Source organism: Dasypus novemcinctus, chromosome 3, assembly GCF_030445035.2.
Source record: "Dasypus novemcinctus isolate mDasNov1 chromosome 3, mDasNov1.1.hap2, whole genome shotgun sequence".
Classification (NCBI taxonomy): domain Eukaryota; kingdom Metazoa; phylum Chordata; class Mammalia; order Cingulata; family Dasypodidae; genus Dasypus; species Dasypus novemcinctus.
Window position 1 is genome coordinate 9656963 of NC_080675.1, and position 288358 is coordinate 9945320.

Genomic DNA, 288358 nt, shown 5'->3' on the forward strand with positions numbered 1-288358 from the left:
CAATGCTACAATTTCTTCCATTACTAGTCACAATAGTTTTATAGGAGAATATCAGTAAGTCCACTCTTATCCATATTTTATTCCTCCATCCTGTGGACCCTGGGATGGTGATGTCCTCTCCACCTCTAGATCAAGAGGGGGCTTAGATTACACACGGGTGATGGATGCAATTCCTCTGCTTCCAGTTGTAGGCACTCTTGATTCCCTGGTGTGGTGGATGACTGTCTTCACCTCCCTATTAGCTGATCTGGGTAAGTCCAATGAACCAGAAAGTAGGAGTTGCCACTCTGCTGAGGCTCAGGGCCCAGCTGGCACATGGGCGGTCCAGAGATTCAAGTCTCCTGAGTATACACCATCCCTAGCACCAACCACAGGTTCAGTAAAAGTGACAAGAAAAGCCACTCTTATTTGAAGCCAATAAGTGGGGCTCTATGATCTGATTTGGTGCTGATAGAATTATAAGGATGGGAGGATGGGCATTTGGTAATCATACAGTCACTCAAAGGTGAAATAAATAAATGGCAATGGCCGTGGTGTTGAAACTTGAGGGGTTGATTGTGTGGCCTTAATCCAATTAATAATTCAAAACAGCTTAACATATCCAAAATAAAAGCATGATTGAGGTCAATAAACCTAAAGAGAAGCTCAATACCGCTGCTAATTTGCTGGGTTGGCTTGGAAAAAATCTTATCACTTCTCTGGTTCTCAGTTTCCTCATTTGAAACAAGCATGTAATGATCGTGAGATTTAAGTAAATTATTGACAAGACTATTGCTTTGTGAGGTTTCCAGCAACCTATCAGAGAAAAGACTAGTTGTCACTAGAGTTGGGGTGGTCCTTAGGTGTTTTGTGAGACAAGTTAATGTTCATGTCTCTAGAGCCCTAGAAGTTAGGGCGGGGGGCAGGAGGAGGGAGTCGGTGCTAGCTAACATGACCCCAAGCAGAAGGGGGTAAGAGAAGACCCTGCTGGAAATCCTCGCAGATCATGTAGAGGACGAAGGTGGGATTAGGGAAAATGGAGGGCTTGGACGCATACCAGGAGAGGCTCTGAGGGCCTCTGGTAAACCATGACCTACTGTTTGAGGGAATTGGGATGAAGAGGTGAGGTTGGTGTGAAATTGCCATTCTCAGTCTTAAAACTCCTTCACAAGTATCCGTCAGCCCATGAATGGATAAGCAAAATGTGGTCTGTTCACACAATGGAGCATCATTCAGCTGTTAGAAGGAATGGAATTCTGGTACATGTGACAACATGGATGAACCCTGAAGACTTCCTGTTGAGTGAAATAAGGCAGACGCAACAGGACAAAGATTGTAGGAGCTCGCTGATATGAAATAATTAGAACAAGAAAAGTCGTAGTGTCAGAAACCAGAATACAGCTTACCAGTGGCCAGGTGGGGGTAAGAAATGGGGCGTTAATGTTTAAGTAGTAGAGAGTTCCTGTTCAGAGTGATGGAAAAATTTTGGTAATGGGTGGTGGTGATGGTAGCACAACATTGTGACTGTAATTAACAGCACTGAATTATATATGTGAATATGGTTAAGGGGAAATTTTACATTGTATGTATGTTACTAGAATAAAAATTTTAAAAGACAAAACTACAGGACTGGATAACATAAACAATGAACCCTAATGTCAGCCACCAACTATAGATATTAGTGCAATTCTAATAATTTTCTTTTATCAACTGTAACAAATGCAAAGTTGTTAAGAGTAGGAGGCATGTATGGGAACTCTGTATTTTCTGCATGATTTTTCTGTTAGCCCACAACTGCTGTAATAAACAAATTTTTTAAATGTTACAAACCTCCTTCCAAGTACCAAAATTGGCATTTGGGGACTGCTTTGGGACTACCAATCAAGCTCTGTGTATGGGAAGGAGCATTAGCAGGTCTTAGAAGCCCAGAATTGGAAGGAAACACAACTGCCCAAAGGAGCTCAGTGCCAATCATTCGATGCCGTCAGCCCATGAAGGCCCAGCAGGGCTTGCCAACTGCTCCGCGTCACATCACTGTGCACAGCGATGGCTGAACTCAAGAGTTCTTCTCCTCTAGCCTTGCTGGGTCATTGACTTTCTGAACGGGAAGGCAGCTCCACATATGTCTTTGGACTTGCTAGTCAAAAGGTCCCAGCCCCAGTCGTTAATTCGGTATTAATTAAGTTCAATTAATTAATTACACTGGGGGACATAGCCCTCTGAAGGGGACGTGAAATGATTTTAGGTGGCTCACAGGCAGGCTAAAAAACCCTGAATTGCATGCTGATTATCTTTCAGCTTTTCTGATCACATCCATGAGTGCTGATAGCACCTCAATACTTTTCTAAAGCCTGCAAATCCCAACTCAACAAAAAGAGGTTTTTCTCCTAAACCCCAGTAGACAACTGTATATAACGTGAATGCAATGCCATTGTTGTATTTTCATTGTACTTGCTACAGTTACCTTCTATTTATGGCACGGAATCTTGATTTCCCATCTATGAGACTGATATAAAAGGTCTATTTTAAGTAAATCTATTTAAATTTAAGATGTGTTAAAGAAAATTGTTGAGTAAATAAAAATACAAGTGCTACCTGACTGGGGCAAAGAAGGGTGATGACTGAAGTCTGATAAACCAAAAGTTAAAAAGCACAGCCCAATAAAGGCGAGGCAGATAGGGGAGAGGGAAGGAAACTGCTGGCATTACAGAGTGCCTATGTTGTGCTAGGGCTTGGTTAGCTTGCTGCTTATTCCATTGATAGAAATAGTGAATTTCTAGAGGCAATACAGCAAAGTAGTTTTAGAGTACTGAAACCCCTTAGGAGCTGTGTGCCCTTGGGTATGTGACCAAACCTCTCTAGGCCTTAGCTTAGAGTTCCTAGATCAGCAAATTAAAACATTGGATGCCCAGGTAAATTCAAACTTCCAGATAAACAAAGAAGAAGAAAAAAAAAAATAGTGTAAGTATGTCCCATGCAATCTATGGGATATACTTACACTAAAAAAATTTTTGTTGCTTATCCCAATTCAAATTTAACTGGGCATTCTTTGTTTAATTTGGCAAGCCTTCCTCAGTTTTCTCCTCTGTAAAATGAGGATAATAACTGTCCCTACCTCATAGGGCTGTTGTGCAAACACTATAAGTTGCTAAACATAAAGTGCTTAGGGGATACAGTAAATGCCTAAGTGTTTCGTTATCCTTTTTTTTTTTTTGCTTTTTGATATTTATTTATGAAGTTGTGAATGTACAGAATAATAGAACAATGATGCATAAAATACAGGATTCCCCTACACCACCCTATAATTAATATCTTGCATTGGTGTGAACATTTGTTACAATTAATGAAAGCACATATTTAAATTGTACTATTACTGTACTACCCACAGTTCTACTTAAGGGTTACTATTGGTATAATATTGTCGCTAGGATTTTAAAAAAATTATTATGTTACCATATAAGCAATCTACCATTTCCCCTTTCAATCACATTCAAGTATGTGCTTTAGTGTTTGCAACTCCGCTCACCACGCAGTGCAGCCATCACCACCATCCGCTACCGGAACATTTCCATCACTCCAAAGAGGACCCCTGTGCATTTTTGTTTATTTATTTATTTTAAAGAAAATCGTAACAAATGTGCCACAGCAACGAAGGGTGCTGTGAATGCCATCATTATCTTTTTAATCCTCCCAGGAGGTGACCATTAAAGGGATGCCCCTGAGGTGCCTCCGTGGACCCAGGGCCACGTGGCACCCAGCTCAGGAACCGCCCATCTCAACCCCGTCCCTACCGTGAGCAAACCAATGGAACAAGCGGAGAGGGGCCTGCTTTCCTCACCAGTCCACCCCCTAGAGGACAGGGACTGGCCACGGTGGAAGCTCCAGTTACTGTGTACAGAGTAAGCTTTAAAAAGCCACCTTGCAAATGAAAAAGGCCAAACGAGGGGAAGCCTGGGTAGCTGTGGCCAGCCTGGTGCGGGACCCACGGATAAATACACAGTCGTAATGAGCTCATAGTACGGCTACCAAGATGAGCTAAGTCCTGCAAAGTTCCAGCCAACGACAGAGGACAGCAGACAAAAGGGGCCCCCTTGCTGTGGTCCTTCTGGAGCCTGCAAGAGCAGGGTGGCTTTATCTGGGGCTAATCCTCGTCCTGTGTTGGGAGACGGTCCTGACACTCCTGCCGTTCACGCGTCCTATTGAATTCTCTGGGCCAGCAAGTGCTGATTTAGCACCTACCAGGAAATCAGCCCTGGGCAAGGCACAGGGGTATCAAGAAGCGTGCAAGCCCGAATGTGGGACACATGGTCTGGCTATGAACCCTCCAGAAAACGAGACAGAGTATGAAGTTGAATTGAGGAGGAAAAAGTAGATGTGTTCTATCTGACCACAGGTCCAGTGGGGAGAGATGACGAGCAGGCCTATTTGAAAGTGATTTAGAATGACCTAAAGACAGAGGGGACTGCAATGGGAAGTAGTGAGTACCCTGTCCCTGGAGGTATGCAAGGAAAGTGTGGGCACCTCCTTCGTGGGAATACAAATAAAGGAGTCAACAAACAGAAGCTGCCTTTGTGCTTACCTTTGTGGTTCCTCCAAATCCAGAAGCTCCCTTGGTCTGTCATTGGGAGGAGACCTAACTGAAATGAGATGCGACGAGATGGAGTTGCATCCTCTCCGACGGTTGTCCGCACAGCCCTAGGGCCAGGCCCACCTCCGGGTACGCTAATGTGCCTGGCAGCTGAGTGCAGGGTCCCTCTTGGTGGGCTGGGTTTGGGCTCACATGCACCGCACTTCCTGTACCTGCTGGAGTGGGGGGTGCCAGGGGAATGAGATGTCCTGGCCGGCAGGAAGGCGACAGCTCTCCCCCACGCTCTGGACTAGGGCCACAGGCTAAGGAGCTCTCCCAGCAGAGCTACGCGTTCAGCAAACCTCACCACTGCTAGGAGTTGTTTTCCATCCGAATTGCAACTAGATTGAATAAATCTTTTTTTTTTTTTCCCACCATTAGATTATATTATCTGGGTTACACCAGGACCATCTGGGAAGGCAGGAAGGCAGCAAGGCACGGGGCCTGCAGCCTCTGCTTGGCTCAGCAGGCCCTGCGGCGGCGAAGGAAACCCAGCCCAAGGGCCAGCGCCGAGCCTCCCGATACCTGGTCCCGCGTGCAGCCGCATCACAGACACAGATCAGAGAGGGGCTCTGCCCTCCCCCCGGCCCTTCTCCAAACTCCACCCAGGAGAGAGAGAACGCCTGCGTGGATTCCGGCAGTTGGGTTTTTTCCCTTTCTTTTAAGAACCTCGAAACGCTTTGGTGCTGAATTCGTGGGTAGGAGAAACTTGGGTGGCTAGAACACAACCTCATCTCTTTTTCTGTTTCAGCGTGCCTTCTGCCACCCCCACCCTCTCCGTTCACCACGCGCATCGCTGCCACCGATTGGCGGAGGCAGGTACAGGGCCCTCTGAGGGCCAGGCAGCGAGGTGCGACCACAGGCCTGAGTCTCCTTCCCTGGGCGAGGCTGCAAATGCAAGCATTGGCAGAGTTTTGTTCTGTTTTTTTTTTTTCCTTTAAGAGAAAAAATTACATATGCCTTGTTTGTGAATGACAAAGAAAAGGAGAAGATGAAATACCTGGAAAATATATATTTACCAAAAAAAAAAAACACAAAAAACAGATGCTGGTGATTCTTTTTAATTGGGTTGGAAGGGGTTACTTCATTATGCAGCAAATTAGAAAATTCATAATTTATCATTGCACCCAGTCGAAATGCCACCCAACTGAGTCGCACCCCTGTGAAAACCATCACATAGTAGCAAACTGTCAAGCCTGCTGCAGCCGACGGGCAAAATTAATATGCAAATGTATGCAAGAAATTAAAAAGCAGAATTACCCAGGCAAATGAGGTAGCTATACTTGAATTGTTAGAATTATGAATAATTACTGCGAATTTTCTGCTCCTAATATAACTTGTTTTTTGATAAACAAAGACTTAATTATCGAGATGCGCTGGAGAATTTCCGTGGCGCTCATTAATCTTGCAAAAAAAACAAGTCCCTGGTGCCCAAGCCGTAATGAAGAGCGCGTGCCCTGAATCTTCAGAAAGATCACAGGCACCAGGGTGCCAGGGCTGGAGAAAAAAAATGACAGTGCCAATGTCCCCTCCTGTACCCTGGAGTGTCATAACGTCTTCCACTAACTATCAAAGGGACTTATTTATGCCAGCAGCTGAGCTATAAGTCCAATTTACGAGGCCTTGAGCAGTGGTGAAATGATCTGTTGATGTGCGCTGGAAATGCCAGTGGCGTGCGCCCGGCCCGGTGACACCGACGCAGCGAGGGCCCGCGCCCGCCGCTAATGGCTGCCGCGTGACAGCCGTAATCCGCGAGAGGGACCATCTTTTAGGACCGGTCTCGATGGGTCTCCATTAATCTTGGTGGCGCGGCTCACTGGTGTCCATGGGAACAAGGGCATTATCATAAACACCGGTTTTAAATTGTCCCATTAAGAGCGGCACCGCCGAGGGGGCGGCGCGGGCGGCGACGGGGCAGGGGCGCACGTGGCCTGCGCGGTCGCCGGGGCCCAGGGCCCGGGGCCCGGAGCCGGCGGGTGGCTCGGGGGGCGCGGTCCTTCCTGCGGGTGGGGGCCCGGGAGGCAGAGGCAGCCGGTGGGGGCCGCGCGGCCTGGCGGGAGCGGGGCTGCTTTACCAGCAGGCCGCCGAGGGGCGGGCGCCCCGGCTTCTCCGGGCACACGGCCGCCGCTGCCTGCGGGGCGCGCGGTATTACTTAAAACCTGGCACCAAGCGGGAGCGCCTGAGTTCCCGTCATCATTAGGCCGATTACCGCCATGACAAACCCTCGCCGATCACAAGGCCGAGTGACAAAACATCACTTCTGGAGCTCGGAGGCGACGGGGGTGGGGGAAGGCAGCTGCCTGCGTTCCCAAGCGAGTCCTTCCTGAATCCAGGTCCCCACATACCCTGGTGTCTTGACAAAACCAGCTCACTGTGTAGGCAGATTGTCACCTTTCACACCTGGGCATCTGTCATTTTTATCCTCTGGGCGGCCTCGCGTCCCTACTCACCAGCTCGCCCCCACTCCCGTTTCAGAGCCAACCCCCTGCGATCCCAGCGCCCAAAGGGGACCTGGGCTCTGGACTTACACAAAAGGAAGAAACCGGCTGCAAATCAGATGGAGGCGATTTATGCCCAGCATCCTTCATCCCCAGATTTTATTTTCATGCAGAACTTGGAGCGACTCGCCTGGCATGCTCTCACCTTCCCCGAGATTAATTCTCACCATGGGCTGGTGATGGTGTCGTGAGGGTGAGAAGACATCAAGCTCAACAAAAAACAAAAGGCAACTCAGCAACTCCACCTGCAGCCGTGCAGATGGGCTCCTGGGGGCTGCTGCACCACAGCCACTGTCCACCTCCAAGAGGGGGGCTCCCCAGAAAGAGAGGAGGGGAGGTCCTCCGCCCTCTGTACAGTCCTCATCCTTGGGTGGATGCTTCATCAGCAAGCAAAATCGAGCAGCCAGGCAGAGCCCAGCCCAGGGAGGGAGCCAGTGGGACGTGTCTGACCCGAGAGGCAGACCTGAGCCTCATGTCAAACTCTGCCCCGTGCAAAGCTGAATTGCTTCATTTCTCTGAGCCTCAACGCCCTCACCTGCAAAATGGGGGCAGAGTTGTAGCAGGAATTGAATATCAAGTCGCACCGCATGGATTATAGGCCATGCAGTGCAGCCGTGCTCCAAGATGTATTCACCAGGTGCCATGAATGTGCCACGATGATGAAGGAGGTTTTTGAGGTGGGAGGAGTGGGGGGGTGGGGGGTAGGTGGGAACCTCTTATATTTTTTGATGTAACATTTTTTGGGATCTACATATCTTATAAAAAAAGCAATTCAGTAAAAAACATTTTTTTAAAACGTCAAGCTGCCAATCACATGATGGGTCATTGGCATTTTCATTATTGAGAATGCCTAACCATCAGGAAGGAAAGAGTCCAGGCTGAAGGGCTGGGGGAGAGGTGGACAGGGGGCCAGGGCCAACCCGGGGGATATGTGGATTAATTAGCAGATGATCCTGAGCCAAGATGGGTAGCCCTCCTTCAGGTGCAAGGGCCAGCGGGGATGGGAGAAGTCAGGGAAGGTGTGACCGACGTCAAGCTATTGTCTCTCGCCACCCTGGCCCCCCACGGACTCACCACTTCCTGCTTGCTCCCAGTTCCTCCGGGTGTCACCCCAGTGTTTGCAGCAGCAGCTCCTTCCCACAGCAGCAGGTGAATCCAGTTCGCGCTTTTCTCAATGCTCGCCGAGCCAGCTCCCCGGTCCCCACGCAAGGGTGGCCAAGTTCTAGAACTGAAAGTCCCACTCCCCAGACACCCCACGGCCCCCAGCAAACCAGGACGGGGGCAGCCTGTCGCTCGGCGGGCAGCCTGGCAGGGCCCTGCCTGGGCCCTTCCTCTAAGCTTCTCAGGGCTAAGAAGCCCCCTCTTCCTTGGTCCGCAGCCTTCCTGCTTCCAGGCTATTTCTTCAGGGCCGAATCAGCCACCTGAGAGACAGTCACCCTGCTTTAGGCTGTCTGCTCTGTTGAAACAGCAGGTGTGGCCGGGGGCTCCTGTTGAACCACGAATGGAAGAGAAGGTTTCAAGGGGCAGCATTGGAGGAGGAGGCTCGAGGAGGGCAGTGGAAGGGAGGCCCCTGGGCCAGGGGGCACAGGGCAGGACCGAGAAGGCAGGGGGTCCCCAGGTGGAGTGGGACGAGCATGGGGAAGTGACTCAGTGGGGGACTGGGTTCTGTTCTCTCAGGTCCCTGGAGCTGGAGGAGATGTCCTCCAACCGTAACCCAGCAGCACGTGCTGGCCAGCCCCCCGCTGGGTGCCCAGGAGGGGACCCAGAGCACCTGTAAAGGAGCAAGCAACCCCCCCAACAGAGGAGAAGACTAAGGCCCGGGCGGGGCAGGGGCCGAAGCCCTCAGAGAAGTCCGCCGCCCGCAGCCCTGGCCTTGGCCCCCCTCCTGCTCACCACCCGCAGTGTTGGGGGGCGGGAACCTCCTTTTCCTTCCTAGACCCAAAAACTGTGATAAAAACAATAGTCAACTTTGACCAAGCATTCGGCATGAACCGGGCCACGGCATTTCTTCAGCACGGCCCAGGGTGCGTCCCACCACGGCTCCCATTTTCCAGATGAGGAAGCCGAGATTTCCGAAGGTCCAGCCAACTGCCCTGGAGAGCGGCAGCCCGACTGCAAAGCCCGCACGAGAGGGGGAGGCCCGGGAGCCCGGATCCGAGACGCCGCAGCTGCGGGTCCATGGAGCGCTGCTGGGCAGCAGAGAGGTGGAAGCTGAGAGCTCCCCAGCAGCAGCTGGCATCTGGGATTTGACTCGATTCTTCTGGGTGGAAGGCAGTGGCGGTCAATGGGGGAGACCAAGAGGGCTAGGGCAGAGCAGGCCTGTCGAAAGCCCTGACCCAGGCTAGTGGTTTTTTTAGGAGTTAATAGGATTGAATCCAGGCCCTCTTATATGGGAAGCAGGCACTAACCACTGAGCTCACCTGCTCCCCAATGAGAGGTGGTTTTTTTCATTCGTTTGTTTCAAGGAGGTACCGGGATCGAACCTCGTACACGGGAAGCAGGTGCTCAGCCCCTAGAGCTACATCAGCTGCTGTCTTACTTTTTCTGCCTGTATTTATGATTTGTTGACGAAGGTGGCGCCTTCCCCAGCTCTTCTCGTGGCGGTGGGGAGGCGAGCACACAGAGCCCGCCCTGTGCCGACCCCCACACCTGCCTCCGCCCCGTGGGGGCTCTGCCAGTGGACCATGGCCCCAGGCCACACCCCCACGGCACTGGGCCCCACCAGCTCAGCCGGCCCGTCGCCAGCCCTGGGAAAGGGTTGGCCCTCCAAGAGCAGCAGGTGCACAAGGCGCCCTGAGCGGAGGCCGCGGCGCTGCAGCCCAGCTCCCCTCTCTGCCTCAGGCCTGCCCTGGCTTTTTAAACGAGGGGTCCCTCCCAGAATCCAGCTAGACTTCCGCCCAGCAGAACATACTTGCAGGGGGACAGGATTTGGGCACCCCCGCAGCCCATAGCGGGAAGCCTCGGGGTCCCAGGCCCCAGGTTAAGGCCCTCTGGACTCCACTCCAAGCTTCTTAGAGACGGGAAAGTCCCTTAATCACTGACGAATCCCCAACACCCAGCAAAAGGCTGCCGTGTCGTAGGCACCCCACGGATGAAATGCACACCAGGTGCGAGCCTCATGCCCATTTTGCAGATGAGGAAACTGAGGTTCCGAGAGGATAAGCAGTTTATGCAAGGCCGCGGTCAGACACCGCAGCCCAGTCCCCCCCCCGCACCGTCCCCCTGCGCCTCCAGCAGGGTCCTCGGGCCTCATATCCAGCAGCGCGCCCCAGACCAGCTCCTCTCTGGGCGCCCACGGAGGAGACCTGGGAATCCTCTAGAGAGGCAAGCAGCCCCCCCAGGCAGAGCAGACTGAGGCCTGAGGAGGGAGAAGGCAGGTCGTAAGAGAGACCAGCGTTTACTGAGCACCTAAGCGGGCCAAGCACACACACGCATGGTCTTGCTCAGCCCCTGGAATGACCTCAACAACACCTTCATGCCCATTTTACAGCCGAGGACACTGAGGCACAGAGGGTTAGGCAGCCGGCCTGAGCCGGCAGAGCAGGGATGTGAGCCCGGCCGGCAGCCTCCAGGGCCCAAGCGCCCGCCCACAGGGCTACCCCAACTCCCCCCAGCAGGTAGTGGTGGTGTGGGACAGTGGGAACATTCTGGATTCGCTGCTCTGTGGAAGGGGCCTTGGAGGGGCAGCGTGGTGTGGAGTGGGGGGCCGGGCCCCGAAGCCCGGCTCCAGCACCCACCTCGGGGCCAGGCTTCCTCATTGGGGCGGGGGGGACATGTAAAAGCTCCTACTCTGCTGTGTGAGGGCTGCTCACCCAGTCACTGTGACCTGGAGAAAGCCGCAAAGAGTGGGCGTCCCTGAGGACAGCCTATTACTGTTACTGTTATCGTTATTATTGACGCCGATGGCCGCCCCACCTGCGCAATCCTGGAGAACTGACCTGGCAGGGAGGCGGCAGCTGGGCGGCCCTGCGGGGAGAGCTGTCAGCAAGCCTGGGGCCTCCTGCCCCGGCCCGCTGACCCGGGGCAGGGTCTCTCAACCTCTCGGCGGCCATGCATGCCCCTCCCGCCCTCCCACCCAGGGTCTAGGGGTAGCAGTAAGAGTTGCCCCCCCCCCACGGTGTTGCTGCAGGTGCTGCGTGAGCTGGGCGCAGAGAGGACGTAGCGCGGCGCCTGCGCTGCACGCGCGGGCGCTAAATGTCACCTGCCTGAACTTGCAGCCTCCTGAGAAACACCTTGGCCGGTCAAGCCCGTGTCCTTGACTCCGGGCAGCTGGGACGGGCCCCAGGCTGGACGTGGAGGGATTCAGGGGAAAACGAGGCCCAGGGCCCAGGCTGTGGAATCCCAAGGTCCAGTGTGGACAAAGGCCGCCCAGCTGTTCTTGCGGAACGGTGCTCGGAAGCTGGCCCAGGGCCGAGGGACGCGAGGTCGTCACCACTCAGCCTGGAAAGGGCGTAAGGGACAAGAGCCCGACTTCAAAGAGGAATGAGGACAAAACAGTAGGGAAGGGCCTTCCAGGAGAAGGAGCACACAGGCCCTGGAACTGGATGGCCACAGGCCGCCACTAGCACCTCTGGAAACAGAAATTTGGCAGAAATTGCCCCTGTCCCCCGGAGCAGGCGTCCCCAGCCAGGCACGCGGCCCGGTGAGCGGGGGCTTTGGGTGACGTGTCAGGCCCTGCTCAGCCCTTGGCCCAGAGCCCTTGTGCCATAAACAACCTGCCCAAGTACAAGCAGCAGCCCTGGGTGTGCACAAAAATGGAGACACCTTCGGTGCTGCTGGAATGGGAAGTCCACGGAAGGAGGGCTCAAAGAAAAGTCAAGTCGGAAAGACCAGACAGGGCCTGCCCCCAGAGCAGGGACGGCAGACCGGGTTGAGCTTGGAGGGCCTCCTGGAGTAGGAGGTGGAATGGGGAGAAAGCCTCAGGCCCAGCACCTGCTCATCAGAAAAAGGGTCACGGCCCAGAGTCCGCAACAGCCACGGCCGCGGGCAGGGAGGAGCTGCGGCAACACCAAGGGATGTTGCTCTCCCTGACTTCAAAGGGGTGGCAAGTGAAAGGGTCCCACTTTATTCTGAGGGTGTTGCCAGGAGAATTTTCCTCACAAAAGTTTGTTGTTGCAGGTCTGAGCTGGGCCACAGCTCCACGGGCCTCTGTTCTCCCTCAACTGGCAATCCTTTCTCAAATGAGCAAACCAAAAGGAACTTTGCTGTGCATTTTCCAAAATGTCTGTGCTGAGTACGTGTTATTTGGGAAACCCAAAGGAAAAAAATAAATAAATTGGAAAATAAAAATAAATGAAAATGAAAAAAAAAAAGGAAAATGAGGGAAAAAATCCGCCAACTTTGCTGCATTGGCTGCGCCAAGCCGGGCTCGCCTCAGCCTCGTGTCGACAGCCGAAGTGTCCCTGTCCTTTTAGACGATGGCCCCCTGCACTGCCCAGCACAGAAGCCCTGGCAGCCCATGCCCCGCCAGCCCTCAAAACACGGCCAGGCCCACAGCCAGGCGTGTGCGCCACACCCACCAGGTTCGAAGACCTGGTACAAAAAGAGAACGTCAGAGACCTCATTAGCACTTTTCTGTATGATGATTCTATGCTGTAACAATCTTAGTTTGGATAACCGGGGTAAAGAGAACACGTCATGTCTGTTTCACTTTACTGCACCTGTGGCTGGCATCATGTTTTGACCGGACAGCGCCGGGCCGAGCTGTCTGCGGGCAGCCGGTCATGGAGATTGGACTCTGGTGGGGGTCCAGCCCTCAGCTGGGTGCCCCTCCCCGCAGCTCAAGATTTCCCACCCAGAATCCCCACGGAGCGCCCTCGGGGTCCCCTTGCACCAGCTCACCTCTCACCCTGCTGGAGTGACAAAGCACAGCTTGGCCGTGTGAGCCGAGCCGGGCGTCCAGGGCACTGGCGCACTGACGTCAGGCGTGCTGGCTGCCGTGCTGTGCCCCTCCTCAAGGGTCCTGTGCTCAGAGCGCCCAAGGGCCGGGGGCACAGAGGAGCCTGGGAGGCTGGGTGCAGGAATGTTGTGTAGCCACCTGCTACCTCCAAACCGAGCTGGAGACACCACTGTTCAAAACTTGTCATTTTTTATCAAAAAAAAAATATATATAGTATGAAGACTAACTGCCATCTGATTAAAAAATGACAATACAGTATTGATTCTATCCTCTAAAAAAAAACTGCTTGCTGATTCTATCGCTTTTTGAACAACAAAAAAAGTGTAGAGAAAAGCCATATCTGTGACATCATTTTTAACGTACGTGGTGAGCTCATCAGAGCATGTCAGCCGTGTTATATTGCCTGGTGCTTCTCTGCAAGGTAAAAACGTATACCCTTCATTTCAACTCTACTCTCTGCAAATGGTAAAAGAATAAAAGTTAGAAAAAACAGGTTTAAAAAAATTTGCTCCCTCCAAACCGAACTGGAGACGCAGGATTCGCTGAACGACCAAGCTCAGAGGGGGGATGGTGAACCCCAGCCAAGTGGCAGGCGACCCCCTCATGTTCTTAACCCACTCCACCCTGAACTCTGGAGTCTGAATCATCAACCTGGATTTTCAACTCAGAGCAGCTATGCCACCTGACCAAGAACACACAGCAAGCGAATGGCAGAGTTGAGTTTGGAGGCTAGGAAGCCTGCCCCCCAGGCCGTACCTGTCCCCTGCACTATGGCCTGTGCCCCCCACCCCAGGAGAAGGGCCCTCGGGACCTGCCCTCTTTGGGAAGTAACATCTACATCGTCTGGGCGACGTGCCCCAAAGTCCCATCCTAAGAGCTTGTCACAGGTGTAATTTCATGCGCATATGGGTTCTGTCTACTGTCTCGTACCTCCAGTGCCTAGGACAGTGCCTGTCACTGGGTGCAGAGCAGCCAAGCACTCGGGTGGGGCCCTTCATCCATCCTGGGGCCTTAGGGAGGGCTTCCTGGAGGAGGTGGTGTGCAAGCTGGGTCTCGAGGCTGAGGAAGAACAAGAGGAGGTGAGGGCTAGGAATCCACAGCAGAAAGAGGCAGGGACCAGATGAGCAGAGTGGGCAAGCAGGCAGGGAGCAGCTGAGGCAGGGGGCCAGGAGCAGTCTTGGAGGCCATGGGAGGGTCCCAGAATTGTCTCTACAGGTTCCAGGGTGCGGCTTCCAAAGAGAATGCCATGTGTGTATGTGCAGAAGGAGGAGACCGCGTCTCCTGGAGAGGCAGTGGACTACAGAAGGGACAGCATGCTCCAGCCTGAACTGTGCCCCTCAAAAGATCAGTGCAAGATATACCCCGTCCTGAAAATGTGCCCTTATTTGAAGAGGGTCTTTGAAGAAGTAAGAGTAAAGAGGAGGCCCAAGTGGATTAGACTGGGCCCAGATCCAGCGTGATGTGTGTCGTGCAAGAGGAGACCCAGGGAGAAGGTGCCCTGAGACGGCGAGGTGGAGCTTGCAGCGATGCGGACGCGAGCCAAGGAGTGCTGACAGCCTGCCGCCAAGCCCCAGGAGCTGGGAAGAGGCCCAAGGATTCTCCCTCCAGGTTTCAGAGGGCATGGGGTCCTGCAACACCGTGATCTCAGTCTTCTGAACACTCCATTGTTTCAACCACCCAGCCAGCGGTGCGGCGTTCTGTCAGCCGCAGGAAACTGAGTCACGGCGCGGAGGCGCGCCATAGAGCGTTCACGGTGGAGCCCCTGGGCCTCTGTCTCCTGGGCTTGGGGCCGGCACTGCGACCTCCCCTCCAGCAAAACCCATCACCCTTCAAACCTGGTGCTCCCCTGTCCCCTGTCGTATGGGAGGGGCTTTGGGGAAGGAGAGGCAAATTCCCACCCGCACGGGGCCGGGCACGCGGGGAGCGCCTGGTAAACGGTGGCTAGTGTCGTTATCCACCTAGCCCGGACTGGAGGTTTTTCTTAAAGAAGCTGGAAAACCCACCCTCGGGAGGCATTGAAAGGGTTTTAAGCAGGACACTGATGGGATCCGATGTGCAATTAGAAAGATGACTCTGGCTGCAGGGAAGATGGATTAGGGGAGGGGAGAGGGGACCCAGAGAGGCCAGGGAGGCGGCCATGGCCGTCATCAGGTGAGAAACGGCCAGGCAGGCCTTGGCCGCGAGCTGGGGGGAGGCCAAAAGGAGGCATCTCGAGGCAGGGCGCTCGGCAGGCCCGGCTGATGGATGGGTCTGGAGCCAAAAGACGGGTGGAGCTGAGCGCGCCCTCGGAGTGTCAGTCGAGAGCGCCAGAGCAGGAGCCGTTTTCAGGCAAACGGCGGCGCAGCACTGATGGGGAAGGACCACGGCCGCCGAGCCCGTCCCTGTCAGTGAGCGAGTCTGGCAAGACCACGGCGGTGCCAGGTCTCGTCTCCTGGGGCCTGCTCTTTGGAGTAGCCTCCAAAAACGCCACGCTCCTTAGTTTTTAGTTCTCGACCCGTTGGCTCCAAAAAGTCCCACAATCGTAATAGCTCTTAGGACTGGCAACACGGATGGCAAATTTTAAGTTGTCACGAAGCATTTGGAGTGCCTTCTGTTTGGGGCTGGGGAAAAGCTCATTCGGTGGCACTTGTCTGAACTGTCAGGTCCCAGCGTTATTTGCGGAACACCATGGCTCCATTTGCAGAAACAGAGTGCAGTATCGGGTTCTGAAAAGCCCTCTGGTGCGTGCCTTCGCTGCTTTCCGTGGCACCTTGATCACTCCCAGCTTGTGGCACGGCTTGAAGCTGTTTGTACCCCAGAAAAGTATGCTCTTAAGGTCAATCCGTTCCTGTTTAAGTAGAATCTTTGGGTGAGTGGGCTCTTAAGATGTGACCCACCTCATTCAGGATGGGTTTTAATCCTCTCCCTGGGGTCCTTTGTAAGAGAATGAAATTCAGACAGAGAGAGAGAAAGCCACGGAAGCAAGAAGCTGGAAGCAATGAAGCCCGGCAAGGAAGGGCGAGACCAGCGGATGCCGCCATGTGACAGAGGAGCCCAGTTTTGCCAGCAGCTCGTCTTCAGGAAGAAGGTATCCTCCCGGAGGTGCCTTGATTTGGGACATTTTCATGGCCTCAGAAACTGTAGCCTTGTAAGCTAATAAATTCCCATTGAAAAAGCCAACCCATCTCTAGTATATTGCATTTGGCCGCCTAACTAGCACACCTTGCCCGGGGCGGGGCACATCGATCCAGAATGGCCATCTCCCTCCCTGGCTTTATTTAGCACCTTGTTTTTTGTTGTGCTTTTAATTCACATCGGTAATTACACTTTCCTTTGGCATTTCTTGTTCTCTCCCTGCTCTCTGCATTTAGCCATTCTTCTCTTTACTTAAGCGAAGCGGCCTCAACATTCCCTGTAATCAAACTTAATATTCTGCAAATTAATAGCTGTTCTTTCACAATTAGTCTTTCCCTTTTTTTTTTTTTTTTTGCTCTCTCATTGCCTCTCCCAGTTCTGTGCATACCACATACAAGGTATGCTCACTGAATTTAAGATCCAAGTTCATAAAACTACAACGTGCAGAAAAAAAACACGTCAGTGACAGCAAAACAAGGTCCCTCAAGCCCTGTAGCTCAAGGCTCAGTAACAGATGAGAGCACAAAATATCTTCAGGATAGAGTATTTACAAAACTACTTTAAAAGAATTGCATGTCATTAATCACAAGTTCTTCAAAATCAGTCTTCTCTTATTTGTTCTATTCTAACTAAATGGCCCTGGAAATACAGCCCGTGGTGTGCTCGATAAAAGCAAGTTGAAAATCATAATGTTCTCATCCAATTTCCAACTCATACATCGCGTTATGGATTTTTCTTTTTTTTCTGCGAGCATTTCTCCAGTCCACTAAATATTCCAGACATACGGGAGTCTTCATTTGATTCATTCTAATAACTTTTTTCATCAATATGACTTTTGAGAATGCATTGGTATAGCAAATTAAATATTATTTATGACTTTAATTTGTGTCCTATTTGGATTTTACATTCACAGGGCCAACTTGGCTATCATCATTATCATATTGTTTTAGACTACTCCTAAAATTAAAATCCACTCTTGTCTTTGCATGTTTTATTGTGCTTGTCTTTCTTGTTTTGTGCCGCACCGAATATGATTAATTCTGTTAGCCAAGTGCATATGGCCTGCCTGGCCACCATCCATTATCTTCATCGTGGCTGCCTGCAAATGAGCACTTTATTATCACTTTTTTCATCTTTTCAATTACCAGATGTGCTTTCCCAATTCCCGGGGTTTTTGCACTGTCCAAGTCCCAGCCCCTGGCTGTGATTTTTGAGGCCCCGTGTGACCCTGTCCCTGCCTTCAGCCTCATGCTTGCCCCACTCCCACTCATTTGCGAGGCCAGCCTCCCAAGCTCTTGGTCAATTGCTGGAAGATACCGAGCTCTTCCCTGCCTCTGGGCATCCCATGTGCCATTCCCTCTGCCTGGGGTGCTCTTCCTCCACTCGTCCCTTGAGTAGCTCCTTCTCACTCTTTGAGTCTCCTCCTCCCATAGGCCTTCTTGGGTCCTTCTCTAATTAAGCCTTATCTCCACGGCCGCCACCCTTTTCTGCATCACGGAACCCACTCTTTCCCCTCATGGCAGGCATCTCTATTTGTTATACGTGTTTGCTGATCACTGTGCATTGTCTGTCTCCACCCCTGCAATGTCAGCTGTCTCGGGCAAAAACCTTGTCTGTCTTGCTCATGGCTGTGCCCCAAAAACTAGCTCAGCACCCGATAAGTGACACCCTGTGGAAAGGAGGGAAGAAGGAACTGACAGCAAGACCTCCCTCACCAGAGGACGCTGTGGCCCCAGTCAGGGCCAGACGTCCTCCAGGAATCCACTCTCCCTCTTCTCATTCCCATCTAGAATGTCTAGGGTCTCACTGGGTGGCTCAAGGAGAGAAGGACACACATTGCTCACACCCTCCTGTGGGTCCTGAAGTGAAGAAATAAGTACCAACTGCGAGCAGGAGAATCTCATCCATCAACCATGTGGGATCTAAGCCCCCTCTCAATTTACAGGTGGGGTGGACATCACCACCCCAGGATCCACACGATGGAGGACAAAATATGGATTAGAGTGGACTTGCTGGTATTCTACTACTATAGAACTATTGTGACTCTAGCAATGAAAGAAGTTATACCACTGATGTGGAGACAGTGACCACGAGACTTGCTGAGGGCAGGGAAAGGGAAGAAGAGGTGTGATATGGCGGCATTTTCAGGACATGGAGTTGTTCTGAATGATACTGCAAGGACAGATGCTGGACATTATATATCCTGACATAACCCACTGAATGGACCGGGGGAGAGTGTAAACTATAATCCATGCCGTGTAGCAGTGCTCCAAAATGTACTCATCAAGTGCAATGAATGTGCCACACTTACAAAAGAGGTTGTTGATGTGAGAGGAGTCGGGGGAGTGGAGTATATGGGAATCTCTTGTATTTTTTAATGTAACATTTTGTGTGATCTATGTATCTTTTTCAAAAAGACAATAAAAATAAATATTTTTTTAAAAAATTAAATGATAAATAAAAGGAAAAGAAGTAAGTACCAGGGAGATTAAAGCATCCTTGAGGTTTAAATAACACTGCACTGATGATTGTCAACATCGGAAAGAGTTGTGGTCTCTTCTTTTCTGTGACGTATTTAGAAATATGCTGAGGGGCCTTAGAAGCAATGATATGACAAAAGCAATAAACAGACATAGCACTCAATTCTTGGCTTCTAAATAAAATTTTTCATGAAAAGGAAACAAAGCTCCTTAGAGAAACAGCTGATCTCAGGGCTTAGGCAAGGAAAATATAAGATGACCCTGGAACTTCTTATTGTGCTAGAAAGTAAGATAGTACTTGAAGAGTGATAGCAACATGTCAGAAGGACTCAGGGACTCATTTGGAAAAGTTCTCACTGGCCAAAGCCAAAACTGGACATTTGAGCAGTGAAATAAATAATGATAGTAAAGCATCATAACCCATTGAACAAAATAAAATTCACAGGTCCATCCTGACATACAAACAAATTAATACATTTTTAAAAATAGACTAGAAGGTAAAGGCAAAATTTCCTTGGGATCAGAAAGCCAGGCACGCTTACATTTATTTCTTTTTTAAGATTTATTTATTTATTTATTTCCCTCCCCTTCCCTCCCGTCCCTGCCCTGGCTGTCTGTTCTCTGTGTCCATTTGCTGCATCGTCTTCTTTGTCTGCTTCTGTTGTTGTCAGCGGCATGGGAATCTGTGTTTCTTTTTGTTGCGTCATCTTGCTATGTCAGCTTTCCGTGTGGGCGGTGCCATTCTTAGGCAGGCTGCACTTTCTTTTGCACTGGGCGGCTCTCCTTATGGGGCGCACTCCTTGCACATGGGGCTCCCCTATGCAGGGGACACCCCTGCATGGCACAGCACTCCTTGCACGCATCAGCACTGCGCATGGGCCAGCTCCACACGGGTCAAGGAGGCCCGGGTTTGAACCCTGGACCTCCCATGTGGTAGACGGACACCCTAACCACTGGGCCAAGTCCGCTTCCCCACTCTTGCATTTAAATTCCAGTTTTGCCTGGTAGTGGAAAATTGCTTTAGACTCATAGCACTTGTCTTTGTGGAGAATTGCTTAGCCTCATAGCACTTCTCTTTACCCATCTATAAACCGGGGATAGCATTTGTTTCTACCTCATAGGGCCGTGGTGAGACGGGAATGAGGGGACCAAAGTGTTTGAGGCACTAAGCATAGTGTCTACCCCAGAGTAAATACATATGACCTTGTTATTTTCGCCATTATCACTGTCATCATTATTACTGACCTGGACACTGGTCCCAGAAGTGTACTGACAAAATGACTTCTCAAAGTAGCTCCCAGCCTTGGGATTCTGAGAGAATCTACAATCTCTCTCTGCCTGAATTTTTACATACCTCCTTACAGTGTAAGGCATTGACAGCCCAGTGCCAAGAAGATTGTTTTATTACCTGTACAAGTTCTTTCCTCCCAAACTGGTCTCTCTCAGGCTCTGCATAAAAAAAGCCTCATCACTGTTAAACAAGACAAGGACAGAGCTAAGCCCTAAAGTCCCACACAGTCCCTCAAGTAGCAGCAACTCCTAGCCACAGCATGGTATGTTAATCTTTCAAAAACTGTCTACCCTTAGTTTTGTTTACTTTCCTTGAAAGAGGAAGTGCAGGAACTGCATCCTAATCACAGATGAGGAAACTGTCAGGAGCCATAGGAACTAAGGATTCCATGATTGCCCAAAGTCACACAGCAGGCCCACAATGAGCTCAGCTTCCCTGTTAGAAAAGCTCATCTTGAATTTTATTAAATGTCCCTAGCAACCTTAAGTGGCAAGGATGATTGTTGGGTCCAATGGATAGAGCGCTGGGGTCATGTGAAGAGTAAGTGGCAGCCCCAGCTGGGGTCCACTATGCATGCAGACTAGCCCAGAGAGGACTTCAAAGAGGAGAATGGGATTCATTTGTCAGTGTGTCTATCCTTGTGCCAATACCATACCATTTTCACAACTGTAGCTTTGTAGTATGTTTTGAAGTCAGGTAGTGTGATTCCTCCAATTTCATTTTTCTTTTTCAATATGTCTCTGGCTATTTAGGGCCTCTTTCCTTTCCAAATAAATTTGAAGAAAGTGGCCAATGTAGTTGCTGAGGGCAGAGAGAGGGAAGAAGAGATGTGATGTGAGGGTATTTTGGGGACTTGAGGTTGTCCTAAATGATATTGCAGGGACAGATGCTGGACATTATATATCCTGCCATAATCCACTTAATATACTGGAGGAGAGTGTAAACTGCAATGTGAAGTATAATCCACCATATGGTGCAGTAGTGCTCCAAGCTGATTTCACCAAATGCAGTAGATATGTTGCAATGATGAAGGAGGTTGTTGATGTGGGAGGAGTGGGGGGTGGGGGTTGGGGTATGTGGGAACCTCTTACATTTTTTAACGTAACATTTTTTATGATCTATGTATCTTCAAAAAATACAATAAAAATAAATAATGTTCATTTTTTTAAAAAGAGGAGAATGGCAATAATGGCAATGTCATATGTGTTTACTCTGTACTAGGCACTATGCTTAGTGCTTCAAACACATCGATCCACTCTTTCCCTTCTCACCATGGTCCTAGATGGAGGAAAACCCAGGATATTAGCTTCCTGAGATGAGTGTCAGGTGGGGAAAGAGAAGGCAAGGAAGGTAACTGAGCAGGCTGCATGGGAGACAGGACATTTGGCCAAACTAAAGAGAAAACTAATGTATTCTATATTGCTTATTTATTACATTGTAACATGTTGGAAATCAAGATGCATCCTACAGTTGATATGTTCTTACAATTAAGTGGTAGCATTTTTTTCTTTCATGATTTAGTTCATAAAACCAATGCATATCTAATAATTAATTGATGACATCTTAGATATGAAATACAGTAATGACTTTTAAAAAATTGTCAGTGTTTTATATGTGCCAGGCAACATGCTAAATGTTTAATGGGCATTATCTAATTTAATTCTCAACACAATTTTATGCGATAAATTCTATAACAACCACTTATCAATGAAGAAACTAGAACCTAAAGTGATACTTAGTTTGCCAAAGGGCTACCAATGCAAAAGTACCAGAAATGTGTTGTCTTTTACAAAAAAAGGGATTTATATGGGGTAAGAGATTCCATTTCTGAGGCAATGAAATGTCCAAATCAAGGTATCATCAGAGAAGCTTTCGCACCAAAGTCAGCTACTATTGATCCTGGTGTGTTGCCACATGGTGAATCAAGATGGTGGTAAATCTCTGCTGAGGTCTCTGCCTTCCCCTCCAGAACCTACTGTCTCCTGGAGCTCAGCTGTGTGCAGACAGGCATAGGGCTTTTCTCTTTCTGGGCCTCCTCTCTCAGTCTCTCTCAGTTTCTTGCCTTTCTGCAACCATAGGCAAACCTGGAGTCCTCCCTTTCACATGGCCAGATCAAAAGGGTACCTTCCTTTTCCTGTGTCTGCCTCTCTCTGTGTCTCTGTTTATATCAGACCTACCAAGAGAGTGGAGATTCAACCTGAGTCACACCTCACTGATGTAGTCCAATCAAAAGCCCTAAAGTGATCTTATCAAGTAATCTAATCAAAGTCCCCTCAGCTGAATTTTATGCAATCAAGGGAACCACACCTACAGGAATAGGTTAGTTTCAGAGCATAATCTTTTTCTTTTGGGATTCATAAATAACTTCAAACTATCACAGTGATTAAGTAGCTTATACAAAGTCACATACCTAATAAATGGCTCTTGGAATTTGTCACACTGAATCCTGTGATCTTCCTCATTTGAACCTCATCTTCTTGACTTGGAAACCAAGTCAAAATGGGTAGGCTAATGTGTCATCTTGGCCAGGTGATTGTGTCCAGTTTTTTGTCAAGCAAGAACTGGGCTAATTTTAATACATGGACATTTATGGACTTTAGTCACCAGTGAGTTTATTGCATAGATGACTGATAACATCTACAATTAACCAAGGAGGTTGCTGAAGCAATGTGTGATGTTTTATCCAATCAGTTAAATACCTTAAAAGGGGAAGTGATTTCAGCATTCAGAGAGAGTTTTTCACCTTGACTTTGGACAGCCAACATCTCCTGGAAACTCATCAATGACCTTCATCGGAGCCCCTAGTTTGCAGCCTGCCTGCAGAATTTGGACTTGTGCATTCCCATGGGCACACGAGAGAATCTTATAAAATCTTGTACTATTTACCGATATCTCCTATTGATTCTGTTTCCCTAGAAAACCCTGACTAATACCCCAAGCAAAACCATTTTTTGTCCATGAGTTTTGTTGAAGCTAGTACTATTAGCCAGTGTTTCTGATTCTCCTTCAGGGATTTGCACTCCCCCATCTCCGGATGTTAGGTATGGCCATGTAACAGGTTTGGGCTCAATAAGATGCAATCAGAAGTAAAGTGTCAGTTCTTAGCAGGTCACTTAGCTGGTGTGCAATTAACCAATTAACTGCCACAGATACCAGGAATATTTCAGATGGAAATCCCATCACCCTGATGCTCAAGTAAAGATGCCTTGGACCAGAGTCACCAAAGATAGGCACATGGCATGAGTGAGAAATAATCTTTGTGTTGTAAAGCATGAGACCTGGGGGTTATTTATTACTATAGAATAGCATACCCCATCCTGGCCAAAATACATTTCTAAGTGGCAACATCAGGAAATCTAGCATGGAGTGGTGTTTTAGTCAACTAGGCTACTGAAAACAATATACCAGACATGGATTGGCTTTTATGATGGGGATTTATTAGTTCACAAGCTTACAGTTTCAAAACTGAGAGAAATGTCCAAGTCAAAGCCTCATCAGGCAATGCTTTCTTCCCCAAGCCTGGCTGCTGGCAATTTTGGCTCCTCTGCCACATGGAAAGGCACACGGCAGGGTCTGCTGGTCTTTCCTTTCTCTCCCAGATTTCATTGCCTCCAGCCTCCTGCTTCCCTGGCTTGCTTTCTCCCTCTCACCGTATTTATTCTGTTTCTAAGGACTCAGTAAGAGGATTAAGACCCACCCTGTGCCACACCTTTAATGAAATAACTTAATCAAAAGGACTTTAGGGAAACGGACTTTGGCCCAGTGGTTAGGGCGTCCGTCTACCACATGGGAGGTCCGCGGTTCAAGCCCCGGGCCTCCTTGACCCGTGTGCAGCTGGCCCATGCACAGTGCTGATGCGCACAAGGAGTGCCCTGCCACGCAGGGATGTCTCCCGCGTAGGGGAGCCCCACGTGCAAGGAGTGCGCCCATAAGGAGAGCCGCCCAGCGCGAAGGAGGGAGCAGCCTGCCCAGGAATGGCGCCGCCCACACTTCCCGTGCCGCTGATGACAACAGAAGCGGACAAAGAAACAAGACGCAGCAAAAAGACACAGACAACCGGGGGAGGGGAGGGGAATTAAATAAATAAAAATACATCTTAAAAAAAAAAAAAGGACTTTAACTGAAACAGCCTAATCAAAAGGTCCTCCTTGCAATAGGCTTACACCCACAGGAATGGATTAGATTTAAGAGTACATATTTTCTGGGATCATAAAGCTTCAAACCATCACAAAGGGCATGCAGAAAAGAACGTGATCCCTTCTCCCAAGCGCTCAGGGCCCAGCAGGTACATAGGAAATCAGGAAAGAAATCCCAGCAAGATTTCTGGCTAACCACAGCAGATTGAATGTATGCATTTATTTCTAGTTCCTCCCAAATCTACACCAAAAGATATAAAGATATTTTAAGGTAAAAGCACACAAGAATAAAGAAAATAGGAAAGAAGACAACGCATATTATGGGTGACAATAAAATTTTTGAAGCTGAAAAGTAAATAGATGAGAGTTAACTGACTTAATAGAAAGGAGGTAAAAATTAATTGTTTACTGTAGCCAGAAGTTAACAATAAGCAAATGAGTTTGTGGCATAGAACCTCAGAAGAGGCGGTATCTGTGCCTCAGTACTTCTGATCTGGGGCTGTCTCAGGCCACATCTCTGGGAAGACAAAAGTCACAGCAGGGATTATGTAAAAGGTGAGCTCAGGCACAACTCCAGACTATAATTTGAATGTTCCGGAAGTTGCACAACCCAGCGATTTACAGGTAATTTACAGGAAATTTTTGCTGAAAAATCTCATGGCTGTGAAAGCCCAAGCTTCAGTAGCTTCCTAAGATGCTTAAATGTTTGAAAACAACGTATCTACCCTCAGACTAGATTGATGGTACAGTTATGTAGAAAATTCTGTATTGGAACTCATTTTCCCCAGAATTTTCTACCATTGTCTGGTAGAAGAGACAAATGTTTCTTCTGCCTCTCTTCCACCTTCCAGCTCTTGCTCGAGTGCTCTTATTGTGGCCTCTACACTGGAAAATTGCTGGAAAGGGACTGGGAAATGCAGTTCCCAGGCTTCCAGCTGTGCTAGACAGAAGGAACTAGAAGGGGGAAGGAGAATGATGATGGGTGTCCAACCCATGATCCAGCTCAGAGACAAAAGACAGGAAAAAAAAATAAGGGATCAGTCCAGGAGATCAAATATCTGATCAACAGGAGTTTCCATAAAGAACAGGAAAGAAAATTATCAGAGATACAGGAAATGTTCCCAGAAATGGAGGACATGAGTTTTCATTTTGAAATGATTCAGTGAATACCCAGGATGATGATGGGAGAAAAAAACACATAAAATCTACATCAGAGCACATTGTCATAAAATTCAAAATACTATGGTATAAGAAAAGATCCTTAATTTTTTCAGAGAGAAAAATAAGCCAAAAAAGAGAGAAATGGAATCAAAATGACATCATACTTCTCAACATCTACACTGCAGGCTTAAAGACAATGGACTGATGCTTTCAAAACCCTAAGGAAAAAGAGTTCCAATATAGAATTCTCAAACCAGCCGTTTCATCAATCCAGGATGAGAATAGTTATGTTCAGATATCCATGCTTCCTTTCTCAAGAAACTACTGGATACTTTTCCCCAACAAATCAAGAAAGTACACCAAGGAAAGATACTATATTACTCAGCTGTGACTAATATTTACATCTTCATAATAATGTAGACTCTGAATAGTGCTGTAATAAAAGTAATTGTTATAATTAAATTTGGAAGATGGGGAGGGGTGTATAAGAGAGCTAAATCTCATTCTCCTAAGTTAGAAGTCAGTAGATTCGTAAAACGGAAAAATCCAAAAATAGGCATGCTAGCATGTTTTTAGAAATACAGTGGTAAATATCAAAAGAAGTTAATCAAAGAGTAAGAAATGGTGGTCCTGGGAAGCAGGGATCTAGAGTGGGAAAGTGGAACAGGGGACTGTTGATTTTCATTATGAACCATATAGAATGATCTGGTTTTAAATGAAATACATGTAAAACAAGGATAAAAATTAAATTAGGGAGGAAGGGAGGAAGGGAAGAAGGGAGGGAGGGAGGGAGAGGAAGGAAGGAAGGAAGGAAGGAAGGAAGGAAGGAAGGAAGGAAGGAAGGAAGGAAGGAAGGAAGGAAGGAAGGAAGGAAGGAAGGAAGGAAGGAAGGAAGGAAGGAAGGAAGGAAGGAAGGAAGGAAGGAAGGAAGGAAGGAAGGAAGGAAGGAAGGAAGGAAGGAAGGAAGGAAGGAAGGAAGGAAGGAAGGAAGGAAGGAAGGAAGGAAGGAAGGAAGGAAGGAAGGAAGGAAGGAGAAATTAAATTTCCAGCAGCATGATCATCTGTGGGACAGATCACCAGTCTATGTGCTAGAACTTTGACTGCACATTTTCTTTGCTTCACTTCCATAAGTTTCTTCAATGTTAGTGCCTCCATTTTCCCATCTGGAAAATAAGGATAGCAAAGGGACCTGGGATGCCAAGAAAGTTGACCTGTTCAATAAATACTTTATGCTCTTTCTCTTCTTTATAAGACCCTCGTTGTATTAATAATAAGAACCATTGTCCCTAATCAGAGATGAAGGATTTGGGGACTTGGAATTGTCCTAAATGATATTGCAGGGACAGATGCTGGACATTTATATCCTGCCATAACCCACTAAATGTAGTGGGCGAGAGTGTAAACTATAATGTAAACTATTATCCATGTGGTGCAGCAGTGCTCCAGAATGTATTCACCAAATGCAATCAGTGTGCCACAATGATGAAAGAGGTTGTTGATGTGGGAGGATTGGGGAGGTGGGGAGTGGGGTGTATGGGAACTTTTAATATTTTTTAATGTAACATTTTTTTGTGAAATCTGTATCTTCAAAAAAACAATAAAAAAATTAAAAAACAAAAAAGACCAAGCCTTCATCAAGCCCGCCCAGCTGGGCCTAAACAGTCTATTCAACAAATGGTGCTGAGAGAACTGGATATCCATAGCCAAAAGCAAGAAAGAGGACCTCTGTCTCACACTTGATATAAACATTAACCCAAAGTGCATCAAGGACCTAAATATAGAAGAGACAACCATAAAACTCCTGGAAGAAAATGTAGGGAAATGTCTTCAAGATCTTGTGGTAGGCAATAGTTTCTTTTTTTTTTTTTTTTTTTAGTTCTAATCACTTTTTTTTTTGTCTTTATTTTTTTAATGTTACATTCAAAAAATATGAGGTCCCCATATATCCCCCCCCCCTCACCCCACTCCTCCCCCCATAACAACAACCTCCTCCATCATCATGAGACATTCATTGCGTTTGGGGAATACATCTCTAAGCACTGCTGCACCTCACGGTCAGTGGTCTTAAACCTTACACCCAAAGCATAAACTACAAAAGGAAAAGTAGATAAACAGGACCTCCTCAAAATTAAACATGTTTGCACCACAAAGGACTTTGTCAAAAGGGTGAAAAGGCAGCATACTCAATGGGAAAAAATACTTGGGAATCACATGTTCCATAAGCATTTAATATCCATGATATATAAAAAGACACTACAACTGAAATATAAAAAGACAAACTACTTGGTTAAACATTGGGCAAAAGACTTGGATAAGACAATTGTCCAAAGAAGAAATCCAAATGGTGAAAAAAACACATGAAAAAATGTTCAGCATCACTAGCGATGAGGAAAAAGCAAAAAACTATGATGAGATATCATTTCACACCTGTTAGAATGGCCACTATTAAAAAGACAGGCACCTACAGGTGTTAGAGAGGATGTGGAGAGATAGGAATGCTTATTCACTGTTGGTTGGAATGTAGAAAGGTACCACCACTGTGGAGGACTGTTTGGCAGTTCCCAAGGAAGTTGAATATAGACCTGCCATAGGACCCAGCAATACTGCTACCAGGTATATGCCCTGAAGAACTGAGAGCAGTGACACAAAAGACATCTGAACATTGGTGTTCATAGGGCATTAGTCACAATTGCCAAAAGATGGAAACAGGTTTCCTTCAGTGGATGAATGGATGAACAAACTGTGGTATATCCACATGATGGAATAGTAGCAGCTGTAAGAAGAAATGAATTTGTGAAGCATGTAACAATAGGGAAGAACTTGGAGGACACTATGTCCAGACACAAAAGGACAAATACTGTATGATTGTGCTATTATGAACTAAATATATTGTGTAAACTCATGGATATATCTAGAATATAGGTCATCAGAAAACAGAATGAGAGTAGAGAATGGAAAGCTGAGGGCTAATCTGTACAGAATTGGTAAAAAAAAAAAAAGTTTTTAAATATTTGGCAATGATGGAAATAGTGAGAGCACATCGTGGTGTTTGTGACTAGCACAGCTATTGTATGGGTATGGCAGTGGTCCAAAAGGAAAGTCTAAGGACATGTATATTACTAGAAGGAAAGCTAAAAAATGTAATGTGGGACTCTATAATATATGAAACCTCTTGTGAAACATGAACATGGGTAATTTGGCATATTTAAGACCTTTGTACAAACTATGAACACAAAGGAAAGAGAAGGAAACCGGATAACAGCTGTGTGTGTCAGAGGAAGCATAGAGAGATTGAGAGGTGATGAGTGTTTTTGTCTGTTCATTGTTCTTTATTGTTACCATTGGAATAATCAAAATGCTCTACTAATGATTAAAATAACAAATGCACAACTATGTGATTATACCTGATGCCAATGATTGTCCACTTTGGGTGGATTTTTGCTTTATTAATATAATTATATTGAATATTTAATAATATCAATAAAATTGATTTGTTAAAAAGACGACCAGGTCTTGCATAGCCCCCACATCTCAAGCAGCTGTCCCCCAACCCAGACACCCCACCTGCCAAATTCCTTCCCACTTCAAGGTCTCTACCAGCTCGTCTCCCTGCTTTTGACCCCTCCCCTACCCCAACCCCCACTGCTGTCTCCTCCTCCTCCCGCAACTTCGATGCCCCCAGAGGCCCTCCCTGGCCTTACCATTTAAGGAGACACCTCGTCGTGGGGTTTTTTTCTGTTTTATCAAAATTATAAAAAAATTTAAATTATGAATTTATTTGTTCACTTATTTGTTTATTGTCTGTTATCACTCAAAGGATTGTCAGCTCCACAAGGGAAAGGATCGTGTCTGTTTTATTCTCTAATTCTATCCCGGGGCCTTGCATGTAGGCCCGCGATTGAATGAACGAATGACTAGCTCAGGCAGATGCGAGTCACAGGAGACTTTACACGGAGCCCAGGTCTCTCCACTTTAAGGCCGACTTTAAGCCTTCAGATGAGAGCAGGGCATCGATTCCTTTGCAAGTCTCAGGCTTAATAGTGGCTAACCTTCGTATAAACAGTGACTGTGTCCTAAGCACTTACACAAATCAACTCATTTAATTCTCATCCCAATTCTACAAAGTGGGTGCTGTTTAAATCCCCATTTTACAGACGAAGAAACCAATACACAGGGAGTCGAAGCATGTTTCCCGAGTTCCCGCGGTTAGCAGCGTCAGGATTCACACCCAGGGCATCGGGCTCGGGGGTCTGCACTCAAACCACTTCACTGTCCAGTGAGGCCTGTAAAGCCCAGGTACAAAGCCAGGTGCAAGCCAGGAGCACCGAGGACGACCAGTGACCCCCAGAAGCCAGGAAACGTCAAGGAGGGAGTCTCTCCCAGAGCCTGCCGGGGCAGCAGGGCCTTGTCGGCACCTTGGCTGCACCCCTCTCGCCTCCAGACCTGGGAGACAATAAGTGTCCGCTGTGGTACGCAACCCAGTTTGTGGTCCTTTGCTAGGGCAGCCCAGTCCTGGGAAACGAAGGCATGGGAGGCCGAAGTGCCCGGGCACCCTTGTGTTGTTGTCTGGTCTGGCTTTGCCCAGGATGCCCCTTCTTCAGCCCTCCACTGATCTGAGTTGTCCTTCAAGGTCAGGGAGAGCTGGCCGTCCTCCAGCGACGTGACGGCCCAATGACCAGTGTTTCCCAGGCTGGGGTGGAGGAGAGTGTCTCGTGCTTTGACGCCTGCTTCCCTCGGCAGGTCCACGGGTCACACCAGCTCTGCCTCTTAACAGTCCCTCGCCCCGCCCTGAAGCAGCCCTAGGTTTGGGTCTGCTCCGGCATTTCTCTTTGGTCTATCTCCCTCTTCAGTCTCCCAGAAACCCAAGCTAGGCAGATCTCCCCCAGGACCCCTCTCACACACATCACCTCTCTCTCTCCTCGGCATCCCACACTCAGACGTGCTCAGCTCAGCTCTGAAGAAGGGTGAGGGACCCTCTCCCAAAGTTCACTTGTTGGTAATGTAGACTTGAATGGCTCTCTCCAGAAGAGATTTCAACCCCATTACCTCAGTTCATGGTCATAAAATCCCTAGAAAGTGAGTGATGTTATTTGCCTCCATTTTACAGATGGAGAAACTGAGGCTCAAAGGAAAGGAGCTGCCCAAGGCCCCACAGCTGATAAGAGGCCAAAGCGGGACTTGAACCCAGTTCAGGCTGACTCTAAGCCCCGGTGGCCTGAGGTGATGGAGCCTGGCGATTTTGTTTGTGGTTTCCTGGACGAGGGTTTAACGGAGGGCCGCAGAGGCACAGCTCAGGGACCTCCTCGAGCTGAGGTTCCAGTGAGGGAGGAAGGGGCCCGGGAAGCTGCTGGCCTTTGTAATTAGCTGGCGATTGGCCAGGCTGGCTGGGTTCAAATCCTGGCTCTGCTACTTTGTAGCTACATAGAACCTCGGATATGATGCTGAAAGTCTCTGTGCCTCACTTTCCTCATCTGTAAAATGAGTACTTATAAGTATGTGGCTCAAATTCACATCAAGAGTTTAGGCAAGTTCAGGTCCGCAGTGAAGCCTCAGTCGTTGGCAGCTATTCCTATCACTGTCCATCTCTTCGTCCAGCTTCCCAGCACAGAAGACCTGGTGCTCTAGGGCCACTCTATGGTCAATGATTTTACCCCTGAGGACGAGTCCCTTGATTTTTAAAATGAGGGGATTACAAGAGCTGACCACCAGGCTCTCTCCCCTTCTAACCTTTCCAGTTGGGTGGGGTGTTTCAGACATCAAGGAAAGTCTACCCCCAGCTCCAGGGCTGTCCCCCAAATCCCCTGCAGCTAAAGAAAAAATGCCCCAGCATCAAGAAGCAGGGATGCCACAAGGGCAGGACAGCCCTCAGCGAAAGGATGCGCAGGAACATCTGTGCATGTTGAACACTGTTCTGAGAAACCTTTCGGGCCGGCCTGGGTTGCCACGCAAGCATTTTTCGAATGCCCGGAAAGCCGGGCAGTGACGATTCAGACCGAGCTCTGTAACAAGGTCCTCTCCAATTGGAGGGGAACTATTCTCTCTGTTCATCAAGTTAAAACTCCGGGTAGTGGTTCTGCAAGTCGGGGGGGTGGGAAACCACGAGGAAGAGGCAGGCAGGCGCCTGTTCCCTGACTCGGGCTGCAAGGGGGAGTGTCTCCCTTCTTCCCAAGGCAGCCCGTGCCCCCTCCTCTCCGCTCCCTCAGGTCAGGTTTTACCTCTTGTCCCTGGGCAGGTGGGGCAAGCGCTTATCATCTGCCTAATTGTTCAACGTGTAATATGCTAGATTTCAAAAATAATTAGGCTGATGGTAACAAGGGCTTGATGGTTTCTGTGCAATTAGACGGATGGACACAAACACTTTGTTTTTAACCTATGCTGAGGCTAATGACCTCAAGTGGGAATATGGCAGTGCCGCCTTCTGAAAGCAGGAAAAAAATATCCTGGGAACCTCAGAGAAACTAAATCACAGGGTGGCCTCCTTCCCGCAGATCTGTTGCTCTGGATACCCACCAGATGTTCCCTAGACGTTGGTAATGAGGGATCTCGGGGCAAGGGGAACACGGTGTCAGAGGGGCAGCTTGCTCCGGTGTGAAGCCATCCTGTGACTGACCCTGTGGCCTGGAGCAGGCCACGCGACCTTGCTGGTCCCAGAGCTCCACCTGTAAAACAGGGTGAGAATGTCTCCCGCATAGCGCCGTCGGTGAGTTCCCAGCACACAGAAAGTGCATAATAAAGAGGTGACGGGGCAAGGTGGGCAGGAGCTCCTGTGAAGCCTCAGCAGCTAGAACACAGCAGAGGCCAGAAATAGGCATAGAGGCTGCGTTAATCAGCAAGTGGAGTTGGCGCCTTCAAAGGCTCAGCCCGGTGGCTATTTTGGAATTCATTCAAGAAAAATAAGAAAGAGAAAAGAGAGTGAGGGAGAAGGGGAGAGAGAAAAGATGAAGGAAAGGAGAGAGGGAGGGAGAGACCATCAGCTTAACTGAGGCTTAGCAGTTCTGAGCCACGGTTCCACCATGCCAGAGCCAGGAGGCCGTAAGAAAACCCGCTTTCCTCGCTAAGCCGCAGGGTTCCCGTGAGGTCAGATGAACCCTGTCTTCACCTTGCGCGGTGGTGTGTGGGAACTGAGGTCTGCGAGGCCAGCCTCGGCGGCAGGGACCTAGAAACCAGCTGAAGGAAGTGGGTGGTCGGTACGTGCCGTGGCTGCTGGCAGGTCCCAGAAGGTGAGGTTCAAGGCAGGTGTGCGGGCAGGTGGAGACAACAGGACCCAGGGCCTGGGCAGGGGACGGCACTGGAGAGCGGCCTGCTCACCCACCACACGCCTTCCGAGCCTTTGATCTGCTCAGGGCCCAGTGCTCGTGCTCGGGGCACAGAGGCGAAAACATCCAGCTTCTGCCAGGTGAGGTGTCACCGTACAAAGGTGTTGACGATGAAAGATAAATTTGGAAGGACATAGGGGGCAGAATGATCGAACCTGCCTGCAGGAGTCAGGGGAGGGCTTTCTGGAATGCTCCGTCCTGGATCTTGAAGGATGAATAAGTACGGCAGAAGCATGGGCAACCCCCACCAAGCTGACAGCTAAGATTACGATTCAAGTCTACTGGGTGGGGTATATGGAAATCCCCTATATTTTTGATGTAACTTTTCTATAATCTAAAACACCTTTTAAAATAATGTTTAAAAAATGTACAGAGCTCCCACATACCACTCCCCTTTATTAGCACCTCACTTAGATTTGGTATATTTCTTATAGCTGAAGAGAGAATATTATTATAATTTCACTATCAATCATACTCCATTGTTTTTATTAACATTCACTGATTATGTTGTATATATGATTAATAGAATAAAATTTTTTTAAACATAGAACTGTACTACACAGTAACTCAGAAATTAAAACCTGGACTACAGTTTATAATAGCACAATTACAAAAATGTGTTATCATCAATTGTAACAAATGTTCCACTTCAAGGCAGTGTTAAGAATAGAGTGGTATATGGGAATCCTGTATTTTATTCATGACTGTTCTGTAAACCCACAATGTTCTCTAATAAAAATTATATGTTTAATTATAAATAGATAAATAAACTTACATATAACCTAAAACTTCCCCTTTAGCTTCGTAAAATATATAGTTCAGTGCCATTGGTTACATTTACCATGTTGTGCTACCACCACTACCATCCATTGCCAAAATTTTCCATCACCCAAAATAAAAACTCTATAAAATTTGGAAAAAAACAAAAACAAACAAAGATTTCAATCTACTATGGACAGCATTGGGGGTGACAGAGGGCAACACATTTTCCCTCAATTCCTAGAGGAGGAAATAACTTTCTGTACTTATGTGAAAAGCCTGTTTCCTCTGACAGTCTTTTGTGGCTTGGCGTCTACCCAGCTGTCATCCTCTCCTTGCACCCACTTTCACTGCCTCTCCATCACCAGGCTAGAAATTCCTGGGAAAGTTGGGCCAGGAGTCCACCAGTACCTGGTCACTTGTACCAGGCTGAGAGAAGTCATAGTGTCTGAGGCTGGTGGTGGTCCAGGATCATGGACAGCGACAAGGGCCGTCATCTGTGCCCAGCATGCAGCTCTTTTCCTGAAGTCCTCCTTGGCTATTGAACTCTCTTCCTTATTGTATCCATTGATTGGCTGGTAACAGACTATTCAGAGTCACTTTTCTCTTATGATATTTTGTGTCTGTGTTAGTAACCATATTTTCTGGAATCCATTCAAATTTACAGGATTGCACTGGGAGACTTTTTCCAGGTGCCATTTTGATTGAACTTGGCAGAAGCATCACAGATTAAAGAATATTCCAACATCCTCTGTGACTGTGGGAGAGGGAAGTTGGGGCCCACCGGGACTGTAATCCTGGAGCCAAAGGAAGAAGAGGGGCAGATGTTTAATTGAAGGCAAGAATGTCAGGACTCCCTTGTGCCTTGAGGGAGCCCCAAGCTGGTGCTGCCTGTAATCCCCCCATTATAGGCTGGAAGCCCAAAGGGCCTTGTTCTGGTCGTTGCTGACTCCTCTCTGGCCCTAGGGAACTGCCTCTTCCACGGGAAGACTGAGGTGCCTGCAAAGAAAGTCCTGAAAAAGATCCCTCAGATGATTAATGGAAGAATGTAAGCTCACTGTTGAAAAGTCAGGGGTAGCCTGAGGAAGGAAGGAGGTGAGGGATGCCCTCACCTGCTGAGCCAGTCTGGTCAAATCAGACACCTGGTTCAAACGTTTCTCTTAGGATGAGCCAACAGGAAATGGCGAAGTTTTGTACTGAAGCCAAGATTTTGATGGGTACCCTGAGCCCCTGATTTGAAGAGATCTCCCTTAAAGAATCACAAAGCCAGAGGAGACAGGCAGAAAAGCAGGTCTGATGCTGCTGGAGTCCCCAGATGTCTGCTGCTCTCAGGAGAGATGCTTCCTCTAATTGTGTTACTTGCCCCAGCCCTTCCAGGCACAGAGTCTGTGGCCCCAGAAGCCAGAGGCCCTGGAGCTCATCCTCTTGGTGCCACACCCTGGTAGGCTACCATCGCTCCAGGCAGCCTTCTGAGGACCTGCGCGAGACGTTTCAGACACTGGCCCAATCTGGCAGGGCTTTTATCTAGATGAGACACGGTGGATCATGTGTCCCCACTTTCCAAGCACTCACTCAAGCAACCCTTCATCCATTCAAGACTTTAAGCGTTGACTCCTTTTTAATTTGGGGTATATTGCATCACTTCCAGTAAATACTCAGTGCCTGTTATCCACAGGTATTTTCACAACAGAAACTTCTGTGTGGTAGGCTCTGGGCTAGGCATCAGGACTATAGTGGTGTACAAGGGGAGCCCATACAGACATCCATCAAGTGCCTGTGTGTGTGTGTGTGTGTGTGTGTGTGTAGGCAACGTATCTCTTGTTTTAAGCAAATTTTATTGTCTCTTTTAAAAGATACATAGATCATACAAAATGTTACATTAAAAAATATAAGAAGTTCCCATATACCCTACTCTCCACACACCCCCCCACTTCTCCCAAGTGCCTATATTTTATTCATAAGTATTGCTGACCCCATCCCCTCACCCAACAGACAGTGCCTATTTATTGTTCTAACTCCACGGCACAGCACCATAGCTAGATGTAGGGCATCTCGATCTTAGCTAAATTAATGAAGAAAGTTAAAAACTTTTGAAAATACTGTCCAGGGCTATAAAGATGTAATGTTATTAACAACAGAAATAATATTAACCATCCTAGCCACTCTGCCTGAGGTATGCAAATCAGAAGAAATAACAGAAAGGATAGGCAGAAGTCCTGCTTATGTTTCAGCACACAGATGTGAAGGAGGACTTGCCAACTCTGCAAGTCCAACCCTATCAGACTTTAAAGGGCTGTGGGAGTTGGGAGAAGAGAGGGACGATCAGAAAACCCTTTGCAGCAGAGGCGGATTCCAGCTTGGAGACAGGGAGATGAGGCAGAGCAGTGAAGGGTGGTAGAGCAGAGGGAAGAGATGAGGGGTGGGAACTGGTTGGTTTGACCAGACCAGCAGGTCTTTGGGTCTGCCACATGAGAATCATGACCAATTCTTCCTTTAAATGCAGTTTCCCAGGCCCCTCTTGAATCAGGGTCTACAACACTGGCCCAGGAATCTGTATTTAACTGGTTCCCACACAAGATGCGTGTTTTGGTTTGCTAAGCTGTATTTAGCAATATACCATGAAATGGGTTGGGTTTAAACAATGGAAGATTATTCACTTGCAGTTGGAGGTTGTGACAATGACCAAATTAAGGCATCACAGTGATGCTTTCTTCCCAAAGACTCACTGCCAGAGATCCTTGGGTCCTCTGCCACATGGCAAGGCACATGGCGGCAACTGCTGGTCTCTCCCTTCTCTTCCAGGTTTCATTGCTTTCAGCTTTCTTGCTTCTGTGGCTTTCTCTTCCTCTCTTTATTCATCCTGTTTATAAAGGACTCCAGCAAGAAGAATAAAACCCTTCTGAATGAGGTGGGTCACAGCTTAACTGAAGGAGCCTCATCAAAAGATCCTACTTATGATAGGTTCATACCCACAGGATTGGATTAACTTTAGGAACATGCTTTTCTGGTGTCCATGCAGTTCCAAACCACCACAATTCATATTCAGAACCACACTTTGGCATGGACCCACAAGCTTATAAAGAAGGCAGGAGGGTGTTAGGCTAGTAACAGACCATGGCAGCCTCTGAATACTACCGGACTTGAATCTGAAGGCATGAGGGCACCACAGAAGACTCTGAAGTGGAGGATGGGAGTCACCAGTGCTGTGAACGTAGGGTGAAGAGTGGCCTGGGCAGGAGGCAAGAAGTCCTAGTGGGAGCTGTTGCAATAACCCAGACAAAGCAGTGATGGCCTGAACTAGGGTATCCATGATGGAGAGAAAGGACTGAGAAAGACTATGGAGTTGAAATGACAGGACTTGGTGACTGAATGGATGTGGGGGATGAAGGAAAGGGGAGTCAAAGATGACTTATTCAAGTTGCTATTGGTGTTTCTAATATAAAATGTAAATATATGGACACATGATCTTATATTCCTTAATACTTAACTGATTTGAAGAAACAGTACCCATCTCTCAGTTCCCAAAGATTTACAATGGCTCAAGACAATGTTAATAATGATGTATTTTATAGTATATGAACTTTGCCATCTGTGGTACAGGCATCAAAAAGTCAATATGAGTAAATTGACAAGCTTGTCAATGAATGAAATTAATTTTCTTCTGCTGCTGCATCACTAAACATAATTTCAGAACGTCATGGTAATATTTGCTGTCCATTATAATGGCCATCCATGTGACAAAGTGTGAAGTTAAAATATGGGAAGAAATGGCTATAGCACAGTATCTAAGGCACAGAAGGGCTCGTGCCTGCTGAAACCAGTCATTTGTTCAGGGAAGTACACAGCCCCTAATATCTTGTCTCAGGATTTGCCACGTTTGCAGCAGAGAGATCTCTGCCCTTTGAATGTGAGAAAATGGATTTTAACACATTACCCAGTTTTCACTGATACCCAAGTGTTCTCTGATTGCACAGATGGTCAGGCCTAGGGTGAGACCTTGGAAATTAGAAGATCCAGGCTCCTGGTTTGAAAAACGGGAAGGAAGACACTTAGAGAGGCCGTCCCCCAGTAAAGCCAGGATTCAATCCCACGGCTTCCCAGCCTGGACTCAGATCTCAAACTGGGGGCCCTTCTGGGACGGAGCAGATGGGAGAAGGATGCAAGTTTTAGGGGGCCCAGGTCTTGACATTTAGACACTGCTTGGTGGAAAGAAGACAGGGACGTTTGATGCAGGCAAGAGTGCCAGTTCATCTGCTCCTAGATGAACAAGAATGTGCCGATGGTGCTAAGTGCCCTGAAGGAGCTAGGGTGGCAAGAGAGCAGCTGGGGGGGGGGGGGGGCGGTGACCTAGTGTAGATGAGGGGTCCTAGCTGAAAGGGGGACTCCCAGTTCCTGGTCCACTGATCCGTTGTTCCCAGATGAACAGGGAAGGAAGAACATCTACCATTTCCAGAGCGACCCCTTTGCCAAGCCTGAGCTTGTTTACACCTCACAAGGACCCAGCAAGGAAGGGACTGCTCTCCACATGGTGCTGATGAGGTCACTGAGGCTCAAAGAAGAACCGCAACTGCCCAAGGTCAAACACCAATAAGAAGTGGGTCCAGGACCAACCTGGCCTGCTTGACCCCAAAGCCTCCCTCGGGGCCGGTTCTGCTGGTAAGTTCAAGATCTCCTGTTTGGGTAGTCCTTCCTGCCCACTCTCCGCTTGCCAGAATACTGGCCTCCTGGAAACCTTTGTTCCTGTGCGGGAAGGCGGATGGAGTCGCTCACGGCCCGCGTCAGGCACCGGGCGCAATGCGGCGGCAGGAGCTGGCGAAAGCTAACGCCGTGGCCTCGTGGTGCTGTGAAAACGAGGCTGGAGGGTCGAGTCTTCCAGGGAGCCACCTGGGACGTGGTGCTGAGAACACTCACCTGCCCAGGTCAGGGGCTCTTGAGAGAATGAAATGGATGGGAAATGTACTAAAAAATGTCGGTCATGTGTGCTTCTGGGGTGCGTGTGTATTAAATGCTTGCACTGTGCCAGGCATTTTACAGCATCCACGTCCGCATTTTGAAGACGGGCACGTGGACACGTAGAATGGTTAACTGACTTGTCTTTACAATCAGAGCTACCAGTCAGGGATTTCCAAGGTCAAAGCCCATGCTCTGCCCTGGGAAGAAATACTTCAACCTTGATTCAGGCCAGCAACCCCCACTTCACCTCCCTTCCACAGCCACTCACTGGGGGGAGGACCAGGGTGGCTTCCCTGGGGAGCATGGGCCGAACCAAGTGCAGAAGCAGCCGATGAGGTGTGCAGCCTTTGGATGATGCACCTTAGGCCAAACTGGAACTCCATGGCATCCCGTGTCCAGACACGAAGACACCCAGTTTGGGGCCACTACACCTTACGGGCTTTTCTTTCCCTACCGAGAAAGGAAATTGCCTCATGAAAGCTAGCAGGCTTTCTTATTTTCTTTAAATGGTTGGAAGGGTTTCTTGCCCTCCTGTTGATGACGTGGATGACAAAGATGGATTTTCCCAGCAAATATTTGTGTTTTTGTGACCATGTTTGTGCAACAGGAAGCAGGCAGCTGGATAATCGAGCCCCTTCGGGAGAGAGCTGAGGACCGTGTTTTTTTGCACCTTGGTCCTTTTGGGCCAGGCCACTAATTGGAACTTACTGTCCCAGTAATGAGTCTTCTCTCCAGGGATTCACACGACCATTTCGCCTCTAAAGTCCCTGCCTAATGGACGACTGAACAACGCACAGCTTTGTCTCGGAGGCTCCCCGTTAAACATGCAGTAGTCCTCAATTAACCTCGGGTTTGAAAAACAGAGTGGCTAAGCGAGTCTCAGGCCAGCTCTTGGAGAAAGGGCCAAATTGGTATGATGTAATTGCTCTCCCTCCCAGGAAAAGACCAGCCCGGCCACCATCTGAGCAGTGGCCTCGGGGCCCCTCTGTGGCCAAGAATCAATTTCCAGCCCCGAGAAGGCTCATCTCCGTCTCCATTTCCAGCCAGTCGGGGCCTGGCAGTGACCCCAGTGGGCAAGACCACAGGACCGGAGCCTTCACACCGCTCCCCGGAGGCCTGGAAAATGGGTCCATAACGAGCGGGGTCAGCAACAAGAGGGTCGGTCCCCAGGGACTCCCAAGGGGCGATGCAGATAAACGAGCCTGCCCGCGGGACGGCTGAGGATCTCTTCTCCAGAACCTCCAGGTTTCGCCTGGAGAACAGCAGCCTGCGATTCAGAACACCTCTCTGCACAGCCGGCCGCAGCCCCTCCCTGCTCCCGTGAGCCTCGGGAGATCTCCCAAGCTCCTTCCACTGCGGGGCCAGGCCTCCTCCTCCGTCTTTACCCTCGACGTGCCCAGCTGTTCCACGCCTGAGCCTAGACTCCAGTTGTGTCCTCTTTCTGGAATGTTCTTCTGCTCAGCCCTGTCCGTCCTCTAGGTCTCACTGCACATCCGTCCGCTGCAGGAAGGCTTCTCCGAAGCCACCATTCCTGCCCCGACCCGGGCTGGGGTCTAAGCGCCCTGCCCTCTGCTCCCACGGGAGCCTATATCCACCAGGACCGCCACATGTACTACAGAGACTTTAGCGTGTGTTTCGGTGTCTGTCTCTCCTGCTAGGTCAGGGTTTCTCAACACCAACACTGTTGAGTTGGGGCCGGATCACTGTTTGTTGTGAGGGGACTTTCTGTGCACCGTAGGAGGTTGTGACAACCAAAAATGCCTCTAGACATCACCACACTGTCCCCAGGGGTGGTGGTAGTGGGGAAATGGCCCCTGGCTGAGAACCCCTGGACTAGACTGAGCTCCCCGAGGAAGCTCTGAGCACGGGTGGAGGAGGAAGCTCACAGGGGCAGAGAGGCGTGAGTAAGAGTCTGTGCTGCCCCTCAGTGGCTGGGCATGTCCACGAGCAAGTTGCTGCATTATCTGAGCCTCAGTTTCCTCACTTGTCAAATGGGGAGAATGAGGCGAGGCTGGTCTGACAGTTGAGATTCACTGCACTGGTCGGTGCTGACACTGCAGGTTGCTCTACCTGTTGGCCAGATGTCACATCTGAATACACGTGAAACGTAAGGTTAGTTTCAGATTCACCGAACAGCTACTGGGTCCTGTTGTGTACCAGGCTTTTTATCACGTGTGGCATCCCGTTCCATTCTTGCCATTTATTTTTATTGTACCATTTTACAGATAAGCAAACTAAGGCCCCAAATTTGGCTGACTTACCCAAGAGCTAAGCAGTTTATGTGTTGGGGTGAAGGTTGGCACTCCATTTTTCTGGCTTCCAGCCTGTTGGCTTCGCTTTTCTCTCCAGGCCTTGGCAGGTGTTCTTCCCAATCCCACCCTGTCTGGGGAGCCCCTGTATATCCTCAGGCGCCAGCACCTGTATCTCAGCCACCATGTCGCTTGGCAAACATCCCCACTAAGCTATGGGCGGCAGGATGGCCAAGATCCTGACCAAGTGTTCACCGCGTTGTCCTCAGCGCCTGGTGCAGCACGGGCACTCGCTATGCAAATGAATGAGTGAAAGAATGAATGCGTAATGGACAAAGAACAGTTAAGAGATGAGCTGAGAGGACTGAACTCCAGCCAGAAACACAGCAGCCAGCAGGCCAGGAAGAAGCTCCTCTGCTCTTAAATGGTCTTTTTCTGCACTGGTGCCTCCAACCTCTTCCAGAGAAACTGCCTCTCTATAACAAACCCAACACGCCCATAAAATAGGAACAATCTTACAGAGGCGATACAGGAGCCTCCATTTTTTCGAAGTGGGGCTCAAGCCCATTGGCGTACAGTTGAGCAGAAGCCGAGGCCCAGCCAGAGGTCAACCAATGGTCAGCTGACTGGCAAAGCTATCCCATACTCAGGTCAAAGATGCCGAGGAACTTTGCCTGTGTGCCTGGACCCCGGATGTCCTCCAGCTCCTCCACTACCGCTTTGCATTCTGAGCTCCAAGTCTCGACTCCTTCTATTCCAGCTTCTTGAAACATTGCCAGACCCTTATCGTCGCTTCCAAATCCCCCTCGTGCTCCTGCCAGTGCTTTTAGTCTCAGCTTCACTGTGGTTTCCGCAAGAGGCCATCCTTCCCTTCAGCTCTGACTAGCTGCTCCCTAATGCCCTGCATTTCCCTGGCACAAGTCTCTTTCCTCCACACCAATGTCAATGACCGTGCACCCTGCTCAATTCTCAGCTGTCCCACTGCAGCACTGCCAGTGCCCGTGCAGAGTAGGTGCACGTAAATACATGATGAATGGATGAATGAAATCTGCATTGGGGCACATTTTGAGCTATGGTGGCCTGGGGCCATTGGACATTTAATTTCTGTAACTGTCCTTGCCTGGTTCCATGATCACCAGGTGATCCACAGATTTTGACTTTGCTTTTCTCAAGAGGTCTGCCCATGGGGAGAAAATACCCCAGTCACAACTCGAGAATTCTGATCCACATGGCTATTTATAATTCTCACAGTAAACTAGTAAATTGGATTCTGGATTCATAAAAATAAATTCAAGTACTGGGCTGACTCCTTTACAGGGAATTTCTATGCCCATTTGCTCACTACCATTCTCTCTCCCAGGATGACTACTGAAATCGTTCTCTCTTTGTCTCCCCCGTCCCCAAGAAAGGCAGTCAGGGCGGGATGGAGAGAAAATCTGCAATAATCTTGCATCTCGTGCTCAATTTCTTTGCAAAGAAAAATCAGTGTTTACTGAAAAATATTGTACAAAAGAATCCCTTCCCACAGGGGAAAAAAATGTAATCATCATCTCTTTAGGGAAAAAAATACAATTCCTTAGAAACATAGCCATACCCTGCATATGTTCTGTTTAAATGCATTTTATTAAGATTTATACCATTTAATGATGGCTTAAAGAATCACTACATAAACAATTCCATTTTAGTATAAGAGGGTTGGAGTATTTCTCATTCAAGCCAGTAAAAAACCCACTCCTCAGTGGTTTATGAAACTTGAGTACATTGATGTGGCAGCGTTCAATTAATGTCAGGCCGTATGGATTTCAATCTGGCTTGAAATATATTTAAACAAATGAAGTAGATACAAATGTTGGCTCTTTGGCCAGCCAGAGCTAAAAAATCCATTTTCTATCCCATTTATAATAAGAACTAATTTGAATGCAATTTATCTAAAGCACAATGTTTCCTAATTTTTACACACAACCATTACTTATAGTTTAAGTAATAGTTATATCCATGGATCTTAGTGCACTTAATTGAAAATGCATGTTATTAAAATGCAAGACTTAATCCTTCAAAAATAAAAGCATTATCCTAAAGAATAATTGAATACTCAGGCTCAGAGCAAGAGCGAACAGGGGGGGAAAGCTTAAAAAAAAAACCCCTTTAAATACAGCACTTCTCTCTCTTTACATGGTATTAGAATTATGTCAGAGTGAAATTAGCCACTCTCGACCCATGATTTCAATTCACATTACCTCTGCCTCTCATCCGAGTGTCAGACTTGGCACTGGAGTCAAATCCGTCTGCTGAGGAGTGACATGTCAAGGGTGACAGTGACAAATTGTCACTAAGTGAGGAATAACACATGACAGGGTGTGTGTCCGTAATGAGGCACATGCATGCCACCGAGCCTCGGGACGCAGGGGCTGAGGGCGCAATGCTGGAAGCGCTCCTGGTGCCCCGAGCTCTCATTAGGGCCCCGCGCCTCCTCTGAGGGCTTTCCATCATTACAATAAATAAATAATAAATAAGGTCCCACATGAGCCGCACGCAGACAAAGCCCCTTCTGGTTTGAAAAAAAATACAAATCAGAAAAAGGAAGTCTAAGTGTTTGGGGGTTGGTTTTTGTTTTTTGGTTTGTTGGGTGTTTTGTTTTGTTTTTGAGGACATTAAAAAAATCAGAATAAAGCCTTTCCTTGTGACCTCTTTATCCACATTCAAGATTTGTTTTCTTCATTTCCTTCTTTCACTTCACCAAGATCAAGGAAATCCATACTCTAGAAGGAAATGTTTCCACCTGTGTGCATGTGTACAAATATTTCTAGGAGCATTTTCAGATACGGTCCGATTCACCACGTGCATGCCATCACATAGACATTTCACAAAGGCACCAAAGAGCAGATTTCTTCTTAGTCTCTGGTGCAAATGACTGGATTTTTACCACCAAGTGAAATGTAAACTGTTAGGGAAAGAAAGAGACAGAGCAAAGGCAGGTAAGAGGTCTCATTAAGAAAAATTAACTCAAGAGACCACAAAAAAGGAATCGTTAAGAAAGGGGGATAGAATTCTTGACTGTTTTCATTTTTGTTCTTTTTGGTCTTTAGTTTCCCATTTGAGGTCTCTACAATTGTTGGTCGGCCCAATGAATAGTGATGTTTTTCTACCCAAGTAATATGGATGCAAAAACTGCTGCTGGATTTTATGTGATGGATGGAAAGTTGGACGTATGAGTAGAGGGTGGAGTGATACATGGATGCCCTGGGATGGATGCATGCATGCATGGCTACATGGATGGGTGGGCAGGTAGGTGGATAAATGAATGGATGGATGGTACAGAGGCAAGGCAGAAAGTGAGGAGTCCATGAGGATGGTGGGTCCTTGGGAGAATCAAAGGTCATGATAAGAGCGCAGACTGTGTCCAAGATACTGAAAAGCCATTGGATGGCATGACCAAGTTTGCCTGGTAGAAAGCTCACTCTTGGCTTCAGTGTGTGAGACAATGAGAACAGATGAGAATGGAGGGAGGGTGACCAGAAGGGGGCGTCTGCAATCTTCCAGATATGAAATCACAAAGCCATAAGCTAGAGGGCTGGAAGAGACTGAGCATCACAGACAGACATAAGGGGTATTAGGGAGAAGAAATCTCTGATGTCAGAGAGAGGATCTTGGTTAACTGGTTGGATTTATAAAGTGAGGAGCGGAGACAGGGATGGTTTCCAGGTTTCTGGTAGAATGGTGGAACCACTGAGAACACAACACAGAAAAAGAACAAGTTGTAAGCAGGGAGTGATAAACTGAGCATGTGGGAAATACTGAGGTTTTAGAAAAAGAGATTTGGGAGCCTGTAGCACATTGCAGGGGAATGAAGCTATGGAGATGCAAGAGATAATTCTGTAATCAAAGCCTATATTTTAACAAAATGAGGAGGAACCAAAGCGTAACATTTGTATATTCCTAAAGTACACATTTTCTACATAGAATTTTACACTTTTTAAGTGGCATGATACTTTATACACTGGTTTGCAATCTGTATCGTGAACATTTTCTTTTGTCTTTTTTCTTTAATGGTTGTTTCAATTTATGCATATGTCATAAATTACTGAATAAATCCCCTATTGTTGGGCATGGAGGTGATTCCTGGTTTTTGCTATTATATACTCCTTCCTGTGATTTGATCCTAATTAACTGACCTTCTTGGCATGGGCTTCCCAGAGCTCCATTGTAATCAAAAGGAGAAGTGCCAAGGAACGGTGAGACACAAGAGCCAAGATGCTGTCAGGTAGAGTATGCCTGGGGTGGAGGGAACAGAGTTCTGGAGATGAGAGGTGATTTAGAGACCACATACCACCAGGGGCAAGAAGAGAGTAAGACTGATGAGACAGGTGACCAGGGTGGTTCTAGAATTCCTGTCTGTATCTGCAGTTCCACAAGTTCCATGGAGTTTATCCAAGAAAATTCTTGATAAGTCAGTCATCCAAAAGCCCGTTATTAAATCCAAGACCTCAAATATGTGGTAGGTAGTGATTCTGACTGTGTGTTAGATAGGTCAGTGAAAGGAAACAACCTAGATGCTCAGTGGCGTAACACAACACAGTCTCTGACCCAATGTTGGTTTGCAGGAGACTGTGCTCCACAAAGACCCTCAGGGACCCAGGCTGATAGAGGCTCCATCATCTCATAGCTTCAGCATCTGGAACATTCCACCTCTTTGGTCTCCATGGAAGAGAGAGAGAGAAATTAGAGACTCTCACACTGGTTTTCCACTGCCCCTGCAGAGGTGACACACATCTCTTCTGCTCACAGTCAATGAAATAGAACTAGACACACGACCCTACCTAAGTGTATGGAGACTAGGAATTGTGGGAAACAAATGGAGGATTAGGCAAGTTTTGCTGTCTCTACCACAGATGTAAATGGATATCCAAGCTGTTCAATCCTGAGATGACAGAACAAAGTCACTCTTCTATTAAATGTCCACTATTTAATAGCAAAAGATTAGAAACAGCCTAAATGTGCTTCAATATGAAACTGTTTAAATTTAATTATGATGCACCCTTCAAGAATACAATTTAATCACAAGAAAAGGGAAAGTATTTATGTAGCAATATGGAATAATCTCAAATATATTATTAAATGGAAAAATTAAAGAACAGAATGTTTATTTGGGGTTATATGTATGTATGTATACATACACACACGCACACACCCACAGTTGCTTGTATTTTCATAAAACATCTTATACAGGACACACGAAAAGCTGGCAACATTGGTTGTCTTTAAGGAAAGAACTCGGTAGTGGAGAAGCAGAGGTGGGTAGGATAATTTTACTTGCTACACTTTTTTTTAAGAGGTAATAGGGAATGACTTGTACATAGGAGGCAGGTGCTCAACCACTGAGCTACATCCCCGCATTGCTACACTTTTGTATTTTGAATGTTAAGCCATCTAAATATTTAGTGGTCTTAGTTTGCCAGGGCTGCTATGACAAATACCACACACTGGTTGGCTTAGGCCCTAGGAATTCACTGTCTCATGGTTTTGGAGGCCAGAGGGCCATCGTGAAGGTAGTAGCAGGCCACGCTTTCCCTAGAGTCTGTAGGCTTCACAGTCCTCCATCCCACAGCCTTTCTCTCCTCTGATGCTCCGTCTATTCCTCTGATTTCCACTGATGTCCTGCTTTTGCTCGCTGGAATTTCCTCGGCTTAAAAGGGCTCCAGTCGTACAGACTAAGGCCCGCCCTGACCCAAATTTGGCCTCATCTAAACAGGCTCTTTGGAAAGCCTGTTTTCAAATGAGTCCACGCATTAACTAATAACAGCATCTTCAAGGGCCATTTTACAAACTCGTTCACATCCACTGAAATGCAGCTAATACTTGAATGTGTCTTTGCAGGGAATAGGATTCCATCTCCAACAGTGACCGATTCAAAAAATTAATAAAATTATTCTATTTTTAAGTTTCATTCCAACCGACCTTGAGGCCCCCACCCCAGGCCCCAGTGCGCCCCAGCATTTCCAAAAAGGCTCGGGGTGCCCCCTTGCTCCCATGGCCCTGCCACCATGCCGTAGCCCTGGCTGCCAGCAGCCCTGAGGAGCTCACTTTCCTTAGAGTGGAGCTTTTTTCCCTGGTGGTCATGGCTTACACGGCCACCCTGGCCGCAGGGAGGGGAGGCCACCTTGGTTTCCTCTGACACCACCAAACCAAGGCTTAAGGACACATCAAGATGCAGGCAGAGCAAAGAGAAACGAGCATCCGCTACTGGATGAAGGGGCCTGGAGGCCACGGACCCTGCCGCATGCTGCACCCACCTGAGTGCCCAGGGACCACTCAGGCCGCAATGGGAGAGCCCACCACAACTGCACTTCCGGTAGGGCACCACCTCCCAGGAGGTGGACACAGGAAACACCTGGGTGGGAGCTCCACCCCCAAGCACTCATTTCCTTTCAAGGCGGGGTGTGTCTGCAGGATGAGTGACAGAGGGAATGGCCTCTCTCAATGGGGCACCGCCATCGCCGCTGGCCCCAGTGGGACAGGCGCCCCAGAACCCAGCAGTTCGCATGAGTGCACGTAGCAGGTGTGCAAACACAGGAGCACAGGACCTATGAGGCTCTCTCCAACCAAGCAGAAACGGGCCAGGAGCAAGCAGGAGCCCAAAGCAGCCCAGGGCAGCGTGAGTGATCCTACGACTCTCTCAGAACGGTTTGCCAAACCCAGCTCTGGCACGGGTGAGGTTCCAACCAAGCGGGGGGCTCACGAGAGCTCCGGTCCACAAAAGTAATTTCAAGTGTTTGGGGAAATCAGAGAACATTTGCTGCAGACAAATCCCAGACCTCCAATTGGACAACTGCTCCCTGTGCTCATTTCCCCCTGAAGCCTCGTTCCCGTGCACAGGCGTCCCCAGCCAGCCCATCTCCTCCTGCCAGGGAGGCCACCGTGCAGCCCCCTCTCTGCCATCAGCCTGCCCTGGAGGACGTCTACCCTGCCAGACGTTAAAATCAAGCTGCCCTGGGTGGCCATGCTCACCCTCCGCAGCAATAAGCATTTGGAGGCTCTACGTTGCAGTCGTTGGACTGCCCGTGGGATGTGAAGCCTTGGCCTGGAGGCTGAGAGCCCTGCATGCTGCAGGTGTCACCACCCCCGGGGCGGGCCAAGCTGCTCCAGCCCACAGGGCAGATTCAAGTGGGTGCCACACATATACTCGGCCCTGCGGAGAGAGCAGCGAACGGACCAAGCATGCCCTTGGCAATGGGCCAGAGCTGGGCACTGGCAGCGTGAGCAGAGGATGAGCTCCTTGGAGATGCCCCGAAGGCGAGGGAGAGAAGAAGGGTTGGGATGCAGAGGGCTTAGAGCTGTCCAGGCAATATCAGGTGCGTGTTACCTGGGCCATAGGTGGGACGGAGACGGTGCATCCCAGGAACTGCAAGATGGCCAGTTTGCTAGGAGCAGAGTGAGCAGGACGGAGAGAGGAGAGAGGAACTCAAGGGGAGATCGGAGCAATGAGGGTGGGGCAGCCTGGGGGCCAGAGTGAGATTTCACTGCCAGGGCAGCGGAAGGCCATGAGGAGCTTCCACAGAGGAACAAGATGGTCATTGAGGCAGGTGGGGGCAGAACGGACTCAAAATGCATTCAAATTCGAAACTTCCCGCCATCGAAAAGTGAAAAGCCGGGACGTGGACTTGGGCCAGTAGTTAGGGTGTCCGCCTACCACATGGGAGGTCCGTGGTTCAAACCCCGGGCCTCCTTGACCCGTGTGGAGCTGGCCCATGTGCAGTGCTGATGTGCACAAGGAGTGCCGTGCCACGCAGGGGTGTCCCCTGTGTAGGGGAGCCCCACATGCAAGGAGTGCGCCCCGTAAGGAGAGCCACCCAGCGTGAAAGAAAGTGCAGCCTGCCCAGGAATGGCGCTGCACACACAGAGAGCTGACGCAGCAAGATGACGCAACAAAAAGAAACACAGATTCCCATGCCGCTGATAACAACAGAAGCGGACAAAGCACACGCAGCAAATGGGCACAGAGAGCAGACAACCGGGGTGGGGGGAGGGGAAGAGAAATAAATAAAATAAATAAATCTTTAAAAAAATAAATAAATAAAAAGTGAGAGGACAATCAAAAATTGGAAGAAGGTACCTGGCACTTGTACAGCCAGCAAAAGGACAAGGAAAAGACAAAAACAACCCAAGAGGAAAGACTTGGACAGACTTTTCACAAAAGAAGAAATAGAAAAAGCCCACAGACATAGAAAAAGATTGCCCAAATAATTGGGAAATGCAAATTTGCTGCCCGTGGATTTGAGAAGCTGTGCGATCCCCTGCAGGAGCACATATCCCATTAGGAAGAAATTGCATTTCTTTTAAGAGGGAAATAAAAATCTTGTTTTCAATGATTAGGCATTATTTCTTTCAAATGGCTACTAAGTTGCTAGGACATAAATCCATGCTGTGGATTGGCTCATGCCCCCACGAAGGCGTGTTCAAGCCAAACCTCCAGCCCTATGGATGTGATTCCATTGATGAATGGGGTATTCGAAAGTGCTATTAAGATGAAGCCAAATGGAGTTTGTGTTCCTGAGTGTGATGGAGTTGGATTCATAGATGACCTTTCTACACATGCCTCTTCTGTTACTTTTACCAGACCTGGGATTGGTGTATACTCAGGAAACCTGAATCTCTGGACTGCCCATGTAACAGCCAGGCCCTGAGCCTCAGCAGACTTGCAACTCCTACCATCTGGTTTATTGGATTTACCCAGACCAGCAAACAGGGAGGTGAAGAAGGTCAACCACCACATCAGAGAGTCAAGAGTGCCTACAACGGCAAGCAGGAGAATTGGATCCATCCTCTATGTGGAATCTAAGCCCCCCCTTGATACAGAGGGGAAGTGGACATAACCATCCCAGGGTCCACCGGATGGAGGAATAGAGTATGGATTAGAGTGGACTTACTGATATTCTACTATGGAACTATTGTGATTAGTAATGAAAGAAATTGTAGCATTGATGTGGAGAAATCACCCTCGGTAGCTGCTGAGGGTGGGGAGAGGGAAGAAGAGATAGGATGTGGGGGCATCTTCGGGACTTGGAGTTGCCCTGGGTGGTACTGCAGGGACAGATGCTGGCATTGTATGTCCTGCCATGGCCCACTGGGTGGACTGGGGGAGAGTATAAACTACAATGTAAACTATAATCCATGTGGTGCAGCCGTGCTCCAAAACATTTTCACCAAATGCAATGAATGTGCCCCAATGATGAAAGAGGTTATTGATGTAGGAGGAGTGGGGTGAGGGGGGTGAAGGGTATATGGGGACCTCATATTTTTTTAATGTAACATTTAAAAAAAAAATAAAGAAGGGAAAAAAAAACAACAACAACAACAAGATGAAGCCAAATGAACAAGGGTGGGCCTGAATCCAATAGGACTATCATCCTTGTAAGTAAGAACATGTGGACGTGGTGGGAGGAGCGAGGAGACAGCAGGAGACTTCAAGAAGGCATGGCCTTGGGGGGCGGGGAGTGGGGTATATGGGAACCTCGTATATTTTTCAATATAACATTTTGTGAGATCTATATATCTTTTTTTAAAAAGAATACAATTAAAAAATATATATATATAAAAAAGAAAAGGAGTAAAATACTAAGAATAAATTTATATAAGGAAGACAACATTTATACACTGAGAACTATAAAACATTGCTGAAAGAAATTAAAGTAGACCAAATAGTTGGGAAAAAAAGAAGGCATGGCACGCTGCTACCTTGATTTTGGACTTCTAACCTCCACAACTGTAGATGATACATTCCTGTTGTTTAAAATGGTTTAAACCAACCAGCCTGTGGCATTTGTTACAGCAGCCCGACAAGCTGAGACAATCTGCATTCGGCTGCCTGAGCCTAACAAGAGATGTAACAATACCTACTGAGTGGTGTTCCTTTTGGCTTAGGGATGCCGGGAGACTCTCAGCATCCCTGAGAGTGTAGGGGCGACAGGGGTGGAGGAGATGGGAGGCAGCCACCTGAGCTGCACAGGTGTGGGGCAGCGGGGGGGGGTGCCAAGTCAGGGGAGTGGTCAGCTGCAGTGGCTGGAGGGACAGACACTGAGATCTTCCTGGGGGGCCGTAGGGACTCCTCAAAATGCTGACCCCACCCCACCCCACCTCAGGGCTGTAGTCTGCCACGACCGGGGGTCCCACGGGTGGAGAGGAGTGGGCCCAGCCCAGCCCGGAGAGAGCGCACCGAGCCCAGGAGCCACGGGGACACCTGCCCCCGGGAAGTGGGGACCAGGCTTGGCTCAGAATCAAGGGTGGAGCTGTGATGTCACAGCCTCCGGGACAAGTGCACCCACTGTTAGGGGTTGACTTGTGCCCTCCCAAAAGATACGTCCGCCCCCAAAACCCTGGCCCCGGGAATGTAACCTATTGGCAGCAGGATCTTTTGAAAATGAATTGAGTTCACAGGAGGCAAAAATGGATTAGGGTGTCATCGTCCCAGCGGGACAGGCATCCTTATAGGAAAAGGGAAATTGGGACAGAGCAGGCCCAGGGGCAAGGGGCACCGGTAGCCAGAGACCGAGGGCTGCAGCTGCATTGCAGGGGACAGCAGGGATTGCCACAGACACCGCAGGCAAGAAGTGGGGACGGAGGCTCGCCTGCCCGGGCGCAGGGGCGCCGCCTGCCAACTCCGGGATGCCAGGCCCCGGCCTCCAGGACCCCGAGAGCGAGTGTCTGTTGTTCTCAGCCCCTCGCTGCGCGTGTTTCGCTAGGGCAGCCTCGGGCAATGAGACACTGGCCAACTGCACCCAGGATCTCTCTTGTGCACCCCTGGCACCCTCGGCAGCTGGCCTTGGCATCACGGACCCTGAGGGGGCACTTGATCTCACTAAGGTCAGCGGTTTACCCGAGGGATTGAACCATTTCTCAGGCCTGGGGAGGCAGAGGGAGGCCGTGCGGGCTCTGGCCCCGGCTCCCCCAGCGCAGGCTGCGGTGGCTGGGGCTCTGTCGTGGCCCCTGGGCCCTCCTAGGCCCACGGGCCAGTGACCTCGTTGAGAGATTACTTAGCATCGGGACCCTTAAAAGCCATCTGCAGTGAGCTCCCACCATGCACCTGTCGGTCATAAACTGCTCAGAGTCTCCCAGGTGGCATTTCTACCCAGGGAGGACATGTGGAAGTGGGTAGGGGGTGGCTGTTCCTGGAATAGCAGCAACAAAAAGCGTGGTGAGGGAAGGGGACGTGGTTTACCTGATAGAGCATCCGTCTACCATATGGAGGGTCCAGGGTTTGACCCCAGGGCCTTCTGACCAGTGTGGTGAGCTGGCCCACGCGCAGTACTGCCATGCACAATGAGTGCCATGCCACACAGGGGTGCCTCCACGTAGGGGTGTCCCATGTGCAAGGAGTGCGCCCCACTAGGAGAGCCGCCCTGCATGAAAAACGCACAGCCCGCCCAGGAATGGCACTGCACACACAGAGAGCTGACGCAACAAGGTGACGCAACAAAGAAGAGACACAATTTCCCAGTGCTGTCAGATAATGCAAGCTGACACAGAACACAGCGAATGGACACAGAGAGCAGGCAAACGGGGGGAAGGGGAGAGAAATAAATAAATCTTAAAAAAAAAAAAGCACAGTGAGCCAACTCTTCCTTGCATCTAACCAAATAGAGGGCGTGGATCTTTCCAGGAGCCAGTGAACCATGTATTGAGGGGTCTAAAGAGGACTCGGGGTGATGTTTGTTGAGTCGTTAGAGTGTGAAATTAAGCAGGGCACCCCACGACCTAGGCTTGACCCTCCCAGCTTTGTTATTTGCCAGCGCTGTGACCTTCAGCGATTTTCTTCAGCTCCAGATGTCTCTGTTTCTTCTTCTGTAAAACGAGAATAGAATAGCAGTGTCTACCTTGTGGGGGAAGGGGGTGAGAATTAAACATAAGGCTGCATGTGACATGCTGAGAGCCGGATCGGACACATGGTCAACCCCCGGTAAACACACACCACTGTTCCTGTCTTAGTACCTGGCGAGGAGTTAACGCACGTGTGGTGGGTGAGCGAGCACATACACACAGACCCGTGCGTCGGCAGAATTTGAAGAGCTGTAGGAAGGACCTTCCTTGTTCATGGGGGGAAATGTGCCTGGTGAGGGGAAGGCCGCTGGCCTCTGTGACGGCTACCCCAGGCGAAGCCTCCGTGAGAGGAGGCAGGTCCCCATTCCCCCACTGTATAGACTGGTGAATGTTTTTTTACTTATTTACAAGGCAGAGCAATTATGTGTAATTATTCCATAACGCAAACACATTATGAATACTTACAGCACCGTTTTCCCCCTCCTCCTAAGGAATCTGGCTGAACTGTGTTAAAGATATTTTGTGTAATTGAAATTTGGAACAGGTGTAGGAAGGTGAAAAAAGAGCCTTCCTGGTGAAGTTAAGGAAATTGCAGGAAGCTCTTGTGTTAAAATAGAAAAGCTGTTCTAGGAAGAGCTCTGCCCTGGGAAGAACGCTGCATGTTAAGGCATCAAACACCGACGACCTGAGAAATCAAGAATGCCAATGGAAAGAGCGCCCCACACCTCTCCACTTTTAAATTCCTTGATCCCACTTAACCGTTTCAGAATGTATCTTTCTTTACTTGTCCACGGCCTGTCTACTCCCCTGGAAAGGGTGGAGAGAGAAGCCCAGTTTAACCGAGTATCCCCCCAACCATGGCACCCAGAAAAGAGATGGGCACACAGTGGGCACTCAGTAAATATCTGTTGAATAAGCAAGTAAATAAATAACGGAAGGAGCAAGAGGAAAGAGGCATTAGTGTTAAATGAGCACTTATTTTGCAAGTGCAATCACATGACCTCTTGACTCCTCAAGGAACTCTGATGGGTTTAGTATTTCACCCTCAATGCATGAGGAAACCGAGGCTCAGAAACAGTCAGTGTTCTGCCCAAGATCACATGGGTTCAATGCTGGGGAAATGAAATTCACACTCAGCTTTATTGAAAGGAACATTTTCAATGCACAGCCAGAACATCCTAAGGCACCCAATTGAACAATTGAGCAGTGAGGCTATAAAGGCTGTTTTCAAAGAGGAAAAGAAGACTCGAGTGGCCAGAGGAGGCCATTCATTAGGGGAACTCATTTTCCTGACAGCTGAATGGAAACCTGAACGACAGCCTTTTAACCTGAACTTCGACTTGGCCCAATTCCGTATCAAGTGACCAGTTTGCCATCTGTCCTTGGTCTGCCGCACAGAGGACTTCAAAGCGCAGAATTAATCTTCCCTCCCTTGGCCTTGACATACATCCTATATCTGTCCTTACGGAAGACACAATAGCAGCATTTATTCCACTGCCCCTCTCCCAGGTGGCTTCACGGTCGCCTGTCCCTTTATCGGACACTCCATCCGAGAGTTGGAGGTAGGGACAGCACTTTTCAGCACGGGCGAAGCTGACAAAAGCAGAGAGCGTTTTAAGTGGGGCATGACAGATGAGACTCAACCACCTTTGCCCTGAGTGGTGACTTCAGAGGCCATATGTATGCCGGAGAGAACTGGCACTTTGGTCTGGATACTGGCTCGCTCCCACCCTCACCATGTGATCTTGGGCAAGTCACTCTAGCTCTCTGCTCAGCTGTCTGAGCTATAAAAATAATTCCTTCCCTGTGGAGTAATTGTGAGGATTTACTCTAATGGGATAATGTATGTAAATCACCTGGGATGTGACACTGAGAATGAGCTTCTTAAACAGTAGGTGTTAGTATTAGATTACTTAGACTCTCAGCAAATGTCACATCAACCAAGGAAGCCTCCAGGAATCCAGATGCAAATCTTTTTCTTTGTTGAACTACCTTCTTCCCAGAACTCATCCAGAAAGTCATTTCATCACAGAGCTGTGGAAGGCCCAAGGTGTCACATTGTTTGATCTGTTCATTTTATTGACGGGGACAGCATGACCCAGCGAGGGGAGAGGGTTGGCCAAGACCACTCAGTGAGGGAGCAGCAGAGCCAGGAGTAGAATCTCCAGTCCCTGAGTTTTTCCTCTTGGCTTCCTTAATGCTACACATTCTGTATTAGTTACTATCGCTGCATAACAAATAGCCCCAACATTTAGAGGCTTACAAGAACAACAATCATTTCATTATCTCTCAGTGTTTCCTTGGATCAGGAATTTGGGGAGGGCTCAACTGGCCAGCTCCGACTGAGAGTCTCCTGTGCCTTTACAGTCAGAAGATGACTGGAGCTGAAATGGTGGGGAAATCGAGTATTTGAGGACTGGCCAGTGCTGCTCTCTCTTCACGTAGTCTCAAGGCTTCTGCATGTGGTCTATCCATGTGGATTTGTTTGGGCTTCCTCACAGCATGGTGGCTCTTGGGCAGTCAGGCTGCTCTCAGGACAGCATAGTGTTCCAACTCAAGTGTTCCAATGAACAAGAAGGACAATGTACAAAAGCATATGACATCACCTCTGCCTCTTCCTCTTGGTTCCAAGTCACAAGGCTGCCCAGATTCAAGGGGACATCTGAAATGTCAGGACCCCTGCCCCCAACTTAATCCCCCCCCCCCAGCATTAGTCACCATCTATCAGACCATCTTCTTGCTTACTTACCTTCCTGTCTCCCCTACAAGAATACAAGCTCCACGAGGGCAGGACATTGCATCAATTCTGTCATCTAACATAGCGCCAATGCCGTGAAGGGAGCCTGGTGCATAGCAAGCCTGCACGAAGTAATGGTTGGATGATGACTAAAAGTATGGCCGCACTGTCTTGTCTTTTATTCTTAATTTCACAAAACTTATTTATTTGTAATACACTTGGAAATTTTTATGTTTACCTGGACTCAGGTTTAGAAGTAGAAACCCTCACAACGGCCAGCTTCCCTCTCTTGGCAATTGTTTTTGGCATTTTTTCTTGGCTGCTTTCATTCTTTTGACCCAAAGTTGAGCATATTCTGCAGCTTCGTCCTTATGCTTCTGAGCACACAGTCTCTCCAGAGCCATTCCCTGATGTCTGTTCTGCAGAACTTGTGGCAGAACAAGTTTCAGATTTAGGGACTCTGGTCTGGGGCTTATGGCCTTCTTTGTCCAGAGTCTTCTCACAACACAGCAAAAGACGTCATTTTCATTAGAATGATAGAGAGTTTGTGGATGCTTCTGGGTCTTTTGGGTCCTGTGCAACAAGGCACAGCAGTATCAGTCTTTTTTTTATATAGTAATCAAGTCTATTGGCATCCCTAAGGCAGAGTCACACTCCTGTTCTCTAGTTCTCCTTGGTCTGTACCAGGAACACCCCTGAGAGCAGCAGAAGACAGACAAAGCCATGGGCCAAGCCACTTGCTTTGTGGGGAAGCTTTGTCGGGCACTCCTGCCAAGGATTCAGACCATATAAGCCTTTCTGCTAGCCAGAGGCCTCAGTTCCTCACCATGTGGACCTCTCCTCAGGGCTGCTTGAGCATCCTCACAACATGGCAGCTGGATCCCCCCAAATCTCCACCCCAAGCAGGAGATCCAGAAACAGAACAAGAGGAAGCCACACAGTCTTTTACGACCTGCCTTAGAGGTAGCAGGTCATCATTTCTGCCATAGTCTACTGGTCACACCAATCACCCTTGGTACAATGTGGGAGGGAACCCCCCAAGAGCATGACTACCAGGAAGTGGGGCTCGGGTTTCACTGTTGGGTGTCATCTTTGCCTAGCAAAGGTAGATACTCCTGGCATTACCATTTCACAGGTGAGAAAACTGAGCCTCCAAGAAGGAGGGGAGTCTGGAATGGGTGCTGGGTAGGCAATCAGCAGGGTTTGTCACACAGCCTCACTCAAGGTGGTCTAAGAAGTGGGAGTTCGCAGGGCCTGCTGGGCAGAGAGGTCCAGACCTACCTGTAAGAGGTGCCAGGGGAGGCTAGAGCTAGATGACCCGTGCCAAGTTTCCCTCGTTAATTAGGGCAGAGATGGGAGCTGAGCCCAAGTCTCCCATGGCCCCATCCATCAGTCTCTTCCCAACCCTAGCAGGTCCCCTGCCATGGAAGTGGTGAGGGGGGGAGGGCATGTAAATGCAACCAGTGAGGCTAAGGGCTCAGGCTCGGGGAGGAGAGGAGTGGAGATAAAACACTCGGCCACAAAGAATAATTGCTCCTCTTGCTCAAACCCTGCAATGACCCTGCGCTCCCTCTGAAGGTAGAAGCCTCCCCAGGGCAGGAGGCGGAAGCACACGGATCCCAGGGCCGGAGGTGCGGGCGTCTACCCAGCAGTGTCCTGGCATCTCCCCGATGTTCACCTGGAGCTATTTTGCCCCTATCTCATTTCCCCTTCCTTTTGCCACTTGGTAAAATACAGTGCAATAACTTTTTTCCTGGAAAGGACAGCTATTTTATCAGCATTACAAAACACCTTCTAGTTGAACTCAACTTATAACCACAGCTGGAGATGGTTTTGCTTTTAGCCACTATTAGGCTGAATGTTATTCATTACTTTTATTTTTATTTCCAGCAATAAATTTTCTATCAATGTGTATTTTTCATAACCCTTCTTTTATTTTTTTTAATTGTTTTGATTTTATTTTTGTTAAGCACTGATTGTTGTATTACATTTCAAAGATTTAGATTTTATACAACCTTAACATTCAAACATGTAGTGGAACACTGATGTCCTGTTTTGCCTTTATCTTGGTTTCTTCTCTCAAGGATTTCTTTTTTTTTTTTTTTTTGATTTTGTAAAAATATTACATTAAAAAAAATATGAGGTCCCATTCAACCCCACCACCCTCATCCCACAACTCCCCCCCCCAGCAACACTCACTCCCATCATCATGACACATCCGTTGCATTTGGTAAGTACATCTCTGGGCATCTCTGCACCTCATGGTCAATGGTCCACATCATGGCCCATACTCTCCCACATTCCATCCAGTGGGCCCTGGGAGGATTTACAATGTCCGGTGATTGCCCCTGCAGCACCATCCAGGGCAACTCTAAGTCCCAAAGGCGCCTCCACATCTCATCTCTTCCTGCCATTCCCCTTACCCATCAGCCACCATGTCCACTTTTCCCACTCCAATGCCACCTTTTCTCTGTGGACCTTGGATTGGTTGTGTCCGTTGCACCTCTATGTCAAGAGGAGGCTCAGATTCCACATGGATACTGGATGCAATCCTCCTGCTTTCAGTTGTAGGCACTCTAGGCTCCATGGTGTGGTGGTTGTCCTTCTTCAACTCCATCTTAGCTGAGTGAGGTGAGTCCAATAAATCAGATTGTAGGAGCTGAAGTCTGTTGAGGCTCAGGGCCTGTCTATCATATTGTCAGTCCAGAGATTCAAATCCCCTAAATATATCTTAAACCCCAACACCAACTACAATTCCAGTAAAGTAGCATGAAAGTCTTATGAAAAGAGATCCCCTCTGAGTCCAGTTTCATCACGCAGAAACACCAGCTCCAAAGAAGGGCCATCTGACATGACAGTGAACCCCATCTGCCATGACCATAGAACCTGTGGGTCTCTTTAGCCCTCAAAGGAACCAATACCTGGGGTTGTATCTACTTTATCTGTCTCTTAGACTCTGCTCAGTTGTGCATAAGGGCAATCCTTCTAACAGCCTCCAGACTCTTTTTTAGAGACTCGTAGCCATATAAACTCATTTCTCCTTTCCATTTCCCCTTATATTAGGTCAAACAGCATTTTAAAGTCATATAACCCTTCTTTTAAAAAACATGAGTGACTGGAGGAGAGTGTAACTATGATGTGGACCACTGACCATGAGGTGCAGCAGTGCTCAGAGATGTATTCACCAAATGCAAAGAATGTTCCATGATGATGGAGGAGGCTCTGGTTATGGGAGGAGTGGGGTGAGGGGGTAGGGGGTATGTGGGGACCTCATTTTTTTTAATGTAACATTAAAAATAAATAAAGACAATAAAAAAAATAAAAAAATAAAAACATGAGTGAAATCCTCTCCAGCACAGTAAGATGTGAGTCGAGAACACGCGGCCTCCACTGCAGCCTGTCTCTGACCTCCTTGGAAGGAAGGAGCAAACGGAGCTGAATTAACCCTTTCTTCCCAGCTGCCTCCTCGGGCCTGGCGAGACCCCGACGTCCTCTGCCCCTTTTCCTCCTCTTGCCTGGGAGCTGGTCTCTGGGGATGGTGAAGCTCTGGGGCCCGCCGGCTCTCGCACGCCCTGGACCAGGTACAGGGGGTCTGGTGGCTCCAGAGACGCAGCAGCCAGCTGTCGCCACCCCCAGCAAGGCCCCTGCCCACGCGGACAGAGCAACTACGTGCAGTCACACGCCTGGGGGGGCCAGGCCCAGACGGCCGTGTTCTGCCTGGGCAGCCCGTGAGGTCCTTCCAGAGACTCAGAAGCCCCTGATAGAGCAGCCGCTCTCAGGAGCCCCCAGGCTGGGAGGGAAGGCAAGGCTTCCCTCCTGTCCTCAAGCCCCGTCCGGAGGCCACCTCTTCCAGGAAGCCTTCCTCGCCCTCCCACCATCCCTCACTCACTGAGTTTTGTGCTCCTCGTTGGGGGAGGGGGGGTCTGTGCACCTCCAGCGCCCTGAGCGCCCAGAGCCTGACGTCCACCCGGTGCTCAGGAGGCACTGGCGGCTTGACAGGAGTCCGGCACAGAGACAGAGCAGCAGGGCAGGGCTCCACAGCAACGGCCTCGTGATGGCACCCACGTGCCTCAACGTGAGTGCCCCGGGCATAGCGAGGCTCCCCTTAAAACGCGGCCCTTTGGTGAACCGATTCAGAGGAGGAGCCAGGCCCGCTGAGGGGGTGGGCGGCCTGTGCCGTCTGCTTGGAAAGCCCGGGCAAGTCAACTGTTTTTGTCTTCTGGAAAAGCCTTCCTCAGAAAGAAGTCCCAATGCAGGCGGCAAGTGTATTTTGCTTAACAGATTCTAAAACAGGCTGGCCGCTTTTTGACTCTTTTCTTTTTCTTCATTTTTGTATTATCTTTTTTTTTTTTAAAGATACATAGATCACACAAAATGTTACATTAAAAAATATGGGGAAGCGGCTGTGGCTCAATCCGTTGGGCTCCCGTCTACCATATGGGAGGCCCTGGGTTTGTGTCCCACAGCCTCCTGGTGAAGGCAGGCTCGCCCGCATGCTGCGGAGTGCTGCCCGGCCCGCAAGCCCCATGGGGCAAGGCAGAGAGCCAACTCAGCAAGGTGACGCAACAAAAAAAAAAAGGGAGTCAAGCAAAAATGCAGAAGAGCACCCAGCAAATGGACACAAAGAAGCAGACAGCAAGCAAGCCACAAGAGGGAGGGTGGGAAATAATTAAAAATAATAAAGACAGACACAGAAGAACACACAGCAAATGGACACAGAGAGCAGACAGCATGCAAAAAGCTGCAAAGGGGGGCGGATAAAAACATATATATATATAAGAGGGTCCCATATACCCCACTCCTCCCTCATTGACAACCTCTTTCATCAGTGTGGCACATTCACTGCATTTGGTGGATACGTTTTGGAGCACTGCTGCACCACATGGAAAATAGTTTACATTGTGGTTTAGACTCTCCCCCAGTCCATTCAGTGGGTTATAGGGGGATATATAATGTCCAGCATCTGTCCCTGCAATATCATTCAGGACAAATCCAAGTCCCCCGTGTGTCTCTCAAGCCTCACTCAGATCAGGTGGCGAAGGCAGAAGAAATTCCAAGGACTTGGCACCCCAGGCCACGTCTGCAGTGAGCAGAAAGACTCTGCACCTTGGGAGAGAATGGGGAGAGGCCCCACCCCCCAGAGGGGTGGACAAATCCCACCTCCTACTTTGCAACTACGCCGCAGCCAGGCAGTTTCCCGGCCAGGGCGGCCATTCAGGCCGACAGGCGGCTCAGGGGGCCACAGCGCCGGCGGGCCCACGCGGGTCCTCTGCCCCACCCACCCTGCAAGTCCCCTGAGCCCGAGTGGGCAGCTCAGTCAGGCACCCCAACTAAGACACATGCTGAATCTTAATCTACGGTCCCGCGGGTAGGAACCCATTTGTAGAAAGGACCTTTTAAAAAAAAAAAAGATAAACTTTATTGACACGTATTAACAAAGCATAAATCTACCCAAAGTGTACAATCAATAGTATTTGGTATAATCACATAGTTTGGATTCCCCACTTCAATCATTATTAGAGCATTTTTATTATTCCAATAATAACAACATAAAAAAAAACAAGACAAGAAGAAAAACGCCTCAATCTCTCTGTGCTTCAGCTGCCCTCCATAGCTGCTATTCTGTTTCTACTTAGTTCATTTGTAAAAACAGTCATATATGCAATATTACCCATATTTGTATTTCACATGAGGTTTCACTGTGCTCTACAGTCCCATGTTACATTTTTATAGCTTTCCTTCTAGTAATATACGTGTCCTTAGACTGTCCCTTTCAACCACTGTCATACCCATATAATAGCATAGCTAGCTACAAACACTATGATGTGCTTTCACCATTTCTGTTCATTTCCAAAGATTTATGAACAACCTTTTTGCCAGTTCTGCACAGATTAACCCTTAGCTTTCTATTCTCTACCCTCCTTCTATTTTCTGGTGATTTATATTTTAATTATTAATTCCATTAATTTACACAGTATATTTGGTTCATAAACATGTAGTCATACAGTATTTGTCCTTTTGTGTCGACTTGTTTCACTCAAGGTAAAATCCTCCAAGTTCATCATGTTGTCATGTGCTTCACAACTTCATTTTTTATTACAGTTGCATAATATTCCATCATGTGAATAGACGGCAATTATTTTATTCATTCATTGGTTGATGGACACGTGGGTTGTTTCCATCTGTTGACAATTGTGAATAATGCCACTATGAAGATTGGTATTCAGATGTCTGTTCATGTCACTGCACTCAGTTCTTCTGGGTACGTACCCAATAGTGGTCTTGCCAGGTCACATGCTAAGTCTCTGCAGCTTCCTTAGAAACAGACTTCCACAGTGGCTGTACCATTCTACATTCCTACCAACAGTGAATAAGTGTTCCTATCTCTCCACATCCTCTCCAGCACTTGTAGTTTTCTGACTTTTTAACAGTGGCCATTCTAGTAGGTGAGAAATGATATCTCATTGTAGTTTTGATTTGCATTTTCCTAATTACTAGTGATGTTGAACACTTTTTCACATGGTTTTTTCACCATTTCTATTTCTTCTTTGCACAATTGTCCTATCCAAGCCTTTTGTTCATTTTTTAATCAGGTGATTTGTCTTTTTATTGTTGAGTTGTAGTATCTCTTTATATATCAAGGATATTAAACGTTTATCAGATATGTGATTTCCAAATATTTCTCCCATTGAGTCGGTTGCCTTTTCACCCTTTTGACAAAGTCCTTTGTGGGACAAAAGTGTTGAATTTTGAGGCAGTTCCATTTATCTATTTTTTCCTTTGTTGCTCATACTCTGGATGTAAAGTTTAAGAAACTACCACCTACCACCAGATCTTGAAAATGTTTTTCTTCATTTATTTCTATGAGTTTTATGGTTGTTACTTTTATATTTAGGCCTTTGATCCATTTGGGGTTAATTTTCTTATAAGGTGTGAGATAGGGGCCCCCTTACTTTCTTCTGGATGTGGCTATCCAGTTCTCTCCCACCACCATTTGTTGAATAGACTGTTCTGGCCCAGCTGGGAGGGCTTAACAGCCTTGTCAGAAATCTCTTGAGTGTAGACGTGAGGGTCGATTTCTGAGTTCTCTATCTGGTTCCACTGGTTAATCTTTATGCCAATACCATGCTGTTTTTACCACTGTAGCTAAGTAGAATGCTTTAAAATCAGAACGTGAGAGTCCTCCAACTTTGTTCTCCTCTTTTTAAGATATTTTTGGCTATTTGAGGCCTCTTATCCTTCCAAATCCGTTTTTTAAAGATTTTTTTTTACTTTATCTATTTATTTTTATTTATTCCCCCACCCCTCCCCAGACTTGTCTGTCTGCTCCTGGTTTACTTACCTTCTCCAGGAGGCATTGGGAACCGAACCCAGGACCTCCCACATGGGAGGCGAGTGCCCAACAGCCTGAGCCACATTCAGTCCCCTCAGGCCACAGCGTCTGCTGGCTTTGGGGCATCTGTGCTTTTAGGCGTTTGCTTGTTGCTGCAGGGTGCAGCGCCTAGCTCTCATGCAGTGGGTATAGGCATCTGCTCGTCTGCTTTAGTAGGCACCAGGACCTGAACTTGGGATTTCCCATGGGATTGGTGGGTGCCCAACTTGTTGAGCCACATCTGCTTCCCCCAAATAAATTTGATAATTGGCTTTTCCATTTCTGCAAAATAGGCTGTTGGTATTTTTATTGGAATTACATTGAATCTGTAAAACAGTTGGAATAGAACTGATATCTCAATGATATTTAGTCTTCCAGTCCATAAACACGGAATGTCCTTCCATTTATTTAGGTCTTCTTCAGTTTCTTTTAGTAATGTTTTGTCATTTTCTGCATACAGGTCCTTTATGTCCTTGGTTAAGTTTATTTCTAAATATTTGATTCTTTTAGTTGCTATTATAACTGGATTTTTTCTGATTTCCTCCTCAGCTTGCTCATCAATAGTGTAGAAATGCTATTGGTTTTTGCATATTATTCTTGTATCCCCCCACTTTGTTGAACTTGCCTATTAGTTCTGGTAGCTTTGTTGTCGATTTTTTAAGATTTTCTAGATATATCATATCATAGCAAAAGTTTTACTTCTTCCTTTCTATTTGGGTACCTTTTACTTCTTTACCTAGCCTAATGTCTCTAGCTAGAACTTCTGGCACAATTTTGAATAAGAGTGATGACTGTAAAAATAAATAAATAAAAAGTGATGACTGTGAGCATCCTTGTCTTTTTCCTGATCTCAGCAAAAAAGCTTTCAGTCTTTCACTGTTGAGTGCAATGCTAGCCATAGGCTTTTCATATATGTGCTTCACCATATTGAGGGAACTTCCTCCTATTTCTATCTTTTGGACTGTTTTTATCAAGAAAGGTGTTGTATTTTGCCAAATGCCTTTTCTGCATCAAACAAGAGGATCACGTGATTTTTCTTCTTCAATTTATTAATGTGGTTTAATACATTAATTGATTTTTTTGAGTTGATCCACCCTTGCATACCTGGGTAAAACCCACTTGATCACAGTGTATAATTCTTTTAATGTGCTTTTGGATTCAGTTTGCAAGTACTTTGTTGAGGATTTTTACACCTATATTCTTTAGAGATATTGATTTGTAATCTTTTTTCATGTTATCTTTACCTGGTTTGGGTATTCCAGGGATGTGGCTTCACAGAATGAGTTTAGTAGTGCTCTTTCCTGTTCAATATTTTGGAAGAGCTTGAACAAGATTGGTATTAGATTGTCTTTGAATGATTGGTAGAATTCACCTGTGAGGCCATCTGGTCCTAGGCTTTTCATCTTTGGGAAGTTTTTGATAACTTTTCAATCTCTTCATTTGCGATTCGTTTGTTGAGGTCTTCTATTTCTTCTAGGGTCAGTGTGGGTGGCTTTTGTGTTTCTAGGAATTTGTCCATCTCATCTACATTGTCTAGTGTTTTTGGTATACAGTTGTTCATAGTATCCTCTTATGATCTCTTTTATTTCTGCAGGATCATTGGTAATGTCCCCCCTTTCATTTCTGATTTTATTTATTTTTCTTTGCCAGACTAACTAAGGGTTTGTCAGTTTTATTGATCTTCTCAAAGAGTCAACTTTTGGTTTAGTTGATTCTCTCTATATATTTTTTGTTTGTTTGTTTTCAATTTCATATATATCTGCTCTGATCTTTACTATTTCTTTCCTTCAGCTTGGTTTGGGATTAGTTTGCTGTTCTTCTTCTAGTTTCTCCAGGTGTGCATTAGATCTTCAATGTTAGCTCTTTCTTCATTTTTAATGTAACCATTGAGGGCTATAAATTTCTGTCTCAGCAGTGCCTTTGCAGTGTCCCATAGGTTTTCATATGTATTCTCATTTTCATTCATCTTGAGATATTTACTGAATTTTCTTGCAATTTCTTCTTTGACCCACTGATTACATTGTTTAATCTCCATAATATATGAATTTTTCCCTTTTTCAATGCATTTTGATTTCCAGCTTCATTCCATTGTGATCAGAGAGTGTTTTGTATAATTTCAATCTTTTTAAATTTATTGAGACCTGTCTTGTGACCCAACATATGGTCTATCCTGGAAAATGGTCCATGAACACTTGAAAAGAATATATATCCTGCTGTGTTGGGGTGTAACACTCTATAAATGTCTGTTAGGTCTTGTTCACTTATCATATTAATCAAGTTCTATGGTTCTTTCTTTATCCTCTATCTAGGTGTTCTATCCAATACTGAGAGTGGTGTACTGAAGTCTCCAGCTATTATTGTAGAGATATCTATTTCTCCCTTCAGTTTTGCCAGTGTGTGTCTCTTGTATCTTGGGGCACTTGGGTTAGGTGCACAGATATTTAGAATAGTTCTTTCTTCTTGGTGAATTGCCCCTTTTTTAATATATAATGACCTTCTTCACCCCTTATAACAGTTTTGCTTCTAAACTCTGTTTTTTCCAATATTGGTATCACTACTCCAGCTCTTTTTTGGTTACTATTTGTGTGGAATATCTTTTTCCAACCTTTCACTTTCAACCTGGCTGTGTCCTTACATCTGAGGTGAGTCTCTTATAGACAGCATATAGACCACTCAGGTTTTTTTTTAATCCATTCTATCAGTCTATGCCTTTTGATTGGGGAGTTCAAACCATCAACATTCAGTGTTATTAGTATAAAGACATTATTAACTTTATCTATTTTGTCCTTTGCTTTTCCATGGTCATATCTTACTATTTTCTTTTTATCTTTAATTTACCCTTCCTAGTAATCTTCATTTCTACACTTGTATTAGTCAGCCAAAGGGGTGCTAATGCAAAATACCATAAATCTGTTGGCTTTTACAAAGGATATTTATTTGGGGTAGAAGCTTACAGTTACCAAGTCATAAAGCATAAATTACTTCCCTCACCAAAGTCTATTGCCATGTGTTGGAGCAAGATGGCTGCTGGCATCTGCCAAGAGTTCAGGCCTCTTGGGTTCCTCTCTTCCCAAGGTTCCGTTTCTCTCTGGTCTCAGGTGCTCTGCTCCCTCCACAAGGGCAGCTGTAGATTATCAGGCAAATGGCTCTGTCTCTCTCCCTGGGGCTTCTGCCATGTCTAAGGAGCTGTCTCTATTCCTCTGTGTTTTTCTCCATGTGTGTTCACCTCCTGGGCTCCAGTTCAAAACTACCAACTCTGTCCTTTGTCGTATCTTTCCTCTGTGACTCAATACCCTACTGATGTGGCCCAATCAAAGTCCTAATCATAATTTAATCAATTACAAGTGATACCTCTGACAGACCAGTTTACGAACGTAATCCAGTAACTATTTTTGGAATTCATAAACAATGCCAAGTTGCTACAACAACTCTTCTCCAAGTCTCTTGCCCTTGTTTTTTTCTTTCAGACTATAGCACTCTCTTTAGTATCTCTTGAAATTCTGGTCCTTTGGTAACATATTCTGGTTTTGTTTGTCTGTGAAGACTTTAAACTCACCCTCATTTTTGGAGGATGAGGTTTTTTGCATTTGTGCCAGATGCAAAATTCTTGACTGGCAGTTTTTCCATTTCAGTACCTTAAATACATTATACCACTTTCTTCTTGCCTTCATGGTTTCTGATGAGAGGTCAGCACTTAACTTATTGAGGTTCCCTTGTATGTGATGTTTTGCTTTTTTCTTGCTGCTTTCAGAATATTCTCTTTATCCCTGATATCTGTCATTCTGAACAGTAGGTGTCTTGGAGTAGGCCTATTCAGGCTTCTTCTGTTTGGGTTGTGTTGTCCTTCTTGGATGTTGATATTCATGTCTTTCTTAAGGCTTGGGAAGTTTTTGGTCATTATTTCTTCAAATATTCTTTCTGCCCAGTTCCATTATCTTTCCTTCTGGGACACTGATAAGACATATGCTTGTGTATTTGGCATTGTCATTCAATTCCCTGAAACCCTGTTCCATTTTTTTCCCATTCTTTTCTCTTTCTGTGCTCCTGTCTTTTCCAGTTCAGATGTTCTGTCCTCAAAATCACTAATTCTGTCTTCAAGCAATTAAAATCTGCTGTTATGTGCCTCTAATATATTTTTAATCTCATCCATCATGTCTTTCATTCCTACAAACTGTTACTTTTCTTTGCAGGCTTCCAAATTTTTCTTTATGCTCACCCAGTGTCTTCTTAACATTCTTTATCTTTTTAGGCATATTTTTCTTTGGTTCTTTAAATTCATTTAGGAAATTTGTGATTATCATTAATTAGTTGTCTTAAATCCTGTATTTGTCAGGATATTTGACTTCTTCCTTTGGCTGGGCCCTCTCTTCCTGTTTCCTAATATGGTATGTAATTTTTGCTGTTGTCTAGGAATCTGAATATGTTGGTGAATTTACTTTGACAGACAATTTCTCTCTCTTGCTTACTGCTGTTTTTTTGTTTTTCACAGCTCTTTGATATTTGGTTCAACTTATTCTAAATCTTTAAAATTGCCCAGCTTAAGTTATCAAAACTGGGCCAGTGACTCACTCATGGGACACAGATTTTCTCCCAGGGGTGGTGCTAAAGAGAGACCTAAAAGCAGTTTCCTTCTTGCGGTTTCCTGACCAACCAGCAGATGGTGTTCATCAGCAAACCTTTCCACGGAGGTGTTTCTTTCAACTTCTGCTTTCCAGTGTTTCTGGTCTGGCCAGAGCCGAGATTTAAAGTGGGCTCTGCTGGCCGAATTCAATGAAGAGAAGCCCTCCAACTCCCCTGCCTCTTCCCTTGTAACAGCTGATGGGGAGGAATATGTCTGTTCCCCTCTAAGTCAGCTGCATGAGCCAGGTATTTTATCTAGGCTTAATATCTTTAGGATGGGGGACAGGAGCCCTTCATGGCCACCATGGGGTTTAGTAACTCACGTTTGTTGTTTCAGGTTCTTCGTGTCTCTATCCGTCACCCTCCTGGGAGTTGTACAGCATTGTCCTGGTCTGCTGATCACCAAAGCAGGCCCCTAGGACAGTTTTTGGCCCTTTCTCCATTGTTTTTGTAAGAGAGTTGAGGCCTGCCTGCCTACTCCAGCACCATCTTCCTGGAACTCCAAAAAGAACCTTTTAGAGGGGTTATTTTTAATCAAAGTGTGACCCAGTTGAATCAGGGTGGGCCTTTGTCCATATGATGAAGTCCTTTATAAAGAGAAGAAACTGGAAGCCAGAGTCAGAGAAAGTCATAGAGAGAAACCAGAAGCCAGAAGTCAGCAGAAACTGGGAAAGCAGACACAGGGAGAAAGAGATGGCCATGTGACAGGAGGCAGAGATGCAAGACAAGGAAACCCAAGGATTTCAGCCAAGCAGAGCCAGAATGCTATAGACTTCAGAGAGAAAGAAAAACCATGCTGGTGCCTTGGTTTTGAACATCCAGCCTTCCAAACTTGGAGCCAATGCATTCTTGTTTAAGCCAACCCACTGTGAGGTATTTATCCTAGCAGCCTGGGGAGCTAAGACAGCACCCTTCCATCTGCCCTTCCAGCCACTGGGACTGTTTTATTTTTTATGGAAATCTTTCCTTTTTAAAGAAGCTTTAGATTACATAAATGTTACATTGAAAATATAGGGAGATTCCCATAGAACACACACACACACACTCTCTTCCCCATTAATAACATCTTTCATTAGTGTGGTACATTTGTTACAATTGATGAACACATATTGAAGTATTGCTACTAACAAAGGTCTATAGTTTACATTATGATTTATACTTTGCACTGCACAATTTTATAGATTTTGACAAAATGTATAATGGCCCGTATCCATCATTGTAATGTCATGCAGAACAATTCCAATGTCCCCAAAATACTCCATGCTATACCTATTCTCTCTCCCTCCCCTCAGAACTTCTGGTAATGCCTGCCTTTATATCAATGTGTTGGAGATTTGAACCCGAAGGGTATTAGGAATGAAAGAAAGAGAAAAAGGAGAGTGAAAGAAAGAGCAAGCAAGAAAGAACAAGAGAGCTGGGATCAGGGTGTCTATGAGTAGAGACTCATCAGACAACTTTATTGTTTACAAGGGGCTCTCTATATACCCCAGTCTGTGTGACAACAAGCAGCAACACATAGCCTACGTGACAACAAGCAGCAACATATAGCCTACGTGACAACAAGCAGCAACATGCAGTTAACTATTAGCATTACTAAGGAACTCTAAGGAACTGAAAAAATCTTATCTCAAGGTACAAAGTCTAAGTGTTCTATTTACTACAAAAGATATGTGCTCATCTTTTCTTTCAGCCCTTAACAGCTTCATCCTGTTTGCTGGGAACTCTTAATTACTGCATTCCTTAGGTTGCAAGCGTAGCCATGGAAACCGCAAATCTCTCCTTGCAAGTTCACTGTGCCTCAGTTTCCAACATCAATGTTACAAGGTCTTCCATTGCTAGAACAATAATAAGTCTACTTTAGTTCACAGTTGCATTCCCCCCTTATATTTGCTCATTCCTCAATCTTGAGGAGTTCAGGATGGTGATACCCACACTGTTTCTGATTGAAAGGGGGCTTAGATCCCACGGGGCAGATGGATAGAACTGTCTTGCTTGCAGTTGTAGATACTCTGTTTTTGGGGATAGGCATTGTCCATCATCATCCTTTTTCTAGTTGTCCTGGGCAAGTCCAATGAACTGGAAAGTAGGTATTGCAACTCTGCTGAGATTCAGAGCTCAACCAGCATATGAACAGACCAAAGAGTTAGGCCTCTGGGACATATACTTAATGAGTATAGTACTAATTATAGATTCAAATAAAAGGGGCAAAAGAGCCATGTGTAAGGAAATTCTAAATGAATCTAACTCTACATTGGGGAACACATATTCCAAGGTAAGGCCCACTGACAGAGTGCTAAATTCCTGAGATTGTCTGCCCTGCCTATAGTGTCTAGATGTCACTAGAGTCCTGAGGAGCCTCCCTGCTTGAGGCACTGTTTACTGTGGCAGTCAATGAGATCCTCCTTAGACATGCATAAGTGTAACCTCTGGAATGACCTCCCAACTCACTGTGAAATCTCTTAGCCATAAAAACTGATTTGTATTTAATATTTCCCCCTTTTGGTCAAGGTCTTTTTCCAAATGCACCGCTAGTTGGCACTTGGTAATAATCCCTTGATGCCAGGGAGGCTCATCCCTAGGAGTCATGTCCCACACCAGGGGGAAGGTAGTGAGTTCATATGCAGTTTGGCTTAGAGAGAGGATGGAACCACTTTTGTGTGCCATCTTGTGGAGAGAGACAGATGCCTCAAGAGATGGTTCTGGTACAGAAGGGGGGTTAGTGTCATAGTATCTGCAAGTCGGTGTGGGTTTGTGAAAAGCAGGAGGCTTCTCAAAGGGAGTGATCTTTGAGCTGGCAGGAAAGAGGACTAGCAGCAGCTTGCCAAGGGGGAAAGGACATTTTTGAAGGGTGAGCAACAAGTACCATGAGCACTGTGCCAGCTGCTTTCCTGGCCATCTCATTTAACCCCCATAAGCATCCCATGCCATAGGGATGGGCATGGCCCACATTTCACTTATGAGAGATCTGAGGCTCTCAGACATAGAAAAACTCACAGGTCTATTGTAGAAATCTGAGCCCTTTCCCTGAATCAAAACAGCCTTCAAATCTTGAAAGCAAGAGTTAACTGCAGGAGAAAAGGCAGCTGTCAAAAGTGAAACAGGCTGGTAGAACCTCAAAAAGCTCCATGGGATGGAGCTGAGAAGGCAGAGAGGAGTGAGCCTGGAAAGGAGGATGGGGTCTCTGCTCAAAGCTCCCCTCCTCTGGCAAGTGCACCCCCAGCAACGCATGTAATTTGCAGCCCCCAGTGCCATCCGAGACTCCTCTGCTCTCTCCACCTCTGTGCCATTTTTCTCTGTAGCATTTCTCCCCTTTTCAGCATACTATCGATTTTATTTCTTTACTAATTCCCTCTATTTCTCCTGCCCAACCCAGTAGACTGTAGGCTCCAGGAGGGCAGGGATTTTGTCTGCTTTTTCCTCTACTCCATCCCCAGTACCTAGAACAGTGCCTGTCCATGGCAGACCTCAATAAAACTTTGTCGAAAGATCCAGCTTCTCTCCTGAGGCATCGAGATGGCCTGTGACACATGCTCTTAGCTTCCTCATTTGTAAAATGGGGATTTTACATAGGAGGAAAACAGGAATGAAGTGAATAAAATAGGTGGTATTTAGAATAGTGCCTGGCACATAGTAAATGCTATAAATGTTAGCCATTGTCACAGTTAGTTTTTGCTGCATAACAAACTCATCAAAATGAATGTCTTCAAGGAGCAATCAACTATTTTATGATTTTTTCTTGTCTTGACTGGACTCCCTCGTGCATATGCTTGAAAGCAGCCAGTCTGCTTGACTGGCAGTGGCTAGGATGCCAAGGGCACATGGGTTATGTGTCTCTCAGTTTCCATCAGGCCATCTCAGACTTGTTCACAGGAAGGCAGTCACATATACCCAAGAGCAGAAAGAGAAAGCAAGCCTCGATGCACAAGCATTTTTCAAGCTTCTGCTTATGTCATCTTGCTAATATCCATTCTTTTCCCAACCCAGATTCAAGGTCAAGAGAAACAGCTGCATATCTTCATGGAAGGTGAAGAATATGTGCCTATTTTTGCAACCTACCACTAACCTCATTTCAGAAATGCCAAAGGATTTAGAGAAAACTCAAGACTTTGCCAAAGGCCAGATCTGATAGAATTCTAGAAGTCCTGCTAGTACTTGGAATGGGAAACCAACCTAGCCCATCTCTCATCCTACCTCACAGCCTTCTGTGATAAAAATCAGTTATTTTGAATGATATGTGATTAATGCCAGAAATTGATTTCTGCTCTCTATCAAATTGTCCTTGAACCTTTGGAAAGAGGGGCTGGTGAGCTGGCTTCAGAGAGCAGACCTGCTTTTGGGGTGGCCAGAGTTCTTTGCTTGAGGCCTCCTTCCATGGATGGCATTCTCACTCCCACCCCTGCCGACACAACCCAGTGGGTAAAATCCTCATCTCACTAATCCTTTTCTCAGTTATTTGAAATCGATGAATCTTGCTCTGATGTACTCCTCCCCTGTGATCACTGAGCTTAAGACACAAGGGATCAGACATTTTGAAGCTGAGCCCTCCATTGGTGATTACCATTCTTGCATAAATGGGGACATGGAAAACAACAGAATGCCATGAACTGCCAGGCCCAAGCTCCCATTCAGTTGACACTCTGAGTTCTGCTACTAGAAGATGGGGAAATGTGGCTAATTGAGACTTAGGGGCGCCAGCTCTACAGATTTGGGGTGCCTCCAGCAGTTCCCACCATGCACTGATACTCAAGAAACATGAGCCCATGAGATACACCCATGCCATCGCCAGTGTACTGCGATTGTGGTACCATCGAGATGTGTACACAGCAAGCCCAGGAAAGGCGTCCCCCACCTTCTCTCCCATTTTACAGGACCCTGTGAGTTTAGAAGGACAAGTGGTAGATGAGGAAATAGAGGTGCTTCCAAGCTGGATTGGTCATTTGCAAAGCGCTCTATTGCACATCTACTATATGGAAGCATTGAGAACACAGCCTGAACACAGCAATCCCTGCCTTGGAGATGTTTCACAACCCAGGGATGGAAGGGATAAAAAGCAAACAAATTATAATAATGCAGTGAGAAGTGGTACAGAATAGAGATTTATACAAACAAACAAAGGGGCAGAGAGGAGAGAGACTCTTTGTGCGGACTGAGCAGGGGAAAGTTAAGCTGACGCTTGAAGGATGGCTAGAAGTGGCCTGGTGGAGGAGGCGGTAAGGTATCCCAGTTGGAGCACAAAACAAATGGATCTTCCAGGACCCGTGTCCCCAGGGCCTGCCAAGTGTGGATAGACCTCAAGGCCTTGGCCTTGACATCCACAGTTTTTGTGACTGTGTGCTATCCAATTGCTTGCCAAACACTCCAAACTTGTGTTTCCGTGCTTGTGTGGAACCTTTCACAATATCCTTTTGGGCAACCACATCCTCATTTCAATGGACGCGTCGTTGCTCCAGTCGCATTTGGGTTCTGCTTTTAGAATTGCTGCTAGAGTCCATCTGTAAGCCATAGAACAGCTTTGTCTTTGTAGCAGTACCTTGTTTTTGATCCCAAATGCTGCAGTCCTCAGCACAGCTATCCATTTTTTGCTAGACTTGGCTCCAAAGAATGTGGAACTACTTCCAAACATGGACGCCTACCCCCCGAGGTTGGCGATGCCTCCCTGGCTGGGCACGGAGCATGTTCCAAGAATGTGGTCTTGTGGAAGGCTGCGCCCCAGCCTGCCACCTTCCTCACCCCGCCCGAGGACAAGATCCAGCTGCCAGGACGCTGAGTGGGCTCCTCAGGGCAGGGCCCCGGAGTGTCAGAAAGCTGAGGACACCGTGTGTCCACGGGTGGGACTTACCGTCCCGGCGTGGGGTTAAAAGGGACCGTGCCCCACCCCGCCTTGGGGTTCAGCCACCTTATTCTCTCTCCTCAAAAGTGTGTCTTCACTTCAGATTCGTTCAGCACAAGGCCAGCCAGAGGAGCCCAAGGCCCTGGAGCGGGCCGCTGCAAACTTTGATAGACAACACATTTATTAAGGCATAAAAGTTGTGGACTGCTTGTTTTAAAAAGCCTAATTGTTAATTAAAAGCCACACCTCGTGAGCAGTCAATGCCAGGATTGGTGACAAAGCATTTTCCATTAAAATCCCTTTCAAGAAGAAAGCACGATTCTGCACCCAGATAGGTGACCGGAGCCCACTTCTGGACCAATGCGCGGGTCACGAGAGTCTCCTCCTGGGAAGCACGGGGGTGGGGGGCTCTGGCTTCATGGTGGGGTGGGGAAGCCCCCAGCCCAGAACCCTCCCTTGAGGAGCCCAGTCTGGCTCTCGGAATTACATGCTGTGAACAATGGAAAACCAAACCCCAGCACAGCGCAGGGCAGCAGAGAAAGGCCTGGCATTTCGGGGCTGGGAATTACAGCTGGAGGAGCCTTGCGGGGGCGGCCGGGGCGGCTGCCTGCCCTGCTCTCCACCGGAGCCGGCGAGCAGCGTGACACCGTCACTCACCAGGAAAAGTTCACTTCCCAAAATACCACCCGCTGCAGGTAGACGGAAGAAAGGTCAGAGTGATGTAGGCATGCATGTTATAAACCATCTCGTACATAAAAATTGCCTAATTACTGGGAAGATACGGAAGAGCATCTAACACAGCTCCGAGCAGCTAATCCTCCAAGCTGGCTATGAGGGGAGCACATCCGGATGCAGCCTAGACCCGTCAGACCTCAGGGCTTGCTCCCGTGCCAGAGAGAATGTCAAAATTCCTTGCGCCCCCACCCAGCCACATTAGCACATATACAGCAATCTCTACAAAAATAGCATGGAAGCGTCATTTGTATTTGAATCTTTTTCATTCATTTCATACTTAAATAATGTGACTAATCATTGTGTTTTAGCCTTTGTCCTTGAATTTTCATTATGAAGATTCAAAAGGTATAAATTTCATCCATTAGGTTTGGAAGCATACATAGCACATTATTTGAATGAATTAAATTTTGTTGACTTCCGTCTATTGCAATCAGATTTTAAAATAGGATGGGTGGGTGTCAGGTCCTCCTTTGTCTCTCTTTTTTTTTTTTTCTTCATAACCAACTTCTCTATGCCTGAAACTGCACAAACGGGGGCTCTTTAGCATTCAGAGAGCAAGTCCTTTTTGAAATGCTCCAACTCTTCTTTGAAAATAACTTTGTCATTCATTTATGCCACCAAAAGTCACTTATTGAGTGTCTTATTATGTTCTAGACATTGGACATTGAGGACTAACTGAGGAGGTAATTTTCATTCCAATATTTCTATGAGCTTTTTTGGAAAAAAACAACATACAGATATATGTTGATAAAAATAGCCACTTGTAAATGTAAAATAAAGAGCCCAGAGGCAGATATATGAGATAGGAAGGCTTCCTGGAGGAAGCAAAGAAATAACAGGAAAAGAGGAGTGTAACAGGTTGAATTATGTCCCTCCAGAAAGAGATGCTGAAGACCCAAATCCCAACACCTCAGAATGTGACCTTATTTCAAAATAGGGCCTTTGAAGCCCATCTTAGTCTCCCAGGCTGCGCAAGCAAATACCACGAAATGAGTTCAGGTAAACAATGGGAATTTATTAGCTCACGGCTTTGACGGCAGGAAAATGCTCAGATCCAGGCATCATTAAGGCAATGCTTTCTCCCTGAAGACTCTGGCGTTCTGGGGCTGGCTGCGGTGATCCTTGGTCCTTAGCTTGTCACATGGCAAGGCATTTGGCAGGGTCTCCTGGCATCTTCCTTCTCTTCTGGGTTTCATTGCTGTTCAGCTTCTGTCACTGTGGCTTTTTCTTTCTGCATTTCACTCTGCTTATAAAGAACTCTAGTTATCAGATTAAGACCCATCCTGATTGGGGTGAGCTACACCATAACTGAAGCGAACTCATCGAAAGGTCCTACTGGGGGAAGCGGACTTGGCCCAGTGGTTAGGCCATCCATCCACCTACCACATGGGAGGGCCACGGTTCAAACCCTGGGCCTCCATGACCCGTGTGGAGCTGGCCCATGCGTGGTGCCACACACAGGGTGTCCCCCGCATAGGGGAGCCCCACACGCAAGGAGTGCACCCAGAGCAAAAGAAAGTGCAGCCTGCCCAAGAATGGCGCCACACACATGGTGAGCGGACACCACAAGATGACGCAATGAAAAGAAACACAGTTTCCTGGTGCCGCTGATATGGATAGATGCAGTCACAGAACACACAGCGAATGGACACAGAGAGCAGACAACTAGTGGGGGGAGGGGAATGGGAGAGAAATAAATAAATAAAATAAATCTTAAAAAAAAAAAAGGTCCTACTGGCTACTGGGAAGCAGATGTGGCTCGAGTGATTGGGCTCCTGCCTACCACATGGGAGGTCTCTGGTTCAGTTCCCGGAGGCTCTAAAGAAGACAGCAAGTGGGCACAATGGGCAAGTATTGTGAGCTGATGCAACAAGATGACACAACAAGAGACACAAGAAGAAACACGCAATGAGAAACATAGCAAAGCGGGAAATGGAGGTGGCACAGCAAAGCGAGAAACGGAGGTAGCTCAAGCAATTAGGCGCCTCCCTCTCACATCGGAGGTCCCAGGTTTCGTTCCCGGTGATGCCTAATGAAACAAGGAAGATAAATGGACACAGAGAGTGCAGACAACAAGGGGATGGGGAGAAACAAATAAATAAAATAAATCTTAAAAAAAAAGGTCCTACTTACAATGGGTCCATACCCACAGGAATGGATTAAGTTAAGAACATAATTTTCTGGGGTTTATAGCTCCAAACCACCACAAAGCCATACTGGAGTAGGTTGGGTCCTTAATTCAATTTGACTGGTATCCTTATAAGAAGGAAGACAGAGGGAAGAATACACATGAGGGCAGAACAATAGAGGCAGGGATCAGAGTGATGCATCTGTAAATCAAGGAACACCAGGGCTGCCAGCAAACCACCTGAAGCCAGAAGAGACAAGGAAGGATCCCCCCACAACCACAGGTTTCAGAGTGAGCCTGGCCCTGCCAACACTGTGCTTTCAGACTCCTGGCCTCCAGAACTATGGGCCAATAAAGTTCAGTTGGGTTAAGCCACCCCTTTTGTTACAGCAGCACCAGGAAAGCATCACAATGTGTAATGCAAATATCATCTAGCATGTCCATTCACTAAAATTTCTTAACCTTGAAAAAGCTTATGGTAACCTTAAATTGATTTCATCATTTCAGTTCTTCCCATTTACCCAAAGGAAAGGGAAATAAGACAACCATAACTCTGCCAAGAAGTCAATTATCCAAGGAAATTCCTTATGAAATGCATTGATCATGCCAATGAACCAGGTTCCCACTCAACAAATCTTTTTTTTAAATGATTTATTTTATTTGTTTTTCTCCCCCAACCCCCTCGTTCTGCACTCACTGTCTGCTTTCTGTGTCTATTCACTGTGTGTTCTTCTGTGTCTGTTTGTCTTCTCTTTAGGTGGCACCAGGAACCAATCCTGGGACCTTCAAGATTGGGAGAGAGGCTCTCAATTTCTTGCTTCACCTCAGCTCCCCTGGTCTGCTGCATCTCTTATTGTCTCTCTTCTGTGTCTCTTTTAGCTGCATCATATTGCTGTGCAAGCTTTCCACGTGGGCCAGCACTCCATGTGGGCCAACACTCCTGCATGGACCAGCACTCCTGTGCAGGCCAGCACACTGCACAGGTCAGCAATCCACATGGGCCAGCATTCTGTGCAGGCCAGCACTCCACATGGGCCAGGTCTCCGCATCGCATTGCCTTTACCAGGAGGCCTTGGGAATCGAACCCTAGACCTCCTATATCACAGATGGGAGCCCAATCACTTGAGCCAGATCCACTTCCCAACAACAAATCTCTCTTGATGGTGAGCAAGAGCAAAGCTAGTTTATGGATCATAGAGGAAATAGAGGGCATGGGTTCAGAACAAATAAACTCATAATTCCAGGTGGGAAAATGAGATTTCACATAGAAAATAACATGTAACATAATGCAGTCAAGAGCCTGAAAAGTGTGTGCTGATCTGGAGATTTGGGTGCCAAGCCTTTGTTGAATGTTCATTCATTCATTTAACCATCTATCCATGATCAATATCCACCAAGCATCTCCTAGTGTCAGGAACTATGGGAAACTCAAGGGTGAAGCAGATGCAAAAGTAGTTCTTACCAATGAAAAGCTAAAAGTGGGGCTAAGGCACAACTGCAGTGTAGGATTAGAGCTTAGAGGAGGCTGCAATGGACGTGTGGGCATTTAAAGGAAGAGTGCAACCCCATCCTCACCCTTGGAACAGCCTGGGCAGGTGTGGAGGAAGTAGATGCATTCCAGCCAGGCCTTGAAAGACAGGGAGGACCTGCACATACTCCCAATACTCAGGGAGAAACCCAGAAACCTCACCTGTCCCTATTCTAGACTCACATGGCCCTCTACCAGCTTTAAAGGTAGAAAAGTCCTTGGCATACTGGCAGAGACCAGCACACCTGTAGGAGAAGAGGCTCAAACTCAGTCAGATGGACCTGAGTTTGGTTTCCAGCTCTACTACTGGACCTATCCGGCTGCCCCATGCAGGTGGAAGTGCTCTTCCCCGCTGCTGGGAAGATTGGCAGCAGACACTAGGAGTTGCCCTTCAAGAACTGCCCTAAGCAGCAGAGCCTCCTCACCCCAGGGGCAGCCCATATCTAATAACCAGTGAATATGGGGAAGGGGTACAAATATTTACACCTTTGCCTCATTTGGGGACAACTCTGAAGGACCATCTGGGCCCAATGCTTCCCTGGGGAGGGCTTTGAGGCTTTCGTTGTGACTGCATCACAGTTCAACTTCTCCCTCTGCCCAGTCCTGCCTCCCTTGGTCCCCACAGGCAGTGATGTGCCTAAGCAGCTGGCACCAGCTTGCAAGAGTCGATGCTGACCTCTTCCCAAGTCTGCACTGCATCCAATGACGTCAACCTGGTAGCTAGAAATTAGCCATGATGGGAAAATTTACATTATGGAATTTGGCAAACACTAAAATCAGGGCTTTTCACCCCCACCTCAAAATCCGGTTGTTAAGCATTTGCCCACAGGTGCCATCACAAGGTCCTCACTAATGGAATTCCTGCAGAAGACTCCTCTCTGTCTCTGGGTCCCTTCCCAGGGAACTGAGACACTAGTGACCTTCCCTAAGTGTATTAGTCAGCCAAAGGGGTGTTGATGCAAAGTACCAGAACTCTGTTGGACTTTATAAAGAGTATTTATTTGGGGTAGAAGCTTAGAGTTACCAGGCCCTAAAGTGTAAGTTACTGCCCTCACCAAATCTGTTGCCACATGTTGGAGCAAGATGGCTGCCGACATCTGCCAGGGTTCAGCCTTCCTCTTCCTCTTAAGGCTTCGTGGTCCCAGCTTCTTCCAATATCTGTAGGCTGGGATAAATCTCTCTCTCTTGGGGTTAGTTTCTCTACAGTCAGCTGCTCTGCTCTCTCCACAAGGTCAGCTGTAAACTATCAGGCAAACAGTTCATCTCTCTTCCCAGGGCCTCTGCCCTATCTAATGGCGCCTTCTCTCCTTCCTCACTTATCTGCTTCCCTGTGTATTTACTACCCGGGACTCCAGCATTCAAAACTCTACAATTGTCTCCTCTGCCATGTCGTTTCCTCTGTGATTCCCCACCCACCAGGGGGTGGGGATTCAACATCCTATTGACATGGCCCAATCAAAAGCCTCAATCTTAATTTTTTTTAAAGATTTATTTTATTTCTCTCCCCATCCCCACCCCCGCCCCCCATTGGCTGCTCTCTCTGCCCATTTACTGTATGTTCTTCTGTGTCCACTGCATTCTTGGCAGCACTGGGAATCTGTGTCTCTCTTTGTTGCGTCATGTTGCTGCATTAGCTCTCCATGTGTGCAGCACCACTCCTAGGTGGGCTGTGCTTTTTTTGCACTGGGAAGCTCAATGCAGGGCACACTCCTTGCGTGTGGGGCTCCCCTATATAGGGGACACCCCTGTGTGGCACGGCACTCCTTGCACACGGCAGCATTGTGCATGCGCCAGCTCACCACATGGGCCAGGAGGCCCTGGGTTCTAACTCTGGACCTCCCATATGGTAGGCAGATGGACACACTATCAGTTGAGTCACATCCGCTTCCCCCAATCTTAATTTAATCAAGTAAAATTGAAACCAATACACTCTAATATGCCCAGAGGAACAGTTTACAAACATAATCCAATATCTATTTTCAGAATTCATAAATAATACCAAACTGCAACACTAAGTCACCAGCTCACTCTTGCTACCTTTGTATCTTCATCTGTCTAACAGGAATGATAACAGCCACTGCCACAGTACGCCTGGTAAGAGTAAATGCAATGAAAAGGGACTTGTTTCAGAAGCTGGTCCCTCATTAAGGGTAACTATCAATGGGCGCTGACGCTGAGCCGAGCCCCTAAGGCAGGGCGTGGGCCAGGAGCTCGAGCGCTTGGCTAAGTTCCCGCAGCAGAAAGCCCCACCATGTTCCTGCCAGCCCTCCCCACGTGACCAGAGGGCCTGGCCACAGCCTCAGTTCCTTTTCCCGCTCCCCCCACAGCACCGCGGCCCCTCTGCAAATTGAGCCCACCTCACCACTGTGACCTTGGACCTGTCACGGAATGTCAATAAGCCTCAGTTTCTGCATCTCTACATGAGAGGCCTGACCTAGATCTCCAAGTTTTGGGCAGTGTTATGTGATTTCTGGAGTCCTGAGGAAGGAGGGAGTGTAAAGTCATGGAAAGAACATCAAATCCTAGTGTGGCCAGGGTCCTCGACCATAAAATGGGGACTCATCCCTTGGATAGTTGTGAGGGATAAATGAGACCAGTGAACAAAACCTCCCAGCCCAGTGCCCTGCCAGGGGAATCTCCCCACAAATGAGTGAGAGGCTACAGAATGGTCATGGACGGTGGTTCCATGTGAGTCAGACTCAGTACTCGCCCAGAGCCCAGTGGCTCAAACATGTGTCAAGCAAGTAGATGAAATGGCAAAGGCCTATCTGCAAAGCAGCACTCAGCATGGAGAGAAATCATCAGATCCCTGCATTTTTTTTCTTCTCTGTTCCCACCATAAACAGAAGACTAGTAGGGAATTCTAGGAAAGGTTTTAATGGCCAAAGAGTTAAATTAAGCCACCTCTTTAAAACCACTCTGCTTGGCTTCTTGCTGTTAGGCTACTGGTTAGTGCAATAAGAGTTGGCCTTGGCTTTTGGTATATGACATGCTTGCTTCCTAGAAGGGATTCATTTCACCCTGTATCTACCTTTCTCTGGCTACAGTTGAAGGCTCATGGTTATCTTGGAGTGTGTTTGTTTCTGCAGTTCTCTCCTTGTGAAGAGGATTCCTAGTAAGCCAAGATGCAGAATCATGCTTTCCTTTAACATTCTGTTGTGCACCTTACTGATTCCCAAATCACGCATTCAGGAATACAATCGGAGAGACTGCTTCCATGTAGTTTGGCAATGCGCTTTCCTTAGCTCTGACTCATATTATTTGAAAATTAGTTGCAGTCACATTTCAGGTAAGCTTGCCAGATCTTAGAAAACAGAAATACAGGACACGCAATTAAATTGAATTTCAGACAAAATGTTTTAGTGTAAGTATATCCCATGCAACATTTGGCAATTTGGCACATATTTATACCAAAAAAAAAAAAAAAAATTGGATTATTTCTAGAAACCCTAATTTTAGACTTCCAGCAACCAAAGAGAGTAGGAGAAATCTGTGAAGTTCATCTTCAAGCAGCTTCAGCCAGTTTTCTTATTTTGTGTAATGGGGGATGTAGCAGTTTGATATTATTGATAAATTCCAGGAAGAAATATTGGATTATGTTTGTAAACTGATCTTTTCCTCTGGGCATATTAGATTATATTGGATTCAAAGGTTTACTTGATTAAGTAAATATGTAAATCTCTTGTGCCAGTAGGGAGGGGACTCACAGATAAAAGGCAACCCAGAGTCGGAGGGTTTTTTTTGATGTCAGAGTTTTGATATTGGAGTTTGATGCTGAAGACTTAAGCTGGAGCCCACAGAGGAAACAGAAGCAAGTCCCAGGAAGAGAGGAACCCTGAGCCCAGGAAGAAGAAGCCTGAGGAAGGGAGGAACCCAGGAAGCCTGAACCCTCACAGGCGTTGGCAGCCATCGTGCTCCAACATGTGGAAATAGACTTTGATGAGGGAAATAACTTACACTTCATGGCCTAGTATCTGTAAGCTCCTACCTTAAACAAACACCCTTTATAAAAGCCAACCGATTTCTGGTATTTTGCATCAGCACCCCTTTGACTAATACAGGGGATATACATCATCGTAAGTGGTCTCCCCCAGCCAACTCTAAATTCTTCATATGTAGTAGCTAGTGGAGGGCCATATATGAGAGTAGATAGAATATGTCAGCATTTGAAATTAGAACTACCTAGCTTTCAAATATCTTGAATTTTAGAAAATATCCCTGCAATAGTAGGAAAAAAAGAAAGAAAAAAAGTGCCCCCTAAACTTCATGCTCATTGAACACGTCTTCTGCCATCTGGAATGTCTTCTAATTGGTCTCAGTTACTGCCCATCAGTGGTTCCTGCTGCTTGGTTCATCACTTCCATGTTCTCCTCAAAGTGGAGCAGATCTATTTCAGGATATGAATCCCTACCCTTTCACATATTAGCTTACTTGGCATCTGGCTTTCCAAACAAGGACAGAGCACTATGACGGGGTGGAGAGACAGACAGATGCAGAGACCTGTAACTGTGTGCAGCAACAGGATGTGTCCTCAGTTGTAGATAGGAGATGGGAGATGGATTCCTGCCTACGTTCCTAGACCAAACACCTGGAGGGACAATGTGAAACCCCAAGTTTCTGTATTTCTGTTGATTATAATATCACTGCTATCCTAGCTTACATTTCTGCCACTAAGACTTGTACCCAAGAGTGCAGCTGAATGAGAAAGCCTTCCCAGTCCACTGGATACTTATAAAGTAATATGATATCCTTCTGCAAGCTATTATAAGGGAACCCAAGTCTCACAACATTTGTGCCCTACAGGAATTGTGATCTGATGCCAAGTTTGTTATTTTTAACTTCCAATTGCATAGGTGTGAGCCATTTGCATACTAAGTAGCACTGGTTCTCCTTCCATGGGTCAGGGGCATGAGAAAGATGCAAATCTCTAATTTTTAAGCTACTTAGATTTTGGACTTGTTCGCTACTGCAGTATGATCTAGAAAACCCTGATATCAGGGTGGACAATATTTGGGGAGTGCAAGGGCCAGGTTGCAATGGTGAGTGTGAAATCGAGTTACTCATAGAGGTTGTGGCCACAAAGGGAGCAGTGAGGAAGGTAGACCTGGAGGCTGACATGTTTGGGCTCAGATCCCGTTGCATTACTCATTTAACTGTGTGACTTTGGGCAAGTCACTTGACCTCTTCACCATCAGATTTTCTGGAAAATCATAGATCGTTATGAAGACTAAATGAGATAATGAGGGTGGGAGAGAGGGGACTTAAGTGAATAAAAGGAAAGAGAAAAAGGAAAGATTTAGGTTAACATCTTCTATTTAAATCACTAAATTCAGAATATGATAGAACATTGACATTTGAAGATGATTACACTATTTCCATGATTATTTAAAACATGACAAGTGTTTCTGCCATCACACACCAACACATTTCAGCTGTCTCCTCTTGGGCAACAGGTCGCTTGGACCCTTGGATTCATTTAAAGGATATGACTAGTCCTACTGCCTCCATACTTCTCTTGGGCTTTGACCCATCTCTTAAGGAAGTATTTTCCTTTATTAGGAAAACCGAAACAAAGTAAAAGGCTTGTCCTTTCATCTACCAACATTAACACTATACCCAGAAGGCAGTGTGTACCCAATAAATATTTAATAAATGAAAATCTCATGAAAAGATGAGAGGATGGAAGAATGGTAACTGATGTAGCAGAGCAGAGGAAGTCCCTGGAGTACTGGCCTGAGCAGTACAGGATTCCAGGTTCCCTTGGGACTGGGGTGAGGGGAGCAGGCCTGAGAATGGGAGGCAGGGGGGCTTGTTTGGATCTTAGTCTTCCACCCCCATTCAGCACAGCCAAACAATTCCAAAAATTTTTTAAACATCTCCAAAAATGTTGAAAATGAAGGAAGTCTCTCAAAAGAGAACGAAAAAATAGAAAATGAAGATAAAAGATAGGAGATCAAGCCAGGAGGTCCAGTGAATAACTAAGGCTCTAGAAAGAGAGAAATCAAACAGGAGGAAATTATCAAAGATGTAATAAAATAAATTTTCCCAGAACCTAAAAACACAGTCCTCTGAACTCAAAGGGCCACTGAGTCAAGCCACACCATGTCAAAATCTGAAACAGCAACCTCAATGGCTGACCGGATTCAACTCTTGTTCCTCTCTAGTCTGTCCTCCCAAAACAGCTGGAGTGGTCTTTTAAATGCAAAGCAGAGCCTATTGCTTCTCTGCTTATAAGCTTCCAATGACTTCCAATTTCAAACAGAACAAAACTCAAATTCATTTCCATTGCCCTAAATGAAATGGCTTCTGGTGATTTTTTTGGACTTCATTTTCTGCCTCTGTTTCCTTTGTTTCCCACACTCCAGTCACACTGTATTCCTCTTTGCTCCTCAAACACACTAACCTCAGGACCTTGTCACTGGCTTTTGTCTCTACCTAAAACACTCTTCTCCCATATGGTTGCATCCTTCTTGCTCTTCAGGCCTGAGCTCTAACACCACCTTCTCAGAGAGGTCTTCCCTGGTCACCATAACTAACACAGCACCCGCCACCCAACATTCTTCACTTTTTGGTTTTATATTCTTCATTGCACTTACCACAATTTGAAGTTACTGTACAAAGTTCTTATCTTTTCTTCCTCTACCAGACTATAGATCTGTAAGTGTTCACTTATGTATCTTCAAGGTTTAGAACAACACCTGGGGTAAAGTAAATGTTCCATATCTGACAAATAAATGAGTTCCTAATACAACAAATGACAAGAAGCCTCACAAAGGAACATCTCCATGAAATAGTACAAAACCAAGGATAAAGAGGAGATCCTGAGAGTTTGAAAGAAAAGGGTATCAGAATGCATTAGAATTCTCAGACACATTAATAGAAGATAATGGGGGCAACATCTTAAAAAGTCCGAAGGAAGATAATTTTCAGCCTAGACTTCAATACCTAGCCAAACTATCTATCATATTATATGTGAAGGTAAAGATATTTCATTTTCAGATGGGCAAGACAAAAAAATTATCTCCCTTATAACTCTTTCTAAAGGAAACATATAGAGGATGTACTAATGCAAAGCAAGAGAGAAAACCAAGAAGATATACAAACCAGGAACAGGAGATCCAAAACATAAAAGTGGTAAGGAGAAGTAGAGAATGATGGTGAAGGGGAGCCCTAGGATTAGAGCTGAGCAGGAACCCAGAGACAAATTGATATTGGTTGGAACAAAAAGAAAGGCTCCAGGAGGGAGGCCTTCTGAAGAGAAAAGGAGAGGAGAGGGGAGGGGAGAGGAGAAGATGAGGGAGGGGAGGGGATAGATTTTCTGATTTGATTGAGCATGTGAAAGAAAAAAGCTACTGAAAAATGTATGAAGCATCTGATGGAATTACTGTAAAGAATAAAATACATACTTATTCCCAATCTATAATTCTATACAAGTCAAACTATCAGGAAAGGTAGAACAAAGACACTTTCAGATATGCAAGATCTCAAAAACTTTACCTCCCACATCTTTTACTTGGGCAACTATTAGAGGATGTGCTCCACCAGACAAAAGAAATAAACTGAGAAAGAGGAACACACTGGACCAGGAAACAGGTGATTCGACTCAGAGGTAAAGAGGAAACCCCAGGCTGGGAGAGGAAGCAGGCAGACCCGGGCAGACTATTGTGCCAAAGTTTGATGGCCTATTGGTGTAGATGGCTGGGATTTTGAAAATCTGAGGCTAAGGACTCATTCCAGTCATTTTACCCTCCAGCATGAACAAATAGGCAAAGCAAAAGTCTCCCCATTGATGAGAATCATTACTTTTATTCATGAGATCTTCAGAGATGGTGATGTAAAACTGAGACCTAACATGACAAGGAGTTGAGTTAGAAACTGGTGTCTATTTTATCCCACAGCTTAGCTAAAATCCTTTTTCCCAGTGAAGTGCAATGTAAAACAATCCGGAGCTTTCACTCTTCCTCCTTTAACACACAGGTACCCACTTAAGACCTGCAGAGTGTGGCTTTGGAAGGCTATTCAAGCCTGTAACAGTGCTGTTTCTTGGGAGGGGCATTAAGGCTGGGAGAGAGGGAAGAGAGTTATTTTTTTTGGTCATTTAGTCTTTTGCTGTTGAATGCAACAGGATTTTCTATTTAGATTTCCTGGAGGTCTATGATCCTCCAAGACTTTTCACTATTTTTACCATTTTTATTTCTTTTGATTTTTGTACCATGTACATGTATTACCTAGTCAATAGAAGAATATTTCCTAAAGATTAAAGACAGTGGAGGTGTGAGACCTAACATATTGCAGACACACGTTTAAAGCTCACAAAGGTCATCCATCAACAGCTACAGGGTCCCTCTAAAAGTCACAGCAGGGCTTCTCTTCCTGCCTTTAGTCATCCATGGGAGAAGCCTGACTTCTTAAGAGTTTGTGACCCAGTTTGATTTTCAAAGCCAGTTCTATTTTTATCAAAGGCCCATTAGTTCAACATATACATTTGTTAATAGCATATTAATTTTACTGCATATATTCTAACTCTGGGTAAATGGCCTCTTTTGCCCTCTTCCATCAGTTTCTGGCACAGAACAAAAATTACTGGAGATGGTGCAGCAGTGCTCCAAAATGTATTCACCAAATGCAATGAATGTGCCACGATGATGAGTTGTTGTGGGAGGAGTGGGGTGAGGGGGGTGGGGGATATATGGGGACCTCATATTTTTTTAATGTAACATTAAAAAATAATAATAAAGAAGGAAAAAAAATAAAATAAAAATGAAAAAAAAAATTACTGGAGAGACCCTCCAGCCTGTGTTCTTTGCTAGGATATGTAAAGCTCTTTCCTTTGTGAGGAGGCTATACTCTCACTGACAGCAGCTCAGCCCTCTCTGGCCAAAGGCTGGAGAAGATTGGAATGGAAGGTCACATGTAAATACGGGCTACTGAGTACATTTCAAATGAAATGCACTTATGATGAACACTTGGGTTCTGTCTGCCAGGTGGCCTTCTAGCAAAGAGAGCACCATAAAAGCTAAAACTTAACAGTAGTTCCCAGGGTGTTAGGAAGGCCAACTGTGGAGGAATGGTCCAAAATGGGGAAACGGAAAGTATTCAAACCCACTAGTTTCAAAATTTTTTAAGATTAAACCACAATCCCTATTGCTTTTGAATGGGGAACCAGAAAAAGCCAGTTTGGTGTTTTGTGTTTTTTAATCTGCATATTTTTGAAGCAGAAAACCAATTTTTTTCAAAATGGGACATTGGCAAAATCAGACAGGGGTAGGGATAGGGAACTGCTTCAGATGCACTCAGCTGAGTCAGGGGACAAGATTTATTTATCTACCGGCTTCCTATACACTTCATTCCAGAGTTTTGGTGATTCTGAAATAAAATATCAATTGAAGGATTCCTGTACCAGTTCCTTTCTTTTGAGACAGCCTGCATTATAAATTATAAAAATTCCTGAAATTAAGTATCTTTGCAAATGGAAAACAGACCCAACGTCGCAATTAGGAGGGAGAGGGACCCAACCTAGAAACTAAAATCATGATAAACTCATTTGCAAAGGGTGGGGGAGTGTTAGAAACCGTCTTCTGAATTTAAAAATACTAACAATGGGGACTATCAATTAGGCACAGAGGGCTTTGAGCCTATGTGCTGGCTCATCTACAATTTTTTTTTAATGTCTGGCAGAATGTTTTACAAACTAAACGCAGCAAGACTACAATTATACCAGAAGGTGCCTCAGATGGTTTTGCTAATAATTTTGATCAGCTGAAATGGAGAAAAAATCATCTCAAATTACTCACTTTTCAAAAAACCATCAATTTCAAGTTGGAATACTAAACTCCTATTTTCTTCCTTCTTCTATCACCATCAACCAGATAAAACCAAACCCCCAAAGAACCCTCATAAAAAGGAAAATAGGGTAGGCAGTGATGTTTTTTAGTATATCCGCATATTAAAAATCTTGTCAATGCTAATCTTTTGAGATTCAGAAGTCGGGTCCAAGGTATGTGTAAGTGTTCGAGGACAGTAAGCTCCTCTAAAGAACTCGGGGGTGACGAGGCTGGCATTGCTACTGCTGCAAACATTTAAGTGCGAACCACCATATATTGGCTTTTGTTTTAATAGCCTTTTAACCAACTTTGTTAATGGACTGAATGCAATTTAGATATGGAACTTGGCTAAAACGTAGCTTCAATTGGCTATTAAAATTTAAGAGCCAACTAAGATAGCTAATTACAAAAAAAGCTCCAGTGATAATGCTAAGCAGAATTAGTAATAGCAAATGACAGTCTGTCTAGTCTTATTCCCATAGGGAAAGAAACTCTTAACTGAGAAGTCAACCAGACAATGTGCAGCAAACCTAATTGCATTGCTGGTATTATGGCATAGAAATCTGGCAGTTCACTGGCACAAAACAGTGAGTAAAGTCTGTCAAACTCCAGTCAGAAAGCAACTGACCCTCTTCTACATACCAGTTAGAGCAGATTCCAGGAAATTTTATTTTTATTCACAGTTGATGGGTAAGTGTGCTTTCACTGAGGAACATTTCTGTAAAACCCTAGTGGGGTGGGTGGGAATGGAAGGAAGCCGTGCCTCCAAAAAGTACATTTCAAAGGGGAAAAGATCTTTCACCTACACAGAATTAGATTCTCCTTTTAAAGGTATTTAGGTCTCAAAAAGGCAACAATAAATATGACTGCTCAAAAGATTAGCTTGGAAGAAGAGGGGGTTAAAAAAACCCACTGTTCTCCTTCTTTGCCTCCTGATAGATGCCCTCATGATGGCATCAGTGGAAGGGCAGGGTAGCTCTCCTGTGAAGATTTATCATGTTTGGTGGCCACTTTGAATCGGAGGAAGTGGAGTCTTTAACATTCCCTAGTCAAGTGTCTCCCTGCTGTGCCTGTAAATGTCAGTCCAGTTTTTTCACGGCTGTGCGCACAGATTAGAAACAGCAGGAGAGCTTGGGAGTATGACTACAATACCAGTAAGGACACTTGTCTTCGTGGCACTGCTCAAGTGATTCTTGGAATGCAGGACCCTGCTGTTTTCTAATATTTACACACAACTGGAGTCATCGAGAGCAGTAAATGCAGTCTAAAGGCAGCTTGCTTCTTTTGTGTTAGGGACTTTACTTCAAATAGGGGGATCAACAGTAATGCCACAGGAAAAAAAAACCATTTTTAAAAGTTTCAGATTTCCCCACAATTTTGCTGATAAAAGACCAACCAGGTATTATTACAACTGTTCACTTAGCTCAACCCTCCCTTGCACACATTTTCTAGGAGCATCATACAGTTCACTGGGAACAGCAGGTGTTTGGGGTGCTTGACCTGGAATTGTGATTTTGCAGGCTGTGGTTTCTCTGACCTCTACAGGGAACAGAGGGGGCCTTGGAACCCATTTTGATGTAATTTCAGCCACCTTTGCTTTCTGAGCACTTTGCATGGCATACCAAAGACTTAGTTCGGGACCATAGCACCTGGAATACAGACAATTTCTCTTTCAAAAGCCTGATTAGTAACTCAAAAAGAAAAAAAAAAAAAGAGAAAGAAAACACCACTGTGACAGGTGTATGAAGATCTTAATGTCTAAATGACTTAATTATAAATGGTAGGGTAAATTACATACTTTGGCATAAGCTTAAATACCTGCCAAGGAATTCTAGACTAGAACGGTGAGGGGCTGAAGTTGGGAGAGTTTTGCCCAGGGACCTGGGAGGCACTATACTCTTGCATCTACAGTGTTAAGGAGATTAGGATGTACACAATGCCTGTCCAACTGAATGGATTCATCATTTGTTACCACCAAAAAGTTCTGGCACCGTTAATGAAATGAAGATGAGAACAAATCTTTCTTGGGATAGGGGTGGGGGGTGCGGAGGCTAAAATGGCCAGAACATGAAAGGTCTTCTCAAGGATCTTGAAGGCACATTTCTAAATCTAGGAAAGTTCAAGGAGTAAATTATTACTCCCTTCTCTCTTCCAGTCAATCGAATAGGATCAGTATGCACTTCCTAGTGGTACTTCCCCTGTGATAGATATATTGCCCTAGAACTTCTTGACTTCTGGTTGAGCAGACCCTTCAATTGCTTTAAGACTTTTTAGTACTTAAAGTACATATTGGACCCTGATGGGGAAAGTGTAGGTGCATCTCTAACATCTGAGAATTATATGAAAAAGGCCCACCACAAACTTCTGTACTAAGATTTTTGCATCAAGGTCAGAGAGATGATTGAATACAGGAATTCTTAAATTTTCAAAGAAACTGTGTAGCCCAGGTGCTGTAAAGTGTTCACTTACACAACTGCGATCACTTTTTCACTTGCTAGGGATATCAAAAGCAGAAAGACTATCTACAGAAAAACGGAGAGATTTCAGACTACTGTTCAACTTCCTCACTCCTCCACACACTGATTCACTCCTTTAAACTCCTTCCTGCTTCTGCAGTCCAGCCCCAAGAAAGATATCTTATAGGTAGGTCATCTCCACTTTGAACACTTGAGATTTCAAATTCCTAACAAATGCTGGACTTCAAAGCAAAAGAGATTTTGAAGATCATTTGCAGTAGTTCGTAAGTAAAAACCAATTTGCTCAGGGTGGAACTTTTACAGATAATTTCCTGATGAGTCTAAACTACAGAAATTCAAGAATACTAATAAGCTGCAAAATGCTACTGCCATGCTATAAGAAAACTCATCATTATATTAAAAACACATCCACAGTGAAGTGGAAACGGTATTTTATTTATAAAATAATAACAAAGTGATAGAGCTGTCTAAACCACAGACTAGTGTAAGTGTATGTAGCTATAATTTTATCAAGGCCCTTTTATAATATTAATTCTTTAATGCGACTTTTTGTACTCTATTAGTAGAGTTTAAGTAATGAGGGGTTGGCAGAATAATGTGTAGAACTAAAGAAAAATCTATGTAGTTTTATCTATGCAACTGCTATAACTATGAAAAATTATGGAGGCATCACACAGGACTAAAAAATAACATAGCCAAAAATAGTTTTTGTCATGGTGGTAGGATCATAAGATTTTTTTCCTTTCATTTTGATTTGTAAATGTGGTCTGGGCAATAAATAATAATTAATAAGCAAAGCAGCATTAATTAAATCAGTGTGGTGCTGGCATAAGGACAGATAGATGAAATCAAACAAATAATTCAGAAACAGACCCTGGTAATAACAACTTGAGTATGTAATAAAAGGAGGCATCACAAACTGTCATCTTCATTGCCATAAGGTGCACCAAAATAAATTCTATATGGACTGAAAACTTAGAAGCATTAAAAAAAACTTTAGAAAAAGTCATGTTAACTACTTCTGATTTCTGGATGGGAAATATAACAGTGACAAAAATTACAATAGAAAGGATAGGCTAAAGCCATAAAAATTGTTTCATAAAAATGAAAAAGATTTCACCAACAAATAAACATCAACTAACAATAAACAACGTAATAAAAGCCAGCAATAAACATGACAAAGGGTTAAGGTCATTACTATGTAAACAGTTCATAGAAATACACTAAGGAGAAAAGAGAAGACTAATTTACAATTAAAATGTTGTTCAGATTCATTAGCAATTAAAAACATTTTACCTTATTAGAGATTTTTAAAAACTAATACTCAAAGATGACAAAAATGTGAGATGAACACTCCTGCGCAAAATGTTAAATGATACATTTTTGCAATACAATTTCATAATATACATCCAGTCCATTTTTATAGTCTTTAACCCAGAAATTCCCCTTTGAAAATCTAAGGAAATATTTATGTGTAGACACATTTCTGCATATTCCAATACTAGAAACAAGTTGACGTCCAATAGTAGGGAAATGATCATATATCCATAAGAAAAAACACCATAGAAATATAAACATTATATTCACAATGTATTTGTAATAACATTGGAAGGTGTATTTGTTAAAGAGCAGAATATTATATTTTATATAAAGTATGAACAATAACTATTTAAAGATAATAAATAGAAAAGACTGATAGAAAATGTGTCAAAGTATTAACAGTGGTTGGCTGTGGGTGGAAGTATGGCTGGCTTTTCTTTTGACCCTTTTCTGTATGTACTAAATTTTCTACAGTGACCATATATTAGTAATACATTTATAATCAGAAGATTATAATTAGATTCTAAGGATTAAAATTAGAATTTTAAAGGGTAAACAAATACATAATGCTCGGGTACATATACAGATTCACACACTCAAGACACACATAATTTGTCTACTTCCATCAGTAATTTAGTGCTATACCATTTGGGTCTTTACATGAACATTTAATCTAGTAATGCAAAGAAATAAAGAGTTTTATAGCTCTGGTCTGCCTATTAGTATTTTATTTGTCTTAAGAGGTCACGATTGAACACCTAGAAGCTATTTTACTTCAGGGTTTAACTTGTTACCAAACCTTAATCAGTTGCTTCCTGGAAAACTGAGAGTTTATCCAGCTCCTGTTGCCAAAATGGACAAGAGCCTGACATAAGTGTTACTCCTCAACAAACCAGGAAAACCTTTTATCACTAAGGATTGGAGAAAATGACAGAGAAGGCAGGACTAAATGATGCCAAGAATACTTTAGAATATAAGCTGAATTGTGAAGGGAGAACAAAGAATGTCAAATCCACTCAATGCAGGGATTGGAATGAAAGCAAAAACAATGTAAGATAAAAATAATAAATACAGATCTGAAAAAGGCAAGGAAAAAAAGTCTAACTCAGAATGACAAGAAGGATGCTTAACCATTAAAAAAAATAAAGGCAGGAGGAACAAAACAGTGTAAGGTATGGAGTAAGAGACTAGCAGAACAAGGGACACAGAAGATGAATCAAACTGGCTACTATGGCTAGTGGTTTTTCATTAATTTCTGCAGCCCTGCCAATATAGTAACATTCAAGAAAATGCCAGCACTTGTTACAAACAATATGTGAGGAAATATTTCTTTTCTTAATATTTAACCAACAGGTTTTGCTGTTTTTGTGTTTTGAAAAATAAAAAAGGCTAAGCATATACACAAAAACACACCACACACATTTTATCCTATTTTAAGCATCAATGTGTTTGAAACAGAACTCGAGAGTTGATTTAGGTGTTACAAATAAACTTGGGACCGTAACACTGATGAGCATTAAAATCCAACATTCTACAGAAAACAGGAGTTGTCTCTGCCCAAAATCTAATTCTCTATTCTATGAACACACATAGCTTTAGAACTTCAGGATGCATTCAAAAGATTAACTGTCAAAGAAAAATCTGCAGGTCTATTTGGCATTTTTCAATAGCTAACCACTACAATGACAAATGCTTCACATTACAAATAAATATCCACATCAGAGCCAGAAGTTACAGCCTTTGTGTTGGCTCAAAGTTTCTCAAATTTGGTATAACTCTGGTAATTGTTAGTATTTCCACATTCTACTTGTGTGTGTTTACATAAAATTTTCTTTAAATCAACCTACTTTTTAAAAACTGAAATAACCCACTTTAGACTTGTCCTAGGAAGTAGAGAAATCACCAGAATGTGTGCTAATTATATTCTGAATACACATTGAAGTACTGAAGTATTAAAATAATTGTGTGTTCATACACTACCTAAAAACACTGAACATGCTACAAGTGATAAGGCTTACCACCTTTTGGGAAATACTGTAGTCCAATCCCAAATTTTCTAACAAAGTAAATTTTCAGTAATGTAGCCTGAAAATTGTTTCAAAAACACCTTCAAATTCCAAGGTTTTGTTCCCAAGGCAACTAAAAAAAATTCCTTCCACATATGAAAATTCCTAATCATGAAAACTAAGTACTTGGTCCTGCATGCAAATATTATATGCTATAAAAAATGAAACACCTAAGAAAAATAATCTCCTGTGAATGGAAAACAGGCTATAGGTATCTAGTTCACAGGATCTCCTTAAAGGAAGCCAGTCTTTAAAAAATTTTTTACCAAGCCACCACTTGATATTTCATCTATTTTGTGGTATAGCTTGCATATTTACATAACTCCTATGTTATTTAACTTTCCAAATGTGTGTATTTTATCTCTCAGAGATATATTTACTCTACTCTTTCTTTCATATTCCTTCCCTTTCTTTTTACTTCCCACTTTATATTGCAGGTACTTAATAAATGCTGGTGGAACTAAACAAAAATCAATACAGCCCAAACCTTACTGCCAAAACAAATTGAGTATTTTTATCAAGCAAAAGGGGCCTTTAAGTTTTGTATTTTGTTAAAAGTGAAGACTTTGTCAAATATTTTTATCCACTCTGGGAAATGTATGATTGGAAAAGTGCATGTCATACTAATTTTTTTCATGTGTACTCCAAAACCTCAAACACATACAGCATGGGATAGCTTAAAAGAGTATAACCTGAAGATTTGGGGATTTTAATAAATTAGACTTTAATTACAGTATAAAGCATTTATTTTAATTATTAAAAAGTTTACAAATGTTTTTCAATATCACAGTATTTATTTTTCAATTCCCCAACCCACCAGGGCACAAGTGAAAATAAAACATTTAATATAGAAAAAGAGAAAAACAAAAGGAAAGGAAAGGAAGAAAAGAAAATTTGGTTCACAGGATTGGATTTACTTCTGGACTCTCTTTCTGGTTCTTGCACCTTCAGGTGTGGGGAGAAAGAAATTTAAATCATTAATCATTATTTTACAAAAGCAAAAACTGAGCAGAAATGTATTTCTATACATAATTACTAAAATGTAAAAGTCTAATTGACCATGATGTTTGCGAAGATGAAATTTGTACACCACTAAAGTTGTAACTGTTAATACACTAAAAATCTTAGGAAATTGTCAACTCTTAAATATGTCAAAAAATATGCCAACAAAGTCTACCTTCTAGTCTTAAGTGCCCATCAGAATGCTTACACTGAGAATACATAACCAATATACACTGGTATTGAAATATTTCTCCCAACAATTTTTATTGTAAAATTTAAAACATTAACCTCCAAATCTAAATTACAGCAACAAGATAAACATTCGTTCCTTTGGAAGAAGAGATGAGACATAATACAAAAAGCAAGGAATTTAATTCTATATGTGATGCTTTTTAAAGTCTGTTATCTATACTCTTTAAAGCAGGGGAGCACCAGGCTATCCCAAAATGGAGTGTCCTTTCCACTAGGAATTAAAATGAATCCCAACTGAGTAGTCTTTTAGAAAAGCACCACATCCGATACTGGTAGAAATCCCTTATGACAGTTCCTACACAATGATTCCTGGGTTAGAATGTCAGTTATTTCCTAAATGGGGACTTGGGAACATGGCTCACAAGGAGACTTTTTCTTACTACCATCCCCACTGTACCTCCAACTCGGGTGCTCTCCACCAGCCAGCACAGAATCACAAGGATAAGCTTAAGTCTGAGCATGACTGCCTATGGCCCCGTTCCTTCCCACTGCCTCATGCTTCACTCGCCTGGCAGAGAGTAGTAGTATCAGAGTGAGGGGCAGCAAGGTCACCCATCATTAACCAATGAATGCACCAAACAACAAAGAGATCAATACTTCGTTTCTGAAAAGTACAAAACACTCTTTGAATCTAGGACAAAGTACCTACCACACATGTCTAATAATGAACAGTTTCTAAAGGTTTTCTGATTACAGATTTATTTAGTTCCTTAATTGGAAGATCAGTTTAAAGATGAGTATCTTTTTTATTTTCCAAGTTCTAGTTTCTATTCAATTGCTGTACAGTTCAATTACAGAAAATCTCAAATTTATTTAAGTATCTTTTTTCCCCTATTCTTAATACACAGCCTACATAATGGTTGGTTTAAAAATTTAATTTTTCTTCTATTTTTGTGATACAGCCTGCTATCAAAAGATAGCCCAGGGTAGTTCTGTAATCTTTTATTTCAAGAATTTTGAAATTAATTTTGCATAGGGAACTGACAATGCTGTTATCATTTGAGACAAGCATAACAGGATTATTACAAAACCAAAGTCAATAATCAATACTACAGAATGTCTCCCTTTTTCATGTATTTTTGAATCTATAACTACTTTAAAAGGACACTCAAATAATAATTATAACTACATTTAAATAGATCATTCTCACTAATGCCTACATTTGACATTTTACTGTTAGATTAAATATCATTGCTGCTTATACCCTTAGATTTTGAAATTAAAGTTTCTCATTGCTCCTAAAAACGCTATCAACACACAGAATTTATTATGTAATCAGTATTATACAACTTGGTGGTTTCACTACATATATCAATTCAATATTTTCCCTAATAATCAATTCTGATTCTTGCAGAAAAAAGTTTTCATAAAATGCACTAAAACTGGTGAAAGGCTAAAGTGTAAAATTTAACATGTGAAAAATGAAATAGACAATTTTAGGATAGTCTTCTATGGTTTTATAACCTAGGAGTGAAAAAAGATGATTTCCTTGTAGGGTGCTCCTAAAAAAACTCTACTTCTTGACCAGTCCATAGATATTTAAGAGGTAAACATAAGTCATGTCGTCTTCAAATTATTCTCAGGAATGGTCCAAAATGCAAAGTTCTTAAAAAATTATACCAACAAGAGTAGGCTCTGTTTTATGACCAGGAGGGACAAAGCATACTAGCCATCAATATCATCGCTACATTAACTAATTTTTAGTACAAGCATGAAATACTGGCATGGTTTAGAAATGCCAGAATACAAATGGTTTTTTAAGGCTTATCATTTTGTGGGGTGAAAAATTACTTGCAGCAAATAACCAAATTTTCTCAATTGGTAAAAATTATGCCTTGCATAAAAATAAAAGGATTAGAGGCCTCTGTTCTTCTTGAAAACCACCCTGTCACCCCCTCTCTTTCTTCAAGAAAACCTACACAATACACATTTTGAAAGCTTTCAGAATGTGTTCTTACACAATGGACCCCCAGCTATTCAAAATGAGTTTAGGTGTATCAAGAAAATTATACACGTTTTTAAAAATGGTCTAAATAGATATTAAAGGAAAGTTGCTCCCATTTTGCTAGGCACAGCATTCTGAAAGATCACACAGTGAGAAAAATCTCTTACCATATTGTAAACCATAAATAGTGTTTGAAAATAAAATTGTTAATGAAGAAACTGACATTTCTAAAACTGCTGTTAGAGGTAACCATTCTTGAAACACATTTATGACACAAAATCTTAAAGCCCTAAATACAGAATTCACTGAATTGTATTACATATTTCTTAAAAATAAAAATCCAAACACAATAACTGTGCGTTCTCCTTCAAGTTACTCTAACCTGATAAATGCAAATATAGACATTTTCTTGAATCCTTGGCTTTTTTTTATTCTTCTTTCTTTTTTAACCTAGAAGCAGTAACATTTTACCATTTTCTCATTCACGAATATTTAAATAGTATAATACCGTAACTAGCTTTATATTTTACGGAAAAACAAATTACAACTGAATTACTTAAAATTGCATTTAAGCAAAGTAATTCAGAGTTTATATGAATAAGAGAGAATCTGATTAATCCTTATCTACTTAAAAAGTTAGGTTAAAAAAAAATCAGACCTGTCTTTAACTCACCTATGGTTCTACTCTCTTCTTTTGTTATTAATAAAATAAATGAAACACCAATATATTTTTCTTACAGAAAGAACCCATCATTACCAGGACCTTTCATTAAAAATTTAGATATAAAAACATTTTTCAAAATGATAGCATAATTTAAAATTTACATATCAAATCAAATACCTCTGTTGCTCATTAAGCAAAGTTCAGGTAACAAATGACCTCCAGGCAACTTAGTCTTCCCCAAGCACAGCTTACCAGTGTCAACCTTACTGTAACAATGTAGGACCTTTCCTAAACTAAAATAACCAGTTCTAAAATTTAAGGGAATTTTTTTAAGTTAGACTATTACTCTATCTTCATAAATGCTCCTTAATTTTGCTCCCACTCACTGTCACAGCTGCTGCTGCTAGCCTCTGGCTGAGACATGCTTCGATGTAATGCTCCTCGGGACTCCTCACTTCCTAATAACAAAATGAACAAGACAGTGGGGGAAGGGGGAAAAAAAACCAAAACAGTAGCGAATCGAAGATGGCAGCAGAAAAGAGAATGGGACTACTTTAAAACCTTTCACCTCCAGAGTAAAGTTACATACTCCCTCTTCAAAGAGCTTAAGAATTATCTGGGGTAAATGCAGATAAACCTAAGCATGTTCTATCCATAATATATAACAAAGAAAATGTTAATAAAATCAAGAGTGAGGATAATTCTCTTTGAAAGTCAAATACTTTGCTTTCCACCAGCATCCAAGTATCCACAAGTGCCACTGTCAAATGGAAGGTCAAAAAACATCATTGGTCTGCCTCAATAGGGCACTTACGCTTCAATGAAATCTTTATGAAAAATAAGTATTTTCTATTAGGAATCAAAAGGCATTTCATGAGGAGCAGATGGAGCTCAAATGGTTGAGCGCTTGCTTCCCACAAATGAGGTCCTGGGTTCAATCTCTGGTACCAAAAAACAATAATAAAAAATTTAAAAAGGCATTTCAGGACCAAGAAAATGATAAAAGATAGGAGGAAAATCTTTTTAGTTTATTTTTTAAAAAGGTATTGTAGCCAGCAATAAATTTCTCATCACTGAGTCAAATAAATCATCTCATATGTATTCTGGAACACATTTTTCTTTTTTTGAGCCACCTATAGGGGTGACAACAAGTCATAGAGTGGCCATTTATTAATATTACTAAACATACCAGACCAAAGCTCAACCTCATTTTGCCCTTGGCAGATGTTGCCTTTGCTAATGTCATTTCTGGAACTACTCCATACTGGAAAGTACCTTTCAGAGTCAGTTTATGAGCCATCTAAGAAAACTAACCCAATGGCTTTATACCTTGCTTTTTGCTTCAAGAGCTTTGCAAAGTGATGACTCAAGGTTTTAATTCCTTGCCTCCCAACTTGTTGAGAGAAAAGAAGAGTTGGCAGCCTTTATGGGGAATATTCAGGCAACTCAGGCAAGTGGAATTTGGCAGTTGCAATAAGCCCATGTATTTGCCACCTGACTCCTGACACAAATTTATCATCTCTGAAATTATGGATCAGTGTGAGGAAGTGGAAAGATATTGGCCCAAGAGTTTTCTGGTCTCTCTCTCTAATGCTTTCACAATAGCTCTGTCATTTAAGTGCTCAGTGTCTCAGACTCCAAATCTGCAAAATGAGAGTAGCTCCCCTGTCCCAAAGTCATGATTGTGAAAGTAAATAAGATGGTTTGTGTAAAAAAAGACATTGTAGTACATACTGTACAAATGTAAGATCTTCTTATACGACACTTTATTATAAAATTAGAATGTTGTCTTGAATACTTAATCCCTTATCGAGTGGTAGGAAAGGAAACCTGGTGTTTATATGAGAAAGAAGCTGAGCAAGACTGTTCAACTTACGGGTTTGTATGGCCTCCTCTGTCTTTATATTTGAGCATTCCATATCTTCAACACTAAGAGCTGTGCTTTCCTCAGTTTCTTTCTTTCGCTTCTTACACATAAATAGAAAAATAAAGGAGAGATGTGGTCTGATGGTCAAATAAGTAAATATACAAACTTACCATAGATAGATCAGTGTAGATATATAAGAATGTATGTATGTGTGGGTATGTCAAAACATGCAGGAAGAATATACACAACTTCAGGATAGTGATTACCTAAAGGGAAAGGATAAGGGGAAAGAAAAAAAACAGGATTAAGAGAACTTTCAACTCAACATTTAGTATGGATGGTGGGCAAATGGATTTGTTACCATCAATCTCCAACTTTTTATGGTTTAAACTGTTCATCATTGAAAACCATGTTTAAACTATCAGAGTCTTTGATCCTAGACTCTCCTTAAACAAAAGTACTTTATAAACTTGATTACACTCCTCACAACACTCATGGTAATACTTATTCTCCCCATTTTATGGTATATGTGTGTCAGGGACGTATAGTGGTCTACTGCTGAAGGGTAAATATATACCTTGCCTTGCACATTTTATCAGAAGCTGCACCACCCAACAGGTGGTGGTAAATATCTATTCATGAAACAATAAATAGCAAGTTTCTGATAAATCTTTTTCTCTTGGTACATTTTCTATAAAAATTTTAAGAAAGAGGGTATATTAGTTCGATCAACTGCTCAAAGCAGATAATATAAAATGGGTTGGATTTACCAATGGAAATTTATTAGCTTACAAGCTTACAGTTTTGAGGCAGAGAAAAACGTTCAAATCAAGGCATTATCAAGGTGATGCTTTCTTCCCAAAGACTGGCTGCCAGTGATTCTGGGCTCCTCTGTCACATGGCAAGGCATATGGTGGCATCTGCTGGTCTCTCCCTTTTCTCCAAGTTCCACTGCTTTCGGCTTCTTCCCTGCTCTTTCTCTCTTTCTCCAAATTCATCCCGTTTATAAAGTACTCCAGAAAGAGGATTAAGACCCACCCCAGGCCACACCTTAACTTAAGTAACCTAATCAAAAGGCCCTACTTAGAAAAGGTTTACAATCATGGAATAGATTAGCTTTACAAACTTGATTTTCTAAGGTACATTATAGTTCCAAACCACCAAAAAGGGCTTTGAATCATGCTATATAAATAATTAATCTTAAAAGTGCAAAGCCATTCTAAAATCTCATTCATTTTCCACCATTTTTTTTTAGGTCTTTCCTATTTCCTTTTTATTTTTCTAGTTGTTATTCAAGAGTTAGTGCTTATATTGTCACATCCATTCTTTGTAAATGTTCATCCAACTTCTTTTTATTCTTTCCTATCACTATGACATATTCTAATTACGTCAATGCTGAATAAAAAGTTTTAAAATTACTTAACATTCTATACATTAGGTATAATTACAGAGGAACATTAGCAATAAATATTAAAACTGTACTTTTGGTATAATTTTATACCATGTAATCTCAATTTTATTTGTGCTAAAATCCAAAATTGTATGCTCAAAGCTTCTCTAGGTTCCCTAAAATATATTTGTGACTTCAGGAAATCATCTAATATGTCGCAAATTTCACATTCAAAATGCAACAGAAAGTCCTCATTTCTATTTTCTAACTATTAATATTAAGTTAATCTTTACCTGAGAATTTTCCTTGCTTCAGGCCATTTTCTGTATAGTTATAAAAGAATATAATAAACACTGCTGACAGCACATTATTCTTTTTCCTAATGGCAACTATGGGTTCTGTTCAAAAGAAAACTACATGGGAAAGCTGAACTCTGTTCAAGTCACAGTATCTTAAAACCTCCAAATGGTCAGAAGTGTTATTATCTATGTATCGTGATTAATCTCACAGCTTCAAAATATTCTCAAGGTGGCTGTAGGAAGATTAGAATTCAGACAGATATCCACCATGTTCCTCAAAAAATGCTTCCCATACACAAAAAAAACAACTTGACTACACCTAAAGTAACTTTAAAAGGCATCATTTAGCAGATTTGTATATGGAAGTACTGCTTCTCAAAAATAGCTGTAAGAGTGGTTGCAACTTCATATAACTGATGAGAGAAGGGGAGAGTGCCTTACATCTTTCTTTTCCGAAGTGTTGCTTCATGATTACCATCTAAACCCTGCTGGGCTGAACAGATTGGTTCGATAATTACATACAATAACTGCAGTGGGCAGGTAACCCTCAGCTGGCACAGGGCAGCTCCCCTGTGAGAACTTCCATATGCAAACTGCACTGATGGAGTGCATTAGGTACATCTTTCCTGCCGGTGCACAGGCCTGATTAACGCCAGCCAAGACTCCAAGGTTAGCATGTCAGCAGATTTGTGATGCATTAGGCAGGAATAAACACAGACACTTTTGTCCGTTCAGACCAAAATTAAGGAGGAATATTTCAGTACTATATGGCTTTCCATACAGGAGAGAATAATTTTCCAGTTTTAGGAGGGCAGATTTCTAAATGTTCATTATAAACAGAGCTATCCAACATACTTTACCCAACAATCTAGTGCATTCATCTTGTTTTCAACCTTATTTAATAAAAAGGAGCGTTCTTCATCTCCATGCAGGTGAATTACATAGCAATGAAAATCAGACAGTATTCAACCAACAAAAGAAACACCTGTGTTTTAAGCAGCATGCATTAGGTAAAGCACTGAATTGCATTAATCCACACTTCAGCTGGGTATTTCTCCTGCCCAACTTTGCTGACAATGTGTAATCTGAATAGAAAGGACGAATGGTCTACAGGCCAATATCAATTTTTCAAAAAAAAATTTTAAACTTCAAATTTAACAGTATCTCAGTATCTCATTTTATAAGCCAATTATCTTCAAAAAATTAGGTTTCAGGATTATTTCAAAGGCCATTAGAGTATACAATACACACTGTATTTTTGAAGTATTCAGATATGCTAGGCTAAAATTTAGTTAATTAGCAGCTTCTCACTTTCAATTTAGAAAAAGGAAGACAAACTGGCTAGCTGCATTTGGACAGTAATTTACTAATAGTCTAAACAACGACTGGAGACCAGTGATAGACTTACAGCTATCTTGACAGAAAAGAGAATAAAAATCTTCAGAGGCAAAAACTGAAAACCATTTCTTTGCTTTCCAAGTCAAGCATCAAAAGACCACCTTTAGATGCTTCCAAAAGTCTCTAAGAAATGCCAACCAGACTCATGGCTCCATCCAAAAGAGATGCATACTCAGCCATCGCCATTGGGTGGCTTTTTTTTTTTTCTTATGATAGAAGCTTCGAAAATACACCCTGAAATTTTTAAATGTTTGGTATAGCACATCTGTCAAGGAACAAAAAAATTCTAAATACAAATATGTGAACTGCACTAATCAATTAAGTTCATTTTATTTATTTGATTAAGGCCCCTTGAAATCACTGTGCAAATATAAACAATTTACAAATTACTTTTCCTTAGTAGTACTAAAAGCAACCTGTATGAAGCATTTCTTCTATGACGGTAAAGCAGATACATCTGTTATATGACATACATAGAAGTTAAAACTGAAGCTGACCAAAAAAAGGCAAAGTATTTGATTGGTGTTTCCCAGCTGGTGGCAGAAAGATTAGAACTCAGAGCTTTTTATTCTTATTCCAGTTTCCTTTCCACAGAACTATGCTGCCTCCCTATGTGGCTTTTTAGTATGAAGTAGCAGTTCCTCTCCAGTTTGTTTTTTTAAATATATTCTCTTCTAAAGAATTATAGTACACATATTTTTCTACTTGGTTTAAACTAACTATTCCCCACCCCCCTTTTCTCTCCTACTACTATGCTCCTTGAGGGCAATGACTGGTTTACTCATTTTCCTAACCCTTGCTGAGCTTGGTACAGTATTTTACATGCAAATATCTATGGAATTGCATCTGTAGAACAACAAATTATTGTAGTAATAAAGATAGATTTCATATTTTACCCCAAGTCCCTCAAAAATTGCATAATATTTAAATGGACATTTAGTAAGTACAGATATGTTTTGGGACAAAAGCAGAGAAAGATCAGAGAGAATGCTTGGAAGGAGAAATGAAAACACAAGAGGTGGGTTAGAAAATGATGAAGACTTAGAAAGAGGGATAAATGAAACTGAAAAATAATCTAAAAATATTCTGCTAGAATGTATTAAATTGATTTATTCTTCTAAATGAGTTTTGTTAATGATAGTGCAAAAATACTGAATATTGCAATTTTCTTCCACAAGAGAACTGACCTCCATCTTAAAAGAGATGATGATCATACCCTGTATTCACTAAGCATCTAATACGTGCTAATGAAGACATCATTTTCAAGATTAAAAACTGACACTATAAAATAGAGTAAAGCAAAAGAAAAGCTTCACGGAAGCGCATGTGGCTCAACCAACTGAGCTGCCGTCTTCCTTGTGAGGGCAAGCTGGCCCACACCCATGGAGAGCTGGCACGGCCCAATGACGTAGCAAAAGGAGACAAGAAGACACAGAAGAATGTGCAGTGAATGTACAGAGAGAGCAGACAGCGAGTAAGCAGCAAACAGCAAGGCGGGGGGGAGGTATAAATAAATAAAAGAAATCTTAAAAAAAAAAAGCAAAGCTTCAGCTTTTATAAAATCATTAAACACACACACATTTAATTTCTAAACCTGTCTTTATAAACCTATAAGTGGAACACTCAAGAAATCCTTTTGGAGTTCCATAAATGAGTCTTCTTAAATATAAGTGACTCACCAAGAGCAAAAACAATAGCCAGAATCTGCAATTCTGTCTCTTGCCTGTCTGGCATGAAGTCTGGAGAAAGAAGGCAGAATAATTTAAAATCATTCAAGGTTAATTATCTTAACAATGAACAGGAATTTATCAGAACAGATGCAAGAGAATATATAAATATAGAAGGTTAAAGTCATGGAGAAGAGATTCCCAACAAAGTCTCTCTTTGTGCAATAACTGAACAAGGACCCAAATCTATGGATTTCACCAAAATTTTGACTCTTCATGCTTGGTGAAAAATGGGACCAACTGCTGGGGAAAGAGATAATTTGGCAGACAGTCCCAGCTGAGCCTTGGCCCACCAGATCCTCCCCAAATCTGCCTTTAGGCAACAGAAAATCAATTAACAATAGTGAGCCCTCAAATCCAAGCTGAGGAAAGGAAAAGCAGTCTCATGAGATGGGAAAGGAGTAAAAGGCAAAGTCAAGGATTCATAAATTCAGTAATCTGGTAAATTCAGATAAAGCTCTCTCTCTCTTCAATATGAATAAAATCAAGAGAAAAAAAAAGGGAAACGGACTTTGGCCCAGTGGTTAGGGCGTCCGGCTACCACATGGGAGGTCCGTGGTTCAAGCCCCGGGCCTCCTTGACCCGTGTGGAGCTGGCCCATGCGCAGTGCTGATGCGCGCAAGGAGTGCCGTGCCACACAGGGGTGTCCCCCGCGTAGGGGAGCCCCATGCGCAAGGAGTGCACCCATAAGGAGAGCCTCCCAGGGCGAAGGAGGGAGCAGCCTGCGGAGGAATGGCGCCGCCCACACTTCCCGTGCCGCTGACGACAACAGAAGCGGACAAAAGAAAACAAGACGCAGCAAAAAGACACAGAAAACAGACAACCAGGGGAGGGGAGGGGAATTAAATAAATAAAAATAAATCTTTAAAAAAAAAAAAAAAAGAGAAAAAAAAAGCAAGCCAACAAAGCTAATACTGGGAGACCAAAAGAGAAAATGAAAGAAAGCATGCAAAAGACAGCTAAAGAATCCAGGCGGAAGGAAAATATAGTTCTTCCCAAAAGGAAATTTTATAAACTGCTTTGGAGATTTTAAAAAATAGATTTAAAAATTGAGGAAATGACAAAAGAAATTAAAAAGAAAACTAACATAGCAAGGAAACTGATAGCCAAACTCAACAGAAAAGTAATCATTATACAACTTATAAGTACATTAGAAACAGTGGAAAACAGCAGACAGAGCTAACAATTGAATGACATTAAGGAAGATGCTTGGCAGTATCTACTAAAGCTACTAATACGCAAATCCTTTGCCCCACCAGTATCACTCCTATGCACATACCCAGCCTGAAATGAATATATATATTCCCCCAAAAGGAATTATAAAAATGTTCATAACAGCATTATTTGCAATTGCCAAAAACTAGAAACCACATATAGCAGAAGAGATAAACTATAATATAGTCCTATAATGGAGTACCACTCAGCAATGAAAAACAAACTTTTCCTATACACAACAGCATAGAAATTCACAGCCATACCAACTGAATGAAAGACACAAAAGAAAAATTACTATATGATTCCATTACTACAAATTTCAAAAAAATGGCCAAATTCATTTATGGTGTTCGAAATCAAAATACTGATTACCCTCAGTGAGGCAATGACGACTGGAGGGGTCATGAGAGGTTTCTCGGGACAATGTGGGTGACATTTAAATGGCTATGTTCACTTTGCAGAAGTTCAAACTCCACATCTATTTGTGCACTTTTCTGTTCATATGTCATACTCTCACTTTAAAACTTAGGGGGAAAAAAAGCTACCTGACAAATCCAGGCAAATTGAGGAGACTCAAAAGAAAGAACTCAGTGATGGTATAGTTAGGGAAAAGGATTATTAGTAAGTACTGAATCCACCTATATATGGAACTATGGCCATAATATTACCATTACGAAGGAGTTTATCAACCATGTAAATTTACCATGTAAATTTATGTAATTAAAGTCTCTCTTTACTCTTCCATCATGCTAAAATAGCTAGACGGATTTTCAAATTTTGAGGGCATATTTGGGGCAATCTGACTTAAACTATAGGCTACGTGGTATAAATTAAATTCCCCGTGAGGTGAGGTTGCTTCAAAAAGACAGGATGCTGTCCTGCCAAGCAGCTGCAAGCCACTGCTTTGCAATGGACTTTGCTCTTATTCAACTCTTGGTACCATGTTCCAGGCTGAGTAGCAGCAGGGATTTATTTAACAATGGGTGATATAAAGGAAAGTATGTACACATCTTTCATAGGGAGCAAAAATATTTACAGTTCAAAACAGAAGGAAAAAAAAACAGATTACAGGGCCACACTCTAGACTGACTCAATGAATCTCAAAGCGAGACACAAGAGATTCCAATGAACAACTCTTCGTGTTGGCTTGGGCAGGCACCTTAATCAAAACTCTACAGGAAAATGGCTAAAGAAGGTATGAAAGTCCTTTTAACTTTCCAATCTCTATACAGAAAATTAAGCTGTTCTTAACCCATAAGGTACAGGGAGAATTTGTTTAGGAAAGAACTACAGGGTTATTGATCTTCATAGCTCCAAAGTCTAGCCAGACCAAGCACATAAACAAGAGTACACACTGAACCCACAGTGACAGAACTATACCGCCAGAGTCCAATTAAAGTGTTCCGTTCTAATCAACAATGAAAATCTTTGGCTATGCAGATTAATCCTTGATTTCTTTTCTCTTCAACCTTACTGTCATCCCAAAATTCTGTGCTTTAAAATAAAACTTTTCATTATTGGACTGAAAATACTTCTAACTGTGCAATTTCATATTTAGCTCTAGTTTCCAAATATTCTGTACCACAATCAAAGCTGGAAAAAAAAAAAAAAAGAGGGTGGAGGGAGAAACCTTGCTTCACTCCCTTGTTGATCAATTCTTACAGCTCTTAGTATAATGACTACCTCTTAGGAAGTAAAGAGAAATATATATACTGAATTGATTAAACCTAGCCTCAGGGACTCATGGCCTAGAAATTCATTGAGTAGATCTATAGTGTGGGTCAGAAATTTGTTTTTGTTTTTTTGTTTCCATTTTCAGATACCAAATATTGCTGTCCCTATGATCCCTATGAAAGAAATATGAGTCTGATAAATACAAAGAAAGTATACTTTTTAAAAAAAGTTTTAGAAAATTCAGGCAAAAGAAAGAGGGAAATTAACATCTCAGAGATATTGCTCATTTGGTTCCAGACCACCTCAATAAAGCAAGTCACATGAATTTGTTTCCCAATGCAAATAAAAGTTATATTTATACTACACTGTAGTCTATTAAGTGTGCAGCCGCATTATGTCTTTAAAAAATGTACAACTCAATTAAAAAATACATTATTGCTAAAAAATGCTAACCATCACCTGAGCCTTTAGCAAGTCGTAATCTTTTTCTGGTGGAGAATCTTCCATCGATTGATGGTTGCTGATTGATCAGGGTGAGGGTTGTTGAAACAAGGGGTAGCTGCAGCAATTTCTTAAGTAGGCAGAAGTTTGCCCCATCAAGTTCTCTGTAGAATGCCATGCTGTTGTACAGCATTTTACCCACAGAACAACTTTCAAAATTGAAGTCCATCCTCTTGAACACTGCTACGGCTTTACCAGCTCAGACCTAGAATACTTACGGAATATTCTAAATCCTTTGTTGTCATTTAAACAAAAATGTTCACAGCATCTCCACCAGGAGCAGATTCCATCTCAGGAAACCACTTTTTTTGTTCATCCATAGAAGCAATTCCTCATCCATTCATGTTTTATCTTAATATTGCAGCAATTCAGTCACATCTTCAGGCTCCACTTCTAATTCTACTCTTCTTGCTATTTCCACCACATCTGCAGTTACTTCCTCCACTGAAAGAAGAACTCCCCAAAGTCATTCATGAGAGTCGGAATCAACTTGTTCTAAACTCCAGATAATGTTGATATATTGACCTCCTTCTGTGAATCATTAATGTTCTTAACGTTCTAAAATGGTGAATCCTTCCCAGAAGGTTTTCAATGTACTTTGCCCAGCTCCAATAGAAGAAACACTATCTATGTGCAGCTACAGCCTTATGAAATGTATTTCTTCAATAATAAGACTTGAAAGATGAAATTACTCCTTGATCCATTAGCTGCAGAATGGATGCTGTGCTAGAAGACCTGAGGAGAATATTCATCTCACTGTACATATCCACCAGAGCTCTTAGGCAACCAGGTACCTTTTCAATGAACAGTAATATTTCAAATGGAATCTTTTATTTTTCCTTCTGAGCAGTAGGTCTCAACAGTGGGCTTAAAATATTCAGTAAACCACGTTGTAAACAGCTGTGCTGCCATCCAGGCTTCGTGGTTCCCTATGTAGATCGTAGGCAGAGTTGATGTAACATAATTCTTCAGAGTCCTAGGATTTTCAGAACGGTAAATGAGCAATGGCTTCAACTTTAAGTCACCAGCTACATTAGCCCTAATAAGAGTCAGCCTGTTCTTTGAAGCTTTTAAGTCAGGCATTGACTTCTCTCTAGCTATAAAAGATAGCTAGATAGCATCTAGCGTCTTCTTCCAATTTAAGGCTGTTTTGTCTACACTGAAAATCTGTTGTTTAGTGCAGATACCTTCATCAATTTTCTTAGCTAGATCTTCTGGATATTTTGCTGCAGCTTCTACATCAGCATTTGTACTTTTACATTATAGAGATGGCTTCTTTCCTTAAACCTCATGAACCAACTTCTGATAGCTTCAAACTTTTCTTGTGTAGCTCCTTCACCACTCTCAGCCTTTAAAGAAATGAAGAGAGTTAGGGCCTTGCTTCAGATTAGGTCCTGGTTAAGGAAGTGTTGTGACTGGTTTGATCTTCTATCCAGACCACCAAAACTCTCTGTATCAGCAATAACACCATTTTGCTTTCTTATTATTTGTGTATTCATTGGGGTAGTAATTTTCATTTCTTTCAAGAACTTTCCTCTGCATTCATAACTTGGTTGTTCAGAGCAAGAGGCCTTTCAGCATATCTCAGCTTTCAACATGCCTTTCTCACAAAGCTTAATCATTTCTAGATTTTGATTCAAAGCAAGAAACGAATGACTCTTCATTTCACTTGAATACTTAGAAGCCATTGTGAGGTTATTAATTGGTCTAATTTCAATATTGTTGTGTCTCAGAGAATCAGAAGGCCCAAGGATAGGGAAGAAGATGGGGGAACGATCGGTCTGTGGAGCAGTGAGAACACACACAACATTTATCCTTTAAGTCTGCGGTCTTAAATGGGCATAATTTGTGGCATCCCAAAACAAATTACAATAGTAACATCAAAGATCACTGATCACCATAACAAAGATAACAATAATGAATAAGTCTGAAATATTGAGAATTACTGAAGTGTGATACAAAGATACAAAGTGAGCACATGCTGTTTGAAAAAAAATGGCACCAACAGACTTGCTCAACACAGGTTTGTAAAAAAATTCAATATCTGCAAAGCACAATAAAGAAAAGTGCAATACAACAAGGTATGCCTTTAAAAGGATTAATATAGTTTCTCTTATCAAAGTTTTTTTAGTTGTGAGCTTCCTGGTAGCCAGAGCAAAAAAGAGACATCTTAATTATAAACCTCTCACTAAAAAGGAGACCAGTATACTAGGTTTCTCAAAGGAGAAAGCTTTTCTCCTTGTAGGGAGTCCCCAACTTTCTAATCAGTTCTGCTTTTATCGGTTTTAAATATAGGGCATTTACAATTTGTTTGAAGAAAAGCCTTCTGTGGCTTAAAAAGAGAAAAGCTAAAAAAAGAAAAAAAAAACAATCTGGTTGACCTCTCACTCTACAAATAAAATGACAACAGGCCAACAATTTAATAATTCACCTACGGTTACATAACTATCAAGCAGCTTCATGATCTCACCTAATCACAGCTTTTATTCATTCCTTTTTAATACCAAGAATAGTCCTATGTCAACTCTAAGAAAAAAATTTAGTAAACTAATGAAGCAAAGCTCGTAATACTTTGACTTGGTATCCACCACTGCCTCCCACCCACAAGAAGCTTTACACATGTAGTCTAATCCAACAGAAAATTTCCAGTCTTCTGAACTACCCAAGGACACAGGAGAATTATAAGGTCACAGATGTTAGCTCTGCAGCAGACTGACCTATTCAGTTGTAAAGTCAGGCAACCTGCAGAAACCAAATTTTCTCCAGCATGTAGATCTAAACAGTGACTTGCAAAGGAAGGGGGGAGTTGCTCTGGACAAGTTCTCATTGCAACGGAGATCTTTACCCTCACAATCAACACAATTCTAAAGAAAAGCATGACAGGAACTAGATAAAAGTATTAATGCAGAGAAATCTGTACTGAGCAAAAAGATGCATGCTCAAACGGTACATTTTACTACCTTACTGCTAAATTTCACTCAGGCTTCCATTTATTCCCCTTCATTTCAAACCTGAGTGTGGCTTTTGGCCTACTTGTTGACCAGAAAAATGGATCAGAGACAGTTAAGACAAAATTTGTGAAAGAAAAAGTTTATGTAGATGATGTGTATAATTTTAGACTCTGTGAAGAAATTTCATAGATATACTATTTCCCAAAAAAAGTCAAATTCATGATCCAATTACAAAATACTTGTGATCTTTGTGAGTTAAAAAGGATGCTACTGGTCGCTGGAAACTTTTAATACACTTCTTATGATTTTAAAGAGAGAAAATTGGTTTTAGTCTTTTTGGGATCTTCTCAGAGTCTGGCATATGGGATTTCCAAAGAAAATGCAGAATGATCTATTCGAATTTATAGAGTGTAGAACAGTAAAAATGGTCAACAATTTAAAAATTATTTATTTTCTAAAAGTAGCTCTCCTCTCCCATATAAAATCAGCTACCATATTTTATTTAATAATTTTAGATCATAAAGGAAATCAACAAATTTATCAATAAGTTAATTACCAAAAATAATCACTAATATAGCAATGTTAATATGTAACTAAAATGTATACCTGTAAAATCTAAATTTTAAAGTGGTACCAGGAATTCTTTACATGCCTATACAATACTCCTACTATAAAGCTCATTATTTAACATTTCTCTCCAGAAAACTAATTCCCTTATATGTCCATGTATATCTTTACATGACATTTCTTTAAAGAGCAAAATAACGTTTAAATGGTAAATACATACTCCTTGACCACACCAGCAAACAAGGGAAAAATCAGAAACAAAATCAACCCAAAGGGTAGTAGGAGAAAAGTATACAAAATTATGAACTAAGTGCCTATCAAAATCTCTCTGCCAAATATTAGTATCCCAACTTAAAATCTTTTTAGGATTTTAATGACTTCTTGTTTGATATACTATATAAATATTTGTTCCTGCAGCTCTCCACATCTTGTTCTATATCACAAAAAGACTTTTCCTTTACGTGGCAATATTTAATTTACCAACCAATCTGTTATTGTTTTCCTTACTAAGCTACTATTTGACTTTCCTAAAACTATTTGTTGTCATTATAATCACAAGAGGCCCAAAGGAAATAAAATAACTCACCTTTGTTACTGTTTTTGCCTTCAAACCTCCATTCTCCACAACACTAAGGTCCAATGTGCCATCATCCTTACTTCCTATAGCTTTGAGTCCTTGCAAAAGTATATCACGTAAATTTTGGTAACGAGGTTTTTCAGTATAGTCCAGTAATTTCACTGTTTCCATGTATTTAGCAATTTCATCTAAAAGAATAACACAATTATGTTTGTAATTTTTAAAATCACAAATCCAACATATTCTTACCTTTAAGAAAATACTTCAAGGTTACAGTTAATTAGAACACAAATATACACCTTGTTAAAATATGTACTATACTTTTCAATCACTTCTTTAATGAAAATTCTTTTAACTCAGGAATTATCAATCAAATAAAAAACTATGTTGAAATATAATGTAAAAAAATCTATGTAAGAGACATTAAAAGAGAACACATATATAAAATGTAAATATGAATAAAAATAACTGCAGTTTTAAAAGCTCTAAAAAAATATGAAAGGACCTAGAATAAAGATTGTGAAAATAAAATGTCTTTTAACACTATGAGTATCATAGTCAATATCTGTTTGCTATGAAAGCCATTAATCCTATAGAAAAAGGCTGCATTCTATGCATAAATGAAAAACAAAACAGTCCAAAAACAGGGTGAAGAAGCAATCCCCAGTTTCCCACAAAAGAGAATACTCAGCATCTGAATGATAAAAGGTATGCTGTATACTAAGGCATAACCATACCTATAAAAAGAAATCTTACTAGTGAAGATCAACACTTCTCAACATTCAAAATTTATCTTTAGGCTAATGAGTCACATATATCTATCTCTGGCCCAGAACTTTCCCCTGACCTCAAGATCTATAGATCCACTGCCTTGAGTATCAGCTCCTGGATGTCTCCTTGTTATTTTAAATCCCAACAAGTCCAAATCCAAACACCTGGCCTACCTGCTACAACCTGCCTACCCCTGCTGTGGTTTTCCCCTCTCAGATCTTGAGAATTCCATCTAGCTACTTAAGCCAAATAGCTTACAGTCAGTCATCCTAGAATCCTCTCTTACACACTCCACACCCAGTAAATCAGTAAATCTTGTCAGTGTTACATACCAGCACTCATTCACTGAGATATTTAATAAGCATCCACTGTATGTCAGACACTGTCTAGATAACTGTGATACACTACGGGGGGAAAATAAAAGACAAAATCCCAATCTTCCTCACCTGAGAAGGGGATTTATAAAAAATCTAAAGTGATGTCATAACTTAGAGTAAAATATTGAGAACATTCTGAGAGAAAAATGGCAAGAATGACCACTTCCTCCAATTCTACTCAGTATAACAGAATAGCCTTGTATGCTTTAGCCAGTATAATAAGGCAAGAAAGAGATACAGCAGGTATAAAGATTAGAATGAAGATGTAAACTGTCTTTAATCACAAGCACCATGATTGTGTACATTGAAAATCCTACGAAATCTATGTTAAAAACCCACTAGACTAAGTACATTTAGCAAAGTCATATGATAAAATATATAAGAATCATTCTATTTCTATATACTAACTACAAATAATTGGTACATGGAATTTAAAAAAAAAAAGCTTACAATAATATCCAAACATCAAATACGTAGCAGCAAATATAATGAAAGGTGTCTAAGATGGCTGCAGAGAAAACTATAAAGCAGTTGAGTGAAGCTACCTAAGACCAAATTAAATAGTGGATGTACTATTCATGGGTTAGAAGACTCAGTATTATGAAGATGTCAGTGTTCCCCATATTATTCTACAGAGTAATACAATCCCAAAGTTTCAATAAACTTGGGGGAAGGGGTGGGGTAATGGGTGAGTGGTTGACAAGGTGATTCAAAAATTTATATAGAAATGCAAAGGGCCAAGAACAGCAAAATAAAATTTAAAGAACAATGCGAGCCAGTGTGGCCCAAGTAGAAGCAAAAGGGAAGAGTACAGAAACAGATCCGTACAAATATTGACCCTTGATTTATGACAAAGGTGGCACCATAGGGGGAAAATGATTTTTTCAAAATAGGTTGCTGGGTCAACTGGATATAAATATGACGGTGTGTCAGAAATTTGACCCCTTTCTCATATAATATAGAAAAATCAATTGTAGACTATATATCTTCAAGTGTAACTGGTAATCCATAATCACCAAAAACTAGAAACAACCCAAAAGCAGAAGAGATCAATTATGATATATAAATACAATGGGATATTATAAGAAATAAAACGAAAAAACTACTGTTAAGCATACAACAATGGGGATGGATTTCACAAATACAATGCTGAGTGAAAAAAAAAAAGACACTAAAGAACTAGAACATAATTTCATGGGGGCAAGGATATTTTACATTTTGTTCACTGTGTGACTGTTATGGGAAACTGGCTTACCTGTTTCTTATTGTACATGTTACACTTGTTCTATTGTAGATGCTGCACTTGTTCCCTATTATAGATGATGTTGCAGTTCTAATAGCAAACAGCTGCTTAGTAGTTTCCAATAAATACGAGGTGGAAACTAGGGTGCAGCCTCTCAGCTCCAGAAGCTTTATCTCCTTCTTTGTGTGTGTCTCTCTCTGTCCTTTATTTCATAAAATTCTGCATCACCTTCCCTTCGAGCCAACCTATTGTGAGCTGATTGTAGCTACTGTTGCCCAACGTGGGGCACCAAGGAAAGAAAGCTCGCAGCAACCCTCTCAATTTCTTTCTTCATCTCTTTCTGTCCCCAAGTCATACTTGCTTTATGATACCATGCTTAAAAAAATTCTGTAGTTTAGACACTTTGATGTAAAGCCATTCTAGTCTTCAGAATGAGACCCAGCCATGTAGTTTTCAGTGTCTATTTCTCCATCTGTATGACTGGAGGTTCTGGATTCCACAGGAACTTTCATCATCTCTTGGCGTTCATGGTATGGCTTTCGTCAACGAGCTGGCACCCACACAGGACATTCTCCATCTCCTGGGGAAATACAAGAAAACCCCCAAGGACTTCAAAGGCTTTTCAAACCACTCGGGTCTCTGCGCCATCACAATCACTTTAATTTTGCTCGAAGCGATCCTTCTTCCCTTCAGGTCCCTGTTCGGGCACCAGTTGCTGCGAGCCTTCTTTCCTTCATGCCCCACATTGGGCGACAGCTACTGCAATAAGCTCACAATAGGTTGGCTGGAAGGGAAGGTGATGCAGAATTTTACAAAATAAAGGGACAAAGAGAGTGAAACAAGAGAGGAGATAAAGCTGGGACCAGGGGAGTCACAGCTTCTGGAACTGAGAGGCTGCACCCTAGTTTCCGCCTCCTTTTTATTGGAAACTACTAAGCAGCTGTTTGCTATTAGAACTGCAACATCATCTATAATAGAGAACAAGTGCAACATCTACAATAGAACAAGTGTAACATTTACAATAAGGAACGGGTAAGCCAGTTTCCCACAACATGTGATTCCATTTCTATAAAGTTCAAAAACAAACCTTTAGTGTTAAAAATAAGGCTAGTGATTCCTTAGGCCAGGAAGACTAATGATTGGCAGGAAGCACAAGGGGGATTCTGAAGAGCCAATAATATTCCATTTTTTGATGTGCTGATAAGTGGCAATTTTAAATATAATGTCAGAATAGACTTCCCTGAGAGGGAGACAACCGAGCAAAGGCTTGAAAACACTTCTAAAAAATATCTATATTTTATACTTTTCATTACCTCTACTTCTACTTCCTTGCTTGAATTACTACTATAGCCTCCTACTTGCCTCCTGCTGCCCCTGACTTGTTCCCTTAGCAGTATATCCTCAAAACAGAAGCTAGAAGATTTCCCTTATAGAGAGACACTTCATGTCAATATTTTGCTCCACACCTTCCACTCTTGCTCAAAGCAAAAGCCAAAGCCCTTACAATGGCCTAAGAGGACACAGTTCTCAACCATACTAGGCACTTAAGTTTCTTCTGTCTTGAACACTCTTCTCCCGAGATTGCCACAAAGTTTCGTTTCTCACTTCCTTCATACAACAGTTCAAATGTCACCATATCTGGGAAACCATACCTGATATGTCAATCCTTATCCCCAATGTATCCCTTGCCCCAAGCCCATACACCCTATTTTTGTTTTCTTTCTTTTTCCCAAAGTACTAAACATGTAACAAACTTTAAAATTCAGTCATTTTTTTACTGTCTCTCCCAACTAGAATGTCAGCTACATGAGGTGAGGGGTTTATTTTCCTTTAGTGTTTCCCCAGTGCCTACAATAATCCCTGGCACATAATAAAGCCTCAATAAATACTAGTTAAATGAATGAATGAAAATTGGTTCATTTCCTGAACGCACTAAATGATGAATGAGGTTCAAGTATTAATTTAGCCCTTCTTTGAAAAGGAAAGTGCCCTTTTGATTACAGCAGATTTCAGTACATCGTTACACTTAAAAATACCTAAGCTCTTAAAGTAATAGTTAATCCATGGATATCAAGGCTTTTTACTCCCAGTAAACAAAATCCCTATAAATATTTAAGAAATCTTTTCCTACCTGGTTTGTTTTTTCCAGGAAAACATTTGTCCATCAAACCTGCAATATTTTCTCTGTACCTGTTAAAAATTAAAGAATGAATTATTGAAGGTTGATGCCATGGAATGTTAATATTTAAGCATAATAAATAGTGCACTGGCAGCATCATGCTATATTACAAATATGCTTACATTTATTTATTCTAAAATAAATTAAAGGATCAAGGAACCTTGCTGTTTATCAAGTATGTTTCTTATTTCTACATTAAGATCAGTTAAAAGTACAGTTTCCATCAAAAAATTCTGATTAAAAAACATTTGCCTTCTCAAGATTATACCCAAAATAATGTTGTAAGTTCTTCTTTACCTAATTTTGGAATCTCTAACATAGTTAGGATCTTTCAAATTATCCTCCCAAGGAAGACAGCCACTGAGCCACTGAATCATGCAATAACCAAGTATTTCCAAATCACTGCGTCTTGAGGGTGCTACAAATAAAAAAAAAAAAAGCAGATTAGGCATATGAAATAATTTGTTAGGTATAATCGCAAATACACATAAAGCAATAAGGTAAGGCAATCAACTCAAGAATTTGCTTTTTATCATAAAATTTTGACTGTATTTAATAAAAGTATTGGACATTGGGTAATATAAAAGAAATAATTTACCTCCAACTAATAATTTACTTTAAAATCAAATTGGTTAAAAAAAATCAAATTGGTAAATTTTAGGGTTTCAAAGGAGACTATAAGTCTAGGAAATAAATTATAAAACAGTACATTTAATATTGCCCTTGGAAAACTTGAAGATATTTAAAATATTATAGGGTATTAAAAGATCCAGAGAACTGGGTCTTTTAGATCCCTCCTAGTGTTGGGCACAGAAAAGAGAAATAATCGCTGAAGATACAGCCTAATCTAATAGGTGACAAAAAGGCTACATGTTATAATAGTTGGAGCTACCATAAACAAATTAAAGACAGTAAAAAAATAAAATAAAAATTGTAATTAAACTAAGTGAACCCAAAAAGAAATCCTCATTGTAGTTAACTAAATACCTTCACTACCAAAACCTTCTTGGCTATCTTAGAAGAGTGGGAGGGAGAGATATAACGAAGAATTCAAGGAGGCACTGTTACATACAACGTTAGAAGTCTAACTTCTCTTTTTTGCCCCATCCCTCTGGGCCCATTCAATTTTTATTAATTTATTTATATTCTTATGCAGAATTAAGAATCACATAGGTATTCAGGTTTGAAAATGTGAGTGGCGTGTTTCTTGTTCAGCTGCTGTTTACATACCCACACCATTGTGCGCGTCGATGCTGGTGAATTCAACAGTGCCGTCGTGACATCTTTTGGGATCCTCTTTGTATTCCTTATGGACTCCTTCTGGACAGTATCGATAAGCAAGGCCATAATCTACCAGGTATACCTATAAATTTCCAAGTACCATAGACAAATTAAAACCCAAAGGATGAGATGTACACTCCTTTTAAAGCTGAGAAATGAGGGTAGATTAACCTACAAGGCAATATCATAGTACTCAAAAGTGCAAGCAACTAGCAAATATTTATTTCCAAAAAACTTTCTTTTTTTTCCATCAAGAAAAATGTTAAATGACAATGTAGCTATAGTCTAGAAAATATCACTTTTATAGTTTTTTTAGACAATTATGGGTTATAATTAATCTTGTCTCTTCAACTTGAATAAGGATTATAAATCTTATACTTTTTCTTAGAGAGTTTAAAGCTAAATTGAGCACAGAATACTCAATCCTTGTTGTGTGACAATGGCCAATTTTCATATAGAAAATCACCCTGAGTATAAGCTGCTAACTTACTTGACATGTGATACATTAGTTATCTTCTATTCCTGTTTCTTATTTGTAAAACAATCAAATACCAATTTACTTCATTAAAATATTACATTTCTATGAGGCTATTTGCATTAAAATAGTCTTCATAATTATTACTAAAATTTAATATTATACACACATCTGTGGACATGTACATGTGGGTCTGATTAGCACACAAAGCTAATAAATTTGTCTTTCTTCTACTTCATAGCCATACATTGTATCTCTGTATCTGGGTAACTGTTTCACAAATGCATGCATTTGGGTAACATGACAGAACAGAAGTTAAAATAAAGGGATAGATCTAGCCCATATACCCAAAATTGGAAAAATAATAAAATCCAAAGTGTATGTCCACAAGAGTTGCAAAACATTTTCACACAAAGGCAGCATAGTTTAGTCAACTACAAACTGAAATAAAAGTGTATTTTTATACATCACATTGTACATTTCCAATCCATTTCAATTAATGGAATCCTTATCATTCAGTTTCCTAGCTACCTTTTTTTTTTTTGTTTAACTTAAAAACATCTAAAATAAGATGGCTGAAAAGAACTGAAAAGAATTTTGTGCTTGCTTTTTAAGGTTTCTACATTACCATGCTATAACAAGGTAATAATCCTCTGTTATATAGATCCTGTATATCCACCATAACTCACTACTTGAGATGGGGGAGAGGGAAGCAAATATATGAGACAAGGGAAAAAGAAAAGTTGTCAAGGGAAAGCGGAAAATATAACAGGAAGTTAAAGATAGGTTTGAGAGAAAGAAGAATGAAATATAGAGGACTGGAAAACAATTATATAAAAATCAAAGTACCCAACTCATTTAAAATGTTTACATCTTCCTTTCTTATGTAAGAGTAAGTAGGAGGTGAAAATACACACAAGCCAGATAAAGTATACTGGTTCAATAATGAATTCTAACAAAATACTACTTCTACCAAAATCATTAAAACAGCTATAGGAAAATTGTATAGATCCCTCTATTCCAATTATACTGACCCAAATAAAGGTATAACATTAGCTTTTCTCCTTTCCTAGGGAAGTAAAAAGAAGTAGAAAGGGAATATAATAAACTGAAAAATGCACATTTGAATTGCAAACACTAAGGATATACAACTTTAGACAGCTAAGATATTTCTGTAAACCGATTGATTTGAATAATCAACATGTTAAAGACCAAATTTTCCAAGTAACAAAACACTTATATTTGATGGATTTCTCAAACAAAGGAAATAAAAAAAGTGACAAAGCAGACAAGCAAACATAATTCATTGGTGTACTATATAATTTTAAGCTTCCACCCCCAAATAGCTATTTGAAATTCATTTTGTATCACAAGCACTTCTTCTGAATATTATTTAGGGCAAAATAGCCAAATTGATAAAGTGCCAACAAATTGCATCAAAAATGTAGAATGTTAACTAGATAAAAGTGTCAAGAGGAAATATTATTATTACCATATCTACTTTAAAAAGTAAAACTTCTGCACAGGTTCAAAAGTTCAAAGTAGCCATATTTGTTTTCAAACAACAGGTTTTAAATAGTTGAAATTAAAGTTATAAAACTACCTGGTCAGGATTCTTGTAGCTTAGAAGAAGATTCGAGGCCTTGATATCTCCGTGTACATATTCATGCTCATGGATATATTCCAGAATATCCAGCTATAAAAGTATCATACAGAATAAATTAATGCAATACCTAACACCAACCAGCAGAGGACCAAGTTTTAACACAAACTAGCTTTTAGTATATTAAAAACAATTTTTAAAAAACAAGAACGTAGCTCACATACAATTCTTAAGCTTAGCTGCAAGACAGTCTTTCGAGAAAACCTTTTGGCATTTGCTTCATATATTTTCTGAAGGTCACTCCCAAAGCGATCCATTATCATAAACCTGTAACTGAAGACAAACAAGAAAAGTCAATGAGCAAAATATAGCTCAGGAAAACCTACTCTGGAATGAGAACTGTCCTTTCAAAGTAATTTTTTCAAGGAAAGGTTTAGTAAGAAAACATCCTAAAATAAAAATAAACATTTGAAACAATTTCGGCCAACCAAAAATTTCAAGACTTGAGAGTGCTTTCCTCTCCTGCTTTTTACCTCAAGGGACTCTTCTTGGTTTCAGCTAGTTATATAAGATAATACTCCATTTAAGATAATGTCCACAGAGAGAATCCAACTGATTCATCGCAGTAAACCAAGAAAGAAAATTTAAAAAGTAAAATAAGAATGATGTCACTGGCTTTTCTCATAGTTCATTTCTGTTTCTAGACAGTAGCTTCCTTTCTGTGACTTTTTCTCTATAAAGGTATAGTTTAGCAGTATTAACATTCTGTTAAAACCAAAGTGTTAAGAGAAGCTGCAATAATAGCCGAATTCAATGAAATTGTTTAAATGGTGTAAAAGGATTATATATTAAACACACAATGGCCAAGATATGGAAAAAAATATATACCCTGGAAAAATGCGAGGTATGTGTTTCAGGATTTTTGTTTCTGCCACGAACCTTGGTGACCTCAATTTCCACAGGAGAAAAAATGGGTCTCATGCTTTCCAAGGTTCTTTTAGCACTTGAATGCTGTGACTCAATAACCACACCGCCCATTTCAGAATATACGGAAAAGCATTATCTGGCAGCAGTGATAGCTCAGCTTTTACTCTTAAGGATCACCTCTTCTCTTCAAGAGTTTCCCAGATTCCTACTCATATGATTAAATTACTCCCATCAATAAAAACCAAGGCAATACCGAAATGTACTAAGATATCTTTCCAACTGGGATAAGATTAATAATGGATTATCATCATAACAGCAGCATTTATTGAATACTCAGTATAAGTGCAGCATGATTCTAAGCACTTTACGTGTACTAATGCATTTAATCCTCACATCAACCTATGAGGTAGGTGCCTCCTATTATCCCCATTTTACAGCAGAAAAAACTGATGATAAGTACTTTGTCCACTAGCAACAGTAAGTGGTAGAGCAAAGCTTTTAACCACTACACCATTCCTGTTAAATAAATAAATGTCAGCAGGACACAAAAGTCCATGTCTATTTTCTAGGCTTCTATGGTAAAAATACAATATGACAAGTACAAAAGGGAAGGAAGAGCTAATATTAAAAGACAATATTCTGAATATAAAATTCAGGATTCAATCTATTTTTTTAGCTGGAAGAGAATCGATCTAAAGTTACCTTTTAATAAAAAATAAATAAATACATGGAGATAAAGGTATTTGTCCAAAACTGTATAACTAACTGGTAGTAAAATATACATATTCATATAAAAAATATGTCCAGAATGTCAGTTGAGATAGATTTTGTGCTTGATGCCTACGATGAAGATGAGAATAAAAAAGGTTAAGCCACAGTCTCTACTTTCAAGTAACACACTGTACAGTAATTTTTAAAAAATTAAGCCACAGTGTCTACCTTCAAGTAAAACACTGCACAGTGGGGAAAACAGATGCAAGGAAGTACAGCCTAATGTGTCAAGTGATACCTAAGAGTCACAGTGCAGGGGAAGAGAAGACAGATAAAATGCCCAAGTCCCAGAAGGTTTCAATAGGCCTTCTGATTTCCAGGCCAATAGTTTTTCAATTAAACTGCTAGATAACATATCTAACAATCTAAAATTGTGCCTACAAAATTAATAGTAAATGACATGTAAATCACTTGTACACTCAGTAAACTGAGGCAACCTTCTCTCACAAGATTTCCCAGGACCCTGCTGCTAAAGAATAAAGAAGGAACGGTATTTTTCACTTCTGGTTACTCTTTGTATAAAAGGTTTGAAAGGTTGAGGGATGAGACTAAACACACATACACATGTTTGTTTTTACAAATAAGTGATATATGCAAGTGATTATTATAAAATAATATATGGGTAACGATTATAACCTCTGCTGACAGTTTGGAAGAGGGCTGCAACACAACTGCTTAATTCAACATGGGATCTGTTAATAAATTAAGTAGATCTTTGTTTTTATTCAGAATCACCCCACCATTACTTAAACAATCCTTTAATCTCCTTACCATTTTTAATTTATAAACACCACCTGAAGCATGATTCCATAAATTACATAGAAATTTATATTATATTCTTCTGACAAGATAGCTCTACCAGTGAGTAGAAAAATGGGAAGTTATTTCTAAGTTACTCCTTTAAAGTAACACCCGTAATGGAGACTTTTCTAAAGAGTTAGACAAAACGGTGCAAATAGTGGGAAAATACAAATCAGTAAAAATTATTTAATAAGGATAGCAGCTAACATTTATATGATCCCAACTCTTTCTGTTCTGTACATTATATATGAGCTGTGTGTATAAACATATATAAATCCAAATAAGTTTCAGGAAAAAGTAAGTTTCTGGCATGGAAGGGAGGATAGAAGAATAATCTTACTTTCTAATTCTTTATTTTTGTTAACAGCTACAATGATTGTTTTAAAGAGCTTCAACCTAAAATGTAAATCAATACCTTAAAAGTAATTAATGCTCACGCTTTGAAGGGGAGACGTCTAGCAACCTCATTTTATAGACGAAACAGACGGAGAGGTAAGGGCACTAGTAAATGGTGAGTTAAAGTTAAACTCTGAGCCTGTCAGAGTTACTGCACTCTGCGGCACCCTCTGATCCATACTGGGGGAAGTTCTCTCCCGAGGTTCTCCTGTGTTATCCTATGGAGTCAACCTCTGATCCCCACAATCTGGGCCCTGGTCACTTCATGGGAGCCAGATATGCAATGCTTTGTTTTGTTGGCTAGGTGATCACAAAATAGGTGATAAGAATGAATATGGTAAAATGTGCTAGTGATGTTGGCAACTAAGAAAATTCACCATTCCCAATAAAGATAACAATAAAGAATACCAAAAATAATAATAATGACTATGATGATTGCAACTAACATTTACTGAGCACTTACTATGGCCAGAGAAACTCCCTTACAATTGACATGCTTTTATTTCATATCTTACAATAACTCCATAAAGTACTATCATCCCATTTTATAGATGAGGAAACTTGAACAGAAAGTAACAAGCATAGGAGCACATCTGATGGAGTTAAGTATAATCTAGTGCTAGATTTGTTCAGGTTTTATTGTGATATACTTTTTTTAAAAGAACTTTATCACTGAAATTCTTGAAACAGGGAGGAAATTATTCCATGTCTGAAACATTCTACTCAAGTCCCACATTTCTTCCAATTATCTCTACAAAATGTGGTTTCTGACAGGGTACTTTTCTTAGGAATACAGCCAGTAAGTAATGGAGCAGAATCCAAGTATTTGGTTTATATAGCATGTCATTTGGATGGTTTTCCCTTCCTTAAGACTCCTCTATATAGGTTCCTATTGACCACGTAAACCAATTCTCAAATGCCACTTTCACATTCACATCACCATGCCCTTTGTTCAAGAGGATGCAAAAAGCGCCTGACTGCCTACTACATATCAACCCTAAACTACTGTTCCTTTCTCTCCTGGTCTTCATTATTTGGCTCAGTTTATTTCTCCAAATTTATTTCCTTTTCTCCTTCACACCCATGCCCACTTCCTTTGCTAAAGATGACCCTTCTCAAGCCATACAGCAGGACAGGAGCCATCTTATCCTTTTGTTCTTGTTAATCTACCACTTGAGATGCTATCCCTCCTTCCAAACCAGTGGTATACAACATTTAAGGGATTAAAGACCCCTTTGAGAGTAAAAGCTAACAGTTAAACATGATTTACATATATTCTAAAAGCTTTAACATTTCCCCTCCTTATTAAGTAGGAAGATATTACCCCCATTTCACAAATGGGGCAAAAAGAGGTAAAGTAACTTTACCCAAAATCATACATAGTAAGGGGCAAAACACAGATTTGAAATCAGGCAGTCTGGTTCTAAAATCCTTGCTCTGAACCATTGCTCTATATTATTTCCCCAGAAAAAAATCTCATAAAAACTATAGGAGAAGAGGTGGGGTAAGATGGCATCTGAGTAAGTACACCATTGTCATCTCTCTTACAAAAGACCGGCTGTGTGGTGGCTGTGTGGTGACTGAGTCCTACCGGATCAGGCCGCTTTGGGAACATGCAGGCCGGGAGGTGTATGGATGTCGATCTGGAGAGAGTGCAGCAGAACTGGTGTTTGCTCAAGGTAGAACTGCGGGTTTCTAACACTGAATACAGAAGCCGTGGGAAGGTAAATTCCTTCCCCCCTAGGGCTAAGAGCCACAGCGTTCACTGAGAACTGCCAGTCATGGGGCACAGTTTCCAAGCCCCATGTTCCCCAAATGCATGAACCCCAAGCCTGTGTCCCCTGAACCCCCAAGGCCCATGCTAAATACCCCAAGTCCACATTCTCCCAGGCCTCTGTTTTCCAAGCCCAGCACTCCCAGAAATCCAGCATTGCCCTAACCCCCCACACCCGGATGTGGACTAAAGTGGGAGAGTTTAGGTGGGAGGTGCAAAGGGGCCAAGGAGTGCAAGTTCAATTTTCTGGTTCCCTCCTTTCTACTGAGTTTGGAGGAAACGTTAGCTGACTTGGGGAGAGCCTCAGAATAGAGAAGAGGCGAATCTGGTGAGAGAGCCCAATTTACCTAAATGCCCTGGGATAGGAAACGTGGTCTGGGAGAAGGTGGAGTCAGAAAATTAACCAGCCCCCTTGTAGTACACCTAAGGGATAGGGACAGTAGGATGTGCTTTACAGGCTTCCAATAGCATATTTAGGGTTCCTGGCAAGGGCTGGGTGCTCTCTCAAGAAATTAAGAGTCATTATTTTTTTCAGGTGAGTTGGTATACCAGGGACCCATTTGAATTTCCTACAAGAGTCCTCCCCCAGCCTTCCTGCTGCCCTGGGAGAGAAGGACATGAGGAAGGGAGAAAGGGGGCAGGTCAGACTCCCAAGCAGTTTATTCAATTGCAAAGAGGACTCTTTGCCTGAGGCCTTGTCTGGTCTTTTTTGTTGGTCCCTTTACTTGTTTTTTCTTCCTCTTTATCCCCACCCCCACCCCCACTGCTCTTTTTTTCCTTTTTATTTCTCCGTTCTCTTTTTTTTTCTTCTTTCTTTTTTCCTTTTTTCCCCCCTTTTTTCTTTTTTTATATTAGTGCTGCAGGCAACATTTCTTATTTGCTGTGCTTCCTCATCCTCAATTTTCTCTTTTCTGTGTGTACTGATTTTGGCTACCAGTGCTATCTCCCCTTTCCATCATTCTCTCCTCCATCATTTATTGTTTCTCTTACATTCCACCTCTCTGTTTAGCCCCCAATATTTCTAACTTTTTATCTCTAAGACCTCTAATCTGTTTTCTATCATTTATTCATTCTTTATGTTATTTTCCTCTCTTTTCTTTTTCCTTCTCTCCTGATCACACTTATCTTTTAACTCATAGTACATTCCTCCCCATGTTCAGTTTAGTATCTCATTATAGGTATTCCACTTTTTTATGGTTATAACTAGACACAGCTTCCATGAGTTCTATATCCATTCTCCTAGATCTCATATGGTTCTTCCGCTAACACTCACTGTCAATACTACTATATATTTTTCTTTTCTTACCCTTTTTGCTTTCTCTGGACCTAATATTTTCCTTCAAGGGAACTAAGCCAACAACAAGGAAATAGAATAAGAAGAAAAAAGTGAAAAAGAGAAGACTTAACACAAACACAAAAACAACTTATTAAACCCCAAGGCTAGAATAAGAAGATAATCAACAGAATAAACTCAACAAGATAAAATGATGACCAGATGGCAAGAAAAAACTACAGACCATACCAATAATCAGGAAAACATGGCCCAATACAATGAACAAACTAAAAACCGGGAAGAAAAGTAGAACACCGAACAAGTAATTAAAGTTCTCAAAACATATATAATGGACCAATTCAATGAAGTGAAGGAAGAGATTAAGCAAATTAAGAAAACACTTGGAGAGCATACAAAAGAAACTGTGATCATGCACAAAAAGATCACAGAGATGATGGGGATCAATCACACAATCCAAGAAATCAAAAATACACTCTCAGCAAATAACAGCAGATTTGAAGAGGCAGAGGAAAGAATTAGTATTGTGGAAGATAGTACATCTGAAATCAAACAGACAGTAGAATTAATCGATAAAAAGATATAAAAAATCCAGCAGGGACTTAGGGACCTGAACGACAATGCAAAACGCACAAACATACGCATTATAGGCATCCCAGAAGGAGAAGAGAAGGGAAAGGGGACAGAAGAGGTGTTGGAGGAAATACTGGCTGAAAACTTACCAAACCTATTGAGGGAGATGGATGTACATGTACAAGCACAACACACCCCAAACAGCATAAATCCCAACAGGCCTACCCCAAGACATATACTTGTCAAATTATCCAATGCACAAGACCAAGAGAAAATACTAAAAGCAGCAAGAGAAAAGAGAACCATCACATACAAAGGAGGCTCCATAAGACTAAGTGCTGATCTCTCATCTGAAACCATGGAAGCAAGAAGGCAGTGGTATGACATATTCGAGGTACTAGAAGAATTTCCAACCAAGAATACTTTATCCAGCAAAGCTAGCAATCAAAAATGATGGAGAGTTCAAAATATTCACAGATAAAAAGAAACTAAGAGAACATGCCAACAAGAAACCTCCCCTTCAAGAAATACTATAGGGAGTTCTGCAGGATGAAAGAAACTTACAGGGGAGACAGAATTGGAGGAGAGCGTAAGAACAACTAAAACTACAAAAAGAGGGGGGGAAAATCAAACAACATAAGACAAACACAAATCCAAAGAAAATATGGCTAATATAAGTAATTCCTTGAAAGTAATAACACTAAATGTCAATGGATTAAACTCACCTGTTAAGAGACACAGATTGGAAGATTGGATAAGGAAATACACCCCGTCTATATGTTGCCTACAAGAAACTCATCTTAGACCCAGGGATTCAAGGAGGTTGAAAGTGAATGGCTGGAAAAGAATCTTACAAGCAAATAATAACCAAAAAAGGGCAGGAGTAGCTATGTTACTATCAGAGAAAATAGACTTTAAATGCAAAACATTTGTGAGAGACAAAGATGGACACTACATATTAGTGAAAGGGATAATTTTTCAAGAAGAACGAACAATCATAAACATTTATGCTCCTAACAAGGGCACCTCCAAATACATGAGGCAAACACTGGAAAAACTAAGTGAAAGAACAGATGCCTCTACAGTTATAATGGGGGGACTTTAATACACCACTATGAACTTTGGATAGAACATCTCAAAAGAGAATCAATAAAGAAACAAAAACTTGGAACAGTATATTAGAGGAACTGGACCTAATAGACATTACACCCAAATACAGCAGAATATACATTCTTCTCAAGTGCACATGGATCATTCTCCAAGATAGACCATATGCTAGCCCACAAAGAAAGTCTCAATGAATTCAGAAAGATCAAAATCATACAAAGTAATTTCTCTGACCACAGTGGAGTAAAGCTGGAAATCTGCAAGGGCCAGAGGCCCAGATTTCACAAGATACGGAAATTGAACAGCACACTCTTAGAAAAACAGTGGGTCAAGGAGGAAATCTCAAAAGAAATTAATAACTACCTTGAAACTTATGAAAATGATAACACAACATACCAAAACTTATAGGATGCAGCAAAAGCAGTACTGAGAGGGAAATTTATAGCCATTTTAAATTCATACATCAAAAAAGAAGATCTAAAATTGAAGAACCGCACACTTGGAGGAATTAGTAAAAAAAACAACAAAGTAACCCCACAGGAAGAAGAAAGAAAGAAAGAACAAAGATAAGAACAGAACTAAATGAAATAGAAAATAAGAAAGCACTTGAAAAGATAAACAAAACCAAGAGCTGATTCTTTGAGAAGATCAATAAAATCGACAAACCCTTAGCTAGACTAACAAAGAAAAAGAGAAGATGCAAATACACAAAATAAGAAATGAGAAAGAAGATATCACCACTGACCCCACAGAAATAAAGACTATCATAACAGGATACTTTGAAAAACTATATTCCAACAAGACAATTTAGAGGAAATGGACAAATTCCTAGAAACACATAAGCAGCCTCTATTGACTAAAGAAGAAATTGACAATCTCAACAAACCAATCACAAGTAAAGAGATAGAACCAGTCATTAAAAACCTTCCAACTAAGAAGAGCCCTGGGCCAGACGGCTTCACAGGTGAATTCTACAAAACATTACGGAGAGAACTAACGCCAGTCTTGCTGAAACTCTTCCAAAAAATCTAAACAGAAGGAACATTGCCTAGCTCATTCTATGATGCCAACATTACCCTAGTACCAAAGCCAAACAAAGACACCACAAGAAAGGAAAAGTACAGACCAATTTCTCTAGTGAACCTAGATACAAAAATCCTCAAAATACTTGCTAATCATATTCAACAACATATTAAACAAATTATACACCATGACCAAGTGGGATTCATTCCGGGTATGCAAGGATGGTTCAACATAAGAAAATCGATCCTCTAGTATTATAGATGTAGGACAATACTGTGTCATACCTCTGTGAATGTAAAATATCTTGTACCTGCTTTATGATTAACGCAGTAGTGACCGTGCTATATTTTTAATGTCGTTATTCTAGAATGTTTTCTTTCCAGATGATGATTGAGAAGCTAATAAAAAATGGTGCCAGGTACCATAAGAGTAACAGAACTTGCTGTTTTCTGGGATTTTTGTTTTTTACTTTTTTTTTTTCTTTTCTTTTTTTTAACGGTGTATGCTGGATTTTGTCAGATGACTGCAGAACCTGGAAAACCTGTTGCTGCTAATGATGCATAACATACCGCTATTGGTCTTTCTATATAAATATATATATATATACACACGTATCATGTTGAGTTGGCATTGTACAGAAATTAACAGTCATATTGTTCTAGAAATGTTAAATTTAATTTTTTTCCCATTTGTACAGGGGTAATGCACTGTACTAAATATGTAAGGTCTATCTACATGGGTTTGATTACAGAAACTAATAAAGTATTCTCTAAACAATTAAAAAAAAAAAACACTATAGGAACTTGTCCCAGCAAAATCATATACAACAAAATGTTACACATCATATTAGGAGGTTCACACACTCCCTAAGAGAAGCACAGATTCCAAGATAAGAGTCCCCAAGTAAAGAATGCTGGCTGCCTACCCAGAAACTCTCACTCCTCTCCATCTTTTAAATAGAATCCATCCCAGCTTGGTTGAAGTACACCACCTTCTTCCCCATGGCCGTGCACTTGACCAGGGTAATCACTGGTCACTTTGCCCTTGTCAATGAATGTCTAAATTATGAGCACTGATACAATCCTGAGCAAGAAAATATAAGAGGAAATTTACCAGAGAACTTCAGGGAAAGAGCTCCTTGCCAGTAAAATAAAACTCACAGGACATAATACCATTTCTTCTGTTGGCTACTATGTCTGCAAGTGAAGCTTAGAAATAGGGCAGCTACCCTGAGAACACACAGTGGAGAACAGAAAACAAACCCAAGATGAGGAGGGCAAAGGGGCAAGATACAGAAACCTGGGCCCTGAGGACTGCTTAAGACAGTTTAGCCAATACTTTCCTTTACATACAGCTGAAAACATCCTAACCAATATATAACCCAAGTTACAAACTAAATCTATTCTTTAAGTTAACTACCAGTCTTACTCTATGACCTTCATTAATTCAAATATTTATAAAGTGCCTATTACACATCAAGTGGCTTTTTCCTTCAACCCAGCTATGCAAACAATGTTCTTTCTATTCTCTGAACTAAGATATACAGAAGAACCAGAATCACACAATTTAGCACCCAATTGTTCTTTAATTGTTTCATATGTGTCTGTTTTCTCTTACCAACTAGACAGAAATTTCATGAAGAACAAGGGTCTAATTTTCTACGGGTAGATTACACATTCGAGATGAAATAAATACCAAATTGAAGGCTAAAGGGGCTCCCTTTTACATAAAGATCATGGAACTTTTTTTTTTTAAAGATTTATTTTATTTATTTCTCTACCCTTCCACCCCCCCCCCACCCTCCAACCCAGCTGTCTGTTCTCTGTGCCCATGCGCTGTGTGTTCTTTGTCTACTTCTGTTGTTATCAGCGGCACAGGAATCTGTGTCTCTCTTTGCTGAGTCATGCCACTGTGTTAGCTCTCTGTATGTGCCGCCACCGCTGGGCAGGCTGAACTTTCTTTCGCGCTGGGCGGCTCTCCTTATGGGGCGCACTCCTTGCGCGTGGGGCTCCCCTGCGCAGGGACACCCCTGCGTGGCACGGCACTCCCCGCGCACCTGAGCACTGCGCATGGGCCAGCTCCACATGGGTCAAGGAGGCCTGGGCTTGAACCGCAGACCTTCCATGTGGTAGATGGATGCCCCAACCACTGGGCCAAGTCTGCTTCCCGGAACTTCTTTTTTGTTTAACTGTTTATTTTTAAGAGAAAAAAAAAGGGCATATTTGGCTTTGTTCCTACTTGACAGCTAGATTCTGGTGAGTTGATATCACTTTGATTAGAGAATATCACCATTCTAACAAGACATCATAATCTGTTGCTATGGAAAAGTATACACAAAAGAAGAGAGAATCTTATTTATTTCTGTCATTTGCTCTCCACAGAGCCCAAATGAAGGCCTAGCAATATTGAAATGCTCAGTAAATAATTCTTGACTCAACCAACTAGACACTACATGCTCAAAAAAGGGAGAATAAAAACAAAATATGCATATTTTACCTTTTTCCATTTTTATTGTGTAGACCAGACCCCCAATACTTAGGAACACCCAGGTACTTCAGTTTATGGGTACGAATCCATTTCTGAACTACAAGTTAAAACAGATACTTATAATTGTCATTCTACCACATATATAAAATAATTTTTTAAAGTTAATTAAGAGCAGAAATGTACACATGTGCCAAGATTTCACCTTTATTTATTCATAAAAAGTGTATAGTATAACCTATAAAGGACAAGAACTTTATAATCAAAACAGTTTTATTAACAAAAAAAAACTTTATCCTACCATTAAGTTAGCATTGTCTTCAAAAATGAAAAATCTGGGAAGTAGATATGGCTCAAGCAATTGAACTCCCACCTACCACATGGGAGGTCCCTGGTTCAGTTCCTGGTACCTGCTAAGAAGACAGCACAGGTTCCCAGTGCTTCCTAAAGAAGATGAGCAAGATAGCATGGCAAGCTGATGCAAGAAGATGACACAAGAGACACAAGAAGCAAAAACATAATTAGAGACACAACAAAGCAGGGAACGGAGGTGGCTCAAGTGATTAGGCACCTCTCTCCCACATCAGAGGTTCCGGGTTTGGTTCCCGGTACCTCCTAAAGGAACAAGGAAAGATGAACAGATATAGCAAGTGCAAACAACCAAGTGTGGGGGGAGAAATAAATTAAATTAAATTAAATTAAATTTTAAAAAAAGAGTCTGCAAAAGGCATTAGGAAAAAAAGAACCCTCAAAAGTAAAGTACTGCAGCTGCAATTAACATCTCTAATTAAATGTGTTCACATGCTTACACAGGAAGATTTACCTTTTACTCTAATCTAAAAGTCCTCAGGGAAGCAGACTTGGCCCAATGGATAGGGTATCCACCTGCCAAGTGGAAGGTCCATGGTTCAAACCCCTGGCCTCCTTGACCTGTGTGGAGCTGGCCCACACGCAGTGCTGATGCACACAAGGAGTGCCATGCCATGCAGGGTGTCCCCCGCGTAAGGGAGCCCCACACGCAAGGAGTGCGCCCCAAAAGGAGAGCCGCCCAGCACGAAAGAAAGTGCAGCCTGCCCAGGAATGGCACCATCCACACGGAAAGCCAACATAACAATGATGCAACAAAAAGAAACACAGATTCCCAGTGCCACTGATAAGGATGGAAGCAGTCACAGAAGAACACACAGCAAATGGGGAGGGGAGGAGAGAAATAAATAAAAAATAAATCGTTAAAAATAAAAATAAAAGTCCTCAACCAGAAAATCAAGATCTAGGAGAGACAGAATACTTCCCTGCGAGACAGCCAAGCCTCCTACCATCCTACCAGGGGATTCCTTGCATTCTTGGAGGCGAGGGGAGGGGAGGGGAGGGGATAGGGAACGACAAAAGGGAACAGAGAAGCTAGAAGAGGCTCTTCTCCCTACCTTGATATTCTGCTACTTTTCAGGAATTATGCCATCCCCCCAGATTATATTGTCCAGATTTTAGAAAAATACTCAGGAAGATTTGAATATCCTTGAAGCATACAAGTGGATTAGGGTTCTCAATTTTTAACAATATTTCCTAAATCATATATCATTTATAAACTTCAATCTAAATAGCGATATAGGTGAAATCTTGGTATAACACATTAAGACCTCAGGACTCTTTTTATACAACTCCCATCATTTAAATGGGATTTATTCATAAGATAAAAAATAATAAAGAACCATAACATAAGATCCAATCCAATCTATTAGTCTTGATAAACAATAAAAACAGTGGCTTTTAGAAAGATTAAGGAAATATAAATTTTCTTACTTTGCTCTGGTTTAGCAGCTCGCTGGTAGAACTTTAATTCAGTAAAGAGAGGTCCATTGTCACTGGGTTCCTTAAAACACATAAGTTAATTAGTCCTAACAGATGTTAAAATTACTGAATTATTTTCAAAAATTTTTCAAAAGAGACTAACAAATTTTCTTTCCAAACAATGTAATTTTGATACTTAAGCCTGTCATTGTTAAAGATTAAGTCAAACTCCTTAAAAGTATTTCAAATATTCTCACAATAGTCCATAAGGGTTTTATTTCTCTCCAGTTCCATTTCTACAAGTGATAAATTATACAAAATCAGATATAGAGATCATTTTTGCAGAAGTTTAAGAAAAAAATCTTTAATTTTCATCTTTATTAAGCTTTCTCTTAAGCAAAGACCAGCAACCATGTTCGCTGTATCACCAAGGGGCTACACGATATTTCTGAGATTTAATAAAATTTGAATACCTGATTTAACCAATTAATAACAAAATTCCATTCCTTCTCTGTTTCTCATTACCATTTTATCTATCTTTTATCAAGACAGGCAGATGACCTTATCACAAGGAAGTGTTCTGGCTCCCCAAAGCACACAAGCACTGTCCATTTAACTCCATTCCTTCCTTCTGACACTGATTCTCACGTTTTTTCACCAAACAGCCTTACAACTTACTTCCCACATGATAAAGTAGTCAATAGGAAAATGGTGCTCAATAACAATTGTTTTCCACCAACTCTGCTGAGCTACCTTCACTTCATATTTTAAATATTAACAGTTAAAATTAGTTTAAGAGGCATACATTCACAAAAACGTATTTGTACAAAAACAAACAAAAAACATCACCAACTGGGAGTTTTCACTAATTAAAAAATTTGGAAGTGTGGGGTAAGTCTTATAATTCTGTGGACTTTATAAATAGTCATTTTATCCAACCAAAACTGGTTACTACTTATTCAATGTTCGAAGTTTTGTGTTGGTTATATTAATACTTTTCTATTGAGAATCAGAGGAAAAGAGAAAAAGGAGTGTCACTATTCCTAAGTGAAATTTAGGGTTCCTTTTCTTTTAGGAGATATGGGAAGAAACTTATTTTGGACAAAACATCTGTGTAGCTGGAGTTCAAGGGTCTGGAGAGCATTAGAAAAAAATGATAAAAGAGACCCCACTACCTTAAGTGAGAGAAAACTTGTGAAAGCATGTCACTTTTGTCTATTGGAGATGCTTTTTGCAAATACTTAAAATATGTGCCTATTTTTTTTTCATTCAAGATACCTGTAATTCCATGAATGGTAATTTTGCTCCTTGAGATTTAAATAAAACCATTTTCTATACACAAAATTCTAATAGCTCAGATTTTTTAAAATTCAAAAGTAGGAGTCCTCAGTTAAAAGTATTTACAGAAAGACTGATCAGCCAATCTACAGAGAGTCAGATAATACCTAGTTATGAATGAACATTTGACAGCAAATGGAACCTGAAAATAAGCTTGTCCTATCTGTGACAGATAAATATATTTTCCAGTCCAGTCTTGGAAGAGAGTATATACTGGCTCAGCATGCCATCAAGTTCTTAAGAAGTAGGAACTGAAAATATAAAGTAATTATATTATTAAATAATAATAATGTAATAATAAAAATATATAATAAATATATTGTGGTGTAAGTGCCAAATCCCTAATTTTTGAACTCAGCAATTCATATTTCTCCATAATCTATGGCTCCCTTTCTAGCAGCAATGGTAGTTAGAAACTTATGAATGCTATAGTCAATGACTAAGAACAAGCTTTCAGTAGGAGTCACAGAATCACTGTAAGAAACGAGAAGGAATGGAAATTCAAGAGCAGGAATTTTGGTAAAGTTATTCTACAAAGGTTAACTTTTGGGGAATAGCTCACGAACATTATTCAGGTTTGAAAAGTTTTTCCTAAGACAATACCTGGCTTATTACCATCAGTATAAAGTTCTGACTTAGTTTCAACCTATGTCATATCAACTTTAATTTTCAAGTTTTTCTTGAGGCAATAATTTATTAAACTCATAATAATGAGAATTAGCCTACATACATCAAGCTATTATAACAAAAACCCCAATTTACAATGAAGGCTCTTTGCATTTGTTATACTTTCTAATACTATTTCTAATTCAATAAGATTCCATTATAACAAAATTAAGGAGTTACTTCCTTGGCATGCATACTAGCTAACGCTAGCTATTTCTGTTGAAGAAAATACCTTAACTCATAACTAAAATTTTATTAACATATTTCAAATCTAAAATACTTTGCCAACTCTATAATAGCCAAGATTTAGAAAAGAAATTGGGACTGACATTTTAACTAGAATATCACTAAACATTTCTTTAAGACTTCTAAGTGTCAAAATGAAGATGACAACAGAAAAAAAATTAAAATGTGATATATTTCAATGGCACCATCTAAAAGTAACTGGCTGCCATTTAAAATTGAAGCTGCACGAAGTTTCTCCTTCTTACCAAAAAATTATGATATATGAGTTGAAAATTCAGGGCATTTCTCATAATATCAGCGAGGGGAATCAAACATCATTCTGCAAATTTCTTTCCAGAGAACCTCAAAACACAAATTTCTACTAGTTCATATTGGAAAGTCATGATACAATGAACTGCTAGGATACGAACTCCAAAAGCCTGACCTCTGCCCCCAGCTCTTCTACCAGCTCATCTACAGGACTGCAAAATTAACATTTGTGGAATTGCGAAAGAACAATTCAGAACAAGTCTGTGAGCAAAAACCATTAAAAAGTATTTTTTTCCTTGCATTATCCAACTCATTATCATCAATTCATCATTTCCCTCTGCACGTTTACTATGCTAAAATAAAATAGATAGTATATCTCAGTATCTATAGGCAGACAATACAAATTTTGCCTTGTGTGAACCAGCACCACTGCTCCACGTCCATGTAGGTCAAGAATAAGGTTCAAAACAAAAATCAGAGGAAGCGGACTTGGCCCTATGGATAGGGTGTCCTCCTACCACATGGGAGGTCCGCGGTTCAAAACCCCAGCCTCCTTGACTCGTGTGGAGCTGGCCCATGCGCAGTGCTGATGCGCTCAAAGAATGCCGTGCCACGCAGGGGTGTCCCCTGCGTGGGGGAGCCCCACATGCAAGGAGTGCGCCCCGTGGGGAGAGCTGCCCAGAGCGAAGGAAGGTGCAGCCTGCCCATGAATGGCACCACACACACGAAGCGCTGACAGAGCAGGATGATGCAAAAGAAAGAAACACATATTCCCAGTGCTGCTGCTAAGAATGGAAGCGGTCACAGAGGAACACACAGCAAATGGACACATATAGCAGACAACTGGGGCGGGGGGAGAAGGGGAGAGAAATAAATAAATAATAAGTCTTTGAAAAAACAAAAACAAAATCAGAGATAATCATTTGACGGGAAGGGAAACATTTTTAGTTTATGCATAAACAACTATATACAAATGTCTATTTACCAGGTTCCAAGGCCAAATATAAGAAATTTGTGGATTATTTAGGGCTCTTTCATAGAGCAGATATGTATAAACATGAGCAAATCATTTTGACAAATTTTTCCACATTAAGAAGGAAGTCCATCCCAAAATACTGGGTACATGCATACTTGTACTGAACAAAATGATCCCAAAGCAAGGATAAAAATGTGTATGCAAATACAATTCCATTTAGAATAAAATAATTAAATAATTAAACTCTTTGCTCAAAACTCTTACAGTGGGTCTCAACTTTAACCCCAAAAGAATCACCTGGGGAGCTTTAATAAAAACGTCCAATAACCGGGGCCTACACCCAGAGATTTTGATTATATTGTACAACAAAGGTTGAGAGAACCAGTTTGATACACTGACATTAAATCTAATTTAACATTTAAAATCAATCTGCCTTTGATCATTTCTTAAATAATATTTGCTGAGTTGTTTTTTCTCAAAAGATAAAATGTGATCATTTTTTAAAATATAGAAATATTTTGATATATTTTTCCACCTATGTATCTATTTTATAAAATCACCTTCATATATGTAAATAGCTTTGTTTCCTGCTTTCTTAATGATGCTATTCCAAATATTAGTAAAGGTTCTTTGAAAACATGATTTTTAATAGGCCATAATATTTTAAATGGCAAATGTTCATAACAGCTCTGATTTTTTTAAGATTTTTATTTATCTCTCCCCTTCCCCCACCCCGACTCCAGTTGTCTGTTCTCTGTGTCCATTCGTTGTGTGTTCTTCTGTGTCCACTTGTATCCTTGTCAGCAGCACCCAGAATCTGTGTCTCTTTTGTTGCTGTTGTTGCGTCATCTTGCTGTATCAGCTCTCCGCGTGTGCGGCGCCACTCCTGGGCAGGCTGGACTTTCTTTTGTGCTGGGCGGCTCTCCTTACGGGCGACACTCCTTGTGCGTGGGGCTCCCCTATGCGGGGACACCCGTGTGTGGCACAGCACTCCTTGTGAGCATCAGCACTGTGCATGGGCCAACTCCACACGGGTCAAGGAGGCCCTGGGTTTGAACTGTGGACCTCCCATGTGGTAGGCAGACACTCTATCCGTTCAGACAAGTCCACTTCCCAACAGCTCTGATTTTAATGCTGATACTCATTTTACATGTTGGTATGTGATGAACCATTTCAACGCTTAATATTAAAAAGCTATGAGAATTAAAAAAATTTCAGAATAGTAACGGACAGAGTTATGGCATATTATACACCACAAGTGAAAGCAAATTATGAATGGGCTTACTCTCAACGGCAGCTGACAAGACAGAGATGTTGATGGCCATCAGGAAGTTGAGAATAATGAATAGAAAGAGTAGTAAAATAAATGGTGGAAACATATGGCTAAAATTATTTAAAAGGATAAATAAAATAGGCATTTAAGGATGGTTTGGAGGGAAAGGTTTAAAACAAGGTCCTTATTGTCAAATAATTTAAAATCTAGTTACAGAGACAAGGCAAACACAAACTAAAAGCAACTAGTATGAGAAAAATATTAATATGTGAAATTATATAATAAAGGGAAATACTATGAGTGCTATAGAGCTTTAAAGGAATTCAGAAAAGATCGCAGGAGAAAGAAGCAAATAGTGATTAATAAACTCCTCCTCAGAAGGGAAAGAGAAAGGCAATAATATTATCTTGTTTATAGCATTTTTTCCAGGAATACAGATAAACTATGACATTGAAAAAGTTACTAAAATATTAAATGCAAAAGAGAAACCAACTGAATATTAATCATTGTTCTTAATTACAAATAGAAGAAATAATAAAAGCTAATGGAAACAGAACTGAATTAGGAGACAACAAAAGCAGAGTAATAAACAAGGTTTGATAATAAATGGCCTTAAACTTAGAAATGTAATTTGCTACCTTAAGTATTTAAGAAATACCTGTCCCTACCCATTTCTTTTCATAACTCTGTAAGTAAAAATGGGAGTAAAAGTGAAGTTACTTTGCACAACATCTAAAACACTTAGAATTACTCAGAATAAAGAAGAATATCATAATTTTAAGATGAAACACAGTTTAAAGAACCTCAAGTTATACAGAGCAAAAAGACATGGTTACACAACAGTTTCGCCCATCAAACAAGGCACTGACATACTTTACTTCTAAGTACTACTACGGGAATTAACCAAATGTAAAGGGCTCAGAGGTAACTACTTTATTTTAACCTCAACATTATGAGAAGTCACAAAGGGCCTTGCTTTCTTCTCATAACAGAAACCTTTTAAAGATCCTAAGAAGAAATCTAAACTTAGCCATATATGTTCATCTTAATTTGTTATATCAAACACAAATGCAGGTAATATTCAGCAATTCCATGCAAATGACGCAATTTCATAGTAACAATGTAGCTGCTCTGATTTAGCAGTAAGCTGAATATTTCAAAACACGTTATTCAACAAATGGGAAATTAGAAAAATCCAAAATGAAGGGCCATTAAGAAAAGGAATACGGCAGGGGAAACAAAACATTGACACAAAACTTGGAAGTAATCATTTCTTTTACTTCTGGGCAATACAGAGTAACTGGGACTCAACTCGCCCTCCCACTGGGAAAAAATATATATAAAATTGGATAAAATACATGAAATTACTCTTATCACACAATGGACAATATGCAGTGCAGGACTGTAACCCTAAAAGATAGGGGAAAAAAAACAAAATGCATCCATGACTGCCCTGCTTTCTTCCTAGCTGGATTAGGAGTAAAAAGCAGAACTAGGAGATCACAAGAGTATAGAGGGGAAGACCAAACTACTATATGTCTGGTCTGTATATGAAAGACATCTGTATATGAAAAACAGAGAAAGTTTGGAACATCTAACATCCATGAGAGTCCCACTGAGTATTTGGCCAAATGTAAGTTATGAAAAATGTAGAGTGAGAATTTATAAGGCTGGACATGAAACAACTAACAGAATCTATAAGGCTGGGCAAGAAAATAACTGAAAAAAGAGCTCACATGAGCTAGGAGATGTTTGAGCTACAATGAACCAGATATAAACCCTCTGAAATAACTCTGAAAAAAGAACTACCAGAGCTCACAATGAGCTAAGAGATGTCTGAGCTACAATGAACCAGATATAAACCCTCACTAAACACCCTGAACTATCAATGAAGAATCCATAAAGGTCAGGTATAAGAAAGTGTGCTCTAGATCTAAAGGCTCTAGGCCTGCCATGGCAAAGCTTAAAACCAAACTCTGACCATGTCAAGGTGATCTTCAAGCAAATTAACTGCCTGTCAGAACAAATCTTAATTCTGTCAATAACTCTTAGAAAACAAAACAAAACAAAATCCAGATACTCAACAACATGGCAGATGTGAAGTCCAGATACATAAAGTATTACTAGATATTTGAAGAAGAAAATGGGACCAATAAATAAAAGAAAAAAATAAAACCTCAAAAGAAATATTAAAATAATTTAAAAGTAGTATTCTAAAATTTTTTTAAATGTCTGAAATAAAAATTTCACTGAATGGGCTTAACAGCAGATTAGACCCCACAGAAGTAAACATTCGGAAGAAGACACGGCTCAACTGATAGAGCATCCGTCTACCATATGGAGGGTCCAGGGTTTGATACCCAGGACCTCCTGACCCATGTGGTGAGCTGGCCCACACACAGTGCTGCCACAGACAAGGAGTGCCGTGCCATGCAGGGGCGCCCCCGCATAGGGGTGCCCCATGCCAAGGAATGCGCCCTGCAAGGAGAGCTGCCCTGTGTGAAAAAAGGACAGCCCACGCAGGAGTGGTGCCACACACACAGAGAGCTGACTCAGCAAGATGATGCAACAAAAAGACAGTTTCCTAGTGCCACCTGACAAATGCAAGCAGACACAGAAGAACACACAGCCAATGTACACAGAGAGCAAAGGAAGGGAAGGGAAGAGAAATAAAGTTTAAAAAGTAAATGTTAATGAATTTGAAGATAACACAATAGAAATTAAAAACATGTAAAAAGGGGGAAAAAGGGTTTTAAAAAAATGAATAGGAAAATCTTAAGGGCAGCCAGAAATAAAGACATGTTAATACTGAGGAACAATGATTAAAGTACCAATAACTTTTCAACAGAAACAATGTAAGACAAAAGACAAAAGGAACAATATCTTTAAAGTGAGGAAGGAAAATGGGGGAAAAGTCTACATATGTGATTTGGTAGCAATGTTTGAAGAAACTTGAACAGCCATGGAAATAAGTCAGAAAACACTGGAAGCAAGAGAAAAAGAAGAAAGAGAAGAAGAACCAACATTTTCAGGATCAAATGTAGTCAGAGATTGCTGGAAATCATAATCAGGGCCACAAGCAGCAGTGAAAGTGAAGACAATTCTGATGATGTAGTCAGTTAGTGCATGCCTACACTGTAAGGCCCTCCCTTATCACTCAAAATCATGAACCACTCGAATTTTATGGAGGAAGATATCCCCAGTCCTTCATCCCTGCCTCTTTATGAAAAAGTAGAAAAAGAAGTGGAAGATGATGATGGTGGTGGTGATAAGTCAAAAGAGGAGGTAGTAAAAAAGTAGATATTTAATGAGAACAAGAAATCACAATAAAGTACAATTTTTAAAAAGTTGACTGCGACCACAAATATCACAAAATTGAAGAAAATAAAAATATTTTACTTTTAATCAACTACCTCAATAATAAATTTTCTAATAACTGCTCTGTAGGATATAATGTGCATGCTATTTGGAGTATGTACATCAATGGTTTTGGGTGTGTTCACAAAACTGTACATCCACCACCACAATCAATTTTAGAACATTTCATCACCCCAAAAAGAAATTCTATACTCTTCAGTCACTCCCCATTTCCCCCAAACCCTAAGCAACCATTGGCTGTCCCTATAGATTTGGCTGTTAAGGACATTTCATATAAATGGAATCATATGATTTTTTAAAAGCCAGTATCTAAGGTATAGATAAAAGCCAATAAAGAAGATAAGAAGGGAATAATAAAAAATATTCAATCCAAAAAAGGGTGGAAAAGGGGAACAAAGGTTACTTGGGGAAAATAAAAAATAAATTGTAAGATGGCAGACTTAAGTCATTACCAATTTCATACCAATAATCACATCCAATATAAATGACCTAAGTATTATATTAAATGTTTATAAAAGATAATTGTTTAAAGTAAAAATAACAGCAATATATTGTGGGATTTATAACATAAGTATAAGTAAAATGGATAACAATAACATAAAGGAAAAAAGCAGGAAAATGGAAGTATACTGTTGTTAGCCTCCCATGCTATATAACAAGCAGTATAATATCATCTGATGGTAGACGAGAAGTTAAAAGTGCTTCTTTGCAAACCATAGAGCAGCCATTTAAAGAAATTAAAAAAAAAAAAAATCCAAAGAAAAGACAGAATGAAATCATAAAAAACTATTCCATTTAAAGGAAAGCCGTAAACAAAGTGAACAGAACAGAGAACAGATAGGAAATGAAAACAAATAGTAAGAGTGGAGTCAATAAAGCCAATTGTAACTAATAATTACATTAAATTTAAGTAAACTTAATGCTACAATAAAAGAAACTGTCACACTGGATTTTTGAAAAATTAAGATTCAACTACACATTGTTTACAAGAATGCCATTAAAATAAAGTCAAAACTAGGCTAAAAAAATAGATGAAAAAAGATACATTGTGCAAACACCATTTAAAGAATAAGTGGCTATATTATTATCAGGTAAAGTAGACCTCAGGTCAAGAAGAACTCCCAGGAATAAAGAAAGGCATTCCATAATGACAAAGGGTCAAATCCTGTAAAAGACAAAACAACCCTATATGGGCATGTACCTGATAACAGAGCTTCAAAATACATAAAACAAAAATTAACAGAACTGAAAGAGAAAAAAGCAAGCCAACAATTATTATAGCTGGAATACTTCTCCCTGGTAAAAGGAAAAAAATGACAGAAAATTTTTACAGATTTAAAAAGCTTGACTAATACTAATAATCGACTCAATCTAATTGACATTTATAGAACAATATACCCAACAATTCTTTCCAGTGCACAGGAAACCTTTGCCACGAGACTATTTACTGGTCCATAAAATAAGTTTTAAGATTTAAAGGACTAAAATCATTCAGCATAAGTCACTCTGAATATAAAAGAATTAAATTAGAAATCAATAATAAAAAGAATCTCAAAATTCTCAAATGCTTGAAAATTAAGCAACATGTTTCTTATAACGCATGAATTAAAGAAGTTACAAAAGAAATTAAAAAACATTTTTAACTGAGTGATAATTAAAATACAACAGTAAAATTTAGAGATGGAACTTTATAGCCCTAAATATTTATATTAGAAAAGAAAAGAGTAAGTCAGTGATCTAAGCTAAGTGTCAGCAGCCAAGACTCACAGGACAAATTCAGCTCACAACTTGTTACAGTCAATATTATAGTTTTATTGAAATATGACCATTAGCTTATCTATTATCTATGGCTATTTTCATCCTACAACAACAAAGACAAGCATTTTGTCCTGCTAAGTCTAAAATATATATTATCTGGTCATTTACAGAAAATGTTAGCCAATGTCTAATCTAAGCTTCCACATTAACAATCTAAACAAGAAGAGCAAGGTAAACGTACAGAAAGTAAAAGGACAGGAATAAAAAATGAGAAAATAATTAAATAGAAAATAACAAAACAATCTATCAATGAAAGCAAATGTTGCTTCTTTAAAAAGATTAATAAAATTGACAAACCTCTAGCTAGCCTCACCAAGGGAAAAGAGAAAAAGAGATTGCCAGTATCACCAATGAAAGATGGAATATCATTACAGAGCTTTCAAAACTTAAAAGGAAAACAAAGAAAATATTATGAACTTCATGCCAATAAATTTAACAACTCAGATGAAATGAACATCTCAAAAACAACTTACCAAAATGACATACAAAAAATATAACATCCAGAGCACTCTATAATTAATTTAGGAGATTAAATTTGTAATTAAACCTCCCTACAAAGAAAATTCCAGGCCCAAATAAATGCTATCAAATATTTAAGGAAGAAATAATACATATTTTATACAAAATCTTTCAAAAGGAAAAAAAGAAAACACTTCCCATCTCAATTTATGAGACCAACATAACACTGATAGCAAAAAATAAGAAGCCTTTTTAATTCAGAAAAATTAGGGGAAAAAATTAAGACAAAATCCCTCATGAACAAAGACTCAAAAATCTATAATAAAATATGAAAAAATTAAATCCAGCATTAAGTAAACTTTACTCCAGTCACTCCATGACTAAGTGGGGTATATATCAAGAAGTGCAAAGTTAGTTTAACACACAATGTAATTGCCACATTAACAGCATAAAGGAGGAAAAAAACCTGTAAGCCATCTCAATAGATACAGAAAAAAACACTCAGAAAATTAATGGGAAGAACTACAAACTGAGAGAAAATATTTACAACAAACATATCTGACAAAGGACTCATATCCAGAATACATAAGCAATTCTTACAACTCAATTATAACAACCCAATTTCTTGGGGGAAAAAAAGAGGGGGAAGATGATGTACACAATCCACTCTCAAATGTTTAGATAACAGACAGACAAAGGAGGGAGGGAGGGAGGCAAAGAGGGAAGGAGGCAAACGTGGCAAAATGTTAAAACTGGTGGATCTGGGTATAGAAGAATTTGTCAGTTTTCCATATGAGTTTTGTAATATTTTTGCAACTGTCCTGTATGTTTTAAATTATTTCAAAATAAAAAGTTTAAGAAAGTGGGGGTAGGGAAAGGAAGTGAACATAGAACAAAAGAAAAAAACAGGTACTTTACAAAAGAAGACATGAATGGCCAATAAGCTACAATAACAAAGTATTTAAAATCACTAGTCATCAAGCAAGTAAAATTAAAACAGGATATATCACTATGCTCATTATAATAGCTAAGAACAAACTAACAAACTGATAACACCCCAAAAAAGGCATGTTCAGGTCCCAACCGCTGGTCCTGTGGATCTAAACTTATTGTAAAAAGGACCTTTTAATGAAGTTACTTTAGTTAAGGTGTGGCCCAAATTAATCAGGATGGGTCTAAATCCTATTACTGGAGGCTTTACAAAGAAGGCCACAGAGAGAAAAGCCATGGGGAACAAGCATGAAGCTAGAATTCAATGGAACCCGTTAGAGAAAGATGCCACCACGTGCACCGCCTTGTGACAGAAAAGTCAAACACCAAAATGCCACAGTATTTAGGAAGAAAGCATCATCTAGCTGATGCCCCAATTTTGGATGTCTTCTACCCTCAAAACTGGGAGCCAATAAGTAAATTCCCAATGTTTAAGCCAACCCATTGTATGGTATTTGTTTTAGCAGCTAGGAAACTAAAACAGGTAATTTCTTATAAAGTTAAATATACTCTTCCTATATAAATGAGGAATTCTACTAGGTATTTACCCAAGAGAAATAAAAACCCATGTCCATAAAAATACTAGTACAAAAATATTCATAGCAGGTTTATTCCTAACAGCCAAAAAGTGGAAACAACCCAAATGTCTATAAATAGGAAATGGAAAACAAACTCTTTTATGTCTAGGTGATGGAATACTAATCAGCAATAAAATAGAACCAATGACAAAACACCAACAATATGGACAAAGCTTTAAAATATTACACTGAGCATAAGAAGTCAGAGATAAAATAGAACATATTGCATGTGATACCATTTATGTGAAGTTCTAAAACAGGCATGACTAATCCACGGCAAAAAAGAAAAAACCTAAGACAAGTGGTTGCCCCAAGGGTGTGGATTTGATTGGAAAGGGGCACAGAGTAAATTTGGAAATGATGGAAATATTCTATACTTTGACAGGGATGGAGGTTAAACAGATATATGCTTCTGTCAAAAGTCATCAAACTCTTTATTTAAAACTTACATATTTCCCTGTATATGAACTCTACCTCATTAAAAAGAATGTTTTAAAAAAATTAGCTCTAGGAAAATCCAGGCCCAAGAGTTGTCAATTCACGAGGTGTCAAATATCTCCAAGTATATTTCATATTAGAAAAAGATTTAAACAAACAAACAAAAAACACAACCTTGAGGTAATTCCAGAGACCTATAGCTTCTAGAGGGAGAAAAGGGAGAAATAGGGAGTGGGGAACGTGTATAAATTGCCCAATGACAGATACTGCTACCTCCTCTATTTAACAAAAAGTTGCTCTTCATAGTATTAAAGAATTTTGAGGGGAGGAAGATCAGGCTTCTACAACTCTAGGATTACAGATGCTGGTAAAGCAAAAAGATGCATTGATATACACAATATATTGATAACCAAAAAAAGTAATTAAATGTCTTTTAGTTCACCAAAATATAAACTGACCAGTGATATGCTTATATGAAATGGGATGTTGCCAACCTTTACTATCACAAATTAATTTCAACATTAGTATATGTAAAGAAGGTTCAAAGTGATCCTGATAAATAATTTAAATTACTAAAAGGGGAAGGGAAGAGAATTGGGAATTAAAACTAAGTGGGGGTCCAGAAGTAAATATAAGATAAAATACAATAAATTATGCTTAATTAGTAAAGTTTTATAGAATATAAATATAAAAAACATCTCATCTAATGTAAATAGCTGAAATAAAATGAATAAGCTCAATATTTTGATTCCATATTTGTAACCTCTATGCTTCCATTTATTTTTTCCCAAATGCTAGTGGCACTCTAATTCAAAAGGGAAGAGAAGGACTTTTTGAACTCGAGTTACTTAAAACTAAAAAGTTACTTTTTTGTTACATTAGATATCAAACATTATTAAAAATGTAATACCTTATGACTTAATTAATTCTATTTATCAAAAAGGCTACTTAACTGAATAAATCCTATACTAAATCAACAGAAAAGAAAAAGATTAAAATATTTTCTTACCACTTTTACAACACAGGGTGCATCACTGCCAACAGATTTTGAAGAATTTGTATCAGCTGTTTTAAAAAGTGAAATATTTAATATCAGAATAAGACAGCATTATTACAGCCTATTACTAACCTTATATACTATTACAGTCTCTGTATCTATTGGCCCTTGACAGAATAAAATTTAGTCCCCAAATCATTACAGTTTATCTATTGTAAGACTTCTCTTTTCCATGTTTCTTTTTTTCCTTTCTCCCCACTCCTTCCAATGTCTGATTTCTGTGTTCATTCGCTGTGTGTTCTTTTGTGTCTGCTTGTATTCTCACTGGGCAGCTTGGAGAACCAATCCTGGGACCTTTTGGAGTAGGAGAGAAGCAATCATTCTCTTACGCCACCTCAGCTCCCTGATCTGCTGCGTCTCTTATTCTCTCTCCTCTGTGTGTCTTTTTGATGCATCATCCTGCTGCACCAGCTCTCTGCGTGGGCCAGCACTCCTGCACGGGGCAGCACTCCATGCAGGCCAGCACTCCACTCAGGCCAGCACTTCCTACTCTAATGAAGTTAACATTCCAATGGCTGGATGCAGACAACAACTAAACAAGTTAAAGTATGTTTGATTGTACTAAATGCTATCAAAGAAAACTCAGGTAGGAAAGAAAGATAGGCAGTGTTTGCAGGGTAGTAAGAAAAGACCTTGCTGACAGGGTATCATTTGAGCAGTGATCTGAACACAGTGAGGGAATAAACCATGTGATTCTCCAAGGGAAAAATATTACAGGCAGACCAGTACAAAAGTCTTGACTTGGGAGCATGTTTTACATGTTTGAGGAAAGTCAGGAGGCCAAAGTGGATGGAGAAGAATAAGTGAGGTGGAAAGCAAGAGGAAGCACATCAGAAAAACAGCAGGGTACAAACACAGTGGGCTTAATAGGTAACGTAATGGCTTTGGCTTTTACTCTCAATAAGAGAGGGATCCATCAGTAGATTGTAAGCAGAGGATTGACAAGAACACACTTTGATTTTTAAAGAATTCTTCTGGCTGCTTTGTGGAAAGCGGAAGTAGGCAGTAAGGGCAGAAGCAGAGAGATCAGTGAAGCAGCTACTAAAATATTCCAAGCAGAGATGGTGAAGGCTTGAACCAGAGGGGTAGCAGACAAGATGGTGGGAAGTGGTTAGACTATGGACATATTTTCAAAGAAAAGTCAATAGGATTTACTAATGGATTAGACATAGAGTGTGAAAGGGAAAAATGGAGCCCAGAATGATTCCAGGTTTTTGGCCTGAGCATCCAGAAAGAAGAAGTTTTCCATCCCTAATGTCAGGTGTCTAATTCACACATCCTGCAGTAGAGAACTTATGTAATTTACCAACTCCTCTAAATCTCCAAGTCAAAAAATATATGCTTGGCTAATATAGCTACTACTTTTTCATGGTTTATGAGGATTTTCATGTTAAGTCAGATAAAGTCACTGGAATGGGTTTGGCTCTGAACAAAACCAGAAAATTAACACATTTCCAAAAGGTAGGTGCTGCTGAACTACAGGAATCCTAATTCTAAAATAAAGAATAAACAAAGCAGGGGTTTTTAAGCTATGTTTCATGAAGGTCCTGCTAGACTGCCACTGACCAACTGCAGGCCACTAGGCCTGGAGGCATGTAAGTGGGACCCCTCCTGAGTAAAAGCAGCAACTCTTTTATCTGCTGATGGTTCTCAAACTTCAACATCAGTCAGAATCTCTAGGACCTCTTTTAAAACACATCACTGGACCCTCTCCCTTGGGTTTCTAACTCAGTAGATTTGGAATGGGACCGAAGAATCTATATTCCTAACAGGTTCCCAGGAGATGCTATAATAGTAGTAATAATCTATGCTATAATATTAGTATTCTGAAGAGGATGTTGCTTGAAAACAAAAGAAGGGGGAGGAGGGGTTTCCACCATTAAAAATAAAATACCTCCATGGCAGAAAGTAAATAAATCAATAAATCAGGATTAGAGGTGGGGTAAGAATACAGAATGGAAAATTTAGAGAGAAATAGCAAAAGCAAACATAAGTAGTAATGCATCACTATTAATATTCTCAGTGAAGCAGACAACTTTATAAGTAATAGGTAAAGTGCATTTTAAATAAATAATTCAGTTTCAAATGTAGAGAACCTCAGGGTTCCACAATGAGCTCCCAAATTTTTCAGAAAAAAATATGCTATTCACACATTTAGTCAGGTCTAAATGCAGTTTCTAGGTCATTTTCAAAATTCCACTATGATGAGTATTACAGTGATACAGAAAAAAAAGGAAATCCATACCTGTAAAAGATCTGAAAATCTCCAAATTATACAAACACAAAGGCAATAAATCTGAATTTGGTGGCAGTAGGGGAGGAAAGATGTACATGGTCTTTTTGGAATCTCAAAATGATTAAGATTATATGGAATATTTTAAAATCTAAAGTCATAATGCTCACTAATGACATTACAGATATTTTATCCCTTTTTTCTATTGTGATTAACAGTATTCTTTTTCATTCCTTTATCAAACGTGCATATTTGCTTAATCATTCAATATTAAGTGACTATAGACTATCAGGAACATCATGTAACAGCTCATAATTAAGAAACCATTTTGATAAGAAAGCATAAAAATCACTGGATTCACAACTTAAAGTAATTACATACTTACCAAGATATATACAACCAAAACCACCTTGACCAATGGGCAATCCTAGTTTCCATTCCTTTTTTGTCATGTCAGTTATTACCTCCCCATCTGCAAACTGTTCTGCAAGACGTCTCTTTGCAGGGCCCTGTTTTCCAGCTTGTGCTGCTTTTACACGAGGCATTTTTACTATAATATAAAACAAAGCAAAATTCAAAATTATAATCCTGGAAGCATTTGAAACATTTCTCTCTGACGAAAGTTTCTGTGCAACAGAAGTATTATATAAATTCCTACTCACTCCAAAATTTAAATAAAGGAATTCTGTTAATTCTGACTCATAATGGCTCAAATCCTACTTGATTATCTCTTAATTTGGAAGGAAATAAGTAAAATGATCTATGCACTGGCTTTCCAGAAAATGTTTAGTTTTAAATTACAGTGAATAACAATGCTACTCACACACAAAAAAAAAGAAAGAAAATATTTAAAAACAACAAAAACAAAACAAAAAACAAAAAACAAAATCCAATTAGAATATATGTGTACTTTGTATGTATACTTTATGCAACCAAAAATTTATAAAGTCAATAGTGAGTAAGTACATATTAAGAGAAAGTGAAAACAAACACAAAGGAAAGGGAAAAGGTACTTACTGCACGATAGTAGATACTTTACACATAGGTTCCTATCCATCCTCACAACTCTGTGAAGATTACATCAGCCCCATTTTATTGATGAGGAAATTAAAGCTCAGCAAGTTAAGCAAACTATCCAAGTTAAGTAGCCAGTAAGTAGTGGAACAAAAGAGATGAACTAATAACCTGGCTCCAAAGCCCCACCAACATGCCCCACAATCAGAGAAGTCACGACAATGAAGGAGCACACCTTTCAAGAGTAACAAGGAGAAATTGTGCCTGTTTAGTCATTTTGGTAACAGAAAAGGCAAAGCCGGTGATAACCAGCATTCCTATGCCTCCCTTCTCACCAGCTATCCTTTCAGAGATGAACCACAATCCAGTTTTCTCACTAACGGACAAGTCTAAATTCAGGGAAAACACTGGGAAAAGAGCACTGGGCTAGAATCAAAAGACCTAGATTCCAGTTTAGCTGTGACACCAGTTAGTTGAGTAATCTTGTTCATGTCACTTCTCTCTGGGCTTTAAGGGTCTCCAGCTGTAAAGTGAAGAAACTCGATGCATATGCACCTATGTTTGTATGGGTATGTGATTTCAATTCTCGATTCTACAAATATAAATTGAAAAGGATTTAAAACAAATACTTTTAGGATTCTGTAGTTCCCTAAAAATGTAGTAGAAACATAGTAAAGAAAGAAGGGTAATAAGACTGAAAGGTTACCTGCAATACCTGAAACATTATTAAGGAGGAAGAAGTCTATTAAGAGGTAATGTTTACATTACATATGTAGTTAGAGTCTGAATACAAATATGCTAAAAACACAAACATAATTAGATTGAGGTGTTTGTGTTTTTTTTGGCAAATACCCACCCACTATCACTTCATATACATAAACCATACACTGCTCTTTATTTTTCGGAGATTAAAAATTTTTTCCTACAGAACAATACTGCTACATCTTCATTGTCGAAATCTCCAAATTAACAAAAACATCTACAAAATAAATGAATGTGCCTCTGTTATTTATTCATATTAAATAAATCTCTTAATTAATGTATTTTTAATTGTAAAATCTTGCTGAATAGAACTTCATTGCTAACTGGGATAACCTAGCCTCAAAACATCAAAAAAAATTACATTATGGAACCAACTAAAGGTAACTAAAACACACAGTACTTTCAAATACTAAAATGGATGCTTTATAAATTTTACCCACTTTTATCAAACCACCAAAGAGTGATTATTTCCTTATATCAGTCAAGACAGTTTAAAATGAGTATAAAATTGAAAAAGTTTCTCTTTTTTGTATAACTCCAAGAAGTGACTGTGATGGTTAGGCTAATGTGTCAACTATCTCCTATTAATTCTATTTCTCCATAGAACCCTGACTAGTAAATACAGTAACTAACTTACCTTTTATGTTTTTCTGGAATTCTTTCCCAGAAGTGACTAAAATACTGTAGTTTAAATAAACTATTTTAGCTCAGCCTCTAGTAATATAAATTCTACTCAATACAAACTATTTTTCTTCCGAATTAAACTGTTTGCCTTTATTTTTAGTTTTCTTCCTTTAACCAATAAATTGAAACTAATCTATAATAATTAATTAAAGCTTGGACCAACTTTCTTTCTTTCTTAAAAATAGTCCCACCATATGACAATCAACATTGTCAGGTTACTCAGAACTCTCAGAAGTAACAGCTCCTAAAGGTTAACTGAAAATGGTGGAGGCGGCAGCATAGTTTTTCAATCTTCCTGAATTCCATCATAAAAACAGGGCAACAGGAGATAAAAACTCAAAACCCATGGATAACATCTTCTACAAAACTAGAGGGCACACATATCCTACCTTCACAATCCCCCAAATCTGAATGGTGACAACAAACCACAGACAGCAACAATACCTAAGTGATGTCAGCAGCTGCAAAGAAAGAAGCAAGAGGAAGTGCCTCTGATGCACCTTAAAATTCAAAATTATCAACAGATATTTATAAGAAAGCACAGGAGACGATGAGAGAACAGTCAATGAAACTAGGAGGGGTTCTGCATACTCCACAGTGGGTAAGAACAAGGGGTCCATGATATGGCCTGATGAGGCTGAAACGTATATTCCATGACTCTCAAAACTAACCAGCCAAAGACCCCTCCCAGGACAAAGTCTCACAATGAGGAGAAACTGCTGGGAAGGAATGCAATTGATCAAGACAAGGATAATACAAACAAAAAAAGAACATCCAAATAAAAAATGAATATGAAAGCTAGCCTCCATATTTGGAACACTTCACAAAAACAAATGAAGAAGGAACTCTAGAGAATGAAGTTATAAAGACTATCTGAATCACTTCACCTAAAACTAACTGCACATAAGAGAAAACTAACTGTACACACAGAAAAGGATAAGGGTTTAGTCCCATACAAATACTAGGTATATATTAATAAGGAGAAAACAATTCTACAAAAGCACATAAAAGAAACATGCCTCCCAAAGTTGACAACTATAACCTAATATTTCAAAACAAGTTAAAAGCTATTTTTAAAAGATATAAAATATAAATGACAAACATGAATTAAATTTAGAAGAATTCAGAAATCAGGTGGTAGAACTGAAGAAAGAATTCGAAATAAAAGGCAAAATCATTTCAAAAATGAACACTAAACTAAAAAGAGAAATACAGTGAAAATATTTTAAAATTTAATCAAAATGGAAGAAAAACACGTTTAAGTAAAATTCATAAATTTAGAATATGAGAAAATAAATGCCCAGATAACAAAGAAAATCAAGCAAGGGAACAGAATTTTTAAAAACCTTTAATTCAAGAAAACTTTAATGAACTTTAAAAAAGGGGGTGGAGGGGGAAGAGAAGATGTGAAACTATATAGTAAAAAGACACCACAACAAAATCAACCCAGAATGACCAATACCAAGAAGTATTCTAGTAAAGTTACTAGACTTTAATAGTATAAGAAGATATTTACTGAGCCCCCAGACGAGGAAAAGAAAAAATCAGACTGTCATCACATTTTGACAGCAATACTTTATGCCAGAAAAAAAAAGTAAATCATGAAAAGAAAGCTGGATCCAAAGATATACCCAGCTAATTTGAAGTACAAAGACTGCAAGGTGTTTTCAACATGGGAAAAAGGAATAAGAATCTACTAGGGAATAAGCCTCACATATACAGAATGACTACAGATAGATCACTGTAAGTACCAATATTTTTACATTAACTACGTCAAGATTTATCTTTTAAGATGCATATCAGACATAAATCTTAATTTATTTCTTTTATATTAAATATCTTAAATATCTCCCATGTTTTTGTTTGGAAAGCAGTAAATATATATTTACTTGCAGAAGCTGAGACCATAGCAGGGTTATAAAGTAAAGGATAGCATAAGTATGGCTACATGTTCTGAAAATGTAGATATAGTACCAGTATAAAAAATAGAATATGCAAAAAAAAAGTAACTTTCTGGTAATTATATTATTGGTAATAGTATTGGTATTATTACCTGAGGCTACTATGTGCATAAATGTAGAATAATGCAAATTAGTAATTGTTATATTCTAAGTCTACCATCTTCTTCAGTCCTTAAAAATTAGGATTAAAAGAGAGAAAACACAAATAAATAAAATCAGAAATGAGAGGGGATCATTAACACTAATCCCACAGAAATAAAAGAGATGATAAGAGGATATTATGAACAGTTGTATGCCAAAAACTAGAAAATGTAGACAAGATGGACAAATTCCTAGAAACACATATACCACTCACACTGACCCTAGAAGAAACAGAAGACCTCAACAAACCAATCACAAGTGAAGAGACTAAAACAGTCATCAAAAACCTCCCAAAGATGAAAAGCCCAGGACCAGGTGACTTCACAGGTGAATTCTACCAAACATTCAAAGATGACCTAATATCGAGCTTGCTCATGCGCTGACAAAAAAATTGAACAGGAAAGACTGCTACCAAACTCATTCTATGAAGCCAACATCACCCTAACACCAAAACCAGATAAAGATACTATGAGAAAAAAAAATTACAGACCAATATCTCTAATGAATTAAGATGCAAAAATCCTCAACAAAATAATTGCAAACAGAATCCAAAAGCACATTAAAAGAATCATACATCAAGATCAAGTACACAAGGGGGCTCAACACAAGAAATCAATTAGTGCAATAAACCACATTGATAAACTGAAGAGGAAAAGTCACATGATCCTCTTGATGCAGAAAAGGCATGTGACAAAATACAGTACACTTTCTTGATAAAAACACTCCAAAAGCTAGGAATAGAAAGAAGCCTTCTCAATATGGTAAAGTACATGTGTGAAAAACCTACAGCTAGCATTTTACTCAATGATGAAAGACTGAAAGCTTTCCTGCAGAGGTAAGGAACAAGAGAGGAGGATGCCCATTGTCACCATTATTATTCAATATTGTGCTAGAAGTTCTAGCTAGACAAAGAAATGAAAGGCACCCAAATAGGAAAGGAAGAAGTAAAACTTTCACTATTCACTGATGACATGGATCGTATATCCAGAAAATCCTGAAAAATCCATAAGAAAACCACTAGAATTAATAGACGAGTCCAGCAGAAGAGAGAAGAAGCAAAACCAAAAATTGGTTCTTTGAGAAGATCAACAAAATCAGCGAAGTGGCAGGATGCAAGATTAATATGCAAAAATCAATAGTGTTGATTTTTCTAGACTACAGATGTGTAATCTGAGGAGAAAATTAGAAAAAAAAATTTCATTTATAATAGTGACTAAAACAATAAAATATTATGAATAAACTTAATGAAGGACAAAAAGGGCCTGAATTCAAAAAATGACAAAACATTGCTAAAAAAAAAAAAAAACAAAGAAGACTTAAATAAATGACAGGACATTCCGTGTTCATGGATTGGAAGACTAAATATCATTAAGATGTCAATTCTACCCAAAATAATTTAGATTCAATGTAATCCCAAAAAAATCCCAACAGCCTTTTTCGCAGAAATCAAAAAGCCAATAATCAAATTTACTTGGAAGGTGTAGCAGTTTGATATAATTGATGAATTCCAAAAATAAATATCGGATTATGCTTGTAATCTGATCTGTACCTGAGCATGACTGAGTTATGATTAGGGCAATGCATCCCCACCCCTTAGTAGGTGGGGACTCACAGATAAAAGGCATGACAAAGAACAGAGTTGAGGATTTATGATGTTAGATTAGTGTTTGATACTGAAGACCAGGGAAGTCAGCATCCAGAGGAAAGAGAAGCTAGCCCATGGAAGGAAGGAATTTTGAACCCAGAGAAAAGCAAGCCCCAGGAACACAGGAACCCAGGAAGCCTGAACCCTCACAGACATCGTCAGCCATCTCCAAATAGACTTTGGTGAGGGAAGTAATTTACGCTTTATGGCCCAGTATCTATAAGCTCCTACCCCAAATAAATACCCTTTAAAAAAACCAACCCATTTCTGGTATTTTGCATCAGCACTCCTTTGGCTGACTAATACAGAAGGGTAAGTTGCCTCAAACAGACAAAAATGTCTTAAAATAGAAGAATGAAGTTTACCCACTTCCTGACTTTAAAACATACACTAGTGAAAACAGCATGGTACTGGCATAAGGAAAGACAGATTGGCCAATGGAACCGAATCGAGAACTCAAAAAGTGACCCTCACATCTACAGTCAAGTGATTTTTGACAAGGCTGTTAAGCCCACCCAGGTGAGCCAAAACAGTCTATTCAACAAATGGTGCTGAGAGAACTGGGTATCCATATCCAAAAGAAAGAAAGAAGACCCCTATCTCACATCTTTTATAAAAATTAACTCTAAATGGATCAAGGACACATATATATAAACGACCATAAAACTCCTTAAAGAAAATGTAGGAAAACATCTTAAAGATCTTACAGTAGGCAGACGTTTCTTAAACCGTACACCCAAAGCACGAGCAACAAAAGAAAAAGTAGATAAATGGAACCTCCTCAAAATTCAACACTTTTGCTCCTCAACAGACTTTGTCAAAAGGGTGAAAGAGCAGCCAACTCAATGTGAGAAAATATTTGGCGTTCACATATCTGATGTGTTTAATATCCATGATATATATATAAGGAGATCATTCAACTCAACAATAAAAAGGCAAACTATCCAATTAAAAAATGGGCAAAAGACTTGAAGAGACAACCGGTCAAAGAGGAAATACAAATGGCAAAGAAACACATGAAAAAATGTTCAACATCACTAGCAATTAGGGAATGCAAATCAAAACTACACAATGAGGGAAGCAGATTTGGCTCACCTAATAGAGCATCCACCCACCACATGGGAGATCCTGGGTTCAAACCCAAGGCCTCCTGACCCATGTTTTGAGCTGGCCCATGCGCCCTGCTGATGTGCACAAGGAGTGCTGTGCCATGCAGGGGTTTCCCCCATGTAGGGGAGCCCCATGCGCAAGGAGTGCGCCCCGTAAGGAGAGCCACCCCACGTGAAAAAGTGCAGCCTGCCCAGGAGTGGCGCCGCACACACAGAGAGCTGACACAACAAAAAAGAGACACAGATTTCCAGTGCTGCTGACAAGAATACAAGAGGACACAGAAGAATACACAGTGAATGAACACAGAGAGCAGACAACTGGAGGGGATAGGGGGAAGGGGAGAGAAATAAAAAATGAACTATAAAAAAAAAGAAAACTACAATGAGACACCATTTCACACCTATTAGACTGCCACTATTAAAAAGTTGGAAAACTGCAAATGCTGGAGAGGATGTAGGGAGAAAGGACTGTTTATTCAATGTTGGTGAGAATACAGAATGGTCCAGCCACCGTGGAGGACTGTTTGGCAGTTCTAAAGGAACTTGCCATGGGACCCGACAATACTTTTGCAAGGTATATACCCAGAAGAACGGAGAGCAGTGACACAAACAGACATCTGCACACCAACGTTCAAAACAGCATTATTCATGATAGTCAAAAGTTGAAAATAACCCAAGTGTCCATCAAGTGATGAATGGATAAACAAATTGTGGAGTATACACACGATGGGATATTAGAAATGAAGTCATCAAACATAATACAACATGGATCAACCTGGACGACGTTACGTTGAATGAAGCAAGCCAGACACAAAATGAAAAATACTGTATGACTGCCCTATTATGAACTAAATATGTGAAATATAAATATATTATGTGAAGTATGAATATGGGTGGAATTGCATATATAAGACTACTTTTCTTTGAAGCTGAGCAAATGTAAGTTAATACTACAAAGTTAATATCAGACAAAAAAACACAAAAACACTATACTAAGTGAAGGGGATCAGATACAGAGTACTATATATTGTATAAGTCCATTTATATCAAACGCAAATATAAATCAATTTATAAAAATGAAATTATATTAGTGGTTATGTTGATCTGAGGAAGGAATGCTAAGTAGTGTGGGGTCTTTCTTTTGGAATAATGAAATGGTTCTAAAATTTTTGAGATGATAAATGTACAAAACTGTGATTATACTAAAAGCCATTGATTATACACTTTGGCTAGATCATATGGTATGTGAGTATATCTCAATAACACTGCTTAATCAACAAATAATTTTGCAATAATAGCCGGAAACAGCAGCCATGTATAGCAGGGCAAATAAAAGAGATTGAGAGCTGAGGAATTTTGTTTGTCTAGTTTTTTTTGTTAATTATTACTGAAATAATAAAATGCAAAACTACGTGATTATACCAAATACCACTGACTGTACATTTTGGATGAACTGTATGCTTTATTAACATGTACCAATAAAATTGACTTGTTTAAAAAAAAAAAAACATACAAACTCACACACACCTTTCTATCTCCTAGCCTCATTCACAAAAAAGGCTTAGAAACAATAACCAACCCAGCAGCAATGAGCATCCCTAGCACAGGTACTGTGATCTTGAAATAAAGAAATGGCTGATTCCAAGTCTGGGGCTAGAAATATACAAGATGAGCTTCAAACATCCTGTCATAGATGCAAGGAAGCTGTCAAAATATACTAGGGTCATATCACAAGTTCTAAGGAGCTAGCTTGGAAGATTGTCCAACTTTCCCAGATGGGAAAACTGAACATCAGTAAAGATAATAACCAAATTAAAATACATAAAATAGGTAAATGCAAATGTTCATAAAAGTAAAGGAAGAAACCCAAATGGTCACCTCCAGAAGGTAACAGGAAACCATTCAATTTTGTAAAGTGATAAATAAAGGGAAGAATCAAGCACTCATCCTTTCTTCCCTATATGAATTGTACTACTAAGGAACCAAAGAGAATAGAAATTTACCCTTATAGAAATATTTCATCTAATAAATAAAGAAGAATGGCTTTAGATTATGACCATTTCCAATCCCTAATGAATTAATGGATTCAGGCATTGATGGCTACTAACAACAAAATATGACAGATATTCAGACATTCTATGCCCCCCCTAGTAAAAAGAACACACATTACCCATGAAGTAGTCTTGCCAAATAAATAAATAAATAGAACCTGAATTTGTCAAGCCTTCCGATTCACAGGATATGCAAGAGACAGAAGAACATGTTCAAATATAACATAGGAATGCAATCCATGAAGTCCTGACTGTGGGAAATAGGATTTATACCATTTCTTCAGCAAATAAATGAGGGCCAGGGGTGAAGAAAATTAGATTTGAGAACACTTAAAGCAACGTATCAAAAAACAAAATCAGGCAAATCTAGTTTAGGAAAACACAAGTGATGGTTTGAATTTTGTGAATACGAGAAAAGATTATTCTTTTGAACTAATCCATTCCTGTGGGTGTGGGGCCTTCTGATTGCATTAAACTCAGCTAACAGACCCTGATTAGATTATTTGGTTAGACCACTTTAGGGCTTTTTATTGGACCACATCAGTGAGGTGTGCCCCAGGTTGGATCTCCCCGCTCTTGCTGGTTGTTATATAAACTGAGAACACAGAGAGACACACACATAAAGGGAGCACTGCCCTTTTGACCCTGCCTTGTGAAAGGGAGGACTCCAGATTCATCTACAGCTGCAGATAGAGAAGTCCCAAGGAAAGAAGGCCTAGGGAGAAATACCTGATAGCCCATAAACTGAGCTCCAGAAGTAAAGTCTGGCAGACCCACCATCTTGCCTTGCCATGTGGCAGGGCTGCAGGATCCGCTAGCAACTGGCCTATAGTGGGAACACATCTCTGATGATGCCTTCATTTGGACATTTTCACAGCCTCGGAAATGTAAACTTTTACTCTAATAAATTTTCCGTATTATACAATGCCAACCCATTTCTGGTAATCTTGCATTGGCAGCCCTGTAGCAAACTAAAACAGCACACTTGATTGATAAAGTGATGAAGAAATGCAAGGAAATGATTACCATAAAAGAAATTACTTAGAGAAGGCTTAAGAAAGTTATGATTAGGGTAAGACTTGTCCTTGACAAAGTTCTATTTCTTGACCTAGGTAGTGGTTATAAGGTAATCAATCACTTTTTATTATTTGCTTGATAAAGTTTGCTATACTGCGGAACATTTCACAATTTTAAACAAAAAACAAGCAAACAAAAAAAACAACTGCTCCTATAAATAACAATGACCAATGATCAAAGCTGGAAATCTTATATACTCAATGACCTTGTTCAATCACAAAAGAGAAAGTGAGGGCAGGCAGTGAAAAGAGGGGAAAGGAGGGGAAGTGAGAAAAAAAAAAAAAAGAGAGGGGAACAAGAGGGAGAAAAAGGGAGGAAGGGAGATAAACATCTAGGCAAAATCTATACTTCATTTCCTATCAACTGTCAACTGGTAACTTCTGACTACTTTATTAAAGATATGAATTCTTTGTATTGCAAATAATTTTCCCAGTTTATTTGTCTTGATTTATTTTCAGCTTTCGGGTTCTGTCACTCTTAAAAAGACCTCCCAAAGTCAAATTGTTTATCTCCTAGGTTTTCGTTTATTTTATGGTTTCATTTTTTGAGTAAAATTATGTTTCTGCTTATTTTGGTATAAGATATGAGGTAGGAATCCAGCTATTTACAAATGATAACCCAGTCTGTTTTTTCCTCAATCATACACTTTAAGAAGATCTACAATGTTCAAGGAACTTAAATATAATATATCAAACACACCCAAGTAAACCAAGTACAAAAGTTCCTGAGCAAAAAGAAAAGAAAAACACATTAGTATTTGAAATTAACTTTGTGCCTGGGTTAAGCCTCCCTCACATCTAACTCTGCCCCACACAAATGTTAAGAAGTCACTGAAATATAATCTGCGGCTCTGCTAGAGGCCATTGGGGCACCAAATATCCCCAAATGAAACCCCCTTTCTCCTGTATTTTTCATGGAAATAGATGTAGGGGCCTCCTTTCTATTATCCCCTACAAACTTGGGAGGGGGGGGGTAACTGATGGCCATGTCAGTGCTCAGGGGCTGCTTCTACTAGGTAGATTAATAGCAGTGGGTATAAACAATTAGCCAATAATCCATCTTTTAAAAATGCCAAGGCACAAAAGAAGACATGTACAACAATGTAATACCACAATCATTCCTAAAAAAAAAGTATGTTTGATGGCGGTTTATGATTTTTTTTGATGTGCGACTGGATTTATTTGATAATATTTTATTCAGGAACAAAATTTATATTCGTAAGTAAGATGGATCTGCATTTTTTCTTTCCTGCAGTATTTATTTGATTTTTGTCAATATTATGCTCATTTTATAAAAAGATTTTGGAAGTTCCTTTTCATTTACCACACTCTGAAGAGTTTAAATAGCATTTGAATGACCTATTCCTTAAAGGTTTTGAAGACCTCAACTGTGAAAGTGTGACAATACAAAGTGTTGGCAAGGATGTGGAGCAAATGAGATCTCATATACTGTACACTGTTAACACTTCTGAAAATCTGTTTGGCAGTAGCTGCTAAATGACCCATCAATCCCATTTCTATGTATATATCTAAGCATGTCCAACAAAAGACATATACAAAGATAGACAAGAATGTGAACAGCAGCTTTATTCACAACAGCCACAAACTGGAACAAAAGAAGAACAGATTTAATAAGATGGATTAACCTGAGAAACATATAGAGTAAAAGAAGCCAGACACAAAAGAGAACATGATTCATTTACATGAAGTTCAATAATAAAACTAATCAATAGTGATAAAAGTCAAACAGCAAATACCATCTGGGGGAGGAAATGACAAGGAAGGAAAAATTCACAAAAGTTTCTGAGGATCTGGGTGATATTTAAAGTGTATGTTTACTTTGTGAAAGTTAATCAAGTCATATTTATGATTTTTTTCATGTAAAGTTAACGTAGTAAATTTCACAAATCATAAATGTCCAGTCAGGAAATAGAAAACACAAATAATTTAAACAGGAAAATTTATTATAAAGAATTATTCATTCACTAGTAAAAGGTAATTAACTACTAAAACGGGTAAAAGATGACTCTGAAGAACAAAAAAAAGTAAATGCAGGGAGCAATTACTATTTCCAAGTTAAGTAAAATCCCCCCAAAAGGAATACTTCATTGGGCAGGCTGTGGGTGTGATGATGGGAACAGGAAGCAACCACTAGGGTGTGCTAAAGCCACTCAAGGGAGAGTAAGCACGGCTGGCAACAAACCTTGAGAGAAGAAAAACCAAGCATGCTGGAACCAGCAAGAGAAGCCTCTTCCTCTGCTATGTCTTGCCAGGTCCCTCCTCCACCCTCTAATGACAAAATCCTACAATGTGCTGGCAAAGGAAAAAGTATTTACAGGGTCTATCTCTAGGATCCCAAAACAGAGCAAAGAACGGTGGATTTGCAGTTGACAGGAAATGAAATCCTAATTTTCACAATTGTACAAACTGATAACATTTATTTATGTATACACACTTGTACAACCACCATCCAGATTGAGTTACAGAACTTTACCAACACACCATAAAGTTCCCTAGTGCCCCTTTCTGCCAACATCCATTCCTGTTCTTATTTGTTGCGCCCCAAACAATATGCTACTCAACACTGGAGAACATTATTCTGCCAGTTTTGCCTGAGATCTGTCCCATATCTGTAGCTCCCAGTATCCCTTTCAGCATCCCCCCACATTCGTATCTGACCATCACTATATTTGACAGCCCTTCCTCTTATTTTTTGGTACAGCATTACAGAAGTCTCCTAGTTTCACAGAATATGAAATCTGTATTTCTCAATCTCCTTGTTGCTTTTCAGGTGATTTCCAAAAAGAGAAAAGAGGAATTATAAAGCCAGAAGTCCCTGTTCAAAAACTGTAATAATGTATTTGCCTCAGTAAGTTAGTGAGTTTTCTAAAGAAGCTACTATACTAATTTGCATTAAATAACTGCTTTAAGTACATCAAAGGTTTCTTCTAATAATGAAACCGATATCTACTTCAAGTTTATACTAAAGAATATAGTGGAAGGCACAAATCTTAATCAAATAATACCTTTCCATATACTTTCAATACCCTTGGCTCAACATAAATCCACTCTGATGGTAGAAAGGTTTTCCAAAGAAAGAAAAAACTTTATCATCACATAATCCATTACATAATCTGACCAACTCTTTTCCCATTGGTATAAAATGAAATGCAGATGCAAGTGAAAAACACATCAGGATGCAAATCAACACTGCCCTTTGCTGAAATCACCCACTGGTATATTCCATATTAGCATATTCACCAAAATTTAATTGTAAACAGAGTAATTATGGTACTAAAGTTATTAAATACACAAAGCAAGCTAGGAACTATACATATTCAAAGAGAATTTCAGAGGCAGATCAACTTTCATATCTGAAACAATACCCTAATTAATAGTCAGCTCTGATGATAAAATGGTGCTGTTTTAAAAAAAAAATTCAAAAAAGTTCTGCTATGAATATTAAAATAAAATTTTGTGAATAGATTGTTAAATTTTCAATAGCTGTATTTATCACAATATGGTGCTGTATTTAGACAACTGACATTTCCCAAGTCCTGGATTCGAATTTGAAATATTTTTTTGTTAATCTTCTAATGAAAAGAAAAAAAAATTTAAAAGCCTTAATGAATCATAACACCACCACCTACACTTAATGAGCTCCCTGAATTCATCATACCCAACCAGAGAATTACAATGCTGTATAAAGCAGGTTACACACTGGTGACTAGTCATAAAATTTCCCTAAAATAGAAGTGCACGTAAGCTCCTTTAGGGGGTCATATATTTTTATGAAATTTTCTTTGAAGTCATAAACTCCTCTGATATATTTTATACTGCATGGAGACATAATGATTCAAGGATAATTCTGAACAAGCTGAACTATTCACCATTCCATTAACATAGAACCAACATATTCTTACCTCCACTCTTTGCATTGTAAAACTTTTTCTCATCACCATCCCCACATCTATATTTACTGAAATCTTTCCCATATACAAAGATGTATCACCTCCTTAGATATGACCTTACTGAAGTTTCAATAATGTACTTACCTCTTGCTGCATGCAATAAATACTACTTTGTATCATAGATGTGTATACTTATTTTATTCCCTATAAATTTATAAGTTCCTTAGGTAAAAAAAAAAAACTGTCTTATTGCATCTGCTAGGAATTCAATAAATTTGTCAAATTAAACAGCAAAAAGGTGAAGCCATTTTTTTAAGTACCTGACTTCAACTTTATGCTTAATACACATCCACCAAGTGTACTCCTTTTTAAAGTCTAGCAACTGAAATCTTGTATTGTGTTTAGAGACTTCTCAACCTAGTAAAAGTCTTGATAAGGAGAGACCACCTCCAAAAACCAAATACTTCCTCAGACTCCCTTGCAGACAAGACACTGCTAAGTGATCAAGGCTCCACTAATCATGTCATCCATGTAGGACTTGACTTGAAACAAACAGATGGTAGTTTCTAGCAGTGCCGTAAGATGGCTGCAAGATCAAGTTTCAGGGACAGAAATGGCAGAAGAACATGAAGCATGTGTGCTTTATGGAAGCAGGGGCAGCTTCCTCACCAGAACTATGATCTGGAGGACAATTTCTGGCTAGTTAGTGTCAAGGCTAGATCTCTGGCAAGCAAAACAATTCTGTGAGCTAACCAATATTCCTTAAAATAAACTCCACCTCATAAGCTGTGTTAGTTAAGATGGCTTAAGCTGCAAGTAATAGATATCCAACTAAAACTGGTCTAAGCAAAAAAAAAAAAAAAAAAGGGTTATTTTGTCTGGTTATTTTCATTTCACACAACTACCTCCAGAACAGAACCTAACACACTACAAATATTCGGTTGGTGAATGACCATCCAACACTCCAGCTCCTCTCTTATAGTCACCAAGGCCATCAACCACACTTCCTGTGCTTCACAAAGCAAGCCTGTGACAACTAGAATGACAAGGAACAAACCACAGTGATGCCTCAGCAGCTGTGTAAAGTCCAATTTATGATTATCTGTGTCTCTCCCAATAGATGGGGTTTGCAAGAGTGGGGGGTTAATATGGGCCATGTTTATAGAATCAAGTCCACAGAGATACGTAAAAAATTTCTGAATAAATGGATGGAGCAATTTTTATTTTGAACGTTGCCTTACCTTCTCATACATGTAGGCTGAAGCATAAGGTAAAGCACAGAAGTGATCAACTTGGTTCCACTATAAATCCATGATTACCATCCTCAAATGTTTCCTCAACAATTTGGAGGGAAGAGAGAGCTGTTGCTTGGAGGGTACAGAGTGTGTGTAAATCCTAATTTTTTTAAGTGGAATTAATTAAATAATAAGATCGATTTCTTATTTCTCAAGATTCTATAATCTAGGCTAAGCTTCTCCTCCACATGGTGTCTATTAGGCTGGATTATGGTGGCTTCTTCACTCCCATATCTGACACCTCAGTTGGGATGGCTAAAACAGGTGAGAGTTGGTGGGGCATGCCTCTGTCTATGTATCTATCTGTCTGTCTCATTCTGTCTCTCTCTCCTATGGACTAGTTTGACATCCTTCATAGCAAGGGAATTTAATTTCAGAATAGTCACACTTCTTAGATGGTGGATGACTTCCAAGAGGGAAGAAATGCAAGTTTTAAGTCCTTTTAAAAGACAGGGCCAAAAGTGACATCAGGTTTACTTCTGAAACACATTCTACTGGTCAAAGCAAATTATAAGGTCAGCACAGATTCAAGAGGCAAGTAAATAAATTCCACCGCATGATATGAGGAAGGTATGAGTATTGGAAAGGAAGGACTGTTGGGGGCTATTTTTAGAAATTAACTATCACCACTGCCCAGAAATCCTACTAGTTTCTATTGCTTCAGTCACTTCTGTCTCTCTCCCCGCCACCCCCCAATAACTATATCAAATACAATTTATTCTCCTCAAAACTGTAATTCTACTCCCCAACTCATAATTCTCAATAGATGACCTTATCTCCTAGTTTGAAGGGAAAATAGAAGCTTCAGGTGGGAATTACTGTATCTTTCTAAGACCCAAACCTACAAGCTATCTTACCCACTTTAAGTCCCACCCTGCATCTATCCTATCTTCCTCCTCTCCTATCCTAATTTAAAGAAGGTAGCTTTATCCTATCAGCCATTAAGATCTTCACCTTTACACTGTATCCCAACCCGTCTAAACCTCTCAAGAAATTTACACTATTACATAAATTTTCTCTCATATATTCAACTGGATTTCCTCAACTGGATTCTTCCTATCAGCTTTTAAATATGCTCATGCTCTCCTAATTAATGCCCCTCCATAAACATCAACTTCCTTTTCCTTTTCAGTGTCAAATTTCTCAATATTTGTCTGTACTTGCTAACATTTCCCTTCTCCTCTCTCATTCCATAACACACTCCCTCTGGATTCCACCTTCATAACTCCACTCTAACAACTCTTGCCAAGGTCACCAGACCCAATTGACATTCTAAATCATCTCACTTGCCTGTTCAGCAATACTCAGTTGTTCATTCTTTCCTCCATGAAACATTCACAATAACTTTCACAACATTGTCGGGAAGTGGATGTGACTCAAGTCACTGGGCTTCCATCTATCATATGCGGAGACCCCAGTTCAATCCCTGGGACCTCCTGGTAAAGGTGTGCCCGCATGGTGAGCCAGTGCCTGCACAGTGAGCCACACAACAAGATAAAACAAAAAGAGAAGAGTCAAGGCGAGGCACAACAGTAACCAGGAACTAAGGCTGTGCAAGTCACAGGGAACCTCTCTCCATATTGGAGGTCCCCAGTACTGAACCCCAGCGAATCCTAGAGGAGAAAATGAGAAGAAAAAAGGATAAACAGACACAGAAGATCACACAGCAAATGGACACAGACAGTCAAAAAAAAACCAACAACAGCAGAGTGGGGAAAAATACAATATTGTCCTAGTTTTCATGCTACTTTTTAGGCGATACATAGTTCTAGGTAATTTGGGCAATACAACAATGAGTAACAGCTCGTTCTTTAAAGGCGTTTGCTTCACTCTCTGATTTTCTCTCTTTTACAGGGTTGTATTGCATTAAAAAAAAAAAAAGGCAGATTACCTATCCTTCCACATCTTACCCCAAAATAAAGATGATTTATTATATGGAATTAACCACATGAAAGAAAAACATGCTGTTAAGTAAAATTAAGATCTTAGGAAATTCTAGATAGAGGCATATACTGAAAAAACTGATTGCTAACAGATCTCAAGAAAAGGCCAAAGAGGCAGTAATCAAAATAGACGTAGATCTGCTTATGACAGCAATAAATAAAAGTTAACTGGGAATTATGTGAATTCATGAAAAAGAGTAATGACATGGATTAGTCATCCATTCATTCACTCAACAAATATTTATTGATAATCTACTATGTGCCAAATACTGTTCTAGGTACTTGCTATTCCTCAAGGAACAAAAGATCTTGCCCTTTTGGCGCTTACTTCTAGCTAGAAGAGACAATAAAAACAATAGGTAAATTACCTAATATTTTAGAAGATGATAGATGCTATGTTTAAAAAAACTGAGGCAAAGTAGGTAAAAGGGAATAGATGAGAGGGACTGCATGAAGGCAAGGGAGAAGGGCACAGGGTTAGAGTGGTCATGGTCAGCCTCAATGAGAAGGTACAATCTAAGCAAAGATCTGAAGATGAGGGAGTTAGCCATTTGAGTATCTGGGGAACAACTTGTGCAAAGATCCTAAGATGGGAGAGCATGCCTTGCAGCCAGAAAAGAGCAGAGATGCAGTGTGGCTGGCATGGCATAAGCAAGGAGGAAAAGAGGAGAAGGTGAAGTCAGAGAGGTGACATGAATACAGCAGATCAAGTAAAACCTTTAATGCCACTGAAGAGACCCTGACTTCAGTAAAGGAGTGAACATTCTCCTACCAGGTTTTGGAAAATATATCTAAATTTACATTTTAATTCACAATACTTCAGCCAAAAAAAACCACTCTGAACACCTGAGTCAAAAATAATTCTCCAATTGGTTTATTTCTCACTAAAGTTTTTATTACATTTTTATACATTTTGCCATCATATATTATTCCATTCTCAAAATGTGAATCCAGACTGAATTATATATTCTTGATACAAATCCAAACATTTCAAGGGCTTCTATAATGTCTTTATCACAAAAGCCACTTCAAGATAGGAATGAGTTTATAAAGAATCAAATTGCATCCCTAAAAGGTAAAAGATAGGACTAGGCCCTACTCTCTCTTCAACTTCAATATAACTGGGTAGAGCTATTGGAGTGTATTGTCTATAAACTTTTGACAGGAAATACAAAAACTTTTACCATGCTACACCCTCACCTTTAAATTTTAAATTAAAATGATACTGAGTCTCATAGAACTCTGTATTATTACAATGTATATTACAATGTATAGTGCTTGCTTTATTAATTCATTTGCTCTACCAATAATTATTGAGAGCATACTCGGTGCCAAGAAGTGTCCTAGAAGATGGGGATAGGAGGGTAAACAAAACAGAAAAATCCCTGCCCTCATGAGGGTAATGGTAATACCCCTCTGGCAGTGGTAATATCCCCAAGATAATGGTAGTGGCAATAAGTGCTAAGGGAAAAAAAAAATAAAGAAAGCAGGGCCAGGGAGTTTGGGGTAGGGGTGAAATTTAAAAGATGATCTGATAAGGCCAGGTGAGAAAGTGACATTTAAGTAAATATCTGAAAATAAAGTGAGGGAAGCTAGTCATGCAGTTACAGGGAAGAGCATCCCACCTGGAGGAGATCTAGAAAGAGCCAGGAGACTGGTGCAGCTGGAGAAGAATTAGCCAGAGGAGAGCACTGGCTGAGGTAAGAGATGTAAAAGGGCAGAGGGTGGAGGTCACATAGAGTGTTAGACAACTGGAAGGATCTTTACTCTGACATGGAAAATCACTGGAAGGTTTTGAGCAGCGACATGGCACAGTCTGACTTGCATTTTAAAAGAATTACTCTGGTTGTTACGTCAAGAATAGACTGTAAAGGGTAAGGCAGAAATAGCTACCAGTTATTACAGAGGTATTACTACTGGAATTATCCAATGATTGCATTAATCCTTACTGAATAATAAGAATGTCAATTAAAAAAAAAAAACTGCACTGGCTTTTAGCCACTGAACAGAGAGGTGCAGAATAGTCTAAGAGTTTGTATGGTTTCTTTTTTAAACTTTACACAAGCCGCCCTCCCCCAAAAAACAAGTCTTCAGTGCCAAGTAGAAACAATTGATATTGGTGACAGATGGTCTAGTAAACATGCTAATCATCCCTTACTCTGGATTTTCTAAACTACATCTTTAAGGCAATTTAGTTCACCAGGAAATTAAACATTTGAACTCTTTTATTACAAATGCATTTGTAAAAAACACCTCCAAAGTATGTGCCAGAAACTATGCTAAGGGCTGCAAATACGAAAATGAATAAAATGCAACCTGTAGTCTAAAAAAGCTGCACTTAGCTTCACTCAGAAACACCACCATATTATAATGCTTTAATATTATACCATCAGCTTCAAACAAGGACCAATAAAAAACACTCTAAGTAATGAATGTTTATGAATCCTTTATAAAACTATTAAAGAGAGTGAAGAGTTGTGGACATCTACAAAATTAAACCCTCTTAGTTTCATGGAGGAAAAAAGCACCTCTCCTGAAGATGCAAGTTAAGAGAGCAAAAGCCATGAAACTCTTGTGTCTCCTCTTTGTAATGAATGCCAGGAAGTTCAGAGCAAAATTAAAAACTCAATTACGTAACTATCAATCTTCTAAGGCAGTAATTTTCAATGCTGGCTACACATAATAACGACCAGTGGAATTCCGAAGCAAGAAAAGGCCCTACTCTACAAAAGCCCCAGCATCTGTATATCTTAATGCTGCAAAGAAAGGGATTGTGATGCCCACACTGGACCACTGACATATTCTGGTTCATCCTTCTTTCTTTCTTCATTAAGTCATTCATTTTCAATTTAATTGTTCTGTTGCATACAACTCTATTGTATTAGAGTATTTTTATAAAAGCCTCCTCTAGCTCATTTTAGAAGTTAGGTATAAATAAATGATTCAGGAGCCAGAAAATTGCCCTTTTGCCATTCTATCCTATCCCTAGGCCAAACTGACTCATATGTACATCATACTTATTTAGGATTAAGAGGTAATTACATGTTTTGGTGGCTTTCTGCCAAACTACAGTAAGTCAGAGAATAAAATCAAACAAGAGATAATCAGTCAACAAAGAACTTCACCTCTTTTGCTAAATTAAATTACATCAGGAACAGTGTGAAAGCAATACATCTAAAGACAATCTTCTTACAAATGAGCTAGCTAATCAGAAGTTGATTAAAGCATTTGATTAGTGCTAAGAAACCATATGAAAAATAAAATAGAAAATTCTGAGTTTATATAGCCACTTCCCAATATCACAGAGGGTCTTCATATATTTACTTCATTTTGTCTTCAGACATCTTACAAGATTGATACAAAACTATAAGGTTATCCATTAGGAATAAAAATAGACTTATTACCAATAGCATCTTCATAAAAAAGTGAGGCACAAAAAGGTTAACTGACCTACCTCCGAGTTCCTATTAGGGACACCCAAATGCCCAGCCAGTTCCCTGGTTTCATTCAGAACTATATGGTACTATTAAGTAACATTAACAAATGGTACTATTAAGTAACATTAACAAATGTCAAAATATAACACGGATGAGAATATAGAAGTGCACCACCAGAGATATTGATCATATAAATTTATAGATTTATTCCTGAAATACATTAAGCTAAACTCAAACTATGATATAATCTTTAGAAGCAACTGCCACACTAGTCATATTTTTGCACCTAAGCCAGAAAGGAGATGAAGACAGGCGCTTCTAAGAAGAATGTGGATATCTTCAGAAGAGAAAAACTTCTTCCTAGTCAGATTTTTTTTTACTTGAACTAGAAAAGTGATTGTTAGAGTATGAATTTTTTTGTTATGGTGAATAAAATGGTTTTTTTTTAAAGTATCAAATGTCACTTTCTCAACTTTTCTTTTCCTTAAATGATTTTTAAAAGTTCGAAAAAAGGAACACTAACTGCAGAATTAAATTCTTAACTGAGAACACACAGTATGGTACAACTTCAAAACATAAGCCCAAGATACCTTACTACCTCTACCACTAGCATCACCACCCCAAGGAAGGATCCTGTGAAATCTGTGAACTACTCAGTGGTTAAAAGATCCATACCCATAGTCCCAACAGGTTTCCAAGAAGCTACAGTGAAGGAGATACTACAATAGCATTCATTTAATCCTCCAGAAATTATTTAAACTACAAATTTACTGCTGTATCTGTGCAAAAGAATCATGCCTAAGAGGAGCAAGCTTAAAGATGCCAAATTCAAATAGAGGAGATAAATGGCTCCCTGGATCCATTCACCTACAAAAAGAGATAAAAAAGAATGCCTCTTTATGTTAAGCAAACACTTGAATTTTTCTAAAATTAGAAATTTTGAACAGATTCCCATTAATTCTCCATTTTGGGGAGGGGAGTGCAAAATTATCTACCGAACTTTGTTTCCAGTTAATTTTCTGGGTATTCACTGTTAAATATCTATGTACTACACCATTTTTCCTTACATATTCTTGGGGCAGAGCACTAGGGGAGATAATCTCTAAATACTGTAAGAGGAAATCAGGATGACCGAATAGTTAAAGTATATAGAAGCATTTCAGAATCATTAAAAACCTCATGAAAACATGAAAAATTTTACAGAACCTAAGACAATAAGGTTTTTATTTTTATAAGCAACACAAAACTCAGAAGCCACAGAAAAATAAAAATAAAAAGATAAATTTGACAAAATAAAAAAAATTCTCCACAGGTTAAAAAAAAATACCATGAACAAAACTCAAAAGACAAATGAAAAATATCTACAAAACATATAGCAAAAAGCTAATTTTCTTAATAAAGAATGCTTTAAATTAATCAGAAAAAACAAAAACCATAGAAATAATGGAAAAATGATATAGGCAAATTCACAGAAAAAGAAAAACTGAAAACTTTTAATTAAAGCAATTTTCAAACAGTAGAGAAATAATATAATGAACGCACATGTATACATCACCCAGTTTCAACAATTATCAACATATGGCCAATTTGTTTCATCTACTAGCTCCTCCTAAGATTACTTTAAAACAAACTCAGACATATTTCATATGTAAATACCTCAAAAAGGTATGTTTTTTCAATATAACCACCTTATATTGTAATCACAACTAACAAAATTAACAGTTCCTTCCTATCATCCAATAAGGAATATTCAAATCTGTCCAACTGTCTCAAAAAATATCTCAGAGTAGGTTTTTCTCAAGACCCAAACAAAACTAGTCACTGCATCCAGCTGATGCGTCTCTAAATCTTTTTTTTTAAGATTTATTTATTTATTTAATCCCCCCCTCTCCCCCAGTTGTCTGTTCTCTGTGTCTATTCGCTGCGTCTTGTTTCTTTGTCCGCTTCTGTTGTCCTCAGCGGCACGGGAAGTGTGGGCGGCGCCATTCCTGGGCAGGCTGGACTTTCTTTCGCACTGGGCGGCTCTCCTTACAGGGCAAACTCCTTGCGCGTGGGGCTCCCCTACGCGGGGGACACCTCTGCGTGGCAGGGTACTCCGTGCGCACATCAGCACTGCGCATGGGCCAGCTCCACATGGGTCAAGGAGGCCCGGGGTTTGAACCGCAGACCTCCCATGTGGTAGACGGACGCTCTAACCACTGGGCCAAGTCCATTCTAAATCTCTTTAACCTGAGTGCTACCTCTTTTAATTTTCTCCCCTTGTCATTTGTCCTGTAAAATTTCCCACACTGAATTTTGCTGTTAACATGGTGTTCCCATGTTAACATGTTCCCTTATATTTTGTTGTTGCTCATGTTGTCCTGTCTCTGAAACCAGTGCCTTCCCTTCTGCCAAGATCTAAACATGCTGGATTTATTACTCGTTGCAGCAAGGGAGAACACATATAAAGAGGGACTGTGAATTATTCCAGGAAGAGGATCTTAGAAAGAACTTAATACAGAATTTGAGCTTGACTGGGTAAGTTGGGGTAGGGTCTAGGGAAACAGGGGGTTGCTCAAAATTGGATGCTGTGAGAAAGTGGGGGCAATTCTATGTTTGAATATCATAATCTTATCTACAAGGAGGTTAGACTAGAAAGAAAATAGAGCTATAACTGGTAAAGAAGCAACAATCACTTTTTGGCCTAGAGTGAGGGGTATTCAGTACTCTGTGGATAGCAAGGTAACTTTGATTTTGTCTATGCTTTGTCTCATTTTATCAAGGGTTCATGAGGTATTCTGTGAGATGGTTTATGTCAAAGAAAAGTCTAACACAAAACCAATAAAAAATAACCCCAGTAGGAAGCGGCTATGGCTCAATTGTTTGGGCCATCTACCATATGGGAGGCTCTGGGTTTGCTGTCCCAGGGCCTCCTTGTGAAGACAAGCTAGCCCACGCAGAACTGGCGTAGCAAGATGACCCAGCAAAAGGAGACAAGCAGATACAGAAGAACGCGCAGCAAATGGACACAGAGAGCAGACAGCAAGCAAGCTACAAGGGGGGGATAAAGAAATAATAAAAATTTAAATAAATAAAAATAAAACCCTAGAAAAGAGAGAGAAAATGATCTTCAGAGTTAACTCATCAAGAAAACCAGGTGCCCAGACATGAGCAAAAAATTACAAGTCATATTAAGAAACAGGAAGATACGGATCAGTCAAGGAAACAAATTAAAACTTCAGAGGAGATAAAGAATTTGGAACAACTAATCAAAGAAGTTCAAACAAATCTTCTAAATCAATTCAAGGAGATGATTAAAAATACACTAGAGGCATAAAACAGCAGATTCAAACAGGCAGAAGAAAAAACTGGCCATCTAGAAGAGAAGACAATCAAAATCACAGTGAGAAGAATAGACAGAGAAAAGAATAGGAAAAAAAATGTGCACTGTCTCAGATTTGAGTGACAGCATGAAGCACACAAACACACGTGTTATGGATGTCCCTTAAGGAGAAGAGAAAGAATATCTGAGGAAATAATAGTCAAAAATTTCCCAACTCTTATGAAAGATACAAATATACAAGTCCAAGAAGTACAACATACTCCAAACAGAACAAGTTCTAAAAGACCTACTCCAAGACACACACCAATCAGAATGTTAAATGCCAAAGATAAAAAGAGAATTCTGAAAGCAGCAAAAAAAAGCAATTCATCACATAAAAGGGATCCTCAATAAGATTAAATGTCAATTTCTCATCGGAAATCATGGAAGTGAGAAGGCAGTGGTATGATATGTGTAAAGTACTGAAAAGAGAAAAACTGCCAGCCAAAAATTCTGTATCTGGCAAAACTGTCCTTCCAAATGAAGGAAAATTTAAAATATTCACTGATAGAAACTGAAAGAATTTGTCAACAAAAGAATTATGCTATAAGAACTACCAAAGGAAGTTCTGCAGAGTGAAAGGAAAAGACAGGAGAGAGTGATTTGGAGTACTGTGAAGAAATGAAAAGTATCTCTCTAATAGTCAGCAACAATATAAGGTGCTGGTGGAGGGGTGGTATATGGGAAGTCTGCCCCATTATGCATGACTGTTTCATAAGCTCACAACTTCTCTAATAAAAAAATTAATTAGTTAAGGAAAAAGAATAAAAAAAGAAATGGTGATTATTAGTAAGGGTAACAAAAAGGGTAAATGCAAAACCCAACAAGTACTATATCCTCAATACACAATTCTACTTTTTAATTTCTAAAAGAATCAGAATACAAATGAACTAGAAAAAAGGCATATTTCCTAATATGGAAATGAAATACAAATAGGCAAAGTGGAACAAAAACAACATAAAGAGGGGAAACAGAAGGTTATGGAAGCAATTATGGATATGCTACTGAAGATAAGTTGGTATCTTTTCAAAGCAATAGGTTATAGATGTAAGTTGTATAATATAAAGCCCTGGTTAATGACAAAGAAAGTATTTTAAAAATACACAGAAACAGAAATGAGAAAGGGATCTGGCAGATACATCACAAAAGATAAACTATACAGAAAAGGAGGTTGTAATAAATGAAAAGAGAGAACAACAACAAAAAGATATGACATATAAAAGCCAAAGGACAAAATGGCTGAAGTACTGACTTTACAGTAATAGTACTGAATGCTAATGGATTAAACTCTCCAATCAAAAGTCAGAGGTTGACAAAATGAATTAAGAAAAAAAAAACATGCTCCAACTAAATGTTTACAAGAGACTCACCTTAGACCCAAAGACAAAACTAGATTGAAAGTGAAAGGACAGAAAAAAAATAATTACAGGCAAAATAGTAACAAAAACAACAACAACAAAAAGCTGGCGAAGCTATACTAATATCAGACAAAATATACTCTAAGTCAAAAGCTGTTACAAGAGACAAAGGACACTACATATTTTTAAAAGGGACTATCCATCAAGAAGAAATAAAAGTCATAAATATTTATGCATCTAACCACAGTGCCCCAAAATACATGAGGCAAACACTAGCAAAACTGAAGGGATAAATAGATATCTCTACAATAATAGTTGGAGACTTCAATACACCATTCTCATCAATAATTAGAAAACAGATGATCAACAAAAAAACAGAAAACTTGAATAATATGATAAATGAATCAGCCCTAACAGACATATACAGAACACTGCACCCCAAAACAGCAGGATATACACATTGTTTTCAAATGCACATGGATCATTCTCCAGAAGAGACCACATGTGTGTCACAAAACAAGTCTTAATAAATTTAAATTTAAAAGAACTGAAATTATACAAAGTATTTTCTTTGAGCATAATGGAATGAAGCTGGAAATCAATAACAGGAAGAGAGCTGTAAAATCCACAAATATAGCAAAGTTGAACAACACACTCTTAAAGAATCAGTAAGCCAAAAAAGAAATAGCGGGAGGAGGCAAGATGGCGGCTGAGTGAACTTCCCGGTTACTAGCTCCTGGAGGGAATCGGCTGGGAGGCGTCGGAGACTCCTTGGGACCGGGCTGTTTCGGGATTTTTCCTGGTCCCAAGGTGTTTAGACATCGATTTGGAGGGAAGGTAACAGAGAGGATCCATCCGTGAAATATACACGGAGATCCCAGCTACGTGTGGAGGATTCCCTCCTTGGGTAGGCAGAGCCGAGGCAGCTAGCACCGCGCCGAGCCCCGGCGGGCGGCGGCCAGGGTAGCCTAGCTGGGCCGCGGTGGGCAGCGGGGGGGGGATCCGGGCCACGCCGCGGTGGGCGTGGGCGGGAGAGCCGAGCCGCGCTGCGCCGCGGCGGGCGGCGGGCGGCGGGCAAAGGAGCCGAGCCCAGCCTAGCTGGGCCGCGGTGGGCGGTGGGCGGCGGGCGGGAGAGCCGAGCCGCGCTGTGCCGCGACGGGCGGCGGGCAAGGGAGCCGAGCCCAGCCGAGCCTAGCCGCACCGTGGTGGGCGGCGGGCGGGGAAGCCAAGCCGGGCCGAGCCCAGCTGAGCCGCGGAGGGCGAGGGGGCCGAGCCCAGCCGAGCTCAGTCGAGCCCGGCCGCGCCGTGGAGGGCGGCGAGCGGGAGAGCCAAGTCGCGCTGCGCCGCGGAGGGTGGCGGGCAGGGAAGCCGAGCCCAGCCGGGCCCAGTCGAGCCCAGCCGAGCTGCGGCGGGCGAGGGAGCCGAGCCCAGACGAGCTCGGCCGAGCCCAGCCGTGCTGCGCCGCGGTGGGCGGCGGGCGGTAAAGCCGAGCCCAGCCGAGCCCAGCCGAGCCGCGACGGGCGGGGGACCCGAGCCCAGCCGAGCCTAGCCAAGCCCAGGCAAGCCCAGCCGAGCCGCGGAGGGCAGGGGACCGGAGCCCAGCCGAGCCCAGCCGAGCCCAGCCGAGCCTGGCAGCGGGGTTTTTGTTCTTTGTTTTTTGGTTTTTTTTATTTTTTTTTATTTTTTATTTTATTTTTGTTGTTGTTGTTGTTGTTTTTTAATCCTCTCTTTCCTGTCCCCAATATTCTTCTTATACTATTTTATCTTAACAATACAATAGGTCCTACAGGAAATACCTCACATTTGCTGGGTTTCCTCACCCTCCACTGCCTCATTTTTCTGTGAATAGATTTAGCCTATCTACACTATCCCCTTTCCCCTACAACTTGATATCCTCCACCATCTGCTATCTCTCCTATATTCCATCTCCCTTTCTTTGATCCGCAAAGTATCTAACTCTTAATTTCTAATACCTTTGTTTAGTTTTCCATCTGGTATTCGTCCCTGAAACTATTACCTTTCTTTTCTCTTTCCCTCTCTCACGGAAACAATAGCCTCTTAGTACGTACCACATTCCTCCCATATTCAGTCGTCTACCTCATTATAGGTACTTTCCTACTACAACTCTACACAATTAACATGATCTAACCTCCATCCTCCCAGAACTCATATTGTTGCTTTGTTAACATATATCACCAATACTACTTCACACTTTTTCCTCCCTTACACAATTGCCTTTCCCCAGCACTAATACTTTCCTTTAAAGTGAGCTTAACTAGCAATAAGAAATTGGAATAAGAAGAACAAATTGACAAAGAGAAGATATAACACTTACGCAAAAACAACAGCTAATTAATCTCCAAGACTAGACAAAGAAGCTAAGGAACTGATTAAACCCGTCAAGAAAAAATGTTGACAAGACAGCAACAAAAATCTACAAACCAAACCAGTAATCAGGAAAACATGGCTGAATCCAATCAGGAAGGGGGGCAGGACTTCGCACAAGCAATGAAAGATCTCAGATCATTTATCACCGACAAATTTGATGAAGTAATGAAAGAGGTTAACAGCATGAAGACAACACTTGGAGGGGAAATTGCAGACATGCGCAAAAAAATAACAGATATGATGGAAATGAACACCACAATTCAAGAAATCAAAAATACACTTGCAGCAAATATCAGCAGACTAGAAGAGGCAGAGCAGAGAATTAGTGATGTGGAAGACAGTGCATTGGAAATCAAACAGATAGTAGAAGTGGTCAATAAAAAGGTAGAAAAAATCCAGATAGGACTTAGGGACCTGAATGACAACGCAAAACGCTCAAACATACGTATTATAGGCATTCCAGAAGGAGAAGAGAAGGAAAAGGGGTCAGAAGGACTGTTGCAGGAAATAATGAATGAAAACTTCCCAAATCTACTGAAAGAGACAGATGTACATATCCAAGAAGCACAGCGCACTCCACTGGTCATAAACCCCAACAGGCCCACCCCAAGACATATACTTGTCAAATTATCCAATGCTCAAGACAAAGAAAAAATTCTAAAAGCAGCAAGAGAAAAGAAAACCATCACATACAAGGGAAACTACATAAGATTAAGTGCTGATTTCTCATCTGAAACGATGGAGGCAAGAAGGCAGTGGTATGATATAGTCAAGGTACTAAAGGAAAAAAATTTCCAACCAAGAATACTCTATCCAGCTAAACTAGCATTCAAAAATGATGGAGAGTTCAAAATATTCACAGATAAACAGAAACTGAAAGAGTATATCAACAAGAAACCTCCCCTTCAAGAAATTCTTAAGGGAGTTCTGCAGGAAGAAAGGAAAAAACAGGACAGTCAGAGATGGAGGAGAGTGTAAAAGCAACAAGAAAGACAAAAATAGAAGGGGAAAATAAAATAATACAAACAAAATATAACAAACACAAATCCAACCAAAATATGGCTACCATAAATAACTCTCTAAACGTAATAACACTGAATGTCAACGGACTAAACTCACCTATCAAAAGATTCAGACTGGGACACTGGATAAGGAAATACGACCCATCTATATGCTGTCTACAAGAGACACATCTTAGACCCAGAGACTCATGGAGGTTGAAAGTGAATGGCTGGAAAACAATCATACAAGCAAACAACAACCAAAAAAAGGCAGGAGTAGCTATATTAATATCAGACAAAATAGACTTTAAATGCGAAACAATTGTGAGAGACAAAGAAGGATACTATATTTTAGTGAAAGGGACAATCTGTCAAGAAGATCGAACAATCATAAATATTTATGCTCCTAACAAGGGCGCCTCTAAATATGTGAGGCAAACGCTGGAAAAACTAAGTGAAAGAATAGATGCATCTACAATTATAGTGGGGGATTTTAATACACCACTATCAACTCTGGACAGAACATCTCAAAAGAGAATCACTAAAGAAACAAAACATTTGAACAGTATATTAGAAGAGCTGGATCTAATAGACATATATAGATCATTACACCCAAACACAGCAGGATATACATTTTTCTCAAGCGCACATGGAACATTCTCCAAGATTGACCATATGCTAGGCCACAAAGAAAGGCTTAATGAATTCAGAAAGATCGAAATCATACAAAACAATATCTCTGACCACAGTGGAGTGAAGCTGGAAATTTGCAAGGGACAGAGACCCAGACTCCACACGACAATTTGGAAATTAAACAGCACACTCTTAGAAAAACAGTGGGTCAAAGAGGAAATCTCAAAAGAAATCAATGACTACCTTGAAACAAATGATAATGATAACACAACATACCAAAATTTATGGGATGCAGCAAAAGCGGTACTGAGAGGGAAATTTATAGCCATAAATTCATATATCAAAAAAGAAGAAAGAGCAGAAATTGGAGAACTAACTGCACTTTTGACGGAATTAGAAAAACAACAACAAAGTAACCCAACAGGAAGAAGAAGGAAGGAAATAACAAAGATAAGAGCAGAACTAAATGAAATAGAAAATAAGAAAGCACTTGAAAAAATAAACAAGACCAAGAGCTGGTTTTTTGAGAAGATCAACAAAATTGACAAACCTTTAGCGAGACTAACAAAGAAAAAAAGAGAAAAGATGCAAATACACAAAATAAGAAATGAGAAAGGTGATATCACCACTGACCCCACAGAAATAAAGACTATCATAAGAGGATACTTTGAAAAACTATATTCCAACAAAAATGACAATTTAGAGGAAATGGACAAATTCCTAGAAACACATAAGCAGCCCATACTGACGAAAGAAGAAACTGATGATCTTAACAAACCAATCACAAGCAAAGAGATAGAATCAGTCATTAAAAATCTCCCAACTAAGAAGAGCCCAGGGCCAGATGGCTTCACAGGTGAATTCTACAAAACATTCCGGAAAGAACTAACACCAATCCTGTTGAAACTATTCCAAAAAATCGAAACAGAAGGAACACTGCCTAATTCCTTCTATGATGCCAACATTACCCTAGTACCAAAGCCAAACAAAGACACCACAAGAAAGGAAAATTACAGACCAATTTCTCTAATGAACCTAGACGCAAAAATACTTAACAAAATACTTGCTAATCGTATTCAACAACACATTAAACAAATTATACACCATGACCAAGTGGGATTTATTCCAGGTATGCAAGGATGGTTCAACATAAGAAAATCAATCAATGTAATACACCATATAAACAGATTGAGAGAAAAAAACCACATGATTATATCTATAGATGCAGAAAAGGCATTTGACAAAATACAGCACCCCTTCCTGATAAAAACACTCCAAAAGATCGGAATACAAGGAAACTTTTTGAACATGATAAAGAGTATATATGAAAAACCGAAAGCCAACATTGTTTATAATGGCGAAATCCTGAAATCCTTCCCTCTAAACTCAGGAACAAGACAAGGATGCCCATTGTCTCCGCTCCTATTTAACATTGTCTTGGAAGTACTTGCTCGAGCACTGAGACAAGAACCAGATATAAAAGGCATTCAAATTGGAAGGGAAGAAGTCAAAATTTCATTATTTGCAGATGACATGATCCTATATATAGAAAACCCTGAGAGATCTACAACAAAGCTCCTAGAACTCATAAATGAGTTTAGTAAAGTCGCAGGTTATAAGATCAATGCGCAAAAATCAGTAGCATTTCTATATACCAATAATGAGCAAGATCAGGAGGAAATCAAGAAACAAATACCATTCACAATAGTAAATAAAAAAATCAAATACTTAGGAATAAATTTAAAGAGGTAAAAAACTTATACATCGAGAACTATACAAGATTGTTCAAGGAAATCAAAGAAGACCTAAATAAATGGAGGAATAGTCCCTGTTCATGGATAGGAAGACTGAATATTATTAAGATGTCTATCCTACCAAAACTGATCTACACATTCAATGCAATCCCAATAAAAATCAACACAGCCTTCTTTAAGGAACTAGAAAAACTAACTATGAAATTTATTTGGAATAGAAAGAGGCCCCGAATAGCCAAAGACATATTGAAAAAGAAAAACGAAATAGGAGGAATCACACTTCCTGACTTCAAAACATACTACAAAGCTACAGTAGTGAAAACAGCATGGTACTGGCATAAGGAGAGACACACAGACCAATGGAATCGAATTGAAAGTTCAGATATAGAACCTCATGTATATAGCCATATAATATTCGATAAAGCCACCAAACCCTCTCAACTGGGAGAGAATGGCCTATTCAACAAATGGTGCCTGGAGAACTGGATAGCCATATGTAGAAGAATGAAAGAGGATTACCATCTCACACCTTATACAAAGATCACCTCAAGATGGATCAAAGACCTAAATATAAGAGCCAAGACCATAAAGACCTTAGAAAGCAGTGTAGGGAAACATCTACAGGACCTTGTAATAGGAAATGGCTTCATGAATATCACACCAAAAGCACGAGCAGCAAAAGAACAAATAGATAAATGGGACTACCTCAAAATTAAAGCCTTCTGCACCTCAAAGGAGTTTGTCAAGAAAGTAAAAAGGGAACCCACACAGTGGGAGAAAATATTTGGCAACCATATATCTGATAAGAGACTTATAACTTGCATATATAAAGAACTCATATATCTTGAAAACAAAAAGATAAACAACCCATTTAAAAAATGGGAAAAAGACTTAAACAGACACTTCTCCAAAGAAGAAATACAAATGGCTAGAAAGCACATGAAAAAATGCTCCAAATCTCTAGCAATCAGGGAAATGCAAATCAAAACTACAATGAGATACCATCTTACACCCATAAGATTGGCAGCCATGAAAAAAACAGTAGAATACAAATGCTGGAGAGGATGTGAAGAAAGGGGAACACTCATCCATTGCTGGTGGGAATGCAGAAGGATCCAACCATTCTGAGGGACAGTTTGGCGGTTTCTCAAAAAATTATCCACAGATTTGCCATATGACCCAGCAATACCACTGCTGGGTATATACCCATCAGATCTGAAAACAAGGACACAAACCGATATATGTACACCAATGTTCATAGCAGCATTGTTCACTATCGCCAAAAGCTGGAATCAATCCAAATGCCCATCAACAGATGAGTGGATCAATAAAATGTGGTATATACACACAATGGAATACTACTCAGCTGTAAGAACCAATACACTACAATCGCACGTGATAACATGGATGAACCTTGAGAATCTTATGTTGAGTGAAGCAACTCAGGCATTGAAGGACAAATACTATATGACCTCAATGATATGAAGTAAGTTAACTGCCTCAGAGAGCTAGAGTCTGGAAAAGTGGCTTACAGGAAATCAGGGGGTGGAGGAAGGATGTAAGTGAATGTCTGCAGGGGTGGAATCTGTGATGAGCTGGCGGTATGTATGAGCACAAAGAAGGGACAAAATGGGGGCAAGGGGTTACCTTCGGGTGGGGTTTTCTGGGTTTGAGGGGGGCTGGGGATGGGAAGAGGGGTAATATTGTCCAAGAAATAGGTGGGAGGGAGGGGCAACATACGAATATGGGAGAGTGTCAGAAGTTCGTTGAGAACTAAATGTTGAGTAGAACGTATCAAAGTATAAGTAGGAGGGTTACCTGGTTAGAACGCTCAGGGGGTATGGTCTGATGCGTGACGGACTCCGGAGGGAATAGCTGAAGGCTCATTTTGCCAAGGTGGGTTCTACCATTGGGTGGGGTGGACCCATATCCTGGGGAAGACTAATGCCGTTGAATAGAGAGAACTGTATCTCTCGTGAGAAAGGACGGCTCCCAGGGTATTAGCTTGGCAGGCGTTGTGGGCCCTAAGGGGAGGGGAAAATGGATGTGGAATGGATGGAACAAAGGTAAATAAGGGGGAAAAAGAGGAGTTATGTGAGAGTACACGAGGATGAATATAAAACAGCTAATATTACACCAAAAACATATAGGGGACGACAGACTAATAATGAAAACCATAAGACAAAACATAGGATAACTAAAAAATTTAGAAAACTGTACAGCCTAAAATATGGACCACATAGTAAGCACAAATGTCACCTTGTTTGAAAACTATAGTGTTGGAATCTGTACATCAGTTTCAGGAAATATGATATGAATAAGTTAAAAGATTATTGCTGTGCAAGGGAAAAGGTTTTATGGTGGATCTGGGGAAATACTGTATATTGTATATATGAATTTCGGTGATCTAAGACTCTTCTGAAGCTGACATTATGTTGGGATTCACTTTACGGGAAGTTTTGGATCACAGAGTGGTTCAACAATGGCAGCGGAGGAATACTGATATGGGATGTTATTGACAGGATATATATGGTTGACAGGGAGTTATACAGGGCATATGCCCAGGGTATATGGTAATGTCTATATATACTCATAGTGGAAACAAAAACAACAGCTGGGGGGGTACTGGGCTCCTGGCCGGGGGGTCACTGTTGTGGGCCCTGGGAGAGCAGCGGCAATCCTCCAGGTGCAACGGCAAGAACCAGGAAGGAAGGAGGGCCCAACAGTGGGCTCGTGATACTAATGGTTACACTTTTGAGCCTATACACCTGCAATAAGAACAAGGCCTAGAGTAGCATTGTGCCTGGGGGTTTCCTCCTGACAGCCTGCATGTTACTCAAATGTGGCCACTCTCACAGCCAAACTCAGCGTGTAGATGCGATGCATTCCCCCCAGCGTGGGACATGACACCCGGGGATGAGCCTCCCTGGCACCGAGGGATCACTACCACATACCAGCTGAAGAAGCAACTAGAAAATGACCTTGAATTAAAGATTCAATGCGGAACAGCAGAATATACCTGTCTACATATAATGACATGACTTCGGGAAGCTGTTTGACCTAATGTAAGGGGGAAATGGAAAGGAGAAATGAGATTATAAGGCTGTGAGTCTCTAAAAAAGAGTCTGGAGGTTGTCAGAAGGAATACCCCTATGTACAACTGAACAGAGTCTAAGAGACAGATAAGGTAGATACAACCCCAGGTATTAGTTCTTTTGAGGGAAAAAGAGACCCACGGGTTCTATGGTCATGGCAGAAGGGGTTCACTGCCATGACAGATAGCCCTTCTTTGGAGCTGGTGTTTCTGCGTGATGGAAATGGACTCAGAGGGGATCTCTTTTCACAAGACTTGCATGCTACTTTATTGGAATTGTAGTCGGTGCTGGGTTTAAGATATATGTAGGGGATTTGAATCTCTGGACTGATAATATGACACCCAGGCCCAGAGCCTCAACAGACTTCAGCTCCTACACTTTGATTTATTGGACTTACTCCACTCAGCTAACATGGAGTTGAAGAAGGTCAACCACCACAACATGGAGCCTAGAGTGTCTACAACTAGAAGCGGGAGGAGTGCATCCAGTACCCATATGGAATCTAAGCCCTCACTTGACATAGATGTGCAATGGACACAACCAATCCAATGTCCACAGAGAAAATGTGGAATGGGTGTAGGAACGGTAGCCATGGTGGCTGCTGGGTGTGGGGAACGGGAGGAAGAGATGAGATGTGGAGGCGTTTTCGGTACGTGGAGTTGTCCTGGATAGTGCTTCACGGACAATTACGGGACATTATAGATCCCCCCAGGGCCCACTGGATGGAACGTGAGAGAGTCTGGGCTATGATGTGGACCATTGACTATGGGGTGCAGTGATGCTCAGAGATGAACTTACCAGGTGCAATGGATGTGTCATGATGATGGGAGAGAGTGTTGCTGTGGGGGGAGTGGGGGGCGGGGGCGGTGGGGTTGAATGGGACCTCATATTTTTCATAATGTAATTTTAAAAAATAAATAAATAAATAATTAAAAAAAAAAAAAAAGAAATAGCAAGGGAAATCAGTAAATATCTTGAGACAAATGAAAACAAGAACAAAACTTACGGGATACAACCAAGGGAAATTTATAACCCTAAATACTTACATTAAAAAAGGAGTTAAAATCAAAGACCTAACTGCACACTGAAGGAAGTAGAAAAAGAACAGCAAACTAATCCCAAAATAAGCAGAAGGAAATAACAAAGATTAGAGCAGAAATGAATGAAATTGAGAATAAAAACACAATAGAAAGCATTAACAAAACCAAACCTTGGTTTTTTGGAAAGATCAATAAAACTGAAAAACCCTTAGCTAGACTAACAAGGAAAAAAGGAGAGAAGATGCAAATAAACAAAATCAGGCATGAGAGGGGCAACATTACTACTGATTCTACAGTTATAAAAGGATCATAAGATGATTCTATAAACAAATGTTTGCCAAAAATTAGACAACCCATGTAAAATGGAAGAGTTCCTAAAAACACAAGAGCAATCCACACTAACTAGAAGAAACAGAAGATCTCAACAGACCAATTACAAGCAAAAAGATTCAATCAGTCATTAAAAAACCTCCCAAACGGCAGGAGTCTATGTGGCTCAGCGGTTGAGCACAGGTTTCCTGCAAACAAGGTCCGGGGTTCAATCCCCAGAACCTAAAAAAAATACACACACACACACACCAAAAAAAAAAACAAAACACACCTCTCCCAACCAAGAAAAGCCCAGGAACAGACAGCTTCACAGGCGAGTTCTACTACAAGAAAAGAAAATTACAGATCAATTTCTCTTATGAATCTAGATGCAAAAATCCTCAATAAAATACCTACAAATCAAATCCAATAGCACATTAAAAGAATTACACACCATGATCAAGTGGATTTTAACCCAAGTATGCAAAGGTGGCTCAACACACCCCCAGTTAACATCATACTCAATAGGGAAAGACTGAAGCTCTCCCTCTAAGATGTGGAAGAAAACACGGATACCCCATCACCAATGTTACTCAACACTGTACAAGAAGGTCTAGCCAGAGCAGTTAGTTAATGAAAAATAAATAAATAGGCATCCAAATTGGAAAGGAAGAAGCAAAACTTTCACTATTTGCAGATATATGACCTATATATATATAAAGTCTGAAAAATCTTCAAAAAACTACTAGAGCTGGCAAATTCAGCAAAGTGCCAGGGTTCAAGTTCAGCATGCAAAAATCAGAAGTGTTTCTGGTCACAAGTAATGAGCAATCTGAGAAGGAAATCAAGAAAAAAATTCCATTTATAATAGCAATTAAAATAATCAAATTTAACCAAGGACATAAAGAACTTGAACACTGAAACTACAAAACATTGCTAAAAGAAATTAATGAAGACCTAAATAAATGGAAGGACATTCCATGTTCATGTACTGGAAGACTAAATAGCATTAAGATGTCAATTCTACCCAAACTGATTTACAGATTCAACACAACCCCAATAAATTTCCCAGCAGCCTTTTTTACAGAAACTGAAAAGCCAATTATCAAATTTATTTGGAAGGGTAGGAGCCATGAATAGCCAAAAAATGTCTTTAAAAAGAAGAACAAAGTTAGAGGACTCTCACTTTGACTTTAAAGCATATTACTTACCTACTGTGATAAAAACAGCATGCTACTGGCATAAAGAGAGACAGACTGACCCAATGGAACTGAATCAAGAACTCAGAAATAGATCCCCACATTTACAGTCAAGTGATTTTTGACAAGACTTAAGCCTAGCTAGGTGAGCCAAAACAGTCTATTCAACAAATGGTGGTGGGAGAACTGGACAACCATATCCAAAAGAAAGAGGACCCCTATCTCATACTTGATACAAAAATTAACTCAAAATGTATCAAAGACCAAAACGAAAAGCTACAACCATAAAACTTCTACAAGAATATGTAGGAAAACATCTTCAAGATCTTGTGGTTAGGCGATAGTTTCTTAAAACTTACACCCAAAGCACGAGCAACAAAGAAAAAAATAAGTAAATGGGACCTCCTCATAAATACTTTTTTTCTTCAAAAGACTTTGTCAATAAAGTAAAAAGGGAGCCTACACAATGGGAGAAAATATTTGGAAGCCACAGATCCAATAAGGTTTGCTATTCACGTTAAATAAAGAAATCATACAACTCAATGATAAAAAGACAAGCGAACCAATTAAAAAGTGGACAAAAGACTTGAATAGACAGTTCTCCAAAGAGGAAATACAAGGGGCCAAAAAGCACATGAAAAAATGTTCAACATCACTAGCTATTAGGGATATGCAGATCAAAACTACAATGAGATACCATTTCACACCTTATGGAATGGCTAGTATTTAAAAAAAACAGAACTACCAGTGCTGGAAAGATGTGGAGAAACATGAACACTTCTTCACTGTTGGTGGGAATGTAGAATGGTGCAACCTCTGTGGAAGACAATTTGGCAGTACCTTGAAGAAGCTGAATACAGAAATTCCGTATGATCCAGAAATCCCATTACTAGGAAGGTATTCTGAAAAACTGAAAACAAGGATACAAAGTGACATTTGCACACTGATGTTCACTGAAGCATTATTCACAATTGCTAAAATATGGAACCAGCCCAAGTGTTCATTAACTGATGAATGGATAAACAAAATGTGATATATCCATACAAATGGAATACTATTCAGCCATAAGAAAAAATGAAATGAAATCAGGATGCATATGACAACATGGATGAACCTAAAGGATATTACGTTGAGTGAATATCCCAACATATCCATACAATATTTGTCAAATATTGTAAAAGGTCTCACTAATATGAACGATGAGCCTATAAATATGATGAGTAAACTCATGAAGGTAAACTCTAGAATTTGGGCTACTAGGAAATAGAAGGTGGGCTGAGAATGGGAGATGGTGTGTATAATAATTAAGGAGGTTAATTGTAAGTGTGGAATAGAGTTGAGAGTAGCACATTATAATGAGTTTAACTAACACTACTGATTTATAAATGCTATTGTGGCTAAAAGGGGGTAGTGTGTAGAAGTAAATGTCAATTGAAAGGAAGCTAGAGAATAACCTAGGGTATGTGTAACAGTGACTTTTGTGCTGGATGAAGACTGTGGTTAATAGTATAAATATAAGATTGCTCTTCTTTTACAGTGTTAAGAATATGGTGATACACAGGAAAATTACAACTAATGTCACTTAAGGACAATAGTTAACAGTAATATTGTAATATTTTGCAGCAAATGGCAAGAAGATGTTTTTCAATACTAAGAGATAATAATAAGGGGACATAAGGGGGATGGGGTTTTTCCTTTTGTAGTAATGAAAATGTCCTAAAATTTCTAAGGTGATGACAGCACAGCACAGCCACTGAGTGTACACTTTGAATGGACTGTAAAAAGCATGGGACTGTATAACACAAGAAATCCTGTGATGGATGACAGTCTGTAGTTAATAGGACAAATATGTAACTGCTTGCTCCTGAATCATAACAAATATATAATACTAATATAAGGTGTTAATAATGGGATGGGTTGGGGGGAAAACACACCAAATGTAAGATATGGGATATAGTTCATAGTAATACTTTAAGATGCCCTTTCACAGTTTGTAACAAATGTTTCCCAACAATGCAAGGTGTTGGTGGTGGGAAGATGTATGGGATCCTTGTATAACGATATGCATGTGTGTTTTGTAAACTCATGATTTAAAAAATGGGGGGAGGGTTCCCATATTCTGGTGATAACCAGTTGGTGGGAGGAAAGATTCCACTCACAAAACAAAAGATATAAAATCCTTGCAACAACTTTAGAAAGTACACATGACTAACAAAAATAAAAATTTTAAGGACTATTAAGATCAGAACATATTTAAATAAGTAAATACCATGTTCCTGGATTAAAAAAAAATAAAAAAATAAAATCTCCAGACACAAAAGGACAAGTACTGGATGACTGCATTACCATGAACCAAATACATTGTATAACATATTGTGTGACTCAAAAAAAAAATGTTAATGTATTCAGTACATTTAACAGAGAAATGTATGTTTTTATTAAAACAAAAAAAAAAAACCTCTGGGGATGGGACTCAGGCATTGCCATTTTATAAAGCTTTCGAAGTGATTCCAATGTGCAGCCAAAGATGAGATAAACTGATTTAGTTCTTTTAAGTCATGCCATATACATAAACAAACTTCAAACAGCTTAGAGCTCAATAGGAAAAATTAAAATGAAAAAAACTAAAACTGAATTTTAATATTCAAAAAAAAATTTATTTGGAAGGGCAAGAGGCTTCAAAGAGCCAACAACAAAGTTGGGGAACTCACACTTCCTGACTTTAAAGCTTATCACAAAAGCAGGTGTAGCTCAGTGGTTAAACATGTGTTTCAAATGTACAACATCCTGCGTTCAATCTCTGGTAACTTCTAAAAAAAATAAAAAGCTTATTACAAAGCTACAGTGGTCAAAACAGCATGGTACTGGCACAAGGATAGACATACTGACCAATGGAATCAAATCAAGAGTTCAGAAAAAGACCCTCACATTTATGGCCAACTGATATTTGACAACACTGCCAAGCCCAATTGGGAAAGAACAGTCTCTTAACAACTGGTGCTGGGAGAACTGGATAGCCATATGCCAAGAGGACTCCTACCTTACCACCACATACAAAAGTTAACTCAAAATGGATCAAAAACCTAAATATAAGAACCAGGACTATAAAACTTCTAGAAGATAATGTAGGAAGGCACCTTCAGGATCTTGTGTTAGGTGATGGCTTCTTAGACTTTACACTTAAGCACAAGCAATAGAAAATAGATGGGACCTCATCAAATTTTAAAACTTTCGTGCATCAAAGGACTTTACCATGAAAATGAAAAGACAACCTATTCAATGGTAGAAAATATGTGGAAACCACATATCCAATAAGGTTTAACATCCAGAATATATAAAGAAATCCTACAAATTAACAATAAGAACTCAATTTGAAAATGGGCAAAAGACTTGAATAGACAGTACTCCAAAAAGGATATATAAATGGGTAAAAATCACATGAAAAGATGCTCAGCATCACTAGTTATTAGGGAACTGCAAACCAAAACCACAATGAGATACCATTTCATACCCTTTAGAATAACTATTATTAAAATACAGAAAATTACAAGTGTTGCTGGTGGGAATGTAAAATGGTGCAGCCACTGTGAAAGTTTGGCAGTTCCTCAGAAAGCTAAGTATAGAATGACCATATGACCCAGCAATCCATCTAAAAGGTATATATCCAAAAGAATTGAAAGCAGGGACTCAGATATTTGCACACCAACATTCAAAGTGGAAGTGACATTATTCACAACTGCCCAAAGATGGACACACCAGAGTGTCCATCAACTGATGAGTGGATAAACAAACATGGTATATACATACCATATGGGTACATACATACCAATACAATGAAGTATTATTCAGCCATAAAAAAGAAATGTCGCATGTGGTATATACATGCTACAACATGGATGAACCTTGAAGACATAAGACTGAGTAAAATAAGCCAGACACAGAAGGATAACTATTATATGAGTTCAGTGATAAGAAATAACTAGAATAAATAAACTCCAGAATTACAATCTAGAATACACATTAACAAGGACTTGGTTGGGGATAGAGAATAAGGAGTTAATGTTTAATTTGAATAGAATTTCTATTTAGAATGATGGTAAAATTTTGGAAACGGGTGGTGGTGATAGTAGCACAATCTTTTTAGTGTAATTAGCACTGAATTTTATATGTGAATATGGTCAAAAGGGGAAATTTTAGGCCATATATGTTACCAGAATAAAAATTAAAAGCTAAAACATAGAACTGTATAATACAGTGATCCCTAATGTAAACAATGAACTATAGTTAATAGCACAAGTATAAAAATGTTCTTTCATGAATTGTAACAAACACTTATGCAAAGTGTTAATACTAGAGTGGTATATGGGGGAAAAAAACACACATAATGTAAAAAATGAACTTATAGTTTATAGTACAATTTTTATATTCTTATATCAATTGTAACAAAGGTACACACTATGGGGGTATATGGGAACAAATGTATTTCTTGCATGCTTTTACTATAAACCTACAACTTCTGTAATTTAATTTAAAAAACAAAAACGAAAAATAGTATAGAGGATGTAGCAGTTTGATATGGTCATAAATTCCAAAAACAAGATATTGAATTATGTTTGTAATCTGGTCTGTACTGGGGCGTGATTAAGTTATGATTAGGGCTTTGATTGGGCCACCAAGGGGTGGGGACTCATAGATAAAAGGCATGGCAAAGGACAGAATTGAGGGTTTTTTATGTTGGAGTTTTGATGCTGGAGTTTGATGCTGAAGTCTTAGGCTGGAGCCCCAGGAAGTCAGCACACAGAAGAAAGAGAAGCAAACCCCAGGAAAAAAGGAACCCTGGACCCAGAGAGAAGCAAGACCCTGGAAGGGACGAACCCAGGAAGCCTGAACCCTCACAGACGTCGGCAGCCATCTTGCTCCAACACGTGAAAATAGACTTTGGTGAGGGAAGTAACGTATGCTTTATGGCCTGGTATTTGTTAGCTCCTACCCCAAATAAAATACCCTTTATAAAAACCAACCAATTTCTGGTATTTTGCATCAGTACCCCTTTGGCTGACTAATACAGAGGACAAAACAGAAACATATTTACATGTTACTACAAAAATATATATCCCTTACCATGTTAGATAGAAAGTAGGATGTCTTCCAATGACCAAAAGGACAAAAGAAATGAAATACTATAAGCTTTCTTAAAGGTTTTCAGAATGAAGTTTTCAGTTGTTTTTAATATAAAATACTCTCACAAATTCAGTTGAAAAAAGAGCACTGAAGAAATTATGAAAATCAGAAAGTGAAATAATACACGATGAAGGAACTCAGCCTCAAGATGACTGCAGTGGCAGTCAGGAATAGGGGTGGGGAATGGGAAGTTAATGTTTAATGGGACAGAATTACTGTTGGGGGTGATGGATGGTGGTTATGGCAGCACAGCCTTGTAAATGTGGTTGAGGTCGCTGAACTGTATGCTTGAAAGTGGTTAACTTGGGAAGTGTTATGTTGTATATAAGTTACTACAATAAAAATTAAATCAGTCTTTCTGCTCCACTTAAAGAAAAAAAAGATTGCAGCATCAGCACCAGCCTGCCTGAACTTGCTAGCTCCCACAACCATGAAACCAATTCCTTGAATTAAAAAAAAAAAAAAAAAGCATGTATAAATTTCTTCTGCCTACATGCAAAATAAAGTGAAAACCTCAGCATTGAACAGTGTGACTATATTCTAGCACCCATTATACAGAACTCATGGATACTTTTTGACCATTAATTGTGTATGTCAGTCTCTTCTGACATATTTTATGAGAACATGAACATCAGGGACTCTATCTTACTCACCTTGGTATTCCTTGGATCTAATATATCTGTCACTTGATGAGAAACCAACAGATATTTCTTAATGCAGTGGTTTGAATTTTTAAAATCATGATCCAGGTCTACCTCTTGTGAACATAAGCAAGGCCAAATTTCTCCAAGGTCTTTTTTTCCTCACCTGTAAAATGAGAGGTTTGGACTAAAGGCCAGGCCAGGCCATTTTACTTAGTGGTCTGCAAGGAAAGAAGCATAGTTCATTTTAAAACTAGAATGAACCACAAGAATCTATTCTAATAACCAGCAGACGTACATTCTGCTGTTTGAGGTGATCCACAATTACATATGTTGCAAATGGAAACTGTTGCCAAGAGAATGCAAAAGGGTGTGCGAACTGTCTTAACCCTCCTGCTTACTATAAAAAGAATGAATGGTTCTTGAAAAAAAAAAAAAGAAAAATCGAGGAAACAAAACCAGGAAAAAAAAATGTTTCAAGTTGAATATAAACCAAGACAAACCCCAAAAGGTTAATGAACTCAATAATAAAAGGGCAAGGAACCCAATTAAAAATGGGCAAAGGATCAAAACAGACATTTCTTCAAAACAAACATACAAACAGCAAATAAAGTATGTGATAAGATCCTCAAGATGATTAGTCATCAGGTATATTCCTATTAAAACCACTCTAGTGGTTAAAAATGTTTAAAAACAGGGAAGCGGACGTGGTTCAAGCAATTGGGCTCCCATCTACCATATGGGAGGTCTAGGGCAACGGCAAGCTGGCCCAAGCAGCAGGCTGGCCCGCAGAGTGCTGGCCCACGTGGAGTGCTGTCAGCCCGCACAGGAATGCTGGCCCAGGTAGCAAGCTGGCCTAAGCAAAGAGCTGACTCAAGATGACGCAACAAAAAGAGAACAGAGGAGAGACGCAGCAGACCAGGGAGCTGAGGTGGCGCAAGAGACTAAGCACCTCTTTCCCACTCCAAAAGGTCTCAGGATCAGTTCCCAGTGCTGCCTAAAGAGAAGACAAGCAGACAGAAGAATGCATAATAAATGGACACAGAGAGCAGACAACAAGGAGGGAGGGGGAGAAATAATAAAGTCTTTTAGAATAAAATGTTTAAAAACTGATAATACCAAGTATAGCTGAGGCTGAGGACCACCTGGAGCATTAAACACTGCTGGTAAAGATATAAATTGGTACTATCACTTTGGGAAATTATTTAGCTTATCTATTAAATTGAAGCTACACACAGGGCATGACCAGATATGATATGTACAACAATTAAAATAAACAGACATGTACACCAAAAAGATATGAAGAATGATTATAGCAGCATTATTCATAATTGCCCCAAAGTGGAAACTACTCAAAAATCCACCTACAACAGAAAGGATAAATTGTGGTATATATTTGTGGTGGTTTTACAAAACAGCCACAAATTATTTGACAAGATGTGGGGTCTAGTCCCTTCCCCTGACCCAGGCAGGCATGTGTATATTTCAACCAGTAGACTGTGGTAGACATGATGTTATAGTATATAATTGCCAAGGATGCTACTCTCAGAAGCACCCTTTGACATGCTTTGAAAAGCCAAAGCCTCACAGAGCCCACATAAGTGCTCCAGTCAATAGTCCCAGATGACCCCAGTCTTCAAGACATCTCAACCCAGGTACCAGACATGTTAATAAGGGAGTGTCTATAGCAGGAGTCCTTAACAAGGAGTCTGTGAGCTTGAGTTAAAATCCAAAATAAAATGACTCTTATGGGATCATGTTAGTGCAGGCGTGATATATTTAGAAAATCATACACAGTATAGTGTGGTCTTAGTAAGAGGTTCATGGTTTTCACCTGACTGGCAAAAGGGTCCGTGGAACAAAAAAGTTTAAGAACCCCTGCTCTGAAGGATTCTAGTCCCAGCCACTGTAGAGCAGGGACAAGTCACCCCCATCATGCCCTATCCAAATTCCTATCTCACAGAATCAAGAGCATAATAAAATGATTTTTGTGTAATATTAAGTTTGGGGTAATGTCTCATGCAGCAATGGAAAACCAAAACTGGTGTGTTATGCAGTAAAAGATAACTAGAATCAGAGAGTTATACAATACAACCATAGAGCTGCATGCAACAACCTGGATAAATCTCACAATGTGGAGTAAAAGAAGCCAGTCAAAAAAGGGTCTAAAGGCTATAACTCCACTTATATATGAGTTCAAAAACAGGCAAAATTAATCTATAGTTAGAGAAGTCAGAATAGTGGTTACCTTGAATGGGAGTAATTACTGAAAAGGGGCACAAGAGAGGCTTCCGGAGAGCTAGAACAGTGAATATCTTGATCTGGGTGGTGGTTAGCACAGTACGTTCACTTTGCAAAAAATTCATTGAGCTAGATACTTAATATTTGTGTACTTTTTCCAGTATGTAAGCTATACTTCAATAAAAACTTTTTTTTCATCAGTAGAACTTGGTACTCCAACAGATTCAAGGGTATGAAGGAGCAATAAAAGATGACTCCAAGTTCTCAGGCATGATTTGACTAGGTAGCACCATTTAGTGAACAGTTAAACCACAGAAGAAATAAAAACAGGAGTGGAAAGCAGAGACCATACCCTATTAATTTTGTATTCAAGCACCTACCACAGCACTTAACACACAGCCATTCCAACTTCCTAGATACTTCTCACATTTTCATTTCTCTTTGACCATGCCTTCTTGGTCTCTTTTGTTGCCTCCCGTCTACCAGCTCCTCTTAATATTGGGATTCCTAGGACTCCATCCTCAATCCTCTTTTAAACACAAAAGTGATTTCAGCCAATTCAATGGCTTCCCCTACCTTCTAAGAGAGGACAATTCCAAAATTTCAATCTCTGGGACCAGTCCCTCTTCCCAAGATGCAATACTGAACATCAGTACCTAGATGTCCCATAAAGATCTCAAACTTAAGGGATCTAAGGAGGTATTTAGCAAACTGCCACCACCAACACCAACCACGCTGGCAGTTTGTGTGTGCATGCATTTGCCCACAACTACATACACATACACACCTCTTTCTCCTGCATTTTCAATTTCAGATGATGGCATCATCATCTACCTGTTCTTTAAGCTTGAAACTTCAGAGTCAACCAAGAATTAGGATACCAAATTAACTTGAAAAGTTAGTTAGCTAAACCCAAGAAAAAGATATATAGCAGGATAAATATAAATTCTTATATTTGGGCTCCAAAACTAATTCAGGTTGAAGAAGATATAGTTTAGATAGATGTAGGGATTTCATTCAATTCTAGGCTCAAAGAACAGAATAATATTAATAAAAAATATTAATAAAAATATAGTATGTAGAAGGAAATATTCTTCCCTATATTAACAGAAAAAAAATTGTATCTAAAACAAGAGATGCTACTCTATTATTTTTTTTTTTTTACTAATTAAGCCGTACCTGGAGTATTGCACTCAATTCTAAGCACTACAGTTTAACAATGAAATCAAATCAAAAGTGAACTGACATGAAACCATGCCATGTAAGGAAGAGCTAATGAACTACGGCTGCTTCAGCTCAAAAAGACTGAGAAGACTTAATACATGTCTTTGAATATTTGAAAGGAAGTTACATGGAAGGAGGATTCAGGTTGTTCAACATGTTTTCCAAGACAGAATTGGGTAGAGGGAATAAGAAAGTAGATTTTCACTCAATGTAAGAGAGAACTAACATTCAAAACTTCATTTAAAAATATGATAGGCTGTCTCTAGAGCAATGGTTTTCAACCAGGCATGATTTTGCCCCCAGGGGATATTTGGCAATATCTGGAGTAATTTTTTGTTTTCATGGGATCTAGTGGAGAAAGCCAGGAATACAAAACAGCCTACAATGCCCAGGACAGACCCCACAAAGAATTATCATTCTAAAATGTCAACAGCCCCATGGTTGTGAAACCCTACTTTATAGGAAGTGAGTTTCCTGTCATTGGAGGCATTCTATTATAGACCAGACAATGTGAAAATGTCCAATAAATGACTTTCAAGAATGTTGAGAAATGAATTTTTTTTTGCCTAATAATTCTCCAGAGAAAAATACCCTCAAGTATTTTAAAGTGATGATGATGCTGATGATAAATATTTACTGAGCACTTACTATGGGTCAGACATTATACCAAGTGATTCATATTGCATGATACACAGTTAATTCTTATTAACAACCCTATGAGGTAGGTATTATTTTATATTGATTTGATGGTAAAATTAGGTTGCCTAATGTCACACAGCTGTCAACATCTGAATTCAGATCTATCAGACTCCAATTATATACACCACAGGCCAAAGCATAAATATTAAATGACTTTCAACCCTACAAAGCTTTTGAACTCTAGAAAACAAATGAAGCAGCACATATTCTAGAGACTGACATCGGAACAATGTCTGAACAGGTTTGTACTCACTGCAAACCTATCTGGCTAGGAGAAAGAGAAAAGGATTATTTGAAGTTGTCCCATGATGAAGGAGACAATAATTATCCTGATTGTCCCCAACTGCCTACTTCTGTAAGAGCCAAGAAGCTCTTACATATCCATGGAATCTCAGTCAGAAGATGGGATTAATGATGACATCCCTTTATCCATAGGCGTGAAAGCTCAGGATGGACAGACGTTTGAACATCCCCAACTGGGAACCCTGCCCTTAACAAATATACTAGATGCAGATACATGGTTTCTTGGCTGCCTATACTTATACCCATCTGTCAGGATGGCAGTGTGCCTGCTCACATGTTGGTCAAACTGTCACTAGGGCATAGGTGCCAAGCAATGATAGTTTTAAATGGGCAGCTTGCATAGCACTATAAGAGCTTGCTCTTCTGCAGAAAAAAAAATTTTTTTTTCCTGTGATAATATTTAAGGGCTGCAATGACGAGTAAAATATTCTTGGTCAATCTCAGCATTTCAGTGGGAAAATGATCTAGAGTAGTAGAAAACAATCAGACTAAGGACGATGAATCAAACAGAAAAGGTACTTTGAAGACAATTATCTAAATTGTCATGCTAAAGCTTTCCACATTGCCAATCTTTTATTAATACATGTCATGGCAACCTCTTATACAGCAAAATTCTTTGCTCAACAAGTCATCATTGATTAAAAAAACTGGGATGCTAGGCTTTTCCATGTTCTCAATAAAAGAGTAGAAATGCACTGGTTTTAGTAGCTTGACTGACATCAAATGAGTTCTAGTTATTGGGTGGTTATTTTCTAAATGATATGTCTAATCTAAATCTAAATTTTAAATGCAAAAAAGAAAGCAAAAACCAAATGAGATTCCCACAGATAAACACAAAAAAAGAGTGTAACTTACTTGGAGGGGGAAAAAAAATCAAAAAAGTGAAGTAGATGCTAAGAAAATAGAAATTCAGTATTTTCTGCCACGATTTTAAAAACTTAGGACTCAAGGGCAGAACAATAGGGTTGTTAACATCACAATCCCCTGACTATAAGCAAAAATATTTCTAAACTACAAGTAGGTTCCTCAGAGATCCTTAAAGATCTTTTGGATGGTGGCATGAAGTACTTAATGTTCTTACTGTCTGGAAATTGTTCCCTAAGACTACAATTCTAATGCTGCAATTTGAGCCATTTGTTCCTCAGTGGTTTCAAAGAACAGCTGGTCATCATTCTCTGTATAGTTCTTCATATACAAGTATCAAGACATACTGATTAAATAACCCAAGTCTCCTCTTTGCCATGATAAATAAATCTAATTCCATTAACTTTCCCTCATTGGGCCAATTTATCAATTCTTTATGCTTTTATCATTTCAGTTGCTCACCTCTTGGACCCTTTTCAGGCCTGATAAGAAATGTCATCCACTTCAACAATGAGACAATAGAAATTCCTCTTCTTCCTGTATGTACAACTTACTAAAAGTTGCATTAATATGAAGGTGTTTGAAATTCCAGCACAGTTCTCAGCATCCATCACTAAAGATAGTGGCAAAAGGCTGAAATCTACCATTACTCTTCCGGGAAAATGCTAGAGTCTTGGAGCATTTTTAGCAACATTTTTTTAGCTTTCTAGTAAATATCTGGAACATAAAGTGGTGAGTCAAGGTAAGAGTCACGGTCATCCTGTTCTTCCTACCAACCTATTAGCCCTGTACATGGGCCCTAAAACAACTTCTTTTGAATACCATTTCTACCATATCATTTCTCCCTTCAAGATCCTACAGTATCTTCCTAGTGGACAATTAAATGAATTATAAGCCCATCAATCTAGGCAGCATGTTCTATATTTATGAATCAACCAGCCTTCCTTCACTTCCCTTCAACCCTTCACTTGCATGACTCCCCAAAACATTATTTTCACTAGGACTTGTCTTATTCATGCTACTCTCTAAAATGTTCTCCTACTTCCTCTCAAATCTATATGTATTTTTTTTCCAAGACTCAAGCTATGTCATACCCTCATAAACCTGTATAATTTTCAAACTTAAGTGCTCACTCATTTCCTCCTTTCTTCATTTTAGTACACAGCTTACAGTCACGTTCTGGCGATTTGTGACATCCAACTTTATTGAATAAAATAATCAAGCACTTGCAGTGCTAGCAGAATGTTCTGTGTTCTGGGCTTCTAGGTTCTTAGCTATGTCACATAAAAGAATTTAAGGACATGGCATAGGGTAGGGAAGGGAATAAAGAGTTTAATAAAAAACAGAAAAGGGATAAGTACACAATTCAAGACATGGCCTGCAGGCTGGTGCTACAGGGTGAGTCCTGCACATGTGGCCTCGGGTTAGGCCTTTCAAGTCCTTTCCTAATTTTAGGAAGGGGCCACAGCTCTTTGCTGTTCTGATTGGTTGCCCCACCTATTAGTCCTCAGGGGGCCGGATATCAAGGAGCTTCCCCTTGACCCTGGAAAGAGTTGCAAATGGGACCTCCTGGCCAGGGTCAAGGCAGGGTCTTTGTGGCTTTGTTCTTAGCAGAAGGGGGTTTCTGGGCAGGGTCTCACAGCAATGTTCTCTGCTGGGTCCCAGCTGTGACAGGAGGTCTTTCCCTATCTCTTTCCCCATCTTCCCTGGTTCCCTATAGTAATCTGCCTCAGCAGTATTTATAGCTTCTACTCTAGACAACAGATTTTTTTAAATCCCAATTTAAAACTTTAGCATTAATTCATCTATAGGTTTAACATAATTCCTTTCAAAATCCCACCATAATTTTTTGTAGACATAGGCAGAATGATTCCAAGAGCTATAGGGAAGACAATGGAACTAAATTAGTTAAAACAATTTTGAAAAAGAAGCAAAAGTTGTAAGAATCATTTGGCCCCATTTTAAGACTTACTTTATCACTACAGTAAAAAAGAGTGTGGTATTGGTAGAGGGATAGGCACACAGATCAACAAACAAAACACAGGATCCAGAAATAGAGCCATAGAAGTATAGCCAATTGATTTTTCATAAAGGTACAAAACTGATTTACTGGAGAAAGAATAGGCTATTCAACAAACGGTTTGGGGACAACTGGACATCCATAGACAAAAAAACAAATAAAAATAAAAGAACTAAGACCTAAGCCTCATGCCCTATGCAAAAATTAACTCATAATGGAGCATAGCTCTAAATGTAAAGCATGACATTAGAAAACGCTTAGAAGAAAACATAGGTGAACATCTTCTGACTTGCGTGGCATCAAAAACATGATCCGTAAGTCAGTAAATTAGACTCCATCAAAATTTAAAACTTTTGCTCTGCAAAAGACACTGATAAGAGAACAAAAAGCCAAGCCACAGACCAAGAGAATATAGTCACAAATCACATACAGGCAAAGGACTTTTATCCAGAATATATAAAGAACTCTCTGAAATCAATAAATAAACAGTCATATTAAAAACAGGGCAAAACACCTGAATGAACAAGTCACAAAAGAAAATGCAAACAGTAAATAAGCATGTGAAAAGATATTCAACATCATTGGCCATTATGGAAATACAAATTAAAGCCACCAATGAGAAACCACTACACACCAATTAGGATGGCTAACATAAAAAATACTGTCAATACCAAATGCTGACAAGGATGCAGAGAAATCAGATCTTTCATACATTGATTTTAAGATTGTAAAATGGTACAGCTACCCTGCAAAAATTTGGCAGCTTCCTAAAAAGTTAAACATATACTTAGCATATAACCCAAAAGTTGCACACCTGGACACATCCCAGAGAAATGAAAACTTATGTTCACACAAAAACTTGAACATGAATGGTCATAGCAGCATTATTAGTCAAAAACTAGAGGTGACCCACATGCCCTTCAGTATAAATGGTTAAACAAAATATGGTGCAGCATAGCAGCCCTGCAATGGAACACCACTAAGCACAAAAAGGAACTACTGACATGTGCAACACTTAGATGAAGCTAATCCAAGTAGGCAATTTCAAAAGGTTATTCATTGTATGACTCCATTTACACAGCTTCCTGGAAATGACAAAATTTAGAGATGAAGAGATCAGTTGTTGCCAAGGGTTAGGACTAGGGGCTGTGGCATCGCTATAAAGGGATAACCGCACAAGGGAGTTTCTTTGGAGTGATGGAGCAGTTCTGCATCCTAATTGTGATCATGGTTACATGGATCTATTAATCTTTCTATGATTAGTGATTTAAATCAAATCCAGCCTACTGAAATGTAAAAAACATTATTAGTGACCAATATTTAAAAGCCAATGACTTTATCTTACTGGCTTGAGAGCATCAAAATACTTTAAGATTATTGTTGGTATTATACACTTTTATAACTTTTTATTTTGAAATCATTCTAGACTCACAACATTTTGTAAATAAAGCAGAGAGGTCCTATGTACCTCTCAGCCCACCTTCCCCAGGGCTAACATCTCACATAGTACATTATCAAAACCAGGAGAGTGACAGCATTTAGCATTAGTAATTAAACTACTGACCTTACTTGGATTTCATGTTATTATATGCAATAATTTTTTGTATGCCTTTGCACCTAGTTCTATGACATTTTGTCACATGTACAGAGTCATATAATCAAGAGAAAGAATTGTTCTGTCATCACAAAGGAATTCCCGCACGACACCCCTTTATAGTCACATTCCACCCCCAACTCTATCCCCTGGCAACCACTTATCTTTTCTCCATCTCTATAATTTGGTCATTTCCAGAATGTTATAGGAATGGAATCATACAATATGTAACCTTTTGAGACTGGCTGTTTTCATTCAGCATAACGCTGTTAGCTCCATCCAAGTTGTTCCCTGTGTCAACAGTTCCTTTTTGCTGCTCAGTAGTGTTCTGGTGTGTGGCCACACTACATTTTACTTAACCACTCACCCACTGAAGGACATTGGGTCGCTTCTACTTTGGGGTTATTACAAATAAAGGTTGCTATGAACATTCATGCTCAAGTTTTTGTGTGAAGGTAAGTTTTCATTTCTCTAGATAAATGTCCAGGAGGGCAACTGCTGGACTGTATGCTAAGTGTATGTTTAACTTTTTAAGAAACTGCCAAACAGATTTCCAGAGTCTAGAAATTTGACAGATACCGGGAAAATGGCTGTTCTATTTTACATTCCCACCAGCAATGTATGGAGGTAATACAAATTTGAAAGTCACAATTTCCAAAAAATTTTCTAAAAAGCCTGAAAAACCATTAAGATTAGGCCTCCTAAATATTATAACCTGATTTTAGTTTTGTTGTTGTTTTCCCGGTTTTAGTTTTTAAAAAGTGAATTTTTAAAACTTTTTCTCCTGACCCCCAAACTTATTACCTTTAACATGAAATGTATAATTACATATTAATCTGCATGTTGATAGCTCTGTTGTCATAATATACAGTAAACTGCAATAAGAGAAAAAAGGAACATTGCCAATAGAAACTGTCAAAAGCCCGTTACAGCTACAGGTCTAAAAGCACTTCCTAATGTTTAGCTCTGAGAAATGAGATCACAATGACCTCTAATAAAATATCCACAAATGATAACATTTTTTCAGTTGATACTCAATAAAAGAATTTGAGAAAAAGCAATTATCCTGAAATAATGCTGTAGTTATCTTAGCCAGAAGAGGTCTAACTTAACGTTTTCTTATTTTTAATTTTAATAAAAATAAAATTGACAAGTAAATAATGGAGTCTCTTTTGGGCTCTTCACACATGGACATAATCTACACTAGGTCTGAAGCAGACAAATCTGTCCTACATGCAAACAGCAGTGAAACAGCCAATATGCAAACAAAATAAACACAGAAAGAAACTATAAGGCCCCAAAAGGAATGGAATGGTGTTAACTTTGTTCCTAATAACCTGCCAGTTCTCATGCAGGACCAACTATTTAATTCCTGATAATAAGCTCTGTGAGATACAAGTGTCCTTCCAATAAAGTATGCCGTTTGCTTAAAAAGTATAGAATAGAACATTCCCCAATCTCAAAATAATAACCTTGCAATTTAATTATGAGTTCCATCTAGTATGTCTTCCCTTTTAATGCACAGTTTATTGATAAATATTTTGGAGTGTGTACATGTTTAATATTCATCCTAAATATGTGCCAGTGTGAGCAACGTCTATCTTAATTTTCAAATTCTAGAGCACTGGTTTCTATCCCTTGGGCTGGAGACCCACGGCAAGAAAGGCGTTATTACAAAGAATCATCAAAATCCATGTACCTACATGAAGACTAAATGATAGGATTCACAAACATGTATTTTTCCAAGGTATAACGGTGCAGTGGCTAATAAAATTCTTAATAAATTTACTTAAGAATGTTACCATAGTTTATCATTAGTTTTTACTGCTGAATATTAAAAATCTAAATATTGGGGGGGAGGGTAGAAAGGGCAGGGACACACCTCATACCTCTCTAGGCTGGCTACAGAACTCCTCTTTTGCCCAAGGGTCATCCAGAAAAAAAGAGTAGAAGGCTCTTGAGTTTGACTTGCAAGGATTTAAGACTGAGAGAGATGGAACAGGGGTAAACAGGAAAGGAATGGAATTACTGCAGAACAGCAACTTCAAAATGTGAGGTGCTTGGATATTTTTTCAGGAATCAAGGAAGGGTGAATCAAAGGGCATGGCCCTTTTTGCATTTTTGTAATGGCAAGTGGGAATACAGTCACAGGAATTTCAGTCAAAAGGGGCCAAAAATATCCTAGAGCGCAAACATATATTAATACCAGCTAGCTAAATGTCTTGTCAAGGTTCTATCACTTTCTAAAATAATCTTTCATCTTTATTAAAAATCCCAGATTTTCTACATTTTGTCACTAATCGTAAACTTTTTCAAATGTACCCTACACATTTAATGACTTATCTGCTGGATGTTAGAAAACTAAAATCAAAACAAATAAGCTACACTAATTTAACAAAAAGAAAACTTGCTATCACAAAACACTACAATGGCAAGAATCTACTCCATACCTAGTACATTTCCTGGCATATGGAAGGTAAGCAGTATCTGGTGAAAAAAAGTCCATTTCTGCTCACTCTAAAAAATAACCTCTGTAAGCATGTAAAAATACCCTACCAACTTGAAAAATATTCCTCAGTCCTATTCAGTGACCAATCCATTCTCAAAACACATCAAGACAATTTTCATGAAAGCCTCACTCACACAAACAAAGAGGCAGCATTTAATTCCCTTTAGGCTCACTGCCTGATATATGGAGATATGAGCATTTGAACATTTGCATAAATTCAGGAGTCATCCTTCTTCATTTGGTATAAGGTAAATTTAAAGCATCTTTTTCTAGGCTTTGCTTCATTTCCAGTAAGTTTTATATTTCAAATCCAAAAAAAACATTTTCCAAGTTTTATTCTTAAAATCAAAGTCCTCTTCATAGTTCATTATATCTTATTAGGGATGCCTTTAAGGGGGAAAAAAAAACATTACCATTGTCAAAATAAACGTCTTGTTTTTCTTTTTTTTTTTTTTTAGACATCTGGGATACTTACTTAACAAATATATTTATTATTATTTAACATTAAATCTCAAATTTTAAAAAACAGCTAGCCCATTTCCCTTAAGAAATGTAATTTTAGGGTCTGTCAACATTTTGAATGCATTACTGTTATTTTTTAAATAAACACTTGCATCTTGGAATAAAACCTAGCATAAGCTTTCCATACAACCATTTCCTGGGCACTCACTAACTTACTATATGCCAGGCTCTATGTTTAACACGTTACTCCCTTATCTCATTTGTTTAACAAATATCCTTTCATAATTTTTGCAGCACCAGGCATAAACAAGAAGCCATTATACCATAAACCTGATATTTGTACTGGATACTAGTTAACAATAATACAGCACAAGTTTGTTATTAAATTCAAGTTGTATTACTGTAATAACGCAGGATCCTATAAGCAATGTTGGGATGCACAGAGAATACCATCTGTGGTAGTGTCAGCAGAGGAAGTTATTATTAAGTAACTACTTGAGTTACATCCCTTTCTAGAGGGACCAGATGAACAAAATCTTCTCTACCCAAAAATTTAATCTCAACTACTACATGCCATTTTGAACAGCAAAAACATAATGTGAATAAAATGATTATATCTAAAGAACCATTGCTTCCTTCTGAAACTGCTTTAAAATTGTAGATTAAATTCTCCTTCAAAGTATCGAACTCATCATGTCACAAAAGCATGGTGCCTTTACTCTGAACTCTTAAAAATAAATGCTGCCCTATATATATATTTTTTTAATCGTGCAAATTTCAGACTCAACAGATGGGCAACTCCAGTTTAAAAAAAAAAAAAAAAGAATTAAAAGGCTCATCGTCAGTTCCATAAAACCACCACCCTCCGAAAAGCAAACCTGGTATTTCCAAAATGTTCCAGGAACAGGAAAGGGGGAGGGAAAAGAAAAGTGAATACAAAGAAAGACAAAAAGAGGTGACTTGACAGAAAAGACATTAAAAAATGGGTAGCGTGAAACCGAGGGTTTCCATTTCTCAGCCCAAAGCCTATTTCAGCGTCCAGCATTTAGAAAGGGCTCAATAAACGTTTGCCGAATTTAACTAAATCACCAAAAAGAGCAGAATCAAAAAGAATTTCGTTTCGACGGTAGGAAAACTATTTGTTGCCCTTGAACACTGATGCATCAGTAAAAGATGCGGTGCCACCGTGTCATCCAGTGAGAGAACAGAGGAGGGACCGTCAACAGGGATGAGAAAAATCCCTTGTGAAAATCCACACTGCGCTCTATCGCCCTGCACCACGCGCTCAACGACAAGCTCACGGGGCGTCACCGGGACAGTAACGGGTAAACAGAGGGCGGCCTCCAGGTTCCCGGGCCTGGAACGCTCTCCTCAGGAGGGGCAGGCGCCTTCTCCCCCCTTCAGGTCTCGAGTCAAACGTCACCTCCTCGGAGAGGCCTTCCCTGATCTACTCTCAAGAGCCTCACTCCATTACTCTGGCCCAGTCGCCCGTCCCCGCGTAAAGGGAGCTTTTTGGTGCCCGGAATTTGGCGTATATTTGCGTAGTGGGGCTTTGCCTTCTAGAATGGAAGCTCCGTGACAGCAGAGTGGCCTCGTCGGTCCTGTTCACCCACGGCACCCGGCAGAGACCCCACATCTCAGCCGCGGTGCAGTCTGAGGGCTGCGGCCCAGAATGTGGAGCCCGGGCTGAGGCTGGGGCCGGCAAGGACCGGACGCCCACTCCCGCAGCGCGGCCGCGGCAACCCCGCGGCCCAGGCGGGCGGCCGGGGCCGGCGGCGCCTTGCGCAGCCGCCAGCGCGGCCCGGGGACCGCCCGAGGTCACGGCTGCCCGGCGGCCCAGCGCCGAACCCAGCTCCCTCGGCGCCCGCCTCCGCGCCCCACCGCGTCGCCTGCAGCCACCCTACCCTAAGCCGTCGAGCGGTCGCCTCCTGCCCAGTACGAACTTCCCGCCGCTTTCGCCGACTCCCAACTCCAGCACCGCGCCGGCCCCCGTCACACCCTGCAGTATGGAGCCTTCCCATTGGCCTGGGGGAAGGCGGGAGAGGCGGGGCGAGCGGGAAAGAAGAGAAGTGGGCGGAGCCTACGCGCTCCTTGCCGCCTCCTCAGGAATGCCGGGAGCGGAGGTCCGGCGCTCCCGCTGCATGCTGGGAATTGGAGTCTTTTAGCTGCACAGCAAGTCCCTTCCCTTTGCTCCCGTGGACTTCTGGGAAATGTAGTTTACTGTCTCAATGTCCTCCTGATTAGAGTCCTACCATCGCAATATAAACGGAAATAAATATTGCCAGTGTTCAGAGTAGCTTGATTTATTAAATAAATAGGTTGACAAAGGATTGGGTGTAAAGGAAGTTCTGTGTTCCCACTGGCTGAGAGCTTCCTCTGCATTCTTGCACCTGCTCCTGGTTTCCCATCTGCTGCGTCACCCTGGAACGCTTATCCCGCAGCGGTTCGGTTCAGGACACTATGGCCAGGCTCTGAAGGCAACAAGACTGCCGTTCAAATCCTATCTCCTCCACTTAATAGCTTTGTGACTTCAGCGGAGTTACTTAACCTCTGGGATCCTCAGTTTCTGAGAGGATTGAATGATCTACTCTATAGACAGTACTCTGCACATAGCAGGTGCTCAATAAACAGTAGATGGTATTAACATTATTCTGCCTGCCCATTGCTATGTGTCTAAGTGCTATTTCATTGCCTGCCTAAACCTCTGTAGTATTTCATGTGTAATTCTCTTATACCACAGTTTACCTTTTATTTATAATAGTTATCCAATCCTCCACTCAAGAGACTGTATGCAGGCAGGGAGGCTGTTCCTATTTAAAATCATCAAAGCCATAGGCATGGGGGGATTTACCATAAAGCTAATGAAACATAAGCTTCAGGGCCTCACTCATGGGTTCCCTCCAAAGCCCTGGAAGAGATCTTAACAATATATATTACATTGCTTTAGTTTTAGTTTCCATTTGTCAAGGTAAAATAATTTTGTGTATTTTCTTAGAGGATTCTCGAGGTTGTGGGAGCTTCAGGCCCCACAAACCTGAAATTGCTCAGTGCAGTATTCTGACCGTCTTCCATTTGTACCCCCAGATGCTCGGCCTGCTCCAGATACTTCACCAGCCTTTCCTCGGCCCCAGGAGGCTAACCTATACGAAGCACTTCAAGGTTCCTGTGCCCCGGCTTCTGTTGGGTTTGGCCAGAGGGCAGCCCCACAGAGAATTGGAGGTCAGGAAGATGGTTGGTTAGGGTAGTTATTGCCAGGGCTCCTTGCTGGCAAGGTCACCCCCCATCAAAGGTCACCCCTCCCCTGCCCTCCTCTCCAGTTTGCAGTGATAGTCCTTTCCCTTTGTCCTTCCCATAACAACACAGCTGCTGGCTGAACCCCGAGGTGCACCATCCCTCCTGGTTCCCACTTCCACCCCTTTGTAAATAGTCTCATCGTAAATAATCTCTCCTCAAATTCTCCCATTTTCAAGTGTGTCATCTGCTCCCTGTCAAGACCCTGACTGAAGTGCACAAGGTGAGCTTTCAGTGAATATTCGAAGCTTCACACATCCTGTGGGTGTGAAATCCCACAACAAGACTCTATGACCAGAATCCATGGAAAAGAAGACATTCTATGCACACACACACTAAGAAGATTTGGATGAGGACTTAGCCATCACAGTGTAACCAGTTCCCCTTAACTCCCCATAGACATGCAGAAGAAATGTCCCTGGTTCCAAACTGGGCTGACAATTGGCTGTCCTTACGAGACAACTAAATCAGCAACAGCTCACAGAGTGTCCCAAGGTGAGGATGAAATGCATTCTGGAGTTCGTGTCTCTGCTACCCGCAGTCGGATGGCTTAGTGTTAAGTGCCAACTTAAATGTGACTGTGTTTCAATGCCTTTGCCAACACCTCCAACACCACATGCACATGCTGAGATGTCCTACCCATGCAGAGCACAGCAGGACACCAATCCAAGCTACCGTCAGAAAGGCGGCTAATAGCTGAAATGCTGTAGGTGGGGATACAACTGTGGGGATATAGGAGATTCTCAGCAAATTCTTACTAGTTGAGAGCTTGGTATCAAGAATCAGGATTGAGCAGAAAATTGGCAGGTGAGGGCCGGCTGTGGCTGGATCTTAGAAAGTACAAAGGGAAATAAGAAGGATTCATGAATACAGTTCTGTCATGTATTCAAGAACACCTATACAGGTGGTGGACTTGTCCCAGTGGTTAGGGCGTCCGCCTACCACATGGGAGGTCCGCGGTTCAAACCCCGGGCCTCCTTGACTCGTGTGCAGCTGGCCCATGCACAGTCCTGATGCACACAAGGAGTGCCGTGCCACTCAGGGGTGTCCCCCGTGTAGGGGAGCCCCACGCGCAAGGAGTGCACCCTGTAAGGAGAGCCACCCGGCGCGAAAGGAAGTGCAGCCTGCCCAGGAGTGGCACCGCACACATGGAGAGCTGACACAACAAGATGACACAACAAAAAGAAACACAGATTCCCAGTGCCACTGACAAGAATGCAGGAGGACACAGAAGAACACACAGCGAATAGACACAGAGAGCAGACCATGTGGGGGAAGGGGAGAGAAATAAATAAAAAATAAATCTTAAAAAAAAAAAAAAGAACACCTATACAGTCCAGACAAATGCTCTCTGAGTACTTATTATAAGCCAGGAATGGGGCTATCCTCTGGGGACTCCGGTGTAATTAATGTTTAAATAGGCCCTACTATGTGCTGGTCACTGTTTTTTCTCACGTACATTTACTCACCAATCCTTAGGAGAAAGAAAATAATCTCAAAGAGTTTTAATGCCTGTGGGCTCCCTACATTTAATTCCAAGTGTACTTTTTATGTCCCTTTGTGCACAGCCTAGGCACGTGAAGACAGTTCTTGTAAAGAAATAATTTTGGTGCAGTGGTAGAGATTTGCCGAAAATACAAAGTGAGGAGGTCAGGAATTCCTAGACTGTGGTGGGAACACAAACTGTGGAGTTAAAACACAAAAGTCATTAGAAAAGCAACGCTGCCCTGGCAGGCTGCCCAGCAAGCACTGGTTCTGCCCATGACTCAGTTCATGAGTCCTTGTCCTCACTGCTTTCATCCACAAAATGGGATGCTTCCCTAGGCTGCTGGGAGCTGATTAGGTAAATGTCTGAGAAGGGCTTTGATCTGCCTGGGACAAAGGTGCTTGGTGTCATTATTCAGTGTGGGCAACCTAACCACAACCAGAGGCAAATGCTCTCCGGGGAGGGGGAGAAAGAGAGGAGAGTGAGGGGCAGAACGTCATCTGGGCCTTCTGAGGGCCCTGCCCTGGTTTGGACTTCTCCAATCTCCATTTGATGCTTCATTTCATCCCAGGTGCCCAGGGCCTTTATTTCTGTTTAGCAAGGACTTCTAAGCATCTGCCACTAGCCAGGCACAGTGCCCCTGGGGGGAGAACCAGACATGTCCACAAATTCTAGTAATTATGATTTTCTGAGCACGTATTACAGGCTGGGAAAACCGTGAGGTGGGTAATATGCTCCCAGAGTCCCCAGAGTCCAGAGTCAAGGCCACATTGCTAGTAACCAACAGGCCTGCCTGACTCCCAATCCATCCTGCTATCAAGCACAGCTGCCAATGTGGCGAGAGGTCATGAAATAGGAGCTAACAGAGGGCACCTAAACTCTGGACAGTTCAGCTACATAGACAAGATAGCACTTCAGCCAAGCTAAAAGAGATTCAGAATTTCAAGGAGGGGAGGGGAAGCTTTAGAGCATGAACAACAGACCATCTATTTGGGGGGAGGCTCAGCAGGAGAAGCTCCAGCTAGTGGTGAGGAGCACCAGCTCTGGAGTCAGTGCCCCGGCCCTTATTAACTGTGAACTTGAGCAGGTTACTTTCCCTTGCCAAGTCTGGGTTGGACATGGCACTGATACTCTTTGCAGTGCTTACTTCATGGGGTGGTTGAAAGGCTCATATTGAGAGGATTCAAGTGGGCCATAAGTTCCAGGGGCAAGGAGTGTGTCTGCCTTCATCACTGCCATGTTCCCATGCCCTGCACAGAGCCTGGCACATAGCAGGTGCTCAATCCAGTTAGCTCTAATTAAAGATGTACTTTTTAAAAAATTGGAACCCAGCAGGAACGGAGACTTTTGACCATAGTCACATTTGGGACAGGGAGTGCCTTCTCCATGGGACTGGAACACCTCCGATTCTGAAGGCCAGACTGAGCCCAGAGACAGGAAGTAGTGGGCTGGCAGGTGTGGGCTGGATGTGGGCTCTGGGCTTCTCACTGCTGCCAAGGCACCCATCCTTAACTTAGGGGCTTGCCCCTCCATTCCACAAATGGGCACAAGCACCTTCAGCGTACCAGGCTCAAGTGCGAGACTTTGAATTCCCTCTTCACATTGTCCAGGCCAGCGCCCCCAGGTAGAGAAGATGGCTAGGATTCAGGACAGAAACTCTGTCTAGAAATAAAAACAAACTACAAGGACATAGGTTAAAAGTCAACAAGGGGCAGGACACTGGCTTTCAAAGAAGACAACCTTGGGCCCACACTGTGGGTTGACAATTCAGAGTTGCTATTTGGCAAAGTTGCGGGACTTCTCTGAACTTCTGCTTCCTCACTTTGAAGAGGGGATAAAGAATAAAAATACGTGTATCACAGGGTTGCTATTACAAGAGGAAAAATGATACTCCTAAGAGCTTAGCATATGGAGGTTACTAAATAAATGTTTGCCTAACTTCCTTGGATTGGATTCATGGGATTAGACTGGCTGAAGTTCACCCATTGGTAGATTGTTCTGGGTCTTGACTGTGGCTAGAACTCTTAACCTTAAGGAACTCCTGATTTTATCCCATATGTTTTAGCTTCTCAGCTTCTAAAACTAATACGATACAGTGGAAATTTATTGGCTCACAGTACAGAGGCTAGAAGGCTTGCTTCCTTCCGAGCTTGGCATCTTCTGGCTGGCTGGCAATCTTCAGGGTTCCTTGGCTTTTCCATCACATGGCAATGCACATGGTGGTGTCTTCTCCTTTTCTTCCATTGACTTCCAGCTTCTGGCTGCTCCCTGAGGCTTCTTCTTTCCATGTCCAATTTTCTTTGCTTATAAGAACTTCAGCCATATTGGATTGAGTCCTGCTCTCGTTCAGTTAGTTCATTAAGAGCTATACCTCAAATGAAGTAACCTCATCAAAAGCTCCTATTTACAATGGATTCACACCCACAGGAATGGATTAAGGTTAAGAACATGATTTTCTGGGGTACATAATTCCACCCTGCCACAACATAGGTACAGAGATGTGGTGGAATAGTTGATCCTGGAGAGGGGTATGGTCAGCCTCAAACTTTTAGAAGACCCCTCTGGAGGCCTCTCCAGAGACAGTCCTATTGGCCCACTCCTCAATCCTGAACCAGCTCCTTCTCCACCCTTCCTATGAGCCCTGGATTCCTCTCCCTTCCATGGCTGCTACCCTTCACTAATGGCCATTTATTGTTCCTGTTGACCAGAAGTCATTCTTCCTCCTTCTGGAAGCAGCTATTAGAATTGTTTGACTGGGAGAGAGTGGCACCCATCCTCAGCCAATCAGAAGAGCTCATAACTTTGCCCATAGTTTTGGTTCCTTGACGTGCCTATAACCAGGACCAGAGCTAATGGGAGACAAGAAGACAATTTGCTGGGGCTTGTGATATAGAGAAGCTTCCACCATCTTCCACAGATCTAGACCTGTGCTTTTCCCCTAGGCAGTGGTCTCAAATCTAAGGGCTGGAATGGTGGCAGCTATGCTGGTGCCATGAGAGAAAAGCCTGGAGCTTCTGGGAGGACACCATGTGATATCTGCTAGCATGACATTCTCTGTGGAAGGCAGAGCCAAGAAATGGAGAAGAACTGAATTCTTGGTGACAAAGTTTGAGGCCCAGGATTGAGTCTTGCCTTGGACCTTTGTACTTTTCAGTTAGTGTGAGCAAATAATGTATAGCTTAAGTCACTCTGATCTGTGTTCTTTGTGACTTACAATGAAGAGTCCCAGCTGATAATTCCTCCTGGTCATTTCACAGACCACCTATGAGGACTGAGTCTCCTCAGGTCCCCTCTGCCTAGCAATTCCCCCGGACAGCCTAACACATATCAAAGTTCTCTGCCAAGAGTTGACAAAGGAGCCAAAGGTTCATGGTCTCAACCTATTTCCAGTCCTACAGTCTTCCATTCCTCCTCGTGTGTCTCTGTTATGTCCACAAAAAGGCAATCTTTGAGTTTTCAACCAATACCAACCTCTCTGGGAATTATCTATTCAGAAACTATCCTCTTGGAACAGAGCAATCCATGGGAACTGGCACACTCCCCAGTGAACTAATTATGTCTCAAACGAACATCAGACTAACATTCCCAGCCTAATTTACTCCTGCCCAGCCCACAGAGGTCAGGAGAGGTAATTAACCTCGTTACTCCCCTGAACTAATCTGGTGACTCCTACAATCCTAAAGATAGTTTCCTTAAGATTTTATGACACAATAATTAATGCTTATAGATTACTCCAAGGTCAGAAATGGATAAAAGGGGGACATGATTCCTCCTTCTTTGATTCTTTCTCCTAATAATGATGACAACCTTGGTGATGATGACGATGATGAGGATAGCTTCCACTTCCTGAGTTTTAAGTGTTCGCTAGGAACTGTCTAGTTCTTTACAAACACCGTTTCAAGAAATCTTCAGGATAACCCTTGGGGTGCGTATCATCACTTCTAATGTCAGATGAGAAAGCTGAAGCTTGGAGAAGGCAAGTAGCTGGCTCCAGTAGCATCAGGTTAGCAAGTGATGTGGCTGGGCTTTAAAAGCCAAGGTTTCCACTGGTTCGGAAGTCAAACTCTTAAGTACTCTATCAGACAGTGCACCAAACATTCATCATTTCATGGAAATGAAAATTTAACCTCAGGGCCTCCCTCCCAGAATGAATGAGTTGTTTCACAGTGAGCTGAGGAAGGATGCGAACCCCCCACAGTCCCCCGCTCCCGTGGATATGTTGCTTTCTGCCGGTTGGCTGGCAGGAATGGTGGCTACGGTCTCTTGGCATTCAGCACAAACTGCATTTCCCAGATACCCTAGTACTTAGGATACAGCTAGATTCCTCAAGGAGGATCTGGAGGCAGAAGTAAGTGGCAAGTATAGTCACAGCGTCTTGAGCTTTTTTCCTGCCACAATGTTCCAGTGTCTTATCTCTAATTCTTTGAGTATCTAGAGACAATAGAGTTGGTAGCAGTAGCAGCTTCCTGAGCCCTGGGTGGTGGATGCATTTGTGAGTTCTTAACCTCTCCAGTCCCACCAGCAACTCCCCCCGCCCCGCGTTTCTTCCCCTTTACAACGGAGGCAGAGCCCGTGGCTCCCGTGGCCAGGCAGTCCTACAGTGATCAGGCTGGCCTGCCCCTGCAGTCCTGCAGTGAGTTCAGAGTGCTAAATTCCCTGTATTAAATCCCTCTGTGCTTAAAATACCTAGAGTGGTTTATCTGTCCTGCGTTAAAGTTTGCCCTAATAAATGCCATCTCTCAATTCTAAGCTGCAAGGTTTTCACAGTTTACTATCTCTGAAATCAAGGATTTGCAATCGATGCCAATTGGCAGTGGTTTTATTTTTCTCTTTGTCAGTGGTACATAAAATAGGGAGATGTCTGCAAATGGATGGAAAGCTAGATTTGATGAGATTCTAGAATGTCTGGTGCCTGCTTTATTAGAACTTCTCTCCAAACCATCTCTCCTCTCCATTCCACTTCCTGCATTGCATACTGAATCTGATACTCCCAAACTTCCAAAGGCATGAGACTTTCCTCTTTTCTTCCACTCCAATACTTTTTTGAAGAGAGGGAAGCAGTGTGGAGTAAGATCCTGGGCTTCATGAATGACACAGACCTGAGTCATGTACCTCCCTCTGCTGCTCAACTGCTGTGTGATCTTGTGCCAATTATTAACCTCCCTGAGCCTCCTTCCTCATATGTCAATGACAGCATCTGCGAAGTCCTTGGCCCTTAGAGGGCACTCAGTGAAAGTTCTTTCATCCCCCTTCAGCTCATCCTCTCTCAGATTCCTCCTGAATCTCATAGCCTCTCACTTGCTCCATCTCCAGGAACTAAGCTGCAAGCAGCTGCTAGCATTCATTGTCAGGAACTAGTCACAGACTCTGGTCAAATATACATACATGCTCATATCCAGCTGCCAAGTTGCAAACTGGGAAAGGAAGGAGAGCTTTTCAAAAACAAAAGCAAATTGTTGCTTTTATTTTTGCAACCATCCAACTCTTGTCATGTTTTGATTTCAGGACTGCTCCAGGATTCTGGGACAAAAGGCACTATATATAAGCATGATTATGAGACTCAAAAGGGCTCTGAGCAAAACAAAATCCTTTTATCACAAGAGAATTGGAAAGTCTTGTTGCCAAATATAGTCACTGCATGGAAAATGATTTTCTTCCTTTGTTCCACATATCTTCACCATCACTACCACCTGGCCTTAACTGAACCCATAGCTTATCAATTAATCTATCCACCAATATTTAAAAAACGATATTAGCCAACATATTTTAGCAGTTACCATGTGCCAGGCACAGCCCTAACTACTTTATGTCTAGTATCTCATTTGGTCTTCCCCAAAACTCTGTGAAGTAGGTACCATTTTTAGCCCATTTTCCAGACAAAGAAATTGAGTCTTGGAGAATTCAGGCAACTTGCCCAAGGTCCTGTAACTACAACATGGAACCAGGATTTGACCTGAGCTATACAATGTCAATTATTCTCTTCCACGATGTTCAAGGGAATTACACAAAGAGGAATGATACGTGGACCCTGATGGGGATTGAATTATGTGTCCCATAAAAACATATTCTTAGTCTTAATCCATTCTTGTGGGTGGGAACCCACTGTAAATAGGACCCTTTGAAGATATTATTCTTAGTTAGGCATGGCCAGCTGAAACAGGCTGGGCTCTAATTCAGATTACTGGAGTCTTTCATATGCAGAATGAAATTCAGACAGAGGGGAGAAGGCCCTGGGGAGGAGCCAGAAGCTGGGTCATACTTTGGAGTTTGTGATCCTGAGTGTGATGGAGTTGGGCTCAGGTGTGATCTTTGTTCACAAGCCTTTCCTGTCACTTTTACTGGACCTGTGGTTGGCGCTGGGGTTTAGTGTATAATCAGGGGACCTGAATCTGTGGACTCTCCATGCAATAGCCAGGCTCTGAGCCTCAAAAGACTTGCAACTCCTACCCTCTGGTTTGTTGGACTTACCCTGGCCAGCTAACAGGGAGGTGAAGAAGGTCAACCACCACACCAGGGAGCCAAGAGCGCCTACAACTGCAAACAGGAGAATTGCATCCAGCATCCATGTGGAATCAAAGCCCCCTCTTGATACAGAGGTGAGTGGACAACAGTATCCCCGGGTCCACAGGATGAAGGAATAGAATATGGACTAGAGTGGACTTACTGATATTCTATTCAGGAACTAATGTGATTAGTAATGGAAGTGAATGTAGCACTGAGATGGAGAAAGTGGCCATGGTAGCTGCTGAGGGTGGGAGTGGGAAGAAGAGATGTGATGTGGGGGCATTTTCAGGACTTGGAGGTGTCCTGGGTGGTGCTGCAGGGACAGATGCTGGACATTGTATGTCCTCCCATGGCCCACTGGGTGGACTGGGGGAGAGTGTAAACTGTAATGTGGGCCACTGACCATGAGGTGCAGCAGTGCTCAGAGATGTATTCACCAAGTGCAATGAATGTCCCATGATGATGGAGGAGGTTGTGGTTATGGGAGGAGTGGGGTGAGGGGGGGTGGGGGATATATGGGGACCTCATATTTTTTTAATGTAATATTAAAAATAAATTAATTTTTAAAAAATGGAACGGGAAGAGAAAGGAGATGCTGCCATGTGCATTGCCATGTGACGGAAAAGCCAAGGATCCCCAAAGATTGCCTGCTAGCCAGAAGACACCAACCCCGGCTGGAAGCAAGCCTTCTAGCCCCTGAAACCACGAGCCAGTACATTCCTGTTGTTAAGCTAAGCCATTGTATGGTATTTGTTTCAGCAGCTGGGAGTCTAAAACAGCTCTCATCTGAAGAAATATGCAATCTGGCCATTGAGATAAGTGTGAATGAGTAACATAACAGTCACTCTGCTAGCAGCGCAGGCACAGCCAGGGTTCTTTGAGAGGATATGCTTTGTTAACGTGAATTACCTAATCCTGCTTCTCCCTCCACCCACCAATTCCTTCCCACCTTGTGTGTTTTTTCTCAATTCAGGCAACAAAGCCATTTCCACATCATGCCTCAGAGGAGGGGCACCACAAGGGAGCAAAGCAGAGAACAGAGATGTCCATGCTCAGCTTTAGCATGCTGAAATGGAATTGTGAAACTCCCGGCAGAAGCAAGACGATTCAGAGACAATTTCTGAGTTTCAAAAGCCTGGGCTTCTGCGTAGCCAAGGTCAAGATCTTAGAGGAGCAGGAGTTTCCAGCGCAACGCTGGAGGCATCTTCATTCCCTCGGAAGTTGAAGTTCGGGAGGGCAAGCAAAGGGCGAGGACGCCAAGGTGTCACTGAGAAGGGCCCTGGCTGCATCCTGCCCCTTCCTCACTCCAAGACCAAGTACAGGTGGTGGATGGTGAGAGAGCCCAGGTGGGACACACCTGATGACTCCGAGAGTATGTACTCTCCCCTGTTTCCTGGCCACTGCTTCCCTGGTGACCAACAGCTTAGAGCTGTGTGATTCTGCCATGGAAGCCGTGCTCACATGGCTGGGGTTCTGGCCACCCCCCACCCACCCACCTGGAGGACCTGGGCCCTGGCACCCAGCGGTGGGCATGCAGTGCTCTTCTCTACCTCACACTAATACTTTGCAACATATTGTCTGCGAACCAGGCCAGGAGCCCTTATCTTTTCCTATCACTGGATGCAGAGGGAAACTTCCATGAGGTCAAACGTGTGTTCAGAGGGAGCCATGTTGGTGCACCTGTACTTCATAGTGCTACAGGCAGAGAGAATCCCCAGGAAAACAGCAAAAGGGGACAGAAGTGAAAATGTCTTGCATTTCTATTATGGAGCCCTTCAGAGGATACTAACTTATTTAATCCTCACATCAACATTGCAAGGCAGGTATGACTATCATTTCCTAGCAGATGAGAAACAGGAACTTGAATTGCAGTTCTGGCTAGGCTGTGGCAGAATAGGGTTTTATACTCAAGACAGTCTGACTCCAAAGTCATGGTAACTCCACACTGCCTTCTAAAACTCTATCAGTGGACATTTTTTCCTCTCTTCTCACTAGATATCTCTGGTGAATACCTTGAGAGAGAATGAATAATCAGCAACTTGATAAATTATCCGTACTCCAAGCAAACAAGCCAATTGTTGTTTTTACCTCTAACAGGTGTGGCTTGATTGCAGACCATTAGTGACCATTAATAAAAGAAGCCCAGGCTGCAATTCACAAGTACGTTTGAATTTCCCAGGACTTGCATTTCACACCAGGGAGCTGAGCTCAGCCAATATTTTCCTAAGCTAACACCTGTGATAGAGGCATAAAGCATGATATAACTGAGCTAACATTGATCTTGGGGAATTAGAATATAAACCAAAGGATCATTTGTGAACTGGATCATCCTCTCCCCTGACTGTCATTGGTCTTGGCTTGACATACTGGAGAAGCCTCAGGAGTTTTAAAAATCTGTTAAGCAGCTTTAAGAGGATTCAGGACATATTGCAGAGCCCTTTGATGAATCTGCTGGTGATTCACTCACTGGCTGTGGAACAAACGTTTACTGAGCACCTACTATGCCAGTACTGTGTTAGGTTCTCAGGGCAGGACGAACAGGGCAAGACTGTTGTCCCCTGGAGGCCACACAGTTGGGGCAGATGGACACAAAGTAACAGTTCCAGGACAGGGCGATGGTCGCATGATTTGGGGTTTTGCTGTGGTCCACCCTCATGTTTCCAGAAGGAAAATTCCATTCCACCCCGTAGGGGAAGCACTGTTGGAGAGGAATTTCAGCCCTTTGCCCACTCACACCTTGCAAGAGAGGAGAACCACTGTCAGGTCAGGAAGGCTGGAGAGGGAACGGGCTGGGGGCTGAGTGCCCGCCCTTGCTCCGACCTGCCGCCTGCCCCTGCCTCAAGAGGTAAGAGCGTTCTGCTTAGGTCGGGCCCAGGCCGTGCCTTGCTGTGCTGCATCTGGAAGTAGAGAGCCCTCTCTGTGCCAGGCCGACACAGCTCCACTTAGGGGAGCCACCCTAAGGCTGGAGCCAAAGAATGAGGGAGCCCCTTGGTCTCAGGTCAAGCCATGTTCTCCAATCCAGCTTTTCCAACAAGAAAGCTGCAATTTATTTTTTCACTTGAGCATTTATTTTTTGGAGCAGCTTCAGGTTTACCAAAAAATTGTGTGGAAGTACAGAGAGTTCCCATGTCTTCTCCCCTCACCCCTGCATGCGCACACACACACACCAGTCTCCCCTATCATTAGCACCTTGTGTTAATGTGGCACATTCGTTACGATTTATAAACCAATATTTACACATTATTAGAAACGAAAGTCCACAGTCTGCATTAGGGTTCACTCCTTGTGTTGCCGGTTCTATGGCTTTTGGCAAATGTGTAAGGTCATGTCTCCACCATTATGGTATCATGCAGAACAGTTTCACTGCCCTAAAAATGTTCCACGTACCGTCTATTCATCCCTCTCCTCCTCCCAGTACCCAGCAACCACCAGTCTTTTCACTGTCTCTATAGTTTTGTCTTTTCCAAAATGCCATATGGCTGGAGTGGCACAGTAGGTAGCTTTGCAGGCAGGCATCTAAGGTCACTCCGTGTCTCTATGTGGTATGATATGATAGCTCATTTCTTCTTAGCCAAAGCTGACGTTTTCCGATTCACCTGTTTGATTCTATGTCTATATATTGATTCATTTCAGAACTCAGAGGGGAGGAAACGAGTGTGATTCAGCTGGGTTTGGAAGCCCACACAGCGGCGACAGTGGTGAGCAGGAGGAGTAAGTGCCAAGGGCGGCCCTCGGCCAGCATGGACTGTGGGGCCGTGGGTAAGGCTGGCTCCTCGGTGGCGTTCTGAAGGACGAAGCCAACAGGAAAGGGAAGGGCCTGCCTAGCCGAGGGAAGGCACCTGCCCAGGCTGGGGGCCTTCGCGTGCTGGCAGCAGCCACCCCACCCCCTGAGCCTCCACCGGCCGCGGGGCCTCTGCCGGGCCCCTCTCTCTGCGCCTCTGCCTGTGTCTTCACTTCCTCATCCTCAGTCCCACTTTGACCTTCTTTCGTACGGGCCCACCTCCTCGACACCATTCTCGCAGAGGCACCAACGACCACGGGCTCCGAATTCCAATGACGGTTGCTCCGTCTCTCTCCTACGGGGCCTTCCTGCAGCCTCCCCCACAGCTGACCCCTCTCTTCTGAACAGTCTCTCTTCTCTATCACACTACTCTCTCCAGGCTTCCGCCTTCCTTCCAAAAGCTCCTTTCAAGGGAGGAGAATGTAGCTCCGGTGGCTGAGCACCTGCTTCCCATGTACCAGGTCCCAGGTCCAATCCCCAGTACCTCCTTAAAAACACACACACGCACACAAAAAACTCCTTTCAGTGTCTTTTGCTAGCACTTCTTCTTTTGCCCCAACTTCTCACTCTTCAGGACGTTTTCTCTATCTCTATGTTCAAACCTTCACAGATTGCAGAAGGGAGAGAGATAAACGTGGGGGTCAGCAGCATAGAGCCGTATGCTGGAAATGGGCATGCGTTGTCCATGGGAACGAAGGAGCTGCCCTAAAGAGTATAGCTTCAAAAGAATTCAGGGAATTCCAGTGATAATGGTGGAGGCGCTTATATTACATCACCCTCCCACTGCGGAGACCCCAGAGCAAGTAGACCCCGGAAAGGACTTGACCCCTAAAGCAGGGAACCACGCTGGGGGAGGTCTGTGTTTATTTGTCTCCCACGGAAGGCGCTCCCCACTCTACCTGCTCCAGGGGAGCTGGTGTCAAGCAGGAAGTGCCATCTTCCTAGCCTGAGCAGTCAGAGGACGGAGTGCTGGCTGGCCTGCTGGAGCAGTTCAAACCGAGAGAGAACTCCCAGAAGGGAGGTAGCCCTAAAACCTGCATCAAAACCCACTGCAGATCCTTGACTGATGAATGAATGACAAGTGTGTGAGCAAGACTCCAAGGAGCCTGGGGGGGGGGGATGACAACTGGAAAGCTGAAAGAGTTGAGCAGAGATGGCAGCTGCTGCTGCCCACTGCAGGGAGACAGGGGTTGGAGTTTGAGTCCTGCCCAGCTAGAGGAGCTTGATGAGCATTTCAGTATGTCTATTGAAGCCCCCAGAAAACCATGACTGGAGAGGGAAGGTGATGCCCAGGATCAAGGAACTAAGAAACAGAGGCCCCACAGTGGCAAGCCGCTTGCTGTGGGCATATGGCTAATAACAGCTGAGCTGGCACTCAAACCCATGCCCTCCAGGGGCCATGCCCTCGGCCACAGCGCTCCACCACCTCTCCCTCTGCACCCTGCGTCCTTCGTTGTGAGTTACAAAAATCCCATATCCAAATGAATTTGCATCCTCAGTGGCTTGCCTCCCACACTAGACAGAAGATTCACAAGGGCAAGTGGCCTGCACAGTGACTGGCACCGAGTCTGCACCCAGGACACATTTGTTGAATGAATACATGAATGGTTTGGTATGACTGACTCACCCAAACTTAAGTGTGTATTAATATCTTTTCTATTAGTGAAAACATATCATTAAAAATGTCTTCCTGCCACGTGACGTCATCCCCCTTGTGATCCTTGAGTGAATTAAATCACCGGTAATCCCTCCAGTTTTTAGCTGGGTTTTATTTGTATGGATCTGTAACCGACTATTTTTAAGCATGGCCAAGGATTTCTAAGGGTAATATGAATGACTCAGTATTTTGATTAATCAGCTCAGTAGGGAAAATTTCCACGGGTAATCAGACTGAACATAAAGATAGGGCGCGTGCTGAGAATGAATGGAAGGAGGAGGAGAGAGAAAGAGAAAGACGGAGACAAGAATTGTTTTGTAGCCAGAAAGGCAGTTTGAGTCAAGGCCACAGAACTCGTCAAGTTTCTGTTTTGTCCGAATGCTGGGTTGGCAGCTGTCTTGGTTTCTTAAGGCCACTGTGACAAATGACCACTTGGTGACTTCAAACCACAAACAGGCATTCTCTCACAGTCCTGGAAGTCAAAAGTCCAAAGCCAAGGTGGTGGCAGGGACATGCTCCTGCTGCAGGCTTTGGGGGGCACTTCCTGGCCCCTTCCAGCTTCTGGGGGTGCTTTCAGGGCTTGACTTGTGGCTGCGTCCCTCTGGCCTCTGCCTCCATCGTCACATGACCGTCCTCCCTCTGTGCGTCGCCTCTCCCTGTCCTCTCCTTTTAAGGGAAATTCGGATTTTAGGGACCATTCTAAACCCGGGGCATTCTCATCCCAAAACCCTTCATCACATCTGCAAAGATCCTCTTCCCAAATCAGGTCACAGTCATGAGGACGAGGGGTCAGTCCATGGATATGTCTTCCTGGGAGACCCAATTGAGCCCAATACAGCAGCCACGGCAGGCGCCGATTCCCTTTAATGGGAGGCTGTGCTGCAGTCACCTTCACGTCGGCCCCGGGGTGTCTCTGGACACATCTCCTGTCGCTCTGTGTTCTCCCCAAACTGAAGCCTCACACCATTCCGCAAGCTCCCTGTTCTCCAGAGAAGGAAGCAGAGGCCCCAGAAGATTAAATCAGCTGCTCAAGGTCACACACACAGAGGAGAAAAGATCTGAACCCAGGCCTGTCTTCTCCAAAGCCCAGGAGATGGCTTCCATTGCACGTAGCCTGAAATGCCCACTCTACCAGGGAGCCTCTGAGGTCACCAAACTCATTTGTTAAAATGCCAGCACCTCCCCAGCTAGGTAACCTGCGCCTTCATGGAAAGCCAGATTGCAGAAGAATGTATTAGATCCCTTCCTTCTAGAACATGAGAGACCCCAGGGGTGCGCATGGGGTGGGGGACTGGGGGTGGGGGAGGTGGTGCTAAGGAGGCATTTGGATACAAGGGTAAATTTACAAATTGAGAAAGCAATGCCCAGAGAGGCTCAGTGGCTTGGCCAAGGCTACACAGCACATCAGTGCACAAGTCAGAGCTTGGAGCTCTGGCTTTGGGTGAGGAAACCTGGAAGGCAGCAGGCCTCTGGAAGTATCCTAAACTGTCTGTAGGAAAGGGTCACTGTCAACGCAAGCAAGTTGCAGGAGCAGAGTTCCAGCCAGGCTCTGCAAAGAGACTCCCTTTGGTCGATCGCTCCAGGAAGTCTCCAGCTTCATAGTTAAAGAGGAGACTTAAAGAAAAGCCTGGAGTTGAGGGTTAAAAAACCTGAGCTTTCTACAATGTAAGCTATAATCCATGCTGGATAGCAGTGCTCCAAAATGCACTCATCAAATGCAGTGAATGCATTGCCTTCATGCATTCTTCTGATGAAGAAGTTGCTGATGTGGGAGGAGTGGGGGTGTGGGGAGTAGGGTATATGGGAACCTCTTATATTTTTTAATGTAATATTTTGTGTGATCTATTTATCTTTTAAAAATAAATAATATATATGTTTTTAAACCCTGAGTTTTTATAGCATGACCAAAGACTTTAGTCACTAAAGACATAAATGACCTTGAGCAAGTCACTTTTCCCCTCAGTTTCCTCATTTTTAAGCAAAAAGGTTGGACTTAAATCTCAGCAAGTGCCTCCAGCACTGTTTATTTTTCCTAAGATTCCAGAGCTCTGGCCAGCCTCAAGGCGGTCTAGTTCAAGTCCCAAACAAACATCTGTTTTTCCTCTTACCCGGCATCTCCCACCGCCCCCCCTCCGCCCCATTAAGAGCATCCCACTATTCCAATGGGGAACCATCACCTGTAACTATTACCTCCCAGTTGGAAGGGACTGGCTCCACTCTCCATGTCTGCTCTAGGATGGGCAAGTGACCCAGACTTGGCCAACCAATAGAATTTAACCCCTGAAAATGGTGATTGGTTCAGGGCCAGACAGGTGATCCAAGCTGAGCCAATGACATTCAACCCCTGAGCTTTTGTGGAAAATATTGGGAGAAAGGAATTCTGCTGCTGCTGGCACTGCTGAGCAGGACAAATTTGAGTCTGGAGCTGAGGGGCAAAGTAGGGAAGGAGGCCTGAGTGACTGTGACATCAAGTCCCGGTGACATTGCTAAAGCATCTGGATACATCCTTGCCTGCAGCTAGAACTCTTCTGAGGTTTTTAATTATATGCACTGTAACACTTTGATATCATTTGTGAATTCCAAAAATAGATATTGGATTATATTTGTGAACTGGTCTGTTCCTCTGGGCATATTAGATTGTATTAGTTCAGAGGTTTCACTTTTACTTGACTGAGTTGTGATTAGGGCTTTGATTGGGCCACGTCAGTGGGATGTCGAGTCCCTGCCCCCTTGGTAGGTGGGAACTCACAGAGAAAACTCAACAGCAGAGGAGTTAATTGGAGTTTCAATGCTGGAGCCCCAAGAAGTAAATACACAGAGAAGCAGATGTGTGAGGAAAGAGAGAAGGTTCCATTAGACACAGCAGAGGCCCCGGGATATTTTCAACAGCTCATATTGGAAGAAGCTGGGACTTTGGCGACCATCTTGCTCCAACATGTGGCAACAGACTTTGGTGAGGGCAGCAACTTACACTTTATGGGCTGGTAACTGTGAGCTTCTACCCCAAATAAATATCCTTTATAAAACCCAACAGATTTCTGGTACTTTGCATCAGCACCCCTTTAGCTAACTAATACATGCACCTTTATGTTCTTTTTCCTTTCTTTCTTTCTTGGCAATAGGCACTTTGAGTTGTCAAGTGTCACTAAAAGTTTCCTAACTGACACAAAACCCCTCGCCTCAGGGATGAGGAAATAGAAGCCCAGAGCCAAAAAATGGCTTTTCCAAGACCCCCCGGTCAGCAGCCAGTCGTGCAACCTGAGAGTAGGAAGCACCTCCAATCCCACGGGGTCCAGTTCGCACTATTCATGGATAAAGAAACTGGTGGTCAGAGAGGAGAAGTGACTTGGTGTGCGTCTACAACACACACACACACACACACACACCGCAATCTGAGTTGTCTTATTATGATACAGAGAAACTCTGTTTATCATCAAACATTTCATACACCCTATTACACGTGAGAGAATTATTATCTAGCCTGCTGCCGTGAAATGCTTTTTCCCATAATGGAATTTTACTCTGGAAGTGTATTTTGGTATTAAAAGGTTCCACTTTATAATGTCGATAGTTCAATCTGTGATCTAAAAGGCACTTAAATGCTTTGAACAGGAGGCGTAAAAAGCTTTTACTGCAGAAGCCTCGCTGGATCTACCAATTTTGCCATTGATCCTTTTCCCCCAGAAGACTGCTCTGGAAGCGGCCCATGCTGTTTCAAATCCCATGGCGGGACTGGCTCTCCAGCTGGTGAGTAAGGCATAATACAGAGGACACTTTCTGCACACTCCTTGCAGATCTGGAAACCATTCGAATGGACTGCAATAGGTTTCTTCAGCATGCCTTGAAGCAAAGACACGTGCGTCATCCAGAGAGCCAAGGGGCTAGATCCTAACTCAGTGTGTTTCCTTAGCTAGGTCTGCTTATGTCATCTACAAAATGGGCTCCCAGCATTCTAGTTAGAGTTGCTAAGAAGCCTGGTCCACATAGGTGCTTGGTAATTGTCAGCTCCTGCCCATGGTTGATGTGCTTCTTCACTACCTGGGGAATCCAGGTCCCACTAAGAGCAGGGGTCTCACAGCTTTACCCTGGACCACCCACTCATATCTCCAAGCCACCAGGTCCTCATTGCAAAAGGGCATTTTCATGTGCCAGCGCTCTCAGGGCTACTCATGGCAGCCTCGAACCCAGATTTCCTGTGACTCCTCTCGCCGTGGGAGAGAAGATATGATTGGCACCTTTTGGTCATTGGCCTACCCTTTGCCCAGAGCTGGGGACCTAGGACATTCAGTGTGCTGCCTGGTCAGCAGAGCCTACGGGTAGGAGCAGACAAAAGGGGCCGTGGCAGAGTGGCAGTGCCAGGCCTCGGGAAGGGAACACCTCTTCCCAGAGAGTAGACCATGGGCCAGCAGCTCTTCCAAAGCTCCAGAGTGACATAATTTTGGAAAACATTGTATCATGTATCTTCAACAGGATTTCCAGTACCCACCAGGCAAAGGGAAATAAAATATAATTTTGTCTAATCTGTTGAATGTTGTTGCTTCCCAAACATTTCTCACCACAGAACATTGTCCCCCCAAGCAAAATCTATCACCATCTCTTAGCACTAATGGAAGGCAGAGCATGCTTTGGAGAGCAGGGCTCCAAGATTCTGGAAGCTCTAATGGAACTTTTGAGCTATTTCTTACCTCCACTAATCCTTCTGCTATTTCATAGACTCCCATTCGGGTACTCCAGCATAAGATCATTCCTTAGGCCACACCGTCCACCGGTTCTCAAAGCAGTTGTCCACTCCTGCATTCCTCACTCAGGAACACACTCCACTCCCCATGCAGGCAAAGAGAACACCCACAAAAATAGGGTTCCTGGCTCTGAGGAAGCTGTCCTCGAAAAGGGAAGATAGACTCGTAGTCAATTACCCTACAGAGCCACCCGGTCCAGAAGATAAACGTGCACCTTGTTGGGGAAGGGGGGTCAGAGAAGCCTTGTTTGAAGGGTGAGTGGCTGTCCCCTAGGAAACAGCCAGGGGAGGCACGAATGCCTCAGAGGCAGCCCAGAAGCAAGACAGAAGAGCCTTCTAAAATGACTCGTGACTTAAGTGGATAAATGGAATGTGCCGTGAAGGCCCAGGAACCTCAGCATCTTTCCATGGCAGCTGAAGAACCAGGCCTTTGCAAGTGTGTGCGTGTGCACGCGAGTGCGTCGATGCGCGTGCGTGACACGGGTAGATGTGCGGTGAAGACCCGTGGAGGAGAGAGCATCTGATAGGCAGGATGTGGCGTCAGGGGCCGAAGGCGGCCTCCTGGTCGAGAGAGGGGGTGTGGCTCCGCTCCCCTTGAATCCGAGCCCGCCTTGGGGACTTGCTTGACCGGAAGCATGTGGAAGAGAGGTAGGAAAGGGTGACCACTCAGCGGCAGAGAGGACCAACGGAAAATGGCCTCAGAGAGTCCCTAACCGCCGTGGAGAGGCGTCCACCCAAGGCCCGGCGCCAGAAGATCCCAGGAATGGGAGGCCCACCAGCAGCCGACCGCTGCGTGCTCCAGCGACCCCTGCCCTGGGCCGCTCCCACTGGAGTGTAGTGTTCACGCCCTCTCTTGCATCAGGCAGGAGCAGTGAGGATGCCAGAGCTCACCGGGCCTCACCCGCATGGAGGGGGAGGAGGGCGTAAAGCAGCCCCCTGGCCCCAGCAGGGCACTCGCACGCCCGCACCCCCATCTTGAGCGTGTACTTTTCGCTTTGCATTAAACGCTCTTGCTGTTCTCTGACGAGTCCTTCAATTCTTCTCTGCGCCTGTGTCCAGAACCCTCCTACCCTAGACTGAGGTCCTTCTCTAGCCCTCCCAGGGCCCCACTGACAGCAGAAGAAGGGACTCTGGGACACCCCAGTCTTGCAGCTTCCACCTAGGTCTCTAGGAACACTCATTCTGGGGGCGAGCCAGCTGCCAGATAAGAAATCTGATTCCGTGGAGACCACCGCGCTTCCTGGCTGCCCCGGGTAGCCACGTGGACAGGTGCGGCTTGAGAGGTCCCGGCCAGCCCCGCCCGGTCACGGGGTGGGAGTGAGAGCAGCATCTCGGCTAATCCAGCCCTAGCAAACAGCAGGTGGAGAAGAACCCAGAGGCAGCCGGCAGCCAGGTCCGAGGCCCCAGCAACGCAGCCCCCATCAGCTCCCCAGTCCCCGAGCCGAGCCCCCCGCCGTCTCCAGCGGCTGCCCTGACTTCTGAACTAAGGGCTGATGCTGCAGGCCAGAGTTTTGAAGTGGTTTGTTAGAATCAACAGAACACTGGACAAGCTCAAAGCACTAAATCCAGTGAAACTTATCCTGGGAAACCATCATCTAGGAAGTAGTGCACATGCGCACATACGCACACATGCCTGCCTGCACACCCACACACGCATGCACACACAATCACACATGCACGCGCGCACGCGCTTCTCAGACACGTCTCCTATTTCACGGTGTGTTCTTCCTTCGTAGCCACAATTCTGAAGGCCTGCGGGCAGTGGCGCATTTGAGAAAAAGCCCCACAGAAGTAGGGTGAGCGTCCTTACTGGCGAGCTTCAGGAATTAACGAGAACTGAATGCGACACCAGGAGGCAGGCAACAGCACTGCGTGGTCGGGGCTTCGTTCCCACGGCTGGATCATCTTGGCAGTGATTTCTCAGGTTTCCAGGTCAAATCCTAGACCTCGCTGCAAAGCCAGCCAAAGCCTCCCTTCAAGGAAGGTATTTGTGGCAACTTCGAGCCATTCATCTCCTCCCAAGGCTCAGAGGCTACCTAGAATAGCCAAAGGCAAAGCACAGGCTGCCGTGGCCTTCTGTACTGAAAGCTCCGGGCTGGGAGAGGGCTTGGGGAGGGAGGCGTTCTGCGGTGAGAAAGTGGGGTGCAGGAGCATCGGGTGCAAGAGCATCCTCTGCAGGCCACTGCCAGGAAGCCTGGGCCACGCTCTGTGCTCTAGAGACCCGTGCTCAGATCCCAGCTCTGCCTTGGACTTGGTCAAATCACAGTCCCTCGTCAAACTAAGAGTCTCTGTAACTTGAGAGCTGCTTATCTGTCTCGTGGGGTATTGTGGGGTCCCCATGAGGGAGTAATCTTGCAAACTCTCTGCTAAGTCTAGGAGACCGTGCCTTTAGCCTACAGGGTTCCTGTGTTTGACAAACATGGTTGTGAAGCACCTTCTATATCCTGGGCCCACAGGCAGATGAACGAGACAAGGTCCCTCCTGTGCCCAAGGTTCCTCGAAAGAAAAGCAAATCAGTACAAAGCAAGGCGCTCAGTTGCTGCAGAGGGCGCAGGTTCCTGACTGCGGAAGGCTTCGGAGAAGGAGGCGTCTTAGATTTGGATAAACCCCAGGGCTGTGATGGGCAAGGTCCCCTGGGGGATGAGCGCCTCTGTGGTTTCACCTGGCGGGACTAGCACTTGAATCTTGCTTTCTTATCTTAACACAAAACTCAGGATCGCAGGGTGTGGCCAAGACTACCATCTTTTCTCCACGTGGGGCTGCTCATTAGCAGAAGTGCAAGCTGGGGGAGTTGCGGAAGGTGAGCCAGGCCCGCTGGCGACCCCACAACTCTGCACAAACGCCTTGAAGCAGGGAAGGGTGGGATTTCGTTGCCTTTAAGCCCAGCAGGGTCCAGGTGGGAGCCTGGCACATAGTACGTTCTCAGAAGGTCTAGTGAACGGAATCTCAGAACTCCAGGGAAAGCCGGCCCAGCCCCACCCACTCTGGGGGTCCTCGGTCTCCAAGGCAGCCTTGGAATGTTGTCACAGCTCCCGCAAGCAGCTGCGACCACCTGCTCCTCCACAAAGGCAGCGGACCTGGCCATCAAGCCATCTGGGGAAGGGGTGGGACAGAGGGGTCACATCCTACAAAATGGCAGCCTATTGGGTATCTGACACAAGCTGAGCCAGGGAGTCCCTGCTCCGGGATTTGGAATCAAAGGGACGGGGAAAAGAGATGAAGAAAGAGACAGACGCTAAGAGCCAGAGAGAGATGGAGAGAGAATCCACATGGCCCTCGTCCCCTGTTCTAGGCCCTTCCTGAGATTGACAGCGCTCACCTGGCAGAGGCAGGGGCTGCAAGTCCTTTCTTTCCTGCCTCCATTCCCGTCCGCTCTTCTAAGGAAGAATAGCAAAGATGCCTACCCCAGGTGCCGCAGCGGCATATTTCACAGCAATACAATGAGCAACCAGAGCAAGCTTGGCAAACTTTAAAGAAAACACTGTTAATTGCCGCTGACATTCTCTCTTTAGTTACACAAGCAAGCCCTGGGTTTAATCACATGCATTATTGTAATCAGCCTGCCAATCACATTTTGAAATATTTCATTTTTGACATAATTACAGTAGAATACCCACAACCCATCAATAATATGGATAAGGCAAGATTGATATTGTGTTTCCAAATAGGACCCGCCAAAGCCATTGCCGGCTTTTGTTCGGGGAGGGAAAGCAGGATGGAGAGCCTCTCCCTCGCACGTTTTGGCTGGACACGGGAAGAACGTCTAGAATGTCACTCACCATGGCTGGAGAACTCCACTCACGGCAACCGTAACTGGGAATTTTTGCAATTATTCAAGCCTCGTCTATGTTATTCTTATGGAACAACAAATTCAAAATGAGCCCTGGAACGGCGCCTTTGTGGCCAGGCATTATTATGAAATGAAGGCCTATTACGAATGCCTCTTTTACCCCATTTTACTGATTAGTTCTTTGCCATTTATCAGTTTATTCCTGTATACCATTGTCAACAGCAACACGTTTGCATGAAAAATTGTCAAGTTTGGACTTCCAACTTATTGGGGTAGATCACGCTGGTCACCCACAACCTCCCCCCCCCTGCCCTGCCCACAACCATCACCACCATTGTCTCTTCATTTCAAGACACAGGTTTTCCTTTATTTCCAACGGGGAGGACTAGAAGCCTCAGACAAATCCTCAAGACAGGTTGTTCAGAGAATGACTTTTTTTTTTTGTCCTTTCTTTATCCACGTCATTGAAACACTGAAGTTGGCAGGAAGAGAAAGCAGCTCAATATCCTTACTTGGGCTTTTTCTTGAATTATTTTATATATTTTCTGTCTTTCTATATATTATGTATCATAAGAGGTATTTACTGGGGAGTTACCTTTATTAAACATGCAGGTCCTTGAGCTGCTTTCCTCTAAACCCAATAAGGACAGAACGTCGAGCTTGTGTGCCATCGGAAGGGGGCATGAAACCACTAAGAAGCAAAGCTGCGGGGGTCTAGGGTGAAGCTGGAGGTGGAGGTTGGCTCAGACTGGTCGGCAGGCTGAAGCTGGGTGACCCTCCATCCGTTGCTCCTCGCAGCACTGATCGCCCGGCCTGGGAATCACCCGCCTCTCGGCGGGGCGAGGCCACCTGCAAGGCTGCCCCAGGCCCCTGGCCGACACTGCCATTAGCTGCAGCAGGTGCAGAGCAAGGGCTCGCGACATTTTCAGGCGCCCACGAAAGGATTTTAACGTCTTTTCATATCAGAGGGAAAAAAAGAGGCACTTTTAGGTCAAAGAAAATATTTTAATATACAAAATTATATAACGTTAATATTTTTGTCTTGATATCGGTATAGCTGTAAAACATCATTTTTAGTATTTTTGCACAGAGAAAGGAACTGGTGAAGGCAAAAGTGCCTGGGGCCCCCGAAAGCCCAAATATGGCCTGCCAGTGTCCCTTGGCCCCTCAGGGCTCTGGCCCAGTTCACCGGCAGGAGCTGCAGCCCAAGCGGCCTTCCCAATCCCCACGTGGCTTTGTCGCCCCTGCTGAATGCCCCTTGATGTGCCCCATGGTCCGGAGAATGTCCTGACCCCCTGCTTCCCACCGTGTCCTCCTGAGCTGACTGAAAGGGGCAGGAGCGAGGGGGCAGAGCCGGTGGCCCGCACTCAGGGGCTGCAGTTGGAAGAGCAGTGACCACAACAGGGTCATACGAGGTGGGGCATCTGTCGTTGGCATCCCAGAGATGGCAGCCGTTTGCTGAGCAGGTGCTCCCACTGCAGGGGTTACTTCATGTAGCACCCACACACCCCGGCCTCTCTGAGAGGTAAGAAGCTATGGCCGAGGAGGGTGACTGCCGCAGTGGCCACACAGCCCCCGGGCTAAACCCCCCTGACTCCAGAGGGAAGGCTTTGTCCCTGGACTTGTCTGGGCCCACCCTGGACTTTCTGACTGCAGCTTGGTTTCTGCAGTCCCTAAGCTCTGGCCCCACGCCTGGGACAGGGGCCCCAGCCTCACTGAGGTCCTCCTTTCTCTAAGCTGGGGAAGCAGGCTTAATTATTGGCTCAAGGAAGATGTTCTGAAAGAAAAAGTGACCCCAAAGTCATTTTCCCACGGTCCAGTAAAGCGGATCACTGATTGAGCCAGAACCTTCACTCCCCACCCAGCATTCCTGGTTAGGCAAGGCCGCCCCGCGTGCGCCTTCCATGGCCTCCGGTTGCACCTGTGACCATTTAAACCTGGGGTCTAGTACGCTGTCTCACCTAATATGACCCTGGAGAAAGAAAGAAGGAAGAAAGAGAAGGAGGGAGGGAGGAGAATCATGTTTATACATAAAGCTGACTCTTACCAACTTTTCTCTTGCTTTTCTCCTTTCAGCTGAACTCGCTTCATCTGTCCTCTCATTTGTTCTTGAAACTCTGCCATTTGCCCTCCTGGCCATGCTCCCAGCTGGGATGTCCTAGGAGAGCCTCCTGGGTACCACGTATACATTTGGCTCCCTTTTGGGGAGGGACTCATGCCCGCCACAAAAAGGCATGTCCAGGTCCCACCTCCGGTCCCGTGGGGATGAACCCTTTGTAAAGAGGACCTTTGAAGGTGGTATCAGTCAAGGTGAGCCCGAACTGAATGAGAGTGGGCCTTCAGCCCCCATGGCAGAGGTCCTTAGAAGCGAAGGAAATTGGACACAGAAAGAGAAGCCATGGGAAGAGCGAGAAAGCAGAAGTTAGCGAGCCAGGAGCAGCGGCCATGGGCACTGCCGGGGCCCGGAAAAGCCAAGGACAGGGACCACAGCCCAGAAGCGGGTCTGCAGGGAGAAAGCATCATCTGCTGACACCTCTGCTCTGGACTTCTCCGCGTCTCAAATCCATGAGCCAATCAATTCCCATTGTTTAAGCCAACTCCTTGGGTGGTATCGGTTTTAGGAGCAGGGAAACTAAAATAGGCCCCAAGGTACAGTCAATGTTTTACTGCTTGTTTTCCATCTATTTGCTTCCGCTTCCTTCCCTAACTTGAGGCCCTTTCAATTTCAGATTGAAAAAAAAATGTTGGTTCTTGTCCTCTTTTTGTCCAAACTCCTCTACTACAATAAAGTCAGTTACTTTATTCTTTCTTTTTTATTTATTTATCCCCTCCCCTTGCCGCTTGCTTGCTGTCTGCTCTCTGTGTCCATTTGCTGCGTGTTCTTCTGTGTCTGCTTGTCTCCCTTTGTTGCACCATCTTGCTGCGCCAGCTCTCCATGGGCACAGGCCTTTGCTCTCCGCGGGCGCAGGCCAGCTTGTCTTCACAAGGAGGCCCCGGGACGCGAGCCCAGGGCCTCCCATGTGGTAGACGGGAGCCCAATCGATTGAGCCACATCCACTCCCCTTATTCTTTCTTAATTACTTCATTTGTTAGCTTTTTCCCCTGGATACCATTTTAGGTTGAACCAAATGTTTCAAATATAAACATCTTATATGGGTCAACATAATTACAAAAAAATTAAACAAAAATAATACATAGGTAATAGAGAAAATTTGGAAAATATTTTAAAAAAACATATAAAGGTCAAAATAAAAATCACCCATTTCAGAGATGATCAAAGGTCACTATTTGCTGTTTTCCCTTCAAATTAATTTCTCATTTGCATGTATCTTTAATACATATTTTAGAGGCTAATTGAAATCACACCATAATAATAACAGTAAGCACATACACCACTAACTAGTTCACAGAAATTAGCTAATTTCATCATCATAACAAATTAATACCATATGTACAGTTTTATCCTCTCCTCACTGCACTTGCGGTTGTCCCATATCACTAAAAATTTCTTGAAATCATGTTCAGTATTGGTATATTATCTCATCATCCATATGTGCTATCACAGGGGTCAGAGGACTTTTTCTGTATAGGATCAGCTGGTAAATATTTCAGGCTTTACAGATTATATGGTCTCCATTGAGAACTACTAATTCTGCTCTTGTATGTACCACAAAGTAGCTGTAGATGATAGGTAACTGAAAAGATGTGTGTATTTCAATAAAACTTTAGCCAAAACAGGTGGCACAACACAGGCTGTCACTCGTCAACCCCTGCACTACAATTTAGTTTGCCACTTTCTATTATTTGACTTTTTTTTGAGGAGGTACCAGGGATTGAATGCAGGACCTCATACATAGGAAGCAGGTGCTCAACCATTTGAGCTACACACACGCCACCATTATTTGACTTTTTGATGTAGTTTTTTAACATATGAAAATGGAAATTTTTATCAAGTTAAGTCTATCAATCTTTTCCTTTGGATTTGCTTTCACTGCTTTGGAACTTAGAAAGCTTTCTCCATTTTAGAATTAAATGTTTAGCCCTATTTTCTCCTGTTTTTGTCTTCAAAAGTTCATTTAGCTCTGTCAACCATCTTGGATTTCCTTTTTTAATAGCATGAGGTGAGTTTCCATTCTAAGGGTAACTTCAACTTTTAATAAGTCACTAGAGTTGGCACAAGATAGTGTAATGAGCCCACATGCCCATCTTTTCTGTCATCAAAATTCCTAGAAATTACAGGGGGACATGTTAATAATGAAAAAAGAAAGACTTCATAAAGTTCTAAAAACAAGAAGAGTAATGCCATCCGCCAAACAGACACTCGTACTCTACACAATGTATTTTCTATGATGTATTACTTTTCCATTGCTGCCTAACAAATAACCACAAATTTAGTGATTTAAAGCAACACAAATTTACTACCTCATGGCTTTATAGATCAGGAGTGCAGGATGAGGTGCTTGGGTTCTCTGCTCAGGATGTCACATGGCTGAAATCAAGATATTGGCCAGCTGTGTTCTTACCTGGAGCCAAGGTCCTCTTCCAAGCTCATTCTTGTTACTAAAAGATTCAGTTCCCTATTGTATTAGTCAGCCAAAGGGGTGCTGATGCAAAGTACCAGAAGTCTGTTGGGTTTTATAAAATATTTTTTTGGGGTAGAAGCTTACAGTTACCAGGCCCTAAAGAGTCCAACTCAAGGTACCATAAGAGGTACTTTCTCACCCAACGTCATTTGCCATGTGTTGAGCAAGATGGCAGTCAATGTCTGCAAGGGCTCAGCCTTCCTCTTCCTCTTAAGGGTCCAAGGTCCCAGCTTCTTCCAACATCAGCTGTAGGCTGGGATAAGTCTCATCTCTCTCCCAGGGCTTGTTCTCTCTGGGCTCAGCTGCTCGAGGTTCTAGTCTCTACAGCTACAAACTGTCAGGCGAATGGTTCATCTCTGCTAGGAACCACAGGATCCTGTCTAATGAACTGTCTCTCTTCCTCTGAGTTCTCCTTCTCTGTGTATTTACTTCCCAGGACTCCAGCATCGAAACTCAAACTCTCTCCTCCACCGTGTTGTTTTCTCATGTCAACGTCCTAATAACATGGCTGAATCAAAGCCTTTGTTATAATTTCATCAGGTAAAAGTGAAACCTCTGAATCTAATACAACCTAATGGGCCCAGAGGAACAGACCAATTCACAAACATAATCGAATATCTATTTTTGGAATTCATAAATAATACCAAACTGCTACACTTGTGGTTGTAAGATTGAAAGTCCCATTGCTGGTTGGCTAGTGGTCAGAAGACCCTGCAGTCCTTTGGGGCTGTTCTTTTTTCCTTACACATGGACCCATCCATTTCCAAACTACCAACAGCACATCAAATCTTTCTCATGGTTTCAATCTCTTATCTTCTCCCTCGGCCACCAGCCAGAGAAAACTCTCTGCTTTTAAAGGTTAGACCCACTCTGATAATCTCCTTTTTGCCATATGAGGTAGCATAATTACAGGAGAGGTTTCTCACACATTCACAAGTTCCACCCACACTCAAAAGTGATTATACAAAAGCAAGAATCATCAGGAATCATTCTTAGAATTCTGTCTACTGCATATGGGAACATATACATTTGTACAGATGCATAGAAAAGGCTCTGTAGGGATGTACACCAAATTGACAACAGTACTTGTCTTGTGCGGAAGGAGGATATTCATTTTAGTTCATGTTAGGAAATATATTTAAATATATGCATTAACAATTAAAGAGCAAAAGCTAATAAACATGAATATATTAATAACCTCCAAAAGCTAAAAAAAGAAAAACAATGGAACAAAGTAAACTCAATCTTTCCAATACAAGGTTGGGAAGAAAATAACAAAGTTATCACAAAGCATAGTAACTAGAAAGTATAAAATAATGACAGTGAGAAAATAAGTGTAACTGTATTAAATTCTTATATTAAAAGTCAGAAGCTCAGAATTTTTTAAATCCAGATATACAGTTTCTGAAGGGACACACCTTAAAAAGACACAAAAAGACTGCAACGCAAGGCATGGGAAAAGATATAGCAAGTGTTAGCAAAAGAAGGCAGTTGAAGAAATGTTACTATAGGACAAAAGAGAATTCAAGGCATATGCAATCTTTCATATTGTTGAAAAGTATAATTTACAAGAGTATGTAATAGTTGTAAAATGTAGGCACATGACCACACAATTTAAAAACTTAAGTTAAAAAAAAAAGATGGAAACTAAAAGGGAAATTTACTCATTCCAAATCATAGTAGAAGCCTTTCACATACCTTTTTGAAAAAGAGATGGATGAAATAGACAAATAAAATAGAGAAGACTTACATGGTACAATTAACAAGCTTGATTGTAAAACCACAGAATTTTAAGTGCATCAATCAGAAATATATATTCTTTTCAAACATCCATAGAATTTTTCACAAAATCTGGTTATGTATTGGGCCAAACAGAGAGACTTAAAAAGACAACAAAAAAGAATACCACATAAAAGAAATACATGCCACATTCTTGACTATAACTCAGTTAAACTAGGAATTAACAACAACAACAATGAAGACAGCTAAATAAAGTCTATCTGCTTCTAAATGTTAAAATGTCATTCTAAATAACTCATGAGTTAAAGAGAAAAGCAAGCTGGAATTTAAAACTATTTAGAGATGAACAATAATGAGATCACTACATATAAAAGTCCATGGACTACAGCCAAAAGATACTCAGAGGAAAATTTATAGACTTAAAATTTTTCATTTGAAAATAAGAAATATTGAAAATAAATGAGCTAAAGCATTTAACTCAGGAAACTGGGCAAGGGGAGGGGGCAATAAAATAAACCCAAAGAAGGAAGGAGGAAGAAATTAATAAACATAAAAGCAGAAATTCATAAAACAGAAACACAAAAGGCAGGTAACTGGTTAAAACAAAAGTTTCCACTTTGAGAGTCCAATGAAATAAGGCATATTTTTGGCAAATATATTTCATCATTGATTCACTGAAAATTTCTGGAACCTCCACTATGTGCCAAGTGCCTTCTTCATCCCACAACTTCCCTAGGAAAAGAAGAGTCAACAAAACATTCCAATATCCCTGCCCTCATGGAGTTCACAAGCTGATAGGGCTGGGGAGATAGCAAATAAATGAACAAGGAAACTCTAAATATATCTGATGGTGGTGAGGGCAGAGAGAAGAACAAGAATGGACACAAGTATAGGCTCGGAGTTGGTTTGGGATTATAAACAGGATGATTGAATAATCTCTCACTTCGGCACATTGTGGGCAAGACCTAAAGAAGGTAAGAGATAGAACTATGGAGCTATCCAGGAGAAAGCCAACCCAGGCCCAGGAAACAGCAAACAAGACGCCTGGAGGGGGGTACGCCTGGAGTGCTTGCCAAAGAGGCAAGGAAGATACTTATGAGAAGGAGCAGGGAGAAGGACAAATGCATACCTAATGGAAATGAGAAAGAGTCTTTACTAGAGACAGAGGAGATTTTAAACTGTAGAATACTCCAACAATTGTATACTGATACATTAAAAAGTATAGGTGAAAGTAGATAATTTTCTACAAAAAGTATTGTCTACAAAAGAAACAGAAAATCATAGACCAATAGTCATGGAAATTATTGAAAATACGCTTATATATATCAGATGGAGGCTTAGCAGCTAGAGCAAAGACCCCCAAGGTAAGTGGCTGTCTTAGTTTGCCAGGGTCACCGTCACAAACACCACGGACGGGTCGGCTTACCCAAGCCACCGTTTTGGAGGCCAGAAGTCCAGACTCGAGGTGTCAGCACGGCCACGCTGCCTCTGGAGCCAGCCGGCCCTAACTCGGTTCCCTGCCTCCATCACAGACCTGTGTGTCTTCTCTCTTCCTCTCAGGCATCTGTGCCTCTGTCTAGGTTTGCCCTGCCCGTCAGGACTCTAGTCCACTGGACGAAGGTCCACCTAAGTCAGCTTGGCCTCACCTCCACCAATAACGTCTTCAAAGACCCTATTTACAAGTGGGTTCCCATCCGCAGGACCCAGGGTAGGACCTGAGCATGTGTTTGTGGGAGACACGATTGAATCCACAGCAGAGGCTTAAAGGAAAGAGCTAAGCTTTCACTCCCGCAGCTGTCCAGCGCTGGCGAGGCAGCCTCTGTTTTATTGCTCTGTCATCCCAACGTGCACTTGGTGTGCACCTCCAGCTGCTCACCTCCAGCCCCTCTCCTAGGCAGCAAAATGGAAGGAAGAAGGGGACCATGGCCACGGTTAAAGGCATGCATGCGCCAGACGGTGCTCACAAGCGTCGCTTACCTTTGCTACCTGAATTTTGAAACCTTTCACGAGCTGACATTCTGAAACTTGGCTCCATACAACCACAAGAAAATGTCGGGAAAGTTGTCTTACTCCAGACATTCGTACCCAGCTAGAACGCAGGGGTTCTCTCATCTGAGAAAAAGGAGAAAACAGATATTGTGAACAATTAACAGTCTCTGTCACAATAGCCAAAGATCCGTCCCTAAAAAAAAAAAAAATCACCACGACAGATGGTTTTAAGAACAAATTCTCCCAAACCTTCAGTAAACAGATAGTTTCATGAAACTGCTATAGAGTAGGGAAAAAGACAGAAAGTTTCTCAGTTCATCCTTTCAGGTTGGCATAACCCTGATAATAAAAACAAGAATAGCATAAATATTTTAAAAAACAACTATAAGTCAATATCACTTATGCACATAGATACAAATCCTAAAAAAAGCATAATCAATGGTCTATAAAGGACATAATGCATCTTACTCAAATATATTTTAACCCCAGAAATGTAAACATGGTTCAAAATTAGAAAATCACTTCATTAATAAATTAAAGGAGAAAAATCATATGATCACCTCAATGGATGCTCAAAAGTAATGTACTAAAATAAAGCACCTAATTGTAGATTGAGAAATAAAACAAACTTGTTAATTAGAAATAGAAGGAAATTTATTTCACTGGTAAAGAGTATTATGACAGAGATTGCTCTAGTCCCACGTTATTCATTCCCCATCCTTGTAACTGTACTCCATCCCATTTTACCTGGGTGTATAGCCACTGAGTTAAAGACTACATTTCCTGGGAAGCAGATGCGGCTCAAGCAGTCGGGCTCCCATCTACCATATAGGAGGTTCAGGGTCTGATGCCCAGGGCCTCCTGGTGAAGGCAAGCTGGCCTGTGTGGCGAGCTGGACCACACAGGGGTGCCACCCCATGCACGAATGTCGCCCCACGCAGGAATGCCAGCTGACACCAAGAGCTGGCGCAGCAAGATGACACAACAAGAGACACAGAGAAGGGACAATAAGAGACGTAACAGAACAGGGAGCTGAGGTGGTGCAAGAGAGTGATCACCTCTCTCCCACTCCAGAATGTCCCGGGATTGGTTCCTGGAGCTGCCTAATAAGAATTCAAGCAGACACAAAAGAAAACACAGCAAATGGACACAGAGAGCAGACAATGAGGGCAGGGGGAGGAGAAATAAATAAATAAAAATAAAATAAAACAAAAAAGGAGAAAACAGGCATTAAAAAAAAAAAAGACTACATTTCCCAGGCTCATTTGCAGTTAGGTGTGATCAGGTGAGAGGAAGTAATAGGTACAATCCAGGTCAAGAACCTGCCTTCCCTAGACTTTCCCCCTCCAGCTGGCTGTAAATTGGTGAGGGCTGGAGCTGTCCTTCTCCAGGAGGATCTGTTCCTTTTGTCCATCCATCAACCCACATGCCCTAATCCATCCATCCTTCTGTTTTAGTTTCCTAGGTGCTAAAACAATACAATATAACTTGTTGACTTAACCACAGGAATTTTTTAACTCACAGTTTCAGAGGCTAGAAGGCTTGCTTCCTCCCAGGGTCAGTATCATCTGGCTGGCCAGCAACCTTTGGGGTTCCTTGGCTTTTCTGTCACATAGCAATGCATCTTCTCCTTTCTCTTCTGATTCTGTTGACTTCCAGCTTCTGGCTGCTCCCATGACTTCTGCTTCTATGTCCAATTTCCTTCTGCTTATAGACTTCAGCCATATTGGATTAAGAGCCACCCTTATTCCGTTTGGGCACACCTTAACTAATAACAACTTCAAAAGTCCTCCTTACAAATGGATTCACACACTCAGGACCAGGATTGAGACCTGAACATGTCTTTTGTGAAGAATATGATTCAATATCCAATAATACCTTTCCATCCTTCCTTCCATATAGTCATCCATCCATCCATCCATCCACCATCCACAGAACCAATACACAAACATTAATTGAGCATATACTATGCACTAGGCAATATTGCAGGCACAGGGGCTTCTGAGTTGAACCTATCATGATCAGGCTATCAAGGAACTAAAAAATCTAGTGCATGTAAACAAATAATATGAGACAACAAGTGCTATAATAGAGTCCCCTTTAAAGTGCATGGAAAAATGGACATACTAACTGCTCTGGTGGTGTCAAATGTAGCAGGGGGTCATTGTAATCAATGCCAAAGAATGTCTAGAAAAAGTATCCAGCTAGAGAAGAGAGGAAGGGCATTACAGTGCAAGGGAATAGAAAATTGAACACAGACATGAACACACACAGTATGTTCAGAAAATTCCAAATAGTCAGTAGGGCAGGGATTAGGGTGCATGCGGGAGGGAGGAGAGTGAGGTAGACCATGGTTCAGAAAAGGTGGCAAAAGGCAAAACTCTGAAACACTTCGCACAGTGTGCTTCAGCTTTGGTGAGTAGAGCAGTCATTCTCTAGAAATCTCCATAAGAAAATATGCAAAGAATCCCCATGATGTCCTTACATTAATCTGTGCTGCCGGCTTGGGCTTAGATGCAGCTTTGCAGAATATATTTTTTAAAGTTTCATTATGCCACTGTACATCAAAATAGGGCAATATAAATTATAATACGGTCATGCCAATAGGACTTGCAAACACAATATTTTAAGTTTATATTACATTCCAAGACCCATAAAAATTATTCCGAATGGCTGTTTGCTTTTTGAAGCCAAATGAAAAGGTATTTGCAATTTGATTATTAACAAATCAAATCACTGATATGATATTGGATTCGGTACATCTCAAACTGACTGAGAGTGAAAAATCCTCAGTGGTCAATTATGTAGCATGGCTGGTTTATAGTTTCCTGTGTGTCATTAAGAATAAGCACCACAGCCAACTCCGATTTTTATTTTGATTTATTTTAACCATTTCCCTGCTCTGAGAATTTCTCTAGGCCTTTAGCAGGCATCAGAGCTTTTCTCTGACTGGGGCTGGAATGAGTCTAATCAGTTGGATAGATGAATAAGTGGATGGAGCAGTGGGTGGATGGGTGGGTGGATGGGTGGATGGATAGATGGATAGATGGATGGATGGATGGATGGATGGGTGGCTGGATAGATGGGTGGATGGGTGGTTGGATGGGTGGAGGGATGGATGGATGGATGGGTGGTTGGATGGATGCGTGGGTGGGTGAGTGGAGGGATGGGTGGATGATTGGATGGTTGGGTGGGTGGAGGGATGTATGGGTGGGTGGATGGGTATTTGGATGGATAAAGGGCAGGAGGAAGGGAGGAAGGCAGGAATCATCATGTGGATGAATGAACGAATGAAAGCCATTCCTACTGCACACCTGAGTTGAAGCATTAGAAGCTTACAACCTGAGTTGCTTTCGTGGTTGCATTCAGCCTCTTTTGTTTTTTAATCTGCCCTGTGTTATAGTCCTTTGTCTTTGACCAGTGTAAAAGTCCCCTCCACTTTTAAAAAAGATATGTTCAGAGACTTTTGAGAGTGATTGCTAGGACCAAACAATATCTCCTCAAGTGAAACTGATCATCCTGCACTGGTGCCTCATGGGCAGAGTCTTGGACCCATCTGCAGGTGCAGGGGAAAACCTCCTCCGTCTAGCTAGGACGCCTCTGAAGATGCAGGGGAAAGCCTCCTCTGTCCAGCTAGGACGCCTCTGCCTTGCCTCAGCAGGATGTGCTTCTGTCTTTGAGAATGTCTCTTTCCATTGATCTCAAGCCAAGGCCTTGATTTCGGGAATCCTCAGATAACCGTAACTCTGCTCAAGCACAGGAAGCACAGGCTACAGGTCTCCTGCCAGACAGCTCGGCTGAGGACAGTCCCTTCTGCCTCTGACAGGGAAGCCTTGCTGTGCCTTTCCTCTTCCGTATGGGACCACAGTTTGGGGGAGCCACACCTTGTCCTGTCCATCTGCTTTGAAGCTATCTCCAGGCTTCCACTGGTGCCAGTGGACACCTCCTCCAGGTAGACTGTGTCTGGTTGTCCTGGGCTTCTCACTGTGAGGTTCTCTCATCTGAGCCTCAGGACAAGAATTATTGACTAAATTGCTAACATTTTTAAAATTAGAGGAAACAAAGGCTTAGGAGAGTTTTGTTTCTGACTTGAGGTCCCAGGAATGGATATCAATTTTTGCCTCTCCAGGATCCATTTTCCTGGAGTAGAAGTCCCCTTACATATTCTTATACAAAGTGTTACTCGCTAACGCCTATTCCCTCCTCTAGAAGTGTCGTGTTTCTTCCACACCCCTCCCCTCTAGCCACATCAAGAAAGATTCAAGAAAGACTATGTTCCTGGGCCAATGAGTTGAACTGGACTTTTGTTGGGACTACTGGAAAAGAGTAGGTCTGTCTTCTGATATTACTGGAAGCAGGGGTAATATAAGTCTGGAAGCGATGAGGGACATCCAGTGGGAAAAGGTGGCCTAGGAAAGAAATCAGAAAAGAGCAAGATACACGGAAGAAGAAGAAAAGCAAGGCCTATGAAATCATATATACCCCTGGATCCGACCATGCCTGAAGCTAGCCCTTCCTGGACTTTTCTATTATATGCATATTCTGGTTATATATTGCCGTACAGCAAACCATCTCAGAACTTAGTGGCTTGAAACAATAACATATTAGCTCTTGTGTGCCTTTGGGTTGATGGGCTCAGCGAGGGAGTTCTCACTTGGGGGCTTTCGTGTTGTGTTCAGATGTCGAGAAAATGTGGCATTGATGTGGAAAAAGTGGCCATGGTGGCTGCTGGGTGCGGGGAAGGGGAGGAAGAGAAGAGATGTGGAGGCATTCTCGGGACTTGGAGTTGTCCTGGGTGGTGCCCCATGGACAATTGCCGGATGTTGTATGTCCTCCCATGGCCTACTGGATGGAATGTGGGAAAGTGTGGGCTATGGTGTGGAACACGGGACATGGGGTGCAGCGATGCCCGGAGATGTACTCACCAGATGCAATGGATGTGACATGATGATGGGGGAGAGTTTTACTGTGGGGGGAGTGGTGGGGTGGGGGCGGTGGGGGCGAATGGGGACCTCATATTTTTTAATATAATATCTTTTTAAAAAATGAATAAATTGAGTAGAATTTGAAAAAAAAAAAACCATGGGGGGAAAAATAGTAAAAAAAAAGCAATTACATTAAAAAAAAAAATTAAGCATGAAAGCCCCTCTTCTCCTAAGAATAAACTTTGCAAGAGACCGGAAAAAAAGAAAAAAAGATGTCAGCTGGGGCTGGAGCCGCTTGAAGCGTGGCCACACTGGGTGTGTGAGGCAGCTTCTGCTCGGGGAACAGCTGGGGGCTGGCCAGGCATCTCCGTGCAGCTCCCCCACAGCTAGCTTGGACTTCCCCCATAGCCTGGAGGTCTCCGGAGGGCCAGACTTCTTCTTAGTGTCTGCTTTCCCCAGAGGCAGCTTGCCAAGAGAACAGGGTGGGAGCACTTCTGCCTGGGAATCGGACAGCACCAGTTTCCACCACTTCTGTTGGTTATAAGCCAGGCTCAGGAGCACCCCAGATTCAAGGGGAGAAGCCCACGCCAGGGTGTGGCTGCTGGGAGGTCCTGCTTCTGAGGGAGGCCATCTCTGGAGGCTAGCTACCATAATAAGCCAGCCAATATGTTTCCTTTTGTTCCCTTAGACTTGGGTCTCTGCCACCCACAAACAGAAGCAAGATTGCTCCAACCCTGCCCTGCCCTCCCCACCGTGGAAATCCTCCTGTCGAACCCAATTCAAAAACCGCTTCTTGGTGTACCCCGTTCCCCAGTTTCCCCTCCTGATCAGAAACAATCTCTTCCTCCTGGACTTCACAGCTCTGATGGAAATCAGTTGGGAAGAGCCGGAGCCATCGCTGCAGCTCAGCGTCCTGCCTTTAGGGCTCGGGGAAGGATGTCCTACATGGGGAGCCTGCCAGACCTGCCCTGCCCTGCGCTGTTGCCTGGCCTGGGGAGCAGCCCCTCTGCCCTAGCCAGAAAGTCAGAAGAGGGGTGGGGACCAGAGACAGCAGGGTGGGGCCAAAGCAGAGTGCAGCCAGGAGGGCCTGGTGCTGACCTCGGTTCTGCAGGTTGCCAGGTGGGCACCCTGGGGCAAGTGCGGGACCTCAGGGGACTCCGCAAAACGGGATGGAATAATCTCGCCTGCCTCCCAGCAGCCTGGCTGTTAAGTGCAGTGAGGTATGCAAAGGAGCTTTGAAAGCCCTAATAAGCTCCACCAAGGCAAGGGGGTGCCATCATCAACAGACTCCAGGGTGCTGTGGGGGCGGGGAAGGGGCGAAGAGCGCGGATCCTCCGCAGGGCGGCCACCCCGCCCCCTCGCCCACCCCCGCAGCTCTCCCCAGGCCCAGAGGAGAGCTGCCCAGCACTGCCCAGGGCTGAGGCTGCTCAGCGCCATCAGATTCTCTCCCTCCCCCTCGGGTTCCCACCCAGTGCTAGCCCCGAGTGGGGCAAGAGACACACACGAATAATTGTGCCCACTGCTGCCTCCTGGCATGGACAATTAGCCACCTGCATCTAATTCGGAGGGACCCAGAGGCTAACTGCATCTGCCAGACCCCTGGGCCGCGTGGCATGTGTGTCTGAGACTCGGAGGCTGCCGAAATGAGCCGTGTTAGTGCAGCCACCAAGAGCCTGCCAACCCTGAACGCGACACAGCCAGGCCACCACAGCGTCCTTCCCCAAGGAGGAGGGACCAGAGGCCCTCCCTGGTGAACGAGTCCAGCGCAGCCCTGACGCTCCTTCTGGGGTAAAGGAGGGCTCACTTCAAGTGGAACCGCCCTGCCTTGGGGTTCCAGGAAGATGCCACCTGGGCCCACCCCCCTGTCATCCCGCCATCAGGGCACGGAGCACCCTTATTGTATCGTGGACGTGCTGACCTGTGCACCCCTCCCCTTCCCCCCCCCCCCCCCCCCCCCCGCACTGGTTAGCCCTGGCTCAGCCTAGGCACACAGAAGGAGCTAAGAAAAGGTGTGCTGAATGAATGAATGAATGAATGAGCGTTGCCTCCACGTGGGCTCCTCTCCGCTTCAACCCTGTACCAGCCTCGCCCAGCCTCCCCATTCCCAGCCGGCACTTGTTTGGATCTGGATCCGCACTGAGTTCCTAACCTTGGCCGCCAACCCTGGCTTTTGCCCCCATTCCTGCAGCAACCCTCCCTCAGGCTCCTGAGAACTCTGCAGCCCCTTTTGGAGATTTCCAGCCGGGATTCCCTACCCCCCCCCCGATCTTTCTATTTTGTGTCTTCTTAGGAAGTGGGCCTGCCATGGCCAGTCCCTTGGGCCCTCCCCTTATCAGACCAGCTCATCTGACACCCCACCATGAGGCAGGATTGAGGGCTGGGGGTCTGAAAACCACCTCCTCTGAGCCCTGCGAGCTGTCCCCATCAACCCCATGCTACTCTCCCTAGCGACCTTCCCCTAATATGGTTCAGCCGTTTGCAGGGGGCGCTGCCATGGCAGCAGGAAGTAACTGCTGTTATAACTCCCCAATCTCAGTGCCTTCCTATAGTAAGATTCGTATCTACACTCAGCGCAGCCCCCGGCAGGTGGGCGAGGGTACTCTGCTCCACGCAGACATTCAGGCACCAGGCCCTTCCACCTGCGGGTTTAGTCTTGTCCTAGAGCCCCTGAGTCCCCCGCTGTCACCTCTGCATGTTGTGGGCAGACGAGGGAAGAGAGACTGTGGAGAAGTGCAGGGCAGATTTGCAGGGCATGGCTAGAAGTGACACATGTCACCTCCTCCAGGTCCCATTGGCCGGAATCAGTCACATGGCTTCCCCTTGCTGCAAGGGAGCCTGGGACCTGTGGTTGGCTTACGTGAGGGCGGGCAGGGAGGGGGATCTGTTGGGTGAACTGCGAGCCAGTCTCGGCTACTCCCCACCTAGGAGCCCAAATGTATAGCAGAGCAAAGGAACAGGTAGGCATCTCCTCGGCCACTCTCTGGAGAGAGAGAAACCTCTACCACCTGGCACCCCAAACCCTGCCTCTTCACACCCCACTCCCCCCGACACCCTCTGCTCCAGCCTCGAACTACTTAGGACCCCAAGATGCCCCCAGGCTATTCCATGGCCTGCCGCATTCCCATCCCTCTGCTGCCTACCCCTTCTTCCCCTGCATGCCACCCAACCTTCCAGAACCTTCTCAAGCCTTCTTCCCCTGCAGGGCTCTCCCCAGACCACCTTCCCAGTGGAGGCGACCGCCGTTCTGATATCTCTGCCTTCAGCACGTCTTGCACCTGCCCACACCCACTTCACTGTCCATAGCCCACCTGGAAATCCACCCACGCAGCAGTCTGACCGTGGAGAGGCGGCTGCTGCTGGTTTATCAGGAGCCCCGGCTTCAGAGGCCCCAGAGGCCAGGCAGGTGACCTGATTGTATGAAGCCAAAGAGAATGTTCTCAGAAGAACATTCAAACTTAGTTTACAAAGAGAAGGAGGAGGAGGAAGAGATACTGGGCAGTGAAACAGAGCACGTCAGTGTTGGGGAGTTGGCCTACAGGTGGGGCGACCGGACCTCCCGGTGTCTCTAGGTGAGGCCTAGCTCATCCCCGTTGTGCCAGTGCAATTTTTTAAAAAATGTGCAGCGTGTATATGTTTATTTTTTTGAACATAATTAACAGTAGCTTACTATATATTTAAATATGGTTAAAAGGAGATATTTTAGGTGGTGTATATGTTACTAGAATAAAAAATTTTTGAAAATCCATGGGACCGTACAATATAGTGAACCCTGAGGTAAATAAACCCTGGGCTATAGTTAGTAGTGCAATTATATAATTGTGCTTTCATCATTTGTAATAAACCACCCTAATGCAAGGTGTTAATAATATACAGTGGTATACGGGAACACTGTATTTTATTATTTTATACTTTAAAAAAATTTTTAAAGATACTTAGATTACATAAATGTTACATAAAATAATGTAGAGGGTTCCCACATGCCCCGCTCCCTCTCCCTCCCACACTTTCTGACATTAACAACATCCTTCATCAGTGTGGTACATTTGCCACAACTGATGAACACATATTGGAGCATTGCCACTGAGCGTGGATTATAGTTTACATTGTAGTTTACTCTTTCCTGCACAATTTTGTAAATTATGCCAAGATACACAATGGTCTTTACCTGTCCTTGCAATGTCATTCAGGATAATTCCCAAGTCCTGAGAATGCTCCCATATTATACCTATTTTTCCCTCTTCCTCCCACCAGAACCTCCATGGTCACTGCCTCCACATCAATGACAAAAGGTCTTTCATTGCTAGAATCACAATACATCCATAACAGTAAGTCCACTCTAGTCCATCATTCATTCCCCACCTCTGAGGACTCTGGGATGGGGATGCTGGCTCTGCCTCTACTTGAGAGGGGGCTTTGACCAGTGGAATTATTAATAAGTCCCCTTCACCCTCAAAAGTATCCCAGTTCTAGTGGCAGATTACATGGTTGCCCTTCCATGCACCATGAGCTTTCTACTCCCTTTGTAGCGAGCATTCAGAACAGCTCTGCCCTACCCCACCTCTAATCACGCCCCGCCCCACTGGTAGATTAGATTCCTGTTCCACAAACACACACTCCCTCCATACTCCCACCTCCATGGGAGGAGTATTTGTCTCTGTCTGATTGATGTAGGGCTTTTTATTTGGCCCCATAGCAAGCAGAGTATACTTTCCTGTTGCTGGAGTTTGGCTTCAGTTACGTGGCTTGCTTTGGCCAATGGGATGGAAGCATCACACAAGAAGAGCTTTTCTCAAGTAGTTCCTGCCCCTTTAGCCGGGGTCCCAGAATGAACACCCTTGGTGCAGACCTAAGCCCAACCTTCAGGCAGAAGCCATGTCACGCCAAGCCCAGCCTAGATCAACTGAACCCCAGGCAACCTGCTGAGGTGTGAGAAACAATGCCTATTGTAAGTGTGATTGTTTGTTACACAGCAAAAGCTGACTTGTACACCCCCATGCTGTCATTTGGTTCAAATCTGTTTGTGCTCATTCTCAGTTCCATGGATTCCAGCTCCAGGCAATCAACCCCAACTTCAATAAGGACCTTGAGCCTCCCCACACAGTGGAATCTTGGCTGATTTCTAGATCCTGACTTTGGGGAGGCCTCTCCATGTCAGGCTCCAGCTCTGAGAGGATCTGGATCTTTCTAGATCAGCGTCCAGGGGAAACAGAATGTGAACCACATATACAATTTAACTTTTTCCAGTAGCCACATTTGAAAGAGTAAAAAGGAGGTGAAATTAATTCTAATAATAAATTTTATTTAGTCCAACATATCCAAAATACCACAACATGTAAACAATATTAAAAAAATATTTAAAATAATTTACAGTTTGCATTACTTTTCACTAAGTCTTTGGAGTCCAGTGTGTGTTTAACACACACGGCACATCTTGCATCAGATTTTCCACATTTTAAATGCTCAACGGCCACATGTGGCTCGTAGCTATCATATTTAACAGTGGCGTTCTAGGACACTGAAGGAAGAACTCAATGGCACCAATGCTTAGCATGGTGCTGGGCACACAGTAGGACTCAGTAAATGTTTACTGAATGAATTAATGAATGAATGAATGATAAATACACAGTATTTTGAGTGAAAGAATAATAAACACACAGGCATGCCTGTTTTAAAATGGGGTTGTTGGGCAGAGCTATCCTGCATGTCAGGAACATCCGCAACTTGTCTTGGTAAGATCTCCCTTGCAAAGGGCGGCAATGCTTTGAAGATCTCAGGTGGCTGGCACCGTATCTGAGTCCCACATAAAAGTCTTGCTAAAGGGGTCATATGCAACTAAAACGTAAGCTCGGGCAGCATTTTCCAAGCTTGTTTGACCACGGAATGTTATTTGAATCATACAGTTTTGTCGGGGTGCCAACGGAGACTCATGAAATACCGTTTAAATTAAAGTAGACAGCAAAAAAAAATGGCCTCACGGTGGAATTAATTGCTGTAAGAAATGATCAAAATGTAGTCCATGTGCTTAATAAAAGTAAACACTGAATAATTGCACAAATAAATGTTAAAATTATGGGATAAAATGCATAACAAAGGCCGGCAATTGTCCAATAGAAAGCACACAGCTTGACAGGGGGCAGTAAAACGTACAGCCTGCTGTGAACGTCACCCATCCTACATCTGACGCCCCGTCCTTTGACCTCTTGTTGCTATCAGGTGTGGAAGGCCCTTTCCCAAAGGCAGATGATCACTTACACACAAAAACTGCCGCTGGTCAAAGGCTTCCTATGTGCCTGCTGCTGATCCAGCCTTCTGAGGCAGATAGTACAATTAGCACTCCTTTACAGATGAAGAAACGGAGGCACAATCAAGTCACTTCCCATGTCAGGCCGTACCTGGGGATTCTGGTTCGAGCACAGCGTCCCCACCTGGCCTGCCGAGCAACGGCTCTTGTTGAACCAGGAGGCCAGCTCTACACAGGAGTTGAGCATTTTCCTAACACATACCTTCAAATGAATTTTAGGTGGAAAATACCACCAGCCGTGACGGCTGCCCTCCCCCGGCACACCTGCAATCCTCCTGCACAACCTGTGGCCTCCCAGGACAGAGCTCGGGGAACGGGAGACAGACGCAAACTTTAATGCTGCCAGAAGCAGTTTTAAATCATTTATTGATGGACGTAATCACTCTCTTTCCTCCCCGCCCCCATTTCCAAAAGGGCAGTTTCCCACAAAAAAAAAAAAAAAAGGAATGCGATTAGACCAAAGAGGGAAGGGCTCCAGCCTGCCAGGGAACGCTACTGAGAGAAAGCCTGGAAGGGTGCTCTGAGCTCCCCGCAGCTGGAGGCGGGAGGGAAGGCGGACGGGCCATGGCATTCACAGCGTCTGAGGTGGCTCCAGCCCGGGTTGGGAGCACCCAATTTCCTCGGCCCAGCGCCCTAGGATGCATTTGTCATAGGGGCGTTTGCATAAGTGGCGTTGAGCAGGGTAATGAATTATAGCCCCAGTGGTCATTCTGTAGAAATGCAGCGATGTTCCTGGGGTGGCTCTTTTTGTATCATTGTATAACCTTTGCTGAGGGCAAAATATTAAAGAATTGTCCCTCCGGGGCAGTTCTAGAGGGGAATGGAAGTGACCACCGAGCTTTCACTCTAGACAAGAGCACACTGGGAAGTAATTCTGGGCTTTCAGGGGAAGCTGCTATCAAGTCGGCCCCCTCAGGCTCCACTGCCACTGCCGCACCCCAGGAGTCTCCTTACTGGTCTCCCAGCTTCTAACCAGGGCCACCGGCGGCCCCCAGTCCCCCACGTCACCACAGTGGCCGTCCTGAAACCGAGAGCCAAGCGGGACCGTCTCACTCAAAAACTCTGCTTCCTTTCTGCGAGGGTGTGCAAGCAACCACCTCGTCCCCTTCGCTTACCCCACTAGCCCCAGGGTCTGGCACGTGATAGGTGTTCAATAAATAGTTATTGCTGAACATATCCAGTCGTTCAAAAATAAAGCAAGAGGCCTCGAGGTGCTCCCGCCAACGTGCCAGCCCCCGCCTCGGTGTCTCCTCGCCCTGCTCTGTGCCCGCTCTGACCCACCAGGCTCCCTCTGCTATTGGAATCGTTCTCAAATGCCACCCTCTCTACAGAGTTTTCTTCCTTTCCCCCGTCGAAACTAACCCTTCCCTCTTCTGTGGCTCCATGGCCCCCCAGCTCAGGCTGCGGCAGGTGAGAAGTGCGGGTTCCCGGGAAGCAGACTTGGCCCAGTGGATAGGGTGTCCACCTACCCCATGGGAGGTCGGTGGTTCAAACCCCGGGCCTCCTTGACCCGTGTGGAGCTGGCCCACGCGCAGTGCTGATGCCCGCAAGGAGTGCCCTGCCACGCAGGGGTATCCCCGCGTAGGGGAGCCCCACGTGCAAGGAGTGCGCCCCACAAGGAGAGCCACCCAGCATGAAAAAAGTGCAGCCTGCCCAGGTCAGGCCCACACAGAGAGCTGACATAACAAGATGACGCAACAAAAAGAAACACAGATTCCTGGTGCTGCTGCTAAGGATAGAAGGGATCACAGAAGAACACACAGCGAATGGACACAGAGAGGAGACAACTGCGGGGTGGGGGAAGGGGAGAGAAATAAATAAAAAAATGAAATTAAAAAAAAAAAAAGAAAGTGTGGGTTCCCGTGTCGGGAAGGCCTGGTTTTGGGTGACTAGCCACGGAGGCAGCCTCAGCTTCCTCACCTTGAAAGTGGCAATGATGAAGGCACCTGCACTGCAAAGGGGAAGTGAAGAGCAGACAGGCTGGTTTCCTAAGCTGCTAAGAGCTCTAACCATGGCTGTAGATCCAGTGTGTCCTCTCGGCCCACAGGCCACTCTAGAGCAGGTGCGTTCCAGACTCACCCCTGCATCGCGCCGGGCTCGGGGTGGCTCCAAGCCTCTGATGCAGGCCCCGGGTTCAAACGGGAGGGCTGAAGCACGTGTGCCCTGGGGCGGGCGCTCAAATCCCAACTATCTGACAAGAGTCCTCAAAACCCAGCCTCCCTCCCAACGCTTCAAACTTCTTTGATTTCATGGTTCTGAGAATAGAAATAGCCTTTTGCTTTTAAATAGAAAGTGGGGAGTCAAGACGAGTGACGCAAGTCTGCCAATACCTCCAGGCGCGGGGTGGAGGCAGGTCAGGCCGCGCGGAGGGGGCGATCTGCTTGACAGATCTGCGAGGGAATGGAGAGTTCCGGAGAGCGGCAGAGCGGGGTGTGGGCCGGGGCTCAACTGGAAGCAGGCAGCGCCCGGGCAGACAAGATGATTAGCGGTAAATGGAGAGCACCCCGGGGGACCCTCCCACAGACAGCCTGTCACCCAGTGTTCTTACCATTCCATTCCAAAGTTTAATTAGATAATCACTTTCCAAACGCTTAAATGCAATTAACCCCTTTGGAGCGGCCCTGGTTTGCTTGCAGCTTCCACAGGCCCCCGAAGCTGGAATGCCGGTGACAGCCCGCAGCGCTGCAATTTGAGAAAAACATGTCTGAGAGAGAAAGAGTAACCAACAAGTATTGGTGGGATTTTAAAGCGAGACCTTCTCCTCCAAAGGTCAGGAGAAAACGACTTCTCATCCAAGAGCTGGGCGGTCACCACCGGTGCCTCTTTCCCCATAAACCAAAGAGAGTCCTTCAGCCAGGCGAACATAAGAGGAAGCGCAGCCTTTCCTCCAAGGCCAGTGCCTGGCTATCCGCAGGCGCACGGCCCGTGCCCCTCCTGGCCCCTCCTCGTCGGTGGCTGAACTGGTCCAACTGCATTTAACTCCGTGGGAAAATAGCGACCCCACCTCCCCGAGCCTCTTCCACTCACCCAGTACCCGACCTAAGATGGCAAAGGGCCAAAGAGAGTTCCAAGTCGCCTTGGCCTTTCAAAAGCAGTGGACGTGTATGGCTTTGTTAAACTAAGCGGGCCTAGATTTTACTTGACGTGGATATCTGCTGCCAAGGTCTTTCCACTATGCTTCTCGTTGGGGACTCGGTGGGCACCATCACTCAAGCTCCTGAGCCTCAGGGAACCCTGAATCTACTTGGGGGGGGGGGTGGGGCAGTCAAGGACAGGGCCCCAGACGAGTGGCCATTGGCCCTGGGCAGCCAAGGGGAGGTTGCTCAGCAGTGCCAGGACAAGGGGACGCAGGGGAGGCATCTCGAGAGCAACGTTTAAGACGCGGCTCGGGGTCAGGCGTTTCCAGGCCCACGCACGGGTGGGCTGGTCAGTGTTCACCACGGGCTCTCTGGGGCAGCACCACTGATCTGCAGTGCTTGCCAATATCCACCAGGCAAATACTCCCCCCACAGTGGATTTCAAGCTGCCCCTGTGAAGTCGCTGTTCAGGCAGGGAGAGACTCCTGCGTGTGCTCTCGCGAGCCGGAGCAAGCCGGTACAGGCCAGCGCCAACCGGCTCTGGTGCACACTGCCCAAGTTACCTTTAGACTGAGGCCCGGGGGAGCTAATAATCTTGGATCTGAAGGATGGATGTGAGTTAAGAAGGCAGAGCTGCCGGGCGGTTTTTGTAGAGCTGCGTTGTCCAATACTGTAGCCACTAGCCACGCGTGGCTTTTCAATTTAAAGTATGTAAAATTAAATAAAATTAAAAATTCAGTTCCTCGGTGGCACTAGCCACATCTCAGTGCTCAGCACTCACACGCAGCTGGGGTCTCCCCTACGGGCCAGCATCGATTACATGACACGTGCATCAACGCAGAAAGTTCCAGGCAGAGCATGAGTTCCTGGGGAGAGAGGGGAGCTCTGAAACGGGAGACGAGAGGGCATCTAAAGTAAACTTCAAGTTCCCAGTTTTACCAAGGAGCAGCCTTGAATAAGGGATGGCCAGATGAATGGAAGAAAGACAAGGCAAGTGAGCTCGGCAGCGACGTCGAGTGCTGAGATTGGTCTGTGCGGAGAGGGCTGTCAGGTGGGCCTGCCCCTGCCTTCAGGGGATGCACGCTCGGCAGAGAGTGGGTGCTCAACGCATGCGTCGGGCATCTTGCACCATCTCCACGATGGTGCGTGCCACTGAGCACATTTGGGGAAACACCTGTCCAGCCACAACTGGCCTGTGGTCAGTGAAGAGGATGCAAAGGCTCAGACACACACAGTGCTCCGGTCAGTGGCCAAAGAAACCGGCCCCACGTTTCACAGGCCTGGAGCAGCAAGCAGCTGGCAGAGCCCACCATTGCACCAGGGCACAGGGTGGAGGCAGGATTTGAACCCAGGGCCGCTTTTCTCCAAAATCCTGGCTCTTTTGCATACCCCTTCATCATCTTAGCAACTGATCGTCCTCTCTTGCCTACTTGTATTTCACAGCCCTAATTCATCCTAGGACCTGCTTTCCTCCCATTCAATTCCCCTCTACCTTTCTTCTCAGAATATTTGTGTCTTTAAGAAACCCTTTTAAAAGGAAAAAGGCAACTGTTTTATTCTCTTCTAAAGGTAAATTTATGCTCCTTCCAAAAACTTAGAACGCAAAACAGAAGTGCAAGGAAAAACGGGAGAAATCACTCACCATCATACAGAAAAAGAAAGAAAAAGGACCCTGTGAAGGTGATTTCTGGATGTGACATTCACTTTGCTTGGCACCATTATGATCTTACTGCAGCTTGAGCTTTGACTCTGCTTTTTATCTCGACATTACATCACCTGCATTTCCTGTCATTGTACTCTTCACAAATGTGACTTTCCAGGGCAGCATCAGGTTCAGGTGGGGGACAGACCACAGTTTACTACAATACTCCACTTTTGTCAGACAGTTAGGTTGTTTCCAATTCTTTCATAAGTGACAGCTCGATTTACATCTCTGAGCATAAATCTTTTCCCACTTTTCAGATGATTTTTTTGGGCTAGAGTCCCAGAAGTGGAATTACTGGATCAAAAGGTATGAACATTTAAAGGTTCTTGATACAGGTTGCCAAATTTCTTTCCAAAGGGGTTGTACCAATTAATATCCCCAAAGGTCTGCTTGCCTTCCTCCTTCTCTCTCCCCTGCCTTGAATAAGTATAATACAGGATTATCTTTGCCAACTCCATAAGGGATGGCACTAACTCATGGTTTTGAGCTGATTTCCTTTAATTGTTGGAGAGATCGATCCTTTTCTCGAAGCCCAATAACCTTTTAAAAGTTTGGTAGCGACCCAAACTGGACGAATCTTCAATAAAAGTGTGACTGGTCCAAAGGCTGCCCAATCTCCAAGCAGGAACTTCAGTTTTCCAGGAAAGTCAAAACTTGGAGAAAATGCCCAGGATCCCCCCCATTCCAGCCGGCTGTTGGGATTTCCTCCTGAGCCCCTACCGCCTTCCAGCCACAGCTCCGACCCTGCCCTAATGCCACTCATCCAACGAAGACAGTGAATTCCAAAGGAATTCCTGTCCCTCTACGGCCACCACTAGGCCAGGCCGCAGAGGCGCCGGGACCGCCGCGGAGCCCGAGCGCATCTCCAAAGTTTACGCCGCGATGAATTTGAACGCAGGGGGCGAAGACGAGGGTGGCTTGCGTTAGACTTTAAACCCGGGACGGTGATTTATTTGTGAAATTCCCTGGGGGGGCGGGGGGGGGGGGGGAGCCTAAGAATGTGAGAGGGAGGCAAGAACGTAGAAAAAGAAAAAGGTAAGGAGGAAAAACAAGAAACAGTGATAAAAATGAATGTAAGGGGGCAAGAGGCAGACCTGGGAAATTGAAAGAAAATATGAGAGGAGAGAGGGTGGGTGAGGATTCGCACTTCTGAACTGAACGAAACAAAATGAATGCAGAAGGAAGGGGAAGCGAAGAGGCGGGCGGCGAGGAGCCCACAGCTGGCAGAGGGACGCGGACCCGCGCGGGGAGGGAACAGGAGAGGGGGCGCTCCGCCCTCCGCCAGGCCGGGGCGAGCGCGGGCGGGGGCCGGCGGGGGCGCTCCCGGCACCTGCTCGCCGCGCGCAGAGGGACTGGCAGGCGCCGCAGCCACGCCAGCAGCCCCAGTCCCGGCAGGGGCTCCCCAAAGTTTGAGTAACAGCCGTCCCCCGGACGCCCACATGCCCGGATAAGGGGGAACTCGTGCCAACGACGCGCGCCGGGGCGGCCCACCTCGCTCCCCGCACCCCCGCACCCCTCGGGCGGAGCAGGCGGAGCTGGCGGCGGCGCCCGGCGGGCCAGCCTGCGGCGATCCCAGATGGCGACGCTGGAGGGCGCGCAAGGGTTGCTGCGCGGAGCGGCGGGAGCGAAACGCAGAGGGGGGCCGCGCAGGGGGCGGGGCGGGGCAGTGGGGTGCTGGGGCGGGCGGTATTGGCGCGCTGGGCTGGGGCGGGGCGGCAGGCCGGTGGCTGTGACGTGGGGAAGAGGCTGCACCTGGACTCAGACTTTGCAGGACCGAGTCGAGCCCGTTTGAAGCTAGCTGAGACGGGCAGCCGAAAAGGAGGGGCAGCGGCTAAGATGGGCTCACCCAAAGCCCCGCACTTCCAGCCCTCGGTGCTCAAGCGTACACCCAAAACTGCTTAGCAGGAGAAACGGCCTAATCTCACCAGCACTCACTACACAGACACACGCACACGCTTTCAGAATCGGTGTGTGTGTTTGCGGAGGGGGAGGGGGGAGGATGAACTTTAAAAGGCTTTTAAAGCAAAAGAAGAAAGAAAAGGTTTGCACAAGGCTGAGGTACTTGAAATGATTTTTGTGTTGCAAATTGCTATGCTTTTACTGAGGCGCTGATGAAAATAAATGAAGCTCCCCTCTCTCTTTTTGCTAATAAATGAAATGAAAAAAGCACCATTATTACGCCACCTGCTTCTAATTCCTAATTGTGGTAACTTAATTCTCAGATTGTTGTTAGCTGCTTAATATCACAGGCGCACATGCAAAAAAAAAAAAGTATGGAAGGCCATTTGGGTCTTTTTCTTTTCTTTCTCTCCTTTTTTTTTTTTTTTTCAGATGAGGAAGCCGGTGTGCAGGCTTAGTTTTTATTTAGTTTGGTGACAGTTTCTATAGAGCAATCTGTATTCTCTCAGCCTCCCAAGGGGAACTCAGAAGGAATAAGAAGACTTGAGACATGCTCAAAACCTAAACAGTCCATGAAAGTGATCAGTGACAATATCCATATGTTTTCCATACTGAAATAAAATGGCGCTTATTTCTTATAAGAAAAGAAAGCATTAATTTGTATGGCTGCTTCCTAAGTACTTTCTAGGAGCTTCCAAATCACACCGTTTCCCAGACAGGTTGTGGTGGCTGGTTCACCAGGATGAGGTCTCCCTGAACAGACATGTGTCACAGAAGACAAGGAAACTTCTTTCTCATTTATTATTTCCCAACCCTCCAGTCTGTAGGTGTGTGTGTTGGCAGTGGGGTGGGTGGGTTTCTGATTTTAAATTTCTTTCTGCAAATACATATCACCAGATCCAATTCACAATTTTTGCCTAGTCAAGGGCAGTATTTTAGACTATTTTCTAATTTTCTGTTAAAAATGAGCCCCTCTTTTTAAGTTTCTAATGGCCTTTCTTATTGTTGCAAAGTTCTGGAGTATTGGATAGATTGGGAAAGTATTAGAGGAACCTGGGGAAGTACAAATTTAGGAGAGGAAAAAACATTTTTGTGGCATAGTTATGAAGGGATGTCCTTGTACACCAACACTTTTTTCTTCTGTCTATGCAAACAGCAAGATAAAATCATAAGAATAAAACCAAGTTCATCAGGAACAATTTGTCACAGTGTTAGGAAAGTAGAATCATCTTCTAGGAAACCAAATGAAATCAACTTAATACTTACTGCTGTGGCCACGTGGCCCTTGAGTTTCTCACACTAGATGCCATTTGTGCCTTGATTTTGAGTGGAGAGTACCTTGGAAAAATCAGGCTAAGTTGCAGCCAAGCCAGCTTGGCGCTTGGCGGGGAAAGCAGCCAGACCCCCAATCCCAGTTCAAACTACCCTCTAAGTGTTGCAGCGACACATGGTAACATCCCGATGACAGTGAAATCCTGTTCTAGCAAACGAACCGCGTCCGCCCTCACCAGGACAGCCTGCCTGAGCAGACCATAAGATGCTGCCCTGGCCAAAATGCAAGCATAGTTCAAAAAGGAGAGGATGCAGAACCCTAGCCAGAGTCGGCCCTGAATGGAGAAAACCCAAAAGAAAGCCCTTGTGAATGAAACTTAGCGAGCTCTCAATGGAGCTGGAGCAGCAGGTGCTGTTTAAATAACCAAAATACGGTGGCAAGCAACAGATCCCGATGTTTGTGGGGTTCTTTCCTACGCTGCATGACATTAGAAAAAAAGGGTGTAAAACTACAAGCCCACATCTGCAGGCAGAAGAAGGCTGACGGTGAGGAGCTGCGTGGATGAACCCCAAATTCAGGAAAATATGCAAAAGGTTTGTTCGTCAAATCCTTCAGAACAGAAAGTGGAAATATGTGTACTGGGTGGCAGAGAGGAGGGCTGGATGAAACATTGAATGTTAATGTGCATCATGACCAACCTAAAGTGTCTTATTTACATCTGAAGCTATTTTGTTGCTGATTTTTCATGCAACTGTTTTCAACTGGAATTCTCAAAGCTGAACCAGAAGCATTTCAATGACCCTGGGCGTTTGTTGTGTGTCTTCTGGAAAGCATGGACACACACACACACACACACACACACACACACACACGGTTCCACAGTTATGCATATAAGCAGAGTGTTGCCCCCCCCATCATCTGTATAAATCTCTACCGTCTCTATATTCCCAAACACAGGAGATTCTATGTATTTATTTCTCTCTTGAATTCGACGATGAAACACAAGTCAACAGACTTAAATGTCATCTTTTAATACCTCATATAAAAGACAAACTTTTCCTAACATGCTTTCCTCCGATCCTATTTAATGAACTCCCCCGAATGCTTCATGTACCTAGTTTCATCTGTGGAGTTAAGACATAATATGATTTTGGGGGGTATTGAAAAAATGAAAGAAAAAAAAAATCAGGGGAAATATTTTGAAAGTCAATTAAAATTTTGTGTACGTTTTCATTTTTTAATGATAAATTAAGTTACTAATTTTGTCCGTGCTCTTTGTAGACACTGCAGGTTTAATTGCTAATTGTTAACTGCGAATGAATACATTTGCATATTAATTAGCTCCCAATTTACATTTTTAATTTGCTTCCTTCAAAAGGTGCAAGATAAAAGGTCGTGTTATTTTAAATAATTTATGCTTTATTGCATGAAATACGCTAATATGAAATGTGCCTACTAATTTTAACCCCTTTTCTAAGAAGGAAAATGAATACCATTAAAAGGGGGAAGGCAGAGCTGGTGGTGCTTTGAAAAAAAACCTCATGCCATGTTCTTCCTCAGCAGCAGAGCCTGCTTTTTCCTACAGCCTCTTTGGGCTGAAAAATGAATGTATTCTTTCCTTCACCAGCAGCTTCAAAGTGATAATGTATTTGAAGAACCAAACAGCTGCCGTGGGGGACTGGGTGGTGCTTTATCCAGAGAAGGACTCCCAAAATGGGGTCTTGTTTTCTAATAAATGTTGCCAGCAAGCCCAAGCCTCTGCACAGCAGAGAAACACCCAGCAGAAAAGCCCACTTCTCTCGCACCATCGAAAGTCTTGCCACTCACTTCCCCTCCCCGCTTTGGAATCCAAGTTCCTGACTCGACTTCTTGAAAACAAGTAAGTCGGTTTTAACAAAGAAGAGGTCGATCTCTTCAAATAGCCGACCAAAAAACAGTTCCCAAATGGCAATTTCACTCCCCACCCGTTGTCAGTTAGCTTCACTGTAAGAAAAGAAAACCTGATTATTAAAGGCAGGGATTTTGATATATCATGGCTTGGACCAGGAAAATAATGCTGAGTTTGGAAAGGGGTGTACAGATTGGGTAGATTTGGACCAGTGTTTAGAGCAACATCTTTTATTTTATTCCACACTTTCTTTTGTATGGCATTAATTTTTGAGGTGCCCAATAAAATGATGCTATATTTAATAGAGCTTTTTAGAATAATATTTCTGAATAAGCATTCATTAAAAATTTTTTAAAATGACAACAGGGCTTGGGATATTGTTATGGGGACAAAAAACCCAGCCACATCGATTCTTTGGAGGAAATTGAAATCCATCCCTTTGCTCCCCAGGTCACTGCTGCGTCTCGGCCCTTTTTGATGTGTTGTATTTTTGCAGATGGAACCCAAGCCACCGTCTTGTGGGGGAAACCTCGTAGGCAAGGACCACTCAAAACTCCCTTCACCGGCATTAAATTATGTCGATGTGCAGAAGGCCCCGACGTCTGGAAACAGGAAAGAGGATGGAGGGAGGCGCGCCGGCAAGAGCCCTGCCATGCACGATGCTGTGAAACCCCGCGAGGCGGACAGCGTGGAGGAAGCTCGCTGCACACACCAGGCTCCCCCTGAAATCCTCCCTTGCTCCCAGAATCAAAACGCCCTCCTGGACCAGGCCTGGCATGGATGTTCTTTAGCACCAGCCAGCCGCACCCGGAGTGCTAAGCAATGGGTTGTGCCCCCGAGGTCCCGAGGTCCCATCTTTCCAAGCAATTGTAGCTGCAGTGTCAGCAACACTCCCAGGTGCATTCTCAAAGCCACACCGGCCGTTGGGTAGAAGCCCCCAGAGGAGCCAGCCTGAGCTGACCCCTCCAAGCTCTTGGAAGGATTTTCAGATCGGAAGATTCGCTTTGGCTCCCATCAACATCAGCAGAATGAAAACTCACAGCGAGACACCGCCGAGGCTACTCGTCCAAGGGCTAGTGACTCAAGGCGAGGAGCTGCAGTTTAACTGTGTGTTCCAGACACCAAAGAGGTACTGAAACAGCCAAACCCTCATTAGCTGACTGCCGTCTCTGTGGAAGAGTGGCGGGGTTGAGCTCAGGAATTTGTAGGGCAGTTGCCTTTTGTGGAACCCGAATGGATAAATGGGCAAGTACACGCAGAGATGCAGTTTCAGCTGTGCCCAAGCTCCCGGCTTTTTTTATTCAGCTGTGCATTGAAACCGTCGTAAATTCAGATGCACAGACATCATGATTGAGGACACACTTCCCCTGCATCATCCCTGCACTAGCCTCGCTGCATTTGTCTCCGGGGCGGAGGTTTCCCGTATTTCATACGCGGCAGCCCTCCCGTAAATCAGGGGTTAATTGTGATTCTTTCAGATCAATGGAAATAAGAAGCTGAGACTCCTGAAGAATCACTTGGAGTAGAGAAGACGGGAGGGGTGCATTTTATGAAATCCAACTTTACTGCTTTTACTGAGCCATTTGGCGTGTGTGTGCGTGTGTACTTTAAAAAAAATGCATTTTGTGCAAATGTTCCAGAGCCCCAGTGCACTCTAATTAATAAAGCCACTTAGGATGAGTGCAAGTCGTGCACGCGGAGATTTGCACAGCCCGGCTTCTCTCTGACATCCATCCCGTTTGTTTAGTGTAATAGTCAAAACATTTTTTCTTCTCTTGGGTCATGTTGATCTGTAGTATAATTTGAATTCTCAAGCTGTTATCCATACATCATTCCCAATAGCATCCGAATGAAAGGAAACCATTTCATATTCTATAATTAAGCAATACCGAGCATGCAACAGGCAGGAGGCTACAGGAGGGGTGGGCTGGAGCTGGGGAAGGTCTGAGGCCCTGGAGCTGGGCCCACTGGGCCCGATGCCCCAAGCGGGGACCTGACCTGGAAGAATCTCGTAACATGAGTGTTCTTCGTACCGAGACATCCACTGTCTCCCCTCCTTATACAAAATCTTTCTTTCTGGAAAATTCCAACATGTTTGCCAGATTTATTCCAATGGGGCTTCTCCACTCCCCATTTAAAAGGGAACCCCTTCTGGGGTGCAATCCTGTAGACCATGCCCTGCAGGAAGCTAGGCTGTTTCCTTTCTTCTAATCCCCCCGCCCCCCACCCCTCACAGGAGAGGGTTTGAAGAATTGCTTCTACCATGGATACCAGAGAGGGGAATTTTAAGTAGGCAGAATGTAATCACCCAAATTGGAATTCAGCCAGGACACTGCCAGGGCAATTACTCCTCCTCTTGTGCTAAATCCCAGGGGAGCGTAACTGACCCAAGTGGGGAAGGCCCGAGGTCCTGCGCCCCCCAAGCCCGTGGCGCATCTCTCAGGAAGCCCCAGGAGGACAGGGAAGCGTCCCCTCCCCACCGCCTCTAGCTCGTCCCTGTCTCTGACTTGCCCTGCACACGTGTCTGTAATTCAAAGGATTTAAAGCAAGGTCAAAACTGGATTTTTAAAATAACAGCTCCCGTCTGCCGAGGGCGTGCCTCTCCCAGGCCGAGGAGGGCCCTGGCTCTGCACCCTGCGCAGCCAAGCCTCCCAGCTGCTCCTGGAGGCTGCGACCCTTAGCTCCACTGCCTTAGGCAAAAGCCGAGGGCCCAAGAGGCTGTGACTCTCCCAAGGTCATGAATGAGGCTCCAAACCCAGGCTTGTCTGACCCCAGACCCCGCCTCTGACTCGCCTCAGGTAGGAAACACCTGAAGTAGAATTCAGGTGCGGCCCTCCTTCCCCATCGTTCCAGGAGCAGGTTTCCTTTTGCAGACAAGGTATTGTATCTTTGTAAGTAGGCTCTCAGTGTTGTAAGGAGGACTGCCGTGAGCATCCTCGCACAAATCCATCTTTGCACACTTCTCTGTTTATGCTCTTCAAGGAAGTTCCTAGCAGTGGAATTGTTGGGTCAAAAGGGATGCCATGTTTTTAATGGTACGGGTTTTTAAATTACCCTCTGGAAAGATCCATATGCTCCCCAGCAGGGTGTGGGCTTGCTCCTGGAGATCCAGGCTATCTGAAACCCTGTGGTGCGCCTGCACACATTCCCTGCCTCCTTCCCCGGGGAGTCCAGTGACCAGGACGCCCGCCCTGCCTGGCTCTCACGCTGATGTACCATCCTGGGTTTTATACGAACGGGTTGGTGCCTTCAACTGGAGAGGGAGCTCGGCGAGGGCAGGCGTTGTGTTTTGTTCATCGCCATGGCCCCAGAACCGACCACAGGCCTCCCACGTAGGAATGGCTCCCAGGGATGGGCGGCTAAAGCCCACCAGCACGCGAATGGAGGAAGCGCTGGTGGCCGAGGGAAGCCCGCGTGGTGGAGTGGAAGCGGGCGTGGGATTTAGACTCGGGCCACGAGGTTCGCATTCCTGCCCCACCTCTAGCGGGACCTACGATGCTGAGCAAAATCAGAGCCCTGCAGAGTGTCCCTCTCCCCCTACAGCAAATGGGAAGCATCAAATCCACCTTGCAGGCTTCTGCTTCCTGTTCATTAGCTCTATTCGGTGGTGTCAGTTTAGAGCAAACTTTTCACAAACCTGCAGTCAAGTGAGAAAAATGAGGCTAATGTGGTGAGTTCTTCAGGAAGCAAAATTCATTCAACTTGAAGGACTCTTCTTGATTCTGAGATGATGTCACTTCTACTTTGCTGCTGCTAAAAGATCCTTTTGTTTATGAAATGATGGTGGCAGTACTTGGGAAGTTGGGTTTTTTTCCCTTCTTTCTACATTTTGACTTGACAAAATTTTAAAAGTCAGCAATTTTCTCGATTAGTCCCCTTCACCCAATTTTCTTTAATATATTTCTGGTTCATAAACACAAAAGGCTTATAGCTTAGGCTATTGCTTCAGCAGGATTTCTGATTAAATACTCCAGCTCTAAACCTGGACTGAGAGTAAGAGAAAGAAGAATTCGGAGGCAAAAATGTAAACTCTTCCTGTAAAACTGCTTGCCCTTATATTTGAAAACTACAAGTATATTTTTTAAGGACACAAATGTGAGAATTTATGAGTCTGCATGTTGTTCCCTTGGACGCATGACTTTGGGGTGCTACACCCAGCCTGGCTTCCTTATCCCCCATCTTTCTTGATCCCAAATGGTTTCTCCAGTTTCTCGTCATCACTCCTATGAACTGCTCTAGGCCCCTGTGACTCCTGACCATTCCTAAAAATCAAATCTGCCCATAAAGAATGAAGATTTGCCAAGGTCCGGCAACTCAGACGAGGAACCCAAGGCCGTGCCCTGTGGCCAGAGCCACATGACCCTGCATGATCTCATTGGCCTGTGCTGCCTAACCCCAGCCAGTGCTGTTCCTGCTCGCCCAAGAGACCTGGGACTCCAACCCACGTCCCTCAGAGCGTGGCGGGAGGCAGGAGGGGAAGGCTGGACGAAGGAGCAAGTGTAGGCAGGGCCCTTGGAGGAGGCCAAAATACAAAGTCCCATCCAGGAAGCACGCTGGCAACTGTGAAGCCCGAAAGCAGGTCTCATTCCGTGGTCAGGGCTTGAGCACCAGCCCCAGTGGCGGTACTTTCAAGGACTTTCGGAACCCCAAGACCCCACAGCATGCTGACAGTGAGAAGGGGCTTTATGGGCTCAGCAGGGGGGGCGGGGGGAGGGAGGAAGGATGGGGGCGGGAGGCTCTAGGGTGGAAGGCTGTCACATGTAGGGTCTCTCTGGGCAACTCAGGAGATCAGGACAGTCCCTGGGGGTGGCTGGGAGCCCATAGGGAGCAAACGACCAGCAGCTCCCCTACTCCTGGGATGTAGTACTGGTTAAGCCCCCAGTTCTCAAAACATGAGAAGCAGTAGCACGTTTCAGGGATCTCCAGGGGGTTCTGACCCCAGAGCAGAGAGGCAGAAAAGAGAGATAAGAGAAAAGCTAGCACTGGATGTGTGCACACAAGTGTGTGCGTAGAAACTCTGTTCATTGCAGCATTGTCTATAATGGCGAAAAACTGGACACAAGCGAAATGCTCAACTGCAGGGGATCAGGAGAACATACAAACCCTGAAATGACTTTGTAGATTCTATGTATATGTAGTTGCTATGGACGGGGTCCTCCAATCTATTTTAGTGAAAAAAGTCAGTTACAAACAATATATAGTGTGAGCCTGTGTCTGGATTATGTAAGTATATATTCTAATTAGAAAAATTTGGAAGAAAAGTTCACTAGTGTGATAATCACTCGATGGGGGAATTAAGAGTAATTTTTCTTTTTGTTAGGTCTTTATTTTTACTTCTTTTCTACATTTGTCTAATGAAATTTATAATTGCATAATTTTTAAAGGGCTTTGATTTTATAAGATCCTCAGGTGGAGTTGAAACACAATGTTTTAAAGTGAAATCCTGGGAAGCAGTTGTGGCTCAACTGATAGAGTGTCCGCCTACCATAAGGAGAGTCCAGAGTTCGATACCCAGGACTTCCTGACCCATATGGTGAGCTGGCCCACACGCAGTGCTGCCGCTGTGCACAAGGAGTCCCGTGCCACGCAGGGGTGTCGCCCGCGTAGGGGTACCCCACATGCAAGGCATGTGTCCCCCAAGGAAAGCTGCCCTGCGTGAAAAAAGCACAGCCTGCCCAGGAGTGGTGCCACCCACACACAGAGATCTGACACAGCAAGATGATGCAACAAAAAAAGTGACAGTTTCCAGGTGCCACCTGACAAGAATGCGAGCAGACACAGAAGAACACACAGCAAATGGACACAGAGAACAGACAAGAGGGGAAAAGGGAGAGAAATAAATAAAATAAATCTTAAAAATAATAATAAAGTGAAATCCTAACTACAAAATCCTTTGCAAAGTTATCTGCCCGTGAAGGACTAGAAAAGCCTCTAGCACCATGGGTGGGAATGGGAATTGGTTTAGTCCTTTTAGAGAACAAGTGAGCTGCATCTTTTAATATTTAAACTGTATATATCCTTTGATCTGGCAAATTCACTTCCAGGCATCTGCCTTAGAGAAGTTTTCTATGGTGTATGCAAATAGCCTGTTCATTTGTTGAAACATTGCTTGTGACAGAAAAATAATAGCAGTGCACTAAATATCCACTAACAGGTAAAGGGCTAAATAGATGAGGTATATGGCTATTGGGGAATATTACATAACCGTTAAAAAGAATGAGGCACTCTGTACAGACTAACATGGAAGGATTTCTGAGATGTGTTGTCAAAGGGGGAAGAAAGCAATTTGTCAAGCAAAATGTACAGTAGGATCTTGCTTCTGACCAAACACCAACCTCCTTTTGTACAGATGCACATAGATAAATGTTTAGCCAAAGGGACAGATTCAGGGGGTGACCGGTGGGGAGGGGAGGAGGCCCGGGGAGGGGGGCGGTGGAGGGGAGCCCTTGCCTTTTGCTCTCCCCAGCATTTATTGTTGGAATACTATATGTTAAGAATGCAGCCATGTTTCATTTAATAAAACAAATAAGCAAGCTGAACAAATGAAAGAAATTGAAAGCCCTGGAGGCACCTGTCCTGCACACCAAAGGGTATTTGTGCTGGACCGCGGGGCAGGAGTCCTGCCTCTTCACTCACCACGTGACGACATGGGGACACATCAGCTCCTCTCTCCGTGCCTCAGTTTACTTATATGGCAAATCAGGGAGTTGGACACAGAAGCATCTCAAGTCTCTTTCAGCTCCAAGAATCCCTGAACCTCAGACTGTAGGGACAAAACAAAGGATTCATTTTCCTTCCGTGGCACAGGCCTGGAAGGCCACAGGGGTGGGGGGTCCGAGAAGTTGCTTCATTGGCAAAAGCGAGGAAAAAGAAAAAGCTCTCCTCACACGTGCGTTCCAGAGCACACACAATACCCCGAGCCCCGAAAGTGTCTCTTCTGCAGAGAGAACTCTGCTCACCCCAAGTAGACTTTAAAAATAGTTGATGTGTGAAAAGATTTTCAGTGACTCTTGGAGAGGAATTTTTTAGTAGCCGGCGCTGTAATAACCAGAAGGTGTTTAATAAACATGATATGCAGCAGTTGCTAAGAGAATCTGATTTATGTACAAAGCAATGCAGAGCAACTGCACACCAGGGTTGCGGCCTTTTATTTGACTGTGAATCCTGATATTCTGATGGAAGCAATTGGGCTGAACTTTATTTATAATCAGCTTACAGCACGGATAGCTGTATTGTAAGTGCTTCTCAAATTACATAGCAAATCTTGTTGTCTCCTTAGGCAAATGAGACCCACATCATGAGCTTTAATTGTAATACAGGTCACTGTCAAGGGTAAAATATTTTCCAAACCCTTCTGATTAGTGAAATCATAGATGACTTAAGCCTGGGCTGGAACCGCAGCACAGCACCTGAGGACAGCTCGGAAAGCATCCAATAAATAAATGTCCAAGGAAATTGACATGAGGGAAAATCTCATTACAGAAAAAAAATTAATTTTTCTACATTTGTGTTGAAGAGTTCACCAAGAAGCTCAGAGCACCCGTTCGGAGGCGCTTCCTGATTCCGAAAGGAGTCCTAAATAACTTCTGGGAAACGTGAGGCAGAGAGGAAGGTTTGTTCTATCGACTGGGAAGGAAATCAGAGGGATTCCTGAGACCAGTGTCCCAGATCCTCTGCTGTGGCATCAGGCCTCGAGGCTTTCCTCCTTCATTGTCCCCAGAGAAAAGCCTAGAGTGATTCCTGACTTTTCAGCCCAAAGTTGCTTCCCCAAGGGGCCCAGAGGGGCCCAAAACACCTTTCCAAAATGATCCCACAACTCGTCCGTAATGCGCGGTGAGTCACGCCCTTTGCGGTCTCTGTCCCTTGGCTTTCTCGCGCAGGAACTGGCTGTAAGCGGCCTCAGCTCAGCCAGTCTCGCCTGAGGTTCCTTTCAGCAACAGGGACAAGCAGGTCCCTCCAGGCACCGAGGGAATCCCAGGAAATCCACAGAATTCTCAGCAAAATCAACAGAAAAATCACATGTCACGGTTTGCTATCATCCCTCCGGTCACCCTCTCACTGCTGTGCCCCTGTCTAGACACTCGAAGGAGGCACTTTTTCCTCCACGTGGATTTCAATTCGCCCCAGGGTGGCTACTATGTGTACCCGCTCCTGAGATGTACTTGCATTAGATGTAAAAGTGGGCCATACATTCCCATCCGCTTGAAGGAACTCTCCAGGAGCGCTGAACTCATTCATTCATTCATTCAACAAATATTTCCCAGACACCTACATGAGCCACACATTGTGCTAGGTGCTAGAGATACCAAAGTGACCTAAACAGAATAGATATCATTTATCATTTCATGAATCAAGACAAACAAACGCAAAATGAAAAATTCAGTGTAAATTGGGACGATCACCGTGAAGTAAGCAGTGTTAAGAAAAATGTAGCAGAGTCTGTCTGTGGCCGGGGAAGTTCTCATGGACACCCAGCGGTCCAGAAAAAGTGGGTCAGGCAAAGAGATAGGACTGAAGCACGCTGCTGTTAACACTGCGGTGAGGACAAAGAGGTGCTTGTGGTGGCTGCCCCCGGTTGTGCGGGCTCTGTGGTTTGCAGAGAGAGCTGGGTGCTAGAGCCTTCCCAGTCCTTTCTAAGCCCTGGGGCACAGGACACGAGGCAACAAGACACATTAGTATACTCCTCACTTAGGGTCCTCGGCAGCCATTCTGGCCCCTGCCTAGCAGAGCATCCACGGGTGTGCTCCGTCTCTCACTGCGGCTGGGGCGGCTTGCACCCCGACGCTGACGGGGGGGTTTGGAGGGGTCAGCTGGCTGCAAAGGAGTCTGAGGCTGCGGCAGACAGCCTCAGAGGGGCTCTCAGGCGTGGAGGACGCGTGGCGAGGGGAGAAAGAAAGCCGCGGAGACCAGGTCTGGTACGCAAGTCCGGTTTATTGCGGAAGGGGACATAGCTTTATAGGGTTAGGGACTGCGTGGAGGGATTTGATAGGTGCGGGCGGGTACTGCTTCCTGATAGGTGATTGTAAGTGGTTGCTAGGCAGAGGGCTGGCGGAGAAGTTTGGAATAGGGGAGGGGAAAGGGGGAGTGAGAGCTGGCCGGATGTTGGGCTAGGCGGGAGATAAAAAGGGGGAGGGCAGCACCGGCCAGCCGTTAGCAGCAAAGGCCTAGTCAGGCGTGGTCACCTTATCTAGGCCCAGTGGGCAGAAGCGGTATCACTTCTTGCCGCACCGTTTGCTACTGTGGCAAGCCGGGCGCCCTTCCTCCCACATCTCACCCCTGAAATAACTACCGCTGTGGTTAGACCAGAACAGGGTTACCCCAGAGTCCACAGGGCATGTTTGTGGGAAGAAGAAAAAAACAGCACTTCCTCTGAGCAGACCCAGGAATGCAGGCTGGAGGCCAGCCCCTCTCACAGCTCCTCACCTGCCTGGCACCCTGGTGCCGTGAACAACCTGCACCGCTGCACATGGTCCTTCCTTCCCTTTCCTTCCATCATGTGACCCCCGCCAGCCTTTCTTTTCTCCTTCCCACACACAGGGCTTCTCCACTAAGCTCTTCTCTTGCTCCTTCTGACTTCTGACTTCCTCTCAGATTCCTGATTTCCTTGTTCCTGGTCTCAGACACCTGTCCCCCTCCTCTGTGAAGGCTCCCTGACTCCCCCCATCCACAATGCAAAAGCCTCTCCTCAGATCTCTGCACAGCCCCTCTGCCTCCACTCCAATTTAGTCTCCACTCAGCAGCCAGAGTAATCTTTAAAAGATGCAGATCACATCGTGGCTTCCTCTTGCCTAAAAACCATTCTCAACCCTTCCGTGGTTCTTAGGATGTAGATCAGATTCTTACAGTAGCCTCCAAGAACTTACCTCATCTGGTCTCTCTTGCTCCATATTCCCACGGACATCACTTTCTCCCATTTTCACCTCGCCCCCTCCATCACATTGGCTCTTGTCTGGTTTCCTCTTCCTTTCCCAGGGTCTTTGCACATGCCGTTCCTTCTGCCTGGAATGCAGAGAGAATATTCCTGAACTTCTCATTGAAATGCAGCCTCCCTCATTTTTTCTCCCAGAGTCAGACCTGAAATTTACTGTGGCAGTTTGATATTATTTATGAATTCCAAAAAGAAATATAGATTATGTTTACAAGCTGGTCTGCTCCTCTGGGTGTGATACCCTTTGGTTGATTTAAATTCAGAGCTTTTACGTTGACTTGATTAAATCCAGATGTCATTAGGGTGACTCGGGTTTGAGTCCCCATGCCCTTGGTGGGTTTTATGAATGGAGACTCACACGGGAGAACACTAGAGACATACCCAGAGGAAGAGAGAGCTCCCCGGCACGGAGGAGAGAGTCATCCTGCCGCCCCGGGAACAGAGATGACCCATTTGCCTGATGGTTTGCAGCTGAAGAGAACAGAGCAGCTGAGCCCGGGGCCAGCCTAAGCTGAGATGGGAAGAAGCTGGGTCCCCGGAGTCGTAAGAGGAAACAGGAGGGCCGAGCCCTCGCAGACATTGGCCGCCATCTTGCCTTACCTCATGGCAACTGACTTGGGGTGAGAAAGTTCCTCTTATGGTACCTGGAATTGGGCTCTTCAGGACCTTGTAACTGCAAGCTTCTACTCCAAATAAACACCCTTTATGAAAGCCAACAGGTTACTGATACTTTGCATCAGGATCCCTTTGGCTAATACACTTACTAAGCAATGTATGTGCCAAACACGGTTGTAAAATCTTTACATGTACAGTATTTACTCATTTAATTCCTGTGCTGACCCCTTGAGGGGGGTGCTATTTGTGATCCCTTTTCACAGACTGAGATTGAGGGGCCGGCGACGCTAGTCACGTGGGCCGGAGACTTGCCGCTAATTAGGACTTGGGCTGTCCCCCAGATGAGTAGGTTCAGCGCCCACAGCCAGTCCACCGCCCTGACACTGGAGACATGTTGTGTTTGCATTAGACTGTGGGTTCTTCACCTTTTTTTCTCGAGGACCCCCTTGCCAGTCCATGGTGAAAACCGTGGACCCCTAACTGAGTGCACACTGCCCTGTGTTATTTAATAAATACATCACACCTGCACCAACACGACTCCACAAGAGTCATGTTTTTCACATTTCAGCGCAAGCTCACGCAGCCCTGGTCAGGAACCCCCGCCTTAGTGCGCAGCCTTGCCCGCCCGGGTTGGCAGGCGTGGCCCTGGGAAGCAAAGGAGCTGGAACCTGGCAGGGGTTCACTAAATGCTGAGTGTGCAGATCCGCAGACAGGGAAGTCTGTGAAGAGCACAGGGCCCTTCTCCACGGCGCTTTGTAGTCCCACACTCAGACACTGTACCAGGAATTGTGGGTACACTAGTTTCCTGCGGTGGCAGTGACAAATGACGGCAAGCTTGGGGTCTGAAAGCACATTTCTTCTCGTACCGCTCTGGAGGTGAGAAGTCCAGAACCAGTTTCACTCAGCCAACGTAAATGCGGCTAGAGGGAAGAATCCGTGTCCTCGCCTTCTCCGGTCTCTAGAGCTGCACACTTTGCCTTCCCTGACTCACAGCCTCTTCCTGTAGCTTCAAGACCAGCAGTGTAGCATCTTACTTCGTCTTATTCTCTTGTGACAAATGCTCCTCTGCCTCCTTCTTAAGAGGATATTGGTGGGAGTGGATGTAACGCAAGCGGTTGAGTGCCTGAGTCCCACGTACGAGGTCCCAGGTTTGATCCCCGGTACCTCCTAAAAACAAACAAATGGAAAAACCAATGCTCACTGGGGAGTGGCTGTAGTTCAGTGGTTGAGCACCTGCTTCCCACATACAAGGTCCTGGTACCTCCTAAAAAAAAGAAAAAGTTATTGGTGATTCCACTTGGGGCCACTCAAATAATCCAGAATAATTTCTCCATCTCTAGGACCTTAATCACAGCTGCAAAGTACCTTTTGCCATGTAAGGTCACATCTTCCCAGGTTCCAGGGATGAGGACATGGGCATCTTTGGGAGCCATGGTCCAGCAGACGTGAGCAGCTTTGCTGGGAGCACGGACTGGCATCTTCATGGAAAAAACCTCACAGAGGTCCTGCTGTCTCCTCCTTGGAGCTCAGTGGGCCAGGGAGACTGGGATGGGATTGTAGCCTCTGCCCCACGTCGCCTTCGCTTCGCCGAGCAGGTTTCCGTCACCACCAGCCACTCTGACTCCAGAGCACTGCGCCTCGTTAATGTTTTATTTATTTTATTGCTTTATTGGGTAAGTTGGTTTTTATAATTTGCTACTGTATATAATGGGCTCCTAATGCCCCCACTGCTAAATAATTTTAAAATGTCTTGCCACCGCCCCTCAGGAGCCCAATTCCTCTGCCCTGCTAACTAGGTCAACTGTTTACATCCAGTCCTGAGGGACACGCTCCTTTCCTGCAGCTTGGCAGGGAAGCGGGTGTCGCCGTGAGACACACTGGGAGCAGGGGTGGCCAGGGTCACCGGGGTATGGAACGTGGGGCGCTTTTGCTCATCCCCGCCAGCCCCGAGGGCACAGGCCTCACCTAACACAGAACCTGCTTCCACCTGACCCACAGTGCTCAGGAAGGTTTCCCTGGTGTGATGAGATGAGCCCGATGAAGCTGACACAGGCCGAGGAGCACCGTGAAGCCGGACAATGACTCACGGGAAGGGAGCCCCTGATCTCGCTGAGTCTAGCCTGGCAACAGCCAAGCCAGATTCCCAAGCATTGGCCAAATGGGGTTGGCAGCAAATGAGACCCACGGAGAACCCAGATCTCCTCTGTAGCGAATAAGCTCCTCTTCCTCTCCTGGCAAGCTTTTGGTGGGTGATACAAATGTCGCTTCCTCATGGTCACAAGTTATATAAGCATCAGAGTCCCAGTCCCAACCAGAGCCTGTGAGCCAGGCAGAGCAGGTTTCACAATCCCCCTAAGATAAGAAAACTGTGGTTCGGGGAAGAGAAAGACCTGGGGCAGACCTGGGAGTCCTGGGCTCCCACAATCCCTTGCAATACAGACTTGGGACATGCCTTGATCTAGGTGTCCCTTCTTCCCTCTTGCTGGAATCTAGCACATCAGGTAGCAGGAATAAAGGAGTCAAAGCCAAGGGGTTCAAACAGGTTCTTAATTTGATTACCAGACCTTGGCAGGATTGATTGTGATTCCACAGGAGCTGGTAGGTTGGGGGCAAGCACCTCTTCCTTTCCCATCTATTGTCTGGTCTCTGGTCAGCCGGTCATCACCAGGCATGATCAAGAACCCCAAGCACCCATGCACCCCTGTTCCCTGGAAGGAAATTAAACAAGCCAAGGGACTCGTTCTTGGCCCTGAGGACCCCAGGTCTGCAGGGTGAGCCAGTCAAGGGCTGGGAAAGCCAGAACCAAGATGTGGAGGCCTTGAGAACTCCAGTTCATTTTCTCCTGTCATCCTTGGTTCATCGTTTGTTTTGGGGAACAGACAGGAGAATACCTTAAAGCAAGCCATGAGCCCTGAAGAAATGAGCCCACGCCCTCCTCTGTCCCATGCCTCCTGTCTACTAATGGCATTGTCCTGTGAAGGTCGTGCTCCTAAAGGTAAGACACACATCTCTGAATGCTCTGCAGGGGAAACGAGGGTCCTGCTCTCCCCCATGGTGTGGTATGCGGTTGTCCTACCATTATGGTGACACTGCGGGCTTGCATCCATCCGTTCTATGAACATCTCTTGAGAACCTAATTGGTGCCAGGCAGAGACGTGACCTGGCTGAAGCCCTGCCCATCAAGGAGCTTACACGCTGAGCAGAAGGGGGCAATTGCCATCAGCAGACCACTGCAGCATGGGCACTAGGGGTTAGGGCCAAGGATGGGGGCATGAAGAGGATCCACCTAGGCAGGGCAGCTTCCTGGAAGTGTGTCCTGAAAGATAGGCTTACCAGGGCAAGAGGGTGGGAAGGTTGCTCTTAGTTATGAGAAACCCAGAAGCAAAAAAAGGAAACAGGCATATTCAAGCACATGGAAGGAATTGCGCCTGCCTGAATAAATGGACATCTCGCAGCTTGAGGCATCACTGGAGGCCATAGAAATACTACGTGGTTTGAGCAAGCTGGGGAGTCCCTGGCTCTTTCAACAGCAGCAGGCACTGGAGACTCTGCTTTTGAAAAGCGCTGGCTGGGCTGTGGGAACATGGCAATGGTCCAGGCACTGTCAACACCCTACGGTAGCTTGTCAGTGGTGGGAGAGCAGACACACAAGTAGACAGAGCATCTCGTCGCCTTAAGTACCAATAATGGACACGTGCTGTTTGCCTGCCCAACATCCCTTCCCCAAGAAGAGATTTATCTCCAAGTTTACGTCGGAGTTTTCCAAGAGACAGAGCTGCTGGGAGGTTATCGTGATGAAAGGAGCAGGAATTAGTCTCAGAGACCCCACTGGGATGGTGACTCCCAGTGTCCAACTTGGGAATCCTTGGTCATATGCCGTGTTTCCATAGAATTCCCCAACCAGATTCCACTCTGCCCAAGCCTGGAAGAGTTCTCTTTTGAAAGTAATAATAAAAATTATTACCACTATTGTCCCTACCACCTGGTGCCTGGCACTATGCTAAGCACTTTATCACACTGAATTCTTTCTTACACAGCCCTGGGAGGTGAGTAGTAGTATCTGCATTTTATAAAAGAAACTGAATTTCAGAGAATTTAAACATTTTACCCAAAGCCAACAGCTAGAAACTGCTGGAATCCAACTCAAAACCAGATCTGCCAGGAAGATTATGGGATGCCTCCAATACCAACAGCTGGAGTGTGACCTAAAGACCTCAGGCAGTAAAATCATCTGGACAGCTTGCTAAAAATTCAGATTCCTGGGTGCAGCCTCAGACCCAAAGAATCAGAATTTAAGGGGAAGGGAAGCAGAAGGGTCGGCTCTTGCCACGACACACTACTCCCCCACCCTCACAAAGCGTGCGACCACCTTGCTTCCTGACTAGAGCACGCCGGTCAATTCCTCCACCTGAAATCCCTGCTCCGCCCCCCGCAGGACCCCGTGCCCGCCCCCTCTCTGAGTCCCCACAGAAGGGGTGTTCTTTGGTTGCCCTTCTAGAAGGGGGGCCGGGTTTTACATGAAGCACCATTTTTGTCATCAGGACGGTCGAGGCTACGCTGCTGTGATAAGCAACCAGGAAATCTCAGGCGCTCAACACAGCAGATGAATGTCCCGCTCGCCTGCACCTCCCCTGCAGGACCCGGGGACCGGGCTCTGCGGGCTCCACGTCTGGCAGCCGCGCCACGCACGCCGCCCGCTCCGCGCACCAGGAGCGGAAAAGGCCCCGCTCGCAGGCAGCGAGGCAACGCCCGACCGGAAGTGAGCCCGCTACTTCCGCTCACAGCCTATTGGCTTGAAGGAGTCACTGCCCTTGTGCGCAGAGGGGAGGGAGCGCGGTCCCTCAAATTGTTCCTTCTGGAACACCTGAGGCTCACAGACATGAGATCCTGGACAGCTTTCGGCCCTCGGGAGGTGCCTGAAGGATTCTGGGTTGTTCCAGAAGGACCAGAGAGAAGATTTCAACCGAAGAAGGAACAGGATAAGAGGAGCACCTGGCCTGGGAAGGACGGCTGAGCCCCAGCATCAGGAAGCCTGAAGTTTAATTCTGCTCCTGCCATTTAATTCCGTCACCTAAGCTCCCTGAGTCTACTTTTCTCACCTTACTGTACAAGGGCAGATGTCATGAAGTTCTAGAACGGAACCCCGCCTCGCCCCGCCCCCCCCCCCCCCCCCCCAGACCTCGAGGACGGTTTTTCCATCCAAGGAGTTCCCATAAGAAAAGCCGCTAAGGACGGGCACCCTGTAGGATGTGGCCGCTGACAGGGCCACAGGCCAGCTCAGTGCTCCTGGAGGGGTCAGGGTGCCCCTCCAAACCCCCCTGGGGGCATCCAGACAGGAGTGGCCCACAGTGATGGGAAGCAGCACTGCACTCACAGCTTCATGTCCCCACAGGTGCTGTGTCAGCCTTCCCCGGGTGGCCTTCAGGAATACGCAGGGAAGGCCTGGATGTGGTGACTCCCAGAGTTTTAACTAGTGAAAGAGAAAAAATAACGGCCAACAGATTGCCTTTGGGGCATTCCAAGTGCAGCGGTGACCTGGAGAACCGACCAGGCCTGGAGAACGGAGCCCTTGCATTTCCTCTCTGGCTCCTAAGAAGAAACCTGACCAGAGGGAGGCTGGCTCCTTGCGGGGGGGGGGGGGGGGGGGGGGTGTCTCACCCAACCTGGACACATATCCCTTTGCATCTTGGTTGCCTTTTCAAGGACTCTCCCAGCAAAAAGCTGGGAAGAAGTTTCCAGAAGGCCAGTAAGAACCAGGTCCAGGCTGCAGGAGTTACATCTCTGCCTTCTCCTCTCCTTCAGGAGCTGGGCTGGGATTTCTGCAGAGATGCGAAAAAAGTAGTGCTTTGATATCTGGAACTGCTTTCATCTTGCACTGAAGCCCCCAATCCTGTAATGGCAGGACCTTGATTTTGCCAATAAAGGGTAGTGGATCTCTCCCAGGTGAGATCTTCAACTTTCGGGGTTTCTCACCCATTTTCAAAACAGGGTCTGGAGTTAAGGGTGCTGGGGGAGCAGCAGTGCCGTGTAAGGCTCCCGCTGGCCTTCAGTTAGGATGCTGTTCCCTCACGGGACTGTGGGTAACAGCCCTGGTTCCTTCTACATTCCTCAAGGAGCAGCAGGGCCGACGGGCCTCTGGGTCTCCTGCTTTGGCTTCCGCAGAGGCCAAGTGGGCCCTCCCTGGTCTTTTGAGCCTGGACTGTTCTCACTGACTGTGGACCCAAGGTCCCCAACTCTTGTGGTCACCTCATCCAGATCCCTGGCACCTTGTGGTTCATCAGTTGCTTACTCTGCACCTCTCCAGAGTGGGTGTCCTGATGAGCCTGCCTGGGACACGCTCACCTGAGCTCATCCCTCGGCCATTTCCTCTCCATCAACCTGAGAGCAGGTTTCCCTCTTGAGCCTGGGAAAACAAGGCATGAGCGTCCTGTCCAGGGATTTGACCTTGGGGCGAGGGGGATGAGGAGCCTGGCCCTCTGCCCTACCCTTCGTCTCCTCCAGGATCCCCCTCCCAGTGCGGTCAAGGCCTCCCTTCCTCTGCAGCAGGAACTCCCCTCTCGGCGAAGCCTCACACCTACTTCACAGCGCATTCCAGACCCAGTTCTCCTGGCTCTGGCTCTCGAGATGTAAAAATCCCGTTTCGGAGGCGTTCTGAGAAAATGACTTTTCTCTTTTGAAAGCCTGACTCTCAAGAACATGGTCTCACAAGGGGTTTTGATATTTTAAAGGCCACTTTGAACTCAAAGTGGAGCTACACTTCTTTATTCTAGGCTGCAGCCACCCTCCTTTCCCTGGGTGGTAAGCCTCATGGCTTCAGCTCAAGTCCAGAGTTCCCATGGGATTGTTCAGAGAGTGGGCAGAGGTGGGCGGAGAATCTGGATAGCCAAGAAAATAAAAGCGATTTGTCCAAGCAATATCTCACGCTCCTTCCTCTCTCCCTCCCTCCCACCCTCCTTCCTTCCTTCCTTAAACATTGGCCTACTTCGACTACATCCTGGACCTTGGACAGGTCATGGTCTGGGGATATAGTGATGGGTAAGACCAGCCCTCCCCCTCAAGAGCTTAACAGTCCAGAGGGCATGGGGCGGCCAGCCCTCCTGACGGCCTGGGTCTGAGGGGTTTCCCGGGCTGTGGAGATTCAGTCTAAAACTGAGAGTGTCCTGGGCAAATGGGGAGGAGCCGGTCATTCATAAGAGGGCGAGAGAGTCCAAAGTAATGTAAGAAGGCCACGCGAGATCTGTATGCCCTCAGAAGTGGAACTGGCTCATTTCAGCTGGAGCAAATTGTGCTGTGCTTCATGGAGGAGGCAACGTCAACAGGAATTTAAACAACAGTAACAGCCAATATTAGTGTCTGCTTGCTTTTAAGTATTATCCTGTTGCATACTTGTGACCCAGCTTGGAGGCAAATACCATATTGTTGCCATTTCACCACTGAGGCTTCGAGAGGGCTGGTCCAGTGGCACCAAGCAGTGTGTGGGGAGCCTGGGTTCTCATCCCGACCCAGAGGCTGGGCCCTTTGCCTCCATTCTCCCTGCAGGCTGTGGAAGGATGGCAAGGACTGTGGTGGGAGGACAGGGCAAGCTAGTGGCCCCGGCAGATGGAACTGAAGGCGAGTTCCCCGGGCTTTGGGAAATGCTGGGCTAGTGGCGTGAAATTCACAGTTCCTTGGTGAGGGTGGGCCAGGACCAGGAAGACAGAGTCTTGTCCCTCTACGTGAAGAACTTCGGGGACCATGCTAAGAACTTCGGACTTATCAAGGGTCATCACATGTTTCTGAGCCAGGTGAAGGTGGCAGCACCTTCTGGTGGAAACTGGAAAAGACTCTTCAATGGGGAGGGGAGGGAGGAGCCACTGAGGAAGGAGAGGATCTCACAGTCCCTGCACTCGCATAGATTGCAGGCTGGGAGGAGTGAAGTCTCCACCTGGACTTCACGTCGAGGGCCTCCCCTGTGCCCAAGGCCTTTGTGTTTCTCCCACAGCCCACATCCTAGAAAGTGCTAGGGCCAGGCTCAAACCTAGCTCCATCTGACAACTTCAGAGCTATGTTTGGTGTTGCATCGCATGATGGGGACAGAGGACACAAGAATCTTGGCAGGGCATCTTCAGGAAGGCTCAGTAAATGTTCTCATCTATCTGGGAACTGACATTCTGAACATCATATAAGTACTGAGCTTGGGCTGCTGGAACTGAGACTCAAAATAACACCCTCATCAAGAAAGAAGAGGATATCTAAGTGCACAGTAGGGGCCTAAACAGTGTAGGGCTGGAAGGCAGTTTGACCATATCATGAGCCAGGCCCCTCTGTCCTTTTGCTGTGCTCTCCCTAATCTTTTGCCCTCAGCCACCCTTGTACCACCGTAGCCCACAGTGGCTCCCCAACATGTCCAAATTCCAGCCAGCTGGCAGGGGCAAAAGGAGAGAGAGGAAGGTGTGCACTTACCCTTGAAAGCCATCACGCAGAAGTTACATCGCTCAATTCCCTCCCACCCCCATTGGCCAGACCACAGTCCCCTGGCCACTTACAGCTGCAAAGAAGGCAGAAAAATGCAGTTCTCACTCATAGGAAGCTATGGGTACAACTAAAAGTTCCATGACTATGGAAGACGGAGAGGACAGGTTTTGGGGTACAACAGCCAGTGTCTGCCACAAGCACCTGCTGACTACATGGAACGTGGCTGACATGATCAGGACACGGCAGGAAGGGAGTTGCTGTCCTTGAGGAGCCCTCAGACTAGCAGGGCAGACAGCCACCTGGGTCTGCACTAGTGGATGTCTGTGCAATGTGATGTGGGAGCCTCAAGCCTGGGCAACTGGCTAGGCCTGGTGGAGGAGAAGACAGAGGGTCAGAGCAGGTGTCCCAAGGAGCATGGTCTCTCAGCAGGGTCTCCAGTGATCACTGGCCTGCCGCTGTCCTCTGTATCACCTAGGTCCGTAGCTCTATGTGTTTACAACCTCCCCACCCCACCCCACTCCCACTCCACCCAGAAGCACTCTGGCCCCTGGGCACCCTCGGAGATTGTGTCCTGAGCCAAAAGAAGCTCTTGGCTGTGTGTCTGTGCAAGCACATGTTCGTGTGTGCGGTTTTTGTCACAAGCCACCCATTCTTGGAACATAACCCTCTGAGCAAGCACGCCATTGCCCCGCTGGGTTCAGAGAGGCTGGTCGCATAGTGAGAGAGTGGCCTTTTCAAAGCCATACTGTCGACAGGCCCTGCCTGCTTTAAATACCACTCACTCCGAGGCCACCAAACTGGCAAGACGCCTCTTTGCTACTCTGCAAAAGGGTTGCTTCTGCTTAAATTAACCAAGTACATACTGCATGCGCACGCACACATACGCGCGCACACACACGATCACGCCCAAATAGACAGTTTTTCAGAAATGAAGATGCAGATGAGAGACTCAAGGACAGGCCTTACTTGCCCTCTGTCAGTTTACAGGAGAATTTATTCCACATATTCATCCATGAATATTTAGCAAGGCAACAATAACATCCAATGACACCCACGAGACACACAACTCCAAGAGCCCTCTCCTAGGAACGTACTCATCGCCTGATGTCAACGTTTTTACTGGTCTGAATGTTTGAAATGCCAGCATTAGCTCACAATAATCCTCCCCCATTCTCTTTCTCTCTCTGTTTTTTTATTTGTGTACCCTGCCACCCCTCCATTCTAGATGCAAACCACCCAGCACTTTCTTTACACTCACAGAGCACGTCTGGGGGGGATGAGAACAGCTCCCAAGGACTGAAGTGGTGCTAATGGCACAAATGAGTGTTCAGGCATTCCATTCTTTCTTTTTCCCAGGACAAAAAATAACAAGCGACTCACACATTAGGCAAGGGCTGTCGAGAGACTGGCTAACGAGGTTAACATTCAGTAAAACTACAAACTTTTGATAATGCGTTTGGGAGGCATCCAGCCCACAGAGCCACCCAGGGAACCTGTGAATGTGACCTGATCTAGCATAGGGGACTTTGTGACTGGGATTACATTAAGGCTTTTGAAATGGAGAGATTATCCCGGATTATCTGTGGGTCCTAAATGTAATCACAAGTGTCCTCGTAAGAGGGAATCAAAGGGAAATTTGCCTCTAGGAGCAAGAAGGCTGTATGGCAGGGGAAGCAGACCGGAGCGATGCACTGTGAGACGAAGGGCTACAAGCCAAAGAATGCAGGCAGCTTCTAGAAACAGGACAAGGCAAGAAAATGGCTCCTACCACAGAGCCTCCAAAAGGAACCAGCTCTGCCCACACCTTGTCTTTAGCCCAACAAAACTGATTTTGGACTTCTGGCCTTCCAAGTGTAAGAGAAGAAATGTGTGTTGTTTAAGTCGCTGAGTCTGCCGTGGTTTGCCCAGCGGTCGTAGGAAACGCATACCGGCACCTGCAAATCCAAAGACAGGGCAGTGGCCCTTCCGCGGGTCCCCAGGCATCTCCGAGTTCAGCCTGCAGGGCTCCGTTTCCAGTGGGGCCCCTGGCGCCTCTGTGCGTATTCGGGGTTTTGTGTTTGTGTGTGTTTTTAAAAGTTCTCTGCTTTCCTAATAACAAAGTTGATACATGCTCATTTTAGGATGTTTAAGATCTAAAGAAAAGTATGAAGAACATAAGCCAAAAAGAATTTACTAATCCTTAGTAATCCTACCCTGCAGCAGTATCTGCTTTCATAGCAAATGGTAATTACTGGTTTATTGAAATGATTATTTGACTAATATTGCCTCCTTTTCCACCTCTACTCCAGGTGGTAAGGTCCATGAAGAAGGCACTGGCTCTACTCTGCCTGCTATATCCCTGTAGTATGCCTGATACATAGTAGGCGAACAAAAAATGCAATATATGACCTTTGAATGAATGGTCTCTCCTAACATTTACGTACATTTATTTCCAGTCTTTTTTTCTATGTATTTTGCATATTTTCGCATGTTTGACTGAGATCGTTTCATATCCACGAGTGTTTGTCCTACTTTCTTCACTTAACATTTTATCCCGATCATGTCATTAATCTTCAAAGCTTCATTTTCATGGCAGCCTCATATCATAGCCTGTCTATGGATGTTCCTTTGTAAGTTACTTTCTCTGTTTTTCCCTTCCTTATTTTTCTGTTTTAAATAATGCAGTAATGAACATCTTGGTGCACAACGCTTTGTCTATGTTTCTGGTTATTTTGGGGGGTTCAGCCCCTAGGCAGGGTGTTACCAGAACATAGCCCATCATCATTTTTAAGAACCGTGATAGCTCTCAGTGCATGGCTTTAAAATCAATTCCCTTATCAATAGGGGGGCCCCAGGGACCCCAGCACTACACACAGCTGCCGATGAGCCAAGCCGCCTTGATTGGGTGGCAGGAGACCCAGGCTCTGATCTGAGCTTTGTCACTTTCTAGCAAGTCATTTTTCCTTGGGGAAGCTGGACGTCCTTATATTTAGAACAGAGAGGTGGAATTCTGATCTTTAAGCTCTCCTCTACCAAGAAACTTCCAGCACCTCATTTTGGAGACCGTTACCAAAATGAAAAGCCAGTGGAAACTAGAGACAATCCATGCCAGGTGATCTAATGTTGATTTAAAACGTTGGATTTACCAGGTTTGTAAATTGAGCCACAGCGCCATAACAAGAAGTGTTTGCCACTCTCGCCCATGTAGATCGTATTAGCTGTATCTGTATGTTTGTTGAAGAATGGTTCCAGTAATTCAGAGAACATGAAAAACCTTCCCCCAATTAACAGACTAAAGGAAGTACTTGGTCTGATTTAGCAGATCCACAAATTCCAATTATGAAGAATCAGAAGAAACAAAAGGTGATTTGTGGAAACCGCCTCTGGCAGGATTTTGAGCTGTGTTCTTAGGACTGTATTCCAAAGCTTTGAGAAGCATCATCTATGACTGACATGTGTGACAACTCTATTAGCTAGGGTTCATCCACTCTGGTTTGTGCTTCTAAAGACCCAAGATGACTAAATCATGCCAGACACCTCCTCCTCCACAATTCTCTTGGGAAGCTGACACTTGCTCATTCATTCCCTTTATTCAGTCAGTTAGCTATTCAACAAACATTTGCTGGGAATCTATGCCAGGTTCTCTGTGGGGCACCAAGAGATGGGGGCAAACAAGACCTGGTTTCTCTGCATAGTGGGAAGGTCACAAAACTCCCGGCACTGCCCGTGCGCGTGTGATCTGAGAAGTCGCACCTCCTTACGCCGCCCACCTCCTCACCCTAAAGGGGACCATTAACCCTGCGTCATCTGCCACTGCTAGAACGTACCACGTGAGACACTGACCCTGGTCAGAGAAGACAGTGAACAGCAGTCCCTCCGCCCTGGCCTAGAAAACTCACAGTCTGACGAGCAAGACGGAAATAGAAGAAGGCAATTCCACTTCAACGAGGCTTACACCCATGTCAGTGGGCGAGGAACCAAAGCCCCAGGTTTCCTAGCTGCGTGAAGGGGCGCCTTGGAAGCGTGTTGTGCGGAAAGGTGCGGGGTCAGCAAGCCCCACAGCCACCTCCAGAGCCACATGTTCAGAATGGGCCTGTAAGGATCCAGGACACATGCCAACAGCCTGCACCGCGCGCCCGGGCCGGGGAAGGGAGCCGGCAGCCTCGCTAGATTTTACGTGAGAGAGAGAAGAAGTGCGGCTGCAAAACGGGAAGTTTGCGGATTCAGCTACGGGAAGAGATGACATGTATTTCTCCTGAAAGCTAGGAGAGGGGGCCAGGCTGAGCTGCAGGGAGGCTCTCTGCGGCTCTGAAGCAGGCAGCCTGGGGTTGTGTCTCACCTCTGCCACTTACCAAGCACTCACGACCTGGCGAGTTCCATGTCCTTGTCCTGCCTAAACGGGTGAACCTGGGACGCAGGAGCAAGGCTTGGGGTGACTGGGTGGGGCGGTGCAGGGAGAGGGCTGTCCAGCTCAGGGAATGCTGCGAGGCTGGCACTGCCTGCTCATGGTGCCCTTGAACCCCAGACTCTTCACCTGTGTGGTCTCGGGGTCTTTCTGATCCAACACCATTTGTGGAGGGCCGAGGGGAAATGTTTTAAAGAGGTAGGAATGCCCGGCGCCCGGGGTGGCCAGCAGAGCTGGTGTTTACAGCAGCCTCCCCTTCTGGCGTTTGTTCTCACCCCTGGGTGGGAGGATTCTGCCTCAACAGGTTTTCCAAGCCCTCCCTTCTGCTCCAGGACCTGCCCTTAGGGCATCTCCCCTCCCCATCCCCTGTGGCCTCAGGTCAGCCCCTAGGCTGGAGCGTGAGGTAACATTAATGTCTCAGAAGGCACAGAGAGCCCGGGTGACTTGCCTGAGGACACACAGCTTGGAGGTGGCAGATCAGATCCGCAGGACTCCAGGTGCTGTGGCCCCCATCACATCTGGAGGGCTGTGTGCACCCGCAGAGGTGGGGATGCACAAACTCTTCCTCGCTCAGACCCCGTGGGGCTCCGTGCTCTGTACCCCCAGAAAACCATGATCTTAATCCACTCCTGTGGGTGTGACCCCACGGTGAGTAGGAGCTTTGGACAAGGCTACTTCAGTGACGGGGCGGCCCAAATGAATGGCGCCGGGTCTTAACCCTGTTACTGGGGCCTGGTAGAGAAGGCCACAGAGAGAGGAGCCCGGGAGCAGCCAGGAGCTGCACGTCAAGGAACCAGAGGGGAAGGAAGAAGCCGCCGCGTGCGCTGCCCGGTGGCAGGAGCCCTGTGACAGCAGCCAGGGGCCTGCGGCTGCCCCGAGCACCATGCCCGCAGGAAGCCAGCCCCCGGCCTCTGAAAGCACCAGCTGGGACTCCCTGTTAGTAACTAACCCAGCGCAGGGGCGTTGGTGTAGCAACTGGGAAGCTAGAAGAGCCCTCTCAGCCACAAGCAGAAAGAGAGACCCCCCCCCCCACGGCCTGTAACGGGGGACCCCAGCCCAGGCCTGAGCGCCCAGGCTGGCTTTCAAGCAGGGTGCACCTCACGCTCCCCCATCACACCAGCGAACGTCCAGAGGTCAGGCTGCGACTGGCCCCAGCTCAGGAGAGGCCCAGGGAGGGAGCAGGGTCCAGCGCCCCCGCCTGCAGTGACAAGGGCCAGTGCGCGGCACTGCCCCCAGGGACCCAGGACCCGCTCGCTCATGAGGGGCCTGGCCTCTCTCCTATCAGCTCAGTGACCCAGGAGGAGACAGCGCCTCTGAGCCTGGCCCGGGGGGAAGCTCGGGCCTGGGTATCAAGGGCCAAGCATTTAATGCCGGATGGCCCGACCTCCTGACGCGCCGAAATGACCGGGAATCTGCTGCCCACGACTCCCGGCTCCTTGTGCATCTAAGAAGCCCCCCGGGGCCTCCTTCCAGCCTCAGGCTTCCCGCTGCCCCTGCTAAGCCCCTGCCTGGAGGTGGCTGGGACGCTGAAGGCTGCCTTCTGCTGCAGTGCCCTCCCTCGCTTGCCTACCTTCATTCATTGTCCAGGCCGCAGGGGAACTTTCTCTCCTCTGGGCTCCTCTATCCCCCTGTCCCCTACGGTTTCCAGGGAACAGGCCTCAGCTCTCCTGGAGGGTGTCCATCTGTGCAGCTGCAGCACCCCCCACACCCATGAAGAGCTGAGTAGATGTGGCCTCGGTAGATCCAAAAATGAACTGTGACATCACCTTTCCCCCATATGCGCTTACACCCTCGTGTCACCCAAGTAGGGGGGTTAAATAATGAGAGTGTGTAGTTAAAAGTGCTGTGAGTACACAAACTACGTTTCAATGGGTAGAAACACAGCGCTCTGTCACTTTCGGTCTTGTTTGCTTCTTGGTTTCTTACAGTAGCCCTGTGAAGTAGGTGCCAGTCTTCTGTTTGCTTCTCCTCCCAATGATGAAACACAGGCCTAGAGAGGTTAATAATTTACCTAAGGCCACACAGCCAAGGAGTGGCCAAGTCGGGATTCAGCCTGCGCTCTGGGCCAGAGTCCTTGACCCCTCCTTGGAGGAGGTCCAGCCAGACCAGGGCTCAACTTGCCTCCTGGACCCAGCGGCTCCCTGGACCTGGGGCCGCCGTTCGCCTGGGCCAGGTGGGGGTGGCAAGGCCCCAGGCCCTCCTGCGGGGCAGCCCATCCTGCCCGCCATGGCGCCGCAGCCAGCTGCCCTCCACCGTCTGCTGATTCCAAGCTTTTCGGCAAACTGGCACCTAATCACCCACCATCTGTGAGCAAAGCGAGTCTTGGCTACCTCTTGGTGCTTCTTCAAATCAACTTGCAAGTTTTCAAAGTGATGCGAGTTCTTGGTGCTTGCAAAAATGTCAGCTTCCGTCACATCTTATTAAAACTGAAAATATGAAAAGGTTTCAGATAAACTGAGATGAGCCCAGTTTTCCTCTTCTCTTAAGTGGATCACTTTCTTAACATTTTTTTTCTTTCCCTAAAATGAAAAGAGTACTGTTGTTTTTCTCTGATTATGAGAATGACAATCGTCACCTTCCCGCCTGTTGCCTGCCGTGGAGCCCCACACTGTCGACCCGGACTGCAGCTGGCTCTGTCCAGAGGGTGTGAGTGGCGTTTGGTGCCACTTTCGAGTGAGGACTTACCTGTGTGTTCCCCTGGATGCAGGAACAGCTGTGGAGAAAACGCTCACAGCAGGTGACAGCCATGTGCCGGGGACGCGGCTTTGCAGGCATTCTCTGATTGCAATCTAGGAGTAGATTCTCCTCTCTCCATTTCAGGAGGAGGACATGGAACAGGGAGCTGTCTGCTTGCCGCAAGGCTAGTTCATGGCCGAGCTGGGGCTCTAGTCCCCCTAGGCTGGCTTCAGAGCCCCTGTCCTCAGCCACATCGGGACGCGGCCTCCACGTTTCCACCAATCCCCCTGCCTCCCCCCTGAGGCTTCGTGAAGCCAGGACCCCTGAATGGACCTGCCGGCCAGACGGGGTCGTTTGAGCTTCATCCTAAAAGCAACGAGAAGCCGAGAGGGGGTTTTGAGCAGGAGCCGGCAGGGTCAGAAGGGCTTCTCAAAGGCCCGTGGCTCCGCGGTGTGTCCCCTCGTCCACTCAGGCAGCGGCTACAATTGCCCGGCTTTGTGCCTGATTCCACAGGAAATGATGAGACGGAGAAAACCCAAATCTAGGGGAAAGAAGGCCTGTGCTTAGTTATGGAGCTGCCAGAAGGAAATGGTGCTTCCAGGATCTACCCCAAACTTGTGACGCAGCCCCTGACCCACCCTCTGTCCTCATGCCCCCTGCCCACAGCTCAGGCCTCACATCCCACCCCCAGCCGCTCAGCTGCCCAGGCCCAGCGGGGAACGTGCCCCCCCCCCCCACTGACTGCCTGGACAACCCCTCTGTCCCCCTCCTGCTACCTTAGTTCAAAGCCACCTCCTCCAGGAAGTCTTTTGGGACACACCTCCCCACCACCCACCCCGAAGCCACAGGGCCCGTGGCAGCCTTTTTCAGGGAGCTTGGACCCTTCCATCTTATTGGGGGTGCTGGTGAGCAGGGCTCAGTTTCCCCGACCAAAGCTGGGCTCCTGGAGGCCATTCATTTCCGGGTGCCCAGCCCCTCCTGGCACACCTGGCATGCAGCAGGCATGCCAAGACAGTGTGTGGGGACCCCTGGCCCCTCGATGTCCTGCAAGGGCCCCCTGGCGGGGGGGGCGGTCAGCAGGGCTTCTGGCTAAGGCAGAAGCCAGATCGGGGTGTGAATTTGTCCTCTGCCAGCATGTCCTGGGGCAAGCACTTGTCTCTCTGAGACATAGTGCTCACCTGTGAAAGGGGGCTGGAAGGGAACCCTGCAGAGGGCAGGGCAGGCGCCAGGCCTGCTACACAGCCATGCTCAAGATGCAGCTGCTTTCACTGCCGCCCCTACCAACAGCGGCTGCACCTGTCACGCCACTACTGCAACTTCCCTGCTCCCACTGCCGCTGCCGCTGCTGCAACCTCGAGTGCTTTTCCTGCGGCTCCTCCTAGGGGAAGAACAAGGAGGCGTGCAAAATCACACAAGAGGGTGTGCAAGCAGTAAACCCAAGGAAGAACATTTGTCCTTAGAATCAAATAAATTCAACTTAAAGACCCCTTGAGATAACATGTCATGGTAATCGATTAGAAAAAAAAGTGCTGAATGTTCAACAGTACTAGCCAATGCTAGTGAGTTTGAGTTGAAAGCCCCGTATGTGTGGGCTCTGTTATAATGAACCATTTTAGAATGCCAGGAGATGGTACCTAGCAGGAGTCGTGAAATGCCCCGATTCCTCAGTCCCCACTCCTGGTACTAATTCATGAGATGCGGGGTGGGGTGGGGAGAAATGAGGAGGGATATTTTCCAGTGACAATGAAAATGGAGGGGAGATAGCCCATGTCTGACTCTTGGGGAATGATGACCCCAATTGGCGTATTCTCACAGCCGGAATAATACACAGCTTTGAACAGTTACAATGATAAAGAATCTACACTACCAAGAAAGAGGTTTTTGATATAGTGTTAAGGGAAAAAAAGATTAATACATAAAGTAATACTTATACTATGTCTAGAGTATTTAAAATATGTATGCTCATGGACTAGCAGTAAAATAAAGCATAGAGAAATGAAAATAATTATTGGAAGATTTGGATGGTCAGACTAAGAAGTTTTTTTCCCACAGTTTTCTTTAATGTTGCTGTCATATTGTTTTTCCAATAAAAGGAAAAGGAAAAGAAATGTCCCAACAAACTATTGATAAGCTTTTTTTCTCCTTTGAGCATAATATAGATGTGTCTATTTAAAAGATTTCTTTTTTCAAATTTCATTTAAAACCACAACAAAGAGTGTCCAACTTTTAGTTCATTTCAAATGAGTGCCTCATAATAAATTTATTCCCATTCACAACATGTATAATTTGTGCACTTAAGAAGATTTGGTGATTATAAAGGAATGCAGGGTTTTTAATAATTTCCTGAAGGGTTTTTGAAGCAGACATTGTGCTTTTCCTATTTCCCAAACAATCTGAATGATGGAAAATATCCAAAATAGCAACGCCTGACTCTGTCTTTCTTCCCTCTAATTTCACATACGTTTTTGTTGTCGCCGCTGTCCCTGCACTTCTGCAAGTCGGAATTCTCCTTTTGACGCCGAGTCCTTGCAGACAAGAAATTATAGTCATCTTATCCCTAATGCACTGCCAGATAAGAAAAGGACTTATTATCCTTCAAGAATCCGCGCACAAAGCCTTCATCCCAGCAGGCAGACTCAAATCTCCGTGGGGCAGGTGAGTATACAATTTGACCCCAAGATTTCAGAGCTATGTGAAATGGGTATTTATGTCATCACTGACACTAACAACTGTTTTGATTCATATTCGATAGAGACCTAGAAGCAGAGCGCTGGAAGGAGCCTTTCCGATTTTCTCGTTCGGCCACGTCATTTCACAGAGGGGGAGCCTGAGGCCCACTGAGAGTCCGTGACTTGCCCAAGGCCACCCCACCACGTGGTGACTGAGCAGGGACTGCAGCTGCTCTTAACCGCTGTTCTTTCTTTCTCCTTAAGATAAGTTTACTTATAAAATAAAAACGTCAGAGGTCTAATGACAAAACCCTTCTGTATGGAGAACTTTGGTGGGCACAGGCAGATGTGTCTAACCTGGTTGTTTTCAGAAAGAAAAACTAAATCCCATTTAGCTAAACATCTAACCCTTATTGTTTTACAAATGACATAAAACAAAACCAAAAGTTGTTCCTTCCTTAAAAAAAAAAAAGATGCTCTTACATTTGTACTTTCTGAAATGGATATAAACGTGTACCAGGAAAGACACAGCCATCAGGTTACACAGTAGGAATTGTCATTTAAATTCAGTCCCAAGGGGTAGGGTGCCGGGGAGCCACAACAGGCACCCCCCTCCCCTTGCGAGCTCTGAAGCAGAAGGTGTGGGGAGCAGGCCCTGGGCCACTCGTAAACGGCTGCCATGTAAACGGGGAGCTGGGTGGAGACTAGGTTCTGCTATTGCTCCACGATGAGCCGGTTCACCCACCATTGTGGGGTGAGCAGTGTCCCCCCAAAAGGTATGTTCAAGTCCTAACCCCCAGGCCCCCGACTGTGACCTCATGTGGAATTAGGGTCTCTGCAGATGTCATCAGCTAAGTCACGCTGGGTTGAGGTGGGCCTTGGTCCAGGGGCCAAGGGAACTTAGGACAAAGAGACACAGGTGCCCAGGGAGACGGCCACGTGACGGCGAGGCAGCCATTGGAGGGAAGTACAGGCCCAGGACGCCAGGGGTGGCCGGCAACCGCCAGGACCTGGGACAGGCCCGGAGGCGCCTCCCTAGAGCCTTGGGAGGGACGAGGCCCTGCCACACCTTGGCCACCGCTGCTGGCCTCCGGGGCTGGCAGTGAGGGAAGCCCTGCTGCTTCAGCCACTCGGCCCCAGGCACTGTGTCCTCAGCCCTAGGAAGTCAGCACAGCCACCCAGGGCACCGCTGCCCCGAGCCTCTGCCTGGGCCAAGGACGAGGACGTTGACCCAGTGTCACTCGCCAGCAGGCTGACCCCAGAGAGCGCAAAGAAGCAAGAGGGGCCGCGGAGGAGCAGATATCCTGTCCTCTTAGCCTTAACCCCACCCGACAGGGACCCCAGCCCAAGCCCCATCTGCTCGTATGAATACCCTCTTCCCTGGGGGAGGAGGAGGAAGCTTCCAGAGAAGGGACATCCCCCCCAGGCCTCCCCACAAAGCTCCCCAGTACTTCCTTGGCAAGGCAGAGGGTGACACCACTTCCTATCGTATTGGCCAAACAGGAACTTGGAGTGGGGAGAAGTGTTCTCCACATTTGAGAAAGAAGAAAAGGCTTTGACTCCCCTACCCCACTATTTAACTGTTTGAGGTCCTGGGAAAACCCGGGTGTGGGTGCCCCAACTCCACTGGGTTACCACGGCCCCCAACTCTCCCCGCACCACTCCCACTCCCTGAGACTCCACGGTCTGGTGGACCGTGCACCGCCCAGCCAGGACGTGAAGTCTGGTTGTTACAAGACGAGGAGCTGGGCTGGGCCTGACTTTCCCATTTTACAGAGAGGGGCACAGTTTGGGGCAGCCCGGCTCCCCGCCCGGAACCTCCGCTGAGTGCTGTCTAAAGGAAAGGTTTGCTTCAGGCCTGGAAGGGGATGGAAGCCCGGTCTTTCTGAGGCCAGTAAGCTTTACTGAACACTGCGCGGCTAGGTGACAGGGGAGCTGGGAAGCAGGAGCACCCAGCACCCAGGGAGGGCTGGCAGTTCCTGCACACGGCCCGTTACGGCAGGGCAGGGGCGGGCACACGTGTGGACAACTGTCAGAGGAGGAGGGCAGGCCAGAGAGGAGGCGCGCCAGGCGGGCGAGGACAGGGCGCATCTGGGGGAGCCAGGCCGGTCCTCGAAGCTCAGGGAGGAAGTGCCCAGGGTCCTGATGTCACGTTCTGTCCTTCCGGCGGCGAGTCTCTAAAGCAGGCCTTGCAAACTGGGGGCAGCCGAGGGCTTGGGTGCCGGCATGGGACTGCCTCATCCTAGGTCGTGGTTCCCCAAAACAGACCCCGAGACAAGGATTTGGGACCAGCAGCTTAACTGGGAGGTGAATCCAGGAAGCAGGTGAGGGCATGGGGACGCGAGGTACCGGTGGGAGCAGAGTCAACGAGGGTGGCCAGGGGACTCGATCCCACGGGAGCCCCCCCGGACTTGCCCCAGACACCACCCCCCTTGGACCAAGGGAGCGTGATGGACACCCACCCGCTACCCCTCCTCACCGGTGGAGGGCTGCTTCCGGGGCGTCACCTCCCTGACTCTCCTCTGCCCATGGGCCAAGAACGCCCTTGGGAGGAGGCAGATGGGCAAGCCTTCTTGGGGTGGAGGGCGGCCTGCAGGT

General features: G+C 43.5%; 1 protein-coding gene across 11 annotated transcripts; it reads right to left on the reverse strand.

The window, feature by feature from the left end:
• Positions 1 to 89938: 89938 nt before the first annotated feature.
• VRK1 (VRK serine/threonine kinase 1) lies at positions 89939 to 204425 on the reverse strand. Of its 11 annotated transcripts, none has more exons than XM_071213706.1 (15): positions 204312 to 204408; positions 185415 to 185579; positions 147888 to 148052; positions 145222 to 145277; positions 131816 to 131885; positions 130028 to 130115; positions 119093 to 119201; positions 118869 to 118961; positions 116740 to 116872; positions 115807 to 115927; positions 115462 to 115520; positions 110949 to 111127; positions 98650 to 98737; positions 97160 to 97231; positions 93634 to 93855 (listed from the first exon to the last, which is right to left on the reverse strand). In XM_071213706.1, exons 3-15 carry the CDS (start codon positions 148045 to 148047, stop codon positions 93824 to 93826), a joined length of 1260 nt encoding a protein of 419 aa, XP_071069807.1. In that variant the 5' UTR covers positions 148048 to 148052; positions 185415 to 185579; positions 204312 to 204408; the 3' UTR covers positions 93634 to 93823. The 11 variants fall into 11 exon arrangements, 10 of the variants coding, with proteins under 10 accessions (XP_071069809.1, XP_071069810.1, XP_071069808.1 ...); XM_071213703.1 differs by having other exon boundaries at positions 98650 to 98740; positions 185510 to 185579; positions 204312 to 204401; XM_071213702.1 differs by having other exon boundaries at positions 98650 to 98740; positions 204312 to 204399.
• Between the last annotated feature and the right edge of the window lie 83933 nt (positions 204426 to 288358).

Bases quoted from the DNA above. Each gene is read 5' to 3' on its own strand.
- VRK1 (XM_071213701.1), bottom strand. From the start codon at position 148,047: ATGCCTCGTGTAAAAGCAGCACAAGCTGGAAAACAGGGCCCTGCAAAG. The intron at 98,741-110,948 runs GTGAGTTATTTT...TTTATGTGTAAG, and splicing joins AGGCAAAAACAGTAACAAAG to AAGCGAAAGAAAGAAACTGA. The intron at 97,232-98,649 runs GTAAGTTGAACA...TTTTGTTATTAG, and splicing joins AGAGGAGGCCATACAAACCC to GAAGTGAGGAGTCCCGAGGA.